The sequence below is a fragment of the Antechinus flavipes genome, chromosome 4 (assembly GCF_016432865.1).
Source record: "Antechinus flavipes isolate AdamAnt ecotype Samford, QLD, Australia chromosome 4, AdamAnt_v2, whole genome shotgun sequence".
NCBI classification, from domain to species: Eukaryota; Metazoa; Chordata; class Mammalia; order Dasyuromorphia; family Dasyuridae; genus Antechinus; species Antechinus flavipes.
Window position 1 is genome coordinate 194096990 of NC_067401.1, and position 238888 is coordinate 194335877.

A 238888-nucleotide genomic window follows, 5' to 3' on the forward strand; every position below is an offset into this window, starting at 1 on the left:
CCAAAATCATAGGAAGTATTAGGGGTGGGGATTTTTTTTTTCTGGGTTCTGGTTTGTCTTTATTAGAAGTAAAGAGCCTGAGAACTGAATGAGGCTGGAGTAGCAGAGGAAAGGGCTGGAGAAGGATAAAGCCAACTCTAAGAGGGGCGGGGGGCTTCTTCAGTAGTGAGGCAGGGGAGGAGAGGAACAGGGGAAAGTGGGAGGAAGTAGGGGCAGGGTGACTCAAAGGGGAAGGGGATAAGGCAGAAAGCTAGTAGGAAAGGAGCTTCCTGAGAAGTGAGAGTGGCCATCAGGGCTTATTCCAGTTGATTTTAGGTGACACATCATTATGTTCCAAAAGCCCAAGCAAAGGAAAAAAGGCAAGAACTTTTTTTTTCCTGAGGCAATTGGGCTTAAGTGATTTGCCCGAGGTCACACAGCTGGGACGGGTTAAGTGTCTGAGGCTAGATTTGAACTCAGATCCTCCTGACTGCAGAGTTGCTCTACCCACTGAGCCACCTGGCTGCCCCAAGGCATGAACTCTTTGTAGAAGACTGGGGGCACCTTCTTCCAAAACATGGAGGCCTGAGGCAGATTCACATATCTTGTCCTGATCGTTTCCACAGAGAGGCAATGATGGTGGTGTGGAAGTCAGCCCCAAGGCTGATAGGAAGTAGCAGGAGGTGGGCCTTCAGGAGTCATCGTTGAGGAGATCTTAAGTCAGCAGCTCAGAATGGTGTTGTGGGCAACGTTGGGTAAAGCTCTTTTCGGTAGGCCCAGAAGCCGTGGGTGACAGGCCTGGGGGCATCTGCTGTGCCCTGCTATCCCTGGCTGCCACCGGCCCATTGCCCTTGGAGCAGGGGGCAGCTCCCAGAGCTTCCACGTTCAGATCCTTCAGAACGGCTCGAGGCTCGTGGAGCCCACCCTTGTCAGACGCTGCAACCCAGCCCCCTGCTTCCAGGGCCTCAGTCTTCCCCCTGGGCAGGAGGGTGTCTGGGGCATCCCAACACTGGTGATGATGGCACGTTTCCACCTTCCTCTCCCTCTCGTAGGAGAATGGAAGCTCCTCTGACTTTTATCTTTGTGATTTGTGTGGGATCACAAGAACGTGGCTGTAAAGCTAGAAGAGCCAGAAACAACAGCAAAACCTCTGAGTTCTGAGCCAGGATACTCTTTCCACTGTAGTGAGTTGAATTTCCTTTTCTTCACCCAACCGTAGTTTATCCTCCTCTATAAAACTGTGCTTCAGGGAGGAAAGAGTGAGAATGGGTGATCTCTAAATTCCTTTTTAGCTCGGTTCCTGCAAGCCTATAGGAAGAATGCAGGCTTCCCAAAGGGAGCCAGCAGCTGCCCCCAGGGCCGGCTAGAGATCCAGACTTTTCGGTCACTCCATTTCCCCGACCCTGGGACATTCCCTGCAGCTTCCCAGGTCTCAGTTTGTCTGGATATGAATGAAGGTAAATATTTGCCTATGGAACCGGGAGGTGTTGTAAGGATTAATTTGGTTTGAATTTAGGAAGGGCTTTGAAGATGAAAGGAAGGAGCCAGCCTCCGAGTATACTTCTAACTTGTCTTATTTTAATGAGCTAGGGAAATCAGTGAGGAAATTATGTTAGCCCTGGTATGCTTCTCAAGACCTTGCTCATTCATCACCAGGCTCTCCTTCCTTCCTCAGGGACAGAGGGAGCTCCCGGAGAGCAAGTTTTTTGTTTGTTTGTTTGTTTGGGGAAGGGGGAAGGGTATCTTTCACAGAGTCCCTAACACAGGGCTTTACACATTAAAGAACATCGCAAATGTTTGCTGAATGAATAAATGTCCTGGGGGGGGGGGATCATCTGAATCTGGGAGAGGGTAATTTGGGGGGGGGATGTTGACCTTTGGGTGGTCCATAGTTAGAGGGATATCTAAGGAAGGGAGGTAACTAGAAGAGGCATAAATAAATAAATAAGGCAAGGATAAGAGCATGAAACCTAAGAACCTGGGGAATCCCAGCTCCAACGACATGATTTTGTGGAATAATTCATACATTCCTTTATGAGCTTTAGTCTTTTCATATAAAAAACAGGAATAGTATTATCGTTCCACTACCTGTATAGTAGTTCAAGATTAATATTACCTGGTGGTGTGAGAAAAGCACTTAAAGTGCTATATAAATATCAATTACAATTACTTTTAATTAAAGTTTTTAAATTATCTTTTTTTTCTTTTTTTTTTTATCTTTCTCTGACCCCACTAGGAAACAAAAAAGGAAAGAAAAACAAGACCCTTGTAATAAATAAGCACAATCAAATAATTCAACAGACATTTAGTAAACACTTACTCTATGTCAGGCACTGAGCTACATGCTAGAGTTACAAAGAAAGGTAAAAAATAATCCTCCTGATCTGAGGGGCTCACTCTAATTAGAAAGATATTAGGCAAACAATAATGTACAACCAAGATTCATATATACATAATAAAGTGAAGATAATCAACAGAGGAAAAACACCAAAATTGAGATGAATCAGCCTAATCAAGCAAAATAAATCCCCAAACTAGTCATATCCAAAAATTTGTATCTTGTTCGTTATATTTATTCATCACCTCTCTGTCAGAAGGTGGGGAGCATTAATCATCAGTGTTCTAGAATCATGTTGGTCACTGTGATAAAGTTCTCAAGTCCCAATTGTTTATTTTTATAAGGTTATTAATGTATAAATTGTTCTTACTTCACTGTTTGCATCATTTTTGAATAGTTCATACAAATCTTTCCAGGTTTCTCTGAAACCATCCCCTTAAACATTTCTACAGCACAATAGTATTCTATAACATTCATTTGCCATAACTTGTTCAACCAGTAACCACCTGATGGATGCACTTTTAGTTTCCAAATTTTTGCCTTTACAAAAAGAACAGCTTTTATTTTTGTATATATGACTTTTTTTCATTGTTTGATCTCTTTGAGGTATAGCATAGTATTGGTATAGGTGGATCAAAGGGCAATGAGATATTTTTATTAAGATGTTGGTCAGAAATATCAATTCACTCCGTCATAAGTTTACTTACAGAATCTTGAAGCACTTTTCAGATTTTCAGTCTTTTAACTATTAAAATTGTCACCTTATTTATTTAACTTCTATTCAGAGAATATTATGCAAAATGACAGACTGATTCAAAAACTGGAATTAAGGTTGCCAGAAGAAACAACAATCTCAGAGATGCAGATGATACTACTATGATAGTAGAAAGTGAAGAGGAATTTAGAAGATTCTTGATTTGATTTTTGAAGCTTAACATTAAAAAAAAAAAGATTTTGGCAACTGGTCCCATTACTTCATAACAAACAAAGGGAGAAGAAATGGAAGCAGAGTCAGATTTTATATTCTTGGGCTCAAAGATCAAGGTAGGTAGCATCTGTAGCCAAGAAATTAAAAGATGCTTGCTGCTCAGAAGAAAAGTAATGACAAATCTGGACAGTATAGTAAAAAGCAGAGACATCATCTTTCTGACAAAGGTCTGTATCATCAAAGCTATGGTTTTTCCAGTAGCAATATGAGGATTGGACTTTAAGAAAAGCTGAGGCTCAATTTATAAAAAATTTTTATATTAGGTTTTTATTTTTCCAAAGACATGCAAAGATAGTTTTCAACATTCACCTTTGCAAAACCTTGTGTTCCTAATTTTTCTCCTTCCCTCCCCCTATTCCCTTTCCCCTAAACAGCAAGCAATCCAATATAGATTAAACATATGCAATTCTTCTAAACATATTTCTGTATTTGTCATGCTTCACAAGAAAAATCAGATCAAAAGTGAAAAAAAACACAAGAAAGAAAACAAGCAAACAAACAGCAATAACAAAGGTGAAAAGAGTGTCCTTTGATCCACATTTAGACACCATAGTTCTTTCTCTGGATGTGGATAACTCTTTCCATTAGAAGTCTATTGGAATTGCCTTGAATCACTCATTGTTGAAAAGAGCCAAGTCACATAATTTTGTTGTTGCTGTATACAAATGTTCTCTTGGTTCTACTCATTTCATTTAGCATCAGTTCATGGAAATCTTTCCAGGCTTTTCTGAAATCAATTTGCTCGTCATTTCTATTAGAACAATAATATTGCATTACATTCACATATCACAACTTAGAGAATAAATATTTTTAAATTGTGCTGATGGAGGAGATTTTTGAGAGTTCCATGGACAGCAAGAAGATCAAAGTCATACTTAAAGAAATAATTTCAGGCTAATCACTGGTAGGTCAAATATTGAACCTTAAATATTTTGGCCACATAATAAGGAGACTGGAAAAAACCCTAAAGCTAGGAAAGATTGAAGGCAAAAGGAAAAGGGGATGGCAGAGGATGAGAGGAATAGATACTTTCATGAAAATAACCAACATGAACTTGGATAGACTTTGAGAGATAGTGGAGGGTTAGAAAGGCCTGTTTTGTAGTGGCAAGAAACTAGAAATTGAGTGGATGCCCATCAGTTGGGAAATGGCTGAATAAATTATGGTATATGAATGTAATGGAATATCATTAAGAAGACCTTGGCCAAGACTTTTCAGATTTCTACACATTTAACTATTAAAATGTAAATACCTCGGGAAGTGTTCATTCTGATCAGACACAATTCCATCTATGGATGGTGAGAGCAAGACCTTGAGAGAATGGGACCCACCTCACATCCTTTGGATGGTACCAGAGTTCAGGAGGCAGGAGAATAGCATAGCCACTTATTAGAAGCAGAGTTCTGATACTATACTCATTTGTTTGTTACTGTTGTATCATTTCAATTATGTCTGACTCTACATGATCCCATTTGGGGTTTTCTTGGAAAAGAAAAAGAAAACCGGAGTGTTTTTGCCATTTTTCTTTTCCAGTTCTTTTTCCAGATGAGGAAATTGAGGCAAACAGGGTTAAGTGACTTGCCCAGGATCACCCAGCTAATTCGTATCTGAGGCCAAATTTGAACTCGGGAAGATCAATCTTTTTGATTCCAGATCTGAAGTGCTATCCACTTTGACACCTAGTTACCCACACTACTGCATCATAATTCAAATCAATTCAGTGGCCATTAATTTAGTGTTTACAGTGTACCAGGAACTGTGCCTGGAGATTTAAAGCAATTTCCCTAAAAAAAAATCCACCTTCTCTTCACAAGAGAAAGCTCATGCCGTCAAAGAGCTTATATATTATATTTATTATATATTATTTTATATATTATAGAGCTTGTATATTATATTTATTATTATTATAATTCTGTGTAGGATCAGCCCTGGGGGTACTTGCTAATTTGTAATTAAACCATATAGAGAATCTGGCCCATTCAGGGTCTCAATTGCACAAAAGACTTTTTATGAACCAAGTAAGACTTCTTACTTGGGATGGGTAGATAAACTGAGACCCAGGATACGGGATGACATCATGCCCTCCCTATTATGACCTCACCTCAGTTGTGACCCAGGAGGAAGCTAGTTACAAAAATAAGAGGGGGAAGCCTTTGCTTGGAACAGAAATATCATCAGTCCTGACTGCTGGTCCTGGAAGGGGAAATAGATTTCTGTTTAAATATTATGTTAGCTTGAAAGGTCTGACGCATGTGAAAGTCCCCATTTAAAAGCAGTTGACTCGACAGTGAAATTGGTCAGTGTTTACACACCCACATGTTGACTCCAACATTGAAAAAAACCACCTTCCTGGTATATCCTGATCCAAATCACCTGGGAGCAGATGCTTAAAGGGCACAATCCACTGGGCTAGGAGCAATGTGCCTGGCCAAGAAAAATCCCGAGTCTGTTTGTGAAAAGGCAGCAGATCCCAAGGGGAGCTGAAAGTCTGAGTCAGCACGAAGAGCAAGTTCTCCAAGAGAGAAGGGATGAAGGGACGGATTCAAAGGCAGCCCTGCCCTAGGCCTGCTTATCGGAACCTCTCCGAGCCAACCACACTTCAGATCCTGTTTCCCTCCCTAAGACTTTCATAAAGAGACATAGAGAAAAAAAAAAAAAAACAAACAGATGAGATAGAGACAAGAGAGAGAGATAGGGACAGAGACAAAGAGAGACAAAAACATAAAGAGATAGAAGGAAAGACTCAGAGACACAGAAACAGAGAGCAGGCTATTTTTACTCCATCCCAGGTCAGTAATACTCATCTTCCTAAATCCATATGTGACTCAGACAGTTACTGGCTGTGTGATCCTGGACAAGTCGCTTAACTCTGTTTATCTCCAGTTTCTTGATTTGTCAAATGATCTGAAGAAGGAAATGGCAAATTTCCCAATATCTGGGAAGAAAACCCCAAATGTGGTCATGAAGAATGGGATGTAACTAAACCAGCTGGACAACAAAGTGCTACATAAATGCTAGTAATTATTATTAATGATCATTTCTCTTTAGTCTAGAGAGAGAGTTTGTATGGATTTTCTTGAATCCGTCTCTTTGCTCAACTCTCTCCACTTTGTGTTGCATTTAATGGACCCCAATCATGTGAGTAGGGCATAGTGGAGTTATTCATACAGTCATGCTTTTAATTGTATATGTTCTTATTTGGCCCCAGAGAGGTAAAAGGAATAAAAGCAAGCACAGTTAAACAACTGTAATATAGGCTGCGTGGGCACAGCTCTTCCCAGACCGAGGGAGTTCTTAACCAATCTATTTTGCTGTAAAGTCGTGTCTGACTCTTGCTGACCCCTTTTGGGGGTCTCTTGGCAAAGTTCCTGGAGTGGTTTGCCATTTTTTTGTCTCCTAATTCTGCTGCCTGGCCCATAGTAAGAGTTTAATAAAAGGAAAGTGATGGATGGATGGTGGATTGAGTGATTGTACCACACAGCCCTGCCCTCAAGGAGTTATATTCTACTATGGAGAGGTGGTGCTGAAATGTACACAGATAAATATAATACAAGTTATGGGATGATGGGGACAAAAGGAAGATCTACTCAATAACCCATGTTTATTTCCTTTCTAAACACTGGCATCATAACTGGTATTTCTTTCTTTTTCTTTTGTTTTGCTGAGGCAATTGGGGCCAAGTGACTTGCCCAGGGCCACACAGTTGAAGTGTTAAGTGTCTGTGGCCAGATTTGGACTCAGGTCCTCCTGACTTTAGGGCTGGTGCTCTATCCATTGAGCCACCTAGCTGCCCCAATAATTGGTATTTCTCCTGCTCTATGGATAAGTTTTATTTTTTGCAACCCTAATCCCTCTAATTCAGTGTTTTCTTGCCCTTCTCCACTAAACTCTCTGCATTCTCTTCTCTACTAGCCTTAGGCCTACCATTTCAGGTTCCTCTGCCTTTCTTCCTTTCCCTTCTGTTATCCTCTCATGGTTGGCAAATTCTACCTCATCCTATAATTCTTCCCTGCTAACTCTTCCATCTTTGTTGCTATCAGAACCCTAACTTCCACCTGAAGTCATTTCATGCTTGTCACCCTCTCCAGCAAAGGACTGCTCTTTTCACCATCTCCTGGCCTGCCCATCGCTGCCCCATGTACAGCTTGGGCTAGAAGGAAGAGTGAACAAGACATTTAATCTCACACCATTCCTGCAGTTAGCACAGGACCTGGGGCATATTTATTGATTGGTTCCCTCTGTCACCATCATTCATCATCCTCTCTTCCTTTGAAGTTAATTCCATCTGTTGATCTCATCCCATTTGTGTCCTTGTTGATAGCAGCTCTCAGTTGTCCCGCCTCTCCTTTCTCAATGAGTTATTGTCTTTCCGTACAATCTGTGAACCATCTTTGGTGGTTTAATTTCAAACCGATGACCTATAAACATTATAACATCCCCGTTTTACCATCACCTTAAATTTTATGACTTTCATCTCTATTCGATCTCATCTACTGCCAACTCGCTAATACCTTAGACTTCAATAGCTCACAAAATTGTTCTTAAATTCTGTCCTTAAATTCTGGAATTTCCCTCTTTGAGGACAACCTCTGTCCTTTCACCTTTCTCACTGCCTTTCTCCTATTGGGATGGAAAAGAATTCAAGATGATATCTGCGTCATTGCCCTCAACACAATTTTGCAAGACTCTCACTCTTCTACTTCCCACCCCATACCCCAAGCCTGTATTGGAGTGGCTCAGTGTTCATCTCTCTTATAAAGTGTCTAATCCACCTTTGCTTAGAATTCTAGTCTAGAATTTGCTTCTAGGAAAGAACTGATATTCATTTACCCACAGATATAAATGACTGATAAATAGATTAAAATAGAAATCCTTCAAAATGTAGAGATCAAATAATAACAGATCAAAATCTAAGTTAGAAAGATTTCAGTCCACTCTTAAAAAGACAGGAGCTTGGAATGAGAAGTCACCCAAAAAATGCCTCTTTTTAGGTAATTTACCTTGCTTGGGCATCCTTCCAAGCACCATGTCTCCAAGAAGGTCTATTTTAAAACCATCCTAAAGGGGTGTCCCATTGGTATTTTCTTGGAGGTTTCCACTCCTATATAGTTCACAAGCTAGCTGCTACCTCCAAAAGTTCTTCCTTAGGTCAAATTTAAGTATCTCTTGTTGCAACTTGAAGATCACTTCCTCTTTTTTATTTAGTAGTGATGGAACAGAGATGCTAAGAGAATAATTGGGAGAAATGGGCAGATACTGCAATAAAATTTGCAAAATGTTAGACATGTGTTATCTAATAGAGTCATCTTAGCCCCTGATATGAAATACTGACTGAAGAAAAATCAAAATGTGTGTTTTGATAGCTTTGTTCACAATTGCTCTTCACCCCATCTCCAACTATTTGTTTCATTTACTGTCCTAAACCAATGCCAATCTATCCTCTGGTTACATACCACAATGGAAAGAACAGAGTCAGTTAGAAGGCCTTACTTACCCAGTTTTCCCCTTTATTTCTCTCAGGATAGTTGGGCTTAAATGACTTGCCCAAGGTCACATTCTAGTAAGTGTCAAGTGTCTAGATTGGAACTCTGGTTCTCCTGACTTCAGAGCTGATGCTCTATCCATTGAGCCACCTAGTTGCCACTAAAACCTTAGTTTTTTAAAAAATTCTGGCTCTGCTTTGCTTCCTACATAACTGGCCTCAGTTACCTCATCTGTAAAGTAAGAATTTGTGAACAAGATGATCTCTAAGGACCTTTCTGGGTTCTATGTCCTACCTTGCTCATTACTCCACCATCTAGTAAGTACTAAGATCATAGCTGGAAGAGCCCTCAGACTCCTACTCCACCTACTCTAAGCCCCTTAAAAAGGTGAGGAAATTGAATTCATGGAGGTTAAATGGCTTATCTGAGATCACACATATAATGAACTTTAGGGCAGGATTTGAACCCAGTTTTCTGACCCCAAAGACAATGAATGCTCTTTCCACTGTACCAAATTCATTGCCAAAATAAATGTGGAAAAGAATGGTCCTTTTTTTTTTTCATCTGGGAAAACAGAGGCATGGAAGGGTCAAATAACTTGCCTAAGGCCACACAGTGAGCTAGGAACAAAACATAAAAGTCAGGGCTCTAACCAATAAACATACGGGCTCCCATGATGACGTCTCAGCCACCCTATGGATTCTGCCAGGAAAGTTGAGCTGTCAATTTGGAGGAGGAGGTCTAGGACTGAATAGACTCCAGATTTTTCATAGCTGTGGGGCTTGTAGGACTTGTGGGGCTGGGTAGGGGAAAACAGTGTGTGGAGGAGGGAAGCGGGTTAGGTGGTTTTTTTTTCAATGCGAAGGAAACAGTGATGACTCAAAGATACACACACTCAAGATCTTCTGAGCAAAAGGGGTCCATTTTTAGATATATGCTCTTTTGGACCATGACCACAACCCAATGCCACAAGCTGGCATTTGTCAACAGGAAACCCATCCCTGGTGATGGATCTCCTGGCCACTCACTGTCATCGTGGAGTCCAGGAAAGTGGTATTGGGTAAACCAGATTGAGATGTATTCAAGACCAAGTCAGTGACCTTCATACCTTCTAAGGAAGGTGGCTGTTTCCCAATGGTCAGATCCCAGACCTCGGAGCCAGGACCTCAGATTTTCCCCGGGACAGGGTCTGCCACTGTAAAGTCTAAAATAGCTCCAAGACTTTCTGCGTGAGAGGGGAGTTGGGGAAGGGGAAGGTGGAGGAACTGGGCAGTTGGAGGCACACAGGGCAGCTTTGTCAGAGAGAGAAGGGCTTGAATTTGAGAACTGGAAGGGACCCCAGCAACCATCAAGACTAACCCGTACTCAAAAGGAATTCCCATTACACCATATCCAAAGTTGTCACACAGCCTCATGAAACTTCAAGGGATTTTAGGGGAAAAGTACAGTCCCCTCACAGATCAATTGAGCAGGTAAGTGGTAAAATAGAGCCCAGGCCCTAATGTCAGGGAGACCTGAATTCAAATCAAGCCTCAGAAATTTATTAGCTAGATGATCCTGGGCAAGTCACTTAACTCTGCTCACCTCAGTTTTCTCATCAGGATTGCTGTGATGATCAAATGAGATGAATTTATAAAGCACTTATTGCAGTGTTTGCTATTATTATTATTAGGGAAACTGAGGCCTGTAGAGATCATGTGAATTAGCCAGGGTCATAAAGCTAGTTGTGGGCATGAGACTCCAGTCCTGGTCTTCTGATTTCTAGACTAGCCCAGTGTTCTCCACATCAATAAATCACTATCTCCGTTTTATCCTGTACGCACTCGTTTGTGTGAGGTTGTCTGCATGTTGCCTTTTTCTTTGGCTATAAGTGTCTTGAGGGAAGAGATTGTTTTTTGCCTTTCTGTGAAGTTCCTAGGATTTAGCACAATGCTTGGCACAACATATGGGCTTAATAATTACTTGTTAACTTCAGATTAAGTTTTTTTTTTCCCAGATTAAGTTTTAAATACTAAAAATACGAAAAAGGGAAAAGTCCTGTGAAAAATAAAAAATGAAGGCCAGAGAGATCTGAAACAGAGACATATATATATTAATGTGCATAGGAATACAATTTAAAAGTTAGGAAGTAGCAAGGGAGGTAGATTAGGGGATAGAAACTGGGGCCTATGTGATCATCACTCTCACTTACACCACCACTACTTTAAGCTGCGAGCTGGGGAAACTTACAAATGGGGAGTGGGTTGGAGTTTCTGCTTATACAATGGAGCTCTCTGGCACTGTAATTTTCCACATCAGGTTGACTTTTGCCCCACAATATACTGTATGCAGGAATTATTTATGCTTAGTCCAAGGGACCATTTGAGATTCCTAAAGATGTTGAGGGAGAAAGAGAAGGAGGAATAAGAATTGTTATTTTTATTTTTATTTTTATTTATTTATTTATTTATTTTAATTTGCTGAGGCAATTGGGGTTAAGTGACCTGCCCAGGGTCACACAGCTAGGAAGTGTTAAGTGTCTGAGACTAGATTTGAACTCAGGTCCTCCTGACTTCAAGGCTGGTGCTCTATCCAAGGAATTGTTATTTTTAGCAAGGGCAGAAGAGTTAACAAGAAGATTAAATGGAGGAAAATGAGGGGATAACAAAAACATGAAACATTTTAGTACTTGGTTATGTGCCAGGTATTGTACCAAACATTAAGGACGCAAAGAAAGGCAAAATACTCAAGGAGCTTGCCCTCAAGGAGCTTACAGTCTAATGAGGGAGATTTATGCACAAACAAGAGATAGAGAGGATAAATCCTAGATAATCAACAAATAGAAGGGAAAGGTGAAAAAATGAAAAATGGAAGACAAGTAGAATGAGTAAGGACTGTCAAAGTGCAAAATCAGAGAATGTTTGAAAGAGGGGGAGTATTTTAAAAAGTAGGAAAAGTTAGGGGGGTCTAAAGGAATGAAGATTAAGAAGAATGTGTGTGTGTGTGTGTGTTTGATTTCTTTGTGTTAAGGGATTTCTGGTGAGAAAACTCTCCATCACTTCAGGCTGACAATTATTCTACAAGTATAACTTTTAGAAGTTGGTTTGGGGCACTGAGAGGTTACTTGCCCTAGGATCTTAGAGTCAGTGTGTCACATTTGAACTCAAGTCCTCCTATTTCCAAAGCTAGCTCTCTCTCTCTCTCTTCACTGTAACATAGTCTCTCAGGAACTGATTAACCTGAATTGATTCTGGATTTACTCTTCCAACCCACAACTACATTAGCAGATCTTGTAGCAAATTTAGTTGGCTACCTCTCTCTCCTCCATAGGATTTTAGGAGTAGGCCTGAAAAGCCTGGGTATGTTTCTAATGTTTTTGGCTTACTATAATATCTAGCAAAAAGAAACATTTGCAAATGTTTATTGATTGATTGGCTCAAATCCCATTCTATATATTCTCCCTAATATCATCTCTAGCAATTACTGCCACAAAATCATCTAATTAATAATAATAGTCAATTTTTATATAAAAGGACCCACATGTGCAAAAATATTTGTTAGCAGCCCTTTTTGTGGGGCAAGGAACTGGAAACTGAATGGATGCCCATCAGCTGGGGAATGGCTGAATAAGAATGTAATGGCATATCATTGATGAGTAGGGTGATTTCAGAAAAGCCTGGAGAGACTTACATGAACTGATGCTAAATGAAGTGAGCAGAATCAAGAGAACATTATATACAGTAACAAGATTATGTGATGATCAGCTGTGATGGATTTGGCTCTTTTCAACAGTGAGGTGATTCAAGGAAATTCCAATAAATTTGTGAAGGAAAGTGCTATCCACATCCAGAGAGAGAACTGAGACTGAATGTGGATGGAAGCATAGTATTTTCACCCTTTTGTTCTGCTTTTTTCTTTCTCATAGTTCTTTTTCCCCTTTTGGTCTTTATTCTCTCTCTTTTTAACTATTAATTTCCTCCATCTGACTTTTCCCCTCTGACTTCCCTGTAGGGAACAATAGATTTTTCTTATATAACATGACAAATATGGAAATAGGTTTAAAAGAATTGCACATATTTAACCTAAATCAGATTGCTTGCTGTCTTGGGGAGGGGTAAGGTAAGGGAGAGAGGGAGAAAAATTTGGAATACAAAGTCTTACAAAAAAGAATGTTGAAAACTATCTTTATTTGTATTTGGAAAAATAAAACACCATTGAATTTTTTTAAAGACAGTAGGAAGTTACTAGGTGATACAATAGATAGAGCACCAGCCCTGAAGTCAGGAGGACTTGAGTTCAAATCTTAATACTTCCTGTGTGACCCTGGGCAAGTAGCTTAATCCCAATTGCCTCAGAAAAAAAAAAAAAAAGGAAAAAGAAAATACTTTAAAAAGTCTAAACTTAAAAAATAAAAATATGAATGAAACAAAAAATAAAAAGATAATAGAATTTTGGGAAGGTGACAGAATAGGTTGGTAAATTACAAGTTTTCCTGATTTCCCACACAAATAGAACAAATTTGTGCCTCAAGGCGAACATACACTGGAAAAAAAATCAAGAAGACTTGGGGCAGAACAGGGATCCTCCTGGTACAATTTGAGAAGATCTGAAGAAAGACTTTGGGCTCTTAACCTGTCTGAAGTGAAAACAACTCCAGGCTAGCTCTTTATAAACACTAAGTGGGGAGCCCTGGACAAACTGGATGTGACTAGAGCCTCAGAATCATAGAACTTTTCATTTCCTGGACTGTTTGTGGTGTCGGGGTCTGAGTCTGGAAGAACTTCAGCTGATGGGGAGCACCAGGCCCACGTGTGCTGCTGAAACTCGGCCCTGAATGAGAAGGAACCTGCTCCTGATGAGTGTAGAAGTAGCCGGGCAGGGATCCTGCTGGCTGTGGGCACTTGCAGGAGGGTAGAGCTATTGGTTTGGGGTTTCAGGTCAGAGGAGAGAACTGAAGTAAAGCCAGAGGCATCATGCCCCCTCCCCTTAGAGGTAGTTACACTAATACTTCATATTAAAATAAAATGAATTGGCAAAGGAGAAAAAACCCTACCAATAGAAACTTACTCTAGGAACAGGGAAGATTGAAGTTCATCTCTAGAGGAAGACATTTTAGTTTAAAAAAAAAAAAACTTTTCCCAAAGAGTAATATGAAATGGTTCCCTGTCCAGAGAGACTTTATAGAAGAATTCAAAAAAGAATTATAAAATCAAATGGGAGACATTGAGGAAAAACTAAAAACAAACAAATAAATAAAAACCATCCTAGGAAAACAAGATTATGAAAAAAAAAGTTAACCAACAACAGAAGGAGATACAGAGTTTCAAAGATGAAAACAATTCTTTGAAGATTAGAATTGGGCAAGGGGAAGCTAGTGAAACTATGCGAGAACAAGAAATAATAAAACAAATGATAAAGAATGAGAAAATAGAATAGAATGTGAAACATCTTATATGAAAAATGACAGATCTGGAGAACAAATCAAGAAGAGAAAATATAAGAATAATTGGACTGCCAGAAAGTTGTAACCAAAAAGAGAACTTTGATACAATAATGCAGGAAATAATCCAAGAAAATTGTCCTGGAGTGATAGAACATGAGGGGAAAGAAGAAATCCACCAATCACCACCTCAAAAATATCCTTTGTGGAAACACACAGGAAATATTATTGCCAAATTTTGAAACTCCCAGATCAAAGAGAAAATTTTGCAAGAAACAAGGAAAAAAAACCAATTCAAATACACTGGAGCTACAATTAGAATTGTGCAAGACTTAGCAGCAGCTACAATAAAAGACCATAGGTCCTGGAATCACATCTACTAACAATCAAAAGTACTAGGCCTATGACCAAAAATACCATATCCAACAAAATTATAATTTTGAATGAGAAAAAATGAACCTTTGACAAACTTGCAGATTTTCAGGATTTTCTATCAACCAAACTCAAACTTAACAGAAAATTTAACATGTAAGGGTCAATATCAAAGATCAATTTTAAAGAACTCAACATGGACAAACTGTTTAAATATAGACAAATTGTGTTTTTTTTTTTGACATGGAAAATGTGTACTATATGTTTAAGATTCACATCAACTGATCAATTCTGATGGATGTGGCTCTTTTCAACAATAAGACGATTCAGGGCAGTTTCAATGGTCTTGTAATGGAGAGAGCCATATGTACCCCAGACTGTGGGGACTAAATGTGGATCATAACATAATGTTTTTACTTTTTGTTGTTGTTTGCTTGCATTTTATTTTATTCCTCTTTTTTTCCTTTTTGATCTGATTTTTCTTACACAGCATGTTAATTGTGAAAATATGTTTAGAAAAACTGCACACTTAACATATATTAGATTACTTGTCATCTAGGGGAGGGAGTAAGTGAAGGGAGGGAAAAATTGGAACAAGGTTTTGCGAGGGTGAATGTTGAAAATTATCTATGCATGTGTTTTGAAAATAAAAATTTTTTATTTTAGAAATTTTTTTTAAATAAAAAAAGATTCACATCAATTATAGAGTAGCTCAAAAGAAAGATTGGCAAAGTTAAAGTAAAAATAATAATCATGTTATACAAATGAGGTGCAGAGGAAGGGTAGATGCAGAGGCTTTAGAGGGAGGAGGAAATCTTTTAGTTCTAAAAGCCCACTCATGTGGGGAATGAGCTCAGTAGGCAATACATATGAAAGTTTCCTCTCATTCCTCCCATCCTCCCAAGTTCTGGAACCATGATCAAATTAACTCTGCCATTGTTCCTGAATGGAATATACCAATCTACTCCCCTATTCCACATTAACCATCCCTATAATTTTCTGTTGCTATTTGTCCTTTGTTTTCAAAGAGGGCCAATGATATCATGGGGGATATCTTGACTTGCTTGTGAATCAGATGTAAGTGAGACAGAGTTGCACTAAGTCATCAGTCTCGCCGCCTCTTCCAATTCTGGACCAAAGTTCTGTCATCTCTCTTGCCAGAATGTAAGCTCTTTTAGGGCAAGAACTTTCTTTTCTTTTGCATTTTGAATCCTCAGTGTTTAACGTGGTGCTTGGCACATAGTAAGTACTTAGAAGTACAAGCTAGACTAGGTGACCTCTGCAGTGCCTTCTAATTCTGAGATTCTGGATATTTCTCAAGGGCAGATGTTTGCGGTAAATGTGGAAAGCAAAGAGCCTGACAAAATCCCCGCCCCAGGAACTTATAGCCTGAAGAGACCAGACAGAAGTGTATAAACAGGATACCAACATGGGGAAAGAAGGGTAAAACACTCAGGGGAGTGGTCAAGAACAACAGGGAGCAAAAGCCCAGGAGGGATTCAGGACAGAACTGCAGGAGGCCAAAACAACTGGTTGGTTGATTGGGTCAATCTAGTCAGACACACTGGTTAAGTCAATGGAAAAACAAAACAAAACAAAACAAAAAACCATCCAGGTCTGTTATTTGGCAAAACTTGGCACCAAAGACAACCCCTAGAGCTCTACCCCTTTCTGCCCCTCCCCATGAATTGGTTGTTTTCATTTTTCACTTTTCAAATTATTGTGTTGATCTCATGTATACACAAACCTGAGTCAGCTCAGTTCAGTTCCCATTCCTTGGTCTTAATTTTTCCTTTTGCAATTGGAAAGAATCCTGGCGTTAGCTTTCCAAGGATGGAGGGGCACGGGATGTTCCTCTTCCTCTTTTTCCATCTTTTCCCTAGAATCAGCTCAACACTCCCTGGAAGAAGATCCTTCCTGGAAGAGAGCTGTAGAGTCTTGCTGGAGAATCTGAGGGGTACAAAGATGTAGCCTTCATCAATCCATCCACAAGAATGTATTGAGGGCCTACCTAAAGCAAATTATCTTCAAGGACCAGGTTGGACAGGCAAGACCAACATACTCGGAGCACAGGGATATAGTATGGACTAAACATGTCATGGAAATTCTGAAAAGTGTGGGCTGTAAAGGCCTCATGGAGGAGGCAGCTGGAGTGGTGAAAAGAGCACTAGACTCCGTGTCTCAAAGGGTTCCGTTCTGGTCCTGACATTTAGCTGTTGCATGACTTTGAACAAATTACTTAACTCTAGAGCAGGAAGGAACCTCAGCGGACATCCACTCACTCCAAAATTCCTCATTAAATGAATGAGTCACTTATTCAGCCTCCTTGTTGTCCATATGCAAAATAAGGATAACAACAACCTTTTTCACAGGGCCACTAAAAATCACTCTCTTTAAAAGTGTTTTAGGAAGATGATTTAGAATTAGCATCAGACTTTATCTTGGAGATCTCCATGTTGAGGAACTGAAAGGCATTCCTTGTAGGGACTGAGATGAGAACTTGAGTTAGGATGTCTTGTATAGAGGGCAGTGAGGGAATTAGGCTGATTGAAGCAAAGGGATTATTTTAGGGAGCTACAGGAAGTAAATGCATTAGATTGACTGGGCTGTGCCTTCAGGGTGGACTTGGAACTTGGTTCAATAAGCAATGAGAATTCATTGGAGATTTCAAAACAAATTCAAAACAGTTCTCCACTCTCTTACGTTGGTCTTCAGAATTCTGACTGATCCAGAGGGAATATGGAAGAGCTACTCTGTGTTGAAGAAAGAAATTCTCCCTTCCTTCCTCCTCCTCCCCCTGAAGGGACCCTGAAACTCTCTAAAACTCCTTGAAGGACAGATTCTCCCTGAATCCTGGCCTCTGTAAAAGACCCTGAGAGATAGGCACAATCCCCATTGATAACACTACTGATTAAGCTTTCTATTGAATTTAAGACTCATTCAATTCTATTCAAATTCAGCTCAAGCATATCCAGCACTATCAAGAACTGCCCTTGGCTTGTAGCCAAAAGCTTCTATTATAAAAGAGCCAATCTTAAACCCTATCCTTGCAGAGGACCTAATATGCTAAGGAATCTCTCTTCCTGGCATAGCAAGCCTCTGCCCACTGGGATGATAATCTTTTTCAGCGTTGCCCTCTCTTTATCCTCACCTATTTCCTAATGAGACTTTATATCTCTTTGTCGGGATTTCGCTGCTAGAAACTTTACTTCTCTGCCAGGACTCTACCACTAAGGAATTCAGCCTTTCTATTATTCACACATAGCAAAGGCCGACTTCCCAGTGCCAACAATAAACTTATTTTTATCAGTCTAGCTTTTCAGGTTCATAAATTCCTTTACAAAGGACCTCTGTGCTGCCAGAAGGGGGTTTCCCAAAACTCCCTACTCATGGGCCAAATCTCAAGGGGATTTAGGGGAGCCAAACCTTTTCATTTGGTTCCCTGGACCCCGAACCTGCCACTAACCTCATCATCTAACTCCCTGACCACCAGGAACCCTAATCTCATCATTTGGTTCCCTGAATCTAATCTTATCACCCCATGGTATAGTGGAAAGAACCCTGGATTCAGGGTCAGAGGACCAGGGTTCCCTTCCTCTTCCCATGACCTTTTCCTGTTGTTCAGTCTTATACAACTCTTCACGACCCCATTTGAGGTTTTCCTGACAAAGATACCGGAGTGATGTGCCTTTCCTTCTCCAGCTCATTTGGCAGATTAGAAAACTGAGGCAAACAGACTTGTCTGACACTTGTCTTGTCCAGGGTCACACAGCTAGGAAGTATCTGAGGTCGGATTTGAACTCAGAAAGCTGAATCTTCTTAACTCCTAACACTCTATCCACCGGGGCCACCTAACTTCCCTCCCCAGAGCCTTAGTCTAGTCCTAAAGTCCCTCATTCACCAAATGAGCAGTTTTAGAACTAACTCTGAGGGCCTTTGCATTCTAGAATTATTATCCTGTTTGGGCTAAAGTGGTGATAAAATATTGTCCCAAGCAGCCCCTAGAAGAAAAATTTCATAGTTTTTTCCTCCATTCTTCCATTGTTCTCAGGTCAATGTCTACCAGCCTCCCACTTCCGGGGGATCAGGAGTTTCCTCTCACAAGACCATACTCTTGGCTTGGCCCAGTCTTTAAGGCCCGCTGGCCTTGTCTCCACCGTCTCCTGCAGTAACCCTCTCTCCTCCTCCTTTCATTCCCATCCCTTACTGGCTCCTCTGTAGGAGAGCCCTTGAGCATTCTACTGTTTATAGAGAGCAGAAGTTATTTTACTACAGTGTGTGGAAGTTTGGAGGTACAAACTATATTCAGATGTGTAATTATAAGTCCAGGCTTATTACTCATTTTAGCTTGGCACAGTTTATTATATACAGGCTTTTGCAACTATTCTCCACTGTCAAATTCTCTCTTCCTAAACTCTTATGACTCTTCTGTCCATTGAAGAGGTAGGGTCTGGGGCCCAAGTATAGCCTTTGGATCCAGGACAACAAGTACTCTCTTCCAGAACACTTGAACTCCAATTCAGTAGTTTATGTTGTCAAAAGCTGACACTCCCTTTCCTATAACAGAACCCAAGAAAAATGGTTGATAACTTCTTGCATGCAAAAAAAAAAAAAACAAAAAACTGCTGCTACTCTTCTCAGGGTTCTAGGAGTAAATCTGTGGGTAGCTGGGTTTTTAGTATCATCACTTCCAAATCCCCACCAGCACGCTCCCTGTAAACATCAAATAGTGTTTAGAAAAAGAATTTACTGAGATTATGTAGTATGGACAATTATACAAAAACATTTCCTAAAAACCAGGAGAACATGATCCTTTAGCACACACAAGGTCCTGGAAAAACTGGACTCGTACTCAATGCATAATGCTAGTAAGGCACGGGTTTGGGGAAGACTCATAGTAAAGGGTACTTCTCTACTCCTGGCCTGGAAATCCATTTTGCCTTTGTGAAGTCCTCACCAAGTTCCCCCAACTACAGGTCTCCGGAGGTCTCTGAGGGACAAGGCCTTTATAGAATCTATAATGGGTATTTCTTTCTGCCCTGAAAGGTCAAGCTCTTGAAAGCCACTGCTATTCTCTGATGATTGTCTCTCTTCTCCTATTGTAGCTGCTTCTACTGCCGTTGGTCATTGCCTCTCTGGAGGGCCTCTGAGGGGACCTCGGATTTCCTTGCCAGACCACTGCTTGGATGTGTCCACCTCAAAATATATACTCCTCTAAGATCAAGAAAGTACAAACGCATAAGGGGGGGGGGGAAGAAACAGCCACATGCTCATAGCTTATAGCCAGGTGGGAGGAAGAAGTGGGGTGGGGGTACTCCCTTCCTATAGCTACAAAGGAAAGAGACCTAAGGGAAGGCGAGCTGCTAAGCCTTTTGTTCTGGTTCTTTACCCAATTAGAAGACTTTTGATCATCATATCCCTGGATCATCTTGGACAGAAAATGGCTCTCCATCACCACCAAGTTTTCAAATGGTTGTTTGAGATGAATTCAAGTGGGGAAATATCTGTGCCTTCTTCAAGCAATAAATTACAATAAATAAAAATAGCACCTTCCTCACATGATTGATGTAAATATCCAGTGAGATAATGTAAAACCCTAAAGCTCTGTATTAAATGGGAGCTATTATCATAAATCACTGAAAAAACCTGAAGTTCCCTGAATTGAGTTAATGTTTAAGATCCCTTCGGAGTTAATGGCCTTTCCATTTTCCACATAGTCATTTTGTATATTATTGACTGGATAATATATTGTCAGCCACTCCTCGCTGTTGAAAAGGGGGTATGGGGATACAGGTGGAAGGGTTAAGTGGGTCAGTCGGCAATTCCGAAGCTGTATTCCCACTTACCCCCCTGCAGGCACCCTGCACTTGGAACTTTGCCTAGGTGACTCCTGTTCTTTCCTCTCCCTCCTGCTTCCTTCCTGGGAACGGCCGGCTCTCCAGAGCTCGACAATGTTCTCTTCAGGTGAGGAAGGGTAAATATAGAAGGGAAGGCAGCCAGCAGCCCGAGCCATAGATCCTGCCCAGGCTGCCCGCCGTCAGAAAAAGTCAGTCTTCCCTCTTTGGAAAATCCCAGAGCGGTTTCCTTGGCACCGGGGGAGCGTTTGCTTTCCTCGAGGTTAAGGATTCCATTCCCCATGATGGGGTCTCACTACCTCGGGCTCTGAGAGCAAACTGACCTGCCCGGTGACTCACAGTTTGGTACTCAGGAAACTCCAGGGGCTGAGAGCTGGCGCCAGGCTAAGACCATGCTGGTCATCCCTAAGCTCCCTGACTCGGATGGAGGAGGGCCAGCCTCCCACACAGAATGGCTGTTTTACCCCGGGCCCTGCCTGGGCCTCAGCCTCCGAAGGAGGCGCCCAGGAGAGGGACCGCGATGTGGCTGTAGGAGTCCTACGTGTTTTAGCTACAGCTTACAGCTGGCTGTGTGTATTTGATCACTCAATATACATGTTTAAAGTTCCTACTATGTGCAAGGACGTTCTGGCTCTGAAGGATCTCCTAGTTCAGAGTTAGCCTTATATAACTGTGATACAAAAGCTCCTGCTTTTCTAAAAATAAGTAGGATTTTGGTTAAGTGAGTATTCTACATAAAATAACTACTATGCCATCCATGTATCACCTAATATCAAAAAATTATAATGCAGTATTAAGATTTCCGATGTCTGTGGGATCTCAACAAATCTCTCTATAAGAATATAGGTTTCAGGGTTGTGTTTAGAGCAGCGGTGTCAGATGGAAATGGATTCCCACAGACTGCATATGAACTTAGAAACCACAAATTAACGTTGTAGTAGCAGCCGTAGTAGTGATGGCGCATACAGGTGGGAGACAGACAGACACACAGACACACACGCACAGCTAGGTGGCGCCACAGTGCACAGAGTACCAGGCCTGGAGTTAAGATGAGCATCTTCCTGAGTTCAAATCCAGCCTGAGACACTTTCTACCTATGTGACCCTATGCAAATCCCTTCCCTCCATTTACCTCAGTTTCCTCATCTGTAAAATAAGCTGGAGAAGAAAATGGCAAACTACTCCAATATCTTTGCCAATAAAACCCCAAACTGGGTGACGGAGTCAGACAAGAAACGATTCAACCACAAGAAAATATTATATGTATGATTATACTCCCTCTGATACAATATAAGCTCTTTGAGGGCAGGGACTCTCTCACTTTTGTTTTTGAACCTCCAGTACCCAGAACAGTGCCTGACATGTATGGTTGATTGATTAGAACCTATGTTCCCAGTTAGGAATACACACAGCTCCAGGAGTCAGGAAAAGGTTTCACAGGCGTATGGGAAATATTTAATAAATAATTAGAGTATTATCCTACTGTAATATTTTCAAAAGCATAGGCCTAGTGAAAAAAATGCAGATTGCAGAGAAGTCAAGTGTCTGGAACAGAATTAGAAAGGGAAATAATATTAGGATAGGTTCAGTACACCTGAAAATTTTGAAAGAAACAACTTAAGGAACATTTCTTAATGACAAAAACCAGATGAATAAATTTGGATATGAAATCCCTGTCATATTGAGTGAGAAAAAAACAGCAAAAGATGAGTCAATTGATCTTTGCAAATAACCAGACACTTTAAATCAATGAGGTTACAAAATTGTTGGTGTATTCCTGGAGAAACTTACTCTTTTATTATTAAATGTGCTTTAATTCCATTTATGACAACCTACCTCAGTGTGTTGGGATTTTCAGCTCTGTTCTCAAAGTGAAAACAAGAAACAAAGTGGAGGCTGAACATGATATGTGGGTGATCTCTCTCAAAAACACTACTGAGAATAAAACTGTTGATTGACAAAAAACAGAATTAAGTTCTCACTAATTTATTTGATTGTGTTCTGATAAATATTTTACAACTTTATGATACTTAAATGTTTTATACTCAAAATTTTCTTTGTGAAAAAACAAACTATTTTATTTCTTACATGCATATGCCTCTTAACCTCTAGAATTTATTTCCTCTCAAATTGACTACAGGATACAAGAAAGCTTTACTCAAAGTCAGATGGAAAACTTGGAAAGCCCCTAAGCAGAGTTAGAATGAAACTTGGATACCAATCAACCTAAACTGTTCATGTTACAGCACTTTAGCATGGTGTCTGGCACACAGTAGGTGCTTAATTTTTAAAAAATGTTCATTGATTGATTGTTATAAAGGAGGAAACCCTGTTCTTTTCTTTGATTTCTCTGAAATTCTTTTCTTAGATCGTGGCTTCCTCTCCTTCAATCCCTCTCTGTGTTTATTCTTTCTAACCCTATTCTTCACACTCACCATGAGCTGCAATGGCTCCAAACCTTGGTATTCTCCTAGGACATCACCTCTGTTTTCATTTTACTTTCTTCCCTTCCCAGTTTCTAACTCACAGTTAATCAGTTCAATACAGCCTTGTTCTTTCCTCTCGATTCCCTTATTCCCATGTCCTATTAACACTTAAATTTGCCAATCCCCAACCTTGGGGACTTCACTAAATACAGCGTTCCTCTCATCATACCTCTGCCTGAAAGCTTCCAGGGATGATTTATTTCCAACCATATCAAATCTAAACTTCTCTACATGGCTTTCCTTCCATAGATCCATCTACAAACCTTCCATAAACTAACACTATGACACCAACATTACTGTATCTACCATCCCCAGTCCTCCAGGGGGTAGTTGGAGGTGTTATACATAGCACATAGTGAATCAGGCCATGAGTCAGGAAGAGACTCATCTTCCTGAATTCAAATCCAGCCTCAGAGACTTACTTGGTACATGATCCTGGGCAAGTCATTTAATTTTGTTTGTCTCAGTTTCCTTATCTGTAAGACAAGCTAGAGAAGAAAATGGCAAATCACTCCAGTGTCTTTGCCAAGAAAACATGCTATATTATATTATAGCAATGTTATATGACAAATATTATATTCTCACCCGGAGAGAAGACTGTAGGAACTAAGTGTGGATCACAACACAGTATTTTTACCTTTTATTGTTGTTGTTGTTTGCTGGCTTATTTTTTCTCTCATTTTTTTCCTTTTTGATCTGATTTTTCATGTGCAGTATGAGAAATATGGAAATCTGTATAGAAGAATTGCCTGTGTTTAACCTATATTGCTGTCCAGGGGAGGTGGGAAGGGAAGAAGAAAAATATAGAACACAAGGTTTTGCAAGAGTGATTGTGGAAAACTATCTTTTTTTTTTAAAGTAAAAAGCTATTACCGGTATTTTTTTTTAAAATGGCTCACAAAGATCAGAAACAACTGAACAATAGACATACATTTGAGGGGGGAATGGATTATGGGATTTGAATATCTGAGGGAGAAGGATTAATATTTAATAAGAGGTAGTTGTTTATAAATTTTCTTGATGCCTAAGGTTAGAGTACTTCTCCCTTTTCTTCTAATTACATACCTTTTTTCTTTTTTTTTCCCCTGAGGCAATTGGGGTTAAGTGACTTGCCTAGCATCACACAGCTAGGAAATATTAAGTGTCTAAGGGCAGATTTGAACTCAGGTCCTCTTGACTTCAGGGCTGGTGCTCTATTCACTGCAACACCTAGCTGCCCCTAATCACATATTTTTTAACAAAAACTGTTCTGTCCTCCAGACCTTGTTAGCTTAATGCTTATATGGGAGATAGATACTACTAGGTGAGATGTTTTGTGGTCTTATCATTTCGGTCATGTGTGACTCTTTGGGTTTTCCTGGCCATTTTTTTCTCTAGCTTATTTTACACATGAGGAAACTGAGGCAAATAGGGTTAAGTGACTTGCTCTAAGACAGCTAAGAAGTGTCTGAGGACAGATTTGAACTCAGGAAGATGAGTCCTCCTGACTCCAGGCCTGGCACTCTATCCACTCTACCTAGCTACCCGCCCAGGTAAGATCTTGAAATATGTCAAAAACATGTATTTTAGAGAGATTTCTGAGGAGGCCAATGAGTCAAAAAAAATTTTAAAAGATGGGGGATGATTATTGAAAAGCTAGCAAGATTTAACCCAATAAATGAGTATTTATTAAGCACTTACTAGGTGCTGGGATACAAAGACAAAATGAAACTTCTCCTCTCGTTGAGATACAATTGGGGGAGAAAACATATTAAAAAGTCAATATCTACTAAAATCTACTAAAAATATAAATGGAGGAATGCCTCCATGTGCCTGGGGAATTTCAGCTTTGGAATGCCTGCTCTGGAGCTGAGCTGAATGTAGATTCACATCCTCTACTCTATCTAGACAGACTTAAATCAGACAAACTATGCTCCACATTCTACCTCGCCATCCATCTGGGGCAACTTACCTCCCCACCCAGCTGCCACACACATACTTTCCTCCCATCTCCTGTTCTTGCTCTCTGCTTTCTGCTCTGGGCATTAATTTAATTACTTCAAATTAATACTATCACTATGTAGGGAAAAGATACGTCTGTCAACTGCTTCATGGATCAGCTTAGCATCCTTGTGTCTTTCCCTATCAAAATTCCTTTTCCCTGGCAACAACTTTCCCATATGCATTCATTAGAAAATAAGTTTTGGGGGCAGCAAGGTGGCACAGTGGACAGAGCACCAGCTCTGAAGTCAGGAGGACCTGAGTTCAAATCTAGCCTTAGACACTTAAACACTAACTAGCTGTAAGTCACTTAACCCCAATTGCCTCAGGAAAAAAAAAAAAAGAAAATAAGTTCCTTGAGGGCAAGAATTCTCTCCTTGTACGCATTACTAGAACTTAGAATTGCACCAGGCACACAGTGAGAGCTTATTAAATGCTTTTTTTGTTCATCATTCATTCATTTATTTACTCATGTGAGCCCAGAACTTCAGTCCAGATTCAGGAGTCCCATATAGATGGAAAATGTGTACAAGAATAAATTATTTCGAACTGCAGTAGAACTCTTTTTAAGAGATAACTAAAAGACAAGAACACAAGACTGAACGAAGGCTGAGCATTGAAAGGATCTATGTTAATTTGAAGTGAGGCAGAAGAGCAAATGATGAACGGAGAAGCAGAGGATATGTGACATTCCCAAGCATCTGGAACAGCCCTCAGCTTTGGCCAAGCAGTGGCCCCAGTGGGAGGAAATCCACAGATTGTCATGCTGGAAAAAAAATCTGGCTGGAAAACAACAGAACCAAATTCTGGTTCTAGCTCTATTGCTGTTGACCCACTATGTGATCCTAACTCTCCAGGCCCTCGTTTGCTTATCAGATGTTTAGATTAGGTAGTTTTGAAAAGGTTGTCTCAGTTCTAATAGTGATTCAGTAATTCCAAGGATATAACAACACATTCAAGTAATTTAGTCAGGAAAGAGAGGAAACACTGAAGCTGTTTGGAATTAATAATAATAATAATAACACAGATTGCTTTTCTCAGAACAATCCTATGAAATAAGTAAACAGCTAGGTGATGGGATAGATAGAAAACAGAGCTTGAATTCAAGTATGACCTTAGATACTTACTAGTTGTCAAACCTTGAGCAAGTCATGTAAACGTTGTCTACCTCAATTTCCTTATCTGTAAAATGAGTAAAGTAGTATTACAAACCTCCCAGGATCGTTGTGAGGATCAAATGAGATCATTGTGAAGCACAGTGTCAAACATACAGTACGCACAATAGGCATAGTAATATGATATAATATATATGTAATATAATATGTATATATATATTTGAATGTGTGTATGCATGTCTGTGGATGTATACTCTCACTGTTTATTAGTATAACTGGACTGAATTTACAGGGGAGGAAATTAAAGCTTAGATTAATTTGCCCAAGATCACCTTGCTAGTAAGTCTTAAGAATACTGGGCCCTCAATCCAGGTTCAGCATTCTTTCCCTTACACTATAGAACACCTCAAGAAAGCTGGGAAAGTTTGAAAATGGATTCAAGTTAACAAGTGTTTCTGAAGAATTTTTCCATGTGCTAAGCCCAGTGCTAGATGCTTTGACAACCAGCAAAGGAGGTACAAAAAGAGCTTTTTTGAAGAGCTTTTTTTTTCTAGTTTAGTTGAGGGCAGATAATCTACCTCTAATAGAATTCAGATTCTCTGTTTCTGAGTAAGCAGAATTAAAAGGCAGATTCTTTGGGGTTTCTCTTCACCCTACTATAGATGTATATTTTAGAATAAGTTACACATCATTATGGAGATTGTTAGGTTAAAAAGAAAACACCTAAGGGGCTTGCTATTGACTCTACTAGTGTCATTGGTAAGAGGGACAAAATATTTATGCAGGTGGCTTTTGGGCCACAGCCCACTGCTAGAAATAAACTCATCCCTTGTTAAATGGTATAGCAAAACCGAAGCAAGGAGGGGGCAGGTGGGAAAATGCCCTAGATCTTATACAACCTGTGTAAATAGAATGACAGGGATTTCTCCAGTGCTGGGGAATTAATAGCTTTGCTTACATTCTGGGGCTTCAGAGTTGGGAGCTAATTAAAGCTCCAAATGCCACTTTTTCAATAGGGATACTGCACCATCAATGTGGGTGATGATGTATTTGGGTATTTTTTGCATCTAGCTTTCTGACTACCATATGAGACCAACCTCCCACCTGTGGCAGTTGGATCCTGGGAGCTACCTGCCAACATTGGCTTCTAGGGAGGGAGGAAAGGGAAGTAAAAAAGGAAAGGCTGGCTGCTAATCCTCCTGGCTTCCTTTCCTGGCCCTGACTAGAGCTGAGTGGAGGAAGGGGGGAAGAAGAGCTCGACAATAGTCAGGTCAATCTAACATATGAGGTCTCAGTTTATTACCTGGCTAGCTCCCTGGACTGATGTTCGGAAGGAGTTCTCATTCTGATGCCCAACTAAATATACTCACTCCCTTCTGCTATATGAATTTTCAATGTTTTAAAATATTTCTTATATTATTTACTCGCTAGTAAATGTCTGGGTCCAGATTTGAAATCAGGTTCTCCTGACTCCAGGACCAATGTTTTATCTATTGTACTAACTAGCTGACTTCTTAACTTTGAATATTAATAATCAGAAGTATCCTGAAATGCTTAATAGTGGGCTCTTCTCTAACTCCCCCCCAAAAAAACTTGACATACTTTAAGCTTAATCTGCATTATTAATATTTTTCTCAAGTCAAGAAATCAACAAAACAATAAACCATACTCTAATTTTTAGTGACTGCTGATTCTGAAGCATCAATACTCAAACTGAAATTTTAATGATCATAGCCAGTAGGAGCTGGCTCTGGCATATCCCTGCTAATAACTCACATTTGATGAATTCCTCAAACAAAATGATGAGATTACAGGGCACAGAACTTTGCAAAAAGGGGGCACCTTTCATGGAACTAGACATGTACCCTAACTCATCACTGAAAAGATAAAAGGAACTTTTGGTATTGTTCCCCAATGATTGGAGATGCTTCTTGGTGACCAATGGACTGAGGCTTAAGAGGCAAGACTCTTGAGAGGAAGGACAAGTCTTCTCTGAGACTTATTAGAGTAGGCCTTGAAATATATGACCTTCTTCTTGGTCACTTTCTTTCTCAATATCTTATATGTGTAAAAAATAATGACTTACAAAGGGCTCTCAAAGTAAATGCTCTATGTTTGCCCCATTGAACCTGCAAAGGTAATTCCTGGATTTTCAAAACTAGGATAAATAAGTATTTCCTATCTTGAAAAATTATCTAGTATATTATCCTGAGTTCCTGGGCAGTGAGATGGCGAAATGGATAGAGTGTCGGACCTGAAGTTGGAAATATTTGAGTTCAAATCTGGCCTCATACACTTAATAGCTGGGGGACCCTAGGACAGTCACTTAGTTTGTTTTAGTTTATTTATCTGTAAATTGAACTAAAGAAGGAAATAAGGAACCACTCCAATATTTTGGCCAAGAAAATTCCAAATGGGATCACAAAGAGCCTGAGTTCCAGAGTTCCTGAGTTTGAGGGCTGGGTACCTGCCTCCCAGAATAAGCCTTTCTTTACAGAATACTGAGAGGAGAAAGAGATTTCCAACAGGTAGATCCCATAGTGTAAGCCATGCCAGGAGAGGCCAGGAGATCTGGACCTTGCCAGCCTTCCATGATATGACTGAGCTGTTCAGATAGTGAAGTGTCAACGTGATGGGAAAATACTTGTTTAGCAGTATCAAAATGGATCTTTACCTTGTTCTTGGGGAGGCTAAGGAGTGTAAGAGATATTTGTCCACATGACTCTGAATCCTTTGAAGTTCATCCTCTTTCTGTGGAGGAGGAAATTTTTCTAAAAATCTGTCCTACAGCTGATATCCATGTTATTTTATATACTGAGAATCTTTCTGGAGGAGACACTGTTACCTACATATGGGGGAACTTCAGGTAAGGGTCAAACCTATCTTTATTTTAAAGATTTCTCTGAAAAAAAAATGTTTTAGAGATTTCTCTGAAAATTTATTTGGATTTTATTCTGGGGTTAAGACAGAGGCAAAGAGGAAAGGTGATTCTTTTGGGGTCAAGGCCCCCTGAATTGAACCTAATGATTCAAACCTAGTTTACCTTTTTGGATTGAGGCATCTAAGGATGCCCTAGAGCCTTTGGGGGAGGGCCACTTTGAACTATTAATAACCAAGATGGAAAGAGTGAGGCTTAGAAAGAGGAAGTGATTAGTTCAGAAGGACATAAATAATAAGAATCTTTTCTCTATTCCAGGCAATGATATATATACTTTTCTCATCTTAGGCTACTTACTTCCCTTTTAGGGCCTTAGTTCATTGGGATAAAAAGGGAGAATAATGCTTTATGCTATTCCCCCCTCTTCTCAGTTAAATAATTTTAAGCCTATGAGACTAAATGAAATCAGAAAAGGGCTTTGAGCTCTCAGTACTCAAATAGACCTGTGAAATGTCATTGATTTGGATGTTTCCTCTGGCAAGCCTGCCTATTCTGTGTAAAACTTTCCTATATCCTTCCAATATTTTACTACACAGACTAAAGACTGGATTTCTGGATTCTGAGTATACCAGTAGAACATTTTGACTGTGCATCTATAGTTTTTCACCCTTGTCATTCTCAGATGATATCTATAATTCCTGTTCTAAAAGGTTCTTCATTGGTTTATAAATTTGGCCAACTCATATCTACTATGAGTTTTTCTGTTGCCTTCTGTGTGATACATTTTTTTCACATTTTTATTAATTTTTTTTGCTTTTATAAACCCTTCCTTTTCTAACATATCTCTTATCCACTCCCATTTAGAAAGCTATCCTTTACAACAATTAATAAAGTGAGAAGAGGAAATAAAAGCTTAATAAAAATGACCAACATATTGTCTAATTTTCATAGTCATATGCAGTGTTCTTTATTCAAAGTCTGACTCCTCTAATTTGGAGTTTACATTTACAGGCTTTAGTGTCCGGTTTTGGGGGAGTTTTTTTGGTTGTTGTTGATCTTTCCACTTATATTGTTAGTCATTGTATATATTGTTTTCTTCATTCTGTTTGCTTTACTTTGCATTAGTTCATACAAATCTTTAATTGAATCTCTTTATTTTTCATATTCTTACTTTGTAACAGTATTTTTTATTCATATATGATTTGTTTGGCCATTCATTACTACAAAGAGTGTTGCTATGAGAATTTTGGAATAGTTGGGGCCTTTTGTCATTGAACTCCTTGGAATAAATGTTGGGGAGCAAAATCTCTAGGTCAGAGAGAAGGGATGTTTTAAACACTTACCTAGCACAATTTAAATTTTTTTTCCAGAATGTTTGGACCAAAACATGGTTTTACTAAGAGTATCTCAATGTGTCTTTTTCTATAACTCTTCCACCATTGTCTATTCCCATCTTTTCTTATCTTTATTAATTTGTTGGGTATTAGGTAAAACTTCCCATTGGTTTTGATTTACATTTTTCCTATTACCAGTGATTTGGAAAAAAATGTATTTCTCTTAAGAACTATTTGTTCATATTCTTTAAGCATTTATCTATTGGAATAGTACTTATTTTCAGTCTTTTTCTTTTTTAATATTTAATTTTATTTTTTTCAATTCACATGTAAACAAAAACTTTTAGCATTTGTTTTTTAAAATTTTGAGTTTTCTCTTTGTTCCCTCTTTTCTCTTTCCCTCTCTCCTTTTCCCAGTCCTTAAGAAGGCCAGCAGTTATAGATTTTGCAGCCATGCAAAACATTTTCACATTATCCAAGTTGCAAAAGAAAACAGAGTAAAAAACTAAAAATAACAAAGTAAAAAAAATATTTACATCTACATTTAGACTCCATCAGTTCTTTTTTAGAAAATGGACAGCATTTTTCATCATAAGTCACTTGGAAATGTTTTATTCTGAGACTAGATGAGTCATGTACAATTAATCATCAAACAATGTTGCCATCATTGTGTATATTGTTCTCCTGGTTCTTCTCATTTCATTTTGCATCAGTTCAACTAATTTTTTCTAGGTTTTTCTAAAACCATCCTGCTCATCATTTCTTCTAGAATAATAGTATTCCATCACAATCATATACCACAATTTGTCATTTTGCATCAGTTCAACTAGTTCTTTCTAGGTTTTTCTAAAACCATCCTGCTCATCATTTCTTCTAGAATAATAGTATTCCATCACAATCATATACCACAATTTGTTCAGTTATTTGCCTATTGATGGGCATCTCCTCAATTTCCAATTCTTTGTCACCATTAAAAGAGCTACTATAACTCTTTTTATACATACAGGTCCTTTTCCCTTTTCTCTGATCTCTTTGGGATACAGAACTAGTAGTGGGTCAAAAGTATGCACAGTTTTACAGCCCTTTGGGCATAGTTCCAAATTGCTCTCCAGAATGGTTGTATCAGTTCAGAACTCCACAAGTAGTGCACTTCCCATATCCTTCCAATAATTATCATTCTCCTTTTCTGTCATGTTAGCCCATTTTTCAGTTTTTCAGAAACTGATATATACCATGTCTTGCTGTTAATGCAATAACATTAGAAGAGTGGTGATATTAAAAGATGTGTATTTATTTCTGGGAGAAACTTAGGGTCATTGGTTTCTTAAACATAATTCAACTTGCTCTCTTCCTCTGGGCCCATATTATCCATCTTTGTGTGTCTCTAGCATGCATGCTCATAGACACTAATAGACACTCTTCTTGATTTTTCCCTGTGACAATGGTTAGATCAATCTCTCCTAATGGATTTTTCTCTTTAGGGAAGTTCTGCGGTGTTCCAGGGTTACAACCAGCACTATTTCATCCCAAACTAGAAGCACCTATGCTATTCCCAAGGCATCCCTATTTAAATGAGGACTTCTCACTGGATCTCCTCCATCACAGTGGCAAACACCTTTGGTAGCCATGCATTTGCTTCTTTTATGCTTTGCCTTCTATATTATCAGAGAATTACTGACTAGGGTCATCTCCATTGTTAAATCTTTCAAAGAATCAAAGGTTTTGATGTATAGATGAGAGACATTTAGTTGGAAGGGAACCTTTAAGATATATTTTGCTGTACTAAATCAATGTTTTTTCACAATAAATAAAGCTTTGGAGAAATATAGGATGTTATTCTGAGGTCCCCTGTTTCTTCTTTTCCTGTAATAAAGTAGAGATTCATATCCTCTCTGGGCTGATTTTACTAATTTGTGTTCCAGCAACTTTGATGATGCCTTAAAGAATCTGAGGGACAAATTAAACCACGTTTTCACACTTTCACCTGGGGCATTCTTATAGTCTCCTTACTGAACTATTAAAGTTCAACAGGCAAAAGTGCCATCTGTCTCTTCAAGCTGTTTCTTCTAAGGATGGAGTTCATACCTATTGCTGGTCTTCACTGTGATATGTGATTGAGTTGGGAAAGGGAATTCATTCAAAGCAGATACGGGATGAGGAGCACTGTGCTGTTAGGTAGGCACTGGGAAGAGATAAAATTTGGTTAAAATATTATTTCTACCTCCTTGGGCTCAGCTTAATAGGGGGATACGCTCTTGTTGTTCAGTCATGTCTGACCCTTTGTAACCCAATTTGAGATTTTTCTTGGCAAAGACACTAGAGTAGTTTGCCATTTCCTTCGCCAACTCATTGGATAGATGAAGATACTGAGACAAACAGAGAGAAATGACTTCCCTAGGGACAAACAGCTAATAAATGTCTGAGACTGTCTTTGAAATCAGCAAGATGAGGCTTCCTGATATCAAGCCCATTGCTCTTTCTACTATGATTCCCAGTTGCCCCTAGGGGGATAAGACATAAACACAGGTAACAATAATGCCTAATATTACATGAGAAGCACATTAGAAATCTTCAAACCAAATTAAGTTCCAAGTTAAAAGTCTTTGCTGAGAGAGAGCAGGGAAAGTTTCACAGAAGAGCTGACAGATGAGTTGAGCTTTCAAAGACGGGAAGGAATGCAGAATGAAGACAAAGAGAGTCTGGAATAGAGAAAGAAAGGAGAAACCATGAACAAGAAGGCTTTATAAGGTCACTTGGTGAGGTTTCCAAGGAGATAATTTTTGTAAAGCCCTAGCTATTGTTTCTTCTTCAGAAATAAAGTTTGGAGAATAGAACAGGAGATACTGCAGAGCTTTAAGCTCAAACAAATTACTATTTTCATTTAATTTGGACTAAATTATCTTTATCAGTGACTATCTTTGGTAAGCTAACTAGTTCAGTTCTTCCCCCATGCCCACAAAATGTTGGTTTTTTAGCCATGTCTAATCTGCTTGACCTCATTTGGGATTTTCTTGGAAGAGATACTAGAGTGGCTTGTCATTGTCTTCTCTGGCTCACTTAACAAATGAGGAAACTGAGGCAAACAGTAGTAAGTGGCTTGCCTAGGGTCATGCAGTTAGTTAGTGAGTGAGGCCAGATTTAAAGAATCATTCTCACTCCAGGCCCGCACTCTTATTTATTGGACCCCCAAATTGGCTTTTCACAGATAAATAGATACACTCTAATAGCATCTTCTCAGAGATCCCCCTTCTCCCAAGGGCACATAGATTACACCCTACTCCCTGGACCTGGGGCTGAATGGGTGGGTCCAAACAAGAAGTGCTTAATCTCTTCTGTGTTATGGACACTTCAGGCAGTCTGTTAAAGCCTAGGGAGATCTTGTAAGAAGAATGATTTTAAATGTGTAATGGAGGCGTGGTATATCCAGAGTTTTACTGGTCATGAGTGAAGTAACCATCTCCTCCCTCAGACCTATTGCAGCCAAAGGCCCCAGTGGGTGCCAGCTTAGAACCTCTGAAGAAATGGATAGTTCTGGCTATGTAGCCATGCATTAGGCATGAAGGAAGTAAATGTAGAATATTCAAGTGTGCTCAGTCTTCCAACAGCAGCTTCTTAGTCTCTCCATGTAGCTTTTTTTATTTAAAGCTTTTTATTTTCAAAACATATGCATGATTTTTGTTTCTCTTCCCGGGTTATTTTTACCTTCTGAATCCAATTCTCCTGTGCAACAAGAGAACTGTTCGGTTCTGCAAACATATATTGTATCTAAGATATACTGCAATATATTTAACATGTATAGGACTGCTTGTCATCTGGGGGAGGAGGTGGAGGGAGGGAGGGGAAAAATCGGAACAGAAGCAAGTGCAAGGGATAATGTTGTAAAAAATTACCCTGGCATAGGTTCTGTCAATAAAAAGTTATTATAAAAAATATGCATGGACAATTTTTCAATATTAACCCTTGCAAAATCTCATATTCCAATTTCCCCTCTTTCCCCACTCCCTCCCCTAGATGGTAAGTAGTCCAATATATGTTAAACATGGTAGAAATATATATTAAATCCAATATATGCATATATATTTATACAATTATCTTGGTGCACAAGAAAAAAATCAAATCAACAGGATATTTATATAATGATATATTCAGTTAAATAGAGGACTTCCAAGCATTTGTGTTGAAAAGAACAGAGCTGAATAGAGGATTTGATTTTCAATACAGGACTAAGAAAAGGCATAAGGAGATAATCAGGAAAGGGAAATCATAAAAGACTTAACAAAATTTATCTGTTTGCATTCCTACATAGGAAGATGAAATTTGTAATTCATAAGAACTTTCCCATTATTATGGTAGTTGGAAGAAATATATATGGGCAGAGGGCACAGAGTTGAATATGAATGGATAACATCTAAAAAATAAAATAAAATCAAGAGATGAGAGAAGAATGTATTGAGGAAGAAAGGGAAAGGTAGAATAGTGTAAGTTATCTGCCATAAAAGAGGCAACAAAGTGTTTTTATAATGGAGAAGAAGAGAGGAAATGGACAGGGAGTGAATGAACCTAACTCTCATCAGAATTGGTTCTGCTCATTTTACTTTGTATGAGTTCATATAAGTCTCTCCAGACCTCTTTAAAATCATTTCTTACAGAACAATAATATTCCCTAACATTCATATAACATAACTTATTCAATCATTCTCCAACTGTTGGGCATTTCTAGTTTCTTGCTACTACAAACAGGGCTGCCACAAACATTTTTGCACATGTGAGTCCCTTTCTTTCCTTTAAGATCTTTTTGGGATATAAGCCCAATAGAAACTGTGCTGGATCAAAGAGAATGCACATTTTGATAGCCCTTTGGGCACAGTTCCAAATATCTCTCCAAAATAGTTGGATCATTTCGCAACTCCACCAACTATGTATCAGTGTCCCAGTTTTCTCACATCTCCAACATTCATCATTTTCTTTTCCTGTCATTTTAGCCAATCTGAGAGGTGTGTAGTGGTACCCCAGAGTTGTTTTAATTTGCATTTTTTTGATCAATAGTGATTTAGAGCACCTTTTCATATGACTAGAAATGATTTTAATTTTTTCATTTGGAAATTCAATTTTTTTTAAAAAGCCACTCCCTAATTGATAAAGAATTCTTTGGGCAAGGGAACTATATGGACAGAATAAGAAAGTAGAGTAAGAATTCTGGAAACAAGTAAAGCCTGACAGGCAGGTATGAAACAGGGATGGGTAACTTGGTTACCTTTATATATGCTAGTATATTCTATATGCCAAAGGCAATAAAAAGTGAATTTATTATCTAGATATCTGAAAGAAAGAAGGATACTGATTACTTCAGAAACAAATGAGCAAAACCTGGGACATGACTGCTGTCTCCAAAATGGTATCAGAGAAAACATGACCAAAAGACCTACTTTTCCATCTCTTTAAATCCCTAGGGGAATAATCTTCCATATGGATTAATAGATACGAGAAAAAGGCAACCCTCTATAAATGATATTCTACTACAGCAGACCACATGTGATTATAAGATCCCATTGTGATGATTATTAGTTGACTTTTTTTTAAAGCATATTGACTTAGTAGAGCAAATTGTCATTTTAAAGGCTTTCTTCCAACAAGATGTCTTTCATGCATATATTGAGAATGCACAAAGATTCCTTGAAAAAAGCAACAAAAGTAACTTTGTTCAATGACCCTCTGATTATTGATATCCAGTGAGACACAGAACAGAGAGATGTACACTCAGCAAATATAGAAGATGTTCAGAACAGAGTGCTTCTCGAAGAGAGACTATATATGGCCAAGTCCTCCAGATGTTCCTGTTTGTGGACAACATTGTACTATTGCTTCAAGCCCTAGAACACTTCAAAGCCTCCTAAATAAGACCCATAATCACTCAAAAGAATTCGGCCTAACCATCCACCCAGGAAAAATTATACAAACGATGAATGCTTCCTATTCAGACAGAATGCAATTGGCTGCATATCCTATAGAATCAGCCTATTGAACATATGTCTTGTTTAGACAATGCTGATGGACAATGAACTGGGCCCCAAATCTAATCTGAAAAATAGAAGGGGCTGGATGAATTGCCTTTGGGAAACTGTCTAGGGCTTTTAATGACCACAAGTTTCTTTTCGAAACAAAAGCCATCAATATTTTTACAGTAATATTACATGACCATGTCTTTGAAGAATTAAAGTTTCAAGTCATTTAAAGGACAATAGAAAGACAATGTTGTACCTAGTGTGAATAGGCTGCAGTGTATTACTGATTGAGAAATGTATGGCCAGAAAAGAAATGGGTCAAACATGTTGTGAGAGCAAAGAATAATTGATGGAAAGCATGGTTACACATAAAATGTCAAGAAAATTAGAGGAATGCCCTTTAGCACTTTGGGTAGACTCCATGGAGGATTTATGGGAGCACAAAGACAAGTATCGCATGAGATGAAGAAGCATAGATAGTTTTCATTGGAAGTACTCATGTTGATAAGATCACAAATCCAGTGAAATGCAGGAGTCTGTAGTATATTCCCATAACAATAACAATTTCCGAAAAACAAATGCTTTGTGCCTTAAGTTGCTTCTCACTCCAATCAATCTTTCATTTAATCAACAAAGTGATTGTTCTCAATTCCAGATCGGACCTTGTCCTCTATTTAATAAACTACAGTGGTTCCCTATTGCCTCCAGATGCACACACAAAAGGCTCTTTCAGATATTCAAAGCCCTTTCTGACCTATCCCCTTCCTACCTTTCCAATCTTTTACTCCTTATTCCGTGCCGTGTACTCTGATCCAGTGCCCCTGACCTCCTGGCTGTTCTACAATTAAGATACTTCATCTCTCAGTTCTGATCCAGTGCCTCTGATCTCCTGGCTGTTCCACAATTAAGATACTCCATTTCTCGGTTCTGATCCAGTGCCCCTGACCTCCTGGCTGTTCTACAATTAAGATACTGCATCTGGCCTCCTGGCTGTTCTACAATTAAGATACTTCATCTCTCAGTTCTGATCCAGTGCCTCTGACCTCCTGGCTGTTCTACAATTAAGATACTCCATTTCTCGGTTCTGATCCAGTGCTTCTGACCTCCTGGCTGTTCTACAATTAGGATACTCCATCTCTTGGTTCTGATCCAGTGTCTCTGACCTCCTGGCTGTTCTACAATTAAGATATTCCATCTCTCGGTTCTAGGCATGATCTCTGGCTATCCCCCAAGTCTGGAATGCTGCCTCTCCTTTTCTCCATCTACTGGACTTTCTCTCTTCAAGGAATGAATAAAATCCCATCTTCTACAGGAATCCTTTCCAACACCTCTTAATTCTAGGGCCTTCACTCCCTTATTTATTTCCTGTTTAGCTCTTTGTCCTTTGTTCTCCAAGAGGACCATGACATCAGGGAGGTGATGCCATAATACGGAAGTGAATTGGATTTAAATGAGGAAGGGCTGTGCAAAATCAACCAGCTTCACATTAGCCAATGGGAGGTGACTACAACTATTGAAAATCCTTCCACAGACCTTAATTTTGACCTAACTTGTAGTCAAAGGATTAGCTCTAGAATTAAAAGGTCCCCAGAGACCATTGAGTCCTCTTCTCTCATTTTACAGAGAGAGAAAGTGAATCTGAGGAAGGAGAAATAACTTTTTTCAGGTCTCCGAGGTGTTAAATGGCAGAGCTGGGATTTGAACCCCAATACCCTAATTATAAATCTAGAATTGCCTGAGATTCAAAGTTGTGTTTTGTGCAGAGCCTCTCAGCTAAGTGTCAGATGCAGGTTTATCTGGTGCCAAATTCAGAGTCTGTCCACTAATCCACATTGCCTCTCAACAATTATTGGGAATAGATTTTTGTCTGTACAGAACTTGTTTTATACATATTTGTTTACTAGTTGTCTTGCCCATTGCATTATGAACTCATTAAAGACATGGACTGCCTTTTGCCTTTTTTCTTTAATCCCTAACACTTACCCCAGTGCCTGGCACATAGGAGGTATTTAATAATGGGTATTGATTAAACTATGTTTTCATGTAATTGGGAAAAAATACTATTAAGTGGAGGAAAAACAATTGCCCTTTTAATAATCCAGGTGATGGACAACTTTAATCATCAGTACATATGTTAAAACTCTCTGCCAAAAGCAGATGATACATTAATCACTGGGCTTGTTAAATCAACTATTTATACCAAACTAATACAATCCAGGCTACATCTCTCTCCATGTTGCCCACAAGGATATAGTGAGAAATCTTATCAAGTAAAAATATACTGAACACAGGCTTTTGAGAACCTTGAATGTCAGGTGAAGGAAGTTTGGACTTTATTTAATACACAATGTACCGTTGAATATTTTGTTCAGGAAAGTACCACTATCAGAACAGTAAATAGGAAGTTTAGTCTGACAGCAGTGTTTGGGATGAAGGAGAGAGACTGGAGACAGAAGTGTTAGAAGCCTATTATAATAATCCGTATAATGTAAATATCATATTGATGAAAACAACATTTTTGATGAAAACACAGATCTAAACCATGTCACTAGCTTCCTTGAACAATGTTCAGTGGCTCCCTATTAACTTTAGGATAAAATACAATCCATCTAGACATATATTCCCCCTCCCCACCTTTTTCCAGTTTTAGTCGATTCATATTTTTCACCTTTCTTTAACCCTCCATCTAGTCAAACTCCTGCACCAGCTATTATTCTCTGTGTGTGAAATTCTATTTCTTGCCTCTGCAAGGCAGTCCTCCATATGCAGCATGTTTTTTTCCCCTCTTCTCTGTTTTAACTTAGTTATTTCCACTTAAGAATCTTCAACCCTGTAGGAGGTTCTTTCTTTCTTTCAAAATGTGTATTGCTCTAGATGTGAATATTTGTTTACTTATTTTTGTATATAAGATAATAAATCTAGAGCTAGAAAGAACAGCAGAAGCTAATCTAGTCTAATATTTAACAGCTGAGAAAGTTGAAGCATTGGGAGGTTCAGTGACTTGCCTAAAGATACAAAAATAGTAAGTGTCTGAGGTAGGATTTAAACCTAGGATCTCTATCTTCACAGTTGGTAATTTTTCCATATTGTATCACATTAATAAAACGTAGGGTTCTTTAGGGAAGGGGAGAGTTTTCATTTTTCATTTTGAGTCCCTAGTATTTAACACAATACCTTGCTTAACAAATGTTTATTGAATCGAATTGAATGAAATAAGTAATAAGATCCTGATCTAGGGTCCTTGTTGTTCATCCTTCATTTACAAAAAAAAAAAAAAAAAAGTTTCTATTTATTTTTTGTGAGACAATTAGTGACTTGCCCAGAGTCACACATTCAGTCAGTGTTAAATGTCTGAGATTAGATTTGATCTCAGGTCCTCCTAACGGGGCTAGTGCTTTAACCACTGCGCCATATGGCTGTCCCTTCATTTTTTTTAAAGAACCAATGACATCCTAGAGTGATGTCTTGACTTTCTCATTAATTGGATTTAAGTGAAGTAGAGTTGCACCAAGTTGTCAGTCTCACTCTTTCAGATTCACTATAGTTTAATGGGGCAAGACAGAAGTCAGGACAGCTGGTGATGGCCCTGGATGACCTTAGTGTTTTCAGTGTCTGACCAAGCTCTGAGCACTCCACGGGGCCTGCTTCAGAGTTGTCTTTTATTAGCAGTCTGAGGCTCCGGCTTCAATTCAAAATTGAATGAGATTCCTTCAATGTTGTCAATGCCCCCAGGCCTAGATTTCCAATTGAAAAGAGAGTACTTCATGAAGACTGTTGGAGCAAATTGTTCTCATACATCTCTTCCTTCAGGGGAAGTCTTCACACGCTTGGAACAGACATCCTTGGGATATTCAGGGCAGGTAAGCATCTCTGATGTGAGGGTTTGCTGAGCCCTTTTCAGGGCTACTTATCCACCTGATACACAACTCAACCTAAACGAGGGTGTAAAGAGTATATTTCTTATTAATTTCTTCATTAAGAAATACAAGAGATATTTATGGGGTGGGGAAGGGCCCCAAGACAATCACTTCTGGGTTTCTTATAATACTTGGCACAGTGTAAAGAACATAGTAGGTGACTTAGATGAATGAATGAATAAGTAGACAAAGGAGGGGACAAAGACCAAAGTTGCCCTGCTGAGACAGGAATCTTGGAGATCCTGGACAAGAGGAAAGGTTTCTATATTTATGTGTGTGTGTGTGTGTGTGTGTGTGTGTGTGTGTGTGTGTATACTTACAAATTTCCTTACTGCTTTCCTCAATGTAAAGTCCTTGTTCTGAAGAAAGATTTTATTATTTTGAAAAGAGAGTACTTATTTTGGAGTTTCAAGCCACTCAATAGGATTATCAGGCTGAAATCTCCAACTGAATAAAATCACTTAACTGGGAGTTTGAAGGCTTTTTTCCAGAATCTGGGAATTCTCTGAAGGGGATCCTGAGCCACCCCCAAAAGATCTCAGTTTCAGGGGAGGATGATATGACCAAGATCTCCAATTGAATGAAGCCACTTAACTTGGGAAGGGTTTGTCTGGGAAAGGTATGCTTTCCCCAGGGGAGAGCCTGAGACCCCAGTCACCCTTCTTTTACAGATTAAGGGGGACACAGTTTCACGGTTCACCCCCATCATTTCTAGTAAATATCTGAGGCTGGATTTGAACTTGGGAAGATGAGTTCTCTTGACAGGCTCAGTACTACCTAACTGGATAAAATTTAGAGCTTGAAGGGAATTTGGGTCATCTAGTTATAAGCTCACATATTAGATCTGGAAGGTATTAAAAGTTCATCACTAGATTTGGACTACCAAATGCTCAGATTTTACAGATGGGTAAACTGATGGCTAGAGAAGTAAAATGACATCGGTAGTAGAAAAAGAGCAGGAATTCAAAACCAAGCCATTTGACTGCAAAATCAGGTGTCTTTTCGCTCTTCGCATGATTTTTGGTCAGGGATACTAATTTGGAGCTCATTGTAGTTAGAATTGTTGAGGAAGATTTCAAGATTTGCTCAGGACCATTAAGATGAAGCAAGTTAGAAAGAAGAGAGAGGCTACTCCAGGTGAATGACATGGTTTGGGTGAAGCTCCAGAAAAAGAAAAGAAAAGGAAGAAAAGACTAAGGAGAAGAACTGAAGTAGGAAATAGGAAGTAATGAGAACAGGCCCAAGAGCAGAGAGCTCTCTTGGTGAGAAAAGGAGATTGGGGAAGCAGAACCAGGATTGAGGATCTATCTACCCAAAGACACCCACTCAGGGCCAAAAGAGAACACTCTCCAGGACCTGATTCCTTCCCCGAAATCTAGCTGTGCCCCCCGGAGGCATCATGGCCAATAGTTAGCACTCTTCCCTCCTCCAGGCCCCCACAATGGCCTCCCTACCTTCCCCTCCCCTTCCCCCATCTTTCCCTAGGGCAGTCTGCGCTCTGGAGAAAGACGGGAAAACCCACAAAAATCCACCAAATAAGACAAATATGTGTTGCAGACAAAGGCCGAGCTGGGTGGGATGAGGTTTCGGCTGCTCCCCAATGGGGAGGACCCCGCCAAAGTTGCTTGTGGCCGCAGATAATGCGTCATCTCCAAGCTCACGGCGGGCCTGGCTCCCCCACGTGGTGGGGCTCATTGTCTAGGCATTGTTACCCCCTCCCCCGTGCTCCCCCCGAAGAATAAACAAGACTGTGGTGATCCCAGCTCTGATGGGATTATGGGGTTAGTCACTGGCCTGGATGTCACCCGCAGAGCCCCTCAGCCCCTGGCTGCGCCGTACAATAGCTGCTGAACTCCTGCAAGAGGCGGGCTAACCACTGCCACTGATCTTTTCTTACTTTTCAAACTTCTCTCCTAATTGTGATTTGTGGCCTTCCGGGCAGGGGGTGGGGGAGGGATAGCGGTGTGGCCAGGAGAGCGTGCACCGAGAGTGGGGCCCTTGTGTGTGGGACCCTGATGTGGGGGGAAGGGGATGCCGCCTGGAGGGATGCTAGGAGAGGTGAAAGGGCAAATCCAGAGCTCGTTGGGAATCTAGAACAAGGGGGAGGAGCTGAAACATGGTCATACCAGGAAAAGGCACAAAAAAAAAAAAAAAAAAAAAAAAGTGGGATGGGGGGAGTTTGGAAGCTCCTGAGGGATGAGAGGAAGAGCTCATCTCAGGCAGCTTTCTCCTCCTTCTTCATCAATTCAGATCCATCCCCCATCTAGTTCCTCAAATCCTTTGCTTCCAGTTTTCCAGCAGATTCCATCATTCTAGACTGCATCTGAGCCCCAGAGTCCCACAAACCTTTGCTGCTCTGCTTCTAACACAATTCTTTGACCATTGTTTGTTGGGGCAAGACAAAGGCTCTTTCATTCTAAGATGTATTGTTTCCTGACTTTCTCCCTTTGGACGAGGCCATCTCTCTGACAGAACAGGACCCCAAAGAATCTGGGCCTGGCTCCACATTTGGAGATGGAGACAAAACAGTAACTTGTCCAGTTAAATACTAGATAGAAAGCGCTAGTCTGGTGGTTGGAGCCCCTCTCTGTCTCTCTGGGTCTCAGTTTACCCATCTGAAGGGGACTGGACTAACTGAACCTCCACCTCTGATATTCGATATTTCTAGAAGTTAGGTACAAGCAGATGAATACTTGGAGTCTGGAGACCTGGGCTAGGTCCCTTAAGTCACGTCGGACTCTTGGCCACCCCATTTGGGATTTTCTTGACAAAGACTTGATTTGCCATTTCCTTCTCCAGTTCCTTTTACAAGTGAGGAAACTTGTCTACTAAGTGTCTGAAGTCAGATTTGAACTCAGGAAGATGAGGCTTTTCAGTCCTGACACTGCACTGTGGCACTACCTAGCTTTCCTAGAATCCTGAGTCCAGGTCTTGTCTCTACTGCCTACTTGTGCCCCAACCCCTTAACTTATCTTTTTGCTCACCTTTTTGCAGAATGAAAGGATGAGGAAAAATCACCTCCTGTCTCTGAGCTTCAGTTCCTCACCTGCAAAATGAAGGGTTTGAACCAGATGAATCCAAAGTATCCTCCAGCTCTATATGATCTTACTTTACTTTACAACCCTTTCCAGCCACAATACCTTATGATGAAGTCTGTGAGCTCCATCATTCCATGAGGATTTTGACTTCAGGGGCTGCCATTGTCATGGCTGTAGCCACATGCTTTCAGAGATCCAGCTGTCTTTTATCTGCCCATTCCACTAATGAAATCTATATCAAATTGTATTCTGTTAACACTTGCCCCATCATTTCATCCTGGATCCCAAGTCAGTCCCCAACACATTAGTTATCTCTTCCAGCTTTGTGTCTTTCATATATTCCATAGCCAAAACTGTTAAATATCTTGGAATATAGCTCCCGACTTAATACATATACTTTTTTTAAAAAATGATTTTAATCAAAGTTCAAAGCAAAGACAATAAAAATGAGACAAACATCAAGTTCCCTCCAAGCAACTGACAATATGGTATATGCAAAGGAGATCAGATTTAAGCAGAACATTCTGCCTCTATTCAGCTCTTTGGGAAATGCCTTTATGTTTTTTAAAAAAATAAGATTTAAGGTTAAAAGGACATTTAGAATTGATCTAGTCCAGCTTCATCCTTTTGCAAAGAGGGAAATAGCATCTTTGAGAAAGGAAGTGAGTTGGCAGTGCCTAAAATTCCATATCTTTTTCCTGAGAATTTCATAGACATTTAAGTCAAAACCCTCTTAGGGAGACCAAGACAGAGTTTTCTAAACTGTAGGGCATTCTCTAAGGGCAGAAAGGAGAACAGTGAGACCCTGGGAGAAGGGGGCTCCACCAAAAGCAATGGCCAAAACCGTTGGACATTTTAGAGTACATCTCCCAAGGAAATGAATGTACTGTTTGGAAATTTTTTTAATTGAAGTTCAAATCAAAGTCAATAAATATAAGAATAACATCAAATTCCCTCCTAATGAGAACAAATGAATGGTGGTAATTGACAATATGGTACATGCAAAGGAGGTCAGATTTAAATTGGCTCATGCCCCGTCTCGGCTTGGGCACAATTTATCAACCATCATTTGGCATAGGCCTGTGACAAAGACAAGTTGCATTGTCATGCTGCCTGACTGCATTTGAGCATGAAGTATGTAAACTCAAAATTAAACTGTCTTTGTGTGCAAAGTTAAAAGTATCATCATATCTGTTATATTTCTTAATACCATTCATTTGAGTAAGCAACAAGAATAAGTTATAATATTATTCTTTTGTAATGGTCTAATGGAATAAGTGGTTTTCCAAAAAACTGCAACTTGGAAAAAAAACAAACCTGTGAACTGAAATAACTTGAGAATAATTATAGATCATTATTTGAAAGTTCAGCTACTTGAATAGTCTTATTGTTTCTACAATACAAATTATTTGTGTGTGTATTGTCTTATGAAAAGCAGGGGGCATAAAATAATGTTTTTGTTTAAAAATGGATGGTCACTCCATAAAGTGTGGACACCATTGTACCAAGATAAGATCAGCCAGTGTAGAGGGCTGGAACTCTGAAAAGGTGTACTGGAATCTAAGAGCAGAGTGCGTAAAGCTAAGTACCTACTCAATGTGAGATAATGGTTCTATAAACATATCCTTAGATGATATGGTGATGAGGTGATGGGTCTCCTCATGATTGGCACCTGCTGAATGGGTTGTGGTGAGGTAATCGTAGGGGAGGATTGGAGGGCTGAGGGGGAGAGTCAGAGTTTCTCGGACACAGCTGGCTCAGCAGGGAAGACTTCAGGCTCCAGACTCCAGAATCCAGGATCCATCTTTGATGAGCCACATGGCAGCTCTCCTGCCTCCTTCATTTCTCCTCCTAAAGACCAAGGACTCTGACTGATCCTGAGGCCCTCCAGAGAGCAAGCCTGGACATTACAAGCCAGTACTGTATGAGTGGAAAGAACATGAAGGTGGAGATCTGACTTTCTGACTTCAAGCTCCAGCTTTGACAGTTACTAGTCATGTAACCATGAAAAAGTTACTTTTTTAAACCTCTGTTTCATTATCTGTAAAATCACATAGGGAGTAGCGAAACTGTCCAGAAGGACTGGGGTGGAGAACAGCTTCCAAGTAAATAAATATACTTTTTTTCAAATGATTTAAATTGAAATTTAAATCAAAGTCAATAAAAATAAGACTAATATCAAACTCTCTTCTAATGAGAACAAATGAATGGCAGCAATTGACAATATAGTACATGGAAAGGAGGTCAGATTGGCTCATGCACGATCTATCAACCAACATTTAGCACAGATCTCTAAGATACCTTAGCTCTGGATTCATATATAATGTCCAAGTTTAGACATGGAAGAACCTAATCTTTAAAGAAAGAATTCAGGCTTTTTCCCCCTTTAAACTTTCAGATTCTTTATGCACCTAACCTGTAGCCTGGAGAAAATCACCTAAAAGCTTAGATTTGACTCATATCTAGGGTCTTTCCAAAAAGAGGATGGAAAGGTACAATATAAGGGAGGTATAGGACAACTAATGAGAACAAATTATCCACACCTAAAAAATGCTTAAAACACTAAAGACTAATAAACATGCATTGAAAAACTCTTAAACCTGAAGCAGGAACTCCTAATAGACTATAACATGTAGTAATATATATTCTAATATATTACTAATTATTCTCCTGAGATGTTAATACATGATCACTTAATAATTGGTAAATAGGCATTTCATCTTCACTTTGGCTCTGGGCTGTTCAAACTACTCCTTCAAAGTCCCTCAAAGTCCCCAAGCCAGAAATGATGCTCATCTTCTACAGGGCCCTCAAACTGTGGCCTGCGGGCTAGATGTGGCAGCTGAGGACGATTATCCCCCTCACCCAGGGCTAGGAAGTTTCTTTATTTAAAGGCCCACAAAAGAAAGTTTTTGTTTTTGCTCTAGTCCGGCCCTCCAACAGTCTGAGGGACAGTGAACTGGCCCCCTATTTAAAAAGTTTGAGAACCCCTGTTTAAAATCTACAAGAATCATTGTAATAGGCGTAAAGACCACTTCCTGTGGTATGGCTGGGCTCTATGGTACAGGTTGCCACTAAGGCTGGAAATATTTCAGGACTTTAGTTGGTTATCTATGCTCACACCAAAAAACACAGATCTGAAGAGACAACCTGAGCCTGAGATCCCAACTCAGCTTCACTAGGATGAACAACAGCTTTTGAGACACTCATAGGTTACTGAAGGAGACAATCTAAAAGCAACTATAATGACTTAAAAATATGCTGTACATTCAGGATATATTGGAGATAAACAAGAGGAAAGGCAGCAGGATTAAGGGAGATCAGAAAAGGCTTCTTCAGATTTTAGCTAGGACTTGAAGGAAGTTAGGGAAGCCAGGAGGCACTTTTGTCTGTCATCCAAAGATCATCCCAAAGAAGTAAAAAGAGCTCCACCAGCAGAAGATTGTCCAGAAGAGCATTTCAGACATGGGGGGCAGACAACTAATCAGCCAGGATTTCAGTCCACTCATTTGACTCCAAGGTCAATAATCCTTCCACAATATTATAGATTTAGAGCCCCAAAGAACTTTAGAGTTCATCAAGTCCAACTGTCTCATTTTACAAATAAGTAAACTGAGCTCAGTGTCATATAGCTAGTAAATATCCGAGACAGGATTTGAATCTTGGTCTTCCTGATTTCAGGTTTAATTCTCTATCCTGCCGAATACTTTCTGTGGGATAAAATATATAGCCAGATCTAAATATATTGTCCATTAAATATAAACTCCATTGTTTGATATTGTTCAGGTAATTCATTTTGATGGTATAATTGACAGTGATAATTAAAATAAGAAAGATCCTATTATAATCATTATTAAATTTGTAACTGTTTCTATACACAAATAACTACATTTTTAATGATCCTGTAAACTCTTTTTCAAATACTTTATTGCACACATGCATGTGTGAGGGGACGAATTGTGAGTTCTCAAAGTCTGTGCCAGCAGAACCTAAGGTCTGGGAAGACCTACCAAGATCAAAGGAACCTAGGGGTGGATCACGTGTCTGCCATCTAAAGGTCATCCCAATGAAGGACAAAGCTCCATCAACAAAAGATTGGCTTAGCAGCTAAGAATTTTTTTTTTAATCACAACATCTGAGGTGTGAAGAGATCATGAAGTGTTTTAGTAGGTCAAGTAGCCTCACCAGGGAAAGCATAGATCAGTGGAGTATTGATGTGCTATATGATTTGGCTATATTGAAACCACTCTACCTCTAAACTGAAATAAACCATTCTTTTGAGAGGTAAAATTGTTTTCAAATGGTCAGAGAGCAAAGACACAATTTCCAAGCCTTGCCCAGAGAACATTAATCTTATACAAGCTCTGCTCCTGGACTCCTGTTGGTATGGGCACTGTCCTCTGTCAGTGGACTGGAAGCACATTCTCCAGTGTCTTTAATTCTTCTTAATTCCACATTTAGTGAAATTTAAAAATTTTAATTTTTAAAATTTTTTTTATCTACCCAGCCTGAACTGCCCTGTCTGGCATAGTGAAGAATCCATAAACTTAATCTGAAAAGTTGACTGATCCTGGCTTGGGATGTTCCTAGATTCTCCCACCTGTCCGACAGGAAAAAAAGGAAATGATAGAAAAGAGTAGTCCTTCTGTAATCCATTGGGTCCTACTTTTACCCTCCAGAGAAACAGGCAATTCTCATGGGTCAAGGACTGGAATCAGTATTAAGGATGCCTGCAGCCAGGGGTGTGCTGGAACCAGCTCTGTTGTTGAATACTGAGGTTTTCACTTCAGAAATCTGAAATCTCTAAAAATCAGGAGTTGATTCACTGTTTTGTGGACTCTCTAGACTAACAAAGTATTAATAACGCAAGCTACATTTAAAAGCACGTGTGCCTACATTCTCTCCTGCCCTCCCCACGCCCCCAGAAACCTGGTTGTTAAACATTTACCAGGACACCCATGATTGCAAACAATGGTTTAGCCTTTAGTTGGACTCTCAGCCAGTGTGAAACTAAAGAGGCTTAGGAAAAATTCTCCTCCTTCTCCAACTGACTACTCAGCTGGATAAACATTCTTTTACTTTCCTTCCTTTGCTTCTCCAGATTCATTCATCAAGTAGTTATTGAGCACTACACTGTAGTCAGCTGGGGCTTGTGGACGGCGCCTCCATTTTAGCTCTATAGAGCTATTTGCAGTTTTCAGATCTGATTCACAGATACTATCTGGCTATGACCTTTGCAACAATCCCATGATATAGTCCAGTGGTTCTCAAAGTATGGTCTAGAGAATCCTGGGGATCTCTGAAACCCTTTTAGAGGATCTACAAATTCAAAAATAGCTTTTATTTCCAATATGGTAAATGTCTATAAATATAACCCAGATAAACAAAAACACTTTGGAGAGATCCTCAATAATTTTTAATAGGATAAAGATACTGAAAACAAAAGTTTGAGAACCACTGAATAACAGTGCCATTATTTGTATCCCCATGTTTTGTTGTTGTTGTTTAGTTGTTCTTCAGTCATGACTGACTCCATCATAGAATAGCTCATTTCCTTCTTCAGTCAATTTTACAGATGGGGAAACTGAGGCAAATAGGATAAAATGACTTGCCCAGAATTACACAACTAGTATGTATCTGAGGCTAGATGAGAATTCTGGAATGAGTCTATCCACTGTACCACCCAGCTGCCCATATTACAAATGAAAAATTGGATCTTAAAGAGATGAAGATATTTGTTGGAGGTCATACCATAAATAGATCTTTGGATCATAATTCATCATTCTTTCCAATACACCACTCTATAGTCCCTGCCCTCAGGGTGATTTAGATTGGCTCTTACACCAGTGTGGAATGATGAACAAATTATGGTATATGAATGTCATGGAATATTATTGTGCTGTAAGAAAGACAAAAGAAACTATCTCAGAGAAGCATTGCTACTGTGAACTGATAGAGGGCAGTGCGAACAGAAACAGAAGAACAGCTGGTATAAGAACAAGATTGTAAAAACAACTTTAAAAGACTGAATAACTTTGATCAATGCAATGACCAATCTAGGGACTGGAAAAGACATAAATTGTTTAACACAACCATTGTGTGAATTTGTTTTGCCTGGCTATATTTTGTGGTTCCTTTTTTTTTCAGTGGAGTGTGGAGAATTGAAAATATTAATGCCAAAGGAGGGGAGGGTATAGAAAAAATTTTTTAAAGCACAGAAAAGAAGGAAAGGAATTGGAATTTTAGAAGGAAGCACAAACTACCAGAACAATTTTCAAAGTCATATGTAAGATTTATTATGAACTTATGAAATGGAAATTCGCATATTCACATAGAATCTTATTTTTAGATTCTGCTATATGTTTGGAAATTCTCTTTTTTCATGTTAATAAAAAAGAATTTTTTAATTTAAAAAACAAAAAATAAATAGAATCCAATCCATATCCATTTTGGTCATGAACTTTCTTTAATTTTTTTGTTAATGATGACCTTCCTCCAAGGACCTCATATAGCTCTTACCAATGCAGTATTTTATATATAGTTACCAATGCTGATGGCTTATTCCACTACTAGACCATAAACTGCATGAAGGCAAGGAATTATACTTCATCTAAATGTTACTGTCTAATATGATGTTCTAGGCATTCAAGATATTTTAGCATTTTGTTTTTGATTGCATCCTCATACACATATACTGTATACATATATAGTAAGCAGCCAATTACATGGCATAATTTTAAGCGACGGCTCCTAAGTCCCTCCCCTCAAATATATCTTTTCCCCTTATCTTGCCATATTGCCTAAAATTCCACCATCAGGTTCATTTCCTGGGTGAATGCATTGTCTTCAAAAGGTCCCAGAATGTATGTACATATGTTACATGGAAAGAGTAATGATTCCATTAGCGGCCATTAACACATTAGTACGGAATCATTTATCAGTTTCCTAAGAGGGAACTGGACTCTGAGGAGGTGAAGTTCAGGACACAAGAAATCTAATGGGCAGAGGGGCTAAGGGGGTATCCATTTAGCCTATTTATTGATCCAAAAAATGGACCATCTTCTAAATGGCTGAGTGACTAAAGAAGCTCTCTTCAGCAGACAAGAGCCAGCAGCGAGGATATTCATTGTTTGTGAAGTGAGGGGGGAGATCTGAGAGAAAGGGAAGATACCCAAGATGGCCTCCTATATCCCTTTTTAACTGGAACTAGTCTCATTTCAGGCTACACTGGGCTATTGGACTGGTGCCCGGTGTTGATTCCTATGGACTCTTTCTCCCCTTTAAGCCTAGGAGGGATGTTGTTAACTCCATTTTGGAGACTCAAAGGAAAGAATGAGCCCATTAATCCAAATAAATTGAGTTGATGGCTGCTTTAGGCGTCCCTCCCTCATGCAGAAATATCAACCCTGAATACTTCTATAACTCAAAGGCGTATAGAAACATTCCCTCCATGAAGAGGTTTTTCTACTTCAATCACAAATCCACCAAGGAGCTAACTCCAGCTTGGAAGGGATTTATTTTCTGGTTAGATCTTCAGTAATGATTATTATTGTTACTGTTAAGAAGAATACATTCATTGTTTTCTCAGAGCTCCCCATGCTCCAAAGAATGACCTCATTTCTCCTCTTAGAGGAGCAGGTATTGTTATCCCTGTTTTCCAAAAGGAGAAATCGGAGGTCCAGAGATGGCTAATCCTGTGTGCAGGGCCACACAACAAGTGAGGCTAGGAGGCAGAGATCCAACTCAAATCTCTTACCTCTACATTCTGGGCTTGTCTGCCCTGAGGTATATTACCCAGTGGTCAAGTTGTCTACCATCAAATCAGGCTTCTACATAAAAGTATTCAGGGCACATTTTTGCTCCTCCATCGATGTCACTAGAACAAGAGGTATAGGAATGGTTCAGTTTGGCTCGGGCCACCAGTGTTTGTCTTCCTCTCTCCACACACATGAGGTATAGAGTAATAGATCATTTGGAAAGAATTGTATTAAGTAATCAAAAGTCTTCAATAGCTCCTATTCCCTCCAGAATCAAACCCACATTCTTTGGTTTAATATTCAAGAATTGGATTCCTTGTCAATAAAAAGTTATTTAAAAAAAAAAGAATTGGATTCCTTCAACTTTATCCTCAGTTTCTCCATGGAAACCCTCCATTCTGACTGTACTGGTCTCATTTTCTGTCTCCTAAACTTATTTTGCACATTATGTCTTAGTCCTGTGTCTTATCTAAGAGATGACATTTTCAAAATTCCCTAAACCTTATTTCTTCCTCCCATTTCCTGCCTCATAAAAACTGAACCGAATCACATTCTCTGATTTTTGCTAAGGGATGGTGAGCCAATCCGAGGAATTAGTGCTGCTATATTCACGGGATTCCCTTCTCAGTAACCCCAGGCAATCAGTGAGCATATATTGAGCACTATGAGCCAGGAACTGTGCTAAATGTTTGGGAAATAAAGGTAAAAAAAGAAAGAAAAAACACATTTTAATGAAGACAATATGCAAATGTGAATGTCAAGAGACAATATCTTAATTCAATAGAATGGTTCTGATTTTACAAACTTCAAGCACACCAGCAGGCCATTGGGGAAGATATTTTGAGATCGTGAGACTCTCTCAATTCATACCACATAGGAACCACCTATTACTCTGTCAATAGAATTCACCTATTGGAGACTCCCCCAAAAAGGTGGGGTAAGGGATCAATCATAGACGATTTCCTATGATCTAACACAGACTAGAATGCTAGAGCTAGGAAAGAACTAAGAGACCATCTATTCTCACCCTCCCTTCCATTTACAAATGAGTAGAACTGAGGTCCAGGAAGCAGGGAGGAATAGAGGTGAAAGGGGGTGAATGACTTGCCCAACATGACACTGCTACCTTGCCAGCTGGTGATAGAGCCTGGATTAGAATCCAAGTCTGGCTATTCTTAGTCCAGGTTAGTTTCCCTTATATTAAACTATGTTAACCTCTAGTCACTCCTGGACTCAAATCTGTTCCCCCTTTCTCTGATTATAATTATCCTGAATTTGGGATTCTCACCCCTGTTTCCCTCCCCTGGCCCCATCCCAGCCCAGATTTCTATGTAGCTGCAGGGGATCTTGGTCTTTTGAAGACATGTGATGTTGTGTGCTTACAGTCAGGTTTATGAGTATTTACATAAGTACCTAAACCTATCATTTATAACCTCAGTGTACAAATCAACACATGGTTAAAGGGATCTCCTCATAACTTCCCCCTTCCCCCCCATATACACGTACACTTTTCCATCCTGAATTTGTCTCAAGATTTAGGAGAGACATAAAAATGTAAGGAAGGTAAGTTGAGCTTTGAGAGGTCTAAAAAAGAGTCATCAGAATGGATGAGGCAAATGTGTTTCCCAGAAGAAGCGTGTTTACTCTGGCTTGGGCAAAATGCTGGAGCCAGTAGAACTTTCTTTCTCTGTACCAGCCTCCTAGCTATATTCCCCTCCATCACACAGTAAATCCTTATCATAATGCTACTTCTCTCATCCTTCTCAGATACCCAAAAGTGAACAGAATCTCAAAGTAGGAAAGGATCTTAGAGGTCATCTGAGGTAACTAACATCTCCCCAACAACCTTGCTAACAAGGGATCATTCAGCATTTGTTAGAAAACTTCAGGCAATGGTGGCCCATTCTCTCCAGGAGCAACCCATTCCCTCATCTTGATGGACTAAAACATCCAAAACTTTTCCCTTTTTCAATAAGCTAAAATCAGTCTCTTGGCAACTCTTACTCACTGGCTATTGTCACTTTCTGGAAAAGTACTGATAAGTACTGATAAGTCCCTCGTGGCTAAACTACAAATGATTGAAGGCTTAACCTTTAGAGGGAAGAGGACATTGTGTTTCAATTGGAGTCATTGCCTCAAAGTGGATGAAAATCGAATAATGGCATTTCAGGCTCCTTTAGCCAGTGGGTTGGAGAAGCATGGGAAGCAAGTGTGGAACTGTATAAAGAACATCGAATTTGGAGTCAGAAGACCTGGGTCCAAGCTCTATCTCTAGTATTTACTAGCTTTGTGATGAAGGGTGGGTTACTTCTTGTCTGAGCTCATACCAAGATAGACGAGTTCCATAGTTATCAAATGGAGGTCATTCTTACCAACATGACCCCCTTCATAGGGCTGCTAAAAGGAATGTGCTTTGTAAACCATAATTCACCATAGAAATGCAAGTTATTATTATGCCTGAAATCATATCCTTTGTCTAAGCTAGAAATGAGTGGGGGGGATTGGGGAAAGGGAGGTGCTAACCTTGAGTCAGAAGGTTATGTAGGAATCAACCCCCTGATGCTAGATGCAAACTGGGTACCAGATCTTGGGTGAGGTTGGGGGAAAGCATCTGATCTCATTAATGGACCAATAAAAATTAGGGGAACAAAAGCCAAGCCCTGAAGTCTGAGAAGGGAGCAAACTCGTAAAGACTTGTAACTGAGCAAACTGAAGAATATTGGATTTCATTAACTTTAATAGTGCTTGTTATGTAGGCTTCCAAGGGCTGTGGGACATGAGAGAGAAAGCCATAATAATCATTAGGGGCTGGGGGAGTGGGTGGGGTGAGGTGCAGCCTCAGCTGACACCGGCCTTCACCTCTGGGCCCTCTCCAGCCCCTTCTCCCCCTGCCCCAGTCCCAGGCCTGCAGGATTTCCCATCTGCCCTGCTCCCGTTTCCTGCAGCTTCGGCCTCGGATGACGGGGCATGAAGCTGTCTTCATACAGACACACTCAGGCCTCCATCACGGGCCATGGACCAAGGACTCGGGGCAGGGCAGCACTATGTTTAGGCAAGTCTGGTTCGGGGAACATCCCAGGTTCTGGGCTGGGGAATGCAGAGCCCCAGCACTCCCACCCCAACCAGCCCAAAGGAGCTCATTCTAAGACCCAGGCCCAGCACTTGCCAGGTCTTCTAGCCCCACCCCCAAGCCAGACATGCCCAAAGCCAGGAAAACAGAATACAAACAAAGTGAACCGAAAACATATAACCAAACAAACCGGCCTCACATTGTCCTCTGCAGGCTGCCAGGGCCAGAAGCCAAAGGCTGCTGCCGCCACCGTGGGCCAAGGCCTTCTTGGAGAAACCAGACCAGCTCCCTGAGCTCAGACTCCACAAACAGGGCCTCTCTCCAGCTGGGAGGTTCTCCTCCTTCCCTCTCTCCTTCTCACAGACCGCCTCCTCCTCCTCCTCCTCCTTCTTCTTCTTCCTCCTCTTCCTCTTCCTTTCCTTCTTCTTTTCCTTCTCTTCCTCATCCTCCTTCATCTCCTCTTTTTTCCTCCTCCTTCTCCTCTTCCTTCTTCTTTTCTTCTTCTCTTCTTTTCTTCTTCTTTTCTTCTTCTTTTCTTCTTCTAGTTCTTCTTTTCTTCTCTTCTTCCTTTCCTTTTCTTTCTCTTCTTCCTCCTCTTCCATCATCTCCTTCTCCTTTTCCCTCTTCCTTCTTCTCTTCTTCCTCCTCTTCCTTCTTTTTCTTTTGCTTCTTCTTTTTCTTTTCTTCCTCCTTCTCCTTCTTCTTATTTCTTCTCAGATTTAATAGGAATAAGTGAAAAGATGGCTGAATTTGAAGTCTGGAATACTGGGTTTGCGTGTTGGTCTTACTTAGCATTTGGTAGCTAGATCAGGGGTAGGTCATTTCCCCTTAATGGAACTCAAGTTTCCTTTTCATTTACAAAATGAGGAAAGGTGGCAAAGTGATCTCTAAGGTCCTTTTCCAGCAAGAAAAAAAAATTTGTGTTTTCTGAAAGAAAGCTTTTCCAGGATCCTCTTGATGCTAGTCCCTTCCTTCTGAGATTACTTCCAAATTATATAACGGTGTGTGCAAGCATACATATACACATAGACTTATATGTTTGTATGTATTTATCATATATATACACACACATATACATAGGTAATTGTTTTTATCCTCTGTTAAGTTGTAAGCTCCTTAAAGTTAGGGACTGCTTTTGCCTTTCTTCATAACTTCTGCACTTAGCAGAGTGTCTGATACATAGTAGGTGCTTAATAGAGCAACAAGCATTAACTTGATCCTCTCTCAGAGGTTTTTAAGTGGAAAGACACTATAATTATATAGCACTATGCACTTCGTTAATCTGAATAGTGAGCTGCCAGTTTCCTCCTAAATCTGGTTTGTATAAAACCTAAATGTGACCATGCCAGATGTTTTTTAGTATATCTCTATCTTACTTTCCTTTCAAAGAAATCTCATTTTAGGGGTGTGAACTATAGACAAATACTAGTGGAAAATGTAAATCGTTCTTCCTTCCTCTATCCTATATAATTTCCTTTTTCTTCCTTTCCTTTTCTTTATGCCTTTCTTCCAGCATCTCTTTCTTGCCCTTGGAAACTATAGAATCCTAGGTTTGGACAGATTCCAATATGAGGACTTCCATTCTCCTCTGCCAATTCAGAGCCCATTGGTATACCTACACCAGGACTGATGATGTAGGAATAGTAGCATAACCAGGCTAAGATGCAGCTAAGAGATGGGGAACAATGTTGCTCGGCACTAGGTCCAAGTTTCTCATAAAATCTTATAAATTAGTAGGATTTTAAGTAGTAAGGAACTTTAGAGATCATTCAATTCAACCTCCTTATTTAACAGATAAGAAAACTGAAGTTTAGAGGAATAGAGTGACTTTCCAAGATGGCACAAATAATATGCAGAAGATCAGAATTCAGACCTAATGTTCTTTCCCCTCCATCATGAATGAACAATTGATGAACACCCATATATGGTAGAATTGTTAGGACAAACTTGATCAAAATTCACATCTTTACTCTTAATGGATAGACAGGGGTAAAGAATGAGTGGAAAGAGAACTAAATTCTATTTTTTTTTTCATTTTTTAATTATTATAGATTTTTATTTACAAAACATATGCATGGACAATTTTTCAATATTGACCCTTGCAAAACCTTCTGTTCCAAATTTTCCCCTCTTTTCACCCACTTCCTCCTCTGGATGGCAGATATTCCAATACATGTTAAAATATACTGCATTTTATTTTTAAAAGTGAAAATATACCAAGTTCTCTGATATATACCTATTACATTTAGAAAATGAATTCTTGAATACCCAAGCTGATGGAGGACTGGAATGTCTCTCATTTTTAAGTAAGTGAATTTTGCAGAATTTCTAAGATACTAAATTTTTAATCAACTGTGGCACAAATTCATTTTGCCAAGGATAAGAATCTCCAACTAAAGAAATTGTCCTAATAGATTAGATCATGTGTTAGATGGTGGCACCTACTGGTGAAGAGAAATAATACAGTTTGGTTCTATTACACCAAAGTGGCTGTTATTTCTGACTAATGAGTCCCAGAAGAAGGACAGGACCAGGGGGTAGACGGGCGGGGGATGGCAGGAGGCAACCAGGAGACAATTGGTCTTGGGCTTCAAGAGCCTCAGGCAGAGCCCTGGATGGGGATCTGTGGGGTTTGGCTGTTCTGAAAAGTCTGCTCCTTCCTCTTAACTACTCGACTGCCTGAGTTCCATGATTGGAGTGACCAGGGAGAAGGACCAGACATTCCAACCCTAAGGATCCCCTCAGCTTCACAAAGCCTGTCTGGGATATTTTCCAGGATACCTACCTCTTCATCCTCTACATGACAACCCAGGAGTGGGGGTAGAACGCTCAGAAAAAAAGTCCAATAAGCAAGCTTTGCAAGTAGTTCACATTCCAGTTAGAATTTGGGAATGTCCAGGCTCTTGATTCCTTTCTTTCCTTGTCTGCAGTTTTTGACTCATTATTTTGGAAGGAGTCTCCAGGAGAGGCCTTATGCTCCCCTTCTTTCCCACAGCAAATTTTTGCTTCTGGTATGGGAAAGAAAAGGGAGCATAACAAAGTTGATAAATAGCTGGCCTCCAAGTAAAGAAGACCTGAGTTCAAATATTATTTCTCACACAAATTGATTTGGTGATTCTTGCTGATTTGGTAGTCCTTAGCATTCTCTAAAATTTTAAATTGCAGAACAAATGCAGATCTGCTCTATTAGAGGGACTATTCTCAACTGGTGTTCCCTATGCTAATGAAATCATAGCTCTGTCCCTCCCCTCCCAAATGGAAATCCCTGGGAAATTGAACATAATTTTTCCAGAAATACACTTTATTGCCAATGTGGCTGGATTTTGTCTAAAGCATTGTATAAAGTTAAGAATACCTGCATCAGCTGGATGGCACAGTGGACAGAGCACCAGTCCATAGTTAGGAGGATAAGCATTCAAATCCAACTTCAGATACTTAATACTTACTAGCTGTGTGATTGTGAGTGGGTCATTTAATCCCAATTAAAGGAGGGGAAGAGGGGGGAAGGGAGAGAAAGAGAGAGGGGGAGGGAGGAAAGGAGAGGGAGAAGGAGAAGGAGAGGGAGAGGGAGAAGAAGAGGGAGAGAGGGAAAAGAAAAAAGGGTGAGGGAGAGAGGGAGAGGAAGGAAGAAAGGGAGAGGAAGAGGGAGGGAAAGAAAAAGGGACAGAATACTTGTCTAAAGAGACAGGTCTCTTTAGTCTCTTTCACTACACAGTCTATAATGGAAATTACCTACTAGGAATGAAACTGATTAGATTTAATTTCTGATGATGATAATATTTATTCAGCATTTACTATGTGTCAGGCACTGTGCTAAGCACTTTTCAATTATTATCTCATTTGATTCCCCCAAACAACCCTGGGAGGTAGGTGCTGTCATTATTCCCATTTTATAAATGAAGCAAACAGAAGCAATTTGCTCAGAATCACATGGCTAGTAAGGATTGAATCTGGATTTGAATTCAGGTCTTTTACCCCCACATATTTTCCATACCATTTTGAACATTCATTCATTTATTCAATAAATACTTCTGGGTGCTTGATATTATGTGAGGTATGATGATGCAAGGATAAATCCTACTTCTTAAAGTCAATTCAAAGTATTGAGCCTGGAAGACTGGGAAGATAATGGTGCATTCGACAGAAACAGAGGTTAGGGGAGGGAGGGAAGGGAAGGGTGCACATGTTCAACTTGGGACAAATTGTGCTTGAGGTTGGTAGGACATTCAAACGGACATATCTAGCAGGCATTTGGAAATATGGAACTGGAGTTATTGGGAAGGTTTAAGAGTAAGATATAGATTTGGATACATAGTTTTGAAGATATAGATGACTGTAGATAAAGTCATCTCCTCAGAGAAGAATTATGCTAGCCCTTTTTATTTTTCAGACATCCCCCTTTCCTGCCCACTGCCTTCTGTGACCCACTCCAGTTACTCTCTGCTTAGTAAACGAATGCCGAAGAGCTAAAAGTTGTTAATATATGCTCCCTCCCAAGAGTATGTGCATTTTAAAAGACTTGGTTAAACTAGACATGTTCATCTGTCTGATGGCAGAATTCCAAACTTCTGGGTAAGATACTTAGGAGCTTCCCTAATATTCCCTAGATTTTTTCCCCAAAGATAATCTCTTCTACTGCCTGCACATCTAAGTAAGTTGACATTTACTTAGCACTTACAAGTTTGTTAAGCACTTTATACACACTATTTCGTTTGAACCTCATAAAAAGTACTAAGAGTATTGTTAAACCAGTTTTATAGATGAGAAAACTGAGGCTTACAATGGGTGAATCACATAGCTAAAATCTGAGATGAGATTCAAACCCACATCTTCCTGACCCCAAAATCTACTGTTCTTTCTATCCCTAACTGCACATGGTTGGAATGTGCACTATCTCTGGATTTACATCTGCTGATGGGCAGCTGGGCTTTTCTCACTCTCCTGCACCTGGAGTAGATTTGGTGAGAACCAATCCAGGGAAAGTTCACTTAACAGTAGGAGAGAGAATTTTGGAAGAGGAAAGGAGCTGGGCTGCTTCTGGAATAGCTTGAACTGAGTTGCCTGGTCCGACTTTTTGGGATTTTAGGCTTGGGAATACTGGATCATCTCCTTCTGCTTCAGGGGCTCAAGAAGCTTTATTTCTCCTGCCTCCAAGTTTCACTTTTATTCATTGTCTCTTATCTATATTGGTATTCTCCCTTCACTTATAGGTCCCTCTTTCTGTAGTTTCCATTTAACTTGAGTTCTTCTACCTTATCTTTCACCCCTTTATTAAACAAAGGTCCCTGTTGTCATATTATCACTGAGGACAAGAGGAAAATGGTCCTGTGAGAATAGGCAGCTCTTTTGTTGTCCAGATATGGGATAGAGAAAAAAGGAAAAGGCAAAATTCCCAGAAATGTGATAACCAGGGGGAAAAATGAAAACAAGTTCTTCCTTGCTTTGGCATTAGCAGCAGTGTCCAATGTGCTCACAGTGGTAATATTCCTATGTTCATTTCAAAAGATGAGAATGCTATTAAATAAATGAGGACACGCAAGTTATCTTTTCACTGATCCTTTCCAGCCCCACAGAAAACCAGAGATGGAAGGAATCTGGAGAGATCAACTCATTTGTTACATTTTTAAAAAATGATTTTTATTGATATCTTCTGGGGGGTTTCTTTTTGCTGTTGTTGAGGCATTTTTCAGTTGTGTCCAATTCTTTGTGAACTCATTTGGGGTCTTCCTGGCAAGGACACTGGGGTGGATGATTTGCCCAGGGTCGCATAGCTAGTGAGTGTCTGAGATAGCATCTGAACTCATGGAGAAGAATCTTCCTGACTTCAAGCCCAAAGATATGAACAATCCCAGTCAAGGGACAGTGAGGACAAGGATTTCCTTTGTTCTATTTTGATATTCTTTTCAATTTTATTTATTTGCTTCTTCTTGTCATCTCACTTTCATTTTCTCTTCAATCTTTTCATCTCACTTTTCTATTCATTCCTCTTTGTCTTTCTGACATAATCAAATGAAAATGTGGGTGTAACAGCACAGATTTGGAAGTCCTGAGCCAACTCTGTCCATCTCTGCCATCAATCAGAAGTATAATCTTGGGCTATTTTTAAAATACTCTAACCATCAATTTTCTTCCAAAATATTTAAACTTATTTGTTGATGCATTATATGCTCTCCCTTCCTTCTCCCTAAAGAGAAAGTCACTATTTGATGCAAATTTATAAATAAATGTAAAACCATACAATACATACTTCTATTTATTAGAAGGTATATAGCTGGAGGTATACAGCATATTCTTTAATGGGCTTTGAGTACTCAGAATAACTTACTTATGTATTCCTGTTACTATATGCAATGTTCTCTTGGTTCTACTCGCTTCACTTCTAATGATTTCAAGCAAGCCCTTCCATGTTTTTCTAATATCAACCAGCTTATCACTTTTTATAATACGTTAATAAACAATTAATTTATGGACTTCCCCTCAAGTTCCAGTTTTTTTTTCCTCCACAAAGAGAACTGCTACAAATATTTTAAAAATATAGGTTCTTTTCCTTTTTCCCTGACTGTCTTGGGAAACAGTCACAATAGTGGTATTACTGGGTTAAAGGAAATACACATTTATAAGTCTTTGTGCATAATTCCAGATTGATCTTCAAATGGTTATGTCAGTTCACAATTCAATCAACAGTATATTAATATCCCAACTTTTCCATATACTCTTCAATATTTGTTATTTTCCCCTTTCATCATTTTAGTCAATCTGATAGGTATGAGATGGTATTTCAAAGTTGTTTTAATTTGCATTTTTCTAATCAATAATGATTTAGAGCATTTTTTCATATAGTCAGATATATAATTTTGATTTTCCCATTGAAAAACTGCCTGTTTGGAGAACTTGGAAAGACTAACATGAACTAAGGACATTATACACATAATAGCAACATTATTTGATGAAAAACTGTGAATGATTTAGCTATTCTCAGCGATAAGAAAACCCCAAAAGACTATTGATGAAGCATACTTTCTGCCTCCAGAAAAAGAACTGATATTGACTGAATATAGACTGTAACAATCTATTTTTCACTTTCTTTCTCTCATTTTTTCCTTTTGTTTAAGGCTTCTTATATAAAATGACTACTATGAAAATGTTTTACATAATCGAAAATCTGATATCTGATATCTGATTGTTTACCCTCTAAAGGAGGAGGGGAGAAAGGGGAGAAATAGAATTTGGGAATAAAAACTTTATTTTTTTAAATAGCTCTTTATTTACAAGATATATGTATGGATAATTTTACAGCATTGACAATTGCCAAACCGTTTGTTCCAATTTTTCCCATCCTTCCCCTCCCCCCTCCCCTAGATGGCAGGATGACCAGTAGATGTTAAATATATTAAAGTATAAATTAGATACACAATAAGTATATATGACTAAACCATTATTTTGTTGTACAAAAAGAATCGGACTCTGAAATATTGTACAATTAGCCTGTGAAGGAAATCCAAAATGCAGGCAGGCAAAAATATAGGGATTGGGAATTCAATGTAATGGTTCATAGTCATCTCCCAGAGTTCTTTCGCTGGGTGTAGCTGGTTCAGTTCATTACTGCTCTATTGGAACTGATTTGGTTCATCTCATTGCTGAAGATGACCAGTTCCATCAGAATTGATCATCCTATAGTATTGTTGTTAAAGTATATAATGATCTCCTGGCCCTGCTCGTTTCACTCAGCATCAGTTCGTGTAAGTAATCCAGGCCTTTCTGAAATCATTCTTTTGGTCATTTTTTACTGAACAATAATAGGGAATAAAAACTTTAAATAAAAATGTTTGGAAATATTTAACTTCTTGTTCTATACTTTATCCATTTATTAGTTGGGGAATGATTCATATTCTTATAAATTTAACAAAATTCTCTGTATATTTGAGATACTAGGTCTTTATCCAAGAAACTGTCTATAAAAATTTCCCCTCAGTTTTCTGCTTTACAATATTAGCTACATTCATTTTATTTTTACAAATAATAAATTCAACAAAAATTTGCTGAATTTTCAAGAAAAAAACCAAGAGAGAATAAATCAAAAAATTCTATTCAAAAGAACTGCAAAATGCACAAATTCTCTAGATGTTAACCCATGAAGTTATAAACAGGACATGTAAATATAAACACACAAACGTATATCTTATACAAGTTTTTCATGGATAAAATAAATGCCACTAGGATAAGAAGGAAAAATACTTGCTTGGACTATCTCTGATAAAAGTCTGCTATCCACAGGATGTAGAAAACTGATACAAATATATCAGACCAATAGTTATTTCTCAATTGATAATGGTCAAAGAATATGAATAGTTTTTAGAAGAATACAAATTAAAAACTATATTTTTAAATGTTCCAGTCACTAATGATAAAAGAAATGCAAATTAAAATAACTCTGAGATTTTACCTCAAACTGACAAAGTTGATAAAGAGGAGAAATAGACTATGATGAAGAAACTGTAGGAAGATAACTACATTAATATACTATGGGAGGAGTCATCAACTAGTCCCACAATTCTATAAAAAATGTGGGAAAAATCACTAAAATATTCATATCCTTTACCTCATCTGCTACTTATCATGTGTCTTAAATGAGTCAGGGATGGAAAATTCCCTTAGAAAACAAAATATTCATAGCATGACATTTTACATTAGCAGAATAACATGAAAACAAAGCAGGTATCAATAAATGGACAAAATACATAGTGACATGAAGGTAATGGAGTATTACTGAGAAAATAATAAAGTGAAAAAGAATGAATATTTTAAATAGGAAAACTAGGAAAGATTTATATCAACATATGTAAAATGAAGCAAATAAAACATAAAGTGCAATATACACAATGATCACAATCATTTAAATAGGAAAAAACCACATCATAATACACCATAATTCAGATTAATGCAATAACCAAGTTTGATTCCAAAGGACTAATGATGAAACTTTTAGTCAAGAAGTGGTAGATTACAAGTGTGAAATTAGACATGGTCAATGTGTTAGTTTGTTTTGCTTAATTATATTCCTTTAATACAAAGAATGAGTTTATTGGGAAGTGGGGAGAGAGAGGAAATTACAATTTTTAATAACCAATTTGTAGATTTTCTACACCCAGAACCAGACTTCTTTCTATAGTTATTTCCTACAAGGGACTATACAATTTCTGATTAAAGACCTCCAAAGATAGAGGAACCACAGGCTTCCATGGAACTCACTACACTTAGGACAGCTCTCATTGTTAAGAAAAAAAAAATCCTTAAATAATAGGGACATGTCTGAGGAGGACTACATTGCTCATAATGTTCTGAGCCTCAGTGACAGGCCTGATTGAATTTCCCAGGACTTCAATTCCTGTGAGACTGTGTATCTGCAACACAGGGTGATAATGTCAGGAAGACAACAGAGATCCCTTAGAAAAGGGAAAAGAAGGAGCTTCATGGAGAGACTGCAATGCCAATGCCTAAAACAGCAATAGTTCTGGCATGTACCAACACTACAAAACAATGAAAGACAATGATGAGAACACAGAAGAGGGATAAAGCAGCATCATATTAAACAGCCTTCATGCAAAGATACCTTCACTGGAGGCATCTTAATTTTACCTCTTTATATCAAGATGAGAGACAGAAGGGAAGAAGACAGAAAGAGAGGAGGACAGGAGATAGACGGTGAGAAAGGAGAGAAAAAAGAAGAAAATAAAAAGAAGGATGAGAAAGAGGAAGAGGAGGAAGAGGAGGAGGAGGAGAAGGAGGAAGAGAAAAAGGAGGAAGAGAAGGAGGAGGAGGAGGAAGAGGAGGAGAAGGAAGAAGGAGGAGTAAGAGGAGGAGAAGGAGAAGAAGGAGGAGGAGGGAAAGGCGAAGGGGAAGAAAGAGAAGACAAAGGAGAAAGAATAGAGAAACAGAAACAGAAACAAAGATAACTTTCCCTTTCCTTTTTCAAAAATAAGCCACAAGGTAGATTGTTTGCCTTATTTCTTTGTTAAGTGTTTTAGTCCTGATTATGATTTCGATTGTAAGTGCATGCTCCTTGATTAATTTGCTGGTCCTGTACAAAACAGTTTAGATAATTTTCCTAATAGATAATTTCCTAAGCCGTTTTCGAATGGATGCTCAAACCAAATAGGACACAATTATCATCCAACAAACTCCACAATGGACCTTCTTAGTAGGTCAATTGAATTCCAAGATGACTAGAACCAAGTCATACTTTCATTGAATCTACATCTGCCTTTCTGCAGATGTTCCTAGATCTGCCCTCTGGGGCTAAATCAAACAAGTCTAATCCCTCTTTCACATGACAGGGTTTCAACTACTTGGAGACAGCGATCATGTCCCCACTAAGTCTTCTCTTATCAAGGCTAAACACGCCTGGATTCTTCCACTGTTCCTCAAATGGCATGATTTCAGCTCTCCTCACCAGCCTGGCCAAGCATCCAGAGCAGCATTTTTTAATGTGGGAATGCTCAAACCATTTAACTTATGAATTAGAAGAGTGGCGTCCCGTGGGACTGTGCAGCTCTAGGGCCCCAGGCAATCACAAGAGAATGGGAATTGGGTTCAGAGCAGGCATGGAAAGTGAGAGTCTGAGCAACTTCTGGAAATTTATTTATCCCTCCTCACTTGCTGGGGGGCTTAATAAATGCTTTTAGGTGAGCTACTTACCTCTGCCTCTTCTACAGCTGGGTGTTGGAGGGAGCTGCTAGAACTTGCTGGATCCAATGACTTTTTCTCAGTCCTCATCCTCTCTGCAGCATTTGACACGTCCTTCTGGGTAATGTCTCTTCTCTGGGTTTTCATTACTCTGCTGTGCTGTGGATCTGTCTCAGTCTCCTTTACAGCATTAACCATGGATGTCGTGATCCCTATTTGTGGGTATATATAAGGATTTATCCTGGACCCTGTGCCTCTTTCTCCATTCTTTTTCTTGATGAGCCATTAGCTTCTGTGAGTTCAACAATCATCTCTACACCATCTCTAGATAAATCCCCAATCTACGTATCCCACCCTTCTCTCTTTCCTGAACTCTAGTCCTACTGCTCTGAGTGCTTGCCGACACCTCCCTCTTGATGTCCCACAGGCATCTTAAACTCAATTTATCCTTTAAAACAGTGATTTTTATTGTTTGGTCATGTTTAATGTTTCATGACCCCCATTTGGAGTTTTTATGGTAAAGATAATGGAGTGATTTGCCATTTCCTTCTCCAGCTCATTTTGCTGAGACAAACAAGATAAAAATGACTTACTCAGGATGATACAGTTAGGATCTGAAGCTAGATTTGAACTTAGGAAAATGGGTCTCTGTGACTCAAGGTCTGATGCTCTATCCAGTGCACCACCTAGCAGGACTTGTTATACTTCTCTTTAAACCCACCTTCTCTGTTTCTGTTAAGGTTACCACCGTTCCTTCAATCACCAGGTTCACATCACAGGAGTTGTCTTCAACTCTTCACTCTTAGCAATGTTTACATCCAAACAATTGCCAAGTCTTAGCAATTCCATCTCCTGAAGGATTTCCATGTCCGTTTCCCTCTCTCTTCTCACTAATCTCTACTTTATTTCAACAATAAGTCCTTATCTCTTTTTGCCTGGACTTTTGCAACAGTCTCCTAACTGAAATCCCTGAATAAATGAAAAGGCATTTATTAAGTGTGAATTTCATCCAAAGCATCGTAAAAATGCTATACAAATAGAGAAGGCAGTTCTTCTTTAATGGAGCTTACATTCTAAGAAGGGAAAATAACAGGAGATTTCTGCAGAAAATCACTTAAAAAGTTTCAGAATGTGGTCCTTAGAGTGTGACAATAAAGCACATGATAATTCATGTTCTTTAGCATCATTCCACTGATAAAAAAAAATTTTCTGTTTCTGACATTGAACATTTGACAATGGCAGGGACTTGAGGGATGAGGTGAGAACTTTATCTTCCTGGAATTTGCTACTGAAGTAGGCTACAAAAGCAATACATAATACCAGGTTTCATCTCTTCAACTCAAGCTTCTCCTCTCTCTAATCCCTCCTCCACATAGCTGCCCAGCTTGATATTCCCAAAGCATAGATATGACCGTGTCACTCTTCTGCTCAAAAAGTTTGAGTGATTCCCTATTATCCGGAGGACATGGCATTCTAACCTGAGCTCCAAAAGAGACTTCAAGAGATCCGTGAACTTAGATGGGGGAAATTACATTAAACATCCCTTTTATAATAAAATTTAATTATAAGAAGAGAGTGGCCAAGTAGCCCACAACACACACAAAAGTAGTTAAGAACTCTTGCTCCATACTTTATTTACTTTGTTTTTCTTGTTCTCTTTTTGATCTATGCTTTCTTTTGCAACATAGCTAATGTGGAACTATATTTGCATGACTTCACATGTATAATCAATACAAAATTGTTTATCTTCTCAAGGTAGGGGAGGTAGAAAAGAGGGAAACAATTTTTAAGATGAATGTTAAATTTTTATATGTAATTGGAAAAATATATAAAAAATAAATAAAAATATATTTTTAAAACTGTTATTTTTTATTAATATACAAAAGCCTCTGCCATTTAACGCCTTTTGAAATCAGGTTCTGGCCAATCTTTTCAGGCTGATTATATATCACTTTCTTCACAAACTCTGTAAGATCCTATTTGTTAATCTCTATAAATGATATCTCATTTCTTCTCTCTATAATTATGCTCAAAGTACTCCTGTATTCATGAATGTTCTTCCTCCTCTTTAGGATTTGGCTTAAATGTCCCCTCCCCCAAGGTCTTCCTTTCCCCAATCACTGGTTATGACTTTATACTTAGCTTCACTATAGCCAAGTGGATTGGGAGCTAGCTAGAAGGAATTGGATTCAAGTCCTGCTTCTAGTAGCTTGCTTCTGAAGGCAACTGGCTGGGTCAGTGGATTTGTTTTAGAATCCCTAGTATCTAGGAGAGTGACTTAATAAGAGTTTGGTAATTGATTGAATTTGGGTAGGCTCTGCTTACATGGGTGATGTGTGCATAGTTACATGTTTGTATTATGAATTGAGGAAGAGACATGTTGACTGAGAATTTGTCGATGTGCATGCATTAAGGTACAAAGGAGAATAGGGGAACGGAAACATTATTCTCTTTTTTTTTTATTTGAAGTTTTTTATTTTCCAAACATATGTAAGGATAATTTTTTCAACATTGACCTTGTGTTCCAATTTCCCCCCTCCTCCCCTAAGATGGCATGTAATCCAATATATGTTAAACATGGCAAAATATATATTAAATCCAAAATAGGCATACAAGTTTATACAATTATCTTGCTGCACAAGAAAAATCAGATCAAAAAATGGAAAGAAAATAAAATTCAAACAAACCACAACAAAAAGAGTGAAATGCTATGTTGAAATCCAACCTCAGTTCCTATAGTGCTCTCTCTGGGTGTAGATAGCTCTCTTCATCACAAGATCATTGGAACAGACCTGAATCATTTCATTGTTGAAAAGAGCCACATCCATCAGAAATGATCATCTTATTTTAACATATTTAACATGTATTTGTTAATCTGCCATCTGGGGGAGGGGATGGGAGGGAAGGAGGGAAAAGTTGGAACAAAAGGTTTGACAATTGTCAATGTTGTAAAATTACCCATGCATATAACTTGTAAATAAAAAGCTATAATTAAAAAAATTTTTTAAAAAGAATTGATCATCTTATAATCTAATGATTTCCTGTTTCTTACTTCACTTAGTATCAATTCATATAAGTCTCTCCAGACTTCTCTGAAATCATCCTGCTGATCGGAGAAAAATTATTCTCAAGCAGCAGGAACAGTAATGGTTTTTGGAGTTAGAAATTCTGGATTTTAATCCTAGCTCTGCAATTTTCTAGCTTGCCTTGGAGAAATTACTTTATCTCTGCACCTGTTTTTCTTCTGCAACACAGATATTCTATGCTTGCATTACCTACCTCAAAGGGCTTTAGAGAGGAAGGCACTTCATAAGCTTCAAAGATTGACAAAAGAAGTGAACCTTTATGAAGTGGAAGAGATCTAGGAACTCTACTACCTGCCAGGCTTCTTGGGCCTCTTGCTCAGCCTCTGCCTCTGCCTAGAGTGTACACACACTCACACACTCACACACATACACACACACACACAGTAGACAGGAACAGTGTGCTGGAATGTGTGGAATCTGGGGAACATACTCAATTGGAATGTGTGACAGACATAACCTGTTGAGGGTTGGAGAAGCTAAACTCTACCATACTCAAGCCCAGAAGCATCAATGCTCAACCTCTATGAAGGTGGCTCCTTCCAAAGAGCTCACAATATACTTGCCATTAAATAACAATAATAGCTGACATTTATATAGTTCTTAAATGCTTAAAAAACATTTTGATATGTGTTCACTCATTTGCTCCTCATAACTGAGAAGTAGGTGCTATTATAACTCCCACTTTAGCAATGAAGAAGTTCAGGTTTGCAGAGGTTAAATGATGGTTTCAAAAAAATTAAATTAAATTAAGGGGTGAGAAAGACTGGTAAGAAATGGAACAGAGAGGGAGAACGGGGTAAATAATCTCACACAAAAGAAGTGTGGGAAAAGGAGCTCTTAACTGTTCAGGGAAAGATAGAGAAGGGATAGAAGACTTGAATTATACTCATAGTTCTTGGTTCGAAATATGAATAACATTGAGAGATTAAGTGATTTGCCTATGAGTTAGAAAGTGGATTCAAACTGGGGTCTTCCTGGCTCCAAATTCAGTGTCTACTTTCCTCTATTGTTATTAATATATAATTTAAATGGGATTATCAGTTATTATTATTACAATTAGGAATTATTATTACAGAGGGATAAGAGATCATTGATTCATAAGATTTAGACCTGAAATGGACTTTAGAGCCCAACAAGCTCAGCATCCTCATTTTATAGCTAGATAATCTGAACCTCCTAAAAGAGAAGAGACTTGTTTTAAGTAACAGAATCTCAAGTGAGAGCCCCCCCCCCAAGGTCATTTAGTCAACCTGTACCTGAATAGGAATTTACTCTGTAAGATTCAAAATGAAGTAAGGAAAAGAAATTTGTCCAACGCCAAAGATGGCAGAGAGGGAAGGTCCCTACTCATGGGAGGAGCTCTGATAGAGCCATGGATCTGTAGCCATCTAGCTGAGACCTCTCTAGTTATCATCAGTGAGGTAGAGGACCTGGACCAGATCATACTTGGCAATCACACATTTTTATATCGTTAAACTAGTTAGAATGCATAAGAACAGCCTTAAAATAAAAAGAAACTAAAATTAAAAAAAAAAAGACAAAATGCAAGCTGAGAGATGAATTAGCAAGGGACATAGCAGTACCATTTGGTTTTTCTTTGTTGATTATAAATGAATTTGGATTCACTATAATTGAAATAGTACATTTGAGTTGTATTCATTGGAACTGGGTTCAAATCCACACTGGGTAAATTGCTTCCATTTTTTTGAGTTTCATTTTTCTCCTCCATAAAACGAAGAGGGTGAATTAAATGGTCCCTAAGGTCCTTTCCAATTCTAAAACTTGTAATCCCACGATCCTATGTCAGTATATGAGGCTTAGATGGTTTTTAGCACCAAATGATGGAGCTGCCTCCTCCCCAGCTGGCTGACTCTGGAAAGTGAACTCTAGCTAACAGCCTTCTACTGAAATAGCAGGCTCCTTTACATATCTGAGGATGTCAGCCAGGATAAATCTGGCATTTTCTCCCCACAGATCCTCTCTAAGCCTATCTCAGATATCTTGCATCCTCATCATATTCCCAAACAGAGGTGTATTACAGTGATCTAGAGACAAGGAAAGAGAAGCAGGAGACTGGAGGGATTCAAAATGAGAAAAATCAATGGATTTGTGTAGCTATTGCTACACAATATTTTTCATAATAGCGCTGCTATAATAACAGAAAACTAAAACAGTAATGTGCCTAAGAATTGGGAACAGCTAAATAAATTGTGGTAAATGAGTATAATGGGACATGACTATATAATAGAGAATTATGAATATTAAGAATTCAAAGAAATATGGGGAAATTTTTGTGAAATGATGCAGAAAAAAGCAGACTCAAAAGACATGTATATGTATACTTGCTATATAAAGGAAGAGGAATTCACACTAAATATAATGGATAACCACTGATACTACCTTGTGAAAGTTCATGCTGATTGAAGTCTTTGTTTGATCAATCCCTTGTAAATAACAGTAACAGAAAGGTACTATTGCATGCACAACTAGTTTTACACATTGTTTTGCTTAATTGCTTTCAGGGTTTGGGGTTTGATTGGTTTTCTTTTATTTTTTTCTGGCTGTTTTTATTAAAATTCAATTACATAAAACTCACCACCACTATTTCCAAACCTCCAGCAGCTGAAGAGAAAAGAGAAGATTTGGAAGAGAGATGAAATTCCTTCTCTTTAGAAGAAGACAGGGAGGACAGATTTAGAAAGAGGTCTTTCTCTGCATGTAGCTATGTGCACATGGTTATACATTGTGGCTACACTATTCTATTTATTAAGTACCTACTGTGTGCAAGGCACTAGGGACATAAAAAGAAAAGAAAAGCAACCCTTCCCTCGAGACATAGGCTAGAAGTTTTTGCTAGGCTCTCCTCTCACCAACTTATGTCAACATTTCAAAATACCTTCCTTTTCCACCTCTCCCCTGAGTGTCCCAATGCCTAGTGCTCTCAGATACTCTTTATTACCAACAAGAAAAATGATATGATATCCTAGTCATATCACATCTAGAGGATTGTATTCAGTATCATATTTGGGGGAAGACATTTATAAGCTGGAAAGCATATAGAAGGAGAAAAAAAAGATCCTTGAATTCATGTCATGTGAGAGTCTCTTAAAAGATTTGGGGATGCAATAAAAAAAGACAAATCATTTTTCAGTTGTGATTGAAGCTTTTCAACTTCATTTGGAGTTTTCTTGGCAAAGATACTGGAGTGGTTTAAGGAAACTGAGGCAGACAAGGTTAAGTGACTTGCCCAGGGTCACACAGCTAGTAAGTGCCTGAACATACAAAGTATATTGTTGAACATCCAAAGTTGAGTTTTCGTGACTCCAGGCCCGGCATTCCAACTATGTGCTGTCTACCTTTCCGTAGTAAATGAGAAATTTTTCTTTTTTGTGGATATAGAACAGTCTACAAGCTATAATCCGCAAGAAGAATTACATTTATTCTGTTTCTCTCCAGAGGATAGAAGAACCAGAAACAATAGAAGTTGCAAAAAGACAAATTTAGACTTTGCTGTCAAGAAAAACATCCTAACCAATTATCAAGAAGTAGAAAAGCTGCCTTAGGGGACAGTAGGTTTATGTTCATTGGAGGGATTCAAATAAAGACTATATGATCACTCATCAAATACTTTGGAATTCTTTTCAGGTATGGGTTGGACTCAATGGCCATTAGGGTGCCTCCCAACTCTGAAATTCTATTATCTTGTGGGTCTAGCCTGAAAGATTAAAAAAAAAAAAAAAAACCCAGATTTGAGTTCCAGTTCCACTATTTTTTTTTTTTTTTTTTGCTGAGTTACTGTGGACAAGTCCTTTCACTAATCTAAGCCTTAAATGAGGATCAAAACACATACATTACCAACTTCACAAGATTGTTGTGAGAAAAGTGCCTCTTTATAAACTGGAAAATGCTATAAAGATATGAACTAGTATATTAAACATGACTATTGTAAACTTGGTCATGCCCTATCCCTGCCTACAAGAGCCAAGGCAACTACTCCTTTTCCAACTCACTTCCAGCAGCTGGCACTACAGAATGTCTACTTCAGAAATAACCCAGAGTCCCCAGCATCTTTCCTGTCCGAGCATCACCTGAACCAACTCCAGATCTAGAGGAAGCTCATCCCTCAATCCCACCCACCCTCTTACCCTAAATCTAGAAGTCCAGACCAGGTCTGTGTCTGGTTTTCTGTGCCCCCCACATGGATAGCGTGCAGTTTGGCAACCTTTGCATTTTGTTTTTTGTTTTTTCTTTTTACAACTCTCACTCATTTGGGGCAGAAAGGGATGGCAAGTTTGCTCATGTCCCACAGCCCTACAAACATAATTGGTGGCGGCAGGCAAAGCTGTGGAGGGGGAGGGGTTTGTGGCTGGAATGGAAGAGGGAGGGAATTATAGAATCTTGAAGCTGGAAGGGATATTGAAGATTAGAAGCGCAGTCTCCTCGTTTTACAAACGAAGAAACTGAGGCTCATGTTTTACCCAAAGTCACATAGGTTCTAGTCCCAGGTTTTCACTAAGTCTTCTGTCTCATGCTTCAATATCCTTTCCACTATATCATAGCTGTCTCTCAAGCCCTAAAATAAAGGCAAGATTCTCTCTCCTCTCCACCCTTGGCTGGATGAAAGGAAGCAGGCTGACTAGAAAAATCCACCCATCACACTCAGCCCCTAGCTCATGTCAAAGGTCCCAAACCTACTGATTTAGTTAAGCAAGGTTAGAAGAGTAAGGGGCCTAGATATTGCCAGGAAGAAACAGTCACTTTCTCCCCTCCTTGTACAGGGGGGATTGGGTACCCCACGGACTGTTTTAAATTACCATATACAAAGAGTCTCTATCTAAATCAGTCTCTTTTCTGCCTAGAACTGGCCACAGAGGAAGACTGGCTCCTCAGACCCTGGGTTAGGAGGTCATTTTCCCCCCAAATTTTTCTCCCTCCCAATTTAAAAAAAAAAAGTTTTTTTTCTCTTTCTTTGCTCTTGAAGTTAAAAAGAGACAGATTGGGTCAGAAAGATAGATGGATCAAGGAGGCAGTTGTCCCCTTTTTAAAAAGATCTACCATCATCACTCCTGAGGCCAAAAAACTCAGAGAAGGGGAAAAGCAGATGAAGTTTTTTCTGAATAGAACTGGAAAGTGAAGTCAGTTTCAGAAAGAAGTCTGCAGGAGGTCATGTACAAATGGTTGTGTGAATTCTGGTGGTGCATTTGCATGAGTATGAGTTCATGGGTCTGTGCATAATAATAATAACAACAAAACACTTACATAGCTATTTGCAGTGTTTATATATTAGTCTATGCTGTGAGTTTGGCAAATGTGGCCACGGTCATGGACTTTTAAAAACAATTAGGGAGGGCTGGTGATTTTTAAATGTGTGGAAGGTTTTCTCCTATTATCCTGCATCAATGACTCAGTTTATAAGTGGACCAAGCCCTAGGAATGAAAGCTAGGTACTGGAAATGATGGAATCAAGCCCTGAGAGTCACAGAGGGCATTGTTTGAGAACAAAGTTTCAGGCATTCAGGAATACATAGGTACTGCCTTGGAATGTTTGTAAACCTTAATGTACTGTATGAATGTGAGTTATTCTTGTGGCTGCTGTTGCTATTCTTCAGGTATGCCTGTATACATGATTAAATGTGCATGTGCACACATGTGCACCTTTGTGCATCTAGGTATGTACCTGTACCGGCAAATATAAACGCCTGTCTGTTTTGTGTCTTTGTGTATGTACGGGTACAGCAACCTGTACATGTGAGTGCAAATGTCTCTCCCTGCAAACATCTCTAAGTACATAAACCTCTGGTTTGGTTTCACGAACTGTGATCCCCCTCTCTGGAGAGCCAGGAGAGGAGGAGAGCAAGAGCCCGGCACTGTTTGGTCTGGAGCTGAGCGGAGTTTGCATTGATCCATTGATTGTACATGGTCTCTTGCCTGACCTCCCTGCTCCCGGGGAAGCCGTCTCCATGGAGACTGGGCCCGCTCCCCCAGCGGTGGATTGTAAATTCCTGCAGGCAGCAGCAGAGCAGACTGGGGAGGGGGCCAAGGGAGCCCAGGCAGGGGAACAACTACCGAGCCAAGGCCCCATTTGAAAGAAAAAGGGAAAAAAGGAGGGGGGGAGGATAAGGAAGAAGAAGAGAAGAGGGGAGAGAAGACAGAAGGAAAAGAAAGGAGGAAGAGGAAGAGAAGAGGAAAGAGTGGGAGCAGAGGGGGAAGCAGGGGACGAAGGAGAAGTAGAGCGAAGCAAAGAAAGGCAGAGGCAAAGACACACAGAGAGGTTCCCAGAAACGCAGAGAAGGAGCGAGCGAGGAAGAAAGAGGCAGAAGGGCGTGTTTCTTGTCTTTGCCTTTCCCCTCCCCTTTCTCAGGTCCCTCACTCAGGCTCTGCACTCGGGGCTGCTGCTCTCTGGGCGAAACTGGGAATTGGGTGGGATTATAAAAAGGAGCCGCCGCCGCCGCGAGCCCCAGCCCCAGCCCCAGCCACTGCTCCGGCCCCAGCGAGGGCGGGCTGCAGTTCCCCTTTCCGTCAGCAGCTTCGGGTGCCCCTTCGCCTTCTCTCCGTCTCTCTTTCTCCAGCCTTCTTCCCGGGAATCCCAGCAGCATCAGGAGCTTCCAGCGGAGCAGCCGCTGCTTCCCGCATCCTCGCCAGCCCATAGCCACAGAGAGCCAGACACACAGCACACACTCGGTCACATTTACACACACACACGCACGCACACACATACACACAAACATACACGCGCGCGCTCGCGCACACACAAACACGCACACACTCGTGCCCCTGCTCCGGGCCGGAGCTTCGCCCCCCGCCCTCCCTTCCCCTCCCCCTCGCCCTCGCCCTCGCCCTCCCCTGCCGGCCCCTAGCAGTGTGCGGGAGCCAGGCTGGTTTCCGTCCTCCCAGAGGTCTCGGAGACCCTGCCTGCTCTCCCCTTCCCTCCCCTCCGACAGGCTCGGGCCATGGGGTTGGGGAGCGTCTCTGGATTCTGCCTGCTCCTCGTCCTTGTCTACGGCCGCGCCTCTCAGCAAAGTAAAGCCAGCCAAGGTAAGAGGACGCTCTGTCTGGCCCCACTTCCCCCATCCTCTGGGCCAAGGCTCCCAGAACCTGGGCCAGGATGGCGGGGCTGCCGACTCTTCCCTTGGTCTCTGAGACTTGCTGGTCGGGAGACGGGAACTTTCCCGAGGCTGGAAGATGGGGTTTGTGGGGAGGAGCAAGAGGCTGGGGAAGAGCCCGGTCGGATGTGCTGGGCAGGTGTGTTGTGTATGTGCTGCTGCTGTCAGACTAGAGACCTCAGTTTACTCTAATAGCTAGACTGGGTGGGGGAGCTCACACGTGCACTGATGTGTTGCTATCCCCAAAGGGGGAAAACACGTAGGAAACAGGCACAGTAGAGTTTGTAAAGGAGCGGGGGCAACATTGAATCCTAGGTTTTTGTAACTGGAACTGGATTTCACTAGATCCATTTTCCTGCTTTATGTGCTAGAGTGGCCTCCAAGAATGAGAAGAGAGAGAGAGAGAGAGAGAGGAGAGAGAGAGAGAGAGAGAGAGAGAGAGAAAGAGAGAGGAAGAGGGAGGAGAAAGAGAAGAAGAAGAGAGAGAGAGAGGAGGAGAGAGGAGAAAGAGAAGGGGAGAGAGAGAGAGAGAGAGAAGAAGAGAGAGAGAGAGAGAGAAAGAGGGAGAAGAAGAGAGAGAGAGAGAGAAGAGGAGAGAGAGAGAGAAGAAGAGAGAGAGAGAGAGAAAGAGGGAGGAGAGGGAGAAGAAGAGAGAGAAGAAGAGGGAAGAGATGAAGAAGAGAAACAGAGAGATACAGGGAGAGGGAGAGGGAGACAGAGGGAGAGGGAAACAGGGAGAGGGAGAGAGAGAAAGAGAGGGAGGGAGAGAGAGGGAGAGGAAAGGGAAACAGAGGGAGAGGGGGAAAAAGAGAGAGAGAGAGAGAGAGAGAGAGAGAGAGAGAGAGAGAGAGAGAGAGAGAGAGAGAGAGAGAGAGAGAATGGGTTTTTTGCCTGTTTTTTTAAAACATCCTCAAAAACTTAAACTGTGGTCTGAACAGTCTAAGAGAAATCAAACTTTTCAGCCATACCATATTTTCCCCATGCATGGGCAGTTAGACAGCATTTCAAGGCTGCTGTCTTATCAGCTGAAAAGTGTTTAAAGAACAATAGGAGACTTTATGGAAAAATCAGCCAGTCCCTCAACTCTGGATAGGGGGCTGAAAGGGAGAAGAAAAATCTTTGTGATGCCGGCTCCAAGAAGAATGTTGAGTTTCTGTCTCTTTTGAGGGGAAATCTCTTTCGTCCTGTATGGCTTTCATTTCTTATCATAATATTTATTTATTAAGGCCTCGGGTTTCCAATTCCATTTAAATCCAGGTCAGAATTTCATTAAAATAACAAAGTAAAATTCCAGTCTTGGGAGCTCTGACAGATCCCTCTAGGAATTAGAGACAGAGGGGCAAGAAGGGCCTCCAGCCCCCAAACCTGGAGCCCCTTTGCTTATATCCTTTCTCAACTCCCAAAGCTGAGCAGCTCCATCAGTGGAGCAGCCACTCTGGCCTGAGGACAGTTCTTCCTGAGACATCTCTCCCCTCCCCCCTCTCCATGTCCTCCAGGGTGTGAGGGGGGTGGGGTAGGGGGTTAAAGTTGGAGGGAAAAAAAAAAAAAAAAACACCTCCAGGCAAGGAGTTTGAACTGGAGTGGTAACTCTACCTTGCTACTCTGAGGCCTGGCTGGAGCAGCCCAGGGGAGGTGAAAGGGGAAAGTTGAACTTGAAAGTTAGGGAAGCCTGTGTGTCTGGGAGTGTCTGCTGTGTGTCCTGAAGCTCTGAGTAACCAGTCTTAACCTGAATCTGATGTGTGTTATGGATGTAGATGGAGGAGGGGGAAATTAAGGTGAGAGGAAAAAGTCTCTTTAAAATGAGGTAGATACTTTTAAATCCCCTTATGGAAAAGGATAAACTCCTACCAAACTGAACAGAAAAGGTTAGAACATTCCGCTCAACTCTCCCCCCTCCCCCAACTAGCTTCACAAAATACTGCCCATTCATGAAAGAGCAACCCCCCCCCCTCCTGAAGATCTGCAGCTGTCAAATTACCAGTACTCCCCTCCCAACAGCACCACTCACACCCTGTGCTAACTCCCAACCACCTTTTCTCGAATCCTTGCTCCCCAATTCTTGCTCCTTGGCAGCCACCACAGCCACCACCATGGCTGTCTCCCAGCTTGGGAGCAACCCCTCTCCCCACTATGGATTTGCTTGCGTTTTCATAAACAAAGCTGGCTTTTGTAGTGCGTGCTGACTTACTCATAACATGGAATTAGCAGGGGAGTTTAGTCTGAAGGAAGGAACAGATTTCATGCAATAATCTAGAGACAAGATAAGGGCCTCTTTCAAGTTGGAGCCAGTGTCTGATGTGGACCAATGCCTGGGGGGTCGAAAAGGGGGGGAAGAATGAGTGGGGTGCAGCATATCCTCAGGGTTTACATTGACAGATGGTCCAGATGGAAACCACTGGATGGGGCAGGTGTCACCAGGGGCCCTGGGAGTTTCCCCTCATCTCCAGGGTTGGAAGGATTCAATCCCTCACCCCACCCCACCCCCATACCACTTAAAAGATTTCATTCATTCATTCAGCAAATCTTAACTGAGTAATGAGGCACAGGGTAGTGGCTCTACGAGGTGCTTTGGAGCATCCAAAAATGTATGAGATAGTATTTTGTCCTCAAAAAGATACAGTCTTGAAAGCTGGGTGATTTATCTCTCACATTGCTCAAGAGCTGAACACTTATCCTGAGGTAGTTTGGAATTCCTGTAGCTTCCACTTTGTCTCTGATCTTTGTGTCTAGGACCCAGGAACTAGGAGGGCTAGTGAAGTGGGAATAGAAATGGGATTGCTATTGGTGAATAACCCTCAGCTGCCTTTGACAAGCCCTCAATTTCAACTACTTTGGACAGGAAGCTCAGAACTGAGTTCAGCTTGCCCAGATGTATTTAATAGCAAGTTTTCTGAGGTTAGGAGTGCAGGTAGGAAAGGGTGCTCTGGGTTTTATCTCTGCAGGGCAGATGCTTGCAGGAGAATAGAGCTGATAAAACCACCAGGCTGGGGGAATGTGAGCAGAACCAATCTGGGCAGTATGATTTGGGGGAAGGAGGCACTGAGAAGATCCCCTTACTCAAAAATATCTCCCCTGCAGAGGTGCCACCAGTGCCTACAATTCCATTATTGGTTGCTTATCCCTTATCCTATTCTTGATCCTCTTTTAGGATGCAAATGTCCCCTGGGAGGAGTAACACGTCACTAACACTTTAGTCTAAATTAGTTTGTCATTCCCTTTCTCCTTTCAGCTCTGTAGTTGAGAACTCAGGGAGGGCTGGGGCTGAAGACCAGGGACAGGGTGCCGAAACCTTGGTGAAGGACTTTTAGAGAATTGGGAGAACTCAAAATAAATTTTGCCAGCTTCGCAATTTTGTCAAAGCTGGTCTTCTAGCTCAGTATGAATCGGCATGGATGTGTTTGTGAGTATTTAGATGCAATAAATTTATTTTATGAATGAACACCAGACAGGAGTCAAAAGCCTTGGATTCTAGTTCTGACTGAGCATGCTATTAATTAATCACTTCCATTTTTTAGACCTTAGTCTTCTCAAATAATCTATAAGGTCCCTTCCAGCCCTACCATCCCACAACTTACATTTCTCATCAGTGTGTTTTGGTGTATTCAAGTGAATTTGGGCATATGTAGTGTGATTGCAATTATAGGCAAGGCATGTGAATATATATTAACAAGTGAATGCCCACATAGTGGATACATATGAGTGAGTGCAAATGTGAGTGCATGTTGAGTATGTGGTTTTGAGTGTTTTCAAGTGTATGTGTATGTATTTTAAGTAGGCTGACTGGATAACTGAGATAATTGTTAACTTAAAAGCATTAATTTGCGGGGGGGGGGGGGGGGCGCAGTTAAAAAGACATAATCCTTCTGTAGGGCTCAGGTTACAGCTGAATGAAAAGGTCTCCTGGCCTCCTGAGAAAGCTCCTCCCCTGACGCTGCCGGCTCTGGTTCCACAGGATTAGATTGTTTTTTCTCCTTATTATCGATAGGCTTTTGATAAGGTATTTAACTAAAGAGACGAGTCTTGGGGACCTCAAAAAAGACCACTTTTCGAAAAAGCGTTCAAACAGTGTCTCTCTGTCTCTGTGTGTCTCTGTGTCTGTCTCTCCAGTCTCTGTCTGGGTGTATGAGTGTGTCTCTTTCTCTCCCCCACCCCTCTCTCCCTCTTTAATGTGGCTGTTTCCTCTCCTCCCTGCTTCCCTCGGCTCCTGTGGCTGGGCCTTACAGTGAGGGGACTGTTCCTCCCGCCCCTCCTTCCGAAATATGAAATGAGAACCATAACTATGTCAGCAAGTAAGGGTGGCCCCATGGACAGCTGGTTTCTAAGTGTTTGTGCCCCGGTGGGGCCGGGATGGAAGGAGGGAAGCACCCATTATAAAATATTCCTGCAGCCTAAGACTAGGGGTGTGGGGTTTGCTAGGGTCCCCAGCTAGATCTAGGCTCTGAGTTTACCCAAATCTCATCATTCCCCACCCCACCCCCACCCCAGAGCCATCTGCAGGTCAGTCTGCTAAGGGAAAGGTTAGTCTTCCAAGATTAAGATTTCAATTCCATTTCAGTTCATCCAGCATTAAGCATCTAAGTGAAAGACATTCTGTTAAGCCCGTCTCACTTTGTCTCACTGTTCTCCAAATGACCCCTCTTCTCCGTACTCAGTTGTGGCTAAGAGTTTGCTGATGGTCCATTTTTCTCCTCCCCTCCCCCCACTCCCTATTCAGTTGGGCCAGGGGAGCCATTTCCTTTTCTGACTCCAGACCCTATGATTTCTTGATCCTTATACAAGCACTCCCAAATCTGGGCCTCCTAGGGACATTGCCAGGCTTATGGCTGCTCAGGAGCTCTCAACACGGACAGGGATGCTTTCTTGTAAGTTCTCATGTGTTTAAGGGATGGGAAGGAATTCGAGGCAGGAAGAGAATATTTTTAAAAAGACACCTCTCCACTCAAAGACAAGGGCTTGAAGGAGAGAGTTTCTGAAGCCATTCCCTTGAGTGCTTGCTCTCCTGGTGATAATCCCTGGGGAGTGGGGGGGCGGGGGGAGAGAGAGAAAGAAAGAAAGAAATGAGGTAAATCTAGGATGGTTAAGGGGGTTCTCTGGCTTGCTTCCTGTCCCTCTCCCCACCTGCACATTGAGTAAAAGAAGAGAGATCACTCCTGGAGACCTGAAAATGCTCTAAAGGTAAAGAAGCAAGTCCTTAACAAGGGCTGTTTTTGAAGCTTTTAGGGATCCGAGTGCACGAGAACCGGTTTTGGTTGCAAGCGCAGCTGGGACCTGTTGTAAAAAGAGAGAGCCGTGTTTGTGATGTTGGGAATGTGAGGTGTGTGCTCGTCAGGGCGTGTGTGTGAACGTGCGTGTGCATGTGTGTTCAAAGTGTTAGGGAGTGAGAAGAAAAAGGAAATACTGCAGATTGGGTTTTGTTTCTTCTGCAAAAGCAAGGAAGTAGAATGGTTAGCTTCAGTGCCCTGGGCAGAAAACTGAAAGGAAAGGAGAGTATTGTTTGAAGTCCCTTTGAGAATGGTTTTTGATAACCTCCTTCTCCATCCTCACCCCGAGGCATGGGACTGTTGGAAAGTGTTTCTCTTTTTCTGTCCCTTTTTCCTCCCCTTTCTTAGTACCTTAAACACAGAACTTATAAGAAAAACATCCTTTAAAATTGAAATAAGACTGGTGATGCCCCCAAGAGACTTAATTCTGTAATAATAGCAACAAAGATAGTAATAATGAGGATTCACATTTCTGTGAGGCTTTAAAATTTTTAAAGCACTTTCCTCACCCTGAAGGTGAGCAGTACAAGTATAACTATATCCATTTCACAGATGTGGAAATTGAGGCTTAAGAGATGTTTGCCTAAGGTCACATAGCCAATTAGTGGTGGAGCCAGGACCCTAAGCCCAGTCCTCTTGATCTGTTATTCTTCCCACTCTATCACAATTCCTCTTAAAAATTTTCTCATAAAAAATTCAGAGGCTTTGGAATCAGAGAAAAGGGAAAACAAACAAACAAACAACTAATAACCTCCTAAAACTGGAGAAGAAATGGAGAATCAGATAACTTAGGTCAACACTGTAGGAATGTGGAGAAGGAAAAGGGGATGGATGGACATCATGAATAGACGACAAAGCATTTATTATGTGTTTACTACGTGCCAAATACTGTGCTAAGCACTGAGGAGACAGTTCCTACTCTCAAGGAGCTCATGTTTTAATGGAGGGAGACAGCCTATAGAGAGGAATTCATCTGAGAAACAGTTGGGTACAGGGAAGGCAGAGCCTTTAAGACCAAACTTTCCCTTCATCCATTTGACCCTTTCCTTCACCAAATTAACTCTTTCCCCATCTGATCTCCCTCCCTCTCATCCTGGCTATCCAGATATCATTCAGGACTGCTGCTAAAGTAAGTTTTATTTGGGTAAATCCAGAATATGGTGATGGAGCCTTGTATGGGAAAGTGGAAGTTCTTTTCACAGCTAGTTTAAATATTTTTTGCTGCTGTGTGAAAGTACAGTAGAAATGTTTAGTGGAGTTTGAATTTATTGTCAAGGCTCCCTGAGTTTCTTTCCCCTAAAACCATCCCAGTGCATGCATCTGAGCTTATATTCATAAATAAACACAAATGCATCCATAGAATCAATCTTTCATCTCTCTCTCTGTCTTTCACTCTCTCTCTCTCTTTCTTCTTCTTCTTCTTCTTCTTCTTCTTCTTCTTCTTCTTCTTCTTCTTTCCCTTTCTCTCTCCCCTCCTCTTCCTTTTCTCCCTCTTTCTCTTTCTTTCTATTCTTTCCTCCCTCTCACCTTTCTCTCCAGAAATCAGGAATCCTACCTCTCTTTTCTTTGGATTTGGTTGCATTTGTTACTTAAATTTGATTCACTTGGATATGGCCTCTCATTACCCTGGATTCTCCCCGTTCCCAACTACCTCATAACACTCATTACTTCCTAATAGCCCAGATTTCTATTGAAAACAACCTCTTTAAAACTTTTTTTCTTCTCTCTTCATTTCCTTCCTTCCTTTTACTTTCTTTCTTTCTTGTGGGGTTAGAAAGTTCAAATGAAATATTTGGCTCCTGGAAGCTGAACAGGAATCAGGATTGCGCTCCTCAACACAGATGATTAGAGGATGGGCTTTAGCTCCGATGCCCAGGTCCCTGAGCCCAGTGCCTACACTGAGTACTAGAGTGCTCAACTTTTTTTTTTTATTATAGCTTTTTATTGACAAAACATATGCATGGGTAATTTTCCAACACTGACCCTTGCAAAAATTTCTGTTTCAACTTTTCTCCTCCTTCCCCCTACCTCCTCCCCTAGATTACAGATAGTCCCATACATGTTAAATATGTTAAAGTATATGTTAAATACCATATATGTATACATATTTATACAGTTATCTTGCTGCACAAGAAAAATCGGATTTAGAAATAAGGTAAAATTAACCTGAGAAGAAAAACAAAGATGCAAGCAAACAATAACAGAAAAAAGAGTAGAAATGCTATGTTGCGATCTATACTCATTTCCCAGAGTTCTTTTGCTGGATGTAGCTGGTCAATTGGAACTGATTTGGATCTAGAGTGCCCAACTTTTAAGTAGAATTATTTTACTATTACCTTTCCATTCTCCTCCCTCCCTGCTGTTTTCCTTTTTTGTGGCTGTTGACTTTTTTGCTTGGAATTCAAGGCCCTTTACAACTGGGCACTATTTTGCCTTTCTGGCGGTATTTCATAGACCTCTTTTCTAACACACATTCTAGCTAAACTGGATTACTTTTTGTCTCACTAGATGTCCTGCCTTCCTTCATGCTCTTCTCTTTGCCTAAAATGTTTTCTTTCCCTCTCTTCTCTTGGTGAGCAACTACAACTCAAATAGGAGCTCCTTCAGGAAGCTTTCCTTGATCCTTCCTGTCAGAAAAGGCTCCCCATCCCTTAATTCCATTTAGCCTCTAGGACTTCATGGAGCACTTTGTTCTGCACATTTCTAAAGTACTTGTCATGCAACACTGTGTATCATAGTTATCATTAGAGGCCCCTTATCTTCTATTAGACCATAAGCTTCATGAGAGGAGGAGCCCCAACCCCTAATGTGTCTTTCTCTACAAGATAACACTTGATACATCTGTATTGGTTTGAATTGATTTGCTCCACAAACAAGTACAGGGTTGGGGATCCCAGAGCACCCCCGGTATCTTCCCTCTAAATGTGGAGTCTCCCCTAGGGCAATAATATAGAACCATGAGTTTGGGGGCTTTGACCATAAGGCTTGGATATGCAGACCTGAGAGCTCTTGGGTCTCCTGTGACCCACAGAGACAAGTTGAGGAAAGGACTAGAGAGGGGAAGCTGGCTTGGTGGGCAAGCCATGCGGAAGAAGATCCTGATTGGGGACTGGAGAGCAAGATCCTGTGATGGGGGTGGACTGGCAGTTTGTGTGTACTGGGCTTGGGGAGAGGGGGAGTCCAAGGGTCCCTAGGGATTAGGTTTACAAAGAGAACGTTTTTACAAGTTTCTAATTATATTTATTTGGAGTTTTCCTCCAGTGGTTTGAAGCTGTTAACAGCAGGAACCTGCATCTCTGGTGTTTGTTTTTGTTTCTAACCAGCTGCCTGGCCCCAGCAGAGGGGAGCCAAAGGAAGAAGGCACCTGCCCATAGCCACAATGCTTGGCCTTCCAGTCACCCCAGTCCATCCCCACTGCCAATTCCCTGCTCCCCCTTTATTCCAACTCACCCCTCCATGCCAGGTCTCTCTTGCTTCCTGCTGCCTACACACACACACACACACACACACACACACACACACACACACACACACTGAATATCCTGATATTTACTTTTGCTGCCTGCTGCTCAGTTTGCACTGAACATTATACATTCAGTTCATTTCAATTCAGCATGATACAAATCAATTCTTGGAATAATGTGAACCTCTCTAGATAAAGACTATAATTCTTGGTAACATAGTTAATAATGTTTTCTCTGTCTACCACAAAGATTTGTAGTAGTAACAATAACAGATTTCTATAGAGTTTTAAGATTTACAAAGTAACTTGTATCTAATGTTGTTGAGGTAAGTAGTGTGGCAGTTGCTATCACTATTTTCTAGGAAAAATGATTTCCCTAAGATCAGACAACCAAGAAGTAGAATCCCTGTTTTCTTTTTCAGTCAATATTTTTCCCATTACATTATAGTTGAAACCTATCAGGCGCTATAAGTAGGTAAATGATTATTATATAATGCTGTCTATCTCTATTAACATGTCAAATGTGGAAAGATCTTTTATTTTCTTGGAAAGGAAATTATCTCTCCTAGGTGGAAGGAAAGGAACTCTAGAGATGGGGGATAAAGGTGCCACTTCTGAAGTTCTCCTTTCCTTCTACCTTAATCTTTCCCCATTATTCACCTTTGCTCCTGCCCTATATTTGGGGCAATCCCTCAAGCAGCAGCCTAAAACCTCATGGAGCTAGTTCACTAAAACTAGGATATCCTGGGAATATGGTCTAAGGATAATGTTTTGAGGTCATTTCCTTTCAGTCATGAACTAGATTAGGGTGCTCCCACTGCCCCATTTTCCTGGATTTTGTTTTGTTTTGGTTTTTGGATATAGAATCAGGATAGATATATGTGAGTACAAGAATATCTGCACATTCAAAAGATTTTAATATCCCAAAAGGGGCTTGGGTTGATAGGTCTCAACTTATACTAAGTTTGAATGAATTATAGAATCACATAATCTTGTATTTGGAAAGAAATTCTGTGGCCATCTAGTAGAATGCCCTCTGCAAAATTCCGAGGAAGTAGCCATCTAGCCTTTGCCTTGAGATCTCCAGTGAGGAAAATCATGACTACCCACAGGAGCTTGTTTCATTCTGGGGTCTCTCTATTTCTCAGGAGGACTCTTCTTTAGATCATTTTGCCTCTTGATAACTCAGCCATTGCTTCTAATTCTGCCTCTGAGTCCAAACTGAACTGCTCTGGCACTTCTTTTATGATACCCTCAGGTACTTACTTATCAAAGGGTCATAGACCTAGAGCTGGAAAGAACCTCAGAGGCCAGCTACTAACCCCCTCATTTTATAGATGAGTGACTTGCCCAAGGTCACACAAGTGGTAAGCATCAGAGATGGGATTTGAACCCCCATTGTCTGAAAGCAGAATCTACACAGCTTGCCTTACTTACTCAGGTTTTGAGGAAGGAGAAGGCATTACCAGCCTAATGTCCTGGGTCAGATGTCTAAAAGATTATAAAGAAATATAAACATCTGCTTGTCCCAGAAGAACTGGTCAGATAGACAAGACAAATACACATAAGTTCACAATTTAAGATTACAATATGAGAGATGACACGTGGCAGGCAGTAATTAGATGGAAGTCAAATAAGTCTTCTAGGAGTTCTGAGAAGGGGAGAGCCAGTGACGGCAGAATATTTTGGGAAGGCTTTATGGAGAGGGAAAGGCCTTGAACCAAGTCTGCAGACATAGCTTGGTATATTTGAAACTTGGGTTTGAAGATTTTGAATCCTGGCTATAGCATGTAAGTAACCCTAAGGAGGTCTTTAAACTTCAGTTTTCAAAAAGGGTAACATTCATTTTCTGTTGTTCAATCATTTTCAGTCATATCTGCCTCTCTAACCCAATTTGGAATCTTTTTGGCAAAGATACTGGAGTAGTTTGCTATTTCCTTCTCCAGATCATTTTACAGATGAGGAGACTGAGGCAAATGGGATTAAGTGACTTGCCCAGGGTCACACAGCTAGGACTGAAACTAGATTGGTACCTACATTTTCCCTGACTCCAGGCTTGGATCTCTGTTCACTGCATCGCCTGACCGTCCTAACATTGCATTTTCTACTTCACAAAATTGTTGTGAAGAAAGTGCTTTGTAAATCTTACTTTGCCAATGTAAATATTAATTTTTATTGAAATATGAGGAGGCTGTAGTATGATGGAAGGAGAGGAAGAAGGGACTGATGAAAGTAAGTAGGCTGGCCTGATTAGAACAGAGGATTCTTATACTTAAGAGTAGGAAAAGGTGATGAGACTTAAAAGGTAGGCTACTGTTCTCACCCACTCATTCATGCCCTCAAGCCTAGGAAGAAGTGGGGGTGGGCTCCACCTAGGGGTGTCTGCCTTACCTGCAGCCTCTAGTTCTTCCTTCAGCCACTGACCCAGATGAATCCTCTACTATGCACTGCACATTTGTTAAGTAGGCACAAGTGTGAGATGGATCAAGCTCCACCTCTCCTTTCTGCCATCTTCCCCCTCTTGCATTTTCCACCCTATACCAGCTCCAAGCATTCTATGCTCTCATGCTGCCCAAGACAACCCACTCTGGGGCTTCATTCAGGCCAGTCTTCCCCAGGCAGCACCTTATGCCACATTGTCAACAAAACTTGCCTCCCCCATGCCCTATTGCCTCCTTGGAAAGCTCCTTAATTAAAGAATTCATTGAAATACCACTTCTTTCAAGAGGCCTTTCCTGATTCCTCAAGTTACACACACACACACACACACACACACACACGTATGTCTGTACCCCTATTACTTTTTATTTATTTTGTGTCGATCCTTTATATACACATCTATGCAGAGGTTCTATCCCTCCAGTAGGAAATAAACTCTTTGAAGTCAAGAATTAATTTTTTTTTGAATTTTTACTTGTAGTTCCTAGCAAGGTGCCTAAAGCATTTGTTTTGTTGTTGTCCAGTTGTTTTCTTCCTGATTGATCTCTTTTGTAGTTTTCTTGAAGTGGTTTTCCATTTCCTTCTCCAGTTCACTTGACAATGAGTAACTGAGGCAAACAGGGTTAAGTGATTTGTCCAGGGTCACACAGCTAGTAAGAATAGGCCAGATCTGAATTCAGAAAGATGAGTTTTCTGGACTCCAAAGGCATCATTCCATCCACTGCTCCACCTCAAACCTAAAGCATAGTAAGTTCTTAATAAATGATTATTGATGGATGAACTGGTTCACATTGTAGTGATAAGACTTTCAGAGGTACCTGCACTTAAACATATCTCCTAGTGATAACAACATTTTAACTCAAAAGACTGGTCCCAGGATAGGAGCTCAGACATGTGGTCTGTTGGTGGTAGAAGTATTTTTTGGCAAAAGATCCTTGATTGTCCCCAAATTCTCATCATGTAAGTGTAGTCTATTAGGCGGAGCAGTAAAGAATGCAGAAGAAAAGTTCTTACAAAGCTTAGCTGGTGGACCAGCTACCCTGTGTTCTGTCAGTTGGAGCCAGACCCAGGAATGTGTTTTGGACATCATTAGAATTCCCCAAATCATAACTGGAAAAAATTGAATGAACAAATAAATCCAGCAATTATACAACATCAGAAAGAAGGTACCAGCTCCTCAAATAAAATAAAAACCTAGTCAGCAAAAGCAGGCATGCAAATGCTATATTACATCCACCCCCTTTAGGCTTCCTTCATTTAACTCTTTTCTTCATTTAACAAGTCCTGGTTTGCCATTTCTGAGGCAAACAGGTTGAAGTTACTGGCCCAACATCGAAAGCCAGTAAGTGTCTAAGGTCAGATTTGAACTCAAGAAGATTAATTTTCCTTACTCCAAGCCTAGTCCTGTGTCACCTACCTGCTGATGAGAACAAAACAACGATGTAACAATTCATGACAGCATCCATTGTTGGCATGTATTGACACAGTGATAACAGCAAAGAAATCTATATAAGAGGTCAGAGAAGGGAGGTGACCAGCAGGGAAAGTACTGGTAAATGGGTACAACACATTTCTCCATACTTTCTTAAGTCTAGACAATCAATAAAATGATAAATAAGCTGGTTGCATGGTAGAGTAATGCAGGGGGGTCACTCCTCGCTCAGTAAGCTCTAGTGGCTCCTCATTTCCCCAAGAATCAAATGTACATTCTTCTATTTGGCATTTAAAAGTCCCTTACTACCTGGTTCCAGCTTACCTTTCTAGACTTTTGTTGTACATTATTCATTTTCATACTCATATTTCATACATTCATATTCACTCATTCTAAGTTTCAGTCTGCTAGGTGAGGCAGTAGGTTGAACATCAGGTCTGGAGTCAGGAAAACTCATCTTCCTGAGTTCAAATATGACTTTATAGATACTCTGGGCAAGTCACTTAATCCTGTTTTTTTCAGTGTCCTTATCTATAAAATGAGATGGAGAAAGACATGAAAACCATTACAATATTTTTACCAAAAACCCCTCGAATGGCATCATGAAAAGTTGGACATGACTGAAATGATTGAACAATAAAAACCAGATGCCTTGTGCACCTTGGCACTGGATTCCAGTAATTTCTCTTACTTCCTCCCTGTGGTGTCTTCTCCCCCATGATGGTACAATTGCCAGCCTGTACTGCCATAATTGGCCAAGCAAGAGCTTGGGCTTTAAATGTAGTAAGAGGAATTTGTTGGACAATGGAGAAGAATTTCTGGGTTCTAAGAAGCAAAGATCCTGGAGAAGACTTCTGAGAATCCCATGAACAGCAAAGAGAACAAATCTGTCAAATACTTAAAGAAATTCATTCAAGCTCTTCATTAGAAGGTCAAATACTGAAGTTGAAGCTTAAATATTTTAGCCACATAATAGACAGGACTCATTGTAAAAGACCCTGATGTTGGGAAAGATTGAAAACAAAAGGAAGGGTGGACAGCAGAAGATGAAATGGATAGTGTCATGGAAATAGCAAACATGAACTTGGGCATACTTGGAGACATAGTGGATGACAAAAGGATCGGGGATGCTAAATTCATGGGGTCACAAAGAGTTGCATGTAACTAAGTGGACAACAACAAGAGGCATAATATTTTGAACATATTACCAAGTATCTGCAGACTTTGAAGGGGAAAGACAGTGACCTGACTGGGCTAGGCTAGGGATCACCTTCCTTGGGGGTAAGAGGATAAGTGAGATGATCTCTTGAGATTCCATGAATTTGAGGTCTTGCGGAATGCTCAAGATTCAGAATAGCCACCCACTCTGTGATTTCGTTGTAAAAGGAATGATCTAGTACTAGAACAGAAGCCCATAAACAGAGCAGTTTCTTTTCTAGTCATCTTAGGACTTTCCTAAAATGGCTTTACCATTTCTAATTGCCTAATTTTGGTCCCAGGGATGAATTGAAACTTTGCTGGGGATGGATTGCAGGACCCATGCAGAGCTCAGTCAGAGTGGTAAGAGGCCAAAGAATTTAATTAGAACCACTTGGCCTCTAGTCCCTGGTCACAGTGCTAAAGAAAATCCTTTAGGTAAGAATAGTTGCCCAGTTATTCCCTCCAGATTAGGGATCAAGGGACTCTTTAAGCCATGCAGTTAGCTTTCCATTAACTTCTTTATTTTTGATTTCCTCGATGTCTTGCCATATCCCCTCAGCCTTTCCAATCTGATCCATCTTTCAAGGTTCAATTTAAGCCCATTCTCCACAGTCACTCACCAAACAATAGGTAGCAACTATGTGCTTGTGATCGACCCAAAGACAAAAAATAAAGCAATCCTTGACTTTTAGGAATTTCTAATCTATCAGGAAGATGACTATACATACAAATATTGGGGGGAGGGGGAGAAGGAAGCACTACCAGCTGAAGAACTGGAAAGGCCTTATATAAGCTTTGAAGGAAACTAGGATTCTAAGAGGTGAAGATAAGGAGGAAGCCTTCCAGGCATAGAATATGATATCTTGTGCAAGGAACATCAAGAATGTCAGTTGGATAGGAACTTTGTTGTTCTGTTTCGCCTAACTCTTCATGGCCCTATTTGGGATTTTCTTGGCAAAGATTCTGGAGTGGTTTGCCATTTCCTCCTCCAGCTCATTTTACAGATGAGGAAATTGAGGCAAACAGGATGAAGTGAGTTGGCAATACATAATAGGTGTCTGAGGCCAGATTTGAACTCAGGAAGAAAAGTGTTCCTGACTCCAGAGTGGCACTCTAACCAATCGAACCACTTAGCTGCCCCATCTGAAATCTAAGGAAGCATTATTTCTAGAAGATCTCTGTGCAAAATACATAAGAGTTAAGGATGGAATGGATAATTAGCCAGCCAGATTAGTCTAAGAGTCTCCACAGTTGTTAGGTAAAGAAGTAGGGGACAAAACTCTGAAGGGCTGGGGCGTGGGATGACTTAATTTTGATTGAGGAAAGGCAAACATGTATACCAACGGCTATTGCTCAAGAAGAACAGACCTGGGTGGAATATCAGCAGGTAAACCTAAATGTCTTCCATAGGCACCAGACTTTCATTATTTTTGCCTAAAAACAGTTCTGCTCTTTCCTATAATGCAAAAGACTGAAAGGGATGACAGTGGAAGTAGGGAGATGATTGGAAAAGATAAGGGGGAGTAATCAGATGTAGAATTAGACTGCTGAGAAGGGTTAGGAAGTTTAAATGTATTTTCCCTTTTTGGGGTCACTAGGAAAAGCCCCAAACTCATGGAAAATCAAAGTAGTAGAAAAACTACATACAGGGTAAGGTAGGCGGACTTCTTGGGGTCCTTTCTCCTGGGCTACCCCAATAGCTTAGAATGGATGGCTGAGATTAAAAACCTCCAGGAGGGGAGGATCAGGACATTCTGTTGCCTCTAGAAGGGTGAGGTTTAACCTCTTTTGTTTCAAGGACCTTATTGGATAGATGGTGAAGCTTATGGATCCTTCTCAGAATGTTTTTAAATATTTAAAGTCAAATACAAAGCATTACAAAAGAAAATAATTATACAGGAAGAAAGGAAGGAAGGAAGGAAGGAAGGAAGGAAGGAAGGAAGGAAGGAAGGAAGGAAGGAAGGAAGGAAGGAAGGAAGGAAGGAAGGAAGGAAGAGAAGGAAGGAAGAAAGGAAGGAAGGAAGAAGAAAGAAAGAAAGATCATAGGTTAAGAACTCCTCTTAGAATTAAATACAAATCTTCTGCTTAGCAAGTAAAATCTTTACAACTTGGATCCAGTTTACTTTTTCAGACTTATACATTACTGCTTTTCATACACACTACATTCCAGTCAATCTGGTCATTTTGCTGTTCCTGAACACAAGATATTCTATCCCCATGCCTTTACAGAGGCTGTCTGTCCCCTTGCTTGGAATACACAACTTCTCCTCATCCTCATTTCTCAGAAATTCTAACTTCCCTTAAAGATCAGTTCAAGCACCATTTCCTATATAAAGCCCTTCTTGATCTTCCCAGATGTAAGTGCCTCCTCCCCCCAAAATTACCTTGGGTTTATTTTGTACATATTTTTTATATGTGGGCGTGAGGATATATTATTTACCTTGATAGAATATAAACTCTTTGAAGTCAAGGATTGTTTCATTTTTATCTTTGTAGCTCCAGTACCTAGCCCAATGTTTGGCACAGAATAAACATTTAATACATGCTAATTGATTGATTGATTGATGGGAGAATAAGGATGTCTATTTGATGAAGTGTTTAGGAGATGAATGGCCTGAATAACTTTCAACTTAAAGTATAATACAGGGCAGGGCTTCTTCCTGGAAAGCCTGACTGAATGTCAAGTATATTTTCAAGAAGGAACCCACAAAATGCCACCCCCAGGAGCACTTTCCCTTGCTTAGGCAAATGATTTATTTACATTATAGAGCCTGAGTTGAGGGATGGAAATCAGATTGGAAAAACCACAGAACCTCTGAAGTTGTTTCTTCCAGCTCACCTGGTGGCTGCAAGAGCCCTCTGGAGACAGATCAGGGTGCCTTCCCTTTCCCCCTCTTCCCCAAAAATTCCTTCCCCCCCAAAAAGCCAAAGAGCTTGACTTGGTCTTCACTCTGTATTTGCTCACTCTTTCTGGACCAATTACAGCTTGGGAATTATCAGACCGCTTTTAGTACTGGGGGTGGAGTGGGATGGTTATTGAAGAGAGAAAGATAGAGGGGATTCTCAGAGGGAAATTTGGTCTTGACTACCCAAACAAGGAGACTCTGGGCAAGAGGGCAAAAATATTGTCTTTCACCTGCAAGATTTGAGATCAATAGTCCTCCAACTAAAAGTAGAGTGCTCTGTAGAAAGCTGTCTACACTCTCCTTATATATAAATAAATATAATAATACAATGAAGAGTGTGAAAATGCTTGAGAGACACAAAGTATACCTCTGGCTATAGGGATAAGAGACCATTTCATGGAGGAAGAACCATTTTGGCTGTGATTTGAAGACGGGTAGGTAGTCTGGTAGAGAAGTGAAAACACTGAATATGAAGCTTTCTCTTGCTACCTCTGTGATTCCTGACTCTCAAGTATCAGTTTCTATAAAATTCTATAGAATAAAAGTTCTATAAAATAAGGATATTTTATCTCTATGGTCTTTCTAGCTCTTGTGTTCTGTGAATCTATGATCCTCTGATCTCAATTGGGAAAGATAGAGGAAGAGGGTATGAGGGTATTCCAGGCACAGGAAACACTGTGAACAAAAGGATGAAAAAAGGGAAAATACTGAATGTGTTCAGAGACTGTTAAGTGGTTGGATTTGGTTAGAGCATAAAGCATGAAGGGAGATTGAATCCAGATCATCAAAGGCTTTATATATGAGGCAAAAAGAGTCTGGAGTTTATTCAATAGCCACTGGGAAGCTGCAGAGAGATTTTGAATGATGTTGAGAACATTGAACATTCTTAATAGCTTGAAGTCAAGCTAGGGGTAAGCAAAGTGGAAAGCAAGGTAAGCGAGAAGGGGGGGTAGTGATTGAACCTCTGATGCTGACTGTGTGACCCTGAGCAAGAATGCATCTCTGAACCTCAGTTTATTTGTTTGTAAAGCAGTGAGATTGGATGAGCTAATCTCTGCTTCCTCTGAGAATTTGGGAGCTCTGCAGTATTGCTCAGAACAAGGACACTCCGCTATCTTTGTTGCTGCTCTTCTCCCCAAACTTAGATGGAAACGAGATCTGTAGGGTTACAGCTGAGGCTGCCTTTGCGTCAGAAAAAAAGGAAACCAGTCTATTAGCCAGTGTGTGTTTAGCACCCATGTGCGCAGTGCACACATGTCAGGAAAAGTGGCGTCAGGACTTGACTTGCAAACAGGTTGAAAAGGCAGCTGCTTGTATAAGTGCAATTAAGGGACACTAAAAGGCAGCCCAGCTCAAAACTTCAAAAGCCATAGTGCTGATCGGCACTCTTATCTTACTTAGAATTCTTCTATGGGGTTAAACAAAACAGAGACACTTGTGTCTATAAGAGACACTTAGGACTATGTCCTCGGTGGGATGTGACTCTCTCAAAGGTGGTGCTAGGACAAGGAATCATGGAATTTAAAGTAAGGGATGAAATTGCCACAAACTACCAACCATATGTCAAATTCAACTCAATATTTGTGTGCTTACTGTGTTTAAAGAATGCTACTTCTCAGTGGAAGAGATAGAGAGTTTAAATGAGACATGGCCTTTAGCCTCATGGAACTTACAGGCTAGTAGGGAAATAAAACACAAGGACATTTAACTATCATGAATAATATTACACAATAAATGCATTTGCTATTGTTATTCAATCTTGTCAGATTCTCTGTGACTCTCTGGGGTTTTCTTGGCAAAGATAATAAAGTATTTTGCCATTTCCTTCTCTAGCTCATTTTATAGAGGAGAAAACTGAGGCAAACAGGATTAAATGACTTACCCAGGATCACACAGCTCTTATGTGTCCAAGGTCAGATTTAGTTTCATGAAGATGAGTCTTTCCGAATCCTATCTGCTCTATCCACTGCACTATCTAGTTTCCCAATAAATAAAAATAAACAAAAACAAAACAAAGTACAACATCTCAAGGAGAGGTCCAAAGTAGTAGTTTGTTAGAGGTGGGGGTAAGAAAGATATTTTTTCCTAAACATATTTCCATAATTATCTTGTTGCACAAGAAATATCAGATCAAAAAGGAAAAAAAAATGAGAGCGAAAACAAGCAAGCAAACAACAACAAAAAGATAAAAATACTGTGTTGTAACAGTTCCCCATTCAGATAGTGCTCTTCATCCCAAGTTTATTGGAATTGCCTTGAATCACCTCATTATTAAAAAGGGCCAAGTCCGTCACAGTGGATAATCACATAATTTTGTCGTTATTCTGTACAATGTTCTCTTGGTTCTGTTCATTTCACTTAGCATTAATTCATATAAGCCTTTCCAGACTTTTCTGAAATCAGCCTGTTGATCATTTCTTATAGAAAAATAATATTCCATAATATTCATATACCACAACTTATTCAGCCATTCTCCAGCTGATGGGCATCCATTCAGTTTCCAGTTTCTGGCCATTACAAAAAAAGGCTGCCACAAACATTTTTGCACATACGGGTTCCTTTCCCTCCTTTATGATCTCTTTGGGATATAGGCCCAGGAGAGACAGTGCTGGATCAAAGGGCATGCACAGTTGGATAGTTAATGGGAAAGGTTTTAAGGACACGTAAGAACTTGAGAGAGGCAGTGTGGGATCTGGAGTGTTAGTCTTCTGCAAGAAGTTTCTTCAAGAGCTAAAGATGACTATTTCTAGTTTTATTTAAGACCAGTGAAGAATTCTCTGGGAGAGAGGATCAACCAGTATAGTGAGTTTGGCAAAATCAAGACACCATGAGATGACTTGACATTTACAAAGAAAAATGTTAACAAATATAAATGAAAATATTGTCATTCAAATTCATGAATGCCAGAAAAAAAAAAAGAATAACAACAGCCACAGTGTAGGTGGGGTTGATTTGGAAAAACTTCTCAAAAGAAGTGAGTTTTGGAAGCGCCTACTATGTGCCACTTTTTACAAATATCATCTCATTTGATCCTCACAATAATCCTTCAAGGTGGATGGCCAAATTTTTTTCTCCCTCTCCCTTCCCAAGATAGCAAGCAGTCTGATATAGGTTATATATGTACAATCACATTAAACATATTTTCACATTAATCATGTTGTGAAAAAAGAACCAGAACAAAAGGAGAAAACCACAAGAAAGAAAAAAACAACAACAACAAAATGAAAATAGTATGTTTCCATCTGTATTCAAACTCCATAAATTCAGATCTTTCTTGATTCCAGGTCCACTGTGCCACTAGCTGCTTTTGAGTAGACATAGTAATGAGCCAAACTCTGAAGAAAGAGCAGGAATGGGAAAATTGACAGAAAAGAGAAAAGAGACATTTCTGGATGGGGAATAATGGTAAATCTCTAAAAAAACAAAACAAAACAAGAGGTATGCAGGGGTAAGGGTAATGGTCAGATAAGTCTACAACAAATTCAGCCCCCCAAAAAAGTAATTCAAATTCTGATTCCAACACTTATTAGCTCTGTCTCCCTGCACAAGTACTTTTCTTTTCTGAATTCCAGTTTACTTGTTGGTAAAATAAAGAGTTGGATTTAACAGCTTTTAATGTCTCTTCCAGCTATGATCCTGTGAAAGCAGAATTCACGGAGGGAATTCATTAAAAAAGGGGTCCATGAAATTGTGAAGGTGGGAGGTACTGAAAACTAGACTAAGGGGGTAGATTGGCTTTAACAAGCAATAAGAAGCTACAGATTTGGGACATAAGGAAGAGGAAAGGAAAGACTATTAACTCACAGATTAATAATAACTGACAGTGGTACTATAAAGTTTCCAAAGTTAAATCAATGCATTATATCCATAGGTCCTGAAAACCCTATGAAGTAGGAAACGTAGGTTTTATCCCCACCTTTGTTGTTGCTGGTGAAGTCATTTCAGTCACATCTGACTCTTCATGGTCCCATCTATAGTTTTCTTGCCAAAGAAATTGTAGTGGTTTGCCATTAATTTCTCCAGTTCATTTTATAGATAAGGGAACTGAGGTAAACTGAAGTAAACAAGGTTAAATAACTGGTACAGAGTCACACAGCTAGAAAATGGCTAAGGTCAGATTTGAACTCAGGAAGATAAATCCTCTTTGATTCCAGGCCCAACACTCTATCCACTGGACCACATAGCTGCACTATTCCTAATTTACAGATGAAGAAATCAAAGTTCAAAAAAGTGAAGTAATTTTCCCAGAATCACAAAGCTAGTAAAAGGCAGAACCAGGTTTAAAACTTAACTCTTCTGACTCAAAACTCAGTCCTCTCTTCTGTATCCATCCCCTGTGACATAGTTCTGGCCACCAATCCTAATGGAGCTAGGACCATCCTAGAGCATATTCTAAAGACAAAAGAATGTGTAAGAGTTATCTATTCTCTCTGCTTCTACTATTTGGAGTAATCAATTCATTTTAGCAAACACCTATTAAATGTCTACTGTATTTACAAGCCATTGTGCCAGTCCCTCTTAATCTTGTTTTCCATTTTCATTAGTTTTTCTGTCATCCTGAGTCAGGGTAGGAGCTCCCCAGATTGAAACAGCAAGCTTCCTAAATGTTCATTGAGACTTCAGACTGACTGCCCTGAATTGTAGTCTGAGACAGGAGTTGGGGAAAGGAGTAGATAGATCTCAGCTCCTTTAGTCATCCATTGATCCAGGGAAGTGGTTAATGAGGATAGGGATGAGAGAAGTAGAAAAAGAGGAAGCAAAGGAAAAGCTGGTTTGAGTAGGATCTTTGACAGCCCTTCTCTACTCCACCTTCATTTCCTTTTCCTGCTCTGGGACTACATGATAGCACAAGTTTCTCCCCTATCATAAGTGGGCTCTTACAGTAATGAAGAAGAGGATACTTGAGCTGTTTCAGACATAGCCTCATTGGTGCTGTTTTAGGGGATTACCACAGTCTGGTCTCTTAACTAAGAGTTTTATAAACCTCTGAAATGTTTGGACTATCCCTCCCATTATGATGTTTTTCTTCTCTGGACTATTATAGAAAGCTATAAACCAATTCTTACTGCATATATAGGAAAGAAAGAAGGAAAGAAGGAACATTTATTAAGCACCTACTATATACCAAACATTGTGCTAAGTGCTTTACAAATATCTCATTTTATTTAAAATCAAATCAAATTAAACTGGAAAAGTATCAATTTAAAGTAGCACCTTTTTCTGAACACTGTGTTGGACACCTCCCCTCTTTTTATATTTATCACTGAATCTTCTTTCTTAAATAAGCTTTCCTAGTAAATTATAATTTCCTAGTTTCTATTTTTCAAGAAAGTATTATACTATGGAGAATAGAATGTAGGAATTGAAATCAGGAAGACGTAGGTTGAAATCCTGCTTCTGATGTTTAATTGGTTGATTGATGCTTACTGACAGTGTTAAGTCCCTGTCCTCCCTGAAACATACGTACCTCACTAAGGTGAAAAGCTAGAGATAAAATGATACAGTCATAGTTATATTTGGATATAGATCTGCCTTTTCCTTTGGAGATCCCATGCATGAAAATCTCAGATCACATTGATTATCTTTGAGATAAGTTACACCTACCTAGTGACATCTAAGAAAGCCATTAAATCCAGACTTTAAATTATTTTGCAGGTTGGGATCTTTCTGGGAAGGACTCCTATAACAACTATCAATGGTACAAAGTCTCAGTCCCAGAGAGAAGCTCTTCTCAGACCTTTGCTCCATCCATCTCTGGTTCTAGTTCTTTGAATCTCTTTGCTCAGGGTCTTGTGCACCTCCAATAATCTCAGGATTGTAGGATAAAAATGGGCTTTCTGGGGCTGGGAAGCTTGGAAGAACTGTTGATCTAAGATGAACACAAGTTGCCTGGAGCATAGGACGTAGGGCAACTGTAGGGATCTGGATTGGGGGAGATTGTTGATTCCTAACAGCCTATGTTCCATTACTCCATTAATGACACTCATTCCATTTTCAAACTTCTTGCTTTCTCCTTCATTCTTCCTATTAAAACCTTCTCTCAGGAAAAAATATGGTAAATTCACTCATATTAAGACATCAATAGATCAGTATTTACCACACTAGAGATATTTCCTTCCTCCCCCTCCCCCCCCCCCCCGAGGCAATTGGGGTTAAGTGATTTGCCCAGGGTCACACAGCTAGGAAGTGTTAAGTGTTTGAAGCTGGATTTGAACTCAGGTCCTCCTGACTTCAGAGCTGGTGCTCTATCCACTGTACTACCTAGCTGCCCAAGATAAATGCTTTTTAATCAAGAATAAAGATTTAAGGCAAAGAAAAAATATCTATTGATGGTATTTAGGAATAAATAAAAGAGATACTTTTGGGTAGAGAGAATTTCCTGGACCCTGAAATCATTCTATTCACTGGATTTATACCAAGTCTGACCCCAAGTGAAAAATAAGTGAAATATGAGTGAGTTCACAGCCTCTGAAGTAGCTATCTTCTGAAGATAAGAGAAACTCATCTCGGAGGAGTTGGCACTAAGGAAACTTCTTTGGGAGGATGATGGCAAAGATCCCACTTACCTTCAACTCCTCTCTCCTAACAGATGTGGATGAATGTGTGGAAGGGACTGACAACTGCCACATCGATGCCATTTGCCAGAACACTCCCCGTTCCTATAAGTGCATCTGCAAGTCTGGCTATAGTGGAGATGGCAAACGTTGCAAAGGTGAGGCTGGGGGGAGGAAGTACCTGAGGAAGGAGAGGAGAGTTAGCCTCTGGGATGATGGGAAATTATGCAAAGTGACCATCTTGGAGGGGAAAGAGAAGTGGGGGGTTGAGATATATCATCTTGAGAACTTCTATGCTCAGACTCCAGATCTTGAGCAAGGAAGGAAGAAACCCCCAAAGATTTGGGTGGTTGGTGATGGAATTGGTGGAATGGGGGGTTCTGATCATTGTCTTAGCCTTTCTTCTTCCTCAGATGTGGATGAATGTGAGCGGGATGACAATGCTGGCTGTGTACATGAATGTGTTAACATCCCTGGTAACTATCGATGCACCTGCTATGATGGCTTCCATCTGGCCCATGATGGACATAATTGTCTGGGTGAGCTGGGAGAATGGAGGGGAAGTAATAATGTTTTAGGGTTGGAGGGAGGAAGGGAAGGAGATCACAAGTATTTTTCAGTCAGGGAAGTGGAGCAGTAAAAATTCTCTCTGTGGATGACTTGCCATGACTAAAATCTATACCTGAAAGCTTAGAGTGTTTGACTCCTCAGCAAAGTGAAAAGAGGTTATTCTCTAACACGGAACCTTAAGGATGAATTCATTCTGCACATAGATAGAAAAAATTCCAGGGCATTGATAGAAAATACCCTAAATTTGTAACCATATGCCACTTTTACTCAATCTCTGCCAAAGAATATAATCATGGGGAGAACCATCTTTAAGGAAATAACACACACACACACACACACACACACACACACACACACACACACTGTTCCCTTTCCTCCTTTCTGTTGTCATGCTTTCCTCTATATGAGGTGAGGAGGTCATATGGAGAAAAGACTGTTCCTGGATCCCCAATGTTTGGAGTTCATCAATGAGGAAACCCCCTGAGGACTCTGAACTTCAGTTCTTGGTCTGTGTAGATCTAGGATATTTGATAGCAAAATGCAGAATGAGGAAGTGGTCTCTACTTAGACTTTCCCCGAGTGGAAAAACCAAAGAATAGAGTAGGAGAGCATTTGTGATGGAATCTACGAGTCCCTCCCTATAATAACTCGCATTTTTATGGACCTTTAAGGTTTACATAGCAATTTGCATGTCATCTCACCTCACAACAATCATTTGAAGTATTATCCCCATTTCACAGATAAAAATGCTTAGATTAAGTGATTTGCCCAGAGTCACACAACTAGTAAATGTTGGAAGCAGGATGTAAATTCAAGTCTTTCCAAACTTTATATCCAATAACTCTCTCCAATGCACCAACTAGCTGTTCCCAATTTATTGCTAATTCCAGAGCCAAGAAGAGAGAAGAAATAAGGAGGGATAGTCTGATCTCATAGCAGCACACTGCATCAACTTCTACATCACTAAACTTCCCACCTTCCTGAATTGTCTATTTTCTTGAGATCATTAGCTAAGGAAAGCCTTTTCACTCTGGGACTCAGAAGGTCCAAGCCAAGACCCACAGACTTTAGTTCCACTCTATTTTCTGTGTCTCCATATCTTATCTTCATTACTCCATGCTTTCATGTCAATCATCTACTCAAGCTTCATACTCTGGTATATTCTTTCATTATTGCAAAGATACTTCTAGCCCTTATATTATAGAGCTCCAGGTGTTCTAATTTGGGCAACTGATAGGTGGGAAACTAAAAGCAGCACAAGTCAGACAGGAAAGCTGCCTCGAGGGCTAGCCATCTGGGGCTCCTCACTTCTTATGATGCTTCTCACCTTCCAGGAGGCTTACTTATCCTTATTGAGAAATAGGGTAGAGCCCTAAACAATAGGAGTGAATGAAGGAAGGGTCAGATTCAAACTGGAGCAGAATTAAAAGATAGAAAAAAAGAGAGGAAAAGGAAAAAGAACAGAATTTGAAAACCTGAACAGGGACAGAGGTTTAGAAAGAATAGAGGCATAAAGGAAGAGGAGGTCTCCTGAAATTTCCCTGCAGATAATCTCAAGACAGAGAACTAATGGGATCTGGTGAGCCTCCTCTGCCAGTACCTGTAGTAGGGATGGTCTAGGCTTCTAGGGGTTAGCAGAGGGGAAAGGGAGACAGAGGGGAAAGTGGTCCTCAGAGGAACTGCCTTTTCTCCTTGGGTCTGGCTGAATAAAGAAGGACCCAGGATGTTTTTTGGAGAGATGCACTACAGGGCTTGAGAAATTTTGGAAGAGCCTGGGAGCTGTATGGGAGGATGCCAGCAAGGAAGCTTGACTCAGAGGTGTGAGGGGTGTAAGTTAGGGTGAGAACCTCTCTGCCCTCTTTCTGTTCCCCAGAGCCCAGGGTGTGGCTTGGCTATTCCACTATCTTCCTCCATCCCTCCCTCCCAGACTGCTAAACTTTGTTTTGTTAAACCAAAATAGGAGAGGCTGGGGACTGTGGCAGTAAGCCCAGGCTGGGGGCAGGAGTTGGGGATGATGAGAAGGGGGAGAGAGAAGGAGAGAGAATCAGGGCCTGTCCAGAAAAATGGTTACTGCCCCCAGAGAGCTTGGGACTTGGTCTGCCTTTCTTCTCTCTCTGTTCTGATTTCACAGCTATAAGACTATCTTCTTTCTAGGTCTTTTTTTGCCTTTTCTTACTAGCACCATAACCCATTCGCCATCTCCTGAGATCCCCCATTTCACTAACTCCTTTTCCAGCTTATTCTTCTAAGTCTGGGCAGAAGGATTATTACATATCCCCATGTGGGACCCCATCAGGATCCCCTTTCTCCACCTCCCTAACCCTGAGCTTTGCCCTTCTAATTTATATTTCCATTTTAAACAGAGTAGGCAATGGTGTGTGCTGAATTGGGGGATGAAGGGGGGGGAGGAAACTTGCTCCAGTTACTAAGAACAGCACATTATGGAGTAGCAGAAAAAACACCAGATTTAGAGTTAAAAGGACTGGGTTTAACTTACGGTTCTGCTGCTTGCTGTCTTGTCTGTCACCTGGGACACTGGGCTACTCTGGTCTCATTTTCCTCCCTGTAAAATGATGGGGCTGGACTACTTGCTCAAATCCCACCAGACCTTTCTACTATGATTCTCTCTCCCAGGGCCCCCATCTCAAGGTTGGAGTGAGATTTAGGGAGGAGGAAGGAAGGGACTGTCACACTGCTTGTGTCCTTCCGCTCTCAGGGGCTGCTTACTTTATCTCCCTTTCCCAGGTGTTAGATGGTCCCCAAAGCTCCTATAACCTCTTTTGATCTGCAGATCTGGATGAGTGTGCTGAGGGCAATGGGGGCTGCCAGCAGAGCTGTGTCAACATGATGGGGAGCTATGAGTGCCTCTGTCGAGATGGTTTCTTCCTCAGTGACAACCAGCACACCTGTATTCAGCGGCCCGAAGGTCAGTCCCCAAACTCAGAGAAGGATCATTTCCTTTTCCTCCCCTCCCCAAGCCCTTATGGCCATTATTGGCATATTCCCTCCCCTCCTACTCTCAAAGCCCACGGACTTCCTGAGGGCTTAGTTCCACAGGATTGCTATAGATTACCAGAGAAGATGGTCCCATAGGAGTCAGTGTAGAATTGATGTTGGGGAAGGGTTGAGATGAGTGTATGTTCAGTGGGATCTCAGACTGGCAGTTAATATAGGACTAAATATTGGTATGGACTGGGGATAAAAGGAGATAAGCCTCCTTCACCACAAATTCCTTAACTAACCAGTGAGTGACAAAGAGCAAGAGGTGTGTATTATCGTTTATAGTGATTTCATATCTTTTGAACTCTGATAGCTTTTACTATTTGTCCCATTCATTTGACACATTTTACACCTGACCTTATGGTGTTAGCTAACTTTTCATATGTGTGTCTTATTTCCCCACTTAGACTGTCCCTTATAGGTAGGGCCAGAGTCCTATAATCCTCTGTATCCTGCTGTGTATAAATCAGTGGGCATTTTCTGGTTGATTGAACAGAAGCTGAGCAGACTGGGGTATTTTGGGAAGAAGAACAAATAGGCAATACTATATAATTTGAATGAATAGATGCTTAACCCAGTTTTATTGTGCCAACTGGTACCTGTTACACAGTGGCACTTTGGTGCCCATGGGAGTGTGCTAGGACAAGGAAAGGCCTTTCAGACCAGAGTTAGCCCCCTTTCTCTGAGATACAATTGGGGGAGAGTTAGACCCTTAGGTTGGGTCTTCCTGATCACCAAGCCCTGTTCTCCAACCAGTTCCCTACTCCCTTGTGCCCAAAGGCTGCACAGCTGATATATTCTTTTTCACCTTTAGAAGGAATGAACTGCATGAACAAGAACCATGGCTGTGCTCATATATGCCGTGAAACACCCAAGGGGGGTATTGCCTGTGAATGCCGCCCAGGTTTTGAGCTTACCAAGAACCAGCGAGACTGCAAACGTAAGTCGGGATGCTAGAGAAAGGAAGGGAAAATTGCAAGGGTTAAAGAGAGGGACTCAAAAAGCGCGGCAGGGAGAGGGGAGGAGAATCGTGGGGCAAATATGGGCAAGAGAAGGGTCAGGGGCACTAAGCTGGGCCCGTGTTCTTGATCTCCACTTGGCGCCTTGCTGTTCTCTCTCCCCCAGTTACGTGTAACTACGGCAATGGCGGCTGCCAGCACACATGTGATGACACAGAGCAAGGGCCCAAGTGTGGCTGCCATGTCAAGTTTGTGCTACACACTGATGGGAAGACATGCATTGGTGGGTAAAGCTCTGGACAAAAGAAGCATGGGGACAGAGTGCAAATGGGCACTGGGCAAGGGAGGGGTAAGGGGCCCAGAGAGTTCCAGTCCCAATCCCAGACCGCAGGTGTAGTCTGAGGAGGGGGCTTGTCCTAGCCCAGGTGGGCCCTGCATCCAGGCCGCTGCCAGCCCTGGTTATAATAGACATCAGAAACCTAGACTGTTCCTCCATGAGAGGGCAGAAGGAAGGAGACAGCCCGCTCCCTTGGCTGGAGGGGTAAGGAAGAAGGGGGAGAACTGGGGAAAAGGAGCTGCTTGACCCTGACAGGGGTTCCCCTGGGAAAAGACTCTTGGATTTAGCCAATTCAGACAGCGACTGACAGAGTATAGCGAGAGCTGGCACACTCCTCTTGGCACATTGAGGCGGTGGGAGAAGGGGCTGAGGTGGTCAGGCTCCTTTCTCAGACACAGGAAGCAGTGGCTGGAAGAGGTGGGCAAATGGTTGGGATTCTCTTGGCTCTAGGGATCTTTCCCTTTTTTATGTCACTTCCTTCTCTCCTTTTGCTCATTTTCTTTCTGGCATCTCCCTATTGCATCCACACTCTCCTTTTCCCTCATGATTTAAGAATGGTATTCCCTCTCAGCTTTTCCCTTATGACTCTTCCCTTTCTCAGCAGCTCCAGGCCCTCACCCCTCAGTCCCAGGCTTCTATTTCCTTAGTCTTTGCTTATGTATCTCTTGACCCCATTTCCTTAGTTCCTGAGCCCTGTAACTGCCTCTCAAGTCATAGAGTAAAGTTAGTTCAGTCCTATACAATTCAGTTCACTAAGCATTTAATGGATTTAATGGATAAGCACTTAATTTAATCTATTCTGTACCTCTCTTAGAGTCAGGAAGAAAAACCAATTTCCCAGGGAGATGAGGAAGGAGGTGGGAAAGGCAGCCATTTCAGAGAGGTGAGGGACCAAAAAGGACTTTGATCTGGAGATCCCTTTGGTTCAATTTGACAGAGCTTTGTCGGGATGAGTCTGGGCAGGGTTTGATTCCTGGGTTTTATAGTTGCTGTTACGACCAAGAGAAACACAAGACAATGTGGCTGTTCCTTGAACAGTCACACATACCTCCTCTCCCCCTTTTCTTTGCATTTCTGTCCTTCTACAAAGCGTGTTTTCATTGATGAGTATTTCAGAATAACCCTCTTATATAATAAAAATGGCAGGTCTCCTAATAACTTAATCTCCTGTTTCTCCAGAACTTCCAAGTTTACAAAGCACTTTCCCCATAACCAGTATTATTATTCTTGTAGACATAAGGAAATTAAAGCTCCAGAGATTTAAGTATTTTTGCCCAAGATCACACAGCTAGAAAGGAGAAGGTGGAATATCTTAGATACCAATCTAAGATGATATGTTCTGTATGTTTTAATGACTTTTACCTCATGTAATATTCAATATCAACAGTTTCCTTACCCCAGAGATCCAACCTTTACATCCTAGGCAATGCTGCCCCCTTCTCAGACTCAAGAACAGAGGGTCCTTTGTACTCAGAAATCTCTATGATTTCTTAAAAATACAATTTTCCTTAGTCACCTCTTGAAAGAACTAATATTCCTCATGGTTCTTCCTTATTTTAAACTTTAAATCCCTGCCATTATAGTTTCTTACTATGTATTCATTTGAGACTTTTTTTATTTAGTATTTGTAGAGTTCATACTTTTTCAGGCTGGATTTTTTCCATCTTCTTTAATTTTTCCTTTTGCTGCCTTCCAATACTCTTTGGGGCCTTCTGTCCCTGTCCCACATGTCCCTATAGGCCTCCTAAATCATGAAGCTGAGAATAGCTTCTTGGTCATAGTCTGGGCCAGGCTTAAGGCTGGTAGAGAAATTGCCTGCTTTCTTTTTATTTAAATATATTTATTTATTTATTTAAATTTAAATTTAAATTAAATTTAAAAATAGTTGATATCTGTTTAACTTGGGTTCCATTCTAATTCCTGTATCCTTTTTCACTCTCCTATCTCATTACCAAAAGAGAATGTAGTTGTTCCCTGAACTGCCTTTGGTCCCTATTCAACACCTCTCCCCTTCCCCTAGAGAGTTAATTTTCTGTCTTTCTCCTGCTCTCCACATTCTCTCCATTCCAAGTTTATTAGTGGAAGGAGCCTTCTGAAGAATGTTTGGGGATGATAGGGCTCTTAGTCTGTTTAGGAAGACTGAGACAATTAGTCTCAGAGTCAAGTAAAGTGCATTCAACTAGGAATTGGAAAATAGGAGTTTAGTCCAAATCTTTACCTCCAACATGCTGTGTGATCTTAGGTAAATAACCTGACCCTCTGGACCCTGAATTTCCCAATTATAAAATGGAGATGGTGAACCTAGCCCGTGTGTGGTAGGACAATAAGATGCCAGAAAGAAAGAGAGATCTGGAAGTAAAGTGGCTATAAGAACACCAGGATTCGTTATCTGGGGCCCTGCTAGCTCCAGTCCACAGGGCAGGAGCTAGGGCTCAATGGGCCAGGTGTCTCCCGCTCATCGTCTAAACAGCTTTTTTACAATGTCAAACAGGGGAAAGGCGGCTAGAGCAGCACATCCCCCCCCAGGCTGTTTCTAATGGTAAATATATCTGCTCTCTCCATGCTCCCATGCTCGGTCGCTCGCTTGCTCAGGGAGGGGCTAACCTGCTGGGGGCTCCCACTAACTGCATGCCCCACCAGGCCTGCCCTACCTAGGTCTGGCTGGGCCCCAGCCTACCAACCAGGCTCACGCTGGCAACCGGGGCATCAGCCCTAAAGAGGGTACAGGAGGGAACCTGGGTGGCAGGAATCTTGGGTCTCCAAGAGCTGGCCACAGAGTCTTTGTTGGTCTTGCTTGTCTTTATTCTTTATTTCCTCTGCTCTATCCTTCATGTCCCCATAGTCTTCCTAAACCCTCCTTAACTAGTCCTTTCTTCCCTCTGTTTCTTCTTCTCCTCTCTGCCCCCGGTGCCTCCCTGACCTACTCTTCCTTTGAATTCCTGACTGTCCCTCAGACATTTCTTATCTTTTCCTACACTTTTCTATACAGCTAAAGGTACAGTCAGTTCCACCCTATGTAGCCAGAGTGGGATATACTGATAGTCCTTCAAAGGTTGTTGCTTCTGAGGCCTCTGGTGCCCTTAATTCCACTCTTCCAACCCCCCAACCTTCTAGAACTCTCAGTGCTTTTTCAAGTCAAGGGTTGGTGAACTGGAGAGTCCAAAGAAGAGAGATTTAAATTCTTCTGCTGCCCCTGATGCTGTTCTGCCCACCTGGAAATAGCTGCCTTGCTCTAATTACATTTAGCTAGTGCTTGGCTTTCTGGTGCCATCTTAGAGGTATTTGTTTTTCTCAGCAGCATTGTCTACCTTCTGCCTCTGGTATAAACCTTCCTCCATAGGACCCTAAGAAAGTGGTTGAAATGTACCCACTCCCCTCATTGGAGGCTGTACTGCTCTTGGTCTCAGCCCCACTTTAGAAGAGAGTTGGGGTTCAAAGAAGACTTTGGGGTTCCATCCCAAAGTTCTCAAAATTTCCACATTGGTTTAGAGAAATTTGGGAGAGTGAGTCTAGGAATGCGATAGAGGATACCCCAAAGCAGTCTTGCATCCATGGAGATCTTATTTTTTGGAAAATCAACAAATCAAAACTCTAGGATAGAGGAGGATAGAAGAGGTGAGTTGGATAAAGCACTGTAATTCAATTGAATAAAACACTAATCTTTTGTTGTGGTCCAGGCTCCATGTGCAAGGAGGGAATGAGACATGTCAGGGAGCTCTGAGTAGAAAGGCTGGACTGAGGTATTCCCAGAATCCTCTGAATCTTGGTCCTGTTCTTCATAGTAATAGGGCAGGGCCTGAACTTGTGGGTTAAAGATTACTCAAGTTGGCAGCAGCTTCTGGAGCTCAATTCATCAGTTCCTGGCTTCCAAGCTTCTGCTACTGGGGCAGGGATCCCAGGCTTCTTTATTTTTATTTTAATTATATCTTATTTTTTATTCATATTATTACTCCCTAAAGCTAAAATCCAAGTATTTCTCATTTTAAAGCAGAGTCTCAGGTTTGTCCTGAGAACACTTGGCCGTCTATTTCCAGAGCCTTGCATGATTATAAACAGCCAGTTTTCCTTACATCTGAATCTCTTCTGTTGCCATTTACACCTATTTCCTCTTGCTCAGACCTCGGAAAAGAGGGAGACCATCCTCACCCTCTCCCTTACCCCAAACACTGATTCCTTCCATGACTGGAAGATCCCTAAAGTTAAGGCAGAGGTAACAGAAGTCACACAGTTTGAAAATACTGGTTTTATTAATGATCTCTTTAGTTCTGCGATTCCCCATCTCTTTCATCCCCTATTTCCCAGAGGTTCACTCCCTCCCGCACCATTTCTCTGCCAAACCCTCCTGGCTGATAAAACGAGGAGAGGAAACACCTTTATGAGCTCGAGAGGGCCGGGCTCAGTTCCACCTAGGATAACACAGAAAGAAACAGACCAAACTGCATTTTCAGGTGGCCAGGACCCATGAGCCGCTGCGGGGTCTCCCCTGCAGATAAATAGGCCCAGGGCAGCCCTAGATGGAGGGGAATAGACTCAATGACCTCTAGCAATCCCTTGCCAGGCCCAGTCCTCTAAGAGTGGGTGCCTAGAGAGCCCCTCCCCCATTGCCTCAGTGATCCTCTCCCCCTCCCTCAGAGTCTTGGGGTTGGAGGATGGGGAGAAAGAGGAGCCCTCTCTACTCATCTCTATTGCTGAGAGACAGACCCCCTCTAGCCCCTCTACTCCACTTGACTTTTTCCCCCTTTAAGCTTCTTCCCCCTCCCCCCTCAGCACATTCCTGCCTGACAGCTCTGGCTTGTACCTGCCTCACTGCTGTCCACCTTGTTTCAATCAAGTTGGGGGCAGGGAAGCTGGCTGCTTGGCTGCACTTGCAGGGGGGAAGGAGGGGGATGGGAGCTCGGACTCCATGATTTCTCCTCCGACTGAGTGAGGGCACTGAGTGGGCTGAGGCTGCCCATTCTGGGCCCCATTGCCTTCACTGACCTTGAGTTTGGGGGCCCCTGCTGGTCAATAACATTCTTTTCCCTCCTCCCCCACATCCCCCATCCCAATAAAAACAGAGACATGTGCTGTCAACAATGGTGGATGTGACAGCAAGTGCCATGATGCAGCTACCGGCGTCCACTGCAGCTGCCCTGTGGGCTTCATGTTGCAGCCTGACAGAAAGACCTGCAAAGGTAAGAAGGCCTCAAGTGAGGATATGGAGGAGATGGGAGTGGGGGGAAGAGCCCATGGGCCAGGGGTCACTTAGTCCCAATTACGAGGTCTGGGACCGACTCTCCCTAACCTAGGACCCTCCAACTTCAGAGAATAGAAAATATATTTCTATCCTATAGCGGAAAATGGACAGTTTCCAGGCTATTTACCTCATATTTGGGGGTGGGGATATAGAAGAGAGGGTGGACTCTTTTAATATATGTGTCAAAAATTCTTCTTAGCAGATCCTCCTAAAAAAGGTAAAGCTCACTTTACCCTCAACTCGTACCTCATACCGTCTCGTATCTCACACCCTCATAGAATTATGGTATTTAGGAACCAGAAAAGAACTTGAGATACAAAACCCCTCATTTTTCAAATTAAGAAACTAAATTGGGTTCTCAATGGAGGTAGGGAAGTTGAGGGGCAGGGAAGGAAGTTTTTTGCTAATTAAAAATATTTAAATTAAATTTAGCTTATTTTAATTATGTTTATTTAAATTTCATTATTTCAATTTCTATGTGTATATACATATACATACATACACATAAAAAATTTTTTAAACAACCACCAAGTCTTAGAGAGTTGTTGTAACAGGAAGGCTATACACTTCATTAGTGGCAAAGCAAGGACTAGAACCCAGATAGCCATACTTTCAGTCCTTTAAAAAAAACTATGCCATACTGCCTCTCCATTTTTTTTTATTGCTCTAGTTTTTCTATCCACATGTCTCAGCTCAGTCCAAGGGGTACAGTAATCCAATCTCTTTCTATTCTCTCCTCCATTCTACTCACTTCCTAATTCCACCCCTTCTTTTCTCTCTGCTCTCTGCCCTACATCCTTCACCGTGCTTTCATCCCCTCACAATCTTTCTCTTTCCCTCCTACCATGTTAAGGAATTATGCCAGTAATAACAGCCCACTCCTAATCAGGAAAGCAAGAAGGGGAGGCAAGAAGATTACAGTTTACCTCCTGACTGCCCTGGTGCCTGATGTAAAAGGCTTGTTCTCTGCCTGTTTTGATGAAGTTATCTCTACACCCTTCCTCCCCTTAAAAATCTGGGGAGGCAGTTTCCATATTTTCTATTCCACAATTGTCTCCCATTCCTCTCCATCCCCTCTAATAGCCAATTCTAGATGAAAGTCATATTGAAAGCACTAACCTATAAATATTTGTTGTGTTCCTCTTCCCCTACATCCCCTCCTTTTCCCAGGAAAGGAGAGTGGAAATTTCTATAAGCTTTTTGGCCTTGTTCTTTGTGTTTCTCTGTGGAACAGCTGCCATAGAAGAAGGGGGAGGGGAGGGGCACATGGGTCAGACCGCCAGAGTTAGGGGGCTTCCGGCTTGGGAGGACTTTTGACAGGTATGTTAAAAGCAAATTAGAAGTCTGCCCTCTACCCCCCCCCCCCCACTAACCTTCCAACTGAGAGGTAAGTAGCCTGGGTCCTGTCTGTCACCAACTCCAAGAACTTGACCTCGTGAAGGAAACAACTCTTACTTCCCTCCCTCCAAGCTATGGTCAAAAACTGCCTCAGGCCTGATTTTCTCCAGAACCCTTTCATCCTAGTCCTATTGCTAGGCCTCCCATCACCCCCTCAATTACCTATCACTGGTTCTCTCCCCCCCAAACTGGGCCTTTATCTGGGTTCTCCTCCAGAGTTTTCTGTGTCACCCACTCTCAAATCCCATCTTAGTGTCCCTTATTCAGCTCCTCTCCTCATGGTCCTCAGGGTTCCTCACGATGATACTGCCAAGGAATAAAGAAAGAAACTCCCTTGTTCACCTCTCAATTATCGTTATGGATAGGGAGAATGAAAGATGAGACTTCCCTTTTCCAACTAGGATTCTGCCCCTGTCCTTATTTTTTCTTATCCACTCCACTGCTCTAGTCTACTCTCTTAAAGCTTAATGGTCATTTTCTTCTATCTCCCCATTTTTCATCTGGAAATTCAGGCCCAGGGAGGAAGAGGAGTCTTTAAAGGACAGAATCCCTTAGGATAAGAGAGAAGGGAAGGAAGAGGAAGAAGGGCAGGTCTAGTAACCCAAAACTTGTCCCCAGTTCTCTGACTCACTATGACTCCCCCTTATTTCAGTGTGTTGTTATTGTTTTTTTTTCTGTCCCTCAATCTTCTGGTTCTCCTCTTTTTTATCTCTTTACTTTTCTGTTTTTGTCCTTAAAATTCCTCCAACTCAGATATAGATGAGTGCCGTCTGAACAATGGAGGCTGTGACCACATTTGTAGAAACACAGTTGGCAGCTTTGAATGCAGCTGCAAGAAAGGCTACAAGCTACTCATCAATGAAAGGAGCTGCCAGGGTGAGTATGAGCTTAAGCAGAGAAGTCAAGGGAGCATTAGGACTGTAGAAATAGGGGCCAAAAGGCAGGGGATTTTCATTGAGGGGAGTGTAAGAAGGAAGATGGGCATCCAAAACCAGGTAAACACTGTAAGGGACCTTCTTTCCTGGTCCCTTAGAACCTGAACTACTTGAATCTCAGTTCACCTTCTGGTACCACTTATTATTCCTTTTCCCTCCTCCAAAATCTAGGCAAGGATTTATTAGAGAGGGACTCCCTCTCGGGGGTAAGGGTAGGGGTGGGTTATATCATTTTACAACCTCCTGCTCCTGTCTTGGCAGGTGGGATAGATAGACTTGGGGTCTAGAAATCATAGCACAGATTAAGAGGCTTAAATCTCTGGGGAAAACTGTTCTACCCCAAATCTTACCTCTAGATATTGATGAGTGCTCCTTCGATCGAACCTGTGACCACATCTGTGTCAACACCCCAGGAAGCTTCCAGTGTTTCTGTCACCGAGGCTACCTGCTCTACGGGCTCACCCACTGTGGGGGTGAGCCAGAGACCCTTCGCCATTACCCCAACCCAATCTTTAATCTCCTAGCCCTTTATGCCTTCCTTAGCCCATCCAGGGCCCTTACCCTACACTGACCCAGGGGGTTCCCTTTATTCTCACCAAATGAACGAATCTTGCTCACTTTCTAACTGTATGTATGGGGGTATTGGTATCTGAATGAATTATGAAGGGCAGGACAGGTTCTGAGAGTAGGACTCTTGTGTCCCCAGTGTGTACCCGGACCTTTATAGGAATTTCTGTGTTAACTCCGTCATAATGTGTGCTCCTGACGGTTTCCCTTCCTCTGGACAGCATGGACAGAGAGAATAGTAGGGAGGAGGAGCTAGTGCACACAGCAGGCCTCCAGGTTAGATGTGTATAGAGTTTCGAGTTCAGACAGAATTAAGTCATCATTCCCAGGCCATGGGCCAATATCCCACAAATATCGACTGTGATACCAGTTACTGGGAGAAACATCATCGAACCCAACCCACATGTCTCCAGCCACTCATGCCGGAATCACCCTCCATAAGTCCGTAAGATTCATGTTCAATATCCTTCCAAATAGCCTTAAGATCACAAAATACACTGTCCTCCCGAGCATTCTGAGAGACAATGCAGGGCTCAGCAAAGTCCAAGCATCTATGATATGGGTGCTCCCTCTGCTGGTGCAAGCTGCAATTCCTCCACGAATTAGTAAAAAGCCTTCCAGAAAGGCTGGAGGTCAGCTCTGATGGTAAGCTTCTCAGAACTTAATGAGAGCGGATCTTAGAGGACAGTAATAAAATCTGTGTCTGGGACCCTCATCTTTCCTGGGGAGAAAGACTAAGAAAGGAGAGAAAGTCAAGGGAAAAGGTCTTCGAGTAATAATTAGGCCCTAGCCAAGATTCCTGTTTATAGTATAAGCAACTGATCATGACCTCCTGCCTGCAAAGCCCCCAGAGCTTCCCCCTAATTTTCCCCCTTGACTCTGAAGCCCAGTTCTGCCTACATAAAGGCATTTAGGAGAGAGGAGAGAGTTTGGGTGGGTCATCCCTTTAATACTGTGGGTGTGGGAGAGTAGATAGAGCCAACAAGGAGCTGAAGCAGGATTAGGGCAGGTTCCAGAGAGTGGCTATGGACAGAAATGATCAGGCAGGAGATGGGCCAAGACTCCTCGAAGCCCAACTAAATTCAAATTTTTTAAGTTCACTTTTTACTGGATCTGTGCTTATTGGAACTTTTCATTGGCAGTTCATCCCTGTTACTGATCTCAGGGTAGAACTTATGAGAAAGTAAATAAAGCAAACCTCAAGTGGGACTAGGTCAGGGTTGGCTAAGAGCTCCTTTCTGTCAAGAACTGTTCCTTTGGGGCTAGTAGTCATCTTAGGGGCTGTGGAAACCCCAGCAGAGCTCCTGCCTGCTCCAGCATGTCAGCCTAGCAATGTCCTCTGCCTCCAGATGTGGACGAATGCAGCGTTAACCGAGGAGGCTGCCGTTTTGGCTGCATCAACACCCCTGGGAGCTACCAGTGCACCTGCCCCACAGGCCAGGGACGCCTGCACTGGAATGGCAAGGACTGCACAGGTGCGTGATGCCCTCTGCTGGCGATGGTGGGCACTGCCCTCCGTGAGATACGGGACTAGCAGGGAGAAGAGTGATGGGGTGGCAAAGGGTAAGTCTGCCAGTCTAAGCAGAGGAGGATGGGAAAGCAGACTGGCAAGGAGCTCCTAAGACAATATAAAGAGCGAACTAAATTATAGTTGACTCTTGTTACTTTTGATTGCTGAAACCGTGGCCCTAGAGAGGGAAAACCGGAGGAAAATGAAATGTTTGTTTTACTTTACCACTCTACCTTCCACTCTGGCAAACGCATACATTAGTGCCCCGTGTCTCCTCTCAGAGCTGGTGAAGTGCCAGGGCAGCCCCGGGGCCCCTCGGGCCATGCTCAGCTGTAGCAGGTCGGGCAAGAAGGACACCTGCGCTCTGACCTGCCCCTCGCGGGCTCGCTTTCTGCCAGGTAAATGAGTGGGCATGAATCGGCTGGGGGCCACGAGGAAGGAGTTCTGGGAAAGCCCCAGGGAGGTCCGGACAAGAACTCTACCCTCCCTAGGGGTTCTTCCTCCTTTTGGGGGGTCCAATCTGTAACATGCTCCTCTTCCCCAGAATCAGAGAACGGCTTCATGGTGAGCTGTGGCACTCCCAGCCTCCGCTCCTCCCAGTCCCGGAGTGGCAACCACACCAGTACCCACCACTGCCTTGGTGAGCCCTTCTCCCCAATTCCCACCATCATCAATCTTCTTTGAAAAGTTTCATTTCCTCTCCACCTGCTCTCAGGTTCCTTAACCCTAATTCCCTTTGGTGCTTTTAATACTGCATACTAATCACCATTCTGTCTTTTTTTAATCTATTCTAAAACATCCTCCTCAAAACATTCTGGATTTCCTGCTCACCCCTTCAGTTCCTGTTATTTTGCTAAATCCTCCAAATCTTAGTTTATTCTCTTCCCTCATCACCACCATCATCTTCTCATTTCCCTCCTCCTTGAGTCTGGAGCCAGCCCTCAGATTCACTTGAATCTTTGATATTCTATTTAGAAACAGCTGCACTATCCGTCAAACAACGGGCTTCCTTCAAGATTAAAGATGCCAAGTGTCGCCTGCACCTTCGGAACAAGGGCAAGCTGGAGGAGGCAGGCAAAGTTGCAGCATCAGGTCAGGATTCTGGGTGTCCGCCCTCATGGAACAAGAGGCAGGAGATGTCATGAAAAGCATGGCTAGGAATTAGGAAAGCTGAGTCCTGCTCCCTTGCTCTGTCCCAGCAAAGCTCTTACCTTAGGCCTTCATCTTAAAATGAGGACGTTGGACTAGATCAGTTTCTTAACCTTTTTGTGTCATGGACCCTTCTGACATTCTGGTAAAGAATATGGGCCATTTCTAACAATGCTATTAAATGCATAAAATAAAATACATAGGATTATAAAAGCAATGAATTACATTGGAATATAGTAATCAAACTATTTTAAAAACCAAGTTTACAGAACTCAAATTAAAAACAAACAAACCTGAACTAGATGTTCTGTTCTTTCCAGCCCTAATGTTCTTTCGTTCTACATACACTGAACCACCATGCTCTGCCTCACTCCCCATCTCAGTCTCTGTGCTTTTCAGGTCCAAATAACTTGATGCTCCATAAATTCTCTAACTTGTGGGTCTTTTGTGCATCCGAGTCTGGGTTAGATCAGATAAAAGAAGTCACTTGCAGGGATCTCTACACACAGAATAGGCAAATGACAGGAGAAGGGTTCTTTTTTTTTCTTTTTTTCAAAGGATCAAATGATTTTGAATTATAACTCTTTCTAACTCTTCCAAGATTTCCAGTCTTATGATTGAGAAATGAAAGAGATTAGGAGGTACAAGCAGTTCTCCAAAAGTTACCCAAAAGCTGGGTGCAGACGATTAAGAAAAAGGACATAAGCTGGTTTCTTTTTCTTAGCTGGAGTAGATTGTAGGAGTAAGGGTCTGTGATGGGACTGAATAGTTCTCTTCTTCAGGTGGGACTCCCTGTTCTGACTGCCACGTCACCTTTATCCACCTCAAATGTGATTCGTCCCGTAAGGGGAAAGGCCGCCGTGCCCGGACTCCTCCTGGAAAGGAAGTCACCCGTCTTACCCTGGAACTAGAGGCTGAAGTCAAAGCTGAAGAAACCACAGGTAGAACTGAGGAATCTAGGGCAGATGAGAAATGGAAGCAGGAGATGGGAAAGGAGCTGGGCATGCAAGGGAATTGGGAGTGAGGAATAAAGGAGGGGAAAAGAAAAGTAAGACTCAGGAGAGCCTGGCCACAGAGAACTTAGCTGCCCTTGTCCCATCCTGGCTGCCCCTCACTCAGCCATGGGGTCTTCTCGATCCCGGGTGTAACCCTTTCCCCAGTGGACCATTTGTCCTCCTGATCACAGCTTCTTCCCTGCACAGCAAGCTGTGGGCTGCCTTGCCTCCGGCAGAGGATGGAACGGCGGCTGAAGGGGTCACTGAAGATGCTAAAAAAATCCATCAATCAGGACCGCTTCCTGCTGCGCCTGGCAGGCCTGGATTATGAGCTGGCTCACAAGCCCGGCCCAGCCGGGGAGCGGGCAGAGCAGGCAGAGACCTGTGTGCCCGGGCAGCATCGCACCGGGGTCAAGTGTGGTAAGAGAGTGTGGCGGGACACGGAGCTGGTGGGAGTGGGGCACACAAGCAAGGGCTGGCTGGGGACAGAAAACAGGCATGGATTCTTGAACCACCCCCTTGTTATTCCTATTTACACTGTTCCAGTTTGTGGCTTTCCAAATCTTCAAGCTCCGACCATTCCATCTCCTTCTGTCCCTTCATGTCCCTTAGAGCTCAGAGTATAAATTTTATTTGCCAGGTTCATATTCTTTCATTACTCCATACCTCCTGTACCAGCTTTCATCCCCTATCACACACCCTCCGCACAAGATCTAACTTTTCCCCTGTGGGGAGAGGGTCCCAATTCTGGGGAAGTGGGAGGGCAGTCCTAGGGCTGGGTGGGGGGGATGGCTAGCACGGCCGACTCTCCCTCAGTCAGCTGCCCGCAGGGAACGTATTACCACGGCCAGACGGAGCAGTGTGTGCCATGCCCACCAGGCACCTTCCAGGAGAGGGAAGGGCAGCTCTCCTGCGACCTGTGCCCTGGGAGTGATGCCCATGGGCCCCTCGGAGCCACCAACATCACCACATGTGCAGGTGCCAGGGGAACAAGCAATCCAGCCTGGGGAGGGGTGGGATGAGGGAAGCCCCTGGGCACAAAGCCATTGACTGCTACCCTAGTTGGTGCCTCATGCATCCCTGCCCCATGGCACTGCATCAGCCTATGGGCAGGGCCTTCGGACGCCCCCCATCAGAGTTTGGCCCTTGGTTTATTGCAGGTCAGTGCCCACCAGGTCAGTTCTCAGCTGATGGGTTCAAACCCTGCCAGCAATGCCCACGTGGCACCTACCAGCCTGAGTCAGGACGAACACTGTGCTTCCCCTGTGGCGGGGGCCTCACCACTAAGCATGAAGGGGCCGTCTCCTTCCAAGACTGCGACACCAAAGGTAGTAAACTCCAAGCTCCCCATGATCATAGATTTAGAGTTGGACAATACTATCTGATGATCAATTCTGATGGATGTGGCCATCTCCAGCAATGAGATGAACCAAATCAGTTCCAATGGAGCAGTGATGAATTGAACCAGTTATACCCAGTGAAAGAACCCTGGGAGATAACTATGAATCACCACATAGAATTCCCAAACCCTATATTTTTGTCCACCTGCATTTTTGATTTCCTTCACAGGCTAATTGTGCACTATTTCAAAGTCTAATTCTTTTTGTGCAGCAAAATAACTGTTAGGACATATATACATAGATTATATTTAATTTATACTTTAACATATTGAACATGTATTGGTCAACCAGCCATCTGGGGGAGGAGATGGGGGTAAGGAAGGGAAAATTGGAACAAAAGGTTTTGCAATTGCCAATGCTGTAAAATTACCTATGCATATATCTTGTAAATAAAAAGCTATTTAAAAAAATATTTAGAGTCGGAAAGGATTTTAGAGATCAGACCAACTCCCTCATTTTACAGATGGAGAAATTAAGACCTAGAGAGGGTAAATGATTTACCCGAGGTCACGTGGCTAACATATAGCAAAACCAGGATCTGGACCAAGATCCTCTGACTCTCTTTCCTTAGTCAGGTTGCCTCCCAACTTCCCATGGCATAGATGCCTCTGGTGACTCTGAGGGGTGTCCTAGACATCCCTGCTTCATGAGACTGGATGCTATTGTGGGCCCATGCCTCGAGACTACTCCGTGACCTTTAGCTTACTGTACGCAGATCATTGCATATTGACCACTGAGATAAGCTAACATCCATCCTTCTTCCCCAGATCTATGTGACCCTCTCTACTTACCTTTCCTCCCACAGTCCAGTGCTCCCCCGGTCACTACTATAACACCAGCATCCATCGCTGTATCCGCTGTGCCCTGGGTTCCTATCAGCCTGAATTTCGCCAGAACTTCTGTACCCGATGCCCAGGAAACACGAGCACTGACTTTGATGGCTCCACCAGCGTGACCCAGTGTAAAAGTGTGTGCGGGACCAAAGGATAGGAAAGGGGAGAGTGGATGATGGGAGAGGGGAGCAAAAGGGATGAAGAGCAGTGGGTTGACAGGGACAGGGAAGGTGGATAGGGCTAGAAATGAGGCACACAAGGGAAGTTTGGAAGGGACATGGATAAGGAAACAAACCTCTCTGCCTTTTTAATATTCTTGATATACATTGTTCTCTAAAGATGAACAGGTGCTGGGGAGGCAGGGAGGTTGGGAGGTTGGGAAAAAGGAATGCAGGAACAAAGAAAGATGAAAAAAACTCGGTGACCATCCAAGAAAGTAATTATCCTGGCACCATGGTAACCCACAAACCACATGCATGACTACAGCTTCTGCCCTCCTTCCCCCCAGGAGTTCCTTCTTAGGTTTCTCCATGATATTTTTATAGATTCTTGCATTCTCTCCCCATCTGAACACCCCTAACACTTCTCTTTTCATTCCCGCACTTTCCACCTGGGCCACAGATCGCCAGTGTGGTGGGGAGATAGGTGAGTTTACCGGATATATCGAATCTCCCAACTACCCTGGCAACTACCCAGCAGGAGTTGAGTGCACCTGGAACATCAATCCACCACCTAAACGAAAGATCCTCATTGTAGTGCCAGAGATCTTCCTGCCCTCTGAGGATGAGTGCGGAGATGTCCTTGTCATGCGCAAGAACTGTGGGTAGTAGCAGAGTTGTGCTGGGATGAGGGTGCTGGGGAGGGCTAAAAAGGATGGGAGAAGGACAAGGAGGGAAGGGATGGGGGACCAAGGAACGGAGAGACGGGGGGCAGGGAGAAGAGACTGAGGGAAGGAGGTGCTAAGAGAAGCAAGGGCTTCTTTCCTCCTTCATCCTAGAAACTTTGCCTTTTTATACATTTAAATGTCAACATCTTAATATTGTCTAGGTACTAATGTGCCAAAGAGACATTGTACCAGCACAATGTCTGGGTAACAGATTGATGTGTGGGGTGGGAATAAGAGGGAGAGGGCGATGACAATTCCTATTTCCCAAAATTTTGTCAGTCTGATGCTTTCTATCCGATTCTCATCTCTGAACTCTCTGCCTAAGACAGATCCTGTTCCCCTCTTCTCCTCACTTTGTTACCTCCTTACTCTTTATGCCCTCAGCCTCTCCATCCTCAATCACCACCTATGAGACGTGCCAGACCTATGAACGGCCCATCGCCTTCACCGCTCGCTCCCGAAAGCTCTGGATCAACTTCAAAACCAGTGAAGCCAACAGTGCCAGGGGCTTCCAGATACCCTATGTCACCTATGATGGTTAGGAGGTCAGGGGTGTGGGGGGACTCGCGTTTTCTTTCTTAAGTTCAGTGAGAGGCAAAAAGGCGGCGCAGGGAGTGAGCGAGGAAGCTGGCAAGTTCCCTCTCCCTGAGCCCTATCATATCTGTTGGTTTTGCAGAGGACTATGAGCAATTAGTAGAGGATATTGTGCGAGATGGTCGGCTCTATGCCTCTGAAAACCACCAAGAGATTCTGAAGGTGAGGAAAAGAAGGGGACGTGGTAGGGCGGGGAAGTTAAGGGGAAGGGAGGTGATAAGTAGGCGCTGAAAGGATTATAGGATCATAAGACCTTGGCTCTGTCCCTATCCCTTAAATTTTGGGTAAATCATTTCCTAGCTGAGCCTGGATGATTTCTGAGATTCCTCCAAGTCCTAATATTCTATGATTCTTTGCAGTCCTGTAAGGATGAAGAAGGCAGCTAGATGATACTATGGATAGAGCCCTGAGTCTGGAATTAGGAGGATTCATCTTCCTGAGTTCAAATCCAGCCTCAGACATTTACTAGATGTGTGATCCCGAGTAGTAATTACCTCTGTTTGCTTCAGTTTCCTCATCTGTAAAATGAGCTGGAGAAGGAAATGGCAAATCACTTCAGTATCTTTGCTGAGAAAATCCAAAAATGGGGTTGTGATACTCTGATTCATAAAGAGGCTTCCAGGGCTACCAAGAAGGCAAAGTCAACAAACATTTATTAAGTTCTTAGTATGTGCCAGGTATTATGCTAAGCTAAGCACTGGAGATACAAAGAAAAGCATAAATAAAGATAAAATGAAGTCATGTAGCCAGGGTTGGTCTGAGGACTATGAATTTTTGAGTTGATTTCAATTTGTGGAATAATGAGTTTCTAGAAATGATGAATTTCAAAAAGTAGAAGATGGGAAATGAGAAGATTTCCCTGGATGCTATCTTTAAACAGTGGAGGATCTGGGAGGAGCTCTCCAAAGTCCAAAGGACTAGGCAAGGAGCTTAGAATAATTTATAAAGAAGGCCCAGAGAGGAGGACACAAGCCATTAATCAATTAACTCAACAAATATTTGTTGATCACCTACTATGTGCACAGTCTTGATTTTCATTTGCCTTCATTTTGTTCACTATGGTATGCCCCCCTTTCCCTCTCCAAGCTTTAAAACTAATATAGTCAGTACTTTCTCTTGTCCTCTACAGGATAAGAAGCTCATCAAGGCTTTCTTTGAAGTGCTAGCGCACCCACAGAACTATTTCAAGTACACAGAGAAGCACAAGGAGATGTTGCCCCGATCCTTCATTAAGCTGCTACGCTCCAAAGTTTCCAGCTTCCTTCGACCTTACAAATAGCCCTCCCCAGTTCCACAGACCCCAGCTTCAAAGCTCCCTGGTTGCCTAACCCTCATAACCCAACAGCCCCCATCTACTGCCAAGGAACTCTCTCTCTCTTTGGGGAAAACAAATATTCACTATGCAGACTACTTATCCTCCCATTCTATCCCTCCATCTCCTTGCCTTTCTCCCTCTAATTTACCCATTTTTCCATTTCCTACATGCTCCCTAAGTGTTGGAAAAGCCATTCATTGCTAAATCTCTTCCCCCTAAGGGATGGAGTAGTGGCCCCACAAACTGACCTTTCCTTAGCCCATGTTCTATGGTCAGGATCAGTTTAAAAGGGGTGAGGGGGTCCATGAAGGCAATTGGTCTTAGGGCAATTTTGCCCTAGAGACAAGGCAGGGAAGGTGTATCTGCCATTCTCAGGGCTGTGCCCTGACTGTCTAGAGCCAGAATCCTCCCCTCCTCTCTGATATGTATCTCTCAACCCATGGCAACTCAGGCAGCCCAGGGTCTTACCAAAGAAGTCTTTGGCCTGCAGGCATTTCCCTAGCACTGATCCTCTGTGGGGCACAATCTGAGCACTCTCCTCAATACCATCCTTCACAACCACCACTGAAACCTGGGTGGATCCATCATCCTGCCCGAGAAGTTCCTCTTCCTTTCCCCACCTGAGCCTTACCAGTCAAGGGCTCACAATAATATCCACCACTGAGCAGATGTTCTCTGAACTAAACAATGAGGAGCAGATGAGGAACTGGCAACTGCCACACAGATCACAGTGCTGTGGCCTCCAGAAGAAAATGTAGAGTCCACAGAAGAGAAACCGGGTTTTAAGCATTGCCAAAAAAAGAAAAAAAATCTAAAGGACTACACTACAGGATGACTGAATACTAACCGCAGACACTAACCCTTTGCCCCAACCTATAGCCCCTGGCTCAGCCATCCTCCCTTACCCCATTCCAGTGCTCCCTGGGGGAGTCCTGCGCCACTTCCTAAATCACATCCTTAAAGAACCGTGGCTCCCAACAGGAAACCACCCTGGGCTACACCTGGGAGCCCCAGGTGACTCAATGGGCTCTACCAAAGAGGGCTCAGCCCTGTGGACTGGAGCTGCCTGCCCTCGGCCCCAGGCCCGGGGCAATGAGAGGAATGTGTGTGCACTTGGAGAGCCTTTTGCCCACCTTGTCCACATCTAATAAGTGCAATCATTTTGAGTCTTTATGTTATTTAGAGGGAGTTTTTTGTTTTGTTTTGTTTTCTATTAGAAACAACCCTATTTATAGCTGCCCAAGAAAGAAGAGTGTATGTTTGGAATGGAAGAAGAGAGGTTTTGATTCACATGATATGTGAACTGAACTTTTCAGGCCTGGAATATCTGTTAATCCCCAGCAGCCACTTATAAGATGACCAAGGGGCATGGGCCAAGCTGGACCAGAGCTATAGCTCAGAGACAGGTAGAATTCTGGAGATCTGATGGAGCAGAAAGCTTTGTGGCCTAGTAGTCACTCAGTCCATGCTGCAACATTTTCCTTCTGCTTCCCCTGGGAGCAGAAGTTAGGATTTCAGAGACCTGATGGAAGTGGTCATTGGCTGCAAGTAGGAGTGGCTTCCATTTCTTCCCTGGACTTGGGACTGACCACCTTGCTGTTCTGTCTTCCCTTGGACCAAGAGGCATTATTCAGAAAGGGGTGATATAGGACTCCCATGGCCAGGAAGAAGGCTAGAGAGAGACTATGAAAGGAATTCTTTTTAAGATATAAGGCTGTGGAAGTCAGGCCTTAACCAGTCTTTCTAACCCTATCCCAACCCCCAAATCTTCCTCTGAATCCTTTTCAATGGCTTTATCAAATGCTGCTTTTCAAAAGAAAGAGGGAGACGGAATCAAAATATTCATTGCAGATCCTTCATATATAATGTTCCCTAAACCCGGCTGCCACTGTTAGATGCTATTTATATCCATCTCTTTTCTCCTTCAAATCACAAAAAGTAGTCACAGCCTTTATGAGTCACTTCTGGAGAATAAGGAGTTAAGGCAGAATATTGGAGAAAGTGTTGCTTGCCTGTTAACCTTCCTCCTTCCCCACCTAGGACTCAGTAGTAAGGGACTAGACTCCTTTGAATGGGTCCTGTGGCCAGTATCCATTTTTCTCATGCACTAGCCTTCATTATGTAGTTTTAAAGATTAGGTGGCTGACTTGTTTCCCGGGGTAAGTGAACCACTGAAGCTGCAAGAAGCAAGTAGGAACTTGCAAACAGAGGAAAAATTAACTGGCCAAGATGTCAACACTTCCCAGAAGTGCTTTGCAGACTTTTTAATATGACCATCCTAACCAGTTGCCCAACAGAAGGTTGTTATTTTGCATCTTAGAACACAATTTACAAAGCTGCCTCAGAAAGCTAGCTTTAAAATTTACATGAAATGTACCTTCCTCTCCCCCAAATCTTCCTAGTCTTATGGTTCCTGGGCCTGAAAGTGGCTTCCACAGATTCCTGAGTCCCTCTGATATTAACAACAAAGAAAATGCATTGGAAACTAAAATATAGATTTGTTTGCCCAGCTCAGTTCAATGAAGACCACTGAAAACCCACTTTGGAATAGCAGCTTCCCAAATACCTGGCTAGATAGCTAAGACCCCAAATGTATGTCATGTTTCTCATGTCTGCATGCAGAAGAGGAAATACCTCTGGGGACAGAACAGGATAGTAGTGTTAACAGATAAACATTTAGAGAACTGTTGAGGGAATGAAGCATCTTTCCTAAGTCTCCCAGAGGCAATTCTCTGTTTTCCTGGTGTGGGTGGTAAGAAAACAAAATGGGGACTTTTCACATGGGAACCATGAAAGGAGGAAGCTCTCCCATGACCAGAAGACCATGGGGGCTTTATTTACCTTGTTCTTCTCAATATTATTCTGAGAATGAGAAATCATTGCTTTTTTCAGAGGTTGTCAATGGGTATATGGAGCATGTGAGAAAGGCAAAAGAATAATTAAACCCCAATTCTCTCCTCTTTTCTGCCTCTCTGTGTATCGCCAGTTTAGGTTTGAATCTTGCATTGGATAAGATTTTCAAAATTAGTGAAACTCCAACTGATTCCTTGATGATGGGATTTGTTCTAGATTCTTGGGCAGCTTGCAATGGGATTTGCTAGGGAGGCCTCCATTTCACCTCATTCTGAAATAGGAAGACTGGAAACCTCTAAGAGCATAGACATTGGACTGTGACTGACCCAGGCACTGGTGCTTCCCTCCCTAGTCTCTTCTTCAGTATTTGGTCAGAATCAGTCAGACAGTTTGGGCAGATTTGGTGTATAGTTCAGGGGCTTTGGTTCAAAACTGAGGTTTGATTTATGAAAAAGGTGTTTTCCATAATCACACTTTAGGCAAAATGAGGATGTGATAATTTGTTGTTTCCTTGAATGTCCCTGAGAGGTTTTCAGGAATCTAAGATTCTCTTATCTGATGACATTTGAGCCCCCAAATACCATCCTTAACTGAGGAAGGGGATACAAAAATTTAATTGACTTCAGAATGTGAAACTAAACCAGTCTACCTGGTTTCTTCCTGAACACAGGGGGGAAAGAATGAAAATGGATTGAACAAGTTGCTGGGATTTGACCTGATAATTTGACCTGATACAAAGATAACACAACTTAGTCTTAGTACTTTATTAGAATGAGTCATGTAAGAAAAGGCCTAATTGGAGGTAAGGAAATCCCTAGCTCTGCTATCAAGTGGAATCTTAAGCCTACTTAAAACCCAGTCAAAATGGCACAGTTGGAATGAGGTTTAAACAAACTAAAAACTTCAGCCTTCTGTGAGGGTTGGTTTGAATGTCCCCAAACAGAAATATGACCACATAGGACATATGGGGTTTTATTTTTATTTCTAAATACAAAAGAAATCTTGAAATGATGTTTTGTCTGTCTTCCACCACTGCCACTTGAAGCATCTCCTACACAATCAACATTAAACAACCAATGCGGTTTTCATAAAGTATTTTGCACTTGGGGAAAAAAATTGTATCTGAACTTGTAAAAAGAAACATTTGGATTTTGTATTGTCTTTTTTAATTATTATTATTATTGTTATTATTAAATTACTAAATGAAACTTCTGGTCTGACTAGTATTCTCTATTAAATTTGTCTACATACCTGATCCTACAGTTAAAAATAATTCTTCCTACATTCAGGCAGGCACACAACAAATTGTATAGAAAGCTATCTGAAAAGCTTGCAAAGACTGAATTCTTCCTTTTGTCTGTTTTGTGACTTTGGTGCAGAAGCAGTAGCAAAGGATACCCTACTAAGAGACTTAGGGAGTGAGGTATGAACCCTGAGACTTTTAGTCAAAGTCTTTCCTCCCCATAATCCCATATTTAGGACTTGCCCTGAGAGTATCAAAGATGTCCTAAATCCTAAGACAGTATAGCTACTAAGCATCCCTAGGGATCCCCCACCATAATTTGTAGTTTACAAGATTAAGCATATAATCATCAATCAATCAGCCCCAATAGACATGAGAAATACACTTCAGATGAATTAAATCATTCGTCTTTTCTGGGCCCTAAGGAGCCCTAACCTTAAGAAAATTAGAAGAAATTTCAGTATCTTCTCAAGGGAAAGAGGAGGGAAAGATTCTGCTTAGAAAACAGTAGTCTGGATCTGCACCAACTAAAGATAAAGAATGAAAGAATTTTAGATCTGGAAGGAGTCTTACAAGGTTATTCTCTCATTTTCCAGATTAGGAAACTAAGGCTCAGAATTAGTAAAGTGCCATTTTGGTCTAAGGTCATACAAGTAATCAGTGGAAGTACCAGGACTAGAATTTGTCAGAATTTGGGGAAGTGGGTCAACTTTATTCAGTCTTGCAAACTACAACTAATTAGTAACTGAACAAAGAGGAACCCATTTTGGAGAAGCAGTGTGATTCGATGAGAATGCTGGAAATGGGAATGGAGATCTCTGTTCAAAGCCTATTACTTTGTGACTCTGAGCATCTCACAATTTCTTGGGGATCTGGATGGGGTATTATCTATAAATATCTTTTTTTTTACTCTCACATCCTATTATCCTGCTTTGATTCTAGGCTCTGTTATAAAGAAAAACCCTCAGCAAGTTACTAATATTCTCCTCCAACTTTCAGATTCAGCTTTATAGATTTCTGTATTCTTGAAAGCAAAACAAAGTATCAACATAATGGGAAAATACTAGAAATGTCCTGAAATAAGCTTCAATGTTCAGAATTGAGCTTTTTTTTTTATGGGCATTAAGATAGGAAAAAGGAATGATAAATGTTGAAGGAAATCTGGGAAAACTGGGGCATTAATGCATTGTTAGAGGAGTTATGAAATGATCCAACCATTCTGAAGAGCAATTTAGAGCTATGGACAAAGGGCTATCAAACTGTACATACCCTTTGATTCAGCAGTATCTCTACAGGGACTATATCCCAAAGAGATCATAAAAGAAGAAAAAGGATCCACATATCAAAAAATGTTTGTAGCAGCTTTTTTTGTAGTGGTAAAGAAATAGAAATTAAATGGATGCCCATCAGTTGGAGAATGGCTGAAGAAATTATGGTATATGAATGTAATGGAATATTATTGATCTATAAGAAAAACTGAGCAATATGATTTCAGAAAAGTCTGGAAAGACTTATATAAACTGATGCTTAATAAAGAAAGAAGAAGTAGAACATCGTATACAGTAACAGCCAGATTGTGTGATGGTCAAACATGATAGATTTAGCTCTTCTTAGCAATGGGAAGATCTAAGACAATACCAATAAATAGAGTGGGATAGAAAACACCATCTGCATTCAGAGAGAGAACTATGGAGACTGAATGTGGATCATAGTATTTTCACCTTTTTATTTGTTTGTTTGCTTTTTCTTTCTTGGTCTAATTTCTTTGAACTAATTTTTCTTATATAACATGACAATATAGAAATATGTTTAAAAGGATTATATATGCATAACCTATATCAGATTGCTTGCTGTTTTGGAGAGAAAGAAGGGAAGGGAAGAAAAGAGAAAAAAATTTGGAACACAAAATCTTAAAAAAATGAATATTGAAAATTATCTTAACATGTATTTGGAAAAATAAGAAACTATTAAGAAAAAAATTAAATCAAATTAAATGAGGTATTGAGTCATAGGGCTTCTAAATTGTACATGGTTTTTGCATAAACTGACACCTTATTCTTAAGGGGTCTTAACATTCTTGTACCTATGTAAAACAAAGGGAATAACTTTCTGAAAGTGCTTATAATTAATAATCATACAATAATGAAATATTTCAATTAATTCAATCTGAAAGATATTTTTTAAAATACTGATTAAACACTTATTTACTTTTCCAAGGCACTGTGGTAGATAACTGATGATACAAAAATGAAATAGAAGACAAACTCACATTTCTATACAGGCTTAACTGAAGCTTTAAAATTTATAACAAACTCTGAATGGAGTTCATCCTACAGAGGAAAGAACTTGGAATTATTGGTAATATGCTATATCCATGTCCCCTATAGGCTAGGATAAATACATGGAGAGGAAAAAAGCAGTTCAGGAAAACTATCCAGTACATCAAGTGAGTCTGATATCATAGATAATATTTGTCACCCATAGTCTTCACCTCTATACAGCGGGAAGCAGGATATTTTTTTCTTTCCTTCATTTGGGTCAAACATTATGATTATTATACATTTGATTTCATTTGGGAGAAAGGTTCCTTTTATTTACAATTTTGTAGTCATCATATGTACTCAGTACATCATATGAAGATGTATGCATCTTCATATCTTCATATTCATTATTTTTTACAGCATAGTAATATTTCATTATATTTATACAGCACTATTTGTTTAGCTATTCCCCAATAGGGATCTGTTTTATTCTCAGTCCTTCGCTATTAAAAATTATGTTATAAATATCTGGGTGTACATAGGGCATTTCTTTAAATCTTTGATCCCCCCCTGAATTTTTAGATCAAAGACTATGAACAGAAAATCCAGTTTAAAGAAAGCATAGTGAAAGATTTAACTAAAGAAAGTGGTTCTGACGATGGTTAATGATGAAAATGAACTGACAACAAATAAAAGATAGAAAAGATCTGCAAAGACTTTTATATCAAAATTTACCATCAATGATCAAATTGAATTTGGATTCTAACATCACTGTATCAGATATTTATAGAGAATACAGAAGTGGTGCTGAGAAGAAAAGTATTATATTACTTTTTTGTGGTAACAACTAATTGGTTTTTTATTTTTAATGTGTGCCTTTATTTCAGAATAACTCAGCAAATTGTAGTATATAAATGTAAGGAATATTATTATGCAATAAGAAATACCTACCTTACCAATCCTATTCATGCCACCCAAAATCCTACTTCTTCCTTCAAAACTTTGTATGAAGCTGATTCCCTGATTTCTAATTCCCTTAGTGGCTAGTGCTTATGCCCAACAAATTTACCTTATTTCTAACATTAGGAAACCATTACTGTGATCAGTGTCTGGGATACTATACCACTCCCTTCTACATATAGGGAACTTGATACTCAGGACCTAGGCACATCCACATCCATCTCTTCATGCAAATCTCATTTTTCTTCCCTGGCATTCTCTTTCCTTATATCTTCAGGATTTATTTCTTGAGAATCTCTCTTTTATTCAAAGTAGAATAAGCAGAGCCAAAAGAAGAATGTATAATGACAACAGTGTAAATGAAAGAACATTAAAAAAGAAAGGAAACTCTAAGTAACTGAAAAGGTAACAGTGTCCTAAATAATAGGTAACTAGGAAAAACTCCTTCATCTTTTAAGAGAGGCAAAAGACCTGAAGGAAAAAACATTGCCTACACAATTGGACCTCATCACTCTAACATTTGGTTTTTGGTTAATTGTTTTTACTATGTTGCAGGAGAGGATTAAAAGTTAGGTTGGGATACATATATATACAGAAATGACTATGATAGTCAACTTATTTATATCTACATCCTTTGTCTATGTATATTCCTTTTAACTGCCCTGACAAAGATATAGTTCTCAAGAGTTACAAGTATAATCTTCTTATGTAGGGATGTAAACATTTTAAAGACTATATTTGTTGGAAGTTTTTGTTACCTTTTTATGATTTTCTTGAGGCTTGTATTTAAAAATCAATATACATAGAAAGAGGGTGTAGATATAAATAAGTTGACTTTAATGTGATAATATAAAAGAGGAGGTAGAAAAAGGATTGCACTGGGAGAAAATGAAGGGGAAGGTAAATTGGGGTAAATTATATCATATGAAGAGACACAAAAGATCTATACTAATAAATAGAAAGAAGGGAGGGGAATGAGCATTGTTTGAACCTTAATCTCAATATAACCTCATTATTCAAAGAGGGAATAACACATATACTTAATTTGGTATAGAACTGTCTCACCCTGTAGGGAAGTAAGAGGGAGAAAGGGAAAAGAAAGGGGGAGACTAAGAGAAAGGAGTACAGAAGTAGAAGAGAGAGGGATAAAAAGGGGCAGGGATGATAAAAGAGAGGGCAGATAGAGGAAGGTGGGGTATCAGAAGCAAAACACTGGTAAGGAGATAAAGAGTAAAAGGAGAGAGATAAGCATAAATTGGGGAAAAAATAGGATGGCCGGAAATACAGAGTTAGTGATCTTAAGTGTGAATGTGAATGAGGTGAACTCTCCCATAAAGCAAAAGTGGATAGCAGAGTGGATTAAAAGCCAGAATCCTACAATGTGTTGTTTACAAGTACTTTTGAAGCAGAGAGATACATACAGAGTAAAGGTAAAAGATTGGAACAGAATATATTATGCTTCAGCTAACATAAACAAAGCCAGGGGTGGTAATCCTAATCCCAGAACAAGAAAAAGCAAAAACAGATCTAATTAAAAGAGATAAGGAAGGAAACTACATCTTGTTAAAGAGTATTATAAAGGGTACAGATAATAAAATAATATCAATATTAAATATATATATATATATGTATACACACACACACACACACCAAGTGGTATAGAATCAAAATTCTTAGAAAAGTTAAGTGAGTTGCAAGAAGAAATAGACAGTAAAACTATTCTAGTGGGGGGATCTCAACATTATTCTCTCAGAACTAGATAAGTCTAATCACAAAGTAAGAAAAAAGTAAAGGAAACAAATAGAATTTTTTAAAAGTTAGGTAATGATAGACCTTTGGAGAAAACTGAATGGGGATAGAAAGGAATATACCTTTTTCTCAGTGGTACATGGCACATACACAAAAAATGACATATTAGAGCATGAAAATGTTATAATAAAATGCAGAAAGGCAGAAATAGTGAATGTATCTTTTTTAGATCATGATGCAATAAAAATTATGTGTAATAAAAAGCCACAGAAAAATAGACCAAAAATTAATTGGAAACTATATAATCTAATCCTAAAGAATGAGTGGCCCAAACAAGTCATGGAAACAATCAATAATTTCATCCAAGAGAATGACAATGAGACAACGTACCAAAACTTATGGGATGCAGCCAAAGTTCTTAGGGGAAATTTTATATCACTAAATGCTTACATGAATAAAAGAGATTGATGAATTGGGCATGCAACTAAAAAAGCTAGAAAAAAAGAACAAATTTTAAAATCCCAAATAAATACCAAATTAGAAATTCTGAAAATGAAAGAAAAGATGAATACAATTTAAAGTAAGAAAACTATTGAATAAATAAAGCTATGAGTTAGTTTTTAAAAACCCCAACAAAATAGATAAACCAAAGGTTATCTTAATTAGAAATTAATTAGAAATTATCTTAATTAGAAAAAGGAAAGAAGCCAAATTTCCAGTATCAAAAATGAAAGGGTAAACTTAACATCAATGAAGTGAAAATTAAAGCAATAATTAGAAGTTATTTTGCCCAATTATATGCCAATAAATCTATCTAAGTGAAATGGATTAATATCTACAAAAATATAGATTGCCCAGATTTTTTTTCTCTTTTTATTTTTTGTTTTTATTCTTTTATAAAGCTTTTTATTTTCAAAACCTATGCATGGTGCTTCTATTGGGCTTATACCCCAAAGAGATACTAAAAAAGGGAAAGGGACCTGTATGTGCCAAAATGTTTGTAGCAGCCCTGTTTGTAGTGGCTAGAAACTGGAAAATGAATGGATGCCCATCAATTGGAGAATGGCTGGGTAAATTGTGGTATATGAATGTTATGGAATATTATTGCTCTGTAAGGAATGACCAGCAGGATGAATACAGAGAGGCTTGGAGAGACCTACATGGACTGATGCTAAGTGAGATGAGCAGAACCAGGAGATCATTATACACTTCGACAACGATATTGTATGAGGATGTATTCTGATGGAAGTGGATTTCTATGACAAAGAGACCTAACTGAGTTTCAATGGATAAATGATGGACAGAAACAGCTACACCCAAAGAAGGAATACTGGGAAACGAATGTGAACTATTTGCATTTTTGATTTTCTTCCCGAGTTATTTTTACCTTCTGAATCCTATTCTCCCTGTGCAACAGGAGAACTGTTCGGTTCTGCAAATATGTATTGTATCTAGGATATACTGCAACATATTTAACATTTATAGGACTGCTTGCCATCTTGGGGGGGTGGGGGTGGCGGGAGGGAGGGGAAAAATCGAAACATAAGCGAGTGCAAGGGATAATGTTGTAAAAAATTACCTTGGCATGGATTCTGTCAATACAAAGTTATTATTAAATAAAATAAAATTTAAATTAAAAAAAAAAAACCTATGCATGGATAATTTGACAATAATGACCCTCGCATAGCCTTGTGTTTCACATTTTCTCCTACTTCCCCCAACCCCATCTCCTTGATAGCAAGCAGTTCAATATATGTTAAATGTGTCAAAATATAAGTTGCATCCAATATGTATAAACATATTTATACAATTCTCTTGCTGCCCAAGAGAAATCAGATCAAAAAAAGAGAATAAATGAGTAAGGAAACAAAATGCAAGCAAACAATAACAGAAAGACTGAGAATGTTATGTTGTGATCTACATTCAGTTCGTACAGTCCTCTCTTTGGGTGTAAATGACTCTTTTCATCACAAAATCATTGGAAGTAGCATTAATCATCCCATTGTTGGAAAGCATCACATTCATCAGAATTGATCGATATATAATATTGTTGTTGGGTACAATGATCTCCTGGTTCTTCTGATCATTTCACTTAGCATCAGTTCATGTAAATTTCTCTAGGCCTTCCTAAAATCCTCCTAATCACTTCTTATAGAACAATAATATTCTATAACATTCATATACCATAACTCATTCAGCCATTCTCCAACTGATAGGCATCCTCTCAGTTTCCAGTTTCCTGCCACTATGAAAGGAGCCGCTATAAACATTTTTGCACATGTGGGTCCCTTTTCTTTCTTTAAGATCTCTTTGGGATATAGGCCCAATAGAAACATTGCTGAATAAAAGGATATGCACAGTTTGATAACTTTTTGAACATAGTTCCAAATTGCTCTTTAGAATGGCTAGACCCATTCACAACTCCACCAATAATGTATTAGTGCCCCAGTTTTCCCACATGCCCTCCAACATTCATCTTTGTTTTTTCCTATCAGCTTAGCCATAGATTGCCCAGATTAACAGAAGAGGAAATAAAATACTTATATGGCCCCATTTTAGAAAAAAAATGAACAAGACATCAATGAACTTAAAAAATTTTTTATTATAACTTTTTATTGACAAAACATATGCATAGGTAATTTTTTTACAACATTATCTCTTGCACTCACTTTTGTTCTGACTTTTCCCTTCTCTCCCTCCACCCCCTCCCCTAGATGGCAGGCAGTCTTATATATGTTAAATATGTTATGGTATATCCTAGATACAACATATGTGTGCAAAACCATACAGTTTTTTTGTTGCACAAGAAGAATTGGATTCAGAAGGTAAGAATAACCTGGGAAGAAAAACAAAAATGCAAGTAGTCCACATTCATTTCCCAGTGTTCCTTCTCTGGGTTTAACTGATTCTGTCCATCATTGATCAATTGGAACTGAATTAGATCTTCTCTTTGTTGAAGATAGCCATTTCCATCGGAATACATCCTATCAATGAACTTCTTTTAAAAAAATTTTTAGTGCCTGATGGATTTATAAATGAATTCTACAAAACATTTAAAGAACATTCAATTTCTATACCATATAAACTATTTGGAAAAATAAGTGAAGAAAGAATCCTACCAAATTCCTTTTATGACACAGATATGGTGTTAATACATAAATTAAGAAGGAACAAAACAGGGAAAGAAAATTATAGACCAATATTCTAATGAATAATGCAAAAATCTTAAATAAAATATTAGCAAAGAAATTGCAGCAACTTATTGGCCATAATAAGAATCATACAATTATCTCAAGAGGTGCAGAAAAAGCATTTGATAAAATACAACACCCATTGTCGAATAAAAAACACTAGAGAGCACAGGAATAAATAGAATTTTCCTAAAATATGTAACATCTAACTAAAACCATAGCAAATGTTATATGTAATGGTGATGAAACTAGAAACATTCCCAACAAGATCAGGGGTTGCCCATTATCACTACTATTATTCAATATTGTATTAGAAATGTTAGCTTTAGCAATAAGAAAAGAAAGATAAAGTGAAGAAATTCGAGTAGGTAATGATGGAAAAAACTATCACTCTTTGCAGATATAATAGTATATTTAAATAATCTTAGAGAATCAACTAAGAGCTACTAGAAACAAATCTACTTATTTAGTGCCATACAAATCAAACTGCCCAAAAATTATAGAGCTAGAAAAAATAAAAACAGAATTTATCTGGAAGAACAAAAAGTCAAGAATATCAAAGGAATTAATGAAAAAAAAATGCAAAGACAGGTGACGTAGCCATATTAGACCTAAAACTATATTATAAAGTGACAGTAATCAAAACCATTTAGGTTAAGTACATAAAACCTAACAGTCAATGACTATAGTAATCTAGTGTTTGATCAGTCAAAATGGGTTCATTATTTAGTCATAAATGTTGATACATAAACAAAATTAGGAAAGCAAATGATAATCTACCTGTCAGATCTGTGAAGAAAGAAGAAATTTATGGCCAAAGAAAAACTAGAGAGCATTATGAAATGCAAAAATGTATATTTTTGGTTACATTAAATTTTAAAAGTTTTGCACAAACAAAAGCAATTCAGCCAAAATTAGAAGGGAAGAAGAAAGCTAGGGAATTTTTTTTTACAGTTAGTGTTTCTAACAAAGGCCTCATTTCTTTTTTATTTATTTATTTTTTTTATTTTTTATTTAATGATTACTTTATAATGACAACATTATTCCTTGCACTCGTTTCTTTTCCGATTTTTTTTTCCCCCTCCCTCCCTCCACCCCCTCCCCTAGATGGCAAGCAGTCCTTTATATGTTGGATATGTTGCAGTATATCCTAGATACAATATATGTTTGCAGAACCGAACAGTTCTCTTGTTGCATAGGGAGAATTGGATTCAGAAGGTATAAATAACCCGGGAAGAAAAACTAAAATGCAGATAGTTCACATTTGTTTCCCAGTGTTCGTTCTTTAGGTGTAGCTGCTTATGTCCGTCATTTATCAATTGAAACTTAGTTAGGTCTCTTTGTCAAAGAAATCCACTTCCATCAAAATATGTCCTCATACAATATCGTTGTCGAAGTGTATAATGATCTCCTGGTTCTGCTCATTTCACTTAGCATCAGTTCATGTAAGTCTCGCCAGTCCTCTCTGTATTCATCCTGCTGGTCATTTCTTACAGAACAATAATATTCCATAACATTCATATACCACAATTTACCCAGCCATTCTCCAATTGATGGGCATCCATTCATTTTCCAGTTTCTAGCCACTACAAATAGGGCTGCTACAAAGGCCTCATTTCTAAAATACATAGAGAACTGACTTTTGGGGGCAGAGCCAAGATGGCAGACACAACACATGCTTTCTCTCTGACCTTCTCCTACACCCCTCAGACTAATTAGCAAATCCGAATTAGCTCTGAACCAGCAGAACCCACAAATATTGGGAGTACAACAAATTATCAGCAGAAGATAATTTTGAACATCGCCAGAAAAGGTCTGTTTCAATTGGAAACATGAGGGAGGCAGCCAGTGCAAGCACTTGAGTACAAACACCAGTGCAGACAGCACAGAGTCCCAGGGTAGTGCCATTTCCACATGGAAGTGCAGATTACATGTGATGAAGAATCTACAGGGAGGAAACAGACCAGGAAAGGTCTGTTTCAATTGTAAATGGGAGAGAGGCAGCAAGCACAAGCAGCTGAGCACAAAGGCCAATGCAGACAGTGCAGTGCAGCCTCAGGGGACAGTGTGGACTCTACCTGGCAGTGAAGACTCTGCATGGAAGAGAATCTATAGGAAGGAACATATAGGAATCTACAGCAGTGTTGGCCACTCTGCCCTGGTTGCAAGCCAGTAGATCAGCAGAGAAGTTATAAAACATCCAACACAAACACAAAAGGTCAATAGTGAACCCTGAAATGCCAGAATCTCATGGAGTGAGTCAGCACTGGCCCAGTGCAGCTTATGGAGGAAGCTTGGAAAACCTCCCCTGTCCTAAAGTAGACCTTAACTTTTTTTTTTTAATGAGTAAAAAAATAAAGAGGACTCTTGTGATGACTGTGTATTTAAAATCAGCCAGAGTCAGGAATTCACGTTAAGGGAAAAATCTTCAATTTTTATTGAAGTGAAGAGGTGAAAAAGGATTGTGATAGCAATATGGGCAAGAAGGATTGCAATAGCAATATGGGCAGCTGCGACAGGAAGCCAACTAGCAGAGAGGTTTTGGAGATGGAGGGCCCTCGCGATAGCAATGCAAGCAGCTGTGTCAAGACGCCAACCAGCAGTCTCTCCTTCCGCTTCCCTTTCCACTCCCTTGCCTCCATCCACCAAAAACGTCATTTCCTATACAATACATCAAGACTTGCACAAAGAGTAGGCAGGGGCCATTCTTTCTCCAAGCATATATATTAATATAGTATGGTCCAATTACTATTTAGCCTCACGTGCTTGGGACCTCAGTGCATCAACGCAAGCCTCAGCCCATTACATCTCCCGCTTTCTTTTGTTTAGAACACAGGTGGTCATGCCATCCCTGACTCCTCAGGGAGGTCAGAACCCCCAAGGGGAGGTAATCACACCCTCCCTGACTTCTCAGGAAAGGAGGTGAAAGCACCGAAAAGGAAGTGATCGTGATCCCCCTGACTTCTCAGGAAGGGAGGTGAAAACACTAAAAAGGAGATAATCACGCTCTCCCTGACATCTCAGGAAGGGAGATGAAAAGCACCAAAGGGAAGTGGGGGTTGCTAGCGGGTTTCTGGGCTGAAGGGTCTTATTATGCACAAGCCCATCAGCATGGGAGGTATTACACAAGCACATAGCGATAACGCAGAGGCTATTAGTGATGACTCTCCCCACAGTCAGTTCAGGCTTGATGTAGTGTAACAAACATGAATTGTACACACAAGTAACAGTATAACAAACAATATAAATCAACATGGTGTAAAAGATTGCCAGAAGTCCTAGAAGGAGAGTATGTAAACAGCAGTCACACATACGCCTTCTTCAGCAGCCAAGAGATAGTCCAAAACCAATCTATTGTCCCTTGCTTCACATATCAGGGAATCCAATGATCCCCCTCAAGTTTTTGAAGTCTTGCAAAAGTCTTTTTACATGTTGACTGGCTTTATCAAATGTGGTTGAAAGAGTCACTCAAAAACCCTTGGAAATATCAGTTTTTGCCACACAAGAGGCACCCATAGCAGTCCTTCATAGACAGTGTGATAGAGTAGGTGAACCTCCCAGCACAACCAGAACAAAGCCTTACTCCTTACCCAGTGCTTATGGCTAGAATTTTATTAAAGGCCATTAAGCGAGCAGTACAATTATCTGGGACAAGAACTGATAAGATATACATCTTTTACACCAATACACAAATTAATGTGTGCTGTGAGACCATCCCAGAATGGCAAATTTTATTAGCCATGGCTCCAAATTTTACACATGAGTCTCCATTAAAGATAACCAGACTTTTACATAATTGGGGATGGATTCTTGAAGAAAAAGTTTCTAAAGTTCCTCTTAAAGGACCAACTATCTTTACAGATGCATCCAAACACAGTATTTGTGCTGTATACTCTCATGATTTAACTATAAAGAGAGTAGTCAGAACTCCTTTTCAGTCCACTCAGCAGAACAAATTATATGCGATCATGCTAGCTCTCACTTATTACCCAGGAGACATAATATAATATCTGATTCAGCCTATTCAATAGGTGTGGTACAAAGAATTGCCACAGCCCAAATAAAATTTGCAGTTTCTAATATATATCAGCTCTTTAAGGAGCAAGTGAGAAAGCATCCAGAAAAGATTTATATCTTGCATGTCCACTCACATAGTAGACTTCCAGGTCCTATTTTTGATGGGAATTCAAAGGCAGATAGCCTTTTAACTATGTTAGCCAGTATGCCTTTATTTCAGGAGGCCCAGGAATCCCATTCTAAATACCATCAGTCTGCTAGAGCTTTGCGTTTACAATTTGGGATAACAAAAAAGGAAGCTAGGAGCATAGTAAAAAGCTGTACAGCTTGCTTTCCTTTCCATGCTCCCACACTGCCTCCAGGGAAAAACCCTCATGGTTTGAGACCCAGTGAAATCTGGCAAATGGATGTGACCCATTATAAATCTTTTGGTCGTCTGTCTTTTATCCATGTTGTAGTAGACACCTTTTCAGAATTCACTTTTGTAATACCAGCAGCAAAAGAGACAGCCCGAGTGGTCATTGAATTCCTCATTCAAGCATTCACAATTATGGGTGTGCCACAAGCAATAAAAACAGATAATGGACTGCATATGCCTCCAAACATTTTGAACACTTTTGTGCATGTCTACATGCACTGGCATACCCTTTAATCCTCAAGGACAGGCAATAGTAGAGAGGAGAAACAGAGCCATTAAGATGCTGCTCCAAAAACAAAAGAAAGGGGGAGCCACAGGTAACCCTAGAGAACTACTAAATCTAACCCTTTATACTATTAACTTCTTGATTTTTGACAAAGATGCACTGGCTCTGGCAGACAGGTTTTATAACCCACCAGAAGGGCAGTGTCCAATGCGAGCAGCTGTGTCAAGATGCCAACCAGCAGTCTCTCCTTCCATTTCCCTTTCCACTCCCTTGCCTGCACCCACCAAAAACGTCATTTCCTATACAACACATCAGGACTTGCACAAAGAGTGGGCAGGGGCCATTCTTTCTCCAAGCATATATATTAATAGAGTATGGTCCAATTACTATTTAGCCTCACATGCTTGGGACCTCAGTGCATCAACTTAAGCCTCAGCCCATTACAGACTCTGATGACAGACAACTTTTATGGTGAAAGAGAAGAACAGATTTCAAACCCTGAGAAGATTAAAGGCAGATTGTCTCCAAAGATGAAGCCTCAAAAGGTGATATAACCTGGTCCCCATCACACAAGGCTTTCCTAGAAGAAACTAAAAAGGATCTTGAAAAGAGAGCTAGAAGAAAAATGGGGAAAGGAAATGAAAACTTTGCAAGAGGATTTTGAAAATCTAATGCATTAAAAGATAGATTTGATAAAATGGAAAAAGAAAGCAACTCCCAGAAAAACAGAATTTGTGAAACAGAAAAAGAAACTAACTCCTTAAAAAACAGAATTTGTGAAATGGGGAAAAAATCCATATAACAAAACAACTCATTTAAAAATTCAATTGGACAAATATAAAAAGAAGTAAAAAAAAGTAAATGAAGAAAATAATTCACTAAAATTCAGAACTGAACAAATGGAAATTAATGACTCAATAAGACAACAAGAATCAGTCAAGCAAAACAAAAGAAAAAAGAAAAAAATAGAAAAAAATGTAAAATACCTAATTGGGAAAAACAACTGACTTGGAAAATAGATCTAGGAGAGACAATCTAAGGATTATTGGACTCTCTGAAATAGATGATGAAAAAAAGAGCTTAGACACTATTTTTCAGAAAATCATCAAAGAGAACTGCCCAGATAGCATAGAATCAGAAGATAAAATTGAAAGAATTCACTGGACACCTCCTGAAAGAGACCCCAAAATTAAAACTCCAAGAAATATCATGACTAAATTTGAGAACTGTTGGACCAAGGAAAAAATATTATAAGCAGTCAGAAAGAAACAATTCAAATATCAAGGAGTCACAATAAGGATTACTCAGGACCTAGCAGCTTCTACTTTAAAGGATTAAAGGATTAAAGGGCCTGGAATTTGATATTCCAAAAGGCAAAAGAAATTTGGAATGCAGCCAAGAATAAATTACTCTGCTAAACTGAGCATTTTCTTTCAGAGAAAAGGGTGGACATTCAGTGAATTCCATTTATTTTTGATGAAAAGAGCAGAGCTAAACAAAAAAATTTGACCTCTAAGTATTGAACTCAAGAGAAGCATAAAAAGGTAAAAAGAAAAAAAAACTCTTGAGAACTGTATTTCTATTATGGGTATACATAGAGAGTACACATATAATCTGATTTCACTATTATAATATAAAAAAGAAACTAGAGGTAGAAAGGGGATTGTAACAGAAAAAAGGGGAAAGTGGAGGTAAAATGAGGGAAATTACATCTCTGGAAGAGGCAAAGAAAACCTATTATAATTGAGGGAAAGAAGGGAGGATGATGAATATTGTATGAATCTAACTCTCATCAGATTTGGCTCAAAAAAAAGAATATTAGATATATTTGGTTTCACCAAGAAATATCTCTCACTTTATAAAAAAGTGAAAGGGGAAAGGGGAAAAGGGAAGAGGTAGGCTAAATAGAAGGGAAAACAGAAATAATAGGAGAAAAGTATAAGAAAGGGAAAGGGTCTCTAAAGGGGGAGGACTGCTTGAGGCAAGTAATGCTCATAAATAAAATATTGGGAGGAAAGGAAGCAGACAAGGAAAGAGAAAAGTATAATTTGAAGTTAATAAAATGGCAGGAAATACAGAATTAGTAGTTTTAACTATAAGTGTGAATGGGGTGGACTCTCCCATAAAAGGTAAGCAGATAGCAGACTTGATAAAAAGCCAGAATCCTACAATATGTTGTTTATAAGAAACACATTTAAAGCAGAGTGATACATACAAAGTAAAGGTAAAAAGCTGGAGCAGAATCTACTATACTTCAGGTGAAGTAAAAAAAAAAAAAAAAAAAAAAAAAAAAAAAAAGGGTAGCCATCCTGATCTCAGATCAAGAAAAAGCAAAAATTGATCTAATTAAAAGAGATAAGGAAGGACACTATATCTTGCTAACAGGTACAATAGATAATGAAGCAATATTAATAGTAAACATGTATGCATCAAATGGTGCAGCATCTAAATTCCTAAAGGAGAAGTTAAGAGAGTTGCAAGAAGAAATAGACAGCAAAACTATAATAGTAGGAGATCTCACCTCTCTCAGAACTAGATAAATCAAACCACAAAATAAGTAAGAAAGAAGTTAAAGAGGTAAATAAAATACTAGAAAAACTAGATATAATAGTTCTTTGGAGAAAACTGAATGAAAGCAGAAAGGAGTACACTTCTTCTTGGCAGTTCATGGAACCTATACAAAAATTGACCATAAAGACTTCAAAATCAAATGCAGAAAGGCAGAACTAGTAAATATAGTTTTTCAAATAACAATGCAATCAAAATTACATTCAATAAAAGACCAGGGGAAAATAGACCAAAAAGTAATTGGAAACTAAATAATTTCATCCTAAAGAATGAATGAGTAAAATAGCAAATCATAGACATAATCAATAATTTCATCCAAGAGAATGACAATAATGAGACAACATACCAAAATTTGTGGAATTACAGCCAAAGCAGTAATAAGGGGAAATTTCATATCTCTAGATGCTTACTTGCACAAAATAGAGAAAGAGAAGATAAATAAATTGGGCTTAAAACTAAAAAAGCTAGAAAAAGAACAAATTAAAAATCCCCAAGCAAATACTTGAAATTCTAAACTTGAAACTTGAAATTCTAAAAATAAAAGGAGAGATCAATAAAACTGAAACTAAAAATAACTGAATTAATAAATAAAATTAAGAGTTGATTTTATGAAAAAAAAACCCCACAAAATAGATAAACCTTTAATTTGATTAGAAAAAGAAAAGAGGAAAATCAAATTGTTAGTGTCAAAAAAGAAAAGGGAGAACTATCCACCAATAAAGAGGAAATTAGAGTAATTATTAGGAGTTACTTTGCCCAACTTTAGGCCAATAAATTTGACAACCAAAATGAAATGGGGGAATACCTAAAAAATATAGAATGCCCAGATTAACAGAAGAGGAAATAAGTTACTTAAATAGTCCCATTTTAGAAAAAGAAATAAAACAAGTTATTAATCAACTCCCTAAGAAAAATCTCCAAGACCAGATGGATCTACATGTGAATTCTACCAAACATTTAAAGAACAATTAACTCCAATACTATATAAACTATTTGAAAAAAACAGGGAAAGAAGGACTTCTACCAAATTCCTTTTATGACATGGTACTGATAGCTAAACCAGGTAGAATGAAAACAGAGAAAGAAAATTAAAGACCAATAATGAGTATTGATGCAAAAATCTTAAATAAAATATTAGCAAAGAGATTACAGAAAATCATCCCCAGGATAATGTACCATGATCAAGTAGGATTTATATCAGGAATGCAAGGCTGGTTCAATATTAGGAAAACTATTAGCATAATTGACTATATCAATAATCAAATTAACAAAAACCATATGACTATTTCAATAGATCCAGAAAAAGCATTTGATGAAATCCAATACCCATTCCTAATAAAAACACTAGAGAACATAAGAATAAATGGACTTTTCCTTAAAACAGATTTAAAACCATCAGCAAGCATTGTATGTAATGGGAATAAACTGGAACCATTCCCAATAAGATCAGGGATGAAACACTATCACCATTACTATTCACTATTGCATTAGAAATGCTAGCTTTGATCCTAATTTGGGGATAAGAATTCATTATTTGACAAAAACTGCTGGGAAAACTGGAAATTAGTATGGCAGAAATTAGGCATGGATGCACACTTAACACCATATACCAAGATAAGAGCAAAATGGGTCCATGATTTAGGCATAAAGAACGAGATTATAAATAGGATAGTTTACCTTACTTATGGAGGAGGAAGAAATTTGTGACCAAAGATGAACTAAAGACCATTATTGATCCCAAAATAGAAAATTTTGATTATATCAAATTAAAAAGACTTTCTACAAACAAAACTAATGCAAAAAAGATTAGAAGGGAAGCAACAAACTGGGAAAACATTTTCACAGTTAAAGGTTCTGATAAAGGCCTCATTTCCAAAATATATAGAGAATTGACTCTAATTTACAAGAAATTCAAGCCATTCTCCAATTGATAAATGGTCAAAGGATATGAACAGACAATTTTCAGATGATGAAATTGAAACTATTTCCACTCATATGAAAAAGTGTTTCACATCACTATTGATCAGAGAAATGCAAATTAAGACAACTCTGAGATACTACTACACACCTGTCAGATTGGCTAAGATGACAGGAAAAAATAATGATGAATTTTGGAGGGGATGTGGGAAAACTGGGACATTGATGCATTGTTGGTGGAGTTGTGAACGAATCCAACCATTCTGGAGAGCAATCTGGAATTATGCCCAAAAAGTTATTAAACTGTGACTATCCTTTGATCAAGCAGTGCTATTACTGGGCTTATACCCCAAAGAGATACTAAAGAAGGGAAAGGGACCTGTATGTGCCAAAATGTTTGTGGCAGCCCTGTTTGTAGTGGCTAGAAACTAGAAAATGAATGGATGCCCATCAATTGGAGAATGGTTGGATAAATTGTGGCATATGAATGTTATGAAATAATATTGTTCTGTAAGAAATGACCAGCAGGATAAATACAGAGAGGCTTGGAGAGATTTACATGAACTGATGCTAAATGAAATGAGCAGAACCAGGAGGTCATTATATACTTCAACAACGATATTGCATGAGGATGTATTCTGATGGAAGTGGATTTCTTCGACAAAGAGAAGATCTAACTCAGTTTCAATTGATCAATGATGGACAGAAGCAACTACACCCAAAGAAAGAACACTGGGAAATAAATGTAAACTGTTTGCATTTTTGTTTTTCTCCCTGGGTTATTTTTACCTTCTGATTCCAATTCTTCCTGTGCAACAAGAGAACTGTTCGGTTCTGCACACATATATTGTATCTAGGATATACTGTGACATATTTAACATGTATAGAACTGCTTGCCATCTAGGGGAGGGGATAGAGGGAGGGAAGGATAAAGTCGGAACAGAAGTGAGTGCAAGGGATAATGTTGTAAAGAAATTTTTTTTAAATAAAAAAAATTTAAAAAAGAAAAAAAAGAAAAAAAGAAATTCTAGCTTTGGCAATAAGAGAAGAAAAAGAGATTAAAGGAATTTGAGTAGATAATGAGGAAACCAAATTATCACTCTTTGCAGATGATATGATAATATACTTAAGAGAACCCTAGAGAATCAACTAAAAAACTATTAAAAGCAATCCACAACTTCAGCAAATTGCAGGATACAAAATTAATCCACATAAATCATCAGCATTTTTATACATCACTAACAAAATCCAATAGCAAGAGATATAAAGAGAAATTCCATTTAAAATAACTATTGATAGTATAAAATATTTGGGAATCTATCTGCCAAGGGAAAGCCAGGAACTATACAAGCAAAACTACAAAGCACTTTCTACACAAATAAAGTCAGATCTAAACAATTGGAAAAATATCAAGTGCTCTTGGATAGGTCAAGCAAATATAATAAAGATAACAATACTACCTAAACTAACCATTTTACTGACCTAGGAAAAATTCTTCCAAATGAAGAACAAAAGGTCAAGAATTTCAAAGGAATTAATGAAGAGAAAATCAAATGAAGGTGGTATAGCTCTACCAGATCTAAAACTATCTTATAAAACAGCTGTTATCAAAACCATTTGATACTGGCTAAGAAAAAGAGTAATTGATCAGTGGAATAGGTTAGGTTCGCAGGACAAAATAGTCAATGACTATAGCAATCTAGTATTTGACAAAACCAAAAGCCCCAGTTTTTGGGATAAGAATTCACTATTTGACAAAAACTGCTGGGAAAATTGGAAACTAGTATGGCAGAAAGTAGGTGTAGACCCACATCTAATATTGTATATCGAGATAAGGTTGAAATGGGTTCATGATCTAGACATAAAGAATGATATTATAAACAAATTACAAGAACATAGGATAGTTTACCTCTCAGATTTGTGGAGGAGGAAGGAATTTGTGACCAAAGAAGAACTAGAGATCATTATTGATGACAAACTAGATAATTTTGATTATATTAAGCTAAAAAGTTTTGTACAGACAAAACTAATACAAACAAGATTAGAAGAGAAGCAGTAAAGTGAGAAAACATTTTTACAGTCAAAGGTAAGGGCCTCATTTCTAAAATAGATAGAGAATTGACTCAAATTTATAATACTTCAAGCAATTCTCCAATTGATAAATGGTAAAAGATATGAAAAAATTGAAACTATTTGTAGTCATATGAAAAGGTGGTCCAAATCACTATTGATCAGAGAAATGCAAATTAAGACAACTCTGAGATACCACTACACACCTGTCAGATTGGCTAGAATGACAGGAAAAGATAATGACGAAAGTTGTGGGAAAACTGAGACACTGATGCATTGTTATTGGAACTGTGAATGGATCTAAACATTCTGGAGAGCAGTTTGGAACTATGCTCAAAAAGTTATCAAACTGTGCAATATCCTTTGATCAAGCAGTATTTCTATTGGAATTATATCCCAAAGAGATCATAAAGAGTGGAAAGGAATCCACATGTTCAAAAATATTTGTGGCAGCCCTCTTTATAGTGGCAAGAAAATGGAAACTGAGTGGATGCCCATCAATTGGAGAATTGCTGAATAAATTATGGTATAGGTATGTATTGGAATACAACCAGTAGGATGATTTCGGAGAGATTTGGAGAGACTTACATGAACTGATGTTAAGTGAAATGAGCAGAAGCAGGAGATCATTATATACAGCAACAAGAAGACTAAAAGATGATCAATTGTGATGGACATGGCTCTCTTCAACATTGAGATGATTCAAACCAGTTCTACTTGTTCAGTGATGAAGAGAGCCATCTACAGCTAGAGAGAGAACCATGGGAACAGAGCGTGGAACACAACATAGCATTCTCACTCTCTCTGCTGTTATTTGCTTGCATTTGTTTTCTTTCTCAGCTTTTCTTTTTCTTCCTTCTTGATCTAATTTTTCTACATATATTGGATTAAAAAACACCATGCCATAACTTATACAAACTAATGCAAAGTGAAGTTATGAGGACCAGGAGATTATTGTGCATAATAAGAAAGATGTCATGATGATCAACTGTGAAAGATTTGACTACTTTGACCAATATAATGACCCAACACAATTCCAAAGGACTCATGAAGAATAAATGTCATCTATCTCTAAAGAGAGTTGATGAACTCTGAGTGCAAACTAAAATATAGTTTTCTCACTGTATTTTCCTTGCTTTAAAAATATAGCTAATATTGAAATATACATTTTATGATTTCATATTTATAATTGATATCATATTTTTGCCCTCTCAGTGGGTAGGGGAAGGGTGGCATGGAGGGATAGAATTTGGAAATGAAAATTTTTAAAGAAAAGAATGTTTAAAATAAACAAATAACATCTTTATTATCATGCTCCTGATTATCATGGTGGGGTATTCTACCTTCAGACATGGTGTGGGATAATTAATTCTAGTTCTTTTTTCTTCCAATTTCTTGGCAGTATCAATTGGTTCTTAATTGCTTCCTCAGTGGACTCTACAAATTTTAACTATATGTATTTATTTCTTTAAATATTCCACTAGTATATATAAAAATGTTAACTTTTTAAAAAAAATTTTGAGTTCTAAATTAATTTGCTCCCTCCTACCCGAGTCCCCTCCTTGACAAGGAAACGATTTGACATCAATTATATATGTGAAGTCATTAAAATATATTTTCATATTAGCCATGTGTAAAACAAAACATAAAACCCTAAGTAGATTTTTTTAAAAGTATGCTTCAATTTGGTTCAGGTCCCACTTAAAAATAGGTAATTCCTTTTCCAGAGAAGGTTTGGGCAACTTTTTCCTAGAAACTACTTTGGAGAATATGGGTATGATGGTGTCATTTTGGGAAGGTTTTGCTTTCTGATGATAAAGGGGAAGTGAAATAATCTTTTCATAATCATGATAATGAGTATTCAACTAAAAAAAAAAAGAATACATAAGTGGCTTTGTAGCCATCTTAAATCTCTGGATGGAAATGATGAAGAGGTTTCATCCATCACCTGCTGAAGAGGATAGCCTTTCAGTTTATTCAGCAATATTATTCAGCAATAATTTTGAATTATTTCCTTGATTGAGATACTAGAGAGGAGGAAGTTTGACTGGAGAATCGGGGGCAACTGAGAAGGTAGCATGACAGAGAAAGTCTTGGAATGCACTCAATCTCTAGGACACATTCCTGTAAAAGATTTGTAGGTTCATAGATATTTTTTTCAACAAATGATCTTGATATATGATGAGAAGGAATTATTAAAATGTTAGCTCCTTGAGGGAAGAAGAATTTGGCTTTTTAATTTGTATTCCCAGTGCTTAGCTTAATTCTTTGTACATAAACTTTTAATAAATGTCCTTCAAATCATTCAAAATAAGTAAATGAAATTATAGAGAACTGACTCAAATTTTTAATAATACTAGTTCTTTCCCAATTGATAAAATGGTCAAAGGATAAGAACAGAATATTTTCAGATGAAGAAATTGGAGCCATTTCTAATCATACTCAGGGGTCCTCAAACTTTTAAAATAGGGGTCCAGTTCACTGTCTCTCAGATTGTTGGAGGACTGGACTATAGTAAAAACAAAAACCTTTGTTTTGTGGGCCTTTAAATAAAGAAACTTCATAACCCTGGGTGAGGGGGATAAACATCCTCAGCTGCTGCATCTGGCCCGAGGACTGTAGTTTGAGTCTAAATCATTATTGATTAGAGAAATGCAAATTAAGATAATTCTGAAGTACCACTTCACACTTATCAGATTGGCTAAAATGACAAGGAAAGATAAAAATGTTGGAAGGGACATGGTAAAACTAAGACATTTAATCCGTTGTTGGTAATGTTATAAACTGATCCAACTATTCTGGAGAAAAATTTGGAACTATGTTCAAAAGGCTATAAAAACATGCATACTCCTTGATCCAGCAGTGTCATTACTGGGTCTATAACCCAAAGAGATCATAAAAGGAGAGAAAGGACCTACATGTACAAAAATGTTTGTGACATTTTTTTTTTTTTGTAGTGGCAAGGAATTGGAAATTGAGTGGATGTCCATGTGTGGCTGAATGACTGAATAAGTTATGATATATAAATGTAATGGAATATTATTGTTCTCTAAGAAATGATGAACAGGCTGATTTTGGAAAAGCCTGGAAAAACTTACATGAATTGATGATGAGTGAAGAGAGCAGAACCAAGAGAACAATGTACACAGTAAAAATAAGATTAAGTGATGAACTTGGCTCTTTTAAACAATGAGGTGATTCAAGGCAATTCCAACAGACATAGGCTGGAAAATGCCATCCACATCCAGAGAAAAAACTATGGAGACTGAATATGGTTTGAAGCATAGTATTTCCACTTTGTTTTTTTCTTTCCCTTGATTTTTTCCCTTTTGGTCTGCTTGCAAAACATGACAAATATATAAATATGTTTAAAATAATTGCATATATTTAATCTATATCAGATTGCTTGCTGTCTTGGGGTGGGGGGAGAAGATAAGGGAGAGAGAAAAATTTGAAACACAAAGTCTTTCAAAAACAAATGTTGAAAATTATCTTTACATGTATTTGGAAAATTGAAATACTATTGAAATTTAAAAAGAAAGAATATCAGTACTTACTACTGGCCTACTCTAAAAGTCCTTCAGATTGCATGTTTGCAGATTACAATTGCATCTAGATCTAGAATGTCGTAGAACATCTGGAGTGAGATCCATAATCACTAAAAAGAATTTGTCCTTAATTATCCACACAGGAAAAACTGAGCATGCAAAGAATATATATTGTTCTGACTATGATCTGAAGTTGAACAGAGAATTCGTTGAGATTGTTCGTCAACATATACATATACAGTGGACAAACATTGCATATAGATTGAGCCCAGATTGGAACAAGAGGAGGAAATAAGCTTGGATAGCCTTTGAGGAACATTCAATGCTATTTGAATGTTCCCAGCTTCTATTTCAGATAAAGATTTGTCTTTTTAATACCGATATTTTACTATTGTTGTTTTATGGTTTCAAGTCATGAAACACTATAATCTCCAAATAAAACTTTGAAGAAAACATTTGAAGAAAAATGGAGAACGATATAGTGAATGAGCATACAAATAATTGAGTAAAGAACATCATCACAGAAATGTATAATTTTAAAAAAATGTTTAAGCTGATCAATGGACATCCACCTTCACTAGTAACTCTTTTTGCAGTCAGGAGAAAGTGAGAAAGGTCCTCAATAAATTAGATGAACATTCAGTGGGAAGATGCAGATAAATGTTACACAAGATGGACAGGTATGAATAGTTAGTTTTACATAAATAAAGGAAAAATGAGATCACCAACCCATTTGAATATATTTGCTAGTGCCAAATAGTGGATGGCACAATGGATAGATTGCCATGTCAGGGAGACTTATCTTCATGAGTTCAAATCTGGCCTCAGACACTTACTACCTAGGCAAGTTACATACATAATCCTATTTGCCTCAGTTTCCTCATCATTGTAAAATGAGCAGGAGAAAAAAACCACTCCAATATCTTTGCCTTAAAAACTCCGAAATGAGTTGATAAAGAATTGTAAATGTTTATTGATTGAATCAGCACAATCTATACCACAAAGAACAAACTCCAACAAAGCTTCTACTATAAGAAATAGGTACTATGACAACAGTCTGTGAAATTAAGATTTGAATTCTGAGTCATAAAGTTACGGTGTTAACTCAATTTTTTGATATCATACTGGGTCCAATGTTATTATTTTTTGTGTTGTGGTTTATTGTTGCTGTTTGTGAGAAAGAATAGTCTACCTAAAAATTCTGTCACCACAGGAAAAAATAATGACAAATGTTGGAGATGTGGGGAAACTGGAACACTATTACATTGTTGATGGAATTGTGAACTGATTCAACCATTCTGGAGAGCAGTTTGGAAGGTTGCCCAAAGGGCTATCACACTGTGCATATCCTTTGATCCAACTATGTTTCTACTAGGCTTGTAACCTAAAGAGATCATAAAGGAGTAAAGGAGGGAAAGGGGCCTACATGTGCAAAAATGTTTGTGGCAACCCTTTTTGTAATGGCAAAAAACTGGAAACTGAGTGGATGCCCATCAGTTGGAGAATGGCTAAACAAGTTATGGTATATGAATGTTATGGAATATTATTGTTCTGTAAGAAATGACCAGCAGGATGATTTCAGAGAGGCCTGAAGAGATTTACATGAACTGATGCTCAGTGAAATGAATAGAACCAGGAGATCATTGTACACAGCAACAGCAAGATTATACTATGAGCAGTTCTAATGGACGCGGCTCTCATCAACAATGAGGTGATTGAGACCAGTTCCAATGGTCTTGTGATGAAGAAAGCCATCTGTACCCAGAGAAAGGACAGTGAGAAAAAACTGAATGTGGGCCACAACGTAGTATTTTCACTTTTATTGTTAGCTTGCATTGTTTTCTTTCTCATGTTTTCCTTTTTGATCTGATTTTTTTGTTGTGATGCACAATATTTGTGGAAATATTTAGAGGAATATATTGGATCACTAGCCAACAAGGAGAAGGGGGAGGGAGTATGGGGAAAGGAGGGAAAAAAATAGAACACAGGGTTTTGTAAAGGTGAATGTCGAAAATTATCCTTGTGTATATTTTGAAAATTAAAAAGCTTTAATTAAAAATTATCTGTCATCAATCTGCCACATTCCTGAGATTCCCACTGTTAGCATAATTCCTTACAGGCTACTTATGAAAACATACCTTTTAAGTAAATTAGATTCATATAATAATAGTGCCAGAAAGAACCTAAAAGACTCTATCACCCAACACTGTCATTTTATTCATGAGGATAATGAATCCCAAAATAGTTAAATGACCTGGCTATAATCACATAGAATTGAGACAAGGTTCCTGAATCATAGTTTAATATTCTTTTCACTGAATCATACTTGAAGGCATCAGGTAACTGGAAAAGGCCATACATTCACATTTAATACAAACTAGGTTCTCTGAATAACCCAATTACATCTTGTCAGATAACAGAGAGTAAATCACTTGAGGTATGTAGCACAAGAGGAGTCGAATTAGAAAAAAGTCAGGAGGAGAGATGAACAGCAGAGTCAATGACCCTGTGTTAAGTAGCAAGCAGCATGAAAGCTCTGAGCATCTAGCAATGGTAAACATATCTAAAGGAGTTAGGGGGGAGGCACCCAAAGAGAATGTGTGGATCTTGTGCTTTTTTCCTTCAATAGTCTTCCAGACTTATCTTTCAATTAACTGGTTAAATATTATAATAAAAATTTATGTTTTATATAGCACTTTAATCTTTGCAAATTGCTTTACATGTATTATCTCATTTTGGCCATCCTAACAACCCTGCAGGTTGTCTTTAATATACAGCTGAGAAAGCTAAAATAAAAGAACTTGCCCAATAATAGTTGAAAACCATAACTCAAAGCCATATCTCAAATTCAGTACTCAATTTATTCAACCACATGGACTCCAACACTACCTATCACTTCTCTTGCTTCTTTCTTAAAAGCTTACATTATTTAGAGCTCCAATACATTTCATGATTAGGATCACACAGAAAGGGAGGAAAAGAATCCTAGCCAAAAATATCATTCTCACCAATATGCCTGAAACACTGTCATTACAATCCCTTTTTTTGTATTTATGTCATTATATTTTGAAGGATTCACTTTTCATATTCTCTCTCTCTCTCTCTCTCTCTCTCTCTCTCTCTCTCTCTCTCTCTCTCTCTCTCTCTTTCTTGACAATTGGAGTTAAGTAACTTGCCCAGACTCACAAAGCGGTTAAGTCTCTGAAGATGCATTTCAATTCTCCTCCTCCACACTTTAGAGCCAGTATTTTATCAACTACACCACCTAGCTGCCCCTAGGATTTGCTTTAAATAGCTAAATATGAGGACTAATAGTCAAGTCCTCAATGACCATTAACACCTTAATTATCAATTGATCTGTAACCTCCCTTAGGTCAAGAACCAAAATTGTTAATTTCTCATCTCAGGATTTGGTGACTGAAAGAACAGTGAAGAAACTGAGACCCAGAGAGAAAGAAGTGGGAATGACACCCTACAGAACTAGGATTTCAACCTAAGTCTTCTAACTTCAAAAAGTAAAGTTCTTTGCTCTGCCCCAAGCAATACCTCACCTTCGGCATATGCTAAGCAGCTTAATAAAAAATGTTAGGTGAAGGAATTAGACCTAAGGGGATATGACAGGAGATAAATAATTTTTTGTTGTTAATGATTTATATGGCGTTAGGAGAAAGCTGCCAAGTAGTGATTTCTGGTCCCAAGAAGATAGGCTTGGACTGCTAACTAATGTCATGAGGGCATTGAATGAGTGAATGAATCTTCATTTGCTAAACACTAAGTAAAATTATAGGGCATCTAGGTGGATAAAGTGTCAGAAATGAAGTCAAAAAGATTCATCTTCATGAATTCAAATCTGTTCTCAGCTACTTACTACCTGGTGCAACTCATTTAACTTGTTTACCTCAGTTCCTCATCTGTTAAATGCACTGGAGAATGTGACAAACCACTCCAAGATCTTTGCCAAGAAAATCCATGAGATCATGAAGAGTCGGACAAGACTGAAGTGAATGAACAGCAACAAATGTGTAAAGCACCGCGCTAAATGCTGTGGATATAAAAATAAAAAAAAATTATAAAAAATTAGTTCCCTGCTCTCAAGAAGCTCTCATTCTAATGGGAGAATTGGGAGGACCAAGTGCCATGATGTGAAAGAGGACACAGACAGAGACAATAAGAATCACAGAACCTTCTCACAATTTTGCCTGAATATCAATAAGCATTTGTTAAATGCTCACTACGTGAAGCAGGACACTGGGCTAAGCAGTTGGAAATACAAAGAAAGAAAAAGCATCCAGGAGTCTTTCCCGCTCCTCTGTTTCATTTCAACAAATATTTAATAAGCAACTATTAGGAGAAGGCCTAAAGATAAAATGTGACATAGCCCTAATCTTCAGGAAATCCATGTTCTCACAACCTGCATCATTTGCTATTGAACCCCTTAAGTGTCCATCTTCTCTCTAGCTCTCTAGATTCCCCAGGTCGCGACAGGACTTCCGATCTGACAGCACCCTAGGCCGCTGGGTTGGTGATAACCAGTACTTTGGTCTGAGCCGGTTTCTTTCAGTCCGTCATTAACGTCCCTTCTCACCTCCCAAGTCTTCTTAGGAGAAATGTGGAATGATTTATCCATCCTGGAAAGCCGAGAGGGGGCGGCTCGTCGGTTGCCATAACGACGCCTAGTATCAGGAACACCTCTCAGGCGCGGCGTCGTGACGCCATCACGCCCCTAAGCTCTCGTTTCTCTCGGTCCCCTCTACCTTGGCGTCAGCTCTTGAAGAGGGAGGTGCAAGGAGGGGGCAGGGAGAGCCTCTGATAGTTTCTAACTAGAGACCCGGTGGCCCATACTCCAGTTGCCCCGGAACCAGGATAAGCAGAAGAATCGCCTCACCAAGAGGCGGAACCGGCGCGCAGTGCTATAGTCATGCAGGTTCCGGGGTGGCTGTAGGGGCGCGGCCGTCAGGCGGGCGGGTGGGGTGGGGGCTACAGCCCCGGAACCTGTATTTCAGGCGAGACAGCGCTGCGCGCGGGCGGGAGGGCTATGGCGCAGGCGGGTTGCGGGGCCAGCGCTGGTAGAGGGGCCCGGTGCATGGCGGTCTGTCGGCGGAGTCGGCCTCGGGGGCTGTCAGGTTGGTGGCTGCGGGGAAAACGGGGCTGCCGTTCTGGGGCGGGGGAACCGGGCGGGCTCAGGGCCCTAGGGGGAGAGGAGGTCCCGAGTCCGGCATGCCCAACCTTCTCCAGCCCAAATGGGGCATCCGGGCGGGAAGGAGAGTAGGCCTGGCCTGAGCCGGCCCGGCTCCTCCTCAGAACGCCCCCTCCCCAGAGCAGGGTCCGGGCCCCCCCACCCCCATCCCGCTTCCCGTGACCCGCCCCCACCGCGCGTGATCAGGCCTCCTCTTCCTCCGCCCCCACCCCTGTTGTCCCTGTGACCTTTGCACTCTGTTCCCCCTCAATATGAACCCATCCGTTCCCCTTCTCTCCTTCTGTCGGTTCTGTCCAGACACCTCCTGGGCCCTCGGGCCCAAGTCCCTGGTCCTCCGCCTTCGGCCCCTGGTCTCTCCCTCAGTCTGTGCCCTGAAGGTATCTCTGGCACCTCTTCATCCAGGGATCGCAGCACCCAACGTCAAGCTGTCAGTCAACAGCATGTGCCCAGCCCTGTGATGTTTTACTTTATGCCCCCAGTTTCCCCGTCCATAGAATGATAGAATTGAACCTCAGATCTTTTTAGCCCTAAAGCTGTCATTATATGAAAGTCACAAGATAAAAGCTTCTGGGGCTCTCCCACTCCATGCCCCTTTATTCTGATAGTCTGAGAGAGAAGGGAATAAGCATTTATTAATCACCTACTATGTATCAGGCACTATGCAGAGGACATTTTTTGGAAAACAAATATTACTTCATTTAGATCCTCACAACAACACTGAGAGGTAGGTGCTATTATGTCCCCTGTTTTTATAGTCGAGGAAACTGAGGATGATAGAATTTAAGGGACTTGCCTAGGGTCCCCCAGCTAGTGTCTGAGGTCCAATTTTAAATTCAGATCTTTCCTGATCCCAGACCCACTTTGCCATCTAGCTGTCCCAAAAAGATCCAGAGAGAAAAATTATATCCAGAAAGGATAATAATAAATAATATTTTTTCTGCAGATATTAGGGTAATTTGACTCTATAACCTGCCCCTTTGCTTATGCAGTGGTTCTCAAACCTTTGTTCTTAGTATCTTCATGTTGTTAAAAAAACTATCGAGGATCTCTTCAAAGAGTTTTTGTTCACATGGATTATATTTATATCTATTTACTATATTAGAAATAAAAAATAATTTTGAATTTGTAGACCCTCTGAAAGGGTTTCAGAGACCCCACAATTCTTTGGACTACACTTTGAGGACCACTAGCTTATGCTCTTCAGCCTCTTGCTTCCAGTAACCTACTTTAGAATCCCTTTATCCCCTAATATTCATAGTTTCTCATTTGGTCCTTTACTTAATACTTACACTTAGTCTTTGTATTCCTAGAGCTAGCCAACCTTCACACAGTGTCTGACACATAGTAAGTGCTTAATAAATGCTTGTTGACTAACTTTATTAATATTCCACTCCCAAGAGCCCCCATTGACCCAAAATTATATGATCCCCTGAAGCCCATTTCCTTTCCTGAGAATGATTCTGATTTCTAGTGATCAAAAACCCTGATAGCTTCCTTTGTTACTTTTGCATTCATCTCCTTTGTTATGCTGCCCTTCAAATTCCCTGATCTACACCTGTCCTAATCCCAACTCTCATGGATACCTTCTAAAACCATCATCTCCCTCTCCTCTTCACCTCTGGGCCCCATTAGTTTCCCAGTATCCTTTCCCTCTCATCTGAACCCATGTTCACCTTCATAACAAATTGATTTCAGCAAGTACTTTTCCTTCCCAGAATTCCTCCCTTTTTTTATCTTGAGCTCCAGATATTCAACCATTTCATTTAATTTTGACATGAGAGTTCTCAGCTCCACAACATCATCCCGCTCATTTTTGCCCCAAGAATTGTTAACTCTGTTCAGGAAATTAAAGCTAGCTTCTGACAGTAGTTCAAAAATCAAATTCTTTCACTTTGAGTTCTAAGTGATTGAAGCCATCAGTTTCCCTTGGAAGCACATGACACTGCCATAAATGTATTTATTAAACATTGTTCTATGTGTAGTCTTCATATAGGATACTTTGTACTTCAGTATTTTTTTTGCAGACACTGCCCCATGTTTGCCTACAACTTCTTCCTGAACCGCTCTAATCCTGAGAGTACTTTTAAATCTTTTCACACACTGAGGAAAAAGTCTAGGTTTTGAAGAGTTGCAGAACCTGATTGATAGTTGAATTAATGTGTGCCATTGAAATGTTCATTTTAGTTATAGTGCCTCCCCATTTTGTCCTAAAGGTGGTTTTTTTGTTTTGGTTTTGTTTTTGTTTTTTTAAATAGCAATGATAGATGAATTAGTATTAGGCATTGAAGTCCCAAATCCAGGAATTAGCAAATTTAGAGAAGAAAGAAAGAAAAAAGCCAGTGCTTTTTCACAGTCAAAAATAATACTATAAAAGGTGCACAAAGACAGAAATTTGTTTCTAGTGCTGGTTTCTACAAACATTGAATAAATTCAGTCCCCTATCTTAAACATTATGATGAGTGTTGGTCTTTGGCTATTCTATTTCTGGTACTGAAATATACTGAGCGTATATTTGGGCAAGAGTGTATCTAGTTAGTGTGTGTGGACCTCAGTTAGGCTGGTATTAAACTATCACAAACTATGGGGGAAAGATACGAAGTACATTTTACGATGCCAAGTTATTTTTATGTAGTTTGAGGAAGTGATGTCTCAGCCCTTAAACTTGGCCTCTAATATCTAAGATATATTTGTATACTGATAACAAAAATCAACACCCTAAAGCAACGAATTCCTCTGGTTGTTGGGTTGTTTTCATTTTGTCCCATTCTTTGTTCAGTCCTGTCACTAAGCAGGTAATTAATTGCCCTGCCCTGTCTCTAACTCCCCAGTCTACTCTTGCCCACTGATTCTTAACACCATACTTATGCTAACATATGGCAGTTTCCAAAAGTGAGGAGTGGGGCTAGGATTAAGAACTGAGTAAGGCAGTAAATGTTAGGGACTAGAGCTGGAGATGGACCAGAATTAATGGGAAGGCTACATAGTAACAAAATATACCTGGAAGCAACTACAAGGAATATATAAGCATTCAAGTTCACAAGCATTTAAGAATGTATGAATCCAAAGAAAGAATGTATATTTTAGCATCTGAAAACTAAAGTGTAGTAGTGAGTCATAGGATGACATTTTTGTATGGTAAATTTGGAAGAGACCTTTAGAAATCAGCCGCTTGTTTGTCTGTCTCCATAAACTAGGAAGTGATTTGAAGTTGAGATGTCAGAGAAGGCTTTGTCTTGAGTTGGGTCTTGATTAAAGTTATGCATGTGGATACAGAGGGGGAAGCAATATGGGAAAACAGTAAAGCCAGGAACAGTAAGTCAGATTTGTCTGGCTTCCAAAGAGGAATAGCTTTTGAATAAAACATTCTCAGATAGGATAAGTGGAAAAGGGGAGATTAATTCTTGACAGTCAAGAAGACTATACCCAGTGAGAAATTTAGATTCTATCCCAACAAGTAATAAGGAGCACTAAAGGTCTGGATTCAAATTTCAGTTTATGAGCTTAGTTTGAAACTAAGACACAATGTTATTTGTCATTCATTCATTGGTCCCATGTTTTGCTAAGATTTTAATTACTAAACAGTTATCAAAAGTTTTTTGCATATAGTTGATTTAACAAATATTTATTAAGTAACTATTGTATGTAAGTTATTACCCTTACCTATAGAGCTTATGATATAATATATAAAGATTTTTTACTCAACAAATACTTATTGAGACTTACCTATGTAGACACATTTCTTTAAATATTAATCTCAAGGATAGTATGAGGGTCTGGAAGCCCATTCCCTTACTTGCAATTATTTTCTGTTTGTTATTTTAAGATTTGCTCCTCATATTGTGGAAAGATCCATTTATTCATCTCTCTGGTGGGCTGAGACATCCATTCTCATCCCATTTGGCTGGTCATTGGCAGGAGTCATTTAAAGCCAATGTACATATAGATTTTATTCTTTTCCCAATAGCAAGAAAAATTGTTCCTCATGAATGTGAGAATTGGATGAGAAATAATTCAATAGCAAGATGCCTTGTACGTAATCCATGTTTAGAATTGTTGAATGAGTGAATGAATGAATGTAACTACCTCAATTGAAAGAATAAATGGAATTGGCCTGCAGGTACTTTTTGTTGGATCTGCTAACATCATTCCACTATACCCTTATCCTTGTGGTTTTAATGTGGATAAAAACTAAGATATAGAGAAGCATGGTTGTTAGTGAGACAAAAATGTGATTGGTGCTCTCATAACAATCACAAGATACTGAGAGTAGTTAAGATCTTCTCTGGGCCAGGGACAACGTAATTGTAACCTATAAGCAAAATGATGTACAGCAATTTAATGGGTTAGCTAAAACTGAATGTTTCTTTGGCCCCAGTAACTTATACCAGAAAATCTGTGAGTCTTTCTCTTCCAGTGCTATTTCTCTGGCATACATTGCAGCACGTGTCATGCAGTTAAATAACTTCCATTGAAAGTCACACATAATTTATTATTTTGGTAGAATATGTTATTTTATTTGAGAGCATCTTATCCTTGAAAAAAAAATCAAAACAAAATAACGCATATAGATGTGTGTATATATACATATGTTTATATTTTCCTTTAAGGTTTGCTAAACACTTTCCTTGCAGTTCTTGAAGAGGGGTAAAGTGAATATATTCGCATTATTCAGTTCATCTCTAATATGTCCATTTGTTTGTCACTAGACAAGGATATCACATTTAGAGTACCAACATCTATATTATCCTGAGTTCCCTCTCTTCCTCACTCTACCTCTTTTCTACCACTCCACACTACCAATATATAAAAGCAGGGATGGGGATAGGGGGAGTCACACAGGACAAAAGGTTATTTTGTCTTTTTCTATTTCATACATGCAAACAGACAAAGATTTCATTATCAAGTAGCTAGCCTACTGGCAATTGGATTTCTGAAGCTAACTATTAAGTTAAGTGATTTATTCACATTAATTAATACTACTTTTAAAAACCAATGTTTTCTAAATCCAAATCAAACAATTTTTAAAAGTAAGGACAATGGTGTTAAGATCAAAATCAGAATAGTAGATAAGTGTATTTTTGAGACCCACCACATTAGAGTTGTGAAGTATGGAGAGTGTTTCATTGAGTTTGGCCAGTTTCACATGTAATTCTTTTTATTTTATTTTTTGATTAAAGCTGTTTATTTTCAAAACATATGCATAGATAATTTTCAACATTCACCTTTGCAAAACCTTGTTTTGCAGATTTTTTCCCTTCCCTTTCCTCTGCTTCCTCCCCTAGATAACAAGTAATCCACTATGTTAAACATCACATGTAATTCTTGAGAAATATACATGAATTGTCAGTATAAACTTCTGAGCCCAGTAGTACTCCAGAAAGATAACAGCAATTTCACTGAGCCTAGCAATATACCTCATGAATAGAGGATCTTAGAATTGTCTGTAGCAAGGCATGCTCTGGAGCATTCCTTTTAATTTAATTAATGTTACCAAGATTTCCTAAAGACAGTTTTAAGGACATGTGGTATCTCCCCTTATTCATGGTAGTCTTCAAAGAAAGTATGCCCCCACATAGCACATAATGTACCGCAGTGTAGTCCAGCTTTTTGAAGAATATCATTAAGTTTTGTTTTTTTTTTTTCTCCTTCGTTACAAGGAAAAGCTCTTTTGATCAGTGCAGGGGAGAAATATATCTGAAAATGATTTATGTAAAAACAAAAGGCATCAATAAAACCCAAAAATGTATATCCAATTTTAAATTTGATTTTAAACTTAGTCATTATTACCACGTTAGGTACTAATACACAAGTGAAGTATTTAAAATGGATTTAAACATGTGGATAATGGTTCTTAAAAATATTTTGAGTGAACAGATTCTAGTTTGTTGTAAAATTCAAGAGACTGAATGTTCTTTGGAATGGAGAACAATCCAACTTTTTCTAATCTTCATGGCTCTAATGCAAATCATGTGTGTGATTTGCAGGGGAAAAAAAGCTGAGTTTAGATCATATTTAAAAAGCTACTTAGGATCCTAAAATCAATTTGTACCATTGCTGTGAATTGCATTAGATATGCCTTTAATTTGTGTGTTACATTAATGAAAATTTCTACAATTTCCTGTTTTCCATTTGGCTTTTGCTTTGTAGAAATCCCCTTAATGAGAAATTAAGTTTTCCTAATGTATAAAAGGAAGCCTAGAGAATAAAATAAGGATTTGAATTCTTATTCTTGACATAGACTCCCTAAATGAATCACTTGGGTAAGTCATTTTCTATCTGAGGGGCTCAGTTTGCCTTTCTGACAAACAAGGACATTGCACTGGATGCCTCAGCTGTAAAAGTCTATGATTTTTGTTTTGGGCTATGAAGTTGGGCTATTGGCTTAAATTTCATATCAAAATGAAATTATCCTTCATTTTTTTTCCTCTTTAAGCAAACAAAATTTGTTTATTTACTTGTCTTCTGGTTTCACTTTCCCTATGAATGAGGCAGAACACAGACAGTTTTGTTCCAAAAGTTCAGTGGTATTCTCAATGATTTGAGGGAGGGGATGAAATAGGTTTATTTGATTAGGGATGATCCTAGACTAGATGTGTGGATGAGATTAGAAGTAAACTAGAACAAATCAAAGAAACAAATATTCTTTTATACTAACGTATCTCCCTCTCCTCTCTCCCCCCCTTCTTTGAAAAAAAAATCAAGAAAAAATGTGGGGGTTCACCCAACACAATTCTCAACTCCCAATATGTTTTTATTTTTCTCTTTTGGAGTTTGCATAAAATGTTTAAGACTAGTGGTCAATTTCATAACTACAGAAAGAGCAAGAATATAGTTTTTTTCATTATATTTACATTGATGAGCAGTTATTATGTAGAAACAAATTACTTGTGCCAAAATAGACAAAAGTTTAAAAGGATAGTAAATCCAACTCCTCACCTGAATGTTGACTCTGGGCTCATTCATTCTCTTACTCCTTTCTTAATCTGTATTTTTTGAAGTCCCAGTATACCTTGGACACTTTGGGAAAGAAAGTTCCTCAGTGAATCAAGCTGTAGCCACTGCCAAATTCCCATAAACCTGGAACATGGCAGAGCAAGAATATTTTGGAGTAGCCAGCATTTCATTACAGTATTGAAGTCATTGTAGGGCAGGATAGGAAACAAATTTCCTAATCCTTAGATGATCTACTTTGGCTTATGCCTGTCAGTGACTGCCTCAGCACTAGTTTTAATACTTCACAGATCACTGATTTTATCTGAATAGGTGGCCTCTCCTCAGATGAAAATCACAACTCATTCCATACCTTAACACAATGACAGGAAAATATCAGAAGGTCATGATTGACCTCAGGCTGAAACCAAGATATTTTAAGAAAAATTGTGACAGTGATTGGTATGTTCTTTGAATTAAAGATCCATTAATTCATCAGTATAGCTTATCTTCCACTGGTGCAGAAGCCAGTGCTTTAGACATTATCATGAATTGCATTCCTTAATTCATTTTTACCTAATCTTCCTCACAGGTCTGATGTAAATCATGTGTAGATTTCTAGCAGCTGATTTAAAGCCATGTTTTAAAAAATATGTAAAATCTTATAAATCACAGCTAGTACTGTGAGATCATTTATATATACCTTTACATATTATATAAGTGTAGATTTGTGCAATTCCAGGCCCATTTTGGAATCCTTAGTACTTTGGTTGGGCCTGTCAGAGCTTCCCTTGATGAGTGACTGTGAAAACACCTGTAACATCACCATTGTGATGATTGTAGTGAGACTTTAAAAATGACAATGATACATTTTAGACAGAATATAATGATATCTGGGAACCAAAAAGCAATCCACTAATTCGATATTATCTAGGCTTTAAAGTTCTTTTTTAAATTATATATATATATATATATAATATATATATATATATATACATATATATACATATATATACATATATATACACATACACATTCAGCGATTTGTATATATGCATATATATGTAAATATTGTGAAATATGGAGAAGTTGGAAAAGAACAATAAAATTATTAAAAGTTTATAAACAGATAAGAACAAATATTAAATGTTAATTTGGAGAAGAGACAAATTGGAGGTAAGAATTGACTGTCTTACTATACAAAGGATTATTTCCATTCCATTCTAGAAGTGTAATTTCATTAACATAGAAACCTTTCCTCTACCAATATAGGTGGTAACTGTTTTGCAACTTACAATTTTAGGCTTATGTGTGTAATTGAGGGGTTAAGTGATATTCCTAAGATCACATAGTTAGTGTGTTTCAGAAACAAGACTTGGATCCAGGCCCATTCTGCATCTATTTTACCATGCTGTCTTTCTACTGATAGTTTAATGCTTTAAAGCTTCAAAAGTATTTTACATGTATTTTTCTCTCAAACCTTTGAGATTGATACTATAGGTATCACTCCATTTTACAAATTAGAAAACCAAGACAGAGAAGTTAAATGATAGGCTCATGGTGATATAAGTATCAGAAGATGAATTTGAACCCAAATCTGCCGAACTTCAATCCAATATGCTATACTATGTTCCCTTCCAAAATATAGGCTTTACCCTTAAAACCAATTTCTTTGAAAAGAATAGATAGATGTATATAGATTTATATACACATACAGCAAAAGATACAAATGCATATATATTTACATTTTTTCCTTTTAAAAAAACATTCAAATAAAGGTTTTTTTGTTGTTATCATCATTGTTCTCTTCATCTTCACACTTTTAAGTCTCCATTGTCTCCTTTTGGGTAGAAAGATGGACTTTATCGAGCTTTTCTTGTAGAATAAGGGGTTCATTTTGTAGCAGTTGGCCCCATGTCATGATGAAATCTGGATAGTGCCTGTGCAGGATAAAACAGGCCTTGACCAGGAATTTGATGTAACTAACTAGATATCACTGCTAGAAGGTAACTTTGGAGTAGAAAGGGGCATATCAATACAGGTTAATGGTCTGGGTCCAGAACCAACCTTGGAGATTAGCACAAGAAGGTTGCAAGTATCCAAGTAGGCAGACTGGGTTTAGGGTCAAGGAGAACTATTAGCAGACAACAAGAATTGAGCCTACTAAGCTTAGGACAGAACACATCCACTCTGCCCAAGTTTATGCTCTTTGTGAGGTACAGGTAGGCAGGAGTTCACAAGCATGTATGTGCCTGCAGCTTCAAAGAGGCACCTCTTTACAGATGATAGTAGCTCCTGTCTATAGCATAAATACAGGGTTAAGCCTTGGGGGCTTTGATCTTGACAATCAGTGATGTCCTGCTCTTGTACTCGTGAAAAGCAGGAGCAGTGGGAATTATCAACTGTCTGCCCTCCATTATGTTCCTATTTATGATAGCAATCATTGGAGGGTTTAAATAAATGAACTCTTACTTTCCAAGACTTGTGATGATAATGCTGCCATTTCATTTGCATTCTATATTTTAATCAGTTATTCAACATGTTTATTGAAAGTTCTGATAATTATGTTAAAATGGTTCATCCACTTTCCTTTCTAGGCCCTGGCTTCTCTTTGTCAAATGCCTTTGCAGTAGAATAGAGCTGTGTGATTGACAGTATGTCCTCGTCCTTTCTTGTCAGATTTGTGACCTAAAAGGAAATCTCTTAATCAGCTGTGGCTTCCAGAGCTGCCCAAAACCAAAATTCATGCCTGAGAGTGTAAGCAGCAGTGTGCCATGGAGAACTTGGGACTGCAAACGGTGACCCTCAGTGATGGGACAACAGCCTTCATCCAACAAGCTGTCAAAGGTAAAGTTTTTAGGGACACCTCCCCTAAACCTGGCAAGATGTGGGACCTTTAGTTGCAAAGAATATTTCAGTCATTTAGAAAAAAGCCATATATATGGGTCCTACATGCTAACTGCTAATCTTCAAATCTTCTGAGATACTGGAAACAAGATCTACAGTCTTAGTTCTCATTCTGAGCCATTAGAGCTCTGTCTTCACTTAGCATAACAATAATTAACTTTTTTCTAGTGTTTTAAGTGTTTAGCTTTCATTATCTCCTTCTACTTTAACAATAATCATGTAAGGTAAGCAATATAGGCATTATCCCCAATTCACAAATGAGAAAAATGAAGCTAAAAGCATAAATGAATTGTCCAAGATTGTACAGCTAATATCAGAAGTGCAAATTCACATCTGGATCTTCTTCACTCCAAGTCTTTTTTCCACTGTACTTCTTTGTAACCATAGGATCATAGCATTTAGATCTGATAGGGACCTTAGAGATCATTTCACAAGTCCTCTTGTTTTAAACAAGAGAAAACGGACTCTAAGAAGGTGAAACATAGCCAAAGAGCAGAACCAGGATTCAAACACATCCCCCAAGTCCACTACAGTGCCTTTGCTTGTATTCCTTATTTCAACATTCCCATGAAGGAGCTCAATATCATTCTGATAAAACTGATCAATCAACATGTATTTGTTGAATACTACTATGTGCTGGAGTAAGAAACTTTTAGGGGAGAAGAGTAAAAAGAAACATAGGTCCTGATACTTAGTTTCTGGAATCAGAGCTCGCAGCATGCTTGAGGAGATAAACTACAAGGTATTATTATATAGTTAGAATTGAGACTGATTTCCTGTATGGTTTATGAAGCGATAGCTCATTACCCAAGAGTTATATCATGTATAACTGAAACAATAACTAGAATTGCAAGGCAGGGTATGCAGGTTTCTGTGGGAGTGCAGGAGAGGTTGGGATCACTGTAGAGTCATTTAGTTGGGGAAAGCTTTACAGAAGAAGGGAGACTTGAGCTAAGCTTTAAAAGATGAGCTCCTTGGTGGAGAAGGGAGGAACAGATTCTAAAACCCTGTGCAAAGGAATAGCTGAGGCTCCAGGAAGGAGTAACTGGGAGCAAATATAACAGCCTTATGTATCTGCTTCTTCAGATCTTGATTGTTTCTACATGAAACCAAGTAAGCTCAGTAATTTTGCATTTCAGAACCACTGAGCGTACTGCATTGGACCACTTAAGTCCAAGATCCTGAATGTTCACAACAGGCTAAAAGTAATTATTATTTTTTTGTTACTCTTTATTTTATAGCTTTTTATTTAGAAGTTAAATGCACGGGTAATTTTATAGCATTGACAATTGCCAAACCTTTTGTTCCATTTTTTCCTCTTCTATCCTCCATCCCCTCCCCCAAATGGTAGGTTGACCAATACATGTTAAATATTTTAAAGTATAAATTAAATTCAAAATAAATATACATGTCCTAACAGTTATTTTGCTGTACAAAAAGAATTGGACTCTTAAATAGTGTACAATTAGCCTGTGAAGGAAATCAAAAATGCAGGTGGACAAAAATAAGAGGGATTGGGAATTCTATGTAGTGGTTCATAGTCATCTCCCAGAGTTCTTTCACTGGGTGTAGCTGATTCAATTCTTCCTGCTCCATTGGAACTGATTTAGTTTATCTCATTGCTGAAGAGGGCCATGTCCATCAGAATTGATCATCATATAGTATTGTTATTGAAGTGTATAATGATCTCCTGGTCCTGCTCATTTCACTCAGCGTCAGTTCATGTAAGTCTTTCCAGGCCTCTCTGAAATCATTCTGTTGGTCATTTCTTACAGAACAATAATATTCCTTAACATTCATATACCATGATTTATTCAGCCATTCTCCAATTGATGGGCATCCACTCAGTTTCCAGTTACTGGTCACTACAAAGAAGGCTGCCACAAACATTCTTGCACATACAGGACTCCATCCCTTCTTTAAAATCGCTTTGGGGAGATACTAAAGAAGGGAAAGGGACCTGTATGTGCCAAAATGTTTGTGGCAGCCCTGTTTGTAGTGGCTAGAAACTGGAAACTGAATGGGTGCCCATCAATTGGAAAATGGCTGGGTAAATTGTGGTATATGAATGTTATGGAATATTATTGTTCTGTAAGAAATGACCAGCAGAATGAATACAGAGAGGCTTGGAGAGACTTACATGAACTGACGCTAAGTGAAATGAACAGAACCAGGAGATCATTATACACTTTGACAACGATATTGTATGAGGATGTATTCTGATGGAAGTGGATTTCTTTGACAAAGAGACCTGAGGTAAATGATGGATAGAAGCAGCTATACCCAAAGAAAGAACACTGGGAAACAAATGTGAACTATTTGCATTTTTGTTTTTCTTCCCGAGTTATTTTTACCTTCTGAATCCAATTCTCCCTGTGCAAGAAGAGAACTGTTCGGTTCTGCAAACATATATTGTATCTAGGATATACTGCAACATACCTAACATATATAGGACTGTTTGCCATCTAGGGGAGGGGGTGGAGGGAGGGAGGGGAAAAATCGGAACAGAAGCGAGTACAAGGGATAATGTAAAAAAATTACCCTGGCATGGATTCTGTCAACATAAAGTTATTATAAAATAAAATAAAATAAAATCTCTTTGGGATATAAGCCCAGTAGAAACACTGCTGGATCAAAGGGTATTATGCACAGTTTGATAACTTTTTGAGCATAGTTCCAAATTGCTCTCCAGAATGGCTAGATGTATTCACAATTCCACCAACACTGTATTAGTGTCCCTGTTTTCCCACATCCCTTCCAAAATCCGCATTATCTTTCCCTGTCATTCTAGCCAATCTGACAGGTATGTAGTGGTATCTCAGAGTTGTCTTAATTTGCATTTCTCTGATTAATAATGAGTTGGAGCATCTTTTCATATGACTAGAAATAGTTTCAATTTCTTCAGCTGAGAATTGTCTGTTCATATACTTTGGCCATTTGTCAATTGGAAAATGGCTTGAGCTAAAAGTAATTCTTGATAACTACTCCAACAATTGATATATTTTTTGTTGAGAGTAGAGATGAAATTGTGTAAGTGGAAATTTTGAGCAACAAAAATCCTGCATAGTTTAGATTTGTTGTGGGTTTTTTTATTCTGAGGTGACTTTTGGCTACAGTTGTACATAAAGCTAGTAGTGGGGCAGCTAGGTGGCGCAGTGGATAGAGCACCCGCCCTGAAGTCAGGAGGACCCGAGTTCAAATCTGGTCTCAGACACTGTCTAGCTGTGTGACCCTGGGCAAGTCACTTAACCCCAATTGCCTCAGCAAAAAAACAAAACAAAACAAACATAAAGCTAGTAGTGCTCTAATTCATATCTAAATAAAAAGGACAGAGAACGTTAATTGAATAATTTCGCAGTTCTCCTAATGGCTAAGTGATGCAAAAACAAACTACATTTGCATTCATCAGTAACCACATGACTAGAGTATGCTCTTTAGACTCTATAATGTTCTACTATAAAAATTAGACACTTTGAATTTGACTTTTGAAAATTAGACAAATGAAAAAGTCATGTTTGGCTTGATCTCTTATTGATAAAGCTGGACTGGTTCTATCCTCACTGCTTCCTATATAGATGTTTACCAATTATCTCTTTAATGACCTCTTCTAGAATTTTTGCAGGAATAGAAATCAAGCTTACTGGCTTCTTCCCCCCCCCCCCCCAGATTGTCTTCTCTTCCTTCTTTAAAAACATTTATTCTTTTTTAATCTTGTGGTACCTCTCCTGTTTTTCCATGATCTTTCAAATATACCCATGATAATTATCCCCTCTTCTAGCTCTTTCAAGATTCAAAAAGGTCTTTCATCGAGTCAAATGATTTGAAGGGATCAAAGGCAAATAGGTGTTAGATTATTATCTTCTTACTTTTCTTGGATATCAACTCCGTAAGTCATTTATGTTCTGTAATTTCCATTTCCTTTGCAGAAAAGATATAAGAATTCAGCAACTCTGCTTCCTCTCTCAGGATCAGTGATCCTGGTCCCATCCACTCCAAGTGAAAGTTGTGTCCTGTCTTTGATCATTCTTTTTCTACCAGTATTTCATAAAAAAGAAAGAAAGAAACACTGGTGGAAAAATAAATGCCAGGAGTAGAACAGAGGTCTATACATTTGTCAATCTGATCAAAGTTTTTGATACTGTCAGTCATAAGAACTTGTGGAAAATTATGACAAAATTTGGGTGCTCAGACAAGTTCATCAGTATTGTGCATCAATTTGCATGGATTCTGGATAATGAACAATGGCTTTCACGCTTTCCCAGTCACAGTGAAGTGAAGCAAGGCTGTGGCTTGCTCCCATGGTTTTTAGCATGCTATTTTCAGTAACATTCTATGATATCTTCCATGTGGATGAAAATGGCATCAAGATCATTTACTGCCCTTAAGATAAATTATTTAACTCGAAAAGGCTTCATACCAAGACTAAAGTGGATTGATTTTCTGCTGGCTTGTGCCAATTTTGGCCTCACAATTAACATAAAAATAAAATATAGTTTCTCCATCAACTAGCACTGAACCATCCATATGTGGAACCATTGGTTATTGCAAATGAAGAGATTTTGAATGCTCAGGGTAAAGTTCATTTATTCTAGCAGTATACTTTCCAGGGATGTATATGTTGATAATGAAGTTGACACATACATTGCTAAAGTTAGCTCAGTATTTGAGAGGTTCCAAAATAAAGTATGGAAGAGAAGAGGTATTAGACTGCTTACTAAACTGAAGGTCTATAGAGCTCTGCTGACCTCATTCTAGCAGAATGTCAGGAAATCAAATCACTTCCATTGATTTTGTTTCCATTTTGATTCCATTGAATTGTTTTAGGAAGATTCTGAAAATCCTACCTTAAAAAACTTTTCTCTAACCTTTTTGGAAGCATATTTCAGGACATTGCTTCTAGATTTAGGAGTTTATCTTGTTTTGAGACAACATAATCTGAAGAGGCAGTGTAGTATAACTGAAGAAGAGGCTGGTTTGAAACAGCAAGATAATATCTGCAGGTCCCACTTTTAAGGCATACTGTGTGTCACACATGTTTGTAAACTTAAATGGGCAGTTTCCCCCACGTGAGAACAGGTACTTCCTCTTTGAGAATTCCCTGTTCCAGTGAAATTGCATGTCTAATTCAGAGGCGGGGAAATGTCTGGCCTTGATTACAAAAGGAAGAGTTATCTCTTTCTAACTTAGAACATTCAATTCAGTTCCATAAGGATTTATTAATGTTGCTGTTCACTTGTGTCTGACTCTTCATGACCCCATTTGGGATTTTCTTAGCAAAGATATTGCAATGGTTTGCATTTCCTTTTTCAGCTTATTTTACAAATGAGAAAACAGAGGCAAACAGAATGAAGTAACTTACCAGGGTATAACAGTTAATATGTGTGTAAGGCTAGATTTGGAGCTCATGAAGATGAGTCCTCCTGATTCCAAGCCCAGTACTCTCTATCCATTATGGTACCTAGCTGCATGTACTATGTGCAAGGCATTTGCTTTGGTCACTAGGATATAAAGAAGAATTAAAATTATTTATTTGAAATTTATTTAAATTACTTAAATGTAAATAATTATTAAAGTTTATCTTAATTATTAAAATTAAATCATCTCTATCCTCCAAGGGCTTGTTTTTACTGGAAAATACAGTATATAAACAGTATAATTGGAGGAAGGAGAGAACACTCTCAGCAAGGAAAAGCATTCTGTGGAAAATAGCCTGCAAACAGAACCTTGAAAGAAGCTAAAAATTCTTTTCTAAAATATGTATTTAATAGTTTTCCCCAGTTACATTTAAAATGTAAAGCTTTTCAGTTTCAGGTTCTCTCCCTTATCCCCCTCCCAATTAAGAAACCACATGTGAAGTTACGTAAAACATTTCCATAAAAGTCATGTTGTGGAAGAAAAACATAGATTTCCCATGCTAATTAAAAAAAAAAAACTCAAGAAAAATAAATTGAGAGAGAGAGAGAATGCTTCAGTCTGTATTCAGACACAATTAGTTCCTTCTTGGGATATGGATAGGATTTTTTCATCATGAGTCTTTCAGAGTAGATGTGTACTGACACACACATTGTACTGTTGAGAATCGCAAAAATCATTTATAGCTGTTTATTCCAAAACATTGCTACATTTCACTTTGCTGAGTTCATAGTGGACTTTCCAGGTTTTTTCTGAGAGCATCCTGCTTATCATTTCCCATAGAACAATAATATTCCATCACAAATACATACCACAATTTATTCAGCTATTCCCCAGTTGATGGGTATCCTCTCAATTCCAAATTTTTTGCCCTGAGAAGAGACTGCTATAAATATTTTTGTACATATAAGTCATTTTCTTTTTTCTTTTTAAAATCTCATTTGATATTTGTGCCTAATAGTTAGTGTTGTTAGGCCAAAGGATATGCATGAATTTATCGCTCTTTGAGCATAGATCATATCTTTTGATCATTTATCAATTGGGGCATAGTTTTTATTATTTTTTAAATATAAATTTAACTCATTTCCCTCTGTGCTTGAGAAATGAGGCCTTATCAGAGAAACCTGCTTCAAAATTCTTTATATAATAACTGTTGCTAATTGTTGTTTCCCCCATTTATTCTATTCTCTTTCTCCTTTCATTTTGTCCCCCTCAAAAGTGATTTGCTACTGACAATTCCCTCCCCCAAATGCCCTCTCTTTTATTACCCTCTCCTCTTCCTGTATCCCATTCCCTTCCTGTTTTCCTGAAAAGTAAGATAGAATTTTATACCCATTTTGTGTGTATGTTATTTACTCTTTGAGACAATTCTGATGAGAGTAAGGTTCACTCACCTTCTCTCCCATTTTTCCCCTCCAAATAAAAACTTTTTCTTGCCTCTTTTTTATGGCAGATAATTTACACCATTCTATTTCTCCCTTTCCCTTTCTCTTAATACATTCTTTTTTCACCCCTAAATTTCATCATTTTTAAAAGATAATATTCCTTCATATTCAACTCACACTTGTGCTCTCAGTCTGTACATATATATTCCTTCAAACTGCCATAGTAATAAGAATGTTCTAATAAGTTACAAGTATCATCTTCTCATGTAGTAATATAAGTAGATAAACCTTATTAAGTTCCTTATGATATCACTTTTCTGATCATTTCCATATGCTTCTCCAGAGTCCTATGTTTGAAAATCAGTTTTTCTATTCAGCTCTGGTTTTTTCATCATGAAAGCTTGAAAGTTCTCAATTTCATCAAATGACCATCTTTTCCTCTAAAGGATTATACTCAGTTTTTCTGGGTAGGTGATTCTTGGTTATAATCCTAGCTCTATTACTCTCTTGAATATCAAATTCCAAGCCCTTTGGTCCTTCAATGTAGAAACAGCTAAATCTTGTGTTATCCTAACTGTGGCTCCACAATAATTGAATTATTTCTTTCTGGATGTTTGCAATATTTTCTCTTTGATCTGAGAATTCTGGAATTTGGCTATTATATTCCTGGGAGTTTTTGTTTTGGAATCTCTTTCAGGAAGTCATTAGTAGGTTCTTTCAGTTTCTGATTCTAGAATATCAGGACAGTTTTCCTTGATAATTTCTTGACAGATGATGTCCAGGCTCATTTTGATCATGACTCTTAGGTAGACCAATAATTTTTCAATTACTTCTCCTGGATCTATTTTCTAGGTTGGTTGTTTTTCCAATGAAATATTTTGCTTTTTTTTCTATTTTTTTTTTTTTTTTTTTTTTTTTTTTTTGGTTAGCTTCCATTTATTCAATTAAAATTTTTAAGGAATTATTGTCCTCAATGAGCTCTATACCTCCTTTCCTATTTGGCCAATTTTGCTTTTTAAGGCATTCTTCTCCTCATTAGTTTTTTGTTTTTCCTTTTGTGCCCCTCTCAATTCTTTTCCTAATTTTTCCTCTGTCTCTCTTACTTGATTTTCAAAATCCCTTTTGAGCTCTTCCATAGCCTGAGACCAATTCTTATTTTTCTTAGAGGCCTTGGATGTAGGAGCTTTGCCTTTGTTATCTTTTTTCTGAATGTGTTTTGATCTTCCTTGTCACCATAGTATCTTTCTATGATCAGAAACTGTTTTTATGTCTGCTCATTTTTCTAGCCTATCACTTGTCACTTAACTCTTTATTAAATTAGGGCTCTATTTCCAGGGTGGAGAGTACCCTGTCCCAAGCTTTCTTCAGAAATCCTTCTAAGGACCTGATCTAAGACCCTCTTTTCTGCTCTGGAAATATTAGGCATGTCCACTTCACTATAGCTTTAAGATCTAGTGTGTTAAAGTAACAGAGTCCCACTCCAGGCTGTGCTGGGATTGTGGGAAACTAAGAATTCTAAGAAAAAAGAGGTGAAGAGAGAGTGCATTCCAGACCTGAAGAGAAGGGAATGGCATGTGATAGCTTTGCAATAATAGCCTCTGACATCTTTCTCTCTATTGCAAATACAGTAAGAAAGCTGGAGACTATTTCCAGGACAATATTTATTTCCTATTGCAAACCAGTTCCATATTAAAAATAATTTTCATTATCCAGTCTTCTGCTGTACAAAGTAATAGACAAATTACTTTATTTTGCTTGAAAAATTCATGTTTATTATAATCTGCCTATTTATCCTTTTGATTCCACTTGATGCATAAACCCAGTCACAGTATTGTGAGCAACCAAATAATTATTTCCATCTTGTGTATCTGTGGCCATGTAAGACTCTTTTCTGAAGCTTAGGTTGAATCTGATTCTCTAGAACAGTTAGTAGTTCTGCAATGTCTCTTCTAATGTCTCAGGGGTGATATTATAAATATCATTTCACTATCAGATCTTCTGAAATGTTATTTCAAACTTACTTCTTAGATTTTCATTTTTATTGATTTCCTTTTCACAGATTCTGTTCTTGTTTTTAGAAGAAAATCTGGAGAAAAACTACTTCTCTTAACGTAATTCACTCCAACAATTTTGTGTTATTTTGAAATTGTAACTTCATCTACTACCAGAAACTTCTCAGAAACTTTAGAACAATTAGCAAAACACATCTTGTTCTTACAAGGTCAAAATTAAAGGAATATCCAACAGCCTTCTAAAGTGGATGAGAGGGCAGAGTCACTCAGTAATCACCATTTCAGAACTGGAATGTACCCTGTAGGTTTTTTATTCCAAATTAAAACTGAGTAGGAATCTCTTGTGCAACATTCAGTTACAAAAAGCTATTCCCCCAACATTTGTTTGAAGATTTCCAATAATGAAGAAGCTTCAGCTTCTCAGGGTAACCCATTCCACTTTTGCATTCAATTTCCCCCTCCAAATTTTCTTTCTGTCTTGACAGAAGCTCCAGACAAAAAGCATTTTGGGATTACATTCTATCTCCTACCTTCCATTAACTCCTGATCCTCATTTTCCTGGATAAAAGGTACTCAAGCTCTGAACCTGAAACTTAAAAAAAAAATCCTAAATGTAAATAGTACCCTATGTTTTCCCTCTCTTATTGGGACTTGTCAGAAATACAATTACATTCTTACACACACACTCGTCATATTCTTTCTGTATCTTCTAATAATCTTTTGCTTAAAGTAACATTTTCTGGAATGGACTGAGACAAAAAAAGAAATTTAAGAATTCTGGATTCTGTTTAATTTTTCCACTGCTTACTAGGTGATATGAAATTCACTTCCCTTTTACAATATGTTGGAATGAGAACACCAAAGATTTATGAAAATTATGAAAGATAGCAGCTGACTAAGACCAAGTTAATCACATAACCATTCCCTAATTTAAAGTTAAATAGTAGTGGATAAAAAGGGAAAATCATATGAGTAAATATGATAACTAATGATTTAAATAGTTGGGCTTTATTTGTGTACTCCTATGAGAGGATTTACTCTAGGTTTCTATCCTGGGCCCTCTGTTTCTCTATAATTTCATCATCTGTATGTACAGGGATTTGAAAGTTACTACTCTTAACTATTGTCTCTCTCCTGAATTCCATTTTTCTGTCACCAGCTGCTTTTTTCTACCTGGATGACTTATAAGCATCTCAAACTCACTTCTGTTAAACTTCACCATTTCTTTCAAGAACACCACCATGCTTCAAGTCCTCCATATTGGAGACTGTGGAGTTATTCTCAACTGCTCACTCTTCGTCATTTCTAATATCCATTTGGTTGACAAGTCTTTCTGCCTCTACATTTTTGGCACAGGACTACCATCATAGTTTAGCCCTTCATAACTCCTCACTTGGACTATTTTAATGATCTCCTAATAACTATCCCTTTTTCCAGTATCTCCTCTCTGTAATATATCCTCTACATAATTTCCAAATGGATATTCCTAAAGGATAAATTTGAACATGCATTTTATATCTCCCCTGCTCAAAAAGGTTCAGCAGCCCCCTGTTGTCCATAGAATAAAGTACATTTAAAACCTATCAGTTTATTTTTTCATTTTTATTTTATGTTACCATCTTTCATGCACTTTTATGTTCCAACCAAACTAAATTTCTTGCTATTTTCCATACATAAGTTTTCATCTTCTCCATATGCCCCAAACCTGAAATATTATTCTTCCTCATCTCTCCATAGATCCATTCAAAGCTGAGCTTAATGTCATTTGTTATAGGAATCCATTCCTAACCTATCCATTTGTTAATACTTTCCTCCTGCCCCAAAATTAAGCTCCTTGAGGGGGCACATATTCTTTCATTTTTGTCTTTATATTTTTAGCACCTAGCACAGTCCCAGGCAAATAATAGCTACTTAATAAATGTTTGTTAAACATAATTGAATTACTATGAACTGTTAGCTATTAAGGGTCTGTTTTATCTTCCCGTAGCAATTATTTCAGTAATTTTTAGTTGGCCTCTGCTTCACTTCATGGTGACCTGGGAGGACATGGGCAAAAAGAATGACACGAAGAAGTCTCAAGAGTTCCTGTTTCATAAACAGAGATAGCCCCAGGTTTCTTCATTCACACAAGCTTGGGTTATGACGTAGGGGAGGAAAATGGGCATCAGTACCCTCTCCCATATTGAAAAAAGATAGGCTTTTGCTATAACACTATTATTAGGCCAACCATTTTTTAACGCATTAGGTTAGTCATTTTTTATTCATTGACCAACTTCCGTTTATTTCCATTGTTACAGGAGAGAAGCTACTTGAAGGGCAAGTAATTCAGCTCGAGGATGGAACCACAGCCTATATCCATCAAGTGACAGTTGAGAAAGGTAAGAAGACCTTTCTTGTGTTTAAGACAGCCTGGAACAGACTTCTAAAGTGAGGACTTTTCTGAGGCTCAGAGACAACTGCCTTAGAAATAGATGTGAAAAAAGATCTTAGGCAAGGGAGTCATTGGTCACATTTCTTTTGTTTGTTTGCTTTTATAGAATCTCTTTCCTTTGAAGATGGACAGCCTGTACAGTTGGAAGATGGTAGCATGGCCTATATACACCGCACACCCAAAGGTGCATGTCAGCGGGGGACTGGAGGGAAAGGGGGTGATGTAGAGCCAAACACTATCTTCACTCCTAGGAATTTGCAGGGGGCTAGGGTAAGTGTGAGTGTAATGGGTGGCAAGATGCCACAAGGTCTTTATTATTGCAAAACAACAGTATCCCTGAATATCTAACCTAGTTAGATATCTAACTGGGTACAGGTTATGATTTTATACTCCCTCCTACTTGTTGTTGGACCATTGTTCTCCAGGGAGGTGAGATTTAAAAATCACTGAAAATGTTGACTTATGCAGCAAGGTTCTTCAGAAGACCTTGTTTTGAGAAAGGGGTGATCCAGTGCTCTTTAGCTCTAGAGAAAATAAAAGCTATCCACAGTGTCAGAGAGTCCTCATAGAAGAAAGAAATCCTTCCAAATGAGATGATGCATACTGATCTTAAAGCAGTAGTTTCTACTCAATTGTGTACCAACAATACCTCTTCTTTTCTTCTCCACAGAGGGCTATGACCCTAATGCGGTGGAAGCTGTCCAACTGGAAGATGGCTCCACTGCCTACATTCACCACCCAGTGGCCATGTCCTCTGAGAGCACAGTCCTAGCTGTACAGACAGAAGTGGGGCTAGAGGATCTGGCAACAGAGGAAGATGAAGCCTTCAGTGCAGATGCTGTGGTGGCCCTGGAGCAATATGCCAGCAAGGTGTGGTGCTAACAGGCAACCAAAAAAAATCTGCCACTCATCTCCATTCCCTGCTCTCCCCTTTGCTTCCTGCAGCACACACCAGCCTCCAAGAGATGGAGGGGTGGTGGGCACAGAGCCTGGGAACCTCCCCTTCATCATGGGGCATCGGCTGATTAGTCATCACTGGGCAAGAGCTGTTTGCACAGGGCTTTGTCTAACCTGATTGCAAAGGAGGCTGTGCCTGCAGTGTTTGAGGCTGAAAGTGACTTATGTCTGAGAAGGACTAGATAGACGATTTTTGTTCATATTCTTTGGGATGATCAAAGTCAGCAGCCCTTCTGTTCTCTTTCCCTTTTGTGTTCTTTCTCTGTTTGTCTGTCTGTCTGTCTCTCTCTCTTACTTGTGGCTCTTTGGGAAAGCCATCTCAATGGTTAGGGATTCTAAAGAAGCCATGACACTTTAGAACAAAGGAACAGTCATAACCAGAGCATGTCTATGTAAGAGAAGAGGACCATCTCCAGTTTTCCTGATCTATATCTGGCCAGGACCCAGATGGCTCTGGAGGGGAAAGTGAGGCAGGTGACCTTGCACAGCCTCCCTCACTCTAGTTCAATTCATTTGCATGTCATGACATCACCTCCCTGATGTCATGGTCCTCTTTTGAGAACATAAAAGAGACAAGTCTCATTTTCTGCCCTAAAAGTCAATAATTTATGTCTCTTTTGGGGCTGGTTGTCACAACTTCCTATCTGTCAGAAGACTCAGGAAGCAAAAGCGCCTTTCTTTTAGTGTGATGAAAAGAACTCTAGACTGAGAATCGGGATACCTGGGTTCAAATCTCAGTTCTGCCACTAATTATGTGTTCTTGAAAAAATTATTATCCTTTTCTGGAACTCAGTTTTTTTTTTTTCCCCATATGTAAAAATCATATGTAGTCCTTAAGATTTACTAAGTGCTTTGGCTACATTATTAAAATGTTTACTAAGCTTTAAAATATGAGTGGAAATGCTACTTTTATTTATTGGTCTTAGGTTTTCTCAGAAGCTTGGGGGGGGGGGTCACTTAGTCTTCATGTACATGATAGGGAACATCCACATTCATGCTTCTTCTAACCCCAGGTGTCTGATGTGGAGGAGAGTGTCCATTCCCAGTTGAAGATGGATGAGTCTGGTGTTGCCGCTTCCCAGGTATGTGATGTTCATTTAGAAGTCTGGGACAGGGAGCTCACTCAGGCCGGCTAGAACTGTGGCCATACTTTGCAGCTCACATGACTGCCTGATGATGTCTATTCTACCTTAATTACAGTGTTCCTCCACTTTTCATCCCAGAGTAAATGTAACTACTCTTTTCTTTTGCAGCATGCCCCACAACAGACCTGCCTAGTTCTGTCTCTCTACAAGGCGACTAACTCACTCAGGGTTCCCTAGCAGGCCACACCACATTTCTTCAACCTGAACTATGCCAACTGACTCATTTGTTTTGCCCTGTTTGTCCTCCACTCCCCTCAGGCCAGAGAATGGGAGTGAGGATTTCCAGTTCTCCTTTGTAGGTCCTGCACAATAGCCAGCCCCCTCACAATGGCAAAGGGCAGCAAGTTGGAGATAGAGCATTTCGCTGTGGATACAAGGGCTGTGGCCGCCTTTATACCACTGCTCATCACTTGAAAGTAAGTCTGCCAGCAGATGGCTTTGTTTGCTATTCCTGGGGCTATAACTCAGTCCTTTCAGTCTAGCCAAAATGGAGTAGAGCATCCCTGGTACATTCTTATTATTTAGTTCATTACTATGTGAGATATTAAAGGCTCAATGTAGGAATAGGAGTCTAAGGGACACAGGAGCATATAGAAAGAAAAGTCTCTATTTGAGGTGATAGAAGAATCTCTGTAGAGGGACCCTCTAGAGCTGCCAGATGTCTAAGAGTCCCTTTCTAACCCTTGCGGACCTCTAAGAGCCAGAATTACTTTTTTTCTATAAAAGAGCATACACTTCTTATTCCTCTGCTTCACATGACTACTTTTTTATAGTTCAAAACTCTTCTGCACACCTTCTTTCAATATCTTTGACAATTATCCAGCTAATGTCTGTTTAAATACCTCCAGTGATAGGGAACCTACTACTTTTGGAAGCAACTTATTATATTTTGGAATGTTATCATTGTATTAGAAAGTTCTTCATATTGAATCCAAATCAGCTTTTTGGCAGCTTTGGTTCTGGTTTTCCTTTGAGTCAGGTAGTCTGCAAATGACTAAGAGACATAAGCCATGGAGAAGGCCACCAAGGGATCTTTTACATCTTTGAAAACACCTCTTCTGGATCCCATGAAGTAAAGAAGTGATTATGAATAAAATAACTGACATTAGTAATGAACATTAACACTAATTATTATGTTCAAGCTAGGAGAAAGAAGAAAAAGTTTCTCCTTCCCTTCTCTGCACATGTGGAGTACTGTAGGTGTGGAAAACTTTTTACGCTGTCAGATTTAGTTGATATATTAGTTTAGCTGAACTGCTTTTTCCTGTCCTTTATTTGTTTTCAGAGATGGCTTTCTGAGGAGAGGTATATTTGGAATTGAAGGTTATTTTTAAAAACAAAGATCTTAAAAACTGACATTTCTATAGTATCTTAAAGTTTTTTTTTAATACTATATTATATATAATTTCCTTTGAGCCTCACAATAAACCTATAAGGTAAACACTAGAATTATCATTCTCATTTTATAGATAAGAAAATAGATTCACAATAGTTGTAATTTGTCTAAGGCCACGCAACTAGTAAGTGTCAGAGGTCAGATCTGAACAGTCTTTCTGACTCCAAGCCCAACACATCATCATCTGCTTTGCCACCATCTCCCTGGAGATTATGATGAACATTTTCTTCCATTCTCTGGCTCCTCACTGATAGGTGGTTCTTATCTTTTGATATCTTTGCAATATTCTCCTGTAGCCTCCTGGACATCTCTAGAAGTCACTTCTATCTTTGTGGGCTGGAGGGGAGATGAGACAAAAATCAGAGCTCAGACTTCCAAACTGTTCTGCTTAGAGAGGACTCGATATACCCTGATAAAATTAGCCTGTGAGGCAGTTGTCCCCATTTTTTCAAGTGAAAAATCAAAGCTAAAAGGGGTGCTTGCTTTCAATCAGTAACAGCTGAAGTTTTAATACAGTCTTCTGGCTCCAATTCTAGGTCTTCTACCATGGTATCACATGGTAACACACCACCATTCCAAATATCTCCTTTCTGAAATAGGATATTCAGTTCAATTCAGTCAGCATTTGTTAAGCACTGTGCTTAGCACTGAGGATACAAATAAGAAAAACAAAAAATTCAGTTCCTGCCTTTAAAGAAATTACAATCTAATGGGGAGCAAACAAAGGAAACTAGAAAGAGGAGAAGAGTACTCAGGTACTGGCAAGTTAGGGCATATCTTGTTCAATGGAGTTGAATCTTGCAGGATTCCATTTGCAGAATAGAGTGATCTGGAAGATCACTTTCTCTCCTGACCCTACAGGTACATGAACGAGCCCACACAGGTGATCGGCCATACAGATGTGACTTCCCCAGCTGTGGAAAGGCCTTTGCCACAGGTAAATCAATCAAGGTGGGTCTGGGAGGACTACAGATGGAAAGGAACTTCGTCACCAGATCACTTGGGAAGAACTGGAGGAAATTCAAGATGTTGCTTCATCTTCTTGTTCATTTCAGTCATTTCTGACTGTAATCCCAATTGGGTTTGGTTTTTGAGGGGGCAAAGATATTAAAATAGTATGTTGTTTCCATCTCCAGATCATTTTACAGATGAGAAAACTGAGGTTACAGAGTTAAGTGACTTGTCTGAGGCTGAATTTGAACTCAGTTCTTCCTGACTTCAGGCTCTATATTTTATCAACTGTGCTACCTCACTGCCCTAATCCAAAATCAGAACCTATCTAAAAACAGGTCTTTGACCTGATGGGGCTTTTTTGGTTTCTAAATAGTATCTCTGGAGGATTCTTCTTCCCAGAAATAAAAGGTAGTATATTCTATTGGAAAGTGAGGAAAAATCACTTCCTCTTTCTGAGCCTCAGTTTCCTTGTCTATGAAATTAGGATCAGGGCTGAGATTATCTCTAAGATCTTTTCCAATTCTGTAATTCTATCAGTGACTGAGATTGGCCTGAAAAGAGAGGTAGGACTATGTGAACAATCATAGATTGAAGGACACGGGCCTCTCAAGTTGAGGGGGCAAAGGTCAAGAACTCAAAGGACCAGGGATAAGGTTGGGGAAAGCTGGAACTAAAAGCACATAAGGAGCTTGGGCCTTTGGAGTAGATAATTATAATGTCCATAATGAAACGAGAAGAAGAGTAGTGAAGGGAAGCTCTATGAGAAGTTAGGGCTCCAGGAATTCCCAGTTGATACATATTTCTCCCCTCCCATAGGGTATGGTCTGAAGAGCCATGTGCGCACCCACACTGGTGAGAAGCCATACAAGTGCCCAGAGGAATTGTGCAACAAGGCCTTCAAGACATCAGGAGACCTGCAGAAGCATGTCCGCACCCACACCGGTGGGGCTTCTGCCTGTCATTCTAGTCCTTCTTGCTCATTGGCACTACAGCCCATAATGTCCCCTTTATGTTGTTCCATTCCTTCCAAGCATGAGTCCATGCTCAAAAAAAAGCTATCTCCATCTCAACTTTTACCATCTTCTCAAACGTAGAGCACTCTCATGCTGCAAACCCTGGGGATAAAATGTTTTCATTACAGTCCCCTCTGCCTACCTCATTTGTCCTGCTCTCCTACAGGTGAACGCCCATTTCGATGTCCTGTTGAGGGCTGTGGCCGATCCTTCACTACATCTAACATCCGAAAGGTACATGTCCGTACTCACACAGGCGAGAGGCCCTACACCTGCCCGGAGCCCCACTGTGGCCGTGGCTTCACCAGTGCCACCAACTACAAGAACCACGTGCGCATTCACACAGGTGGGACAGCTGGCACCTAAGAGCCCTCCCTAGCTCCAGCCCAGGACCCTTTCTCACCTTATCCCCACTTCCAGGGATTCCAGGATTCGTGACCTAGGCAATTTTCTCATTTCCCAATCTGACAATCCTTCCCTATTGGGTATTCCATGATGGGCAGGAAGGTTAGTGTTCTAGCTGAATCAATGCCTTGAGTTTGGCTGGGTTATTTTTGTTAACGAGCCTCCCCATTTTGACTGGTGTTGGCAGACCAGGTCCACAAAGGTAGCTCTCAGTTACCTGCTCCTCTATTACCTATACCAAGTTCTTCCCTCTCCAGCGATAGCCCCAGAAGAGAAACTAAGATGGGAACAGGTGGGGGAAAGGTAGATTGTAATATTCCCCTTGTCCTCCTCTGTCCACCTGCCATGGCACTCTTGTATGTACCAGTCCCTCACGTTATTTTCCCCATCTCCTGGTTTCAGGGCCCACACCCTTAGCCTTGCATGTCACTTCCCCAAAACTTTGTATACCTTCCCCTTCATTGGCTTCATGTTGTCCTCTCAGTGCACATCCTCTCTCTCACCCCCATGTCAAGTCCACAAGTAAGCATTTATCCCATATTCTACTTGACGGCTACATGTCTCCCTCCATCCCACTTACTCCTCCCTTATCAACTCTAGCACCCTGGACCAGGCCCTGTGTCTCCATTCACAGCCCCATGCCCCTACCTTTTGTCCCCCTAGTTTCCCTCTCACAGTCCCATCTCCTTGCTTGGTCCCCCTAGTTCTCTCACCACCTTTGCCCCTCAGTTCCTCACTCACCAGCCCCATCCTCCCCTCTCTGTCCCCCTAGTTCCCCCCTTGCCAGCCCTAGTCCCCACCCCCCTCACAGCCCAGTGTCCCCAGGGGAGAAGCCGTACGTCTGCACCGTGCCGGGCTGCGGCAAGCGCTTCACTGAGTACTCAAGCCTATATAAGCACCACGTGGTGCACACACACTGCAAGCCGTACACCTGCAGCAGCTGTGGCAAGACCTACCGGCAGACCTCCACCCTGGCCATGCACAAGCGCAGCGCCCATGGAGAGCTGGAAGCCACCGAGGAAAGTGAACAGGCCCTTTATGAACAGCAGCAGCTGGAAGGTGAGGGGCAGGGTCACCACACACCCTGGCACCAGTGCCCCCAGGAGGCAAGGCCAGGATGTTCAGGGGAGAGGGGAAAATCAGGCTTTGGTGTGCTGACCAGAAACTAACAGGTGCCTCCCCTCCCTCCCCTAGCTGCTTCTGCAGCTGAGGAGAGCCCCCCACCCAAAAGGTCTCACATCACTTTCCTATCAGAGGTGAAAGAAGAGGGTGACATCCCAGCACAGATGACCATGGTGACAGAGGAGGATGGGCCACCTCAAGTGGCCCTGATCACCCAGGATGGCACCCAACAGGTACAGGCTCTAGGGCTCAGAGGGGAGAGATCCTCTGTTGCTGACAAAAATCACATTATCTAAAAAGAAGAGGTTGTCATCCCCAAAATGTGTGTTTGTAATGGCCCCCAAGCTCCCAAATCTTTCACCTTTATAGAATTATAGGAGGTGGCAGAAACTACAGTCCCCGAAGAATAGCCTGGCCAGGTCTAAGTCTTAGGTGGACACTCCAGTTCTTGTGAATTCTGAGCAGAAAGCCCCATTGGCACTGGTCCCACTTCTTCTAAAATGGGGAGCACCTAACTATCTGAACAAGATAGAGGGACATAGGGGCAGCTAGGTGGCACAGTGGGTAGAGCACCAGCCCTAAAGTCAGGAGGACTTGAGTTCAAATCTGGCCTCAGACACTTAACACTTCCTAGCTGGCAAGGACCCCTGGCAAGTCACTTAACCCAATTGCCTCAGCAAAAAAAAAAAGGTAGAAGGACATAAGAAACTCAGGGGAGGCTCTAGGCCTTTGCCACAGACTCAGTTCTGATCCTTAGTTGCCTATACAAGCCACTTCACTTCTCTGCCTCAGTTTCCTCATCTGTCAAAAGGAAATGATATCTCTTCCCTATTTATTTCATGCAGTTATATTTATTCAGTCTTATACTATACATGTGACATTGTACATTGTACTGTGCACATGGCAAGTTGTTAATATTGGTGATATTTACAGAATCATTAGAGGTAAATCTCAAAATCATTGACCCTTAGACATTAGAAATAATCTAATCCATCCCCCTCATTTTACAGGTAAGGAAATTGAGGCTCAGAGAGAGACAGTGACTCTCAAAATTATAGAGAGTAAGTAGCAAAGTTTAGATTCCAACCCATGTCTTCTGATGCCCAAAGTCAGTATTTTTCTGCCATAATCCCTAGCTTTGCCATAGTCCTCCATCCCAAATCAGCTGCTTCATTTAATCCTTAGTGACTAGTGTATAATCTCCTGGATAATAAGAACTGCATCCTTCTTAATCTTGTTGTATGTTGTATGTTATCTAGAAGTTTTGTTGAATTGTGAACAGAGCAGGCCCAGATCCCTACAGAAAAAGTTTGATCTACAATTAACAAAGAACATCCAATAGCTTAACCTATAGCCAAGATGATCTTTTTATTTCAAACCTTTTATCACAGGTCAGTCTATCCCCTGAAGACTTGCAGGCCCTAGGAAGTGCCATCAGCATGGTGACCCAACATGGCGGCACGACCCTTGCCATCCCCAGCCCTGAAGATCTCGCCACCTCCAGCACACATACAGTCACCATGGTCAGCGCTGATGGCACTGAGACACAACCAGTACGACCCAGAGTTTTTGTTCTCTCTCTGTCCTTCTCAGTGGAGGCATTCAACCATGGGTGGAATTATACAGCCCTTCTTACTGCTAAAAAAGGGATTCCTTAAGTCATTATCAGTATCATCTTAAAGATTATTGAATAGTCTCAGTCACCTGCTATGGGACCTTACTTCGCTGGGCTTTGTTTTTGGACTCTGTAAAATGTGACTGTGAGAAATGGAATTAGATGAGCTCCCAAGGTGCTTTGATGTTTTACAATTCTGTTATTTGAAACCCCTGGGCCAGATTAGACTCTGGAAAAAGATTAGTCCTGAACCTCAAGTCAATTAGCTTCTGAATCTGAATAGTCTTCTTGTTTCTTTTTTCAATCTTTCTATAATATCCCTTTCCCAGAATGTCTGGAAATATGCTAGAAAAGGGGAAAAACAAACATTTTTCTGTGTTTCAGGTTACCATCATAACCTCAGGAGCCATGGTGACTGAAGATTCAGCGGTAGGATCCCTTCATCACCAGCAGGTGGCACTGTTGGCTACAGCCAATGGGACTCACATTGCAGTGCAGGTGTGTGAATTGTAGGGAAACAGGAAGAGAGCAAGATATTACTGGAATCCAGAGAAAGAAGAAATTTAAAAAGGAATTTTAGAAAGAACTTATTTCAAAGGAACTGATTCTATTCCTTCTCTCAGACCAAAATAGGATTATAAAACATCTTGGGGTCTTTTGTGATCAGAGTACCAAATATGATTTGCCCATTCCTATTTCCATACGATCAGATCCTTCCCAGTAGCTTCATTATTCTTTTCCATAGTATTATTCATCATTCTTTGTATCTTTTCCATGCCTGTTCTGATAAGCTTGATCTCCCAGAAAATAGTTGTATGTCTTATATCGTAGTAACAATTTTAAGGTTTACCAAGAACTTTACGTACCTTATTTTATTTGCCCATCCAGAAAACTCTGTGAAGTGATTAATGCAAACTATTTTTCCCATTTTACAAATGGTGGTAACTGAGAAGAGATATATATTTTTTAATTTAAGGTCAGGTATCAGAAGTACCAGGACCATAGCCCAGGTTTTCTGACTTCAATTTGGAGTGGCAATGTGCCAGTGGCATTGGTAGGAAAGACATTGGGCAAAATCAGGAGACCTTAGTCTGCCAGTAATTCACTGAATTACAGATCATGACATCTCAGAGTTGGAAGAGATTCCAAAGTGTAACTTATGCTAGGCAGAATAGCTGTGTCATCTTAGAAATGTCTACTCTCTAAGTTTTCAGTTTGTAATCTTTTCTGTAAAAGAAGGACAAAGAATGAGAGATTGGGTCATCTCTAAGATCCTATCTAGTTCAAAAGTTTTATGCTGCTAGAATTTTGATTCCTTTTCTCCTATAAAATGACCCAGGCCCATTACCCCTCCAAGACTCCTTGACCATGTTATTCTTCTGTGTATCAACCAAACAACAAGCATTTGAGTGTTTGAGGTACAACTAGCACTATGGTAAGCTTTGGAGGACACAAAAAGCCTATTTTTTGTCTACAAAGAGTCTCATTCCTTTTCTCTCCCTCTCACTCACCTGTAGTTGGAGGAGCAGCAGACTTTGGAGGAGGCCATTAGTATGGCTACTGCCGCCATGCAGCAGGGGGCCGTGACCCTGGAGACATCTATGTCAGAGAGTGGCTGTTGAGACCCTAGAGCAAGCTGGGTCCCACACAGTGGCAAAGAAGATGCCATGTTCTACAGGCATCACTGTCTCCAAGCGTCCAGGCAGTGGATGAACCACGGAAGGTGGCCACATAGAGGTCGCTGGGCCAGAGAAAGCAGTGTTGAGAGCAGCATAGTTGGGGGAAAGGGAATGGTTTTGCCATCAATAAGGGTGGCAGACAAAATTAGGGAGTTCTAGATGTCCTCAGAAAGTGAGAAGGACCCATTGGGTCATCAGACTGCCCTGGGGCTCCCACTGAAGCCTGCCTGGGTGCTCCTCTTCCTCTTGAGAACACCCTATTGTCCCTTACCCCTTTCCTTAGGACAGTGAGTAGAGGTCAAGGATGCCTTGGGGCTGGCCTTCTGCCCCCAGGTAGTTGCTACCCACTATGTGGGAGGCCCCAGCAGAAGCAGGGGAGGGGGGAGCACCTGGCTCCACCAGAGGATATTCTGGAGCCCCTCTAGCCACATACAGCAATAACTATGTCGAGAGGGGCCAATATGTCCAGGCAAATGGCAAGAATTTCCTGAGGGGCCTATGGCAGACAAGTAGAAAGAAACAGTCTCCCTCAGCCTACTACCCATACTATGGCTGGAGCAAAGAGTGGTCCCTGCACTTAGATTGCTGGGTTTGAGATTTGTGTGTGTGTGTGTGGTTTTTGTTTGTTTTTTAATTCCATTTTTATAATTTTTTTTTCTGCTAAGGGTGATGATGGTGAGTGGGTGGATGCTTATTTAATAAAAGTCCCAAATTTCCATATGGTTCAGTCATTCACCCTTCATGATAGGAACCAGCAGCATGACACTGATCTCAGTAATTTTGAATCCTCTTTTGGAGCCCATGAAGTCCTGTGTTTCTTCTAACTATGATTGGGATAAGGTACCAGGGCTGGGGTGAGGGTAGAAGACAAATTGATACGAAAGAATTGGCTTTTTGTGACGTGGCCGTCATAGATCAGTTCATATTGGCCAGACAGAGGGCGTCCATTTGAGTCCCATCTTCCCAATCCCTCTTCCCTTCTCAAGGATGCATCTCTACACCTGCAACTTCCAGACTTCAGGGGAATTTCAGCTCCATATTCATCTCTTTGCTGAGAGCTTGCCCTGTGAGACTTCCTTATTGTTCAACACCACCTAGATGGCAAGGCCCTATGGTGAGGGACAAGCCAGGGACATAGTATCATGAAGGTAGTACTGGATTGGCTGTTCAAGATCCCCTAGGTTTTAAAACTCCACTAGCTGGATGACACTGGACAAATTACTTAATCCCTCCTGAAGCTGAGCTGCTTCATTCATTTATAAAATGGGGACAATCGTACTTAAAAGTACATACCTTCCCAGGTTTTATGTGTGTGCTAGAAATGCCCAAAGAGAAGGCTGTTGGGATGGGAACAGCTCTCTTCTTCCATAGCAAACGATAACTTGAACTTTGCACTTAGGGAGCACTAACTTCTCCAGCTTTTTGGAAGTGTCTGAAGATCAGTGCCTCTGATTTCCCTTTGGAGCCTGATTCCATGAAGTTGAACTAGATGTCTCCCATATAAGTCAAAGAAGGACTTCTGTGTTAAGATCTCATGAGGTTTGGATAGCATTATGCGTTTAATTCCCTGGAGGAGCACACTTAAGGGGTGTGAGGGGAGAGGATGGGAAAAGGGAAAAGGTTTCAATAATTTCATAGGAAGAAAAACTGAAGAAAGTGCCTACTTTACACCATTTCCCCACTCCCCTTTACTCCTCCCCTATTTGAGAGAGGCTGAGTGCTCAGAGGCTTATCCATATAACTTCTGATGAGAAGTATCTTTTACCCCTTTCTTCCTCTGGATCACCGAGAAGTCTCCATGAACCAAGGAGTTCAGGCACTAGAGTGATCTTGGGAGCCACCCCCACCAGCTCTTGAGGCCAAGGGAGTCCCTAGTAAGATCTGTGATTTCAGGGGCTGGGCAAGCAAATAAACCGGCTCTTATTCATCTCAGATACCCACCCCTTCTCCCCTTCGAGGAGGAACCTAGAATACTTCAGAGCAGGCAGGTGGAGCTAGTGCTCTGTAGTATGGCCCTTCTGCGGTCTCCAAAGCCGTTTGCATTTCCTGAAACCGGATCTCCTGGGTGTCAGAGCAGCCTCCGGGTCCCAGGCTTCTCGGCCATGGCCCTGCGGAAGGAACTGCTCAAATCCATCTGGTATGCCTTCACAGCCCTGGATGTGGAGAAGAGCGGCAAAGTCTCTAAGTCCCAGCTCAAGGTGAGACAGAGGCCGGCCAACAGGTCTGGGGCGGGAGGAAGGAAGGGGCCAGGGGTGAGATGCCTTTCGCTGCCCCTACCTCCAGCCGGGCTTGCTCCTGCACTGCCCCAGGAGAGCGCCAGCCTGGCAGCACAGGTGCCCAGAGCCCTGCCAGAGGAGCTTGGGAGCCATGACTGAAGGGACTTATCTCTCATCCTGGCGGGAGGCTCCCTGCTAAGTGTGGGACAACTCCAACCACCCCCTGGGCAATGGGCCAGGGACTGATAGTGGCACGAGGGGAGATTGTGGAGCTTCTGAAGAGATGAGCCAGGCCATCGCGTTCCGTACTCTGACTGAGCACACATGGCCTCCCACCCTACACCCTCCTCTTGTTCATGTTGGGACGTGTAGCCAGTATCTTCCTGCCCCATTTCCTCTGGCGGCTTTGAAAGGAGACAGTTAGAAACCTCTTCAGTCACTTCCTCTCAGGGCCAAGGGGCTGCATCTCCCCTGCCCCCGATCCATGTACAGTCGGTCCACTCCCACCCAGGACATGAAAGAAGCTCCCCCCGAAACACCTTTCCTCCATTGGAGCACTGCCTGGCCCTCCATCAGACATTTAGGTTGAAGAACTACTGCTTGAGGCCCTGGGGGAGTAATTAGCAAGGGGTCCCCAGAATCATTTTGAAATATAACTGCCCAGCTGAAAGTGGCTACCTAAGTGACTAGGCTGCAGGATCTCCTTTCTGTCCATGCCTGGAACAGTTTGGGCTAAGAGGCAAGCAGGGACTCAGCTACCTTACTAATAATCACCTAAGCCGTTGATTCTTGAAAGGCTTTGCCAGCTTGAAGTATCTGAGAGGGAAACTTTTCAGACACTAGGTACTGTGCTAGACACTGGGATTGCAAAACCAAAAATGAAATAATCCCCAGCTGCAAGGGACTTATATTTCATCTAATTAATATGTAAGTGTATGAAGTCCATTTCAGGGGTGGAAGAAATGAGATAAAGAGCCTCATGGAAGAGACTGCTCTCAAACTGAAGGAAGCTCCAGGGATTTTTGGAGAAAAGAGACAAGGAGGGAATGCCTTCCTTGTGCATAGGGATGGTGATGGGAAATAGAATGTCATTTGTTAGAATCTGCAAGAAAGACATTTAGTTGAACCATATAGTGCTTTTTAACATGCAATAAGCCTGGAAAAAATAGATGAGAGCCAAATAGTGAAAGATTTTAAATGTCTAAAAGAGGAATTTGTATTTGACCTTGGGGAAAGTAGTACTCTGAAGTTGTGAGTAAAGGGATAAAAGGTAAAAAAAAAAAAATCCAAGGATAATGGACCCAGAACTGGAAGGAACCTCAGAGACCCTCTAGTTTAGCTCCCTCATTATACAGCTGAGAAAAATGAAACCCCAGAGATGAATAATACAGTAGAATGACTGGATGAAAGGAGTATTTTATGTATCAACTACCTTCTGCCTCCCTGAATCCTGGGGCCAATTTACAAGAAAGAGTTGGAGCTCCTGAAACTCACTACTCCACTCCACTGATCAATTGCTCACAGGGGTACCCAGGGATTCATTCCTGGCGGTCTGATCAGTCACTTCGAATCAAAGCAAGTCATCCTGTACTCCAGACTGATTTCTCTCTTCTCCCCATTTACTCAATGGCACAGAGTTCTAAGCTTTCTGGGCAGGGAACAGGAGTTAAGAACCTCTCCCATCACATCCAGGGAGACTGGGAGAGCCACAGCATAACACCATGCTGTGTTATCTCTGGCTCCCATTAGAGACCTATTATAGATCACCCTCAGTTAGTCAATAAACATTTTATTAAACACCTGATGTTTGCTAGAGACTGTGCTAAGATTCCAAGAAAGGCTAGACAATCATTGCCCTCAAGGAGCTTACAGTCTAACAGAGGAAGACAAGACATAATAAGAAACTGTCCAACATGGGGCAGCAAGGGGGCACAATGGAGATCAGAAGACCTGAGCTAAAATCTAGCCTAAGAGACTTAAAAACTGTGTGACCCTGGGCAAGTGCTTTAATCTTGATAACCTTAGTTTCCTCATCTGTAAAATGAGCTGGAGAAAAAAATGGCAGACCACTCTAGTATCTTAGCCAAGAAAACCCCAAATGGAATTATGAAGAGTTGGAAATGACTGAAAATGACTAAAGAAACAAACAAAAAAACCCAACTACCCGGCACGGAGAAATGTCCTAGTACTCCACTTTTAGTGGAGGATCTGGGAGGAAGTGTCTATGTCCACTTTCTACCCTCTTATCATTGTCCCATAACTAGGACACTTTCTTCTCTTATCCAGAGCCACTGAAGTTGAACAGACATCCAAGGAAGGAGATTCCTTGGGCTTCCTGAGTAATGTGTTAAAATATCAACAGGTTTTAGACAGGTTTTTCCCTTTTATTCTTGAATCCCTTTTGCTGCAGAAATGTGTAATTTTGATTTCATCACCTGAGCTAACCTCCTCCAGAAATTTGAGTTTGTTATTCAGTGTCCCCCACTTCTTTAGTTTTCCCCATTTTAGGTGCCATTCATTTGTCCTTCATCACCAGGGGCCCCAGAATTTTTCTCCATGTTTCCTGTTTTCCCTTTCTATAGGGAACCCAATTTATGGCCCTCCCATTTTAACTACTTGGTCAACTAGAGAGGCCTACCAAGTCCAGACCCATATCTAGGCCTACACTTTAGTTCCCTGAAGCATTTAGGGACAGTATATTTCCCAGGGAAGGATACACTAGGAGCTTAGATTATTTGATTTAATGTTCCTTTATGACCCTGGAAAGATCTAATAGCTGCTTCTGACTACAGCTACATCTTAACTTGGATGAGAATCAAGCTGAGCATCAATTGTGACCTTAGGGCAAGCAAGTCACTCCATTTTTCCATTTTCCTGGATCTCAGTTTACATATCTGGAAAATGAGGGGTTGGATCAAATCCCTCTCTTAAGTCTCTTCCAACTCTATGATAACATAAATCTTTGGTCATGCGTAGGACATTGATAAAAGTTTTCTACAAAATGATGAGGTTAGACTATATGATCTCTAGCATACCCTCTTAGGTATTCTCTGACTTTAAATTAAATGCTCTGGGATTCACTATATCAATAAGGAAAAGTTGCCAGGGAAAGTGGAGCAGTTGATGCCAACATCACAATTCATGGAAAGGAGCAAGAGGATCAAGAAAAATTCAAGAAAGTCCCTTCCGTAGTGACAAGGGAACTGGAATGGGAGGAAGTATTGGTCAGAGTAGGGGGGCCGGAAGAAGCAAAAGAGCAATAGAGAAGTGGTCAGAAGACAGAGGAAGAAGTTAAGAAGAGATAGATAAATAGTACCAACACCAAATGGCCAAAATAGAGAATGAATTCTTCCCTTCCTTTCACCTCCACCTTTCCCTCTTCTTACTCTCTAACGCTGGTACTTCTAGGGAATTATGGACCTTGGATTGTTTTTAACCTGGAACTGACCCTGCCTCAAATGCTTCTGATCAGTCCTAAGGAAACACAGGGAGAGATCATGAAGAAAGAAGGAAAATGTGGTTTTTTTAGAAAAGGCTGAATGAGCAGGAATTATTCAACCTAAATAAAGCTGAGACGGCACCAAATAATTCTTTTGCTCTTTGGCGATTACTAACAGAGGGTGGAAAATGTATTTTTGTCCATTTATATACAACTTTGCAGGATGGATTAAGGCTCAATGTTGACCACTTCCCAACAACTGAGAGCTATAAAGATTTTTGCTTGTTTGTTTGTTTTTAATTTGTTTTTAAGAGTAGATGATTTTATTGTTATAAAGACTAGCTGAATGTACCTTAGGTGATTCTAATTTTGTTGGAAACATCCAAAGCATTATTGTCTTGAGCAAATTAGACATAGGCCTTCTTAATTCCATCAAGCCAGATCAGTGCATTGACATTGATAGGTCATTGACGTCATATCTTTACAGCATGCTTCCTACAAAGCTACAGTTAGCTTTGGCATCCACAGTGAATTCCAGGGTTCTGTTTTCCTTGATCTTGTTTAGAGCAGATTATCTGGTCAAGAAAAACTTAATAATGGCATAGACAATCAATCAATAAAAACATTTATCTAGTACCGACTGTGTGCCAGGCACTGTGCTAAAGACTGGATTATTTCTACTAGGGGCACTTTTTCATGGGCTATCTGCAAACCAAAGTGTTTTGGGTCATCAGAGGATAAGGAAAGTTTCATTTTTTTTTTTTTATGTATATCCTTCAACACTGTTTTCTTGGCCTTCAAGAATTTTTGTTTGGGGGGGAAAGCATATTTCCTTCTCATTCATTGCCATTGTGGGGGAAAGAAAGGATAAAAGCGTTAAAGCTTTTTTTAATTTTAATTTTATTTTTTAAGTGGACAAAAATTTGTTTTCTCTCCCTCCTACCTAGTTGCAGAAAAAAAAAAAAAAAGGAAAACAAAACATTTGTGACAAATATGCTGAACAAGGGCTGAACAGAGAAAAGTTGGCCCCTCTCATACAAAGTATTTTCCTCAGATGATGAGACTGGGAATCTGACAGTCAATGGGGTCTCCTTGCTTCTTAGTTGGTGCCCTTTCCCTAAGTATGGGTCTGATGATATCAGTCATTGTCATCAGTAATTATCTTTACAATCAAATACAAGCTCTTCTATTTGGCATTTAAACCTGATCCCTTAAGACTTCTCCAGCTTTATTTTGCATCCCTTATCCTTATTCTCTCTACATTCTACAATCCAATCAAACCCTGTTCTCCATTAGATGCTACAGCTTCCATCTCCATGACTTCCCACTAATTGTTTCCCATGCACATAATTTACTTCCTCCTCACCTATATTTCCTAGAATCCCCGGTACTTTCAAGGCTCAACTCAAGCTGCATTTCCTCTATGATGTCTACCTCTTTCTTCACCCCAAATCCTGATGCCTGCTATTCACTAAAGTACCTTCTATCTGTTTTGTTTATTTTCATCATAAATCCATATTGTCTCCCCCAGTTAGATGTAAGCTCCTTGAGAGAAGAAACTAGTTCATTTTTTATTTGTTTCCTTAGTCAGTGATAAGCACAGTGCCTCTTAAGTAATTGTTGTTGTTCAGTCATGTCTTACTCTTTGTGACTCCATTTGGGGTTTTCAGTGTTTGCCATTTCCTTCTCTGGCTCATTTTACAGATGAGGAAACTGAGAAAAATAGGATTAAGTGACTTTCCCAGGGTCACATAGCTAGTAAGTGTCTGAGGCCAGATTGGAACTCCAACAAGACTTTCTGACTACAATCCCAATGCTCTAACCACTGCACCACCCAGCACATAGTGCATAATAAATATTCTTTCTCCTTACAAAGTTTTTTACCGTGTCAAACTCAAAACAGAAAGGAAAAAGTATTCCTGTATCCCACATTTTGACTTAGAAACCACATAGTAACATTAGCTATGTTCTATTGAATTTTTATTTATTTTGTGAAATGTTTTCCAATGACAATTTTGATCTTGTTCAGCCCCCCTGGTGTTTGACACCTTTGCGTTAGCTCATTGCCTCAAATCCAGATCTGTGCCCAGGAACATCCTTGATGACTGTGCTAATTTAATACCCAACATCACCTCTACCCCACTCCAGGGTGGGATAACACAGTGGCCCACCTCTGAATCAGTGGAGAGGTTCCAAGAAGGGACTGGAGTGGACCCAAAGTGTTCTGTCCAATGCAGGAGAAATACAAGGAGAAATCCTACACAGGGAGGAAAGAAGGAGAATAGGAAAAATCATGTGAGTGGTGAAAAAGGAGTCAATGAGCAACTCTCAGCCAGAACATTCTTATTTAGGACAAGTATTTGTTCTGCTCCCTTCCTTGGGGGGTGGGGGGATGGGTAAGGGGTGGGAGGAGACTAAATCTGCTACCCTTCCCCAGAGCCTGGACTTCCTTCAATCATTACACATCCCAGACTTGGGTCTAGGAACATGAGGAGAAGAGAAGTTAGCAGATAGACCTGAATTCAAATGCAGCATTATATAATTTACTTATGTATTCATATACTCACTCATGTATTCATATTTTAGCTGTGTGACTTTGGGAAAAGTGCTTAACTCTGTAAAATGGTATGTGGAGCAATAAGGAAAACTGATCTGGCATCAAAAGACCTAAAATGCGGTCCTGATGTGGCTTTGTGTGCTTCAGCTTTTTCCTCTGTAAAATGGAGAATAAATGACTTTTAGAGGAAAAATACATCCCAAACTGAGGGACCTCGGATTGGTTCTGCATTGCTCACCATCCTTGAGATCCCTAGGTCCCAGCCATAACACTCCAAGGTGGCCACACCCCTTTCCTGACCCCAACTGCGCTAGCCAGAGCACACCCTATTCAGGAAGCCATAGCTCTCTGAGGTTTGCCAACCTCTCTGTCTGGGGACAGGCTCTGAGGCCCTGGTTTCCTGGAGCCCTCCCTTCTCATCATCCTAATACCCCACAAGGGTATTTGGGCCCACAATAGGTACAGCCCTGGAATCTATTCGCTTTAGCCCTTCCCCCAGCTTGGACTCGTGTGGGCCTTGCCTAGGGAAGGGCAGTAGCAGGAACGAGAAATGAAGAAACTGGTTGTTAAATTGGAAGAGATGGCTGGTGTGATTAAAAGTAAGGTGGGGACTGAGGAACTGCCCATACATGGATAGAAAAAGAATAAAGAGCCTGAAGAGGAACTTTAGAGATCTTCTAGTTCTTGGGTTCAGACAAAAAAATTACAAACATATTAAAATATATTTATAGTTCTATTTCCACATAACTGGTTTCTGTTGTTGTCCTGAATATTTTATTTTGTGCATTTAAAAAGCATACTAAGAAGCCTTTACCAGATTTCCAAATGGGTCTTAAAAATGCTAATCCTTCATTTAGACCTACTTTCTCATTTTAATCACTGGGGAAACCATTTCTTCGAGAAGAGAATGTGACTTAACCACAATCACATAGCTAGCTCTCTTTCTTTCTACCTAGAATGGAAGAAGAGAGAGACTTAAGTTAAAGCCGGGAGGCTTTAGGTGAGACATGAGGAAAACTGGTCAGGATATTTGTGATGTGCTCTGAGCATCATACTTAGAGAAACCAGAAAGCCTTTTCCTGAAGGAATGTAGCACACATGTACAAACTTGAGGCAGCTCAGGAAGAATCATTACACCAAGGAAATTAATACAAGGTGACCTTTGTGTGAAGAAGGGAGGCACAATCATTTGGTTGAGGTTAATTAGAAGAGGTTTTTTGGAGAAAGAGGATGGCGTTGTTTTGTTTTTAGTTGATTATTTAGCCAGGTTTTGACAGAAAGTAAGTATATGTAAGTTGTTCATTTGTTTCTGACTCGTTGTGACTTCATTTAGAGTTTTCTTGGCAAAGAAACTGGAGTAATTTGCCATTTTCTTCTCCAGCTCATTTTACAGATGAGGAAACTGAGGTAAATAGGGTTAAGTGACTTGCCCAGAATCACACTTCTAGTAAGTGTCTGAGGTCAGATTTGAACTCAGGAAAACAGATTTTCCTGATTCAGGGCCTGATACTCTATCCACGGTACAATTTAGCTGTCTATAGACAGGAAAAAACACTAGAAATAAGGGAGAAATTTTGGGTCATCAAAATTTTCAGTCTCCCCAGGTAACTCTCTAAGACTGTAACTTTGAGGAGAATTGCCAGTCAGCATCAATTGTGGGATTTCCCTACATTCATAGGTCTGGACCACAATATAAATAAATAATAATTTTTTAAATTCATATTTATGTGTGTTTACATATGGGTGTGTGTATGTCACTCTGATGTATGGCTTCTTCCTGCTTTGTCCTTACTTGCTTTGTTTTGGCTTTGGTCCTGTGATTTAGAATGGGACAGCCATTCTTTCTGGATGCTACCTAGCACCACCCATAAGGCCATGGATTTACCTACCCTGAGCAAGCTCTATTCCTCCCAGCCTGGGGTTCTTTTACTACAGTCAAGAGCATCACCCTCACAGACCGTAGGTAATCCCCAAACTTCTAGTGATCTGTTCAATATATGTTATTCATGGATTTTCTGAAATCTTTCTTGACCTAATTCATTCTAACACTTCAGAGATCAAGCATTGGAGGCATATTAGAGATGCTGATGCTATAGTTAATGTCAAGGCTACAAAGCAAGACCCAGCTGAGCATGAGAAGAGGGAGGATTTCATCTTTCAGTACTGCTTCTTATGTCTTGTCTGCAATATAATATATACAGAGCACCAAATTTCAACCAGTTCCTAATTTGGGACCCACAAAGAGTCTGTGGATAGAATTAGGGGGAAGGGTGGTTCATGAATTTGAACAGAAAAAAAAAATTCTTATCTGAATTTTTATTAACATCTAATTGAAATTTTGGGCAGGTAGGGGATATAGTGGATAGAGGACCAACCCTGGAATCAGGAAGACTCATCCTCCTATGTTTAAATCTGGCTTCAGACACATATTAGCTGTGTGATCATGGACAAGTCACTTACCTCTCTTTGCCTCAGTTTCCTCATCTGTAAAATAAGCTGGAAAAGGGAATGGCAAAATCCTCCAGTATCTTTGCTAAGACAATTCTAAATGAGGGCAGCTAGATAGCACAATGGTTAGGGTACCAGCCCTGAAGTGAGAAGGATCCAAGTTCAAATCCAGCCTTGAGTATTTAATACTTATTAACTATGTGATCCTGGGCAACTCTCATTGCCTTGAAAAAAGAAAAGAAAACTGCAAATGACATCATGAAGAATCAGACATGATTGAATAATGACAAACTGAAATTTAGCATTTCCTTCAATTATGAATCTTTAAAAAAAAAAGAAATTGTTCTAAGAAAAGACCTATAGACATTGAGATTGCCAAAACATAGCAGAAAAAAAAAGTTAAGAAAACGTGATTTAGAGTCTCAAAAGTCTGGATTTAAAGCTACCTCTAACATTTACTACCTCTGACACTTATGGTCCAATTATTTTAACTCTCTGATATTAATCAGTAAAATGGTAATTTTAAACCCTATATTAACAGAGTGGTTGTGTGAATCAAATAAAGTAAGAAAAAATCTTTTTCAAATGTTAAGGGGCTACATAAGAATCAGTTCTTATACTTGGGAGGCCAGAGTTTGAGGGTACAATCCTCTGGAAAGCACCTCATCAGGCCTCCCCATACCCATTGCATGGCTGTGAATAAATTAAACCTTGGCTGTTGACTCTGAAAGTCTGCCAACGCCTGACTTAGAGTACAAAAAGCAGTACTTACTCTTATTTACCAGAAATTTTCTCCTCTTGAGCTTCAAGGGGCCCCCTTGTTCTAGTACAGCCAAGATTTCTCAAACAAGCCAGTGTTTCTCCTGCCCATTCCCGTCATGATTTTATAAACTTTTATCTGATCCCTTCTCAGCATTTTAAAAACATACATTATAGAATGCCATAGAATCATCTCTTTAGAGCTGGTTGGAACCTTTGAAGGCATGTTGTAAATCTTCAATTTACAGAGGAGGAAACTGAGGCCAAAAGGACTAATTGACTTGCCCAGGATCATCCAGATATCTAGTGGGGACTTTTAAGAATATCTACTCCAGACCCCTTTCTTTCACAAATGACGAAATAAATGCCAGAGCAGTTAAGTGACTTAGAGTACATGTACAAACATGAGCTATCTGGAGAATAATTTAACAGAACAATATGCTAAGAAGGGCAAGTTATTACACTACTGTCTTTGTGCTGCCGAGAAACTGTGTGGATAAGTGGAAATAGAGCTGGCCTCTAAAAGCTAAGAAGATTTGGATTCTTCTGACACAAACAGGCTGGGTGACCCTGGTCAAAAAAAGTCACTTAATCTCTCTGAGACCATGAGTTGTAGAGAAAGTAAAAGCTTCCTTCCTTTGTTAGATTGAGTTGACTCTCTGAGAAGTTCCCTAAATCTATGAAAACACAAGTTGAGTTCTGATCCCTTTCCCTATCTTTGTGATAAGTGGGAAGGCAAAACACATAAAATGTGCTTTAATCAAAATGGGCTTTCTGCAGATGGGAGGTCACAGAAATCGAGTTCAATGCCTTTATTCTTCACATGGGAAAACTGAAGAGGAAATGACTAGCCTAAAGTCACACAATGGCTACATGAGAGGGAGGAGGTGATTTATGCCAAAGGAGAAATGACTTGCCTAAAGTCACACAATGACAGGACTGGAGAGGGGACGTCATTGCTCAAGGTCATATAATGTTGGTGCTCAGACTTTCTAACTAGTGTCTCCAGGTTCCTTGGCCATTCATTACTTTTCTCACTGCATCAAAATATCTTTCAGTTTGTTCTCCTGGGGTCATCACCAAAACTCATCCTTTTCATCATTTGGCACCTTCTCCTGTATTTACCTTGAGGTCTTTCTGGAGGTACATCAACCTGACAGTCCTGCAGGCAGAATGCCAGTTCCAGACACATCTGGGTGTGGAAAAACTGATGGAGAAACAATGAGTGTTTAATGGATTTGAGGATTAAGGCCCCACTTTTGTCCCTTCAATCTGTCATTCTGGAACCCATAATCTTTCTGGACATAAAAAGGACTCTCATCCAAGTATTCCTTGGACCTTGTAGTCCTTGTCTGGAATCAGGGGAAGAAGGGCCTTCTCCACTTAGCGAAGTCCTGTGCTGTCCTGTGCTCAATGGGCTGGAACAGGAACCTTTGTCAAAGTTTTGTTTGGGGACTGGAGGATTAAAACGATGACCCCTTTCCCAGGTCTTGTCCCACAACTTGTACACGGTGCTGCACATTCCCCATGACCCGGTGGCCCTGGAGGAGCACTTTCGGGATGATGATGATGGCCCAGTCTCCAGCCAGGGTTACATGCCCTATCTCAACAAGTACATCCTGGACAAGGTGAGAGCCAAGCCCTGGCCCCCACCCCCACCTTTATACCTATCTCTTTTAACCACTTCCGAACTCTTCCCACCTAGTTGCCACTTCCATATATTTCTGTCCCTCATTGACCCACCCCATTGTCTTGGGTTCTCAAACTGCAATTTTTTAAATCTGCCTTCTATCCTCCAATTCCCTTGACATTTCTATTCTCTCTCTCATCATCCTCCAATCCACTCCAAGTTACTTTGGCTGCCAAATCTCTATTCCTAATTTTTCTCACTACTCAATTTTACTCATTATTCATTCCTTCTCCAAGCCCACTACTCCAAATCCTGCTCCTCTACTTTGACAACTATGTACGCAACTTCACCAAACTGACCCCAGTTACTTCTCTCTCGCTAGTTTTATCCACATCTTTTTACTATGTCTCCTTCCTCTGCTTCCCCTCTAATCCCAAACTCCCCAAACTCCTTCTCTCTCTCCCCTTGGCTGGGAGGGGGCTTCTTAGTTAGCAGGGTGACATCACATCAACTCATGTGTCTCCAAACCTAGAGCTCTGATCCCCTAAGGGCTTGGCAGGGCAAAGCAAGCTGGGACTAAGTTTGGGATCATGCTTGGGAATCTAGTAAGCCACCCACTCCTGAGACCGGGCTGATGTCTTGGCTCTGATCCCAGGTGGAAGAGGGGGCTTTTGTCAAAGAGCATTTTGATGAGTTGTGCTGGACTCTGACGGCTAAGAAGAACTATCAGCCCAACCGAAACGGGAATAGCACGTTGTCCAATCAGGATGCCTTCCGACTCTGGTGTCTCTTCAACTTCCTGTCTGAGGACAAGTATCCCCTCGTCATGGTGCCTGATGAGGTAAGGGGATGGAAGGGGACAGGAAAAGGGGCTCAGGAATAGTCAGGGGAGTTCTAAGGAGGACTGACCCCCTAAGAGAGCATTGAACTTTCCACATCCTAATGTCCATCCCTTCCCTGCTCCCAGATGCCCAATGTTGTCCCTATAATGCCAAAGAAACTGAAGCAAGACAGAGATTGGTTTATAATCTTTTAATAGTGGAGAGTTCAGACTAGCCGGCCAAATCAAACTCATGTTCAAAAATTATCGGGCCCTGAGGAACTGAGGCAGGGAACTTTTATAGCTAACTATATATAACCTGAGCATACAATCTTATAGGGGAAACAAAGGCAGATAAGGGGGGTGAGAACACTGGATGAGTGGACAAGCCATAATTCTAGGAAAGGATCATAACTTAATCCTGACAGGATTGGGGTCAAAATAAAAAAAGTCTGGAGATATCTAGGAGAGGGGCAATATTCAAAAGGAGGGGGAATTATCCTAGCAAGGATTGAGATAAGGAACCTAGATTTTATTCTACAGTGGAATGTAAAGTGGCCAGAACTTCAAGGTTTTTCCTGACTCAATTCTCCCAGTCCTAATGGCAAGGAAGAAGGGGAAAGGGAGGTGCTATAATATTTTTATTCAGGGCATAACGTTCCCAGTCTCTAGCCACTTAAAACTACCCCTGAAATCATGAATTCCTCAAAGAATCAGTCACTGAGCATTAAGTGCTTCCTGAGCGTGTGCTCAATATTGAAGCTTCAAAGACAAAAATGAAAGGTTCTGCCTCGAGAAAACTTAAATTCTATAGGAGACTACATATACATACCGGATAAAGTCTGGACCAGTCATTTTGGTAGCATAGGACTCCCAGTGAGGATCCTGGTCTATCAATGCAAGTTGGTGCCTTCTCCATTTTAGTCTTGGAGGAGTTGTTTAGGACAATGAGATGTCAAATGACTCCTACTGGTTTTGAGATCAGCTCTCTATGATTCCACCATATATAAAAAATATATTCAAAGCAAATACAAGGCAACTTTTCTTCTTTGAAGGAGAGAAAAAGGACTCTCCTAGCGAGATGGCAAGGTGGCATTTGTGCAAAAGCTAGAGATGAAGACTGTCCAGGGTTTCAAAATCGTCCTTTTTTAGATCCTCAATCCTCAGCTATATTCAATCAGAGCTGTTTACTGTGTATAGTAGATGAAGCAGTGGGGCCTAGAATTAGGAGTTAGGAAGATCTGAGTTCAAATGTCACCTCAGATATATACTATCTGTGTGACCCTGGACTTTACAACTGTCTGCCTCAGTTTCCTCAACTGTAAAATGGTAATAATGATAGCCCTCACTCCCATGTTATTGTGAGAATCAAATGAGAATATTTCTAAAGCACTCCGCACAGTTCCCAGCACATAGTAAGTGCTTAATAAATGCTTGTTTCATTCCTTCCTTGCTTCTAAAGACCAAATTATTTGGTGGCATAACTGAGAGTGCTAGATTTGAAATTAGGAAGGTCTTGCACTAAATCTCACCTCTGTCACATATTAGCAGTATGATCCAGGAAAGTCACTTAACTAGTTTCCATATCTATAAAATGAGGATAATAATACCTTACTGGGTTGTTTTGAGGTTCAAAGTAGATAACATGTCAAGTGTTTTTACAAGCCTAAATGTCAATTATTTCTGTTATTATAGGGTTAACCTTGGCCCCAGTATTTGCATTTTAAAAGAGATTACCTGGAAAGGCCCTTCCCCTATAGGAATGAATGGTAGTGATTGGAATTTCAGAAGGTGGTGTTCTGGCAGGCTGGGAGGGGAAGTGTTTGGGAGCCAGGGGCCTCTGCTGGACCAGTCAGATCCTGCCATTTAAGCAACATGACTGTCTTTGGCCTGAGGCATTTCTTTAAATTATTTTCCTTATAAATTTAATACAAATAACCACAATTTAATTCACTTTTACAGAGCACCATACAGTTTCAAATAAAATAAGCTATATAGTTTCCAATAAAACCACATACACACACACATACACACACACACATATATAAACACATATATGAACATTATCAAAACAAGAGTTCACTTGGGATCAAGATTAGATCATAGTTTTAGAACTGAAAGAATCCTCAGAACCCATTTAATCCCTTCACTTTCCAGAGGAAAAAAACAAGACACAGAGAAGTCAAATAATTTGCCTAGAGTCACACAGCTAATAAGTGTCTAAGGCTTGTATTTTTCTCATCTGTAAAATGAGGGCATTAGCCTCGGTAGTCCCTTCAAGCTTTAAATCTAGGCTCCTGTGATCCTTTCTGATCCTTTTTTTTCCACTCCCCAGTTCTGTACTTTTAAAAGTCAGTTTGTATTAATGTCTTCTAATTCCTCTTTCTTTGATCCACACCCCTTGGTATGTCTTTCTTCTATGTGTCTTAGTGTTTTTCATATTTATTTATCTTTACAAAGCAATAATATTCCATTATGTTAATATGCCAATCTTTAGCCAACCTTTCTTCAATTGTTAGAAACATGAATTGTTTGCAAATGAGCTCTAGGCCATCCTCCAGTTACCCAAGAGATTTTTCTTATTTTTTTAGAATATTATTTTATTTTTACATATACATGCAAAAATAGTTTTCAACTTTCACTTTTGTTTTGATTTTGTGTTCCAAATTTTTCTCCCTCTCCCCCTCATCTCCCCAAGACAGCAAGCAATCCAATATAGGTTAAACATGTGTAATTCTTCTAAATATATTTCTGTATTCATCATGCTATGCAAGAAAAAACAGAACAATAAGGAAAAAAAAACCACCAAGCAAACAAACAACAAAGGTGAAAATACTATGTTTTAATCCACATTCAGTCTCCATAGTTCTCTCCTCTCTCCATCCCAAGTGTATTGGAATTGCCTTGAATCACCTCATTGTTGAAAAGAGCAAGTCCATCACAGTTGATTATCACGAAAACCAGGTGATTTTTCTAAAGCACAGAACTAACCATATCATTTCCCTACCCAAATCAACTCTTGTGGGTTGTTATTCAATTGTTTCAATTAAGTCTGACTTTTTGTGATTCCATTTGGGGTTTTCTTGGTACATATGAGAGTGATGATCTGCCATTTCCTTCTCCAGGCCATTTTAGAGATAAGGAAATTGAGGTGAACAGGTTTAAGTGACTTGCCCAAGGTCACACAACTAGTAAATATCCAAGGTCAAATTTGAACTTACAGAGGAATCTTCCTGACTCCAGACCTGGTGGTTTATCTCTGAGCCACCTGGTTGTCCTATTACTAGTAGAATGTAATATAAAATGCCCCAGTAAAGCAATTGTGAGTGTTTTTGTTCAGTTATGTTCTAGGAATGAAGAAGGGACTTAAGAGATCATCATTTTACAAATGAGGAAACTGAGACTCAGAGAAGTTAAGTGTCTTTCCTCAAGATCATAGAGGTAGGGAAGTAGCAATCCCAAGTGTGAACCTACATCCTCTGCCTCTTTTTGGAGTCAGTATCCTCTACAGAACCTTTATCTCCCATCTCACCAAACATCTTGGTTTGTTTATGCAGAAAAGTTTGGAAATAGAAAAGAGATGAAGAATGATTAGCAATGGAATACTTAGGACTATATACAAAAGAAGCTTGTTTGGAATTACAGAAAAGGATAAGTTAGATGAGAGTAAGTATATGGGGGTTATAGGTATGTGTGGCGGGGCTGATGTTGGAGGTCCTTCTAATGCCTGTTTTCTCTTAGTTCAGAGTTGATGCTGGGACAAAATGAAGTACTCAAAAGTCCTGCAACAGTTAACAAAAAGATGTTTAGTTTGCCCTAACCCAGCAAGAATATGCAATAAGGAAACAGTGCACTTAAATTCTCTATAAGAGATCCCCTTCACCTCTGTATGGGGAAAAAATAGTCATGAGAGCAGGATATGACAAAGGCACACTGACTCAAGTGGTCTTCATAAATCTACGAACTCAAAAGAGGCCCCCAGCTTTATTTGGCATAGACTTTTTGTGCCGTAGGTAACCAGGAAGTTTCACCAGGCAATCTGGGGCTAATCAGGTCTTGAGATGGATTTGTTTCCTTTTATTGTTACTGTTCATTTATATCCAATTCTTAGGGGTTTTCTTGGCAAAGACACTGGAATGGTTTATTTCCTTTTCCAACCTCATTTTACAAATAAGGAAACTGAGACAAACAGGATTAAATGACTTGCCCAGGGTCACACAGTTAGTATGAGGCCAGATTTGAACTCAGGAAAATGAGTTTTTCTGACTCTAGACTTGGCACTTTATCTCCTTCACCACCTAGCTGTCATTTCCTTTTAGGAAAAACTAATTCCTCTCCCAGGAGGAAAGGGGGAGGAGAAGGCTCAAACCATAATGTGGAGAAATACTGGTAGATATTAATCCTGTCATAGACGAAGTAGGAAAAGGTAAAGCCATCTAAATTATTTTAACTAGAGAGGCCAAGGAACCAGATAATGAAAGAAAGTGAAAGGATTCTGAAGATTAGGAAAGGTCCTTTTCATTATAGATGGCATATACATTTCTTTTACTATCCTTAGAAAATAGAATAAGGTAGTTAATATTAGTGACATTTACATAGCAATCTAAGATTTACAAAATTACATATACATATATATGTACACATATATAATCCAATTCATATATAAGTACATATATTTATACACATATATATACATACATATATAATTCAGTTTTTTGTGTTGCTGTTGTTTTTTGAAACAATCAGGGTTAAGTGACTTTTTCAGAGTCACACAGCTAGTACGTATGTGAGGCCACATTTGAACTGAGGTCCTCCTGATTCTAAGGCTGGTGCTCTATCCACTTCGACACCTAATCCTATATACCACTTAATTTAACCTTCACAACAATCCTTCAAGAAAAGTACCCTGGTAGTATTACCTTCATCTTACAAAAATAAGCTATCTGAGGCTTACAAGGGTGACTTAGTCATGATCACACAACTAATAAGTGTCAGAAATGGAGTTAAATTCATGTTTCTCCTGCCACTCTATGTAGCATTTTTCCTACAACACCATGAATTCTGCCTTCCTCATAAATATTAATGAGAAAGCTTTTTTTTTTTAATTTTAAAAGTTCCTAGAAGAGGTTCAAGTAGAGTTCTTTTTCAAATGATATATTTTGTTAATGTTCTATAATGTTTGTAGAGACTCAGTCAATTAATAAGCATTTATTAGACATATCACTGGAATTATTGTACAAAAAAAAAAGCAAATTCCTTAAGCTCACACTTCAAATAATTCAGTCTAATGGAGGAGACATGTAAACAAGTTTGTGCAAACTAATTATACAGGATATATTGGAAATAAGCCACAGAGAGGAAGACATCAACTTATTAAAGGGCATTGGAAAATAGGAGTTTAGTTGAGATTTGAAAGAAGCCAGGGAAACTAGGAGGTAAAGATGTGGAGAGAAAGAACTAGTAAAAATTCCAGAGTTAGGTCCGAAGAGGCTAGGTCTCTGAATCACATAGGGGTGAGGTGTAAGAAGATTGGAAAGTTAGGAGGAGGTCATATCATAAAGAACTTTGAATATAATGGTGATGATGATGATGATAACAATGACAATAGTGACAATGATGATGATGATATTCTTTAGTTATGTTCAACTCTTTGAGACTCCAAGTACACATGAGGTCCTTTTAGGAAAGATACTGGAGTGCTATTTCCTTCTCCAGTATATCCCATTTTACAGATGCCAAACTGAAGCAAATAAGGGTTAGGTGATTTATCTAGATGCACTTAGTTGATACAGTGAATAGAGAGCCAGGTCTGGAATCAAGAAGATTCATCTTCCTGAATTCAATTTTCTGAGCATAGCAACATATTGTAGCCAATTGACCAGCAAACTGGGACCAGACCCCTTCCTCAGCTTAAGATTCAACAAGAAATTGATTTTTTATACATTAAAAATAATTGATCAAACAAGACCAATTACTTAAAAAGAAACAACAGAATAATTGGATTTCTAATTGGATGAAAAATTAGAGACTTTCCAAGTTGGAAGGGAGAGAGTGAACAGATAAAATTTTCTAAGTTCAGAAAAAGAGATATCCCACTCTCCCCAAGTGTCTATAAACAACCATAGGGAATATGGAAACTATACCAATTGAACAGTATGGGATCAGTTTTCAGATAAGACATAGGGATTATTTGAGGAATATAATTGTGAGAAAACTCTTTGTGTTAATCTTTGAATCTGACTGAATTTCTGGTCAGCATAACCTAGATCCTTAGTTAAGGGTCTCTAGCAGAGAAAGGTAGTCCAGTTTCCTAGCCAGGTAGGACTAGGTTCAAACAATAAAATAAATTTTCTTCCAATTCCATCAATTGAATAGTTTTCTTATAGGCTAGAAATTGGATTAGATGGATAATCAAAGAGAAAGGGAATTGAGCTAGTTCTAGAAATGAGTGGCAAGATGGAGTTAGGGTGGTTCTAATTCTCACAATTAACCACTTGCTGTTCTAATCCCCTCAGCTCCCTCAATCTTAGTGCCTTCCCTCTGAAATTACCTCTATATTAAAGTATATATACACACACACATACATTCACACATATACACACACATATACATATATGCATATGCATGCATATATTTACATAACAAGAGAGGGAGCATATCTGTCTGGAAATGAGGCTAGAGAAATGGGCTGGGGCCAGATTGTACAAGGCTCTAAAAGTTAAACAGAAGAACTTGATTTTTGATCTTAGAGGCAATACAAGCCAATGGAGGTGACTGAGTAGGAGAGTCACCTAGTCAGATCTGTGCTTAAAGAAAATCACAACAGGAGCATAGGATGGACTGGAGTTGTGTCACAGTTTCCTTTTATTGTTCTGCCTCAGTTTCCCTAAATTGTTCTGCCTCAATTCCCTTAATTGTTCTGCCTCATCGTTGCAATCCCCCTTCCTTACCATTAGGACTAAGATCTGGCCACTCTTGCATTCCAAAAGAGTCATAAAATGTAAATGTATAATCCCAGATATGGGGGAGTTCAGATTTCTTGGCTCCTAAATCCTCCTAAGTTATCAAGAATTTATGGTCTCACCTCTCCCTCCTCCCCCCCCCCCCATCTTGTCAGAATCGGATTGATGGTCACTTCTTGGAAATTCCCACCATTTACCAATGTTTGGACTCTACCCCCTTGCCTACCCTGATCTATGGAAACATATATAATTCATTGGAATCTCACATTCCTTGCTGAGGCTGAGGCTGATGTTGAATGCTTTAAGACATTAGCCCTGGGATCAAAATGGATCCTTTGGTCCCAGAAAATCTCTCCCTCTCAGAAATCCAAATAAAATATTAAAAACTCTATCTTGTCTCAGTTTCTCTAGCATTACAGAGTGAGAAGAATCTAGGCAAGGAGACCCATGTGGAAACTATTGCATAAACTAGGCAAGATATGATGTCCTGGCTGTGTGAGTGGAGAGGAGTCAGATGTGAGATGTTGTGAAGGAGAAACTGGAAGATTTGGGGAGGGAGAGGTAGATGGCACAGTGGATAGAGCACTGGCTTTGGAGTCAGGAGCACCTAAGTTCAAGTCTGGCCTCAGATACTTAACACTTACTAGCTGTGTGACCCTGGACAAAACACTTAACCCCACTTGTCTCACCAAAAAAAAAAAAAAAAGCAAAACACAAAAAACCCAATAAAATTTGGTATCTAATTTGATATGGGAAGGGGCAATGAGAGCGAATGCTGGGTCAAAGTTTATGGACCTCACTGATTATAAGGATGGGGACAGGAAAAATAAGAAAGTTTGGAAGAGGGAAGGATTTAGGGGAAAAAGATGAGTTCTAATTTGGACCTGTTAAATTTAAGATTTCCATTTGGAAGGATTCAATAGACAATTGGTGATGAAGGAGGATTGAAATCTAGGGGAGAAACTGAGGCTGTATGTATCGATCTTGGTCATCTGACAAAGATAATAGTGTATCCTCCCTACATCCCAAGTAGGTTTGAAATCTGATGACTTGCTTTTTGATGTTTTATAGTCACATCTGCCCCACTACAGTCATATCCAGGTGTGAACTAAGTGAGGATGTAGCAGGCTAGTTCACTGTTGAGCTTCTTCCTACAGATTACTCCTTAGGATTGAATGTGTCAGCAGATTGAGTTTCCATTGAACTCTGAGAAAGATTCCAATGCCTGAAACTCTAGTAGCTTTTAAACTTCTGAAAGTCTCAAGGATAGTTTAGCCCAGTGGTTCTCAAACTTTTGTTTTCAGTATCTTTATCCTAATAAAAATTATCGAGGATATCTCCAAAGTGTTTTTGTTTATCTGGATTGTATTTATAGACATTTACCATATTGGAAATAAAAACTGTTTTTGAATTTGTAGACCCTCTAAAAGGGTTTCAGAGATCCCCAGGATTCTCTAGACCATACTTTCAGAACCACTAAACTTTAGCCCTTAACTTCCCTAACATTCTTTCATCCAGGAGAAGAAAGAACAAATACAGAGACATTTATAGCTGGCATGGTAATCCCATGTGGAGAGATAAGGGCCTAAGGCTTCTCTCCCCACCTGAAGCCTTTTAACAAGTCTTTCCTCAATCACAACCCAGAAGGAAAGAAATAATTGGTTGGTTGTAGCTTAGCCAATTAAAAACCAAGTTTTAACTTGGTTTTTGTTTGTTTTCTTAACCACGCAGTAAGCAGAACTAAAGTAATCACAGAATACCTGACATAGGGCAAGCCCCTCCAACAACACATCATCACACACTTCCAGAACCAGCTTTACCTCCCACCATTTCCCCATATGAGTTGGCAATAGGGAGAATTTACTGAATATACTCAAAGAGCTGAACCCGCCTATGCCCTCACCTGGAATTGGCAAAAGGAAACCCATGATAGAACCTTGGGGAATACCCACAGTTAGAGGGCATGATATGAATGATAAAGCTAGATGAGGAGACCAAAAAACAAGGGTGAAATAGGAAGTATGGTATGAGGAAAAGCTAGAGGAAATCCAGGAGTGAGTAGTATTACAATTTATTAAGGAGAATGGTGACTAGTCAGTACACTCTTTAGAAAAAAATCATTTTTGCAGCTCTTCAATTTGTTTTTCAGTTTTCCTAGCAGTTTTTATCAAATGAGTTTTTGTTCCAAAAGCTTGGATCTTTGGGTATATCATATTCCAGATTACTATGGTCATTTAGTAGAATGCAATTTGCATCTAATCTGTTCCATTAATTCACTTCTCTATTTCTTAGCCAGTATCAGATTGTTTTGATAATTATTTCTGAAAAAATTTTTTAAAAGATAATTATTTCTGTATAATACAGTTTGAAATTTGGTATGACTAGACAATCTTCTTTTGCATTTATTTTCACTGATTCTTTTGATATCCTTGAATTTTTGTTCTTCCAGATGAATTCCATCATTTTTTTTCAGCTACAATAAAAAAATTTTTGATTGGTATGACATTAAATAAATATTTTAATTTAGGTAGAATTGTCATTTTTATTATATTCGTTCAGCCTATGTAACCCATGAACAATTTAATATTTTTCCCACTGTTTTGATCTGGCTTTATTTGTATGAAAAATATTTTATAGTTGTGTTTTAGTTCCTGTTTTTGTTTTAGCAAGTAGATTTACAAGTTTTTTGCATAGTCTAAAGTTATTATAAATAGAATTTCTTTTTCTCTCTTTTTGCGGCTGGATTCTGTTGGTAATACATAGAAATGCTGATAGAACAAGAACAATTAAACATTCTGTGTTATAAAGGGAATTTGGTAGGACTTCTTTGCCCATTTTTAAAAATAGTTTATATAATATTGGGATTAATTGTTCTTTACATTTTTGGTAGAATTCATTTGTGAATTCATGAGATCCTGGGGATTTTTTTCTTAAGCAATTTGTTGAAAGCACGTTCAATTATTTTTCTAATATTGGGCTATTTAAATATTTTACTTCTATTAACCTGGGTTATTTATATTTTTGTAGATACTCATCCATTTCATTTAGATTGTCAAATATATTGGCATAAAATTAGGCAAAATAGCTCCTAACAATTGTCTTAATTTCCTCTTCATTGGTAGTAAATTCACCCCTTTCATTTTTGATAGTAGTAATTTGGTTTATTTCTTTCCTTTTTAAAATCAAATTAACCAATGGTTTACCTATTGAGGTTCCCCCTCATAAAACCAGCTTCTAGTTTTATTTGTTAATTCAATGGCTTTCTTTTAATTTTATTCATCTCTCCCTTGATTTTCCTATTTTCTAATTTGGTGTTTAAAGAGGATTTTTAATTTCTTCTTTTTCTAATTTATTTTGGTTCATTTATTGACCTATTTTTTCTCTGTTTTATTAATGTAATCAATTAGAGATATAAAATTTCCCCTAAGTAATGCTTTGGCTGTATCTCATGAATTTTGGCATATTGTCTCATTGTTGTCATTTTCTTTAATAAAATTATTCATTGTTTCTGTGATTAGTTCTTTGACTCATTTTTTTAGGATTAGATTTTTTAATTTCTAATTAATTTTTAATCTCTTCTCATTGTCCATTACAGAATATAATTTTTATTGTGTTATGATCTGAAAAGGGTGCATTTATTCTTTCTACTTTTCTACATTTAAGTATAGGGTTTTTATGTACATGTACATGTATACATGGTCAATTTTTGTGTAGGTGTCCTGTGCCACTGAGAAATATATTCTGCTCTATTCCCATTCAATTTTCTCCAGACATTTATCATATCTAATTCTTCCAGAATTTTATTCATCTTCTTAACTTCTTCCTTGGTTTTTTTTGTTAGTTTATCTAATTCTGAGAGAGAAAAGTTGAAGACACCCCCCCCACACACACACTGGTATAGTTTTATTATCTATTTCCTCCTTTAATTCCTTCAATTTCTTCAAAAATTTAAATGCTATACCATTTAATGTTACATATACATACATATATATAATATTGATATAACTTTATTGTACCTTTCAGCAAGATACAGTTTCCTTCTTTATCGCTTTTAATTAGATTTTTGCTTTGTCTGAGATCATGATTGCTAACTCTGCTTTCTTTGCTTCAGCTGAAGCATAATTGATTCTGTTTCAGTTTCTTACCTTTACCCTGTGTGTATTTCTGTGCTTTAGATTTGTTTCTTGTAAATAACATATTGTAGGATTCTGGTTTTTCATCCATTCTGCTTCTGTTTTATGGGTGAGTTCATTCCATTCACATTTATTGTTATGATAATTAACTGTGTGTTTCTATCCATGCTATTTTTGTTTACCCTACTCTCTCTTGTCCCTCCACCTTTTCCCTCTTCCCAAGTGTTTTACTTCTGATCACTACCTTTCTCTACATACCCTCCTTTATATTAATCCCTTCTCCCCTTTTTAGTATCCCTGTCCTTTTTTTGGGTAAGATACCAACTGTGTGTGTATTATTCCCTTTTGGAACCAGTTTAGATAAGAGTAAGATTTAAGCTTTGCCTGCCATCCCCATCCCCTGTCTTCCCAACTTTTATAATAGCTTCCTCATGCCTCTTTTATGGGGGACAATTTACCACATTTAATCTCCCTCTTTCACCTTCGAGTGCAATTTTCTTTCTCATGCCTTTATTATGTTTATAAGGGTGTCATCCCATCAAAGTTGCCTTATACCTGCACCTTCTGACTACATATATTCTTTCTAATTGCTCTTATAGTAATGAAGTTGTTAAAAATTACAAATGATTATTTTGCCATATAGAAATATAAACAGTTGAATCTTATTGAATTTCCCTTTCTTGTTTCTTTTTTTACTTTTTTAATGTTTTCCTTGAGTCTTGTATTTGGAGGTCAATTTTATTTTTTATTCAACTCTTGTCTTTTTATTAGAAATGCTTGAGACTCCTCTATCTCATTAAATATTCATTTCCCTACAAAAGATTATATTCAGTTTTGTTGAATAGGTGATTCTTGGTTGTAGTCCTAACTCTTTTGCCTTCTAGTATATCATAGTCTAAGTCTTCTGGTTTTTTAATGTGAAAGTCAAATCCTGTGTAATCCTGACTGTAGTTTCTTATCTTTGAATTGTTTCTTTGTTGTTGTTTGTAATATTTTATCCTTGATCTGTGAATTCTGAAATTTGGCTATGATGTTCCTGGGAGTTTTCATTTAGGGATTTCTTTCAGGCCAGGATTGATGGATTCTTTCAATTTCTACTTTACCTTCTGATTCGAATATATTGGGCCATTTTCCTTGATAATTTCTTGAAAGAGTCACTTAACTCCAATTGCCTTAGGGGGGGAAAAAAAGATAATTTCTTGAAAGATGTTGTGCAGGCTTTTTGTTTAATTATTATGATGGCTTTCCTTGATCTATTTTCGAGAGCAGTTCTTTTTCCAATAAGAAATTTCACATATTCTTCTGGGTTTTTTTTAACTTTTAAAATTTTGTTTTATTGTATCTTGATGTCTCATAGAGTCATTAGTTTGCACATGTTCAATTAATTTTTAAGGAATTATTTTATTCAATGAGCTTTTGTATTTCCTTTTCCACTGGACCAATTCTATTTTGTAATAAGTTATTTTTCTTGGTTAATTTTTATGTAGTTTTTCCTGTGCCATTGACTCATTTTTCATGATTCTCTTGCATCACTTTCATTTTCCACCCATTTTTTCTCTCATTTGCTTTTTTCAAATCCTTTTAAAGTTCTTCCAGGAATTATTTTTGGGTCTGAGACCAAATTACATTCTTCTTTGAGGCTTCACATGTAGCCAATTTGTCCTCTTCTAAGTTTATGCCTTGATTCTCCCTATTAATATAGTAACTTTCTATAGTAAAATTTATTATCATTTTTTGCTCATTTTTTCCCTGCCTTTTTTTTGTGACCTAGTCTTTTTATATGAATGTTGGGTTCTGGTCCTGCACTATTTCAAGCTTTCTATACTGAGGCTCTGGGTTTTACTCCTGGTTTTTACTAGGCTTCAGTACTTAGCTGCTTGCTTTCTCTGGAGGGTAAGTTTCCCTTCTGGCTACTAAGGATTCGGGGAGTGGCAGAAGCTTTCCCTTTGGCCTCCCTTGGGTGTAGGGTTTAGCTACTGGCCTGCTCCAGGGGTGGGGCCTTGCTGCTGGGTTGTTATGGGTTCAGTGGTTTCTCTTGGTTGGAGGTGAGATCTTGCTGGTCTGCCATAGGGGTGGGGCCCTATTGCTAAGTTGCTATAGAAACAAGGTCTCTTAGATGGTAGGCCAAAAGGACAAGATCTCCCTGTGGGCCCGCTTTATACTATTGGTTAGCAATGGGATCAAGACCTCACCCATGGCTTATTCTGGAGTGGAGTGGCTAGGTGGGGTCTTGCTAGACTGTACTGCTTACTTGCCTCGGGGTCTACTGATTTGTAAAAGGGTAGATTGCCCCAGTTTGGAGCCATGCTGTGAGGTTGACTGCTGCTGTTGTACCTCACTCCCTTCCCACATCATGAGAGAGACCTTTTCTGCACAATGCTAATCATTTCTGAAGTGATTTTTCTAGTTGTTTAGAGGGGAATTTGGGAGGATTTCCTTTGCACTGGAAGTCTCCCCAGATTTCTTCAAGACTCAGCTCAAATCTCATTTTCTGCAAGAGGACTTTTTTGCATCTCTCCTAGCTATTAGTAATATCTTTCTCTCTGAGAGGTTGTCCATCCACCCTGTACATACCATGTATATGTTCATTTATTTTCTTATCTATATCCTCCAGACAGAATGTGAGCTCCTTGAGAGCAGGGCTGGTTTTGCACTCCCCTCTTTTTAAAATTTCCACTGCTTGATACAGTGTCTGCCACATTACCAGTGCTTAATCTACTGACTTGAACTGACTTGCTCTGTATCTTCCTGCCTCAAGTCTCTCCCCACTCCAATCCAACTTCTACTCCACCATCAAAATAATACTCCCAAACCACAGATCTGACCATGTCATCCCCTATTCAATAAAGTCCAGCGACTCCTTTTTACCTCTAAAATCAATTTAAAAAACTCTTAATTTGGCATTCAAAATCCTTCACCCCTGTCCCCCTCTTCTTTTTCCAGGCTTCCTATCACCCCCCCACATACTCTAACATCCATTGACCATGACATCCTTGCTGTTCCTCCCACAAGACACTCCCATTTCCAGACTCCAGGCATTTTCCTCATCTGTGCTTGGAAGGTTCTCCCTTCTCATGTCTATCTTTTTTCAAGTTCCAGCTAAAATTCTGCCTATCCTGATTACTTTTAATATTAGTGCATGTCCTCTATAGATTATCTCCAGTTTATCCCATCTGCAAGCTATCTCATTTTTACATAAGTTGTTTTCATATTGTCCCCCTAATGAGACTGTGAGCAGGGACCTTGAGAACAGGGACTATCCTCAACAATCTTCTTTGTATTCCCAGCACCTAGCACCCACTAAGCACTTAATAAATGCTTATTGACTGATTGACATAGTAATTAGTGACAGAGTGGTTACTCAAATAACCCTAATCCATTATTTTTTCTACTATATCATTATTGCTATTTTTCTACCAAAACTACTCAATAGGTCATAAGTAAGGATAGGGAGAAGAGATAGGCCACTGTTATAGTGGGATGAGACTAGGTTTGAGAGGAATTTGAGATGGGTTTTCAGTCAAACATTGCTGATGAGAACTGCTGAAGATACTAAGTATTTCTTTATGACCTGCCCCCAAATCTTCAGCAACTTTGTGCGCAGCAGCAGGATACATGTAACCCAACCACTTCCTGTTCCTCTTCAAGAGGCTTTCTTGGCCCTGCCCTGTGCCCCATCCTCCCTATCCTCCCACCCCCAGTCCCCTCATCTTCCCTCCAAATGGTAGATTGATGTAATGGAAAAAGAAACTTTAGTTGTGGTCCCAGCTGTCACAAACTCTATTGTGTGACCTTAGCCAAGTAACTTCCCCCTTAAGGATCCCTGTAACATGACAGGGTTAAACTATAGGATCTCCAAGGTCCTTTAGAGTTCTAACTTTTAACAATTTAACATATATTTATGAAAAAATTACCTACTTCCTAGTTTGCATGTTTTCACATGTTTAATTAATATATTTTTGCTTGCCCTCTCAGTAAGTGGTGGAGGGATCATAGGAAGGGAGAGAATTTGAAACTTAAAATTTAAAAATAAACTAATAATAAATGTTTAAAAAGGAAAAATATAAATAAAACCCTACTTCCTCCTGTCTTTCCAAACTTTTTTTGCAACTTTATTCCTCTCAATGCATTCTATGACAATCCAGCAACACTGGCTTATTTGCTTTCCTCACATGTTATGCTTCCATGTTTTTGTCCTGGCTGGATTCCATTCCTGGTATGATCTCCCTCCTCACTTTTCTCTGCCTCTTAGTTTCTTCTTTAAGACTCAATTCAAATCCTACCTCCTGTAGAAGGTCTTAGCTATTAATAGTACTCGTCATCTTCGATGATCTTCCATCACTGCATATATCTGATATGTCTTTATGTATTTTCATGTCTGTCTACAGACTGACTATTGAAGGCAGGGCTGTTTTTTAACCTTTCTTTGTATCTTGAGTGCTTAGCACAGTGTCTGGTACATTGTTGGTGCTTAATGGATGCTTAACTAACTATACTGTCTAACTGGCTGGCTGACTAACTATAGCTGACTGCATAATCAGCCACGAGGGTAAAATTAGTTAGTCCCTGCCCATCATGGAAACACCATGGCGTTGTTGTGGTAGTTCAGTTCTTTCAGTCATTACCCCATTGGGGGTTTTCTTGGCAAAGATACTGGAGTGATTTACCATTTCCTTGTTCAGCTCATTTTACAGATGAGGAAACTGAGGCAAACAGGGCAAAATGACTTTACTCAAGATCAGATAGCTAAAGTCATGTAGCTAATAAGTGTCTGAGATCAGATTTTTTTTTAAACAATTGGGGTTAAGTGTTAAGAAGCAGAAGCTGGATTTGGGCATTTTGACTAAAAGGCTGGTGTTCTGTCTACTGTTTCATCTTCCTGCCACTTAAGACCAGACTCAGGAAAATGATTCTTTCTGACTCTAGGCCCAGCATTCTACCCACTATGTCACCTAACTTAACCTAGAAAAGGAAGAGAAAAGAGAAGCAAGACTATTAGCTAGGAGGTAGTTGTAAAAATCCAGTAAAAAAGTCAGAAAGGTTCAGTGGATGGAGAAGACAGTTAATGAGATGTTGTGACTTATCAATCAATTGATTTATGAGAAACGGAAAAATCTTTAAAGTGTTAGCCTTAGTGACTGGGAAAACAGAAGAATGAATAAAAATCGGAAAAGAAGGAGAAGGCAGGGGGAAAGATGAAGGGGCTACTTTCGGACATTTGAGTTTGAAGCAGGGAATTCAGGCAAAAAAATCTCCCTGGTAATTTTCAACGCTAGGCTGGAGTTTCAGGATTCAGAACCTAGATTCAGAATTTATAGATTCTGCATTGCTGTTCAGGTATGTGTTTTGTTTTGTGGTTTTTATAAAGATCCTGGAGTGGTTTGTCATTTCCTTCTCCAGTTTATTTTACAAATGAGAAAACTGAGGCAAATGGGTGACGTGCCTAGGGTCATACAGATTTGAATTCAGGAGGATGTGACTCCCAGGGCCAGCACTCAGTGCACTATGGCGCCACCTAGTGGCTCCCTGTCACCATAGAACTTATAATTGAAGCATGGGTGTAGTTAGTTACGAAAAGAGAAGTGAAGATGTCCACTGATAGAACTTTGGGGTTTACTCACACTTGAGGAATTAAAGGAGAATGGAAACAGAGAAAGATTAGTCAGAGTTAAGGGTGGGGGCGGCAGCTCTGACGTATTAAAGCCTGCCTTCTAAGTTCTTCTTTGTTATAACTAATATTCGTTCTAAAGTTTACAAAGCTGTTTATATTCATTTGATTCTACCAACTAACCTTGATGCTGGTGCTATTATTATCCCCATTTTATAGTTGAGAAAACTGAGGCTGAGAAAGGTTAAATTACTTCACAAGGATCTGAGATAGGATTTGAACTCCAGACTTCTTGGCTCCAACTTCCTGTCTTACACATTACATAGGAGTAAATTTTTTTTTTCTGAATATATTTCATTTATTTATATGAAACAATCAGAGTTAAGTGGCTTGCCCAGGGTCAAACAGCTAGTAAATGTCAAGTGTCTGAGGTTATATAAATCTTCATATTTAAATTCTGATCTTCCTTCCACAGTGCTACCTAGCTTCCTATCTTTTATTATTCTTAGAGAATTAAATAAGAATTATTTTCTGGCACCTCAAAGCCTTCTGCATTTTTAGGTTAGGTGGAAATGAAGATGCTAGCCACTCTAGCAGAAGATAGCTTTAAAAAACGTTAATTTAAAAAAAAAAACACGTTAATTTTTGAAATAATACAAAGATTTCTCTAACAGTATAATTTAAAAAGATGAAATTACATGAAATTACAAATCTATTATGTACAACTTGCTGTTCCTTTTAAACATATAATACTGTGTAACTTTTTCTTCTCTTTTTTCTTCCTTCCCCCCAATAGATAGCTTACTGTTAGACATAAATATTTACACATATATAAAATTACTCTATACATATTTTCATTCATTAGTTCTTTCTCTGGATGCAGAGAAAGTCCTCCTTCATAGGTCTTTTGTAGTTAATTGGGCATTCATAATAGTCAAAGTAGTAGAACAAGTTGTACTATACGTTCCTCCTGAGCAGTTTTGGCTTACTTCCTCTCATCCAACATTTCATCTCCCATCACCATGCATTTGTATTACCTGTGCTTCAAGGCAAAAATGCCTTCCTTCCCTACCTCCACTTCTCATGACCCCTGATTTCCTTCAGGATTTAGCTTATGGCCTACATTCCACATTAAGGCTTTTCCTGGTCCACTCCAATTATTTGTCATCATTATTTCTTTAAACAGAAAGGAAAGAAATTCAGGTTAAAGTGCATGGGATTTGGATAGAGCTCTGAAAAGGATTGGATTTCCTACAGGTTCTTACTAGTCAAGAGAATCAGAGATTGTCAAAGGAACCTTAGAACTGAGTGTGCTTTGGCATTATGGAAAGAACGCTGGATCTGATGTCACTGGACCTGGCTTCAAATCCTGCTTGTGACCCTTACTATCTGTTTGGCTTTAGGTAAATCTTTTAACTTCCTCAGGCCTTGGTTTGCTTTCTTGTTAAATTTAGTGCTTGGCCTCTGATTATTATAAACCAGTGTGATAAACCTATAATTTTAGGGCAGCGAGGGAGCACCGTAATGTCTGAAGTCAGGAAGACTCCTCTTTCTGAGTTCAAATCTGGCTCAGACACTTCCTAGTTGTGTGATTCTGGGCAAGTTACTTGGTCCCATTTGCCTTAGTTTCCTCACACATGGAATGAGCTGAAGAAGGAAATGGTAAACCACTCTAGTATCTACCACAAAACCCCAAATTGTGTTTGGACAAGATTGAAAAATGACTATGATTTAGTCATTTTGATTCTCTTAGAGAACGGACAACAACCACCCAGTCCAACCCTTTGATCATAATTATTAATAATAATAATGATGATTATAGTATTTATATAGTGCTTAAAGGTTTGCAAAGCCTTTTATAAATATCACATTTTAGGTTCACAGTTATTACAGAAGGTAGGTTCTATTATTATCCCCATTTTCCAGATGAGGAAACTGAGATGAACTTGCCCAGGAACATAGCCAATAAGTGTTAGTGGCAGATTTTGAGTTAAGGTCTTCTTGATTCCAGGACCAATGTTCTAGCTATCTTGATAAGCCATCTACACAAGAATAGTCTTTGGCTCTTAGGAATCCCAAAATCTTTTTTTTTTTGAGCTCTTGGTATGCTGAGTCCCTTAACCCTATATCCTGTAATCTTGTATTTTCTGGCCTGATAGCCCTCTCTCATTGGTTTTCCTCCCTCCCAGGTAGAATACCTACTGAAGAAGGTCCACAGTAGCATGAGCCTCGAGCTGGGATTTGGGGAGCTAGAAGAGCTGCTGACTCAGGAGGTCCAGTCTCCAGGTGGGATGAGTGTCTGGCAGTTTCTGGAACTCATCAACTCAGGCCGTTGCCTGCGGGGTGTGGCCCAAGACACACTCAGCATGGCTATCCATGAGGTCTACCAGGAGCTCATCCAAGATGTGCTTAAGCAGGTGAGAGAAGGAGGAGAATGGCACTGCCAGGTTGGGGAGGAGGTGTGAGATAACAAATGCTAAATAGCACCCCTATTCCTTGTGCAGGGCTACCTATGGAAGAGGGGGCATCTGAGACGCAACTGGGCAGAGCGGTGGTTCCAGCTATTGCCAGGCAGCCTGTGTTACTATGGGAGTGAGGAGTGCAAGGAAAAAAGGGGTACTATTCTCCTAGACCCCCAGTGCTGTGTAGAGGTAAGGAACCAGCCAAAAAAAAGGGATCTGAACCTCAATTTTTACTGTATAATGAAAGGATTGGAAACAATATCCTCTAAGGTCTGATTCCACCTTATGCATAAATTTTTTAAAAACTGTCTGAACTTCAAGACTAACATGGAGACCAGGGGATTATCTGGAGAAGTGGAGGTAGTCGGGTAGGAATGGGGAAATGGACATAGATGATGATTGGACTGAGGCAAAGTTGGACAAAGAGGAATGAAGAGGATGTGGAGATATTTTAGTACTATGATAGTTGTTGTTTAATTATGTCTGACTCTCCATGGCCCCATTTGAAGTTTTCTTGGCAAAGATACTGCAGTGGTTTGTCATTTCCTTCTCCAGCTCACTTTACAGATGAGGAGCTGAGGCAAAAATGGGTAAAGTGACTTGCCCAGAGTCACATAGCTAGTAAGTGTCTGAGACTAGATTTGAGATTGAATCTTCCTGACTCCAGGTAGGACAATCTGTCTACTGTATCACCTAGCTACCCTTACTCCTGTAAACCAGAGGGCTTAAATTCTGAGGACCAGGACCAAGGGAAAGAAAATCTAAATCAGATCTTCTTAAACTTTTTCCACTTGCAACTCCTTTTGACCCAAGAAATTTTTATACAACCTCAGTTATAAAGGTATATCAAATAGATGTATAAATCAAACATTTGCTGATAATAAATCATAATTTCATGACTCCCATATTCAGTCACATAGTCATGACCCACAGTTTATGAAGCTTTGGCTGAGACCAGGCAAGACTACCAATTCTCTGGTGCCCCAGATCAATATAAATGGAATAAATTATTAACTGTAAATTCAAAGTACTTACAGTGTACCCAGCACTTTATTAAGTCTCTATGGGGCTAGTAGTAAAGTAGGGTCAAATAACTATCCCTTCTCTCAGAGAGATCTTTTTGGAGAATATCTGGAATGATACCTTCCCTCATTTCATCCATTTTTCTTCAAAATAGTGTATACATACTTGTTTATTTTCTTCCCCCATAAGATTGCAAGCTCCTTAAGGGTAAGGGTTGTCTTTTTCCTTTTTTTGTATCTTCAGTACTTAGCACAGTGCTTAGAATTTACTAAGTACTTAATAAATGTTTGTCGATTGATTTATTAACGGTGGAAAGAAGCCCTGATCTTTCAGTGGAAGATCTGAGTCCAAATTCTAATCGACATTTACTGGTTATATGATCCTCAGAAAAATTGTTTAACCTTTCTATGCCCATTTCTTCATATGAAAATGAGGATGATAAAAAATAGAGATGATTCTATTGTAACTTTATAATACTGTTAGGGAAGGAGAGGGAGGAAGAAGTTTATCCTTTTTCATAAACTGCAATAGGAGTGTAAGCTGTTGTTATAAACATATCAGGAAAAGGAAAGAAGTCAGAGGTCCTAGGTTCAAATTTAATCCTTTGACACTAGGTAGGCAAACTTGACAAATCACTTTTCCATACTGAGCCTCAGTTTCTTCATCTGTAAAATGAAGGAGCTAGATTAAACAGCCTCCAAGCAAGGTTCTTTTAAGCTTTGGATGAGGGATTCTTAACCTGGGTTTATGAACTTTAAAAAAATGATTATTTTGGTAACTATTTCAACATAATTGATTTCTTTTATAATGCAATTTTATACATTTCAAAATGTTATTCTAAGAAGGGATTCATAGGTTTCACCAGACTGACAAAGGGATCCAAGACATCTCTCCAAAAATCTTTAAACCACTGCTTGCTTTAGATGTCTATGAACATGTGAAGACAACTCTCACTATAAGTCAGTATATAAGTGCCAAGTGTGGTTCTAGAGGAACCCAGGAAAGGAGATCACTGTGGGCTGTGCGAGTCAAGATAGTCTCCATCCAAGAGGGAGCACTTGACCAAGGATCAGCTGAGAGTGATGTGAGGTGAGATGATCTGTCTCCCCCAACCAGGTGCTACCTGACCGGGATGGGAAGCGCTGCATGTTCTGTGTGAAGACAGCATCACGCACATATGAGATGAGTGCTTCAGACACCCGTCAGCGCCAGGAGTGGACAGCAGGTCAGTTCTGTGATGTAATTCTGAAAATTACTTCTGAAACAAATAATCACTATAAAAATCAGGAGGCTCAAGCCTGTTACGTACTAGAAAAGCAAAATCATGTAGCCCCGTTAGGTCTTAGTTTCTTCTTCTGTGAAATGGACATTTGAACTTAGGTCTTCCTAACTCCATGTCCAGCATTCTATTTACTATTCTGTCTATTTGGCACTACTAATACTTCTACTATTACCACCACTACCACCAGCACCACCACCACTACTACTACTATTACTACTCTTCCTAAGCATTTATCTAGTTCTGTAAGGCTTGCAAGTCATTTTACAAATTTCTAATTTTATTCTAACAATGACCCCCATTTGGCAGATAAGGAAACTGATCAAAGAGTTGACTTGCCCAGATTCACATGGCTTGTAAGTGTCTGAAATCTCACGGTCAAATGCAAAAAGACAGAAATAGTAAAAAGTTCCTTTTCAGACCATTTTGAAATAAAAATTATATTCAACAAAGGGCCAGAGAAAGATAAGACAAAAAATCAATTGGAAATTAAATAATCCAATTCTAAAGAATGAGTGGGTCAAAGAACAAATCATAGAAACAATAATTTATTCAAGAGAATGAAAATAATGAGACAAAAATAATGAGATACAAAACCTATGGAATATAGCCAAAGCAGTTCTTAGGGGAAATTTTTTTTATGTCTCTAAATAGTTATATAAATAAAATAGAGAAAGAGGATATCAATGATTTGTGCATGCAACTAAAAAAGATGAAAAAAATAACAAATTAACCCCCCCAATCACTGACATCCATTTTTTTTTTCTGCTGAGGCAATTGGGGTTAAGTGACTTGCCCAGGGTCTCATGGCTAAGTTCCATGAGGTCATATTTGAACTCAGGTCCTCCTGACTCCAGAGTTGGTACTCTACCCATTGTGCCACTTAGCTTCCCCTAAAGCCCCCCAATTAAATACCAATTTAGGAATTCTGAAACTCAGAGAGATTAATAAAATTGAAACTAAGAAAATTATTTTTTTAATCAAATTAAATAATGGCTTATCTGTTTTATTGGTTTTCTATCTTTTTTTTAATAACTTTTTATTGATAGAACTCATGCCAGGGTAATTTTTTACAACATTATCCCTTGCATTCACTTCTGTTCCAATTTTTCCTCACCCTCCTTCCACCCCCTCCCCAGATGGCAAGCAATCCTTTACATGTTGAATAGGTTACAGTATATCCTGGATACAATATATGTGTACAGAACCGAACAGTTTTCTTGTTGGGAGAATTGAATTCAGAAGGTATAAATAATCCTGGAAGAAAAACAAAAATGCAAGCAGTTTATATTCATCTCCCAGTGAAACTAAGAAAACTACTGAACTAATTTCTAAAACTAAGAACTTGTGTCTGAGGCCAGATTTGAACTCAAGTCTTTGATTCCAGATCTAACCCTCTCTCCATTGCACCACTTGCCTATATGTATAAGATGATGTCTCAAGGTCCCTTCTGACTCTGAAATCTGTTATTCTTGAGTTCGTTCCTGAGCATCCCTGTATCTGAGACCTCTTAGTCTCCCTACCTCCTTATCCTTGACTCCGTGGCCACTGAATCTTACTTAGTCTCTAGCTGAACCCCACACTCTTCCTGCACTTAGACACTGATCCCTCTGTTCCTAACTGACCCTTGTGCTTTTTGCTGCCTCCTCAGCAATTCAGACGGCCATCCGGCTGCAGGCTGAGGGAAAGACCTCTCTTCACAAGGACCTGAAACAGAAACGCAGGGAACAGCGGGAACAGCGGGAGCGGCGCCGGCTGGCCAAGGAGGAGGAGATGCTTCGGCTTCAGCAGCTGCAAGAGGAGAAGGAGAGGAAGCTGCAGGAGCTGGAACTGCTGCAGGAGGCCCAGAGGCAGGCAGAACGACTGCTGCAGGAGGAGGAGGAGCGGAGGCGCTGCCAGCACCAGGAGCTTCAAGAGGCTCTGGAGGAGCAGCTGCGAGAGGCTGAGCAGGTGAGGTCCAGGTTGAACTGCGGGTCTGAGTGGGCACCTCTTCACTGGAATAGGAAGTAAGAGGCAGTATGGTCAGAGCTGTCAAATACTCTGCCAGAAGGCCAAGGCTGCAAAACTTCAGAGTGCAGGCTAGACCAGTTAAAATGCTGTTATTGTTCATTCATGTCTCATTTCATGATCCCATCTGGGGTTTTCATGGCAAAGATTCTGGAGTGGTTTGCCATCTCTTTTCTCCCCCTCATTTTAGAGCTGAGAAAACAGAGATAAATAGGGTTAAGTGACTTTCCCAGGGTCATACAAGCTAGTAAGTATCTGGGGCTACATTTTAACTCAGGCCTGAGCTTGTCATTCTATCCAAAAATTGAACTATTCTGCAATAGTCCAAATGTATTAAACACACACTAGATTAAAATGTAATTGGGAAACATTTAACAAAATAAATTAAAATACAATAAAACATAGATGATGTTAATTTGTGATTTTCTGAGTCAATATGTAGGCCAGCACTTATGTGTGGTCTAGTGACATCCATTTCTAAGTTGACTGATCTAGTCGAACAGCCTCCTTTGACAAATGAAAAAAACTGAGGCCCTGAGAGTTTAAGTCACCAGAGCTACACAGGTAGTAAATAAGATGTAAACCTAGGTCCTCTGCTATAAAAGAAGTGCTCTTTCTAGGAAATGTTCTTCCCCTTCGGTGCCAAGCTGCCCCTCATAGTTCAACTCTTTGTGACCGCATTTGGGATTTTTTCATCAAAGATACTGGAGTGGTTTGCCATTTCCTTCTCTAACTCACTTCACAGATGAGGAAACTGAGGCAAACAGAGTTAAGTAATTTGCCCAAGGTCACTTCAAAGAATCTAGCTGGAAAAGACAACGGTTTTATATATATAAATAAAAACCCAAGGCTACAAAGGCAAAGTGATTTTGGGGAAAAGATTTTAGTAGCTGGAGAGGGTGATGTAGAAACTAGTATTTGAGCTGAGTCTTAAAGGAGGAATTTTGAGAGGCAGAGATGAGGAGAAACTGCATTTTAGGCATGGAGGATAACAGTCTATGCCATAATAATCTTCTGAAAAAGTCCTCCTGAAATGCTTTATGGTGAAATCTAGGAGATTCTAAGGTGTCAGATTCTTTTTTTAGTTTAGTTTTCATTTTTGTTAAATATTTTTATTTTGTTTTTTGTTATTTTTTTATTTTGTTAATTATTTTTCAATACATGTAGAAAATGTTTTGAGTTCTAAATTCTCTACTCTCCTACCCTTCTTCCCTCCCTTGAGAAGGCAAATGATTTTATATCAGTTATATGTGTGAAGTCATGAAAAACATATTTCTATATTAGCCATGTTACAGAAGAAAATGCAGATTAACAAAAAACAAGAAAAAATAATTTTAAAAAAAGCTTCAATATGCATTCAGAACTAATCATCTGGAGTCCTTTTTCATCATGGATCCTTTAGAATAGTCTTAAAATTATTCTCTTGATCAGTCACTAAGTCTTCTTGTAAGTCATCCTTACAAATCTTGTTCTTGCTGTATACAATGTTCTCTTAAGTTCTGATCATTTTGCTTTGCATTAGTTCACAAAAACCTTCCAGGTTTTCCTGAAACTACCCTGCTCATTATATCTATAGCATAAAAATATTCCATCACAATCATATATCACAATCTGTTCAGCCATTTTCCCTCAATTTCCAGTTCTTTGCCACCATGAAAAGAATGACTATAAATATTTTTGGTAAAAATATGTTCTTTTCCCTATTCATTCCCTATTAAAAAATAGATTATTCCCTATTCCAAGATTCATGAAAGCTATATTAGTAGAGGATAAGTCCTGTTAGATTTGTATCTCCTTGTTTTTTATCCCCAGGTATCTGTATACATATATGTGGTAATCTCTCTACCTCCAGACTGTAAGCTCCTTGAGAGTAGGAACTATTTTCATTTTTGTTTTACCTCCTTAGTATTTACCATAGTACCAGGAAAATAGTAGACATTTAATAAATTCATTCCTTCTGGAAAGGCTTTGAAGGCAGAGCTTTGTCCATAAGGGTCTAGTCCCTAGCAACTAATTAAATTACCTTCCCAGGCACAAAAAGGGCAGCAATCTTCATTAATAGAGGGGGAAATCCATGCAGTAAAATCCTTGAAATATCAAAGTACCAGTAATATGATCATAATTCTTCCTATGTATTGTATATGTTAATTAAGTTCACTGAATTGAGTTGAAAAAACACTTAGTAAGTGCTTACTAAGAAGAGGGGCAGCTAGGTGATACAGTAGATAGAGTGCTGGACCTGGAGTAAGGAAGACTCCTCTTTTTGAGTTCAAAACTAGCCTCAGATCAGATTTACAAGCTGTGTGACCTTGGGCAAGTTACTTAACCCTGTCTCTGCCTAGCACAGTACCTGGCACTTAATAGATGCTTAATAGATGCCTATTGATCCACAAGTTTGGGCTTCCGACCCAATGCCCTCAGAAATTCTGCCCCATTATGTCCTGGTTCTGCTGGGCTCTTAATGATCCTGTGCTTCCTCCTCTGGATCAGGCACGAGCTTCCATGCAGGCAGAAATGGAGATGAAGGAAGAAGAGGCTATTAGGCAGCGACAGCGAATCTCTGAGCTGGAGGAGATGCAGCAGAGGCTACAGGAGGCTCTACAACTAGAGGTGAAGGCTCGTCGGGATGAGGAGTCCATGCGCTATGCCCAGACCAGGTAGGTCGTGCCTGCAAATATCCAGAACACCTTGATCTTCCCCTTTATTGAACCCATTCTCAACCCTTTCTCTGGATCTACTGAAATTTACCTCACCCCACTGTTCTATAAATCTCATCCCATTCCACTCATATTCCTGTCTATCTCCCACTAGGGCTTTGTTGTTCAGTTATATCAGACTCTTTTTCTTGGCAAAGATAGTGGAGTGGTTTGCCATTTCCTTCTCCAGCTGATTTTACTGATGAGAAAACTGAGGTAAACAGTGATTTAGGTCACACAACTAATAAGTGTCTGAGGCTAGAATTGAACTTTGGTCTTTCTGACTTCAGTCTACCACTCTATCCATTGCACCACTTAGTTGCTTCAGTAGACCTTACCTCTAATATATAACAATAATAGTAACAACAACAACAATAATAGTGACTCATATGTAAGAAACTTTCCTATTTACAAAGTTCTTTACCTGGATTTCTCATAACAGCCCAATGTAAAAGAAAAAAATGAATATCGTAAAATACCAAACTGATACTATAAAATAATTTTTAAAAAGTAATATTGTAATTGACGTTGTAGCATGCCAGCAACAATTTTTTAAAATTAATTTTAGGTTAATTTAAATCTTATTGGTGTTCTGCTTAATTCACTTAATCTTTTGGAAACCTTTGGCCATTTTCCTAAAACCACTCAATCCTTCTCTGATCCTCTTCAGGGTTCTCCTCTTCATCTCATCAAAGGTGAACAGAGACTTCTCTGTGATCCTCACCATAATACCTTCAGGGCAGAGAGAAAAGCAATGATCTTTATCTTTGAACACATCTTAACTAAACATGAGGAATGCATAGTCAGGGGTGTTCTGATAAATGTTTAAGATAAAAAAACACAAGCTTTTAAGTTTAATCTGAGTTTTTAATATTTTCTTCATTAATTTCTTAAGTAAAAATAATCAACAAAACAATAAATCAAGCCCTGGTTTGTCGCATCTGCTCTTTGCCAGTTTCCAAGATGTTCACTTTCTAGGTGAACAAGTTAACAATCGACTCTTTCAGGCCCAGTATGAGCTGGCTCTAACACAATCTGGTGGCACAGTGGATAGAGTGCTAGACCTGGAGTCAGGAAATCTCATCTCCCTGAGTTCTAAACTGATTTCAGACACTTACCATGTGTATGTGACCCTGAGAAAGTCACTTTGCCTCAGTTTTCTCATCTGTAAAATGAACTGGAAAATCACTTCAGTGTCTGCCAAAAATATCCCAAATGGCATTCAAAAACAACCACTACCTTTAATCCATTAGTTTTTTTTAGTAACATGACTTTTAAAATGCTTTCCTAAAAGACAGAGGTTAGTCCTAAGAGAAAGGAGGGAAAGGGATTTAGTGGAGGACATCGTTTCCAAAAAATCTGACTAAGTGATGATAAGGTTTCCTTCTTTCAGGCAAGTCTGAAAAGGACTTTAGTTCAGATAAAACTATAGTTCATATATTTCAAGTTGAACTAACAAGAAGGCTTTAATATGCTTCTATATCTGTGAGAGTTAAATCGTGCCAGAAATAATGCAGGAATTTTTTACTTTTTACTATTCCTTTATACAGAAGAGGAAACTGAAGCCCAAAGTGGGAAAGTAATTTGTTCAAGATCACACATGCAGGAAGGGCCAGAGCCTAAATCCAAAAATCAGGTTCTTTTATTCCATATTAGCTCTTCGATCTTTTATACAACCTGCTCAGTTGTCAAGGTACTATGATGTTAGTCTGTATTGTTTAGTCAAATTCTGCTCTTCACAATCCCAACTGGTTTTTTGTGGGTGAATTTTGCATTAGTTCACAAAACTCTTTCCAGATGTTCCTGAAACCATCCTTTATACTGTAAAATATCAAACTGATACTATAAAATACTAAAAAAAAAAAAAAAGAATAATTTTTAGTATATGCTCTTTCCTTTTCCAGCTCATTCTATCTGTAGATGAGGAACCTGAGGCAAACAAGGTTAAAAGATTTGCCTAGGGTCACCTAGCTATTGTCTGTGGCCAAATTTGAACTTGGGAAGATGAGGTCAAGAATTCTATCCTCTGAGCCACCTAACTACACAAAATAATAACTAACATTAACATAGTACTCACTATATGGTAGACAATATACTAAGTGCTATACAATTATCATCTCGTTTTATATAGACGACAACTCTGGAACTAAGTGCTATTATTTGCTCCATTTTTAGTTGAGAAAACTGAAACAAACAAGTAATTTATCCAGGGTTAGTAATTTATCCCCCAGTAAGTGTCTGAGGCGAGATTTGAACTCAGGAGTGTTCCTGCCTGCAGGCCAGCCCTTGTGCACTCAAGTGCCATTTAGTTATTCAATGTTAGACTCTAGTCCTTCCTATTAACCTTCCAATCCCCGATCAGGCTTTTGGAGGAGGAGGAAGAGAAGCTGAGGCAGCTGATGCAGCTGAAGGAAGAGCAGGAGCGTTACATCGAGCAGGCGCAGCAGGAGAAGCAAGAGTTGCAGCAGGAGATGGAGATCCAGAGTCGCTCTCTGCAGCAGGCCCAGCAGCAGCTGGAGCAGGTGCGGCAGAACCGCCAGCGGGCTGATGAGAATGTGGAGGTGAGCCCAAGGTCCCAGATGTACTTCTCAGGCACCATCACCCAGGGATCAGCATTCCAGTCACCCAGTGCAAGCTACCATCCCTCCAAATTACAATAATCTTTGTATGTCCATTGATAGGAGAAATATATAAAATTGTTCTTCAGCTCAACATGTTGACAATCTAAGGACAGGGGAAAAAAACAAACCACACACTTTTCTTTTTTTCTTGGAGGTTTTACAAAGATCATAATGGGATTTACCAAAGATCAAAAGGGCACTAGTTGAGATCAGGAAAAAAAGACATATGTTATTGTTTTTTCTCCTCTTTTAGCATCCACTGCTCTGGTAAGGAAATGATTGTCAGAACAACCACTCTATCCTTTTATTTATTGTATCAATCTTTAGTGGGAATAGAGTCTGGGTTTTTTGTTTTGTTTGTTTTTTAAAGGGGGACCTGTGAGGCCCAGTTTAAAAGTTTTGCAATCTAACAACAATAGTAGTGGTTGGGAATATTTGGACCCATTTCTCTCAGGTCTCCTGATTGAACCCATATACTTGAAAAGGTAACTGACCACCCCAAGGCAGTGTTAAGTAAATGCCAGATGAGAAGTTGATATTATTAGGGTGTGTGTGTGTGTGTGTGTGTGTGTGTGTGAGAGAGAGAGAGAGAGAGAGAGAGAGAATATTTTTTACTCTGCCATCCCATCTGTCAAATTCTGTACCAGTCCAAAGTGGATTCTCATTTCATACTCCTTTCTCTTTGGTATTTGGTCATTATTGTAGATTCCCAATATAATAGAAGCATAGATTTAGAGTTGTAAGGGACCTTGGAGTACATATCCCCCTGTTTTTACAGATGAGGAAACAGAAGCCAAAGAGGCTATTTGCCCAAGGTTATATAGGCAGTAGAAATTGGATATAGGATTTGAACCCAGATCCTCCTACTCTAGTGATTTTTTCCCCCACTCTGCCATAATGCTGTTTCTTTAATTCCATTCTATTCAATGTACATTTATTAAGTACCTACTGTTTACAGATGACAGATTTGTTGCTGGGAGAGATGGAGCTGGATAGGTAGTTATATGTATGAAAATAATTGGCAATACTGAACAAATAAGTGCTTAGGTAAGGTATAATAAACCAGATGTTTATGCGGGATTCCAGGAAGTTAGTACCCTGTGCTTAACCCTAGCCCCTTGTATCTACCACCAGCTAGAACAACTCACTAGGAAAGGTGATTCTATGCCGAAAGCCACAGCCTTGCCATGTTTCTCCCTCTTCTGGGCCCTTCTCTGACCAGAATTTCTAACAGCTCTGCTCCCTTTACTTCCTGGCAGGCAGCCCAGCGGAAGCTTCATCAGGCCAGCACCAATGTCAAGCACTGGAATGTTCAGATGAGCCGACTCATGCACCCGATCCGGCCTGGAGGTGAGAGGGATAATCCCTGAGACTACTACACCAGAGGCTCCCACAAGCTTCTGGTTAGGCAGCTAGGGTAGGAAGGCAGAGCAAGATAAAATAAAGTATAGAAAAGACAGCATTCTAGGCATAGAGTAACAGCAAATAAGACAGTTGGTTTGAACGATAGAGTACATGAGGGGAAGTCATATGAAACCAGGTGAAGTAGAGTCATTGCTACAGTATTTTGGATAGAGCTGCCATAGTCCATACCTTCTGCTCTGTATGGTCTGAGAGGGTTGGAAACACAGAAGAAATAATGACAAGGGGTGGGGTGGGGGAAATAATACCATCTCTCTCTTTATGCAACTTCCTTTTATTCTTCTCACCTTCTTTCCTGACAGACAAACGTCCTCCAACCAGCAGCTCCTTCTCTGGCTTCCAGCCTTCACTGCTAGCCCGGCGAGATTCCTCTCTGAAACGTCTGTCCCGCCGGGCATCCCGGGACAGTGAGATAACCAACAGTTGTGAGGCACAAGAGTCCCTGAATAAAGAGGATAAATCCTCCACCCTTGACCCCACCTCTCAAGAAGAGAAGCTCAATTTGGAACCAACCAACTAACCTCCCCAAAGACCTTCAGCCATGATTTTCACAGCTGGACTGTGGGTGAAACCAGCCATCTGCTAGAAGAAATCATTTAGCCCAGGATATCCAGGGGTTCCATACCCTCAAATTCTGTACCAGTCCACAATTGGGTCAGGTACACCTCTTCCATGTGACTTCTAGCCTCAGACAATTGAGAGTCCTCAGGTTACTGATCTTTGACTTAGCCCTAAGAGTCTGCCAGTGAAATCTGAGACAGAGGGACCAGAGGAAGGAGAGGGGAAACCAGGGAGCCAGGAGCTCTCTGCGCCCTCCTATACACCTTCTTCATTCCTCCAAACTGCCAATACAATGGATTTGTCAATGTGTACAATTCTAAATAAAACTCTTAGAATTTATAGACGATGTGGGATCTATCCTTTTTTGGTACCCCAATCTTTGTTCATCTCTCAATTACTTAGTATGTTAATCATTAATTTGACATGTATTACTAATCCCTCCTTTGTGCCTGATGCTATCTTAAACTTTGTGTAGGATACAGAAATAGGACAAAAGATGGTCCTTTACTACAAGTAATTTACATTATAGTTGGAGAGATAACTCATAAAACAGGAATGGATGCTATATGGCAGTATAGAATTTTGTGATCCAAGTAGTAAGTGCTATGTTTGTAAAGAATAAATGAATCAGTGAAAAATAAAGAGCTGAGATGATGGAATAGCAGTAAGTAGAATTTCACTTTCTATCCCAACTCTTCCAATCCAGAATATGCAATAGATTGGGAAAACCAAGAAAAACACCATCAGTCATTTTTCCTGGCTAGGCCAGCATAGTTTTACAAACACTAAGGATAGAGTCTAGGCAGTCTCTCCCTGAGCAGAGCATTCCAGTGAGGCAAATGAAAGAGGACCAAGATTGTCTACTAGGCAAGGAGAGATCCCATACTCAGAAGGGCCCAACCCTTGTAGGAAGTGGCCGTTCTTTTGCTCACTATTCAGATCCAAGTCATGCATCCAGAGCAGCCTAGGCAGGGGATGCAGGGATGGTTTTCAAGGTAAGTACTGAGGTGGTAAACTGAGCTGAATACTGAGAAAGCAGAAAGTTCAGAAATAAGCACTAGCTTGGTTCAGAGTCCTGGGGAGTCTGTGGTGGTGGTTGTTTATCCTTTGTTCTCAAAGAGGACTAATGACATCAGAACAGTGATGTCCTGACTTATAAGACTAACTGGATTTAAGTGAGGCAGAGCTGTGCAAAATCATCAACTTCAGTCTCTCCTCCAAAGTCATAGGAGTCTAATGGCAAGACACAGGTCAAGATGACTGTCAATGGTCTCTGATGCAGTGGCCCTTTTTAAGCTAACGTCTTTCTCAGGTCTCAATTGTCTGATGAACACCCATTTAGCTGTTAAAGACTAGGTAAGAATCGAGGCAAAAGATGTTTATCTTCACAAAAGAATCCATCTGGGAGGGGAAGACCCTCAGAGTTTTTATGAGAAGAGGGAAAGGCAACTTGGTGCCTTGCAGAGAGACTGAGTTCTAGTTCTGTCTCTGATAAAAGAAACTGAGACAGACTCTGAGACTGGCGGTATGAATTTTGACAAGTAATTTAATCTTTCAATGCTCCAGTAAACTCTCTAAGTCTATAACTATAAAAAATGTACTATTACCCTGGCATGGATTCTGTCAATATAAAGTTATTATTAAATAAAATAAAATAAAATATTAATATAAAAAAAAAAAGAAAAGGGAATGGGATCATGTAATTAAAGTATTTTAAAAGCATAAAAAAAAGAATGTACTGACCTGCATGGTAGAAGAAATTTTATATGTCAGTGAAATTACAGTTCTAATCCTTATCTGCATCCCCAATATAAAAATATTTTAGAATGATATAAACAGAATTTATCCTAAACAAAGAGAAACTGCAGACATAAGTTGCTTAAGTTCTCAAGAGTTTGGTTTTAAAAAATTAATTGAGCTAGAAATGGTCTTGGGAAAACCCTCTAAACTAATCAAAGGGATGGAATCTTTACCTATAAGAAAAAAACAAAAATACTAGAGTCTTTCGTGATGGCTCTATGACTAACCAAGGATATTGATTAAGCTCAAATATTTTTATCATCAAATCCCTAAAAACTTTAATTAAGGTAGATATCCTCTCAAAATTAGTCATGGAATTGTGCAGCAGGAAAGTAAGTTGGCAATTGACTCATTTTATTTATGAAGGCATTAAAACCTAAGAAATTGAAGTATGAAAATAAAGTGGGCTGTTTCATTACATAGATTGTGAATTCCTGTCAGTGGAAGTGCTCAAGTAAAAATTGGAAACCGGAATGCTTAATGTCCTCTTAATGACCCAAAAGAAAGAAAATATTGTTAATATAATTTAGGTTATTTACAGGTAATTTTTTAAAAGTAATTGAAACTCAAAGCTATATTATTATTGGGAAGCAGTGTATTTTAAGAATGAGTTTGTTGTCATTCAGTCATTTTTGAGTTATGTCTGACTCTTCATGACCTTATTTGAAATTTTCTTGGCAAAGATACTGGAGTAGTTTGCAATTTCCTTCTCCAATTCACCTTACAGATAAAGAAACTGAAGTAAATAGCCTAGACTCCAGACCAGGGGTCCTCAAACTTTTTAAATAGGGGGCCAGTTCACTGTTCCTCAGATTGTTAGAGGGCCAGATTATAGTAAAAACAAAAACTTTGTTTTGTGGGCTTTTAAATAAAGAAACTTCATAGCCCTGGGTGAGGGGGATAAACATCCTCAGCTGCTGCATCTGGCCCACAGGCGGTAGTTTGAGGACCCCTGCTCTAGACGAATCTAGATTTGAACTCAGGAAGATAAGTCCCCTGGCACTTTATTCCACCACCTAGCTGCCTACAAGAATTAGTTTATTATTTTTTATAATGCTTCTAAGTGTAAAGTATCGAAAAGCATACATCCCTAACGTGGATTTCACATTGCCCTATTAATACCACAAAGTTAAAGGGCACAGTAAAAACGGACACAACTAAAAATATGCTTCAGAAAGGATCAGCACTTTAAATCCAAAATTTCTAAATTCTCAATTGATTTAGTATATATCTGGGGGCTTGAAAGGTTGAACACCTTTATTTTTATGGAACAACTACTTTAGAAGGTTTGCTTTGCTAAGATTTCTAAATTGAAATCATCCAGTAAGAATCAGAAAACAAATTGTATGCAGTGAACACAAACAGTGGACCTGCCAACTAAGACCCTCGCTAGCTTGACACCAAAAAACGAGGCTCCCCATGCAATGCCATCCTGCCCTCAATACATACCATTCACTCTTATTTACTTCCATCATATCCCATTCTTGCAGGTCAACCCAAAGCTGCCTGTCTTTTGAGAACAGATAAGAAACTTCAAGTCACAAATTTGAGTTGTAGATAATGATGAATGGGTGGAATGAAAGCAAAATAGATGAAGAAGAAGTTATGTCTGTGCAAAAGGTAGTCATCACAAAGCTGTTCTATCTCAAGAGAATGTAAATGAGAAGTTTGGTGGCTTGAGAAGTAGAGGGGTGAGGGGAAGAAATCCAGCTTCAGAAGAGCAAAAAATAGAAATAGAATAGACTATTTGGTGTGAATTTGAAATCAAAAAGTAGCTTCACTGTAAACAACTTGATTTAGAAAGATATTGGAGATGGATAGCAGCAATGCTAAGGAGATATGTTGAGTACAGCATTTGGAGTAAGAAAACATGGGTTCACAAAAAAAAAAAAAGAAAAGAAAACATGGGTTCATATCTTACCCCTATTCTTAATATCTTGGATTCTATCTCTTCAGATCTTGGTTGTTGGTCTGTAAAATGAAGGGTTTATCATATGAAAGAGTGTTCCAAATCATTATTGATCAGAGAAATGCAAATTAAGACAACTCTGAGATACCACTACACACCTGTCAGATTGGCTAAGATGACAGGAAAAAATAATGATGAAAGTTGGAGGGGATGCGGGAAAACTGGGACTCTAATGCATTGTTGGTGGAGTTGTGAACGAATCCAACCATTCTGGAGAGCAATCTGGAATTATGCCCAAAAAATTATCAAATTGTGCATACACTTTGATCCAGCAGTGTTTCTATTGGGCTTATATCCCAAAGAAATACTAAAGAAGGGAAAGGGACCTGTATGTGCCAAAATGTTTGTAGCAGCCCTGTCTGTAGTGGCTAGAAACTGGAAAATAAATGGATGCCCATCAATTGGAGAATGGCTGGGTAAATTGTGGTATATGAATGTTATGGAATATTATTGTTCTGTAAGAAATGACCAGCAGGATGAATACAGAGAGGACTGGCGAGACTTACATGAACTGATGCTAAGTGAAATGAGCAGAACCAGGAGATCATTATACACTTTGACAACGATATTGTATGAGGACATATTTTGATGGAAGTGGATTTCTTTGACAAAGAGACCTAACTGAGTTTCAATTGATAAATGACGAACAATAGCAGCTACACCCAAAGAACGAACACTGGGAAACGAATGTGAACTATCTGCATTTTTGTTTTTCTTCCCGGGTTATTTATACCTTCTGAATCCAATTCTCCCTATGCAACAAGAGAACTGTTCGGTTCTGCAAACATATATTGTATCTAGGATATACTGCAACATATCCAACATATAAAGGACTGCTTGCCATCTGGAGGGGGTGGAGGGAGGGAGGGGAAAAAAATTGGAACAGAAACAAGTGCAAAGGATAATGTTGTAAAAAAAAAAAAATTACCCTGGCATGGATTCTGTCAATATAAAGTAATTATTAAATAAAAATTAAAATAAAATAAAATGAAGGGTTTAGTTCTTATGTCTGTGAGCCCATGAAGAAGATTATTGTTTCAAAAATCTCAGATTCTAGGAACTATGTGGAATCTCAGTTCCAGCTTTCAGCTCAGTGAGAGTTCTAGCACCCTTTCTTCAATAAACACCAGTGGCTTCTTATCACCTCCAGGTACAAATATATAATGCTCTGTTTGGCAGTCAAAGTCTTTCAAAATTTAACACTCCCCTACCTTTCCAGTTTTCTTATACTTTACTTACAAGTACATTCTCTTTGTTCCAGTTAACAGAGGTCTCCTGACCATTCAATGAAGATGAAACTCCCATCCATTGTTTCAGACATTCTCTCTGGCTGTCCTCCAAGTTCAAAATGCTTCCCCTCCTATACTCTGACTACTGATCTTCCTGGCTAAGTCCCAATTAAAATCCTCCTTCCTACAGAAAGGCTTCCCCAACCCCTCTAAATTCCATTGCTTTTCCTCTGTAAATCATCTTCTATAAATCCTGTATGTAGCTTATATCTATCTGCATGTTATCTTCCCCATTAGGTTGTAAGTTCTTGGAAGGCAAGGGAATACCTTTTGCCTCTTTTTGTCCCCTGGTACTTAGCACAGTGTCCGGCACATAGTAGATGCTTAAATGTTTACCGAACCAATAAATTAACCAGCAGAGCTTTCCAGCTGACTCTTGATAGTGACTGAATCTATCAACTTACTGAAATTCCAAATAGGTCAAATCTTTCTGGTCAGACCAAAGGAGGTCAGGAACTTTCAGAATTCAGATCAGAAGAAGAATCAAAATTTGCTCTTTTGCCTCAAGAAAACAATCTGGGCATATATTTAACTAGAATTCCTGGAAATAAGTTTTTTTTTTAAGACTTTCAAGTGTTTTGATAATCACAATGAGAGTCCTAGAGGAAAAAATGGAAAAGAGAAGAAATATGAATGAAACAATTAGAAAAAGAATTAACAGCTTGGCAAAGTACAAAACCTCGCTCAAGAAACAAACTCCCTGAATATGACATCATGAAACAACAAGAAAGATTAAAACAAAATCAAAGAATTTAAAGAAGAGAGAAGAAACATGATACCTTGGCCCTTTTTGCACTGAACAAAGAACACTAGTGCAAAGCATACTCTCTTCATTAAAAAGAAGGGACAGGACATCAATTGTGGTATATGATTGTAATGGAATATTATTGTGCTATAAGAAATGATGAGCAGAATTTTTTCAGAAAAACCTGTTAAGACTTAAAGGAACTGCTACAAAGTGAAGTGAGCAGAACCAGGAAAATATTGTGCATAGTAATAGCAAAATTGTATGATGTACCTGGATTAGCTGTTCCCAACAAAACAACGATCTAAGACAAATACTATCTGCATCCAGAGAAAGAACTGATGTGTGAATACAAACATCATTTTTTATTTTCCTTTTTTTTTTGTTGTTTGTGTTTTCTTGCACAAAAAATGACTAATGTAGAAACTACCCATGCATAACCCATATTAGATTACTTACTCTTTCAGGAAGTGAGGCGGAAAAGTAAGAAGAGATAGAATTTGGAACTGAAAGTAAACAAAAAAATAATTTTAAAAATTGTTTTTACATGTAATTGGGGAAAATGTTATTTTTAAAAGGGGGAAGGAAGCAAATAGAATAAAAATATGAGAAGAGGATTGAGTAAACCACATAATTATCAATGATTACTGAATGTCAATGGGATGAACTCATCCACAAAAGAATAGCAGAATGAATAAGTGGAATTCAATATATTCTTTACAATAGATATACTTGAAACATAAAGATTCACACAGATGTAAAAGAAAGTTTAGGGAAAAAATTATTAGGCTTCAGCTGAAATAAAAAAGGCAGGGAGAGCAACCAGAATCTCAGACAAAACAATAGCAAGTAAAGATGTATTTAAAAGAAATAAACAGGAAAATTACATGTTACTGAAAGATACCCTAGACAATGGATTAATAGCAATATTAGATATGTGTACACCAATTGATCTAAAAACTAAAGGAGAAGTTAAATAAGGCTGGAAAGGCAGGATGGGGGCAGATTATAAAAAGTTTTAAGTGCAAAACACAGAACTTTACATGTGATGCTGTAGATAATAGGGAGCCACTAGAATTTGTTGAGTTAGGGAAGGGCAGCTGAAGCTACACTTTAGGAAAATCACTTTGATAGATGAATGGAAGATGTGTTGGAATGAAGAATGACATGAAAATGGGAGACCATTTAGAAGGTTATTGCATCCTTTTCATAAGGACCTGAACTAGAGTGATAGCTTTATGGGTGAAGAGATGAGAGATGTATGGTAGAATTGTGATAGTAGAAATCACAAGATTTGGTAATAGATTGGAAAAGAGAGAAAGAGAAATTTCATTCAAAACACCTACAGAATGTAAAAAAAAAAGTATTTAGGAGTTTGACTATCAGGATACTGCAGAAAATATATCAGTGTAAAAGATTTTAATGAAAAGGAATTACCATCTGATTTGCAGCTGCATCTTTTTTTTTTTAATTTTTTATTTAATAATTACATTATATTGACACTCATTTCTGTTCCGATTTTTTTTTTCCCCTCCCTCCCTCCACCCCCTCCCCTAGATGGCAAGCAGTCCTTTATATGTTGGATATGTTGCAGTATATCCTAGATACAATATATGTTTGCAGAACCGAACAGTTCTCTTGTTGCACAGGGAGAATTGGATTCAGAAGGTATAAATAATCCGGGAAGAAAAACAAAAATGCAGATAGTTCACATTCGTTTCCCAGTGTTCTTTCTTTGGGTGTAGCTGCTTTTGTCCGTCATTTATCAATTGAAACTCAGGTCTCTTTGTCAAAGAAATCCACTTCCATCAAAATATGTCCTCATACAATATCGTTGTCGAAGTGTATAATGATCTCCTGGTTCTGCTCATTTCACTTAGCATCAGTTCATGTAGGTCTCTCCAAGCCTCTCTGTATTCATCCTGCTGATCATTTCTTACAGAACAATAATATTCCATAACATTCATATACCACAATTTACCCAGCCATTCTCCAATTGATGGGCATCCATTCATTTTCCAGTTTCTAGCCACTACAAACAGGGCTGCTACAAACATTTTGGCACATACAGGTCCCTTTCCCTTCTTTAGTATTTCTTTGGGATATAAGCCCAATAGAAACACTGCTGGATCAAAGGGTATGCACATTTTGATAATTTTTTGGGCATAATTCCAGATTGCTCTCCAGAATGGTTGGATTCGTTCACAACTCCACCAACAATGCATTAGTGTCCCAGTTTTCCCTCATCCCCTCCAACATTCATCATTATTTTTTCCTGTCATCTTAGCCAATCTGACAGGTGTGTAGTGGTATCTCAGAGTTGTCTTAATTTGCATTTCTCTGATCAATAATGATTTGGAACACTCTTTCATATGAGTGGTAATAGTTTCAATCTCATCCTCTGAAAATTGTCTGTTCATATCCTTTGACCATTTATCAATTGGAGAATGGCTTGATTTCTTATAAATTTGAGTCAGTTCTCTATATATTTTGGAAATGAGGCCTTTATCAGAACCTTTAACTGTGAAAATGTTTTCCCAGTTTGTTGCTTCCCTTCTAATCTTGTTTGCATTAGTTTTATTTGTACAAAGGCTTTTTAATTTGATGTAATCGAAATTTTCTATTCTGTGATCAGTAATGGTCTCTAGTTCATCTTTGGTCACAAATTTCTTTCTCCTCCACAAGTCTGAGAGATAAACTATTCTATGTTCCTCTAATTTATTTATAATCTCGTTCTTTATGCCTAGGTCATAGACCCATTTTGATCTTATCTTGGTATATGGTGTTAAGTGTGGGTCCATGCCTAATTTCTGCCATACTAATTTCCAATTATCCCAGCAGTTTTTATCAAATAATGAATTCTTTTCCCTTGCAGCTGCATCTTAAGACCCATAGGACATCTATCCATCTACTTTGCCCCTGAAATTTTTCATAGGTAAAAAACACCTATTAAAATTCCTTAAAAGCAGGGACTATCTTTTTTTATTTCTGTTCTTAACCCCTAGCAAATTAAGAGCTTAATAAATGCACCTCATTCATTCATATATGAAAACAAATGCAAAACATCTACATTTAAGATGTAACCTAGCCAATCCTTCTGTTACACTGTTATGCCACAGTTCTCTTTTATTGTCCCGATTCAGTTTCCCTAATTATCCTAACTCAGTCCTGCCTTAGTTTCCCTGCTTCTCAGTTCTGCAAAATCTCCCCTCCCCCTTTATCAGAATACTTAAAAGAACATCAGAATGCCTCTCCCCATACCAAATTATTAGAATATCAGATACTGTTTTATTAAGATGCCTCTCCCCATGTCTAGAGTGCCTCCCCCTGATTATATCATCCTCATCTCCAGTGGCTCATCCCACCCTATTAGTCCCCTTCCCACTCTCAGCATCCTGACTCCACCCCTGTCTCAGTCTACCCTCTTCGTCTGAGCCACATGTACATAAGTCATTGAAAACTCACATTGACTGCTGGATTCTTGGAGAAGATAGTCTCATTCATCCCTGGGACCAAACATGGATCCATTGATCCCAGTATATCCCTCCATTTAATAAATTATTAAATACTCTCTAATGTGTGTCTTGTTCAGTTTCTCCAGCATTACAACACAAGAATATAGATTTAAATAATTGGGAAAATATCATTATGCCAATATAATAAAATGACAACAACACCTAAATTAATGTATTTATTCACTACTATACTAATCAAACAAGCAAAGGATTATTTTATAGAGTTAGAAAAAAATATAGAAAAAATAATTTTCATTTGGAAAAACAAAAGACCAAGAATCTTAAGGCAAATGATGAATAACAGTGGGAAAAAAGGGGACTTCATTGAAACAGATTTTAATTAAAGCTTTTTATTTTAAAAATATATCCATGGATAATTTTTTACATAAACTCCTACAAAATCCTGTGTTCTAATTTTTCCCCTCCCTTCCCCCTACCTTCTACCCGAGTTGGTAAATGACCCTGAATTTCCTTCTTTTACAGATTAAAGGGGATAGTTTCAGGGTTTATCCCCATCGATTATATACTGAATTTATGATATATTTAAAAGGAAAAGCAAGCAGTACATAATAGAGATTGTTTCATTTACAATTTTTTTTCAATTCTACTTTGTCCATGGAAATGATTGTTTAGTGTTTAGTAAATTGAAAATAAAGAAAAATAAAATTGAAAAACACATTTATATGTCATGATTTCTTAAGTTGTTCCTAAATTGATAGGTACTACTTTGTTTCCCTTCTTTTTTGTTACCACAAAATGTAGCTATAAATATTTTGGTATATATAAGTCCTTTCTGGTTGCCTTTCATATTTGGGGGAGTATATACCCATTAGTGGACCAAAAGATAGGAATAATTTAGTCACTTTTCTAGCATTGTTTTCAATTTGTTTTCTTTTTCCTTTTTAAAAAAAATTCTTTTTATAACAAACTTAATGATCAACAAATATGAATGTTTTAATTTAGAAAGAATAAATGGGACATTATATCTGAAATTGTAAACTTCATGTATGGGACAAACTGAGTGAAGACTCTCTCATAAGGATGTGGCTTCAACCTATGTCCCAATTATGACTTGGGACTTTGTAATAACAAGTTAAGCTATAGCTAAAAAGCTGCAGGTGTTCAATTGTCTTGAATGAACATTCCCCTCCTGTTTCCCACCATCTCTTAATTAGCATTTAAGTACTTCTTTTAAAGACAATTTATTCTTTTGTTTCTGCAATAGATTTCTGTGTTTAAAATATAAGCCTGGACTCCCCCAGACAATGGGAAAAAAGGTCATGGGGGACTTTTGTTCTATTTAATCTTGTTTTACAGTTTGTGCTTTGCACTTCTCTTCTGACAACACCTTGTCAGATGGGAGTTCTTCTTTTTCCCTAGATGGTAACAAACCTCTTTTTTGCTTTTCCTACTCTGAGAGTTTCTGATTGTTTTTGTGGTTGCTATTGTCCCACACACTTGGTATGATTTTAAAGTGTATATTAAGTTTAACAAGACAACAATAAAATTGCCTTATTTGTGTCTT

General features: G+C 39.6%; 3 protein-coding genes and 1 long non-coding RNA gene across 5 annotated transcripts; 3 read left to right on the forward strand and 1 right to left on the reverse strand.

Moving 5' to 3' along the window:
• The first annotated feature begins 73798 nt into the window (after positions 1-73798).
• On the forward strand, positions 73799-123882 carry SCUBE3 (signal peptide, CUB domain and EGF like domain containing 3). The gene is made up of 23 exons (XM_051996453.1): positions 73799-74814; positions 98173-98295; positions 98551-98676; positions 101499-101633; positions 102522-102647; positions 102833-102949; positions 105495-105542; positions 108061-108177; positions 110391-110513; positions 110929-111045; positions 112489-112614; positions 112931-113047; positions 113194-113289; positions 113625-113741; positions 114581-114739; positions 115001-115213; positions 115610-115771; positions 115954-116121; positions 116999-117160; positions 117648-117845; positions 118297-118449; positions 118589-118668; positions 119636-123882. The coding sequence occupies exons 1-23, from the start codon at positions 74730-74732 to the stop codon at positions 119783-119785; spliced, it is 3018 nt and encodes a 1005-aa protein (XP_051852413.1). The 5' UTR covers positions 73799-74729; the 3' UTR covers positions 119786-123882.
• On the reverse strand, positions 86498-151525 carry LOC127561173 (uncharacterized). Its single transcript, XR_007953475.1, has 4 exons — positions 151428-151525; positions 150741-150884; positions 98150-98318; positions 86498-86782 (listed from the first exon to the last, which is right to left on the reverse strand). It is a non-coding gene; the product is annotated as an uncharacterized LOC127561173 (long non-coding RNA).
• A 341-nt stretch (positions 151526-151866) lies between these two features.
• On the forward strand, positions 151867-184118 carry ZNF76 (zinc finger protein 76). 2 transcript variants are annotated; one of them, XM_051996451.1, is made up of 15 exons: positions 151867-151965; positions 161649-161816; positions 172983-173063; positions 173223-173300; positions 173787-173986; positions 175087-175155; positions 175518-175634; positions 177476-177551; positions 178385-178510; positions 178748-178927; positions 179812-180045; positions 180181-180341; positions 181500-181661; positions 182108-182221; positions 183241-184118. In XM_051996451.1, exons 2-15 carry the CDS (start codon positions 161744-161746, stop codon positions 183343-183345), a joined length of 1776 nt encoding a protein of 591 aa, XP_051852411.1. In that variant the 5' UTR covers positions 151867-151965; positions 161649-161743; the 3' UTR covers positions 183346-184118. The 2 variants fall into 2 exon arrangements, with proteins under 2 accessions (XP_051852411.1, XP_051852412.1); XM_051996452.1 differs by having other exon boundaries at positions 180241-180341.
• A 783-nt stretch (positions 184119-184901) lies between these two features.
• DEF6 (DEF6 guanine nucleotide exchange factor) lies at positions 184902-228384 on the forward strand. Its single transcript, XM_051996454.1, has 11 exons — positions 184902-185600; positions 196309-196449; positions 197107-197292; positions 216164-216391; positions 216479-216625; positions 218576-218684; positions 220390-220688; positions 223236-223402; positions 225804-226002; positions 227322-227412; positions 227787-228384. The coding sequence occupies exons 1-11, from the start codon at positions 185412-185414 to the stop codon at positions 228002-228004; spliced, it is 1974 nt and encodes a 657-aa protein (XP_051852414.1). The 5' UTR covers positions 184902-185411; the 3' UTR covers positions 228005-228384.
• The last annotated feature ends 10504 nt before the right edge of the window (positions 228385-238888 follow it).

What these genes read in the sequence shown, in the direction of transcription:
- SCUBE3 (XM_051996453.1), top strand. Translation starts at nt 74,730, where the DNA reads ATGGGGTTGGGGAGCGTCTCTGGATTCTGCCTGCTCCTCGTCCTTGTC. An exon ending in TCGCACCGGGGTCAAGTGTG is followed by an intron (nt 115,214 to 115,609) that starts GTAAGAGAGTGT and finishes ACTCTCCCTCAG; the next exon opens with TCAGCTGCCCGCAGGGAACG. An exon ending in ACCCTATGTCACCTATGATG is followed by an intron (nt 118,450 to 118,588) that starts GTTAGGAGGTCA and finishes TTGGTTTTGCAG; the next exon opens with AGGACTATGAGCAATTAGTA.
- ZNF76 (XM_051996451.1), top strand. Translation starts at nt 161,744, where the DNA reads ATGGAGAACTTGGGACTGCAAACGGTGACCCTCAGTGATGGGACAACA. An exon ending in TATACACCGCACACCCAAAG is followed by an intron (nt 173,301 to 173,786) that starts GTGCATGTCAGC and finishes TCTTCTCCACAG; the next exon opens with AGGGCTATGACCCTAATGCG. An exon ending in GGACTCACATTGCAGTGCAG is followed by an intron (nt 182,222 to 183,240) that starts GTGTGTGAATTG and finishes ACTCACCTGTAG; the next exon opens with TTGGAGGAGCAGCAGACTTT.
- DEF6 (XM_051996454.1), top strand. Translation starts at nt 185,412, where the DNA reads ATGGCCCTTCTGCGGTCTCCAAAGCCGTTTGCATTTCCTGAAACCGGA. An exon ending in TCGTCATGGTGCCTGATGAG is followed by an intron (nt 197,293 to 216,163) that starts GTAAGGGGATGG and finishes CCTCCCTCCCAG; the next exon opens with GTAGAATACCTACTGAAGAA. An exon ending in GGGCTGATGAGAATGTGGAG is followed by an intron (nt 226,003 to 227,321) that starts GTGAGCCCAAGG and finishes ACTTCCTGGCAG; the next exon opens with GCAGCCCAGCGGAAGCTTCA.